Source organism: Phodopus roborovskii, unplaced genomic scaffold (genome assembly GCF_943737965.1).
Source record: "Phodopus roborovskii unplaced genomic scaffold, PHOROB, whole genome shotgun sequence".
Lineage (NCBI taxonomy): Eukaryota > Metazoa > Chordata > Mammalia > Rodentia > Cricetidae > Phodopus > Phodopus roborovskii.
The window spans coordinates 4747860-5036217 of record NW_026126648.1 but is presented as its reverse complement, the minus strand read 5'-3'; the positions used below and the strand labels follow the sequence as shown (position 1 = coordinate 5036217).

The window sequence follows — 288358 nt, the reverse complement described above, 5'->3', positions numbered from 1 at the left end:
GCGGGAGAGGTCACACCTCACCTCCTGACCGCTCTGCATCTTTCTGGGGTCTGGGAATGGGACTGTGTGGAGAGAGGGAGGAGAGGCCCTGAGATGTGCTAATTAAAATGCTGCTGGCCCATGTTAAACACAGAAACTCGTAATTTAGTGAATTTTAGGGCGTTTTCACTTGACTAGGACCTTCCAGTCCATAGTCAGCGAAGGAGGCAGTAGGACCATTGACAAATGGTGCTGAAGTCACACACATGGGACTAAGGACATGACTCAGTGGGTAGAAATGATTGCCATTCAAGCACTAGGACTTGAGTTCAAATCCCCAGGACCCGTGTACAAGCCAGACGCAGAAGTGCTCATGTCTATAATCCCAGCGCCCTTAAGGGGGTGGGGGTACAGACAGAAGCAGCTCAGGGGTGAACTAGACTAGCATAAACATAGAGAGAGAGAGAGAGAGAGAGAGAGGAGAGGGAGAGGAGAGAGAGAGGGAGAGAGAGAGAGGGAGAGGAGAGAGAGAGGAGAGAGAGAGAGGAGAGGGAGAGAGAGGGAGAGGAGAGAGGGAGGAGAGGGAGAGGAGAGGGAGAGGAGAGAGAGAAGGAGAGAGAGAGGAGAGAGAGAGGGGAGGGAGAGGGAGGAGAGAGAGAGAGAGAGAGAGGAGAGAGAGAGGAGAGGAGAGAGAGGAGAGAGAGAGGGAGAGAGGGGGGAAGGAAAGTGAGGCCTGAGGTCCGAGACTGTCCTTTAGTATCTGTGTGAGCCTTGGCATGTGTCCATGCCTGAATTCACACACAGGAATTAACACACACACACACACACACAGACACTCATACACAGGAATTAACACACACACACACACAGACACTCATACACAGGAATTAACACACACACGCATACAGGAATGAACACACACACACAAATGAACACACACACACATATACAGGAATGAACACACACACACACAGGAATGAACACACACACACACACGCATACAGGAATGAACACACACACACTCATACACAGGAATTAACACACACACACACTCACACACACACACATACAGGAATTAACACACACACACACACACACACTCACACACACACACTCACACACATTAGGGTCACACAGTCCTTCCCAGTGTTATGAAAAGCCCTAGGCCAGGGGTTCTCACCCTTCCTAATGCTGCGACCCCTTAATACAGTTCCTCACGTTGTGGTGACCCCCAACCATGAAATGTCATTTTGCTACTGTTGTGAATCATAATGAAAACACCTGATATGGAGGATGTCGGGTATGCGACCCCCAAAGGGGTCACGACCCACAGGTCGAGAACCACGGTTCTAGAGTCTGTACCGCAGATAGTGTGAACTAGCTGCTGTGAGAGATGGCATGGCCCTCATCGGACTGTGAGGCGAAGGCAAGCATTCAGGAGACATGCTGACGCCAAGGCAGGTGTCCTAGGAAGGCAAAGCCAGATGGGTACCGCAGCCAGCCTGGACTACACAGTGAGGCTCTGCCTCAAAAAGCTGGGAGAAGGGTGGTGGAGACTGAGTTTAAAAGCAGGAGGGGAGAAAAGAAATGAAGAGTGGTCACTGCAATCAAGGCAACGAGGGGTAAGTCCCCTTAGTGATGGGCCGTGAACTGGATCTGCCCAGAGCTGTTAGTGAGAGGCACGCAGTACTAAGCATTTCTGAGAAGGGGCAGGTGAGCTACGTGTGTAGAGGTGCTGGGCTCTGCTTACTAAACTGAGCTAGACGGGCCAAGTGGCTGGCCTTCTCCTCTTGGAAATCAGCATGACGATGAGTTTATGTGGAAGCAGCAAGCTGAAGAATTATCAGCCTGTTCACGTGGGGTCAGCCATTCGCCTTCAAACTTTCTTTGCTCTGGTTGTATGTACATGTATGTACATGTCAGTGTGCATGTGAAGGCATACGGGCATTTGCCGGTCTGAATGCATGCATGTCTATGTGTGTAAAGGCTAAGTGTCTATTGTTCAGTTTGTAGTTTGCAGGATGGGCCATCACATTGGCCTGGGACTCACCAGTTTGGCTAGGCTGGCTGGCCTGTGAGTCCATGGTCTCTCTCTTTCTACCTGGGATTACAAGTATGTGCCACTATGACCCAGCGTCTTCACATGAGTTCTGGGGACTGATGGACATCGGGTCCTCACACTTGCCTGAGGCAGCTGACTGACTCTCTAGCCTTTGTTTTCAGACAGGGTCTCACACTTGTAGTTCTAGATGACATAGGCCAGCTGTAGATAAAAGATGCAGCCCAGAGGTAAAATGTTAGCACCAGGGGATTGCAAGGGAAAGTGTGTGCGTGTGTGTGTGCGTGTGTGTGTGTGTGTGTGTGTGTGCGCGTGTGTGAGTATGTGTGTGAGTGTGTGTGTGCATGCGTGGGTGTGTGTGAGTGTGTGTGCGTGCGTGTGTGCGTGTGTGTAGGGGGATGAGGCTGCAGTTCCCACAGGCATGTTTCTTGGTTGAGTCCCTCCATCCCTCTGGATCACCTCCTGTCTGCTTCAGGGTTCCCAATGGGAGGGCGGCTTCCCCATTGGACTCCCTCATCCTGCGTCAGGACAACTGGTTTCTAGATTTACACCAGGGCTCTTCATCCTTCAGGTTATTCTATTTTTTTTTTTTTTCCAGAATGTTCTCTGATGGCTGAGTTCTTTAGCTTCCCAGTTTGAGATCTGGGATAGCTACCATTCAGGGCCTGCCCTAGTGCCTCAGAGACTTTGAACTCAGAAACTCTCCTACACAGACTAAGATAATCCAGGCTGGATCCTGGTTGTATCTCCAGTCTGTGTGGTTGTCTTGCTGTCTCCCCATACACATCTCAGAGGCTGACCCAGGAAATCGGTATTTAGTGGGTAACTCCCGTGTATTGCTGCAGAAACTCGGAACTGCCTAAATGTTTCCCGACTCCAGCTTGGGTTATCTGCTCTATTTCTCCCCCTCCCCCCAATCTCTTTCCTCCCAAGCATTGCCTTTACCCCCAAGAAGGGGACATGAAGTGTGACACAGTTTATGTTGTTCTGGGAAATGTTTAGGGGAGACAGGAGGAGGGGCCACGCCTCTTGGGGTACCACTTTATAGAAAGGCCGTGGGTGTCAGAATCAGACAGAACTGGGCGCAAATCTGGGTGGATTACTTACAATGTGAGTAAGGGATGAAGGTTCCGTCTGTAACACAAAGACCACCTGGCATTCAGCTCTGAGGGTCAAATACAAGAACTCACTTAAGGAAGGACTCAGTGGAACTCGGGGTCCCTCGCCATGGATGACGTCCTTAGGATTACGGGAAAATTTCTGTTTTCTGTGTCTTTCTACTTGTTCCTCAGTGGGCAACCCCCAAGTCACCTCAGAAGCAAGCCTTGTTTCCATGGAGATGAGTGTAAGGTAAACAGATCTGAAAAGGGGAAGCCAGACACCCATCTCTACACCCACTCACACCCAGCCGGCTGCCTCAGCAGAAATGTTTCCAAAGAAATGCTTCTCAAAGCTTTCGGGAAGGCCCGGAAATCTTTCAAAGTCGTCTCGTGCATCTCCACTGTCGTGCTCTTGAAGTAAGCAATAATTAAAAACAGGTAACAATGACCTTCACACGGGACTGGGGTTGTACAGCTCTCCATTGTCCAATATAATCAGGGTGACACAAGTTGATTCCAAATGGATGGCTTTTCTCTTTCTTCTTTTCTGCGTGTGCACATTTATTTGATGAGCTTTTAGTAGGCAGAGGAGTACGAGAATCCTGGCCCTACACCTTGTCAGTTTTCATCCAAACAGCGTGTTTTCTTCGAAACTCAGGTTTTCCTCTTTTGTTTCCTGGCTGGCCCCGCCCCCAATGTCATCACTTGTGCCTCCCAAAGGAGAGCTGTGTCTTTGAGGGTACACAGAAGTGAAAGCACATAAATCACACTAAATTCACGTAACAAGGAGGGGTAAACCCCCAGTCGCTTTCCACCGAACAAAGCCTTCTTTGGTAAATCCTTTAGAAGCTCCAACACGGTGCATCCAATCAGCTTGCTTTGAAAACTTCCCCCAGATAAATGAACTGTCTTAGAAAGCTATTAACCCAAGCAGCCATTGGGTAATAGACTTAATTAGACTTTAGATCTCTCTTCATATAGTGATTATCATTTCACGGGGACATTGACATTCACTTAAACGCCTAATCACAGAGTGATTTCCTCCTGCCCCTGTCAAACACAAGGGCCAATTTTTGATGAGCGAAAAATCACCCTCTGTCTTATCCATAACATCTGTCCCCAAGGTGTGACATCTGAAATGACACAGCAGAGACATAAATCAGAAACAGAAACCCAAGGGATGACAGCTGTCAGTGGTAAGACGCTCTTGCTGTTACTCACGCCGCATGAAAGAGAGAGAAAGGGCATCTACTAAAGCCTCTATTTGTTTCTCTATGAGTCACTGGTGCATGTCTTGAATTTCCCACAGGGCCCCATCGAAAAATCTAGAAGCAGACTTCACTATTGGTTTCACACAGTGGGAAGAGGATTAACAAAAGATTTTTTCTGAAAAACAAGTCATCTAGATGTCCCTGAGCAGACCTGTTAATGCCACCATCCTCAAGATGAGCATGGAGCATTAGATGTCACTGAGCTGAGCAGTTGATACCGCCATCCCCAAGTGAACATGGAGCCTTAGCTAGTTGATGATAAGGGCCTAGAATCAACAGAAGGAATGTCCAGGTTCCTGACCATGAACATCTTTAGCTACATCCATCAGGATAAGAGAAGAAAGCCAAGGTTGGCAATAGCAAACATTTCTAGCTCCATCCATTAACATCGGGCCCAGAACAGAGAACCAAGGGGGAAACCCTAAATCTTTCCCTTTGTCTACAAACAAATCTGCTAGATGCATTGCTAGAAGCCTCGAGTAGCCACAAAACCATAGAACCTCCCAAGACTTGGAGCTGGAAAATTATAGAAGAGGAAGCTGCAGTAGAAGGCTGTAAAATGACTCGCCCAAGGTCACAGAAAAAAAAAAAAAACACACTACCCGTCACCACGTGGGACTTGAATGGAAATAGTCTTTTTCTGACATAAACGAAATCAAACAGAATGCGTGTGCTGTGTGTCAGCAGATGCTGTGCCCCGTGCAGCTAGCTCATTGCCTAACACAGGAAATGTGGACTCGTAGAACTAGCTTCCTACTTTGAACACTATTTTTCCTGTAATTGGGCAAGGCTGGGGGCAAACGCTGGTCAGAGCCTGCAGAGATAAAGGGAAGCTCTGCAAACATCGATGTGTCAACTGCAGGCCAATGAAGACTTCCAGAGCATGTACCACTCCAGGATTGCATAAAGCATGTCCAGCAGGACACAGGTGGGTCAGACACACAGAGCAAGCTTAAGACACAACCTTTTCCTTCGAGAACAATCGAAAACCACTCCAAGAGATCATCAAAGATCAAGTGCCGGAACTGAGGACCTAGCTCAGGCCTCAAATCAATTGCCTTGCAAACATGAGGACCCAATTTGTTATGCAAGACTTATATAAAACACATATGTGAACACCCCAAGCGCAAAGATTGGGCGTTGGCCATGCTCCCCCAAAGAGATGTGTGAAATCACAGAGTACTGGAAAAATCAAGGGCAACTTAGCTCCGCTGAGATCCAGCAGGGACCTTGAGGCAGGATTGGCCCAATGGGACAGAAGATATGTGCTGGAGATGTCTAAAGAGGAAAAGAAATTAGTGTGGGCCCGAGGGGTCCCGAAGTGCTCTGGGAATAGGTTTAAGGATGCACTGGAAAACCACACTGGAACTGCAGAGGATGCAATGGCTGAAGGACCCAAACCAGAGTTCAGGGCTCTAGAGTCATTCATTGGCAGTCCTCTCTGGGGCATTAAGGAAAATGACAGGGGGATACCGGAACCATCCAAGCATCATGGACTTACCTTCATGTCACGGTGAACCCCAACCTCTGGACTAGATATTGGCTAATGTGAGAGCTGAGGTGATAGCTAATTCATTTATTAGTTTTTAAATGTATTTATGTATTTTCTTAGGTATGAATGTTCTGCTTGTATGTATGCCTGCATGCCAGAAGAGGAAATCAGATCCCATATAAATGTTGCGAGCCACCGCGTAGGTGCTGGGAATTGAACACAGAACCCTGGAAGAGCAAGCAGTGCTCTTAACCTCTGAGCCATCTCTCCAGCCCTGATAGTTAATTCTTTACACACCCCCCACACACACCAAATAGGAAACTGACTACGGTTTTAGAATTCCTTCCCAAGTCAACGATAAAGCTACTAAATAGCCATAAAGCTTTGAAAAGTCCTTCTCTTTTACCCTGTAAGCCAGCTACCCTCCCTCTGCCTTGTCCCTCCTCACCTGTCAACTCATCCACCTAGCTTTCTGTTGAGCTGGAGCTTGCTGATTAGGCTAGGCTGCCTGCCTAGCTACTCAGGATCCTTCTGTCTGCCTGTCTTCTGTTTGCGACCACAGCATGTACCACCATCGCTGGCTCATGGATTCTGGATCAGGAACTCATCAACTATCTCTTAGCAATTACTTATGTTCTTAAATTCATCAGCCCCTTCCATTTGGAGCGCTGCTGGAGACTTCCTGTCCCTCCCTCAAATTTCAGTTGGGGAGGGGCGAGGGTTGGTAAGTTGAGGTGTGCCAAGGGTTGATGGAGTCATCTTGGGAGGAAACTTATTTCATGGTTAAAACGTGGCCTTCCCAAATGCCTGAGCTACACAGATGCTATACAATAGTTCTGATTTTCAACTTGGCTTCATAATGAAGTTTGAAGCAGAGAGAGCAAAATTCCAGACTGAAGAAAAGTTGCAGCTGGGAAAACCATTTTAAAGTAAAACAACCATGAAACCCTTCCAACGTGTTACTACTCACTTTGGGGATTCGAAGGAGGCGAACGTTTGTGTCCAAGAAGAAACTGCTTCGGGGAACAGGAGGGATGAAAAGCCTCACCTCCACCTGTTTCTGGAGGCCTGTCTTTGCTCCAGAACACATCCAAATGGAGGGGTAGCATCCTACACCACCACCTCACTGGGGCACATGCATGCTTGCTCCCTAGGAAGAGCCAAGTCCAAATTCCAGGGGCCCTGACGGAGAGCACCAACTCCCCTCCGGCCTTTGGCCAACAACAGCCCTGCCCTCTCTCTTCCTCTATCCACTTTCTTTTTGTATTATTCCATTTTTAAAATTCATTTTACATACCAACCATAGTTCCCACTCCCTCTCTCCTCCCCCCTCCCCGTCCCCTTCCCTCCAACCTACTCCCATCCATTCTTCAGAAAGAGCAAGGTCTTCCATGGGGAGTCAACAGAGCCTCAACATTCAGTTGAGGCAGGACCAACCTCCCCTCCCACCTCAAGGCTCAGCAAGGCATCCTGCCATATGCAATGGACTTCAAAAAGGTAGCTCATGCACTCGGGATAGATGCTGGCTCTGGCCACCTTCAATCTGAAGGTGTCCAGCTCCAAGTTCCTCAGGAGTTTGGTATTGAGGTGGGTTAACAGAGGTGGTGCCAGGACCTCCTTCTCTTCCCTTGTCTTCAGCAGGAAAGAATTTGCACTCATTTAACAGTTACTCGGCATTGTTATTTACTGGTGTGTGTGTGTGTGTGTGTGTGTGTGTGTGTGTGTGTGTGTGTGTGTGTGTGTGAGCGCATATGGAAGCCAGAGATTAAATCAATGTTTTTTCCGAGATCATTCTCCACCTTATTTTTTGTGACTAGGTCTCTAATTGAGCCTGGAGCTCCCAGATTCAATCAGACTTTTGGCCAGGAAGCCCCAGGGGTCCCCCCTGTCTCTGCCTCCCCAACACTGGGTTTACAAGCGTGCACTATTGAACTCAGCTTGAACATGGTGCCAGAGATCAAACTCAGGTCTGCGTACCTGGGCAGCATGCATTTTACCCAGTGAGCCTTGCCTGGTGTCTTCTCACAGCTCTTCCTCCCCCCTGTGACGTCATCTGGGTCAAGTGGGACACTCAGTGGCGTTCAGCTCCGGCCTCTGCAAGTCTCCTCAACCTGGAGAAGGACAGGCAAGGAGAGAGGAAAGCAACGCTTGCCGAGTGCTTGCTGTGTACTGTGACGCTCAAGGGGATGTGGGGAAGGGTACCTGATGGGGACAGCGTTTGTCTCCAGTGCTGACAGTAGTCATATAAAGCATACTCCTGTCACCTGGGCGTTGTGTGGTCTTGTGCTCCTGTATGGAACACTCCCTTGGCTCCCTGCCCCATTCACGAACTTCCTACATCAAGAAATGCACCAGGACCGTGTCCTTTCACAGAACCGCCGTCCATAGGTCTGGTGATGCAGCAAGGTCTGGAGTCACAGCGTCATCCTTCTAAAGGCAAACACCTCTCCTTGGTAGAAGCTGATGGCATATGTCCATAACCCCAGTACATGGGACACTGAGGCAGGAGGATAGCCTTAAGCACAAAGCCAGTCTGGGCTACCCAGTGAGTTCCAAGACAGCTGTTTCAAATAATACTGAAGAAGGACTAAAAGAAACACACAGAATACTCAAAGTAAAATTTTGTTATGAGCAGTTTTTCCCTCCAGCCTGGTCCCACAGCTGCGGCAGCCCCAAATAACACACAGAGATGCTGTTTTAGAGATAAAGCTGTTGGCCTGTTACTAGGGATTCTTATTGGCTAGCTCTGTCTTACATATTAACCATTTCTATTAATCTAAGTATTTCCACGTGGTCTTATCTTACCAGAGAGAGGGCCCGGACCTTCTTCCCTTAAGTCTCTACATCTACACTCCTCTACTACATCTCCCAGAATCCTCCTTGTCTCCTTCCTCCTATCTTGCTTTCCTATTGGCCAACAGTGCTTTATTCATTAACCAATAAGAGAAATATATTTACAGAATGACATCTCCCATCAAAATCTAGTATTTTGACATTAATATCAACATTGATCTTTAAAGGAAGATTAGTATTTTTATTGTCAGCCTTCCTAAATAGTACATAGCATGCGCTTTCACTGAAAAAAAAAATTTACTCTTTTAGCCAGGTGTGGTGGTACACACCTGTTGCCATCCATCACTCAGGAAGCTGAGGCAGGAGGATGGTTGTGAGTCTAATGTAGGCCTGATCTTCACAGTGAATTCTGGGCCAGTCTGGGGCTACATAGTAAGAGCCCGTCTCCCAAAATGTAAGTAAGCGAATAAACAAGTACTCTTTATTCCATCTGAAAGTCATTCTATCTGACTCTCCAGAGACAAAAAACGATATGCTTGAGACAATTCCTAGAGAGGAGAGGGGTACGACAAGACAGTGCTACCCTTAGCTGAAGAACTACTGGCAGCCGCTGGCAAAGGGAGAATCGGTTTCTTTCAGGGTTGGGTCCTTGGGGGGGGGGGGCTTTCACACTCCCGTGGATGGCTGCACACCCAGGAGTGAATGGGCGCACAAATCAGTATTGCAAAGGACTCAGGGTTGGGTAGGTAAAGAATGGCTGGTGAGTGTGAGGGAAGTTGGCAGAAGTCATGAATGTAATCAGAATACTCTGTCTTAATTAATAATAAATCTCCTAAGATGTGGTGGCACAGGCCTTTAATTCCATGACTTGGAAGGCAGAGACAGGCAGATCTCTGTGATTTTGAGGTCAGCGTGATCTACACATTGAGTTCCAGGACAGACAGAACTATATAGCAAGAGCCTCTCCTCTCTCTCTCTCTCTCTCTCTCTCTCTCTCTCTCTGTGTGTGTGTGTGTGTGTGTGTGTGTGTGTGTGTGTGTAGTCCCTGCCCAGCTGGGCCTCATGGTACAGCATTCAATTCAATCCCAGCTACTCACCAGCCTGAGAAAGAATTGTCACAGGCCAGAGACCTACTTGGGGTGACGAGTGAGTTCCAGAGGCAATCTGAGTAACTTAGTGAGACACTGCCTCAAAAATAAAAATCATACCAGGCCATGGTGGCAGATGCCTTTAATCATTGCGCTTGGGAAGAAGAGGTATTTAGCTCTCCAAGTTCAAGGCCAGCCTGGTTTACAGAGCCAGTTCCAGAACAGTCAGGAAACCCTGTCTGGAAAAAACCAAAAAGTAAATAAATACATACAAAGCATGAAAAAGGCCCGGGGTAGGGCGCAGGGGTAGGCTGCTATCCCAGCGGTACAGAACCCCTGTTTCAATCCTCGGAGCCATAAAGAAAATGTGCTCTCAGTTTCCATTCATTTCCTCCCTCTCTTAATGCAAAGACCAGAAGATGACGGTCCAGACTCATCCCGCTCCAGCTACTGCCATGAGAACTATATGGAATTCTCCTTTCCGTGTTTTTACAAGTTTCCTTGGGCTCAGGCACCCCGTCCAGCTGCCCGCTGTCTGTGGTCGTCTCAATCAAGGGCAGAACCGAGTGGTTCCAAGTGCTGGCGTGTTGCTACGGCCCACAAAGCCCGAAATAGTTGTGATCTGTGCCTTTGCTGAGACAACCGTCTACTCTGGCCCCCGTGGGTCACACCCAGTCGTTTCCAGTGCTTTGCTGCGGACAGCCTTGCCCAGGAGGGACCCACTTCTGTTTACGGGGCTGAGTAGATTTTTCTAAGAATCTCTGTGGGGCCTCTAGGTTCTAGATTTCCTCATAAGGAGAAGCAGATGGGACATCCAGTGACCACATTTCCGTGGCTGCCTGCCTTGGAGCTCTGGCCGGGCTCCGTGGAGACCCCGAGATAAGCAAGAAGGAAAAGGCTGCCATTGGCTTTGTCCTGTCCTGTCGCTTCGGGACCCGCCCTCTCAGGGAAGCCAGAGGAAGAATGCAGAGGATGGGCAGCTGCTGAGTCCTCCATGGGGCATCACGCCGGCTCCTGACAGGAGAGCCTGCAGGGCTGTGGTTTGTGGTGGAGAGATGTGGCAGGACCAGAAAAGCTCAGCCCCGTGGACAGCATGAAGGATGAGGAAGGGTGTGCGCGTGTGATGGAATGGAGGTTAAAGGGTGCTGAGGTCAGGGGAATAGGGTGGGGATAAGGCCTGGAAGCTCACAGATGCCCAGGGCTGGGCATTTGCTCGCTCCCTTGGGACTCTCTGTTGGGTGAGGTACTGGCCATTAACCCCTCTAAAAACATCTTAGGAAGAACAACATAGGGGCGCAGAGGCCTGAGAATACTTGCGCCAGCCTTCTGCCTGGAGTGACCCGGGAGGCCTCTCAGACATGTGTCAGGGCCGGCAGACTTAATGGCCAAATTCGCCATGTTATCTTTGTTTTTAAATAAAGATTTATTGGAACAGAACCATGCCTGTTATCCACGGCTGCTTTGGTGCTATAATGGCTGAGCTGAGTTGTCTAAAATCGTGCCCATCCAACCCTTTTAGGACACAGTTTGGTAACTGTTGCCATTGATGGTGGCTACGGCAGAGAAGCAAGGAACAAAATTGGCCAAGGACCTCTGACAGTGCCTCTCCTACTACCAAAAAAAATCATAGGAAAACATCCAGAAAGTTCCCTTGCTCGTGCCCCTAAAACAGGCATCGGATCTGATGGCCATAGACCAGCAGTTCTCAATCTGTGGGTCACGATCCCTTCTGGGGTAGAACTACCCTTTCACAGGGATCTCATACCCGATGTCCTGTATATAACTACTTTACAGTTATGGAGTGGTAATGAAAATGATTTTATGGTCGGGGGTGACCATAACATGGGGAGCTGTTGTAGCAAAGTGTCGCAGCAGCGTTAGGGAGTATGAGAACTGATGTCATCGAGGATCCGTCAGGCCTGAAGTTGAGGGGAAGATGATGAATTTGAGATGCAGGCTCTGTAGCAGCTGCGATCTTGGCGGGGTACTAGGAACGGCTGTTGGGTGCCAGTATGAATAGATGGTGATGGCAAGAGACCATATCCCCTCCAGGCTGAGGGTATGTGTGGACCAGAACGCCCGCCCCTAACCCTCTCTCAGCGCCTCGTGCCCATGCCTGAAGGAAGCAGCATGAACTTCTAGGACACTAGCTGCAGCCCCAGGAAATGCTGGAGGAGACGGCGTTCCAAGTCGAGGCACTAAAACATCAGAGTGAACAATCTCAGCCTGTGTGTCACCGTGCAAGGTCCCTGACATGGGCAGAGTGTCCGCTGCAGCTACAGACTAGGTGTTAGGAAACTGAGAACTGAACACACTGTCCACCAACTCTTTCCCCTCCTTCCTCTTTAGTAAAACAACTTCAACCAGTTCGCATCAGCCTCCCCCATCCACTCCACCCCCCCTTAACTCCAAAGGTAGTCCATGTTTCGCCAACAGGTGGCGCTAACACAGACATTGCAAATACTCATTATTTAATGATGGATGAGCCAGGTCCTAATTAAAGCCCCTTCATTATCTCTCCCCTCTGGTGTAATTGAACTGTTATTAAGTAGGTCCTGAGTGGTTTTTACCTCCAGGCCAACTCTCTCTCTCCCTGGAGTGATATCATGGAAAGAATTCTAGAGGAATCCTGGGATGTGGATTTTGGCTCTTGTACTAATTAGATGTGTTGGCCAAGTCACTTAATGTCTCTGAGTCTTGAGAATTAGAGTTGTTGGACTTTTGTTTTGTTTTTGTTTTTAAATTCTACAACCACTAGGAGACACTACTTCTCAGCAAGCAACTTAATATTTTCCAAGAAAAACAAGAATTCAATAAATGGGATCTTTGACATGAGGGCTTTTGGCCACGCGCAGCAACAGTCCTAAACATGTGTTTACAGCTTGACCACCAGTTTCATGACTGGGAATCAAACATGAAGAAATCATTGCAGATGTAAATATTACCGGCATTCCGTGGAGGGAGTTAGCTCCTTTGGAGGCCTGTCTTTGATCAGTTGATTTTGAACGTTCTTATGACCTTTAGAAATGTATTACGGTCTTTGTATAAGAAAACAAAACAGGGGCTGGAGAGATGTCAAGAGCACTGCCTTCCCTTCCAGAGGGCCCAGGTTCAATTCCCGGCACCCACATAACAGCCAACAACTGTTGTAACTCGAGTCAGAGGATCCAAGGGCACCATGTGGTACACAGACGCACACCCAGGTGTGTAAAACATGAATAAATGAAATTATTTCTTTAAAAAAGGAAAGCATCATGGGAGTGGGCAGTGAGAGGAAGCAGCGAAGGCTAGGACACACTGAATACTTTTGTGTGCCGGGACTCCACCTAGACACTTTAAAAGCATGTGAGACATCAATCAGTAGTCACACACCTCTGATCCCAGCACTCCAGAGGCAGAGACAGGCAGACCTCCGTGAGTTTGAGTCCAGCCTAGGGTACTTAAGGAGTCTCAGTGCAGCCAGAACTACATAGTGAGACCCTGTCTCAAAAACAAACCAGCTATTAATCTGTTATATAGATAGAGAGTTCAAGGTTTTGACAAGTCAGGTTTCTCGTCTGGTCACCCAATGCTGAACGATGAATGGGAGAGAAAATGTGTCTCCCACATTACACAGACCAAGTTCCCCAGGAACTAAGACAGCCTGTAGCAGAGGCAGAGGCAAGAAATGCCCCGTGGTGTCAGGGTTGAGGTCTCTAGATCCAATGAAGAAGAGCTGTCCTTCCCATGGTTTTACCAACCTTTGTGCTACTAAAAATGGAAACCCAAATTTGTCTGCGGAGACTGAGGCTTTCTGGTAGGAAAAAGCAGTTAGCTGGGCTTTTATCTGTGCAAAGGAAATTCCATTCTGGAAGAGGATGGTCTCCACAAGGAAACCCTCAAGCTCTGGGTCTACCACAGCGGTTGGTGGGAGGGGCTTAGTCAGCAGTGGGTGGGGGGAGGTGCTCTCACCATCATGGACCTGGGCCTTCCTCTGGTGGATGCAGGGTAGAAGCTGTTAGTGGCTTGGCCTTGAGGGAAGAAAGAGGCAGCCGACGATAAGCCAGTCTGCAGGTGAGGAGAGAACAGGGACTTCTTTGAGTGAGATGCTGAGCCTGAGGGTCACAGAGGGCCCAGTGATGGGGAATGGGTCAAGAGCAAAGGTTGGGATGAGCTTGGTGGTGATGGTGAGCTTACATTTCCCCTTGAGTACAGAGGTTCACATGTCAGGTAAGACAGAAGCCTTGAAATGAAGGGAAACACGAAGTCCATTTTAGACATGAAAGATACCATTCAGATGGGAAACGTTCACAAATGACTAGGACACCTATGTTCCATACTCCTTGGAAGAGTACTGGGTGTCGAGAAATCTGATGGTTAGAAGTAGAAGTAATGTTTTTGGTATATTCTAGAAAAAAAAAAAAAAACATGACCTTGGGGAATTGTTATGGAGTTGGGGCATGGGTTCAATGTGGTTAACACATTCCAAGACTTACTCTATCTAGCCTGCAGGACAGCTAAAACCATGCAGCAGGATGCTTCCTAACAGGGGTCACCTGTTCTGGGGACCCTCCACAAGATCTTGGCGGATGTCAGCAGGCTAGGTGATTACAACATTACCTCTTGCTCCAATGGGAAAAAGGCTTCCCCTCTCTGGCTGACAAATCAGCTTGCTATTTTTATTGCATGATCAGTATCGAGAGAGTGATTTGGAGCTGTTGGCTCCCTGTGCGTATACATGACAGAAAGAACAGCCATGTTAACAGAGAACAAGCAGAGGAGTAGGAATTTAGTTCCTAGGTCAAGACAGCTCCTTCCTGGGTGGCCCAGTAGTAGAAGAGCCAGGGGTCAGGGGGACGACTCTGGTGGGAAAGGCTAATGAACACCGAACCGTCTCTAGACACCTTGTAATTTCATTTTTCTTATTTTACTGTCAACTGTAGTCCATGCTTATTATCAGTTGGCAGTAGAGTCCTAGAACAGCCATGACCAATTAACACAAGCTTCACAGCATAAAAGAACAGAAAAAATTTCCCCCCATGGTTCCAAAGACCAGAAGTCTCAATCCAAGTGTCTGTGTGGAGGCTGGAAAACAACACTTACTCTGACTTCTCCAATTCTAGTCAATCTCGGCCATCCCCAGTATCATTTCTTGTTCTGCATCTGTATCCTCCAGGCTCCGCCCCCGTCATCTTCCCACAGACCTATCTTCTCCCTACCTGTGTCTCCTTTTCCCAACTCTTTTTTTTTTTTTTTTTTTTTTTTGGATTTAGTGCCCATCTGGATAAGCTGTGATGATGATTTCATCTTGGAATTCTTTATGTATTTGGAAAATACCTTTTTCCCAAATAAAACCATGTTAGTGGGTTCTGTTTAGACTTGAGTCCGGGGCAGGGGCATAAGATATTTTTACATTTATTTATTGTGTGTGTGGAGCGAGCAAATGTAGATGTCAGAGCACACATAGTAAGGCCAGAGGACAACTTGCGGGAATCTTTTTTCCTTCCACCACGTGAGCTGCAAGGATCAAAGTCAAAGGAGCACCATTGGCAGCCAAGCCCCTTGACCCACAAAGCCATCTCATCGACCTAGGACAGTCTTCCTTTGAACAAGAGCACTTGAAGATTCTTTGTACATTCAGACTCAATTCTAAAGGGCAGGCCCCAAGCCACCTCAGTGTGACCGGAGCTGCACTGTGGCTGGAGTGTAGAAACCTTTGCTTCAGCCCAGACTCTACTGCCTTCCCACTCAGCCCACACCAGTCAGTCTCGGTGTGCTAGGGGGAGGCCTGCTGTGGTCTGACTGTCCTCCTCAAGAGTCTATGTGTCCCCATGATGTCATTTGTGACTTTATAAAGAAAATAAAAAATCAAGGGGCTGGGAAATGGCTCAGACTGTAAAGCATGTGTGGGACAAATATGAAGACCTGTGTTTAAACCCCCAACACACATGGGGAAGCCAAGCACAGCAGGGTGTGCCTGTAGCCCGAGCTTGGGGAGGCAGACACAGGTGGGTTCCTGGGGTACTGGCCAACCAACCTAGCTCATCTCTGAGCCCCACCTTCAATGAGTTCAATGAGACTTTCTCAAAAACTAAGGTAGAGACAACGCAGAAAGATACCTGATTTGACCTCTGGCCTTCAAACCCAGGGTCAGTTGGTCAGTGGTTGGTCTGTGTCTATCTATCTATCTATCTATCTATCTATCTATCTATCTATCTATCTATCATCTCTCAAACACACACACACACACACACACACACACACACACACACCCTAGCACATTGGTGGTCAAATACTGAGCAAATGTCAACACCATGACCTTGGGCTTCCTAGCTCCCCAAACTGCAAGCCAATTAAGCTTCTATTCTTTATAAATTACTTGGTCGGTCTCAGATATTTTGTTGTAGCAACAAAACAGACCAAGTGTGGTGGTCTGAAAGAAAATGACCCCCAAAGGGAGTGGTAATGTTAGGAACTGGGGCCTTGCCGGAGGAAGTATGTCACTATAGAGGCCGGGCTTTGAGGTCTCTTGTGCTCAAGCTTCCCTCAGTGTGACAGTCAACTTCCTGTTGCCTGAAAGATGTAGCAGTCTGAGTTCCGGCACCACATCTGCCTGCACGCTGCCATGCTCCCCGTCATGATGACAATGGACTGTACCTCTGGAACTGTAAGCGAGCTACCACAATGAAATGCTTTCTTTATAAGAGTTGCTGCGGTCGGATGTCTCCTCACAGCAACAAAATCCCTAACTAAGACACTGAGATGGCTCCTGTCCCTCTCCTCATCATCACACAATCCTGTCCTCCTCTTTAAATGCCAGGCCACCAAACTCCTCACTCAAGTCACAGCAGTAGCAGCATCCTACAGATCATCACTTCTGGTCTTTCCTCCAACTCGTCCCTAAACCTCCAGGCTAAGCATTCTTCCTAGGTGAGTATTAAGATTTCTCAAAATCTGCTCACTGTCCTGGGGATACTGTCCAAGCCTTTGGCTGGGTACCCTAAGTCCTCTGTGAGCATCACCTTGCCTCCCTAGGCAGCCACAGCTGCTCTTATGGCTGCAGTGTCTTTTTCCAGCTGTCCTCGTCCTCTGTGGCTTACAAACTTCACCTCCTTGCTTTGGGAACTGAAGGACTCCAGCTCTCTTATGCTTTGTTGCATTGGTGTCCGAGCCCTAACTTCCACACCTCCAGCATGGGATCTTATTTGGAGAGTAGGTCTTTACATGTACGTTAATTTAGGATATCATAATGACATCATCCTCTGTGACCTGGGTGGGCCCTCTATCCAATGACAGATGCTCTCATAAAAGAAACACACATATTTGACCCAGAAACACACAGATGGGAAGGCTGAGTGAAGGTGGGCCAGGGCTTAGGGAGATACATGTTCAGATGGAGCCTGCGGGGGGGGGGGGGGTAGAATAGACGAGGGAGCATTCTCCATAGAGGTGGAGCTGGGTTTGCCAACATCTTGACTTTGGATTTCTGCCTCCAATATTGTGAAAAGATAGACTTCTATAGTTTTAAACTACCTGCTGTATGGCCATTTGTTAAACAGCCCCTGGGGGGAAAATCCCCATGGAAGATCGTTTCTGGACCTCAGTGACTATCTCCCAAGGGCACAGCTCAGGGATTGAGCGTATTAGACTCCAGCTGGCACTGGACTACCCAACCAGATGCGGTGCACCAGGGGCCCCTGGCCAGAGGGGGCGCCATTCCCTTATTCATAGAGAGGCACCGAAAGATTCAGCCGCAGGCCTCTTTCTTGGGTGTTTTTATAATTTACTTTCTTAAAGCTTTCTTTTTCTTTTCAGCTGAGACAAATGGAAAGAGCAGGAATGGGGAGGTCACTTTCACGGTCAGTCCCTAGACAGCCCGTGCCTGGATATGTGCCACATTTTCGTGGGGCTGTAGAGCATTCGGTCCTCTCTGCACTCGAAGACTTAGGGGACAATGGCTCCAGTGCCACAATAGCCACTTCAGGAAAGCCTGTGGGCAAACGGCATGTCCAGTATGGAGAATGTGATGGAGAGATCATGTGATTTCCAGACTCCCCTGGAAAAGGGAGAGGTAGGAAAAATAGGGATGCAGAAGGGGGACGTGGTGATGATGGTGGTGGGTTTTCTTCGTGGTCCTTCCCTCCCTCACTGGCCACCACCCCAGGAACCTCGGTTCCTCCATCTGCTCTGATAGACACATTCATCACCCTCCAATAAGGCAACTGCCTTCATATTTCTGCTTCTCCTCTCTTTGGAAGCAAAGGCTATTCATGTTCTTATTCCCTACCACAAAATAGATGCTTAAAGGAGACCCAGGGAAATGATGTACTGGGCTTGCCTTCGGAAGACGGAAGACACAGTCAGGATGGCACACAGTGTCGAAGGAGCACTGAATGAAGGCAATTTCATGCCTGCCATAATCCTGCTTAAGCCAGCCATCAAACAGAACCGAAGAGTGACCCAAACAGAGTACATACATCACAGGGACAGTAACATTTTACAGATGCTCTATCTGAGCCCCTGTCTTTATCTCTCTGCTAATTGAAGCATCTGTGCTTGAGGGTGTTTCTGTTTGGGCCAAATACACGTTCCACATGTCCAGTGGGATGCACCAAACTACATTCCACACAGACATACACATGAGCTCATGCAAGTCCCAGGGTGCTCATCTGGTCCAGATTGAAGAGAAACTAGCTGGATGGAGAAAAACACGTCGTGTATCAACTTAATACCAAACAGATTTCTATGACAGACTGGAACTGTTTTTGATAATCTACTAATATATCAGGAGGGCTAATGAACTTTAAAAAAAAATAGCGGCTAATCATTGTATCTTTAAGGTCTGGACAATGTTCTGTTGGGTCGTAGGGATGCTAGAAACAAAAAGCCAGGGAGCTTAAGAAAGCTTATCCAAAATCTCCCCTGCCCCAACTGCTAGAAGCAACCCTATCTACTGTAGCCAGAAGAGTATTTTGCCAATTTATGAACACAGGCGATTTTTTTTTCTTTTGGCTAAAAGTCAGGGTGGACTTTTCCAGAAACAAAGAAAGGCTATGCCCTCTCTATCTCAACCCCTGATAGACAAGGGTGACCATGGATGCCACAGGAAAATGAGTCAACACATGGCAGTTTCCCTTGTGACTGCCTCAACTACTCAGTGTCATCCTCATCAACCTCATCAGTGAGTATCCCCCAAGAGCTGCCACTCACCCACAGCAGCATTCCAAGGTGGCACAAAATATTTCTGAATAGGACACAGGCGCGCGCGCACACACACACACACACAGAGGCGTGTGCACACGCATGCGCACACACATGCACACACACAGGCGTGCGCGCACACACACACACAGACATGCGCGCGCGCACACACACATGCACACACACACAGGCGTGCGCGCACACATGCACACACACACAAGCACGCATATACACATGCACATGCGCACACACACTCACACACATAGGCGTGCGCGCGCGCGCACACACGCACAGACACACGCGCGCGCGCACACACACACACACACACTCACACACCTCTACCCTCTCTGCTGCTTCTCCCAGCACTACCTGGTTTTATGTGATAATGTGACAACTAGGAAAAGAAGGCCATCGGAACCCCGATCCACAACTTGGTGGTTTGAGCTGTGACAGAGCTACTCAGCTTCCCTGGCCTCGGTTTCCTCATCGGAAAACAGACATCTAAGTGTTCAATGGGCTAAGACTTTGGAGTTGCCATCAAAAGCCGATTCTGGCTGGCATGAGGGAAAACAGGTACGGGTAGGGTCAGACACTGGAGAAATAAGCCCAGTGAGTGAGGGTGGGCGTGCTAATCCCTGGGAAAGGCAAGGTTTGGGCAGTCTGCTGTTTCCAGCCGTGGGATCGGCCGTTCTTTGAACAGCTTCAAGTTCTTGTGGTCAGTCCTCAGAGGGGAGAGACTGAGTGGCTTGTGTCTCCCTGGCTTCCTGGGCTAAAAGCTAACCCTGTGGGGTAGCAAGCACCAGGCTGCAGCCACTAAGATTGAGGACTACCTTAAAAAATGCCCGTCCAGAGAACAGAGGGGATGGTGGGACACATAGGAGCACGGTGTGTTTTTATTCGTTCTAGTTCTCGAATGGCAGGTGTCCCCCGAGGCAGGGAAGATTGGTGGTGGTGTACAAACCTGTTACGTAAAGCACCAAGAAAGAGGTTCAGAGTAGTCTTAATCGGGAGTCTCTGTCTCAGCAGGTTTGTTCCGTGAGATGTTCCAGGGCGATGCCCTACCCCTCTAACCCGTGTGACACAGGTTCTCAGCACATGCTGGCAGAAAGATAGCCCCTGACAGCTAACGCACACTGTGGAGAGGGTGCTACCAACCTGATTAAAACCTCCTTTCGTTTTGAGTTAGGAAACCAGAGTCACAGCTAAGAAACCAATTCATCGTTTCCAGGGTTTTCTCTTCAGGGCACTCGTTCTGTAGCGGAAGAGCTGTCGCCAAGGTGAAGGGTCCACAGGCTTTCGAACGCTTGCACTCTCTTTCTACTGTGGTAGACAAGTCGGCAATTAAATGTGACTCTTTACTTGGAACGTCTCCGGGCATGTTGAGAATTCCCCATGTCTTCTGCCCAGGATGTAGGCAGATGAGGAAGTAGGGCGACTCATAGATACTATGTCTCTATTTGGCTGGTGCTGGGGAAAAACCTGAGCTGCTGGCCAAGGAAATAATCCCCTGTGCAGAGGTGGCAGCCAGATGAGTGTATCTCCAGAGGTCATCCACTTCTGCAAACGCCCCAGGTCAGAGGTCATAGCCATAGGGGGAAGTCCCACTTTCAAAGGTTAACAATAACCTTAAATAGACTTAAATAGAAAATTCTGGGTGTCAGTGAATGAATAGAATGTTGCTTTATAAATAAGGAGAATTATTCCAGGTCAACCAATATTCTTAAGTACTAGGTACTGCCCTGTGTGAATGGTCATTACAGCGAACAATGATAACTCATGTGTACTTTCTACATTCAGGTACCAGGCACCATCTTAAATATGTGTATTTTAACCTTGCATGCCTGGATGTTTGCCACCTATTGAAATGCAGAATATAGAGTAAGATATAGGTCAAGGAAGAAATGAGGTAAATTATGCTCATGCAAGATTTCAAGTGCATGCAAAGACATCTCAAAGGAAGTAGGCCTGCATCCAAGGGACTAGAACCATGGGTGTGGTGTCTACTGGATAGAGGTGTGAGCCCTAGTTTCAAAGATGGAGCCAGTTTCTCCCTCCCCTCTGTGGATACATATGGCTCCCCACTCTGAGCTAGTGTTTATTTTTGTCTCCTCTTGAATCGCATCTGAATTAGCAGACATTTTGATGAGCAGAGGCTGTGGGAGAAACGTACTGGGACTTCAGAACTCAAACCTTAAGAAAATGATCACAGTTTTCCATTATTTCCTCTTTGGACAAAGTGTGGGGTGCAGCCACCATGTTACAAGGAGACCCAAGCTAGAATCCCAACAAGGAATAGGATTGTCTTAAGCCACTAGTTTTTAAATAGTTCAATGTGTAGTAAGAAAGACAAGGAACCTGAGACCTGGTGTGGTCTGAGTGTTTCCTTCAGGACTTCCATGTTTAGACTTAATGACCAGGGCGATGATCTTAGGTGGCAGTGGCTTTGGATGGCAATTAAGGACAGAATCCTAATAAGCAGAATCAGCCACCCTTTGGAAGGAATGGGGTCTTAAAGACACAGCATTCATCTCCTTCCACTTCATGTCATCAAGACACCATCCTGGAAGCAGAAAGTAGTCCTGTGTACTCCTTGATTTTGGCTGAGTGGTCCTGAAATTATTTTTTTAAGAAACCACAACACTGGTATTTTTTTTTTTTAATTTCTTATGTCTAAGTTACAATATTCTAAATAAATATGGTTTTGCTATCTTATGAAAAAAAGTTCAATATAACTAAGAGGAAGAAGTTTGTTTTGTTTTGTGTTTTCTCCCCCCACCCCCGGACCCCCAGACAAGTTTCTCTGTGTAGTCCTGGCTGTCCTGAAACTTGCTCTGTAAACCAGGCTGGCCTTGAACTCACGGAGATCCCCCTGCCTCTGCCTCCCAAGTGCCGGGATTAAAGGCGTGCGCCACCACCGCCCAGCAAGAGGAAGAGCTTTTAATGTATTGGTAAATATGACCAAAGGTCACTGAGAAATCATGATTGTCCCCCTGATAAAGGTCGCCTGGCCAAGGTTCTCATACATGGGACTTTTATGATGTGACAGGACTCCAGGAGTGACAAATGTCTGTCTATGTTCTCATCACCCTTCAGAACAAACACATGAGAAAAAGCTGTTGTACTATGTCACCAAACCCAAACAGAAAATATTGGTATCATTCTTAGTGAACTGTCATCAATTACAATAATTTTTGTAAGATTGAGAATATACAAATTCAAATTTCCAAGTAACAGCTACAAATCAGGAAGAAATTCTCCAAGCAATATTTCTGACAAATATATATATATATATATTTGTCAGAAATATATATATATATATATATATATATATATAATTTTATTTTTTTTAACACAAACCTTCACTGCATTGCTACACATTTAATTCATCAACTTCTCAATGTGGCTTCTGTTATTGGTTTAAAAGTCCACCATGGATGAGTTTGTTTAATAACTTGCAACAATGTAACCAGAAGCGACACAGGGAAATGGCAGGGTAGAAACAGCTTATGTCTTGGCTCCTGATCATCTAACTACATTCAGTTCCCCATGTGGTGCACCACTGTATCCATCTCCAAGGCCTGTAGACGTGTTCAGCAGCCTGAGAGAGGTTGAGGTCTCTGTCTCCCCGAGTGGTGCAGCAGCGTTTCTCTGTTTATGACTCCTAATGCCAGATATTCAGAAGCCTTCCAACTACCATCTCCCATTTCTTATGATAATCACACAGTGTAATATGAATTCATAGAGATGCCTCATTCTAAAGGTATGACATATTTTTTGAGGAGGACGTCGATTTTTAAAGCATATGTCTGTGTGTGTGTGTGTGTGTGTGTGTGTGTGTGTGTGTGTGTGTGTGTATGCGTGTACGCAGGTGCTATGGTCCGTGTGAGGTGGTCACAGGGAAAACATGATTTCTCTCCTTACCTTCTACCTTGTTTTATACAGGGTCTCTTATTGTTTATTGCTGCATACACCAGGCTAGCTAATCCATGACTTTCTGCATATAACCTACACACATACACCTACATTAAATCATCTCTAGGTTACTATAATACCTAATACAATATTAGGTAACGCTGCGTTGCCTAGGAAACAATGACCGAATAAAGCCTACACATGTTTAGTGTAGGTGTGACCATCTTGGTCAGGGAACACCATCTGAGAGAGGTTGAATCTGTGGGTGAGGAACCATAGAGAAGAACCCAGTACACAGCAGATAGAAAACGTGGCTAGCTACTGATCAGCAATCGTGTAGTCTGGGCATGATGTGATAAGACATTTGCCTTATGTGGGCACATTCCCATCAACAGGCAACCGGTGATTGGTGGAAACTCAGCTGCTCAACTGTGACTGGCCGAGACTTAGTTATTTGTTACAAAAGTATTCTCCTATGTTAGGGCACAATATTGAATCATGCTGTAGTTTTCCATACACTGATCCTAGATGTGGCGACAGCTTCTGACCAAATGTAGTGTAATTTGCCAGTGACACGATCAGTGGTGAACAGAGAGGTAAGCACGTATCACCTCACCGATCTGAAGCGAAGCTGGCTTGGGTGCGGTTAGCACTTGGATGGGAGAAGGAGCCCTCAAGGCGTTCACTAAGAAGATCTCCAGGCTGGTGCAGGACACTGGAGGCTGAGACCAGCTGAGCGAGAAAATGCCCCATTGTCAGGTAGAATGTAGAGATCACAGTTTCAACATGAGACCGTTTGATGAGAGATTTTTCAAGTGATTTCATATTGGCTGACCCTCTGGGTAACAAAATATGCTCACAGTAAGGAGAAATGACCACAGGGTAACGATCCATTACAAAAGCCTCCAGGTCAAACGTGTGTGATTGTCAGACTGTTGAGATCCCAAAAGTTTAAGTGGTACCCATTGATCTCCCTGTTAGGAAAAAAATTATATATATATACATATATATACACATATATATATACATATATATGTATATATATATCCCACACACATATATACATACATACACACACATGTATGTATGTATATGTGTATATATGTATATATATGTCTGGGGAACTTTCCAGACTTTGAGGTATACAGTAGTAGTAGCACTCTGGAAAAGTTTTAAAGATTTATTTGGTTTGTACTTTTATGAGTATGTGTCAGAGAGTATGTGTGTGTCCTGCATCTGTGCAGGTGTCCCTGGTGGCCAGAAGAGAGTATTGCATCCCCTGGAACTGGAGTGATGTGGGTGCTGGGAACTGAACCTCCGTCCTCTGCCAGAGCAGCCAGAGCTCTTAACTGGTGAGCCACGTTGTTTTTAAGGACAGTGTTATCTATCTTGGGCTGTGCTGTCTCAAATACTTAGTGTGGCGTGTCGTTCAGGGCGAACACGAGCAAAGGTCTGTTCCTCTCAGGTAAGAGCAGCGACAGGACGAAAGAAGCGACTGCACTGGCATCTAGCTTGGCAAACCTAGTAGTTTATTACTGCACTTGCAGGAATGGGAATGAGTTGTTTCTTACAGGGGTGAACTTCTGACCCCCATGCCTCCATCCCCAGAGTGACATCGAATCCAGTTTTGTGCAGTGCCGGGGATCAAACCCAGCGCTTTCTGCATGCTAGTCAACTACTCTACCTGTCCCAGCTCAAACGGCCTTGTGGAGGGTTGTCTGTCCTTAATCACAGCTGTTCCGATAAAGATGCTGGCTTCAGGGCGTGGTGCTCATTTAGAACACAGATACCTCTGTGTTCTAAAAACATTATTATTTTTTTAAAGACTTATGTCAGCTTAAACTTGAAGGGACACATAATGGAAAATGGAAAGAGATGCCCAGACCTCAAACTCCTTCCAAGCAGGGAACAGGCTGAGAGAGCTCCTCGACTAAACACATGGGACATTTGGTTTTGCCTGCCTGATTTGGTTGGGGCTTTGGTTTTGAGACAGGGTCTTACCACGTAGCTCTGGCTGGAAGTCCCTATGCAGGCCAGGCGGGTCTCTGCATCGCAGTGATCGTCCTGTCTCTGCCTTCTGAGTTCTGAGATGACAGGCACACACTGCCACACCCAGCTCACATGGTATTTCTTACAGGAAAGGAGGGGCGACTCAGAAGGGAAAGCCAGGAACCCACAGAGAAGAGCCAACAGCCATGGAAAACTACTCACATGGAGCAGAAACACGCAGCCAGTCCAGGGACATTCTCTGGCTCAGGGGTCAGAGCAAACGGTAACGTGTGCCCAGTCGAATTTCGGAATTGCTAAGAACAGTGGTGCTTGCCCGCCCTGTGTACTCTAGACTTTATTGCTTTATTCTGTATCCTTTCCCACAAGTGTTTCTTAGTTTGTGATATGACCTTGCTGTTTCGATTCAGAGAACCCGATGCCTCCTCCCAAAGCAACCACTGAAACGCAGTATCACGGAGTAGAGCAGAGGGCACAACGTTATAATGATGGTATCCTATGCTTGGTGCAGATTCCATCCTGGGATGAGAGTTTAGGCAGGCGTGAGTTCCTTTTGCACATCAGAGTGCTAGCCATTGTTTCAGGCAGAAGGTTAACTGTGGCAGATTATCAGATATGTCTGCCGTCCACAATTCACTCTCTCTGCCTGAAATGCCACACCTCATGAAGATATGGCCCTCTTCCCTGAGCAACTGTCTCGGCCGATGTGAAGCAGGAGAGGGGGCATCCCGGAGTTTTGGCTCTCTCTGTTGGATGAGGGCTGGTGGCTTTACCTTCTCCCTTTGGAGCACATCTTCAGGAAGCAGAATGAGGAGACTTCGTGAGAACACTTCAATCAACAGGCCTTCAGCCGTCAGCTGTACTTGAGCTCCCAGCCGGCAGCCAGAGCACATTTCCAGTCGTATGTTAGCAAGGCTATTTCTGAACAACCATTCCCTCAGCTCCCTAACCAATACCACAGACAGAAGAGCACCCAGTGAAGCCACAGGATCTTGGGGACGAGAATTTGTTGCAGTTTGAAACCACAAAGTTTTGGTTGGTTTGTTGTGGCAACAGGGAACTAAAACAGATAAAGATGAAAACATTGGGGGGGGGATGGGCATGGGGCTGGGAGAAAGCATGTGGCATATGAAGATAAGAGAAACTTGGGGGAGACTGGGGATTTTAGGTAGCTATGGGGATAGCAGAGATGGCAAAAGTGTTCAGAGAGAGAAAGCCCACAAAGCGGGGGAAGGTTGCTTTACAACAAGGAGACACTCACAGCATCAGAAATCTCTGAGAGCTCCAGAAAAATGAGCAAAGTTGTGGCAGTCAGCCCTCATCTTTGGTAAAGTGACATCATTGATGATGGTTGCCAGGCAACGTCATCAAAGCAATGGCGGCAGAAACTGATCACAGGGGTTAGAGAGGTTTCTAGCAGGAAAGTTGACTTGCTGCTAACAGGATGAGAGGAAATATCGGTTACAGACACTCTTGTTACCAAGTATCTCTAAAGGAAATGAGAGCAATAACACATTTGATAAATGGGGCCAAGGGGTCAAGGGGAGTTTCTATTCCAATACTTTCCACTGCGCCTTTTGGATTGGCTTTTGGTAAACGGCCACCTTCAAGGCTGATGCGTCGCTGCTGCTGTGGTTGCTTCGTGAGGTTTGGTGGGAGCTGGGGTATGTGGATGAGATGGTGGTGTTGTGTGGTGGGAAGCATGGGCCTGGGTATCCAGATGTGTCATTTGTCACTGAGTAGTTACAGCAGCGTCTTAATTCAGGGTCTTGCTTCTCCTCCACTCTAGTTGGGACACCCTAGAATGTGGAAGAGACTTCTAGGATAAATATTTTAAGTTCAAAATTTTCTGCATGTTATTGCTGTATTTTGCTATAAAAGTTGAAACAAAACTCTAGTGTATGAATATGAGCTGAAAATTCCGTTTTATCAAACAGAGCATTTGGAGCTCATAGCCATCATCCAAAATACACACAATATCTTCATTCCCAGCCCAGAACCTATGGTGGACACCTTTGGTAGAGAGTACTCAGTAAAGCACTAGGTCCTTCCTGAGACCCGAAGGGGCCAAAGCTACACAGCATCAGCCATTGCAGATCTAAAAAAAGAAAGAAAGAAAGAAAAAACTCTCATGCATGACATCCCAATTGCTATTTTCCCTCCCTCCCTCCCTCCCAGTCCCTCCCCAACCTACCTTCCCCCACAGCTCCATTCCCCCTCTGTTCCCCTTCAAAAAACAGAGGAAGGGAGGGGAGGAAGGAAGGAAGGAAGGGAGGAAGGAAGGAAGGAAGGAAGGAAGGAAGGAAGGAAGGGGAAACAGAGCAGGCCTCCCAGGGATGTCCACCAAATATGACCCAACGAGATACAATAAGGCTTGAGTCCATTCAGAACAGAGTCTGTAGACATTCCCAACATTCACCAGACCTAGCAAGCTGAAACAGCAGAGTTGGAAGTGCAGGTTAGTAACCGCAGATTAAGTCCTCAAAAGCTGAGCGGTCCTTCACTCACACGAGCTAAGGAGACAGCCATCTGTCACTTAAGGTATTGCAAAGGTAAGGTGTACATGCCAAGACCTTCTTATCCCTCTTCCCAAGGGCCAGTTTTTCAAGCTTCATTGTTTTTCCTACTCATTGCATTTTGGAGGCTATTATCTGCCTCAGCTTCTTTGATATTCCTAATTCCCACTTGCAATTTTGTTTTATGGAACACTACAACGTTTTGTTACATTCATTTACATTTGTGCGTATGTGCATGGGCACATACTTGCCACGGCACACATGTTGAGGGTAGAGGACAAACACAGGTTGTCAGGCTTGGCAGCAAGCACCTTTACCCACTGAGCCATCCTATGACCTCACTATGGAGCACTTTGTTCCCAGGTGCAATTAAGGACCAAGTATGGTCTTGTTAAGCAATGTTAGTGTTTTCACCACCAGGAAATATACTTAGTTGGGGATAAGCCGCTGAGAGGAGGCTGCTACACACTGGTGTTGAGCTGCATCTTCCCGGGGCGGAAGAGCAAAGCGCAGGGATGCTAAGAACAGCACCAGCCTGGTGTTTGCTTGATTAAAGGATAAGGGGACTGGGTCCAAGGGAAAGGGCTAGAGTGGAGGATATGCCGTCAAGAGACAGAGTATGGTGGAGGTGAATACCTTTAATCCCAGCACTCGGGAGGCAGAGGCAGGAGATCTGAGTTCAAAGCCAACCTGGTCTACAAAGCAAGTTTCAGGACATCCAAGCATCCAAGACTATACAGAGAAACCCTGTCTGAGAGAGAGAGAGAGAGAACTCAGAGGCAAAGGCAGGCAGATGTCTTCAGATTGAGACCAGCCTGATCTACAGAGCGAGTTCCAGGATAGCCAGGGCTACACAGAGAAACCCTGTCTTGAAAAACCACACACACACACACCCCCACACACACCAAACCTTTATTTTCATTTGTCACATAATTTCAGGAGTAGTCAGGTTGAATGTAATGATTTGATACATGCATATGTTGTCTAACGATCAAATTGGGGACAGTTAGGCTATTGCCACTAACATTCATCCTTATTTGGTAATGAAATATTCAAAATCCTCTTCCACCTTTAGAACATACGATTCCTCATGATTGACTATAGTCATGCTGTCTCTGGGAAAGCAGTGTCACAGACTCTTCCACTGAAATGCCTACTCAAAATGAAAATACCAACAAAAATATGACAAATGTCCTAAGTGATTTTCACATGATTAAGTGATGTTTAAAAATCCCAGGAAATGAGCCAGGCTGTGATGGCACATATCTTTAATCCCAGCACTTGGGAGGCAGAGACAGGCAGATCTCATTGAGTTCGAGGCCAGCCTGGTCTACAGAATGAGTTCCAGGACAGCAGTTCTCTATTACACAGAGAAACCCTGTCTTGAACAAAGAAAAACAAAAGCAATAACCAAGAAATGGCCATTCCTTCTCCTCAAAGACGCAAATGAAGTGTCTAATAGAAAGAAAACGTTCTTTATCCCCCACCATTTCCTGTCTTACAGCCCTTGTAAGATCAACAATAAAACATGAGCTTTTCCAAACCCATTATTCTGAAACTACACTTGAAAGTAAAGGTTTCTTTTCCCACTAAAATGGTGCTTACAAACAAGGGATCTGGAGAAGGAGCTCACACTGAGGGGTCGCAAGACTGGGCTCGGCTGCAAATCTGTGTTGACAGGGTCAGAAGAGGTGGCATTTGCTACTCACATCCTTGACTTCTCTCACAGGGATTCGTGTCTGTATCTGAAGTGGTAAGGGATGCAAAACCAACAGCAACAAAGACAGACAAAGCATCGGGGGTCATCCTAGAACTCGCGTATGCCCATGGGTCACAAGCAGCAGATTCCATTCTCCCCGTGAGGGTCCTCTGCCCAGCTCCTGGCCACCCCTTTCTCTGTTTCTAACTAGCTCCAACTTGAAGAGCTACCCTCCTTCCAGTGAGATAAGGACGTTTGCCCTAGACATCTGTCCCACCCTGGCTACAAGGTGACCTCATACCCTTTGCCGCTGGTAAGCGTTGGAGCCAGGGGACTTACCCCATCCATCGTCTCCCAGAAGCAGTCTATCCAGAAGCAGCCTCCCCTCGCTGGATCCTACCACTGTGGCCTGTTCTGGATTTGCTCACACAGTTACCAAATTAGAGTGAAACACTGAGTGAAGGAAAGCCAAGAGAATCAGGAAAGCAGGGACCCTGGAAGCCATCCACCTGGAAGGTGCTTTGGCAAACACTGCCCTCCTCCCGAGCTATTCGCCCCATCTGCCATATATTTGAGTCCTTTTATAGCTGGGCACCTGGCCATCTAGAGTTAAGAGACGTCTTTGAAGTGTGGTGGTCCATCGAACTAAGCCCTGGCTGGTGAAATATGAGCAAAAGTATCACGCGGCAACCCCTGGGAGCCTTCTCTATGAGGCAGTTCAAGGACCTCATCTGCACCCCTTCCCCTTTCCAGCGCTAGAAACGTAAAGGCAAGGGCTGGGTCTCTAGCCACTGCCTTAGCCCATGGGGCTCATTTCCTGTTGCTTGAGGAACGGGAAGAGTAGGAGCTAGAAGGAGCCTGGAAGATGAACATGTCTTCAAAGTTCACTGAGTAGCACTCTTTCAGAAATCCTGCACTCTGTCTCTAGCCTCGGATGGGTGGGACAGAAACAAGTTGCAATTAAGTAACCTATTTGTTGCTTTCATTGATCCTATAACAAAACGCCTGACAGGGACAGCTTAAGGAAGGAGAGTTCATGTTTGCTCATGCTTTCTGGGCAGACAGTGCTGTAAGGTGTACGGTTTTTCTTCCGGCCGCCTGGTATTGTCCTGCTGCCACGCCAGCCCCAAATAACACACAGAGACTCTGTATTTGATATAATTCTGTTGGCCAGGTACTTGTTTCTTATTGGCTAGCTCTGCCTTAAGTATTAACCCATTTCTATGTATGTCCACGTGTTCTTCTTACCGGAGCTGGCTGCTGCATACTGCTCTCTCCAGGCTCTCCATGCTGACTCCTCCTTCCTACTTCCTCTTTCCTCCTTGTCTCCTAGTCCCTCCTATCTTCCTTTCTTATTGGCCAACAGTGCTTTATTATTAACCAGTATGAGAAACATATATACATAATGGCATCTCCCATTACAGTGCTTCCCCATGTGGAAGGCTTACAAGAATAGCTACATAGGCTTGATGATAGACATAGACCAGGGAACGGACACAGCAGGCTAAAATCAGAAGTAACTATAACCTTCAAGGGCCTGCCCCTGCTGGCCTACTTCTGTCCTCTACGTCCCGCATTCCAAATGTTTCACAGCCTTCCAGAACAGTCCAAATGTATGAGTCTGCGGGCATATTTCAGACTTAAGCAATAAGGGAGACGATTAGTTTGGGCATGTTCCTTGCAGCCTGTCTCAATCATATGTTTTCTTATCTTTTACTCTATCACCTGACCGATACTACATCATCTCATTCTTTTGAGCCATATTTGATTGAATTTTCTATTCGCTAGCAGCCACAACCATACTCATACATGGAATGAAGCAGAATATCTTCCACTTGGGTTTGAAATCCATGTAATAGTTTGATACATCGAAGACGGCCACATTAGGATGGATGTGATATGAGCAAAGGTGCCCAACAAAAAACAGCATTCCCCAATGGCAGTTAGCATGTGTCTTGATGAAAAGCTAAGGAAAAAGGGTTGGGTATGTGCTTTAATGGTAGAACACTTGCCTAGTATGCCCAAGGTCTTAGATGCAACCCCCCAGCATTAAAATAATAACAACAAAGCAAAAACAAAACCCCAATCCCACCCCCCCAAAAAAAAGTACAAATCACATAGTAATCAACGTGGTCACTGAGGAGATTGTGTGGGAATTAATACCAGGCACCCCTGAGTATCCTAAAATATTAAAGAAATATATTCCATTGACTAGACGGGGTAAGAATTAATGGAATACGCTTTATCACCATTAAATTCAATTGTTTTCAAGAAGCAGTTGGTGAGGTTAAGGCTAAATTCCACACCAGTGAGGAAATAAATAAGCCCAGAAAGGATTACACATCATGCACAGCTTCACATAACAAGTTTCACAATTTGAACCAACACCAAATCCCAATAAAAGGGTATTTCAGTGTCATGATGTTTCTTTCACGAATGTTCCTGCCGTCCTCTAAACAAATGCATCCTTGTGTTTTGCCAAGAATTTTTTTTTTTCTAGCAGTGGATGAGAAATTAAGCCATATTTACAGTAACACCCACTTATCCAAGATAACCTACTAGGAATGTTGGTACCCGGAAGTTTCCTTCTAAATATAAATTCCTCAACTCTACAATCTAGTCCTTCACTTTCATGACAAATTTAAAACTTAGTTTTGAAGCTTAATCCACATTTCCTTCTCAAGCACAGATAAAAAGTACATGAAATTTAAGTTAATTCTGTGTTGGGATGATCTAAATGCTCCTTGTTGTTGGATTATTCAGTCTTTAAAAAAAAAATAATCTTTCCAGTTTGAACCAGTTGGCCTCATCTTCAGAGCACAAGCACATAAAGTCAACCTGGCAGGGAAATGGTACACATTTTTCCAAGGATGGGTCAGAAAATGTGTGATTCTTTTCCCCCTGCAGGCTCTTGGCTCACTCGCTGCAAAGAGAAAATCTCCAGAGACTCTGAAGCAAGCACTGAATAACATCCTGAGCTTGGGTGTTTATCAAAACTCTGGCAAAGCCAGGCCAGAAACGTACTCTGCTAGCGAGGTGGCCAGCTTTTGCTGTCTTCCTAGGGTTGGACTATCTCGGGAAGAGTGTGCTCATGACTGGGACCAGCTGGGTCTAACTGGAGAATGCTGAGAAGAGGAAAGAAGAAAGGACAGTGTGAGCTGTTTGGAGCTGCAGGAGAGACGGTGATTGTATGGGCTGCTGGGGACCAAGTTGACTCGTTCCTCCCTCGAATATGCTGGAAACAAATCCAAAGAGGTTTATCCTCCGTGCTGCTTTTGGTGGGGCTTCGGAGAAGCCCTGCAAGGTTGTCCTCATCCCATCATTGTTCCTGGTCCCCAACAAACCTTATGCAGCAGCCTAGGGCCACTGTATGCTGGGCGGCTGTCTCAGCCATTATTAAATGGCTTGTGAGTCAACAAGCTGGAGGAAAGCACGAAGCAACCTATGGTAAATAATAGTCTGACCATGAGTCATCTTCCCCTCAGCCACGGAGGATTATCCTCAGTCGTTTCAAAGGAGTGGGCAGTAAATCTATTTGGAGAAAAGAATTCGGAAGAGCCACTAAAGAAAGTTAGCCTAACTCTATGGAGAACACAGCTGATCAAAGCTAGGCCTTTCTAACCTCCTCCTTTTGTGTGTGGCTGTGTGGCATAAGGCGGAGTGAAAATATTTTCTAGGCTCCCTTGCAGCTAGAGTCCTGGCTATCATTTGGTTTTTACACAGCGGAATCACTGTTGAAAGACCTGAGGTGGATGGTGAGATGGAGGCTGTTCATCTCTTCTGTTATTAGCATGAGCCCACATTCCACTCACTAGTTTCTTTTGAGGTTTGTGGCAGGGTTCAAACCATCCATCTCACAAGTATGGATTGCTGTAGGTACAAGAGCTGGCAAATGCTGGGCTCTCTGATCGTGGCACATTCCTGACCCTATTGGTATCTTTTATGTCCTAGTTACATCACCTTCTTTCTCTCTTTATTGTAGTCATTTATTTTCATGTGTATGTTCTACCTACTTGTTTATCTATGAACTACGTGTATGCCTGGTGCTCTTAGAAACCACAAAAGGGTATTGGATCCCCTGGGACTAGAATTACAGATGGTTGTGGGCCATGTGGGTCCTGGGAATCAAACCTAGGGCGTTTGGAAATGCAGCTAGGACTCTTAACCATTGAGCCAACTTTCCGGCCCTCATCTGATCTTTCTGTTGTTTGACACAAGTTCTCCCTATGTAGACCAGGCTGGCCTTGAATTCACAGAAATTTACCTGCCTCTGCTTCCTACGTGCTTGGATTAAAGGTGTGCTAGTGGGGCATTTTTAGAAAGAAAGAAAAAAAAAAGCAGCTATGGGAGGAACTTGCAAATTTGTCAAGTAACTTCATAATTGTGCAAGATTTACTTGTAGTTCATCGTGCACTATAGCATTGATAGTTGTCTCTATTAAAATCAGCTTTGCTAATACATTATTTGTCATTTCTTAAATTCTATAAGCCACCAGACATTTGTCTCCTTTTTTTTTTTTTTTTTTTTTTGGACATTATGTAACTATGGTTGGCCTAGAGCTTGCTATGCAGATAACTCGGCTGGCCTTGAACTTCCAGCATCTGCTTTGAACTGGCCAGGGTACACGCTGGCTCTGATTTCTGCACTTAACCCTGAGCCACATGCCTCTGCACAGAAATGCCACTTCTTCCCGTTTTGGTGGACAGGCATGGGGTGGAGGGAATGGGGACTGAGGGTGCAGTAGGAACTGACCAAGGGGAAAGTTTTACCCTGCAGCCTGACCCTGAATGAACGAGCGCAGGGCCTGTGAAGGGAGACAGGTTGGGAGCCAGGAAATGGAGCCAAGGTTCGAGCAAAGGAAACGTTCGACTTGGTGTTAAACGGTGAAGCCCAGACTGAGGTGTGCAGGAGAGGAGTTGGGTAGAATGGTCCAGAGTGAAGGAAACTCAGAGTGTAGAGGGAGGAGCCAACAACTCTAGACAACAGTTCTTCAGGCTGCTGTAGTCAGCTGCTCCTCAAGAATTAGTTCAAAATGGACTCAAACAACTTAAGCACCTGTCTGTGTGTGTGAGTGTGTGAGTGTGTGTGTGTGTCCCGTAAATCCAGCATTCCTTCCAATGTCAGCCCCCGTGGAAACTTAAGGAAACTTGGGTCCCCTTGGGTCCTAGTGCAGGGCCAATCTCAGCCCCACCATCTCGAGGTTTTTCCCTCTCCCTCTTTCTTTCTCAGAGGGCCCCGTCACGGCGCCGTGTAGCTGACAGGGGACAGAAGCAGCATGGTGGCTCTTTAGCCCTTAAGGAGTTCTCTTTGGTCTCTGCTGTGGTCTGCACCGCTCCCGGGATCGACCTAACCAGAATGTCGAGGGGATGAAGAAAGGACAAGCCTATCAACACATGGACAGGGGAAAGCTTGGATCGGGTGGCCGAGGCTATTGGATGGAGAAGCCACAGCATCCTGACAATCCAGCATGTTTATTATATACATAGAGACGCGGGGGTATTGTATATAGATGAACAAGGAGGAGAAGTTATTACGTGTGTGTGTGTGTGTGTGTGTGTGTGTGTGTGTGTACACATACACACAAGTAGGGAGCATTATACACAGCTGGACAAGGACACAGGTTTGGCTAATCTTGGTAGGATCAGTCTCTACAGGGGAGAAGTCTTCTTCGAGTCATAAACATCTGAGGAGGGGAAACCCAGATCCAAGAGAGGCTTTACTGTCCCTCTGAACCTCATCCTGTGTCTGAGGCATTGGTCCTTGAAGGGCCACACTTGCGCCAAACGGTACACATTGACTTAGAACTTCCTATTCTCCCCATGGGCGTCAGTACCATTGGGTTCCCACCTCCTTCAACCATGAAATTAAGATCCTCCTTGGCCCCCACTGCCAGGCCCATCTCAGTGAAGGCTTTTGCTTTGGCTGCTGTTGTTGTTGTTCTGAGAAGTTTACGTTTTTTTCCCTCCTCTTCACCCAGCATAATCTGCCCAGATGGCACCTTCATTAAGCCAAATGGGTCCATTAAGTCAGCTGGTTCCCTAGGCGACTCTTGGCCCTTATCTCATCAATCAGGGTAGAAGACAGGTTTTTCATCCGTACAGAAGCATGAGAGATGACATCCAAATCTCAAGTGGAGGGTGGCTGTGTTTGCCAGCTTTCCATCACTGTATCAAAATACTCTAGCAGTCCTCTTACAGGGGAAAGATTTACATGATTCCGTTTCAGTTCATGGTTGCCAGACTTACTCACTTTAAGCCTTTGGAGTGGCTGGATGTCGTGGTTGGGAAAAGGCAGCTGGCCTTAGGGTGACCAGGAAGGAGAGAGAGAGGAGGACAGGACGAGCCTGGAGTCCTGATGTCCCCTTTGAGAGCGCACCTTCAGTGAGCCAACTTCACGCCACTAGGTTCCACCGTCTGAGACTTCAACGGCTTCCTGGTAGCACCTTAGGCTGGTAGCCACGCCTTGTAACATTGGCCCTTGGGAAACATTTAAGATCTAAATAAAAAGAGCGGCTCTCTCTGGATCCCTGTGGCTGAGATGGGTGGAGGGGAGCAGAGGGAGTCGGTGGAAGGAAGGCTACTCGCCCTTTATTCCTGAGAGACTGAGCGTAGGCAGACAGTTCTCTCTCTTTTCCTTTCCACTCAACTTCAGGGTGACCCTGGTGGGCTAAGAGTCTTTGCCGTTGTTTTTAACTTAAATAAAAATTAATAATAAAAAATAACCAGGGAAATCTCCAGGGATTCACAAAGATGATCCCAACTAAGAATCTAAGTAATAGGGGAGAGGCTACCTTAATTGTCCTTCCCCAATAATAAGAATGATGACTACCTTATATGCCATCCTAGAGCCTTCATCCAGTAGCTGATGGAAGCAGAAGCAGACACCCACAGCTAAACACTGAGCCGAACTCTTGGAATCCAGTTGCAGACAGGGAGGAGTGATGAGCAAAGGGGTCAAGACCAGGCTGGAGAAACTCACAGAAACAGCTGACCTGAACGAGGGGGAGCTCATGGACCCTAGTCTGACAGCTGGGGAATCAGCATAAGACTAAACCAGGCCCCCTGAACCTGGGCCTCAGTTGGGGGACTTAGGCTGTCTATGGGGCCTCGGGCAGTGGAACCAGTATTTATCCCTAGTGCACGGATGGGCTTCGGGAGCCCATTCCCTATGGTGGGATAGTCTCTCAGCCTAGATACATGGGGAGGGCCTAGGTCCTGCTCCAAATGACGTGACAGACAGACAGATGATCCCCATGGGAGATCCTCCCTGAGGAGTGGATGGGGGGATAGGGAGAAGGTGGGGGAAATGGGAGGATGGGAGGGAGAGGGAACTGGGATTGGTATGAAATAAGCTTGTTTTTAATTTAAATAAAAATTAATTTTTAATAAAAGAATCTTTGCCAGAGCTGGGCTCCCTGAATAAGGACCCTTCCTCAGCCGCTCATCAGCTGCAGGCCTGACTGTACTTGCTAAGCCACCACAGTCATGGTGACAGAAGTGGCCTTTGAAGGAACCAGCTGACCTAACCACAGCACCTAACTTGACACAATTCAGTAGGTCAGAGAAGCCAGGTGAGTGGACAGGACAGGGATTGGGGCCCAGAAGCCATGTGAAGGTCAGGGACTCGGGGCTCAGAAGCCATGCGAAGGTCAGGGACTCGGGGCTCAGAAGCGAAGGTCAGGGACTCGGGGCTCAGAAGCCATGCGATGCCGCTGTCTCAGCCCATTTCCTTTTCTGGCCTTCTCCTTTTCTACACTTCCTTCCATGCTTCCCAACTGATTTCCCAAACAAAATAATCCCGACTAGGAGGCTCTTGGTAAGTTCTCTTTCCGGTTTAGCTTCCTTCCATGATTATCAACAGCAAAACTTGGGTAGATATAACCACCCGGCCTCCCTGCTGTTCAATAAAGGGTGATTGGCACAGCTTCGGGCTTTCAACCCCAAGCTCTAGGAGAACTATCTGTGCATGCAGCTTCTAACTTAGCTTCTGCACCTCCATGATGCAGGCACAGAAATTCTTAGCATTCCCATGATGCACTGCCACGCTCTGCATCTCGTGCACCCTACGGCTCCTGTGCCAAAGGCTTGGTCCCCACTCCATAGCATTATTGGTAGGTGGAACAAACGGCAGGAGGTGGGGCTGAGCGGAAGGACCCGGTCTTTGGAAACATTCCCTTGAAGATGATATTTGAACCTTGGGCCCCTGGCTGCTTGGCCTGTGTGTCATGAGCAGCTTTGCTCTGCCATGAGCTACTTCCATGACGTGTGACCTCACTATCTGCCCACAGGCAACAGGGCCAAGTGACTATGGGCTGGAAACTCTGAAGCCACGAACCAAAATTAGACATCCCTTCTTTTAAGTCGATTTCTCAGATATCTACCATGGCCGTAGGGCCTGACGGCCATACCCCCAGGAACTTTACTGTCCACTGGCCTCCTCCTGTCTTTTATTTCTCCCAGCAGCCAAGGAAGAGCTGGTGGGGTAGAGGTGACCAAACAAGCTTTGTAGTGTCGCGGCGGCTTCTGGAAGGTGGCTTAGAGCTTTGCTTCAGACGTGTCTGATGAGCTATTCTCAGCTTTGAGTATTTCTGGGAAAAGCTGTGGGAGGGACAGAGACAATCCCCTTTTAACATCCTGCCTAAAATAAGCTAGCATTGTGAGCTAAACTGTCCCAAAGAAAGCCATACCAGGGGCCTGGAGAGATGACCGGGCAGTTAAGAGCACTTGTTGCTCTTGCAGAGAACCTAGGTTCCGTTCCCAGCACCGTGGCTCACAGCCATCAGTACCTTCACTTACAGGGGATGTGATGTCCTCTTCTGGACTCCGAGAGTGCCAGGCACACATGTTGTGTGCATACATACATGCAGACAAAACACTCATACATGTAAAAATTAAATAGATCTACAAACAAATAAAAGCTAGAAGGTACAAAACTCTAGTAATGCCTTTTTTTTTTAAAGAAAACCATAGCAAAGTTACTATGTCAATCATAGTTTCAAATTTTTCACCAAATTTTCATTCAATAAAATGAATTGATTCAAGATTTCCCATCTGTGCTGTGCACACTAAAAAAGATAGACAAATTCCCGTTGACAAGTTCCACTAGATTGACTCAGGTAGGAACACTGACAGTCTGCACTGAACAGACATGTTGGCACAGCAATGGCTGGGCAGAAACCACGCTGGTCCTCATTATATGGATGCCAAGGATGCTGAGAGAAAGCGGTCGAAGGAAACCTTACCAGAGTCCTGTCTGTGAGTCAAGCATCTCCAAGAGCCCTGGCTTGAGGTTGGGAGGGCCATGTGCTCCTCAGTCATTTAATCTCAGCCTGCCTTTGTGAGAGCCACTGGTTAATTGAGATGGTGCATTGATTTCTTTGTATTAAGGGTTTCCCACATTGCTCAATAGAATACAGCACTCTTCCAAAACAGAGACAGCAGAAAATGTTCATTGTTTGTCATCACTACTGGTCTAAGTGGCTTTAGCAGTCTTTCCTGACCACAAACTAGAGTACGCACAAATTCCCATATCCCAACTTTGACCCCAGATATCTCTCCTTACTTCTTTGAACCCCAAATTCTAGCATCCCTTCCCTAGTCCATGTGGACCAACAAGATGGCTCAGCATGTAAAACCACTTGCTTTGAAAACCCGATGACCTCAGTTTAATCCCCAGATGGAAGAAGAAAACAGGCTCCCGAAAGTTATCCTCTGACAAGTGTGCCCCGCAAAATACATGCACACATGAAAAAAAAAATCTTTCTTGAGCCTGTGATATGGCTCCACAAATAAAGTACTTGCCACACCAACCCTGATAACCCTATTGATCCCCACAACCCACATAGACATGAAAGGAAAAATGGGCCACAGGAACCACCAAGTTGTCCTCTGACCCCCCCCCCCATGTGCACTGTGGTACATGCATCCCTCCCCCCACCCCACACTGTGAACACACACAGCAATAATAACGGGACTTCCCACTCCCGGAAAAGGGTAGCATGTTCGGAGAGTTGGGAGTACAGACCGGATTCTCTACTTACAAACCGCAGACAGAGATGAACTTCACGTATCCTGACGTATCCTTCAAAGAGATTTGAGACACGGTCTCACAAAGAGGCATGCAAAAATGTGCCTAACAACTTTAGTGCTTATGGAAACAATTATTAATAACAGATACAGATGTTGGCCTCTGATATGATAAATTAGAAATGTGTACTGGCTGGTTTTGTGTCCACTTGACACAAGCTAGAGTCATCAGAGAGAAAGGAACCTCAGTTGAGGAAATGCCTTCACAAGGCCCAGCTGTAAGACATTTTCTTAATTAGTGATCATCTGGGGAGGGCCCAGGTCATTGTGGGTGGGGCCATCCCTGAGCTGGTGGTCCTAGGTTCTATGAGAGAGCAGGCTGAGCAATCCATGAGGAGCGAGCCAGTAAGCAGCACCCCTCCATGGCCTCTGCATCAGCTCCTGCCTCCAGGTTCCTGCCCTGCTTGAGTTCCTGTTCTGGTTTCCTTTGGTGATAAATAATGATGAGGAAGTATAAGCCGAATAAACCCTTTCCTCCCCAACCTGCTTTTTGGTCATGGTGTTTTTATGTTTTTTTTTTTTTTTTTTGCAACAATGGAACACTAATGAAAACAAGATGTGATTAAAGTTCAAATTAAACCACTTACAAATGCAACCTTATTTGAGCCAAAGTTATGCCTGCTGCTGAAATTCAAACACTCATCCAGTCTTATTTACTGACTGTCCTGTCTATAATATACCAGACACCATGTTAGTCCTGGAAGACAGAGTGGAAAGAAGGACTCATAGCCCCTCGGCCCTAACTGGTGAGGTGACTCACACATGTAATCCCAACACTCAGGAGAAGAAAGGATATTTGTCTTGAGGTTGGGTTTAGCCTGGACTACATAGTGAGTTCTGGGCCAACCTGAGCTACAATGTCAGACTCTCCAGGGGGAAAAATAATTCAAAGAGGGAAGAACATGGATGGTTAACCAGCAGTTGTCTATGGAATGAGAGACACGGGTCTCTCAGATGCTTATTCGTGTGGACTAAGGCACCTCTCAGTTCCTTCTACAGTGTTACTCATCTGCCAAGTGCTCAGCCTGCGCTTTGTTACTGCTCAGCCAGCTGCGGCCCGTGGGTGGCATCACCTGGTGGGAAACACAGTTGTGGCCTCCTCTGATGCAGGCAGGCTGGCCTCTTGCACAGCTCGTAGCCTGGGCCCACGTGTTGGCATGGTCTGACTTGAGTGGGCAGGTGTGAAAGATCCATAGGCGTAAAGGACAGAGTGGCCACCTGTGCCAGTCCAAACACAAGGGTCTGGTCCACTCTTGTAGCTCAGCCTCTTCTGACCTTTAACGACCTCTAGTTTCCACTGGTGCTTATGTTTGTTCATGCCTCTTGCCTGGAGGAAAAACCAAATCAAGCTCATAAGCTGATTCATCTTTCCAAATCTCCCAAGCTTTCAAGAGAAAGGAACTCTTTTTTTTTTTTTTTTTTTGACCTCCCCACCTCGGCCTTTGCCACTCAGGTGACTTCCCATCACCTACGATTGCCCTTCATTAGTTAAGCCACTTGCCACGGAGACGACCAGAACAGTCCGGCGTTCTGAGTCTGATTGGAGTTCCCAAGACCCGAGCGCTCCCTCCAGCTGTGTAGGTCAGTGAACAAGCAACAGCTTCCAGAGCCTCAGTTTCACAGTCTGTGAAATGATGCTAGCAGCTGCCTCCTCATTCTCTCATGTGGATTAGTTGGGATGCTACAAGGACCCCCCTCTGTGCCTCCCCAGAAGTGGCTGCCCTGAGTGAATATTCAGGAACCTCCGGTTGTTGCTTTCTACCTGACGGGTATGTTGCTCCATCGTCTCACGACTTTTCTCTGACATACCCCCGAATGCCAGTCTCCTCGTCTTGTGCTGTTTCCTTCCCCACCGGCAAGGGTACTCTCCCAAGGACACTTGGTGGCCCTTCCCAGCCCAGATCCGAACATTTTGGTGGCCTCTCCAATTCCAGCCTGATGAAAGTTCACACTCTGCTGTGTTCTCTGGCATCTCAGCCTCTGAGAGTTCTGAATCACTAGTTAGCAGAAGTTTCCTGAATCTCCATGGAACATTGTAGCCCCTACTCTCACTTGGTATGTGCCAGATGGGTGTTTGTCAGGGGACAGACAGTTAAAGCAGAAGCTTACTTAACAAAGTAGCAGTTTCCTTAAAGCTCAGCACTCCAATGAGGGGCTGGTGCCGGCTGCCCAAGGCATTCTTTCTTCACAGCATTCAGATAAGATGGCGGGGCTCAGCCTTGTAGGTTCTGCACTGTGGATTTTAAAGAAGTATTATGGATATTTTATGAATATTTAGGGTGCTTTAGGCTTAAAGTAGGGAACCCTGTAAGGAAGCCTGCCCCTATCCCCGTAGCTGCCAACAGGAGCAAGCTCATCTCCCTGCTAAAGGCAACTTGAATTATAGCCAAATATTAATCAGCCCTGTGTCTCACCTTACCTGTTCATCTTAGCTATCTTACGCCCAGCTGCATGCCATTTTATCTACCTTCTCCAATGTTTCCAACCTTGCCATCTTAACATTTGGGGCTGGCAAGATGGCTTACTGTGTAAAGGTACTTGCTGCCAACCCTGATGACCTGAGTTCAAGTCCTGGGGGCCAGAATAGTGAGAAGAAAGAGCCAACCCCCTACAGGCTGTTCTTTGTGCTTCACTGTATGCAGACACAACACTCTTGCATTCCCCAGGATACATCACCTTTATGATGCTACTGTCACTTCTCAGTTGAATGGTTTCAGTTTTGAGAAACACAGGTTAAGGTTATAAAAAGTACACCCAACTACTAGATACAGCTTAAGTCTTTAACATGCCAGAGAGTACTTTATTTCCTTTCTTCACAACTTACCAGTAACTTTGCCCTGTTTGGAATTGAGGGCAGTGCAATCCTGGATGCTGATGGCTGAGAAGATTTAAAAGCAGCCATAAGCAGTTCAAATCGTGGGTGTGTTCACTGAAGCTCTATTTATGATAACAAGAGCTGAGCCAGAATTGGCCAAAGTTTGCTGACCCTTAAGCAATTCAAAATGATGAATGACTAGGGATATTTCAGCTGATGGATTGCTTGCCTTGAATGTTCCAAGCCTGGGCCCTATATTCAGCATCATAAAAAAAAAAAGTATGGAGTCTCTGGTAGTGGATCAGTATTTATCCCTAGTATAGGAATGGACTTTGGGAGCCCATTTCACATAGAGGGATGCTCCCTCAGCCTAGACACATGGGGAGGGCCTGGGCCCTGCTCCAAATGATATGACAGACTTTGAAGACTCTTCCTGGGGAGAAGAAAGGGGGTGGGATGGGGGTTGGGGGGGGAGGGTGAGGGAACTGGGATTGACATGTAAAACAAGCTTGTTTCAAATTTAAATTTTAAAAATTATCAAAAAACCAAAAACAACAATAACAAGAACAACAAAACCAGGTATGGTGAACGTCCATAATCACAGCACTTAGAAGGTGAATTCAAGGCCAGCCTGAGCAACATTAAACCATATCTCAAAGCACTGATATTAATTTAATAGTATTTAAGATATTTAAGATATCAATAAACTGTAAGTAGATCTCTGTGTCACAAAGCATTTGTGCATAAATAGCTCAGGCCCGCTGTGGTATCTGTAATATGTCAGAGTGACAAACTCTGCCTCGATACTTTGCCATCCATAGGATCATGTGTGTCTTCATGTAGTAGTCAGAGCTACTACCATGGCCATAGTCCAGACACCAGAAGGGTTAAAGGACTGGGGTGGAGAGGCAAGGGAGAGGACAGTCAGGAACAGCACACAGGACTCACACTCACATCCTATTGGCCCAACCGTAGTAATATGACCGCCCTTATTACCTGCAGAAGGCTGCTGGGACATAGAATCTGTATTCTGAGCAATATGTGTCTGCTGCATGTTAATGATGGGCCCCACGCTGCACATCTGAAGTCTCGGCACTGACCCCAACACCCAACACTCCTAGGAAGAGGATGGAAACAGCACCGGAGTGCAAGGGTTGGATTTCTTCCACCCTGACTCGGGAAAGGAGTTAGGTATTGCTGCAAGCTCTGAGGGAAAGGCTGCTTAACCTTTCCGTGGTGTATGTTTGCTGCCTCTATCAGAGACAGCAGTCAAGGTGACATCTGAAACAGGAGAAAGCAGCCCCTCCCTTAGAAGTGGGTGCCCCCAGCTGGGTTGGGGGCACTGAGGACCCCAGCCATCTCCTTGCGGTAGAGTAGCAGGAGCTCCAGCTGCTCTGTCCTGGACCGTCTATATAGGGTGGGATGTGTCTATCACACATGGTCTGTATCTGCATAGACAGCCCCCTAAATATGTGCCCGGGTCCCATTTCTCTACTTCAAAGCCCATAAGAAGCAAGCACCAGCATTTCTGTGGTTTTTGTTTGTTTGCTTGTTTGTTTTTTGTTTTGTTTAGTTTTACGGGACAGGGTTTCTCTGTGTAACAGCCCTAGCTGTCCTAGAATTCACTCTGTAGACCAGGCTGGCCCGGAACTCACAGGGATCCGCCTGCCTCTGCCTTCTGAGTGCTGGGATTAAAGGCGTGCGCCACCAGGGCCCAACACCAGCACCAGAATTTCTAGATGTATTTAACCCTTTGAGGAGAAGACATCATCTAACCCACTACTTCTTCAGATATATCAGTGGCGCCTCTGGGAATGTTGAGCACAAAGCAATTTGGAATACAAAGAAGAAAATTTACAGTCCCTGCCTTAACGGGTTAGAAGGAGATGCACAGCAGCAGATGTTATTCTGTAAATATGTTTCTCTTATTGGTTAATGAATAAAGCACTGTTGGCAAATACGAAGGCAAGGTAGGCGGGACTAGGAGACAAGGAGGATTCTGGGCGATGTAGTAGGAGATTCAAGATGTAGAGACTTGAGAGAGCAGGACTCCGGACCCTCTCTCTGGTAAGATGAGACAATGTGGAAATACTTAGATTGATAGAAATGGGTTAATGCTTAAGACAGAACTAGCCAATAAGAAACACTAGTAACTGGCCAAGAGCTTTATATCTAATACAGAGTTTCTGTGTGTTATTTGGGGCTGATGTGGCTGTGGGACCAGACTGGTGGGAAAATTGCTCCTAACAAGCAGGCATCTATTGTTTTCTACCTCTAGCCCCTAAACCTTACTTCCTTCTAGATATCACTGCCCTCTGTGGAAAAAGCTCACGTGGTATGTGTTTGAAATGTGCAGTGTTCTCTTTACTAAAGAAATCAGAAACTCCTCTCCCTCTCTACTCCATTCCCTTCAGTGTTGGCATGGTTACATGACTGGGTGAGCTGGTCAGATGGTGTCTGGGTTCTCTCGATGGGCATATTAAAGATTTACCCATAGCTATAGGCTGTTAATCCTTAACAATGTTAGTGGCAGTTCGAAGCTGGTGCCCAGCTCATTTTCCAACACTGCTCTACAGTCTTGCTTTGATTTGGGGGAGGTTTTCATGCCATTCCAGTGAGTTAATTTCTTTCCCTTAAGATGGCCAGGACTGACTTCAACAATCAAACTCCTTGAATACAGAACTGCTGCTTCTGAGTATGAAGCCAACAGACCCTGTCAAGCTATCTCATAGAAAAGGTTTACGGTAAAGATACAGAGAGCTTCATGGGAAGGAGAGATGCCTACAGAGGTAGACATCAGATGACCGGAGTCTTCATCGGCTTCACAGACTGTGCTTGGACTACAGGTCTCTCTTAAAGGATGTATCTGACGATAACAGGAATGATGGCACCCTAGTGGTCCTCTAGTCTTGATGAGTGCTTGAGCTAATTGTGCAAGTCACTCCTAAGCTGAGATGGTGCTTTAGTACTTTCCAAAAGGGCTGGCCCTGCTCTGCCAATCTGTCATCATCCACTGGCTTCCTGGGAAAGGCCTGTGATGTTCCCTGGGCTAAGTTTCCCCAAAGATGAGAGCTGAGAGCCAAGTCTTAGCTGGGGAGCAGAATAAATTCATCGTTCCCATCTGCTCTGCCAGGTCCTCCTGCGGTCATTTTAACCCTTCATTTCAGTTCCTACTGCTCAGCGCAGGAGTCATGCAACCCAAACCACTGTTGATAAGAGGCTGGTTTCCTCTGGCCTTCATCACTCTATCTGAGATGGCTTAGGAAAGATTGTTGTCTTCCCACTCAAAAACGCCTAACTGGCTATTCTGCGTTAGAGGGGTTTGCTCGCTGACCACAGAAGTCAACTCTCGCCATCCCGAGGGAAAGAAATCTATTTATAAGAGTGATGACAGAGACTCTCAGAATCACAGGTAAGCAATCACGCAGAGGGTGGTTCCCTACCCCACCCCCATCCATTCAGCTGTGTCTAGAAGGCAAGATCATACGGGAAGTACCCATATCCTTCCTACTCCTGTCACTTCACAGGGTCAATGTGCAAGGGGTCACCGGGTTATGTCCTGTTGCTAGACATCTTAAAAGTGGTGTGTGTGGCTTATGCTCCGGGCAGAAACTGTGTACCCTGGGAAGAGTTATGTAAGATGGGGTCTAAACGCCTATGTTCTATAGACTACATATGGAGACTTACATTTAGTTCCGTGTGTGTGCTACGGAGAGCAACTTCGTCTACCTGAAAGTAGCTGGGGAAAATTCCTCTTGGACTTAACTTGGGCCTGGGAGCATGGGCTCAGGGAAAGGAGTAGCCCTAAAGCACTTGGCCCTTCTGCCGCCGCGTGGACTCCTTGCCTCTCACCCGGGTACCGGGGAGGCCTTTGGCAGCTGTTCAGAGGGAACCCTGCCAGCTGTTGAGTCATCGGAGGCACTCCCTGTCACCACCTTTCTTGACACGGTTCCTGAGCCAGGCCAGGCCCCGCCTGGTCCTGTTTGACTTGTGTGCTCTGCCAGGATCTCTCTCCACCAGGGGTGGCACGGCCCGGGGCCCCCAGTGCCTTCCAGGTGACAGCAACGTCCGGGTCGGTACAAAAGATTGGTCTCTTCTCATGCAGCGAGGCCCCCAGCGATGCCAGTCCAGTCTTAGGTGGCAGGTGTGCGTGTGTGTGGCAGTCTGGCTGTGGGACACAGCCCTGCTTGTCCTCGCCAAAGATGAAAGGGCTCCCGGAGGGATGTGGCGTTTCCGTTGACATCACAGAGGTGATGAGGTCTGCTGACTTGTAAACCATCACATGAATACAACAAAGAAAACATCCACCACAATTTAAAAACAAAACACAAAGCAGCTTCACCATGGGCAAATTTGCCAGCTGGCAGCTGCTGGCATTTATTGAACACCCAGGGTGTGCCAAGAAACAGCTTTATAGAAATTAAGCTATGGTATCATAACAAAGACCCTACTACGTAGCTCAGGAAGTCTCCTCCGCTTCGGCCTGTTTTAGCTCTGCAGGCGGCAATGTCTACCACTCGGTTCTCCACGTTATCGATGCAGTGCTCTTTGTTACAGGCCGTGTCAATTCAGTTTTGTATCGTAGGAAAGAGTCAGTTCAGGTGTGTGTCCCTCCTTCACGGGCAAGGACACAAGTGCAGGCTCACAGAACACAAGGGAATTGCAAACAAGTAAATGCTAGGGCCGGCTGCGCAGGTGGTGGGTGTTCTGATGCCTTCCCTGGCCATCTTCCCACTCCGCCCTGTGTGAACTGGGATACTGTGTCCTAAAGGAGACAGGCTCTTCCCAGGGAGCTTGCTCTAGTTTGCCTACCTGTCACCATGTTTTAAAAAATAAAGTTGATGCTTCTAGGTCAACGCATCATTGAGGGAAGCCAGAGCAGGAGCCAGATAGGGGCAAGAACTTGGGGGCAGGACCTGCAGCAGAGACCACAGAGTAACCCTGCTTACTGGCTTGCTGTGTCCGATTTGCTCCCCTTCACAGCACAGGCCTACCTGCCTAGGGATGGTACTGCCTCCAGTGGACTGGGCCCGCCTCAATCGTCTATTAAGACGACGCCCGCAGACCACTCTGATATTTGCATCCCTCGATTGAGGGTCCTTCTTCCTAGATGACACTATCATGTCTTCGCCTAAGTTGCTTTTGGTCTGAGTACTCCGTCGGAGCAACAGAAATGAAAGCAGAACAGGACTCTTTTGAAGGTGTTTCATTTTCTTTCTCAGCAAAAGCAGAGGGATTCGTGTAGGGGGTCGCAGGCTGTCTATGCTTTGTGTAGACCTGAGTATATTCCCCTGCGGCCCTGTGTGTGAGGAGCAGGGCTGTGTGACGTTCAGGCTTCATTTGCCCTGGGGAGGGGTGGGTGGGCTTCCTGGGTCCTTCTCCTTGTACTCCCCAGTGCGTGCTCTTGGGTTGCTCTGCTGTGCTGGAGGCAGCTCTGGACACACAGGGCTAACACTGCCCTTTGGCCTCCCTGACACCCAGCATCGCCCTTCACAGGTCCCCTGCCGGGCCCCCGCCCCCGCCACCGCCACCGCCACCGCCACCGCCACTGCCCCTGCACTTTGCTCAGTTGTGCCTGCATTGTCGCATGTCCATCCCATTGCACCCCTCCAAACACAAGCGTTGCTTAAGCCCGCCCGTTATCATGCTCTTCCTGTGTTCCAAGAACAAGGAAAACTTCAACATCAAAGCACCTGCATTCTCCACCATCATCACTCTGGTTCAGCCAAAGTAAGGCCAGGTTTCCTCCCTTCCTTCCTCCCTCCCTCCCTTCCTCCCTCCCTTCCTCCCTCCCTCCCTCCCTCCCTCCCTCCCTTCCTTCCCCCCTTCCTTCCTCCCTCCCTCCCTCCCTTCCTTCCTCCCTTCCTCCCTCCCTCCCTTCCTCCCTTCTTCCCTCCCTCCCTCCCTTCCGTCCTCCCTTCCTTCCTCCCTCCCTTCCCCCCCTTCCTTCCTCCCTCCCTCCCTCCCTTCCCCCCTTCCTTCCTCCCTTCTTCCCTCCCTCCCTCCCTCCCTTCCTTCCTTCCCCCCCTTCCTTCCTCCCTCCCTCCCTTCCTTCCTCCCTCCCTTCCTCCCTTCTTCCCTCCCTCCCTCCCTTCCCTCCTTCCTTTCTCCCTTCCTTCCTTTCTTCCTTCTTTCCTTCCTTCCTTCCATCCTTCCTTCCATCCTTTCTTTTTTCCTTCCTTCCTTCCTCCCTTCCTTCCTTCCTTCTTCCCTTCCTTCCTTCCTTTTTCCTTCCTTTTTCCTTCCTTCCTTCCTCTCTTCTTCCTCTTCCTCTTCCTCTCTTCTCTCTCTTTCTTTCTTATCTCATTGCCTGATAATTAGCATGTGTAAAATGAACTATTCATAACTCCTGAGAGTTATAACTCGCAAGCAAACTTGCAATGGAAGTGTAACCACTGGATGTGGCAGACAGGGCCGCTTCCGTTGGGAACCCTGCATCTGCATGGGATGTGGCTGTGGTTAGGTCACACGGAGCAGAACCCAGTGGTGTCTCCGGCTTTGTGTGGACCCTTCATGCTCTTGTCCCTTTATGCCACCCAAACAGAAGCTGGGCAGAAGTCATCCATTCCGCATTGGCTTCCCAAGCATTTGCTTGCCTGTGAAGATCTCCTGTTTGTTTCTTCTTCTTCTTTTATTTATTTAGAAACAATCATTCTGCACATCAATCCCCACCCCCACTCCCCTCCCTCCCATCCTCCCATGCCCCCACCACAACCCCCCAACCCACCCCTACCTACTCCCCAGGGATAGTGAGGCCTTCCATGGGGGATCATCCAGATCTGTCACATCACTTGGGGGAGGGCCTAGGCCCTGCTCCGTGTGTCTGGGCCAAGAGAGTATCTGTCTATGGGGAATGGGCTCCCAAAGTCCATCTGTGCACTGGGGATAAATACTGACTGGTCCCTTTGTTAGAGGCCCCATAGACTGCCCAGGCCTCGTAACTGGCTCCCACATTCAGGGGGCCTGTTTCTGTCCAATGCTGGTTCCCAGCTTTATGACTGGGGTCCCTGTGCTCTCACATGGTCAGGGCAGCTGTCTCTGTGGGTTTCTCCAGCATGGTCCTGACCCCTCCTTTGCTCATCCCTCCTCCCTCTCTACAACTGGACTCCAGGAATGCGGCTCAGTGCCTAGCTGTGGGTGTCTGCTTCTGCTTCCATCAGCTAGTGGATGAAGGCTCTAGGATGGCATATAAGGTAGTCATCAATCTCACTATAGGGGAAGGGTATGAAAGGCGGCCTCTCCACCGCTGCCTAGATTCTTAGTTGGGGTCATCTCTGTGGACTTCTGACCGTCGTTTCTCGCTCTCTTGAGTAATTTAGACTCAGTGTTAACATAATAAAGACAGAAAGAAGAATAGACAATGGGGACTCGGGGCACTCTTGGGTCACCAGATGATGAGCTACGGCAGAGATTTTCAAACTGGGTCACTGTGACGTCGATGTGGTGTGCTGTGAGAAGCAGCTTGTAAAATAGTGGTACAGATGGCAACGCCCAGTGTCACATGGATTCGGGGTAAGTGCTGGTTCAGAAATGTAGTGTACGACGCCAATTACACTACACCTCTGTGACCAGTACCCGCCAGGAGCTCCTTTAAGGAAGGAGAAGTTTACTTTGGCTCATGGTTTCAGAGAGCTGAGTCCGTAGCCATCTGGCCCATGCGTTGAGGCGGAGGCAGGGCTGCCAAAGTGTGGGGAGGGGGGCTTTGCTTCTGGGTGGACACAAAATGGAAAAGGGAGGTGCTGACACTCTGCTGGCTCCGTTTTCATCTTTTCTTACTCTGTCTTGCTGCCTAGGATGGTGATAATTCTCTCTGAAATCATCTTTATAGAAACATTTAGAAGTGGGCCTCACCGGTCTCCTAGGTAACTCTAAATCCAGCGGAGTCGACATGTGTGTGGACGTTGGGTGAGTATGCCAAAATACGCAATCACGACTGATCCAAATAGCAGCCTTGGGGCAAGACCAGAGACGACCAGTCTGGTGGGCTGAATAATGGCCTCTAACGACACCAGGTTTTGGTTATTAGGCCACATCAATGTTATTGTAGAAAGAAAAAAGAAGGGTCTTTGCGCATGCGATTAATAAACAATATTAGGTTAGACTGGATCACAGGGGATGTGGGTGTGCAACCTCAGGTGTTCCTTATTGTTACGTGTGTGTGTGTGTGTGTGTGTGTGTGTGTGTGTATGCACTGGTGTGGAGGCTTGAGGTTGACATCATCAGGCGTCTTCTGGAATCAGTCGCTTCCCACTGAGTACTACTGAGACATGGTCATTTGTCCAATATTTCAGCTAGTCTACCTAGCCAGAGTCCCCGTCTGCTCGTCTTGCACACTGGGACTGTATGCAGGCCACCCTGATCACCTGGCTTACATGTAGCATCCTAATCCTAGTCCTTGCCCTTCTGGGATAAGAGTGCTTCTTACTGGACCATCTCCCCAGTCCTATGGGCATTCTCATAGAGGAAAGGGGAAGGAAATCTGAGCCAGGCAGAGGTGTGGCCTGCTCATAGCCAGGTCGGGCCCAGTGAAACCGACTTCAGGCTTATCGCCTCTAGGACTGAAAGACTATACCGCTGCTTCAAACCGCCAAGTTTGCTGCGATTTGTTATAGTATCACAGGAAATGAATACATTCCTCCTTAGTCACTTCTGGTTGTGTATTTGAGTAGCTGGGGGATTTTGTTGGGAGGAAGGTGATATGGCGACAGCTAGTTAACTCGGTCATTTAACAACTCTGCCTTGGACTGTTTCTGCATTTTCTCACCTGGTCTGGATGCCCTGGTCTAGGTTGGCAGCTGTCTGTGTGTACACCACAATATATGAAAAGCGAGGTCATGGTGTGAGACAGATTCCTTCCTCCTGCGGGCGACTGCACAAGAAGCAGGTCACTGGCTCAGATAGGCCAGTGACAAACTTAAGGTCACTGTCACCATGTCAAGCCCAAGGCTGAATAATCTCATGGAGACTCTATGGTCTCCCAAGATCCACTCATACACACAGAAGAACCCTGGTTCGAGAAACTCCGGGATTAAGCGTTTCACTCCAGGGTCTGCCAAGGATCCCGGCTCTTACGCCTCAGCCATGTGGGCTCAGCTCTCGCGGCTGTCCACACCTGTCGTCGCTCCTCTGTTTCTCTTGGCACCTGTTCACCACCACGGTGCCATCCACACAAGGCTTCACAGACTTCTGCTCCAGTGTGGACCGGGGACTCAGAGCACTGAGTTATTCTAATCCCGTGGTCTTAGAAGCAATGCTGTGTTTGCTTGTTTGTTTGTTTGTTTTAACTCTGAGTTTTACTAACACTGCCGATGCCTTTCTCTGGGACCTCTCTTTACTTCTCAAATTCTACCCTGTTCCTCTACATGGAGGTCCCCTAAAACATTTCCATCTTCACTAAAATCCCTTGTCGGCATTGGGTGCTTTCTGCCCTGCTCCATCCTAGGCGGGTTGCTTGTTACTGATGGTAGTTATGCCTCTCTCACAGCAGAAACAGCTTGAGTAACAAGCCCCTGATTGCCTCCCAAATCTTCCCACGCATTTCTCAACTCAGGTCACACCTGAGCCAACTCTACCTTGAGTCTGCCTGAAGTGGTTTCTCTCAGCTGAAGTCTCTGCATGACCCAGCCATCCCCTCCGGAACAACCGCGTCCTTTGCAAGTGCACCTACCAACCGTAATAGTGACGAACATTACCCAAGTTTCTAGAGCTCTTTACATGCTGTCATATACATCCGCGTCGTATACATCCGCTCATCATACTACAGTCTTGGGGACTGTTGTGTTTGCATAATCTCATTTTTATAGGTTAAGGAGGAACCACTAAGCAGTTCAAAGGACTCGCTACACTAGGGCTAGAGTAAATAGCAGACTAGCCTTTAGACGCTATTTCCTGACTCCAGGTTCCACCCTCTTACCACTCCACAGCTCTGCCTTCTGCTTTCTCTACAGTGAAGCTAAAACAAAGGGAAGAGAAAAGAGGTTCTGTCTGTCTTTTCAACAGGGCTGGCAGCCTGAGTCGCACAGAACCACCCTTCTCCTCAAGCTGAATGAGTTTAGCGGACGTCCCCCTATGGGTTGGCAGCATAAATGGAAACCTATACACCCAGAATAGAATATGGGTCCCTGAGACTTTGAGACTTCTTGGGTCCTGGCAAGGTTAATGGCTGAATTCTTAAACCCCACTATTTGGAATCCAGTCCTATGGATCTTAGAGTCACGAGATTTGGGGGGTCACACACACATGGACAACAAACTCATTTCACAACCTGGCCCTGTCTATTCTTTCTGTGTGTCTCACTGATTCAGAGAGCCAGAAGTTGATGCATTATTTTCAGGGACTCCTTTTCAAAAGCTCTGGAGAATGTGAAGATGGTAAAAGTAGAACATTGAAAGGGGCTGATGGGTACAGAGGACCTACCTTTTCCCTTTGTGCCTCCAGCGTGCCCTGAGGGTGGAGTCAGATTCATACCCAAATCTCTCCCAATTACTGAAGAGAAATGAGCTTCGTCTCACAAGGCTGGGTATACACACATCATGGAGCTGGCAAATCCCCCCAACTTACTGAGAGCTGTTTGTAGTCACCAAACCTTCACCAAACCGATTCTTGAAGGGGGCATCTTGTCTCCATTTAGATGGACGGTGAGGCTGACTTGTGGCTTCATCGACTGCGGCTTATTCTCATAGGAAGTGGTAGACACAGTCATCCCGCCAAACAGAAGAAAATATTATACAGCCGAGGAAGCTGAAGCTCCGATGGGCTAGGCAGTTACCTACTCATCATCAAAAATGCTGCCAGCAGGAAGCTGGGACCTGGTCTCCCTCCGGTGGCTTTCTCTCACCAGAAGCTCTTCCCAGGAGCTTTCTGGGTACCTGCCCACGCTCTTCCCTCTGCCCTTGGCAAGAGCCAGGAACTGGATACAGGTGTTAGAAGGAAACCGCCATTGCTTGCTGAGTGACAGGTCCCTATGCGTGAAGCTTCAGGGTTCCCAGAAGAGGGTTGTTATAACCTGTGACATAGGGGTGGTTCTACCCAGCAGAGGCTCTGAGATGGGAAGCCCAAGCCTGTTAAGCCATGGCCATTCAGAGCTATTCTTTGCAACCCTTCTTGGGAAGAAGCTCGGACTCGGGCCCCATTTCATAAGCCAGGGAGCCAAAGGATGCTCTTTCCTCCTACAGCCTGGCTCCCCGCATCCGCCTTACCTCCACCCCACCCCCCACTTCCACCTCCATGCTTGGCACGCACTCCAGGCCTGCCTGGCAAGCCCTTCCCTGTAACTCCCTTATCCTGGCCTCCAGGCCTCTGGCCACGTGAACAAACCTGAGCACAAATCCTCTTTGAGTGAGCCAAAAACAGTGACTATGGGCACATCCCCATATGAATTGAGGAGGTAACCTTAGAGGACACAGCTGGATTTCCCAAGGCACCTCCCTGATTGCCAGCATCCCAACAGGATGTATAAAATTAGATGATTTCATTAGAAAATTGTCATGACAGACCCTTGGTCATCACGGTCACTGTTTCCATCATGAGCAACAACCTGTCCATTCCTATCTATCTATCTATCTATCTATCTATCTATCATCTATCATCTATCTATCTATCATCTATCTATCATCTATCTATCTATCATCTATCTATCTATCTATCTATCATCTATCTATCATCTATCTGTCTGTCTGTCTATCATCTATCATCTATCTATCATCTATCATCTATCTATCATCTATCTATCATCTATCTATCTATCTATCTATCATCTATCTATCTATCTATCTACCTATCTATCATCTATCTATCTATCTATCTATCTATCTATCTATCTATCATCTATCTATCATCTATCTATCTATCTATCTATCTATCATCTATCTGTCTGTCTGTCTGTCTATCTATCTATCTATCTATCATCTATCTATCATCTATCTATCTATCATCTATCTATCATCTATCTATCATCTATCTATCATCTATCTATCATCTATCTATCTATCTATCTATCTATCATCTATCATCTATCTATCTATCTATCTATCATCTATCTATCTATCTATCATCTATCTATCATCTATCTGTCTGTCTGTCTGTCTATCTATCTATCTATCATCTATCTATCATCTATCTATCTATCATCTATCTATCATCTATCTATCTATCTATCTATCTATCATCTATCTACTTTAAATACCAACCAGTTTCCCCATCCCTCTTCTCCTCCTGTTCCTCCCCCCCCTCCTCCCTTCCACCTCTCCTCCCCATCTGCTCCTCCCCCATCTCCATTCAGAAGGGTTGAACAGCCTTTCTCTTTAATTTTCTTTCAGCCCCCCATTCTCTTTTTCCTGTGGTGCAGGAACCCACCTTACCCTCCACCACCAGCCTTACCCCAGCCCAACTGTTTTGTTTTTTAGTTATGTTCTTTTGTGCCTGCACTGCTTTATACATTCTCACATATATTAATCTACACACACACACTCACACTCACTCACACACTCTCTCACACACACACTCACACAATTCACACACTCACACACTCACACACATTCACACAGCACTCACACACATTCACACACACTCACACTCTCACACACACTCACACACACAATCACACACACTCACACACTCTCTCACACACACATTCACACACTCACACACACATTCACACACTCACACACACATTCACACACACTCACACACTCTCACACACTCAACACACTCACACACATTCACACACACTCACACACATTCACACACACTCACACACTCACACACACTCTCTCACACAATCCACACACTCACACACTCACACACTCACACACATTCACACAGCACTCACACACTCTCACACACACAATCACACACATTCACACACTCTCTCACACACACATTCACACACACATTCACACACACTCACACATACACTCACACACACATTCACACACTCACACACACATTCACACACTCACACACACATTCACACATTCACACACGCACTCAGACACACACACTCACTCACAGGCTCTCTCACACACACTCACACACATCCTCACACACTCACACACACACCGAGTGTGGTGAGACTTAATAGAAGTGTAATGCCTGCAGAAACCCCCAACATTCACGTGGGGCTAACTCACTCCAGCAAATGTCTCTTCTGCTTTGCCTGTGTAACCAGTGCTGGCCCCGGGGCCTTTAGGACAAAGAAGGAAACCTCACAGCGAGCTATTCAGAGTCCCTGAAGGAGACCCAGGAGGACCCATGGTCACATGACCTGAGCCGGGACCTGCCCTGCCCCACAGGGATGGGAAATGACAGAGACCTCCCCAGAAAACCACAGCTACTCTCCTCACCCCGTCAGGGCTCTGTCTCCAGTGAGAGACAGTCAGAAACTCCAACCAAATAAGGCCCAAGCTGGGTGGGAATTTGTGTGCGGAGTGTTTATATAGATTAGAAGGTCTCTGTTGACTCACGGCTTAAACCTCCGAGGCTTTGCAGTTCATCAAAGCTTAATGTTCCGTTTCATGATGTTCCTTGCCCATTGCTGAGTGGCTTGGTCAGCCAGAAGGGAACACTTCCCCTGCCCTAAGCCTGAAAGCCCCCGTTGCTAAAGGCATTAGCTCTATGCTCTGGAGCAGTGCAGGTGTGGGAAGTTCCCACCTGAATATTGTTTTGTTGTCTGCTAGTCGGAGCAGCCAGCTCTCAGAAGCTCTCCCAGTGGGGAAAAGGATGAGCTGAAAAGCCTGGAACACTGTGCCAGCACACACAGACCCCCTGTGTGTGGGGGTCTGTTCATAGGAAGCTCACTTTGTAGCCCCGTAGCCAGAGTTTGGGCTGCTGAGCAGTAATGGACTTTTCAATTGGGAGCTGCTGGAGAAGGCCAGGGAGCGATTGTCTCAAAAACGATCCTGGAGATAATGGTTTTGCCCAGTGTGACATTGCAGCAGAAACCTGCATAGAAGAAAGGCTGATTGGGGAAGAGCTGGTGGATCATGAAGGGATCTAAATCGCAAAGGGTTTGCAACTGTCACATCGCCTGTCATACTAAAAGTGTTCTTGATTCTCAAAACGACGCTAAGAAAAAACGGAAAGACAAGCAATAACCTGAGAGAAAATACTGGTAAACAAAACTCATGCACCCAGGACACACATTTGCTTTTGGGATCATAGAGTAAGATCCTACAGGAAGCAAATAAATAAGAAAAGCTAGCGGTAAACAAAAGATCAGTAAAATGTCAGGACTTCTGTGGTATGCTGGCCGTATTAGATAGTGTAGCCTGGAAAGAGTTTCCTATAAAGTTGCTGTAGGTTGAGCAACTTGAGTTCTGCAGAACAAGCAAAAGGCCAGTCTTTCCAGGATCCAAAGGGAGCATCCTCCATGAAGAAATAACAGCAGAGGCAAAGACCTAGAGTGCAGACACACTTGTGTGTTCAAGAAAATGAGCAATAGCTCTGTCAGAGTAGCGAAGGGTATCAAAGCGAGCTCTGGTCCTTAGAGGTGTTGGGGGGGGAGGAGTAGCCTGAATTTAAGCTATTGCATCTCATAAGTGTGAGAGTCCCGGTCTCACTGCCACGTGGATGGATGGGCCACAGAGCTCTTGGTTGCAAATAATGAAGTGGATGGGCTGGTATTAGGGAAAAAAATCATCTTAAAATTATATTGTGTACCAGTGAGGTGACTCCAGGGGTAAAGGAGCTTGCCGTCAAGAGAGAACTGACTCCTCTTGCAAATTGTCCTGTGGCCTCCAAAGGCATGCTGTGACATGGGTGCATGTCCATACACAGAATAAAATAAGTAAATGTAATAGCTTTTCCCCCAAATAATACTGGACAGCTCAAAGATGTTTTGAAGGTTCTGGAGAGAGAGAGAGAGAGAGAGAGAGAGAGAGAGAGAGAGAGAGAGAGAGAGACAGACAGAGACAGAGACAGAGAGGAAGGAAGAGGGAGGAAGGAAGGAAGAGGAAGGAAGGAAGGAAGGAAGGAAGGAAGGAAGGAAGGAAGGAAGAGGGAGGGAGGAAAGAGAACAAAAAATACACCTCAGAGTAGAGGGTAGAGCCAGTTCCTTAAACCACAGGACCATCCCAGTGCCCTGAGGTAAGCTTGCCTTTGTGGAATCTAGTTCAACTCCCCTAATTGGCTCATTACTCTTCTTTAGGTTTCTCCCAAGTACGTCCAATGGTAGAGCCTGGACCACCATCTTATATCCAAGTGGCAAACTGGGAACTTAAGTTTTCTAGGTTTTTAAGTTCTGGGAGTAAAACTACCAAAGGTGAAATTTCCCCAAACTTAAGGAAGATGTTTTTACAATATAGAATAGAAAGTCAGAAAATCCACAGAATGGAGTGAGTACAAATATAAATTCCAGTGCCCGTGCACTTGGGAGGGTTCAGAGAGAGAAAAGGGAAGAGGGAAATGATATGCTACAATCCCAAAAATATTTTAAACATATATAAACTCCAATTAGGCTACTGCAGTAATTCAAGTGAGGAATAATGGGTTGATGGGGCTGGACATGCTACAAGGCCCATGGCCAGCAGTGTCCATGTCCTCTGGGAACTTTATTAAGAATGCAAACATCAGGTCCCAGCCTGAACTCACTTGACTCTGAATCTTGAAGGAGGAGCAGAGCCATTACGCCATGTGTGTACACGTGTCTGTCTGTCTGTCTGTCTGCCTGTGTGTGTCGGCCAGTGGTAAATGCTAGGAGTCTTTCGTCACTCTCTGAGACAGGGTGGAAAGGGAAAGGTCTGAGGGCAGGAGAATGAAAAGGAACCCTTAGGACTCGGGCACCTGGCTGAAGACTCTGAATACAGAAAGCAGGAGTCCAGGGCAGCCAACCAGTGCTTAAGGCCTTTCTCCCTGTCCAGCCATAAATAACAATTTTTTAAGCAATCTCACAAGGTTCACAAAACCTCTTGTGCAACCCCAAGGACCCTGGCTTTACCTTAGCAGAGTCCAGTTCTACCACAGACATCCCCAGAGCCACCTGCCTTGACTCATTTTCAACAGGAAAAGGAGGCAGGGGTCCTTAGCAGCCCTTTGAGTTGTAACTTGAGAGTAAGCAAAGTGGTATAAATGGGTAATGATTAGACAATTAATTGCTTACTTTGCCTTGAGGAGCCTGTTGTATCCTTACTCGGTACATCTTACTTTCCCCAAGTCTTCCTTTGAAAGCACATACCACCCCCGACACACAGGTAAACTGTCTTGCTTTCTTCTGAGTGGCTCTCTTCCTTTTAACCCCTGTGCTCAAGCATATGTTTACGCATCTTTTTATATATCTTTATATCTTTAATAAAGCCTCCATCTCGCCCTCATAAACTGACTAATTCTGAAATGCTTTTCAGCGATGAAGCCACAAATCCTGCTTTGCTCTAAGTTCCCTTAAAAATCCAGGAAAACTTCCTGGGCTGCTGGAGGTGTGTCATCATGGTGTGTCTCTGTCCTGGTGTGTCCTCCGTCCCCTCTCTGTTGACATTCTCTACTTTATTCTGAGAGACAGGGCATCTTATCTCATTGAACCTATAGCTCACCAGCTTGCCTAGACTGGCTGGCCAGCAAGCACCAGGGAATCTCTTCTCTCTGTGTCCTGAGCACCGGGATTCCAGGTCTGTACCTCTGGGCCTGGCATTTGACATGAGCACCTAGAATCTTGTGATTGTGTGATGGGAGACGTCTTCTGTAAATATGTTTCTCTTATTGGTTAATGAAGAAAGCCCTGTTGGCCAATAGGAAAGCAAGATAGGTGGGACTAGGAGACAAGGAGGATTCTGGGAGAGGTAAGAGAAGAGATTCAAGATGTAGATCCTTGAGAAGAAGAGGTCCAGACCCTCTCTCCAGTAAGATCACGTGGAAACACTTAGATTAGTAGAAATGGGTTAATATTTAAGACAGAGCTAGCCAATAAGAAATGCTAGTAACAGGCCAACAGCTTTATATCTAATATAGCGTCTCTGTGTGTTATTTGGGGCTGACGCAGCTGTGGGACCAGGCTGGTGGGAAAGCTGCTTGTAACAAAACACTTTCCTGACTGGGCCATCTCCCAGCCTCTGCAGTTTGGCCTTTACAGGCCACCTACATGATCCTGATGCGTGCTCACATCTACTGCAGGGAGAGGTGGGGATGCTTGGAAATTCTCTACTGACCTTGTCGGATTTGACATGGAACTGGAGAAGACCACTAAATCAAGGGGACACCTAGTTCTTTCCGTGAGTTACTGGTTAGACTCTTCTGCCTTCTACCAAGCTGGAGAGACTAAAAGGAACTCATTTGTGGGAAATGGAGATTTGAGAATTGTTTTATGGAAACACATATTTCATTAGGCACAGGGTGGAGTGTGGAAATGAAGGATGCATCTGGATGACTCTGGTGTTTGGAGGAGAGATCTATGCTGGAGACTAATGTGGGAAGGTAAAGGAAGTGTGGCTATCAGCTCATGGTCTGTGGTGTCGGGGAAGGAAGAAAAGACGTCTCCAGGATAAGGTCAAGGTCCACACTGATGCAAACAAGAAACAAGCAGAGGACTCAGAACCGCATGAAGACAGTGACGATCCTGATGGGCTGGGGATGGTAGGAGATGCTGAGGCCCACTGAGCTCCTGAATCCCTTCTCCTGGTTGAATACCTAAGGGAACCCATCTCCCACAAGAGGGGCTAGAGTTCTGAGCCTACAGGGAAGGGAGGCTGCTGCCGCTAGCTATCTAGGAGGCCATTCTAGAGTACAGCAACGCCAACCTGTGTTGGCCTCAGAAGACCCTCCCCACAGGAGCAGGCTGCTTCTCCCTCTGGGAGAAAATGAGAAGGTAGCGGAAGTGATTTTCCTGTGTATTTCTCTCCTGGGAATTCCATTTCACCCACTCTCCACAGACACGGGAAGAGGAGATGGCATGCTCTCCTCACTGGCCCAGCACAAGAGAATCTGGGGAAGGTCTACAGTGAGTGCAGTCAAGTTTCAGAAGGAAATGAACGACTTTCTCAGCGTCAAAGAGTTCACAGCACGTGAATCATGGCGGGCTGAGAAAGGACCAGCATTAGAGACCACTTCATTGTATTAAGCCTGTCCTAAAGGGGTCACCTACACATTTCACATTTGTTCTAAAGGGTTCTCTCTACACAGCAAACACACTCACCTAGCTTGCTGACAGTTCTTATAGCCTATCCCTGCACAGGCCCAAACTGGACAAGCTTAGAGAAACTATTCCATCTCCTTGCGTCTTCTAGGCTGAAGGAAAATAAAGTCAAAGCCTCCCCAAGGATTTACATGACATCACATGCCTTAAGACGTCGAAGCACTAAAGCAGGGACACACAGCAAACTCCACACAAGTCAGTGCTTGCATCGTAAATGGCAAGGACAGGGACAACGATGGCCCCATCTCAGAGACTGAAGGGTTTCAGGAGGCCACTCTCTTGGGGAATGGCTGTGATATCTCGATGACAGTGTGTAAAAGCTCTTCCCACCTTTGCCCTGGGCCCTGCCAAGTCCGGTGAAAGTACACAGCGCAAGCTCGACGCCAAGATGTGTTTCCTAACCCTTACTGACAGGCATCCCAGTGGTAGGCAGCTCGTGTTCCCTCTTCTGACCAGCCCCGAGAACAATGCCAACCATTTCCTGTAATGAGAGCAACCAAAAATACTTTTTGATGATGGAGATGCTGAAAGTTGAGCAACACAGAACAGAATACGGAAATGATACCAAGAGGCGCCCAGCCAACGAACTGAGCAACCCACCTGGCTTTCATCTCCCAGAGTTGCCCAAAGACTCGGTGCCGTGCTTTTCCCACCCCGGGAGGCCGCACCACATCTTTCTGCGGACACTCACTCCATCCAGTAGAGAAAAAGTTTAGTCAGACATGACTAATGGCGAATGATTGCATTAACTGGTTGCCAGCAATTTGAGCAGCAAAATAGCATAACTTTCCCTTCTTTGTGAGCCCCAGAGGAGCTCCAGTGACTCAAGGCGTGTTTCACATTTTGTACACTCAACAACCTCTTCCATATTTATGACCAAATTGATACTAATGTTATGATCAGAGAGATTCCAGAATGCTATCAATGAGAATTGTGACTGTCCTATTAAACCAAACTAGGCACCAGTGTATGTTAATTCCCACCCCCATTGTGTAGGACACAGGCACTGTCCCCCAACCCCTGTTCAGACCTGAGGCACAGAGCGAAGAAGGAACAATCTGAGATTATGCCACCAACCAGTGATAGATGGCCTTTCATCATCCGAGGCCCTGCTTGTCAGATGTGGTGGTGTTCAACACACTCTCCTTTCAGGGTGTGGCCCATCTCCAAAGGAGGCCTCGGCCCTGCCGTAAGGAACCCTCTCTTTTTTTTCTTTGCAAATAAAATTTTCCTCTTTGCCTGTCTGGAAAAGGTGGCTCGGCAGCCAACTCAGTGAGCAGTTCTGTGACTTAGGAACAAATATGTAGCAGGGTTGAGTCTCTTCAGATGTTGAGCTAAATAAAGGCACAAGAGGATGGCCTGGATCTGACAGCTCTCAAAGCCAAACTGGGAGCATAGGGGACAGTCAAGAGGATAAATGCCTTTATTCAAGAGTCCTTAGCCTGTGCCAGAAACCCCGCAGATGACAGGAGTCAGGGTAAAGGGCTGACCCACTGTGGGATTAAACACGATCATTTTCTGCCTTCCATTGCCCCACCCTGTAGGGATAGTGTCTACCCCTGCACTATTGAACTCAAGAGTGGCTGTTCAACTGTGCTGACGATACAGTGTAGACAGAGTTGACACATACCTTCCAGTTTGTGGTCTGCCACCACAGATCGGCAATATTTCCAAGACAGGCTGCTCCAGATAGATCCCAGAGATCTGAAGAAGTCAAGCTGAGAAAGTGTGGTATGTGAGCTGCTGTTTCCAGATTGCTGTTATAGCAGACTAACCTAGCCCTGTCTCTCAGGGAAGCCTGAAGGACATCCCAGAGCTTGGTAGAGCCAGAAAGGTTCCTCACTAACATTAACATGTGTTTCACAAGGCCACGGCTGCGCAGATGCTATGCACGTATCCTCTCCATTGTCACAGAGAGTGTGTGTCCTTTATATACAAATTTTGAATGAAGGGACGTCACAGCCTGTCTTCTGTTGCTTGAAGAAAATACCTGAAATCAGTTCATCTAGAAAGAGCTTATTGGCTTATGGCTCCAGAGACAGGAAAGCCTGTGAGCATGGTGCTGCTATGTGCCCAGTACCTGGTAAGGGCTTCTTACTGCATCTTAACCTAGTACGGTGGCCAAGCGTAACAAGCATGTTCCTCTCCCTGAAATCCACGAATGCCATGTTGGGGCCCCACCTTCTTATCCTCTCCTAACCCTGACTACCCCCCAAATGCCTCGCCTTCAAACTCCACTGACACATGATTTTGGAGATTAACTTTTGGAGGGCACAATCAAAGCATGAGAAGGACATTTCGGCTCACACGTCTGGTAAGGAAGATGCAGGCGAACCTGACCAGATGGCTCGCTATCACTAGCTTAAGCTAGTGATAACTAAGTTCATGCTGTATCCTTCTTCAACTGATGGAGTTGAGAAACCGAATGGATAACGTGGATGTGCTAACCAGGACGGACCCGTCAGATGGTACACTCATACTGAGAAAGGCACAGGAAAGATGTCATATGACCCATCATATGTCAGACAGGGAGGGAGGAACCTGACCATGGCAGGTTGTGATCCCGGAGGTGGAGGAGGAGACAGGAGGCAGGAAGTAGAGACAAGCAGATTAGCCTACTCAGCAAGTCCTAAGTAAAAACTGAGAGACCCTATCACACACACACACACACACACACACACACAGAGAGAGAGAGAGAGAGAGAGAGAGAGAGAGAGAGAGAGAGAGAGAGAGAGAGAGAGAGAAATAAAAACCAAAGTGGAGATCAGCTAAGAAAGACAGAAGACATTGACCTCTGGTTTCCACATGCATACTCAAGCACACACGCCTGCACGCACATTCGTATCTGCATAGCCGTGCACAAAAATAAATTAATGAATAAAGGAAAAGGGAAGGAAAGGAGGAAGGCTTTCAGATTTGCATGGCAAGCACTTCATCAGCTAAATCATATCTCTGGCACTCCAATCCTTTAGCACACGGACCTTTGAGGACCGTTATCCATTCTGTAGCAACAGAGGCAGGAAGCTTAACCCGCGGGAAGCAATTCCTGAACTGCAGGCATCGTACCTGCTTGACACTATTGCAACGCCTGGAAATGCAGATCCAAAACATTCTACTATGGGGGAAGGAGTCACCCAGTGGCAATTGCTGCCACAGTTCCAATGCCAAGTGTCCCTCTAACCACCCACACACACACACACACTGAAGCCCCTGTGCTCTCCAGCACAGGGCTACTGCTGGAAGGTGGAGAATGTTCACTGCACGAGAATGGATGAATATGTCCTGGGGTGGGACTGTGCGCCCTCGGCTCCTCCTGCTGCTGAGTTACTTCTCAGCCACGAGATGAGCAGTCTGTTCTGCTCAATATTCCTGCATGTTGGGCAACAGCCTCGTCCCAGATTAAAGTAGTAGGCCCTACCTTCCAGGGCAGATATATAAAACTCTGAGCCCTGATCAACTTCTCTATGGGAGTCATTTGCCTCAGGCATCTGTTAACATGATGGAACCAGGATTACGCTGATACCACCACTCCCACTGAGAACGGCAGCTGGGAGAGTCGCGTTTTGCAGGGCATGGCGGCATGTGACCTGAGATGCTGAAGCAGGCTGAAGCAGGAGGGTCATCAGTTCAAAGACCGTGTTGAAGAAAGAAGAAAGAGGAAAGAAATTCTTAAAAACATCTGGGTACAGGCACCGAAGAGAGCCGCAGAGGTTGAGAATGCTCGTCACTTACGTGGAGGACTGAAGTTCAGTTGCCAGCACTCACATGGTGGTTCACAAGCTTCTGTAACTCCCAGCTACTCATGTGGTATGACCCCATACGTATAAAATAAGATTTAATCCGACTCTTGGTCGTGACGTTAAGAACCCATCCAGCTTCTTCCACCTTTCCTGAGCTTCATGTTTCTTCAGAAGGATAGAATGAGAGTTTCTAATTAAACCTAGATCTTCATGTGGGTGGTATTTATTGTTATTTATTGGTAGTGACTTATTTGTAAGTAACAAGTAAGCTTTTCAAGAACAGTCAAAAGACTTTAACGTAGGATTATATCTTAGGGAAGCATGGATAGAAGCCAATATCAGGTGGACTATTTACTATAAAAACGTGGCAATGAATGTGTGTGTGTGATTTTGCATCTCCGCCCAGAGAGAGCCGGGATCGCAGACCCCGACTCTGGGCTTCGATGATGCAAGTCACTTTCAACAGGACAATAGCAAATGCAGAGTAAGAAAAGTGTCTCTCAGCTGCCTTTCCTTGCTTCCATCACGTAAGAAAGCTTGCCTGAAGATGAGAAACAATGTGGGTTAACAACAGACCAGCCGGCTCCCACCTGAAGAAGGACCCCAAGAGAAGCTCCCATCCCGGTTTAGCCCAGCCCACATTTTTGAGCCAGAGTCATGAGCAAGAGTAGCGGTTGTTTAAAACAAGTGTTAAAGTGGTTTGTTCTGCCCAAAAGATAAGTGATCCATAAAGCCATGTGATTTTATAAGGACTCCAGGCCTCACAGTGAATCTTCGTCCTCTTGGCACTTAAGTCACCAGTATGCCCCACGGTCCTGATTGGGATTGTTAGTGAGGGTGAATGTAAGGCTGGACCAATCCTTTTCCTCTCACATGCCAGGGATCCAAGTGGATGGCTTGTGAACCCCAATTCCAGGGCTCTCCAAGGTCAGGCTGGCTGTGCTCAACTCAAGGCCTGGCTCTCTTCCTGTCCCTCTGATCCAGCAAGCTTCCCTGGCATCCTTCAGGAAAATTCAAGTCACCCTTGTGCTAGCTGGAGTTGGTGTCTGTCACTTGAACCCACCCCCAGTTCGTGGTTAGCAAAAGTCACCTTCAAAGAGCTTTGAGCCCTGTAGAGGAGTTAAAAAGGGGCCAGTAAGTGGCTGATGGCCTTGCAGAGGGGGAAGGGAGGAGGAAGCTTTACCGTCATGGGATGTCCCGTGTAGGAGGCCTCCCAGCTCAACTCACCACTCAATTTTCCCCCTGATCCACAGACTCAGCAACTAAAGAGAGTTCCGCCAACACAGTAGACTTTGCATTATTCCTTGTTAGCTTGAATTCTAAAGCCATGTGTCATCTGCTAGGAAAAACCAGTAAGCAGGTCCCATTCACCACTGGCCTAAAGCTATCCAGATGCTTGAAAGAATGAGGAAGTAAAAGTCACTTTCCCCGGATAACCCAGAGCACAAAGGAGGGTGAATGGTTGAATGGTTTTCCTTGTGCCTATCTTGTGTGTGTGTGTGTGTGTGTGTGTGTGTAAATTTAATAAGAGTATATGCGTGTGTATGTGCGTGTGTGGGCGCGCATGTGTGTGCGTATGTGTGATATGTATTTGTGAGTGTCTTTGGATACAGATGTGCTGATGCCATGGTGCATGTGTGGAGGTCGGAGGACAGCTCTGTGGAGTTGTTTCTCTGCTTTCCATCCATACATGAGCTCCAGGAATGAAATACGGGTCTTCGGGCTTGTGAAATGGGCGCTTTCACCGAGGAGCCGTGTCACCGACCCCAGGACCTGTCTTTTCAGTGACTGTTGCTCATCTGCCAGGCTCAGAAGCCTCCAGGGATTCTCCTGTCTCCATCTCCCACTGCGTCGTAGGAATTCTGGGGTTGCAGAGGCGTACTGCCATGCCAGGCTCTCCGTGGTGCGAGCGTTCTTGGGATTCAAGCTCAGGTCTTTGCTCGGGGGTGGCAAGCACCTCACCCACTCAACCCTCTCCCAAGCTCTTCCTGGTGACATTTAAGGCTTAGTTTCTCTGTCTCCTTTTAAGTTTGCTCACTTTCAGACACACAGGTGACAGGAGGGAAAACTTTTGTAAATTGATTTTGCTTCTGCTGGGGAAGAACCAGTTCACAGCAGCCCTGAGATCCGCAAACTGCAAGGCGAACAGAGCAGAGCAGGAAGAAGACAGCGAACCAAGTGCTCTTAGCCACGTAGGCATCTTTCCAACCCCCAAACTGGTTTGAAACAACAGCCATTATGCTGGCTCGTGGCTCTGTGAGCCAAACATTTGGGCTGGGCAGGGTTGAGTGGTTCATCTGCCGGTTTATCTTGGGGTCAATTCTCCAGGTTGTAGCTATCTGGTCTACCCTTATTCTTCTAGCTACTTCCACATGCAAGATGCAAACAAAAGAAACCTATGTTTATTCTCACTTTACAAATGGGCAGACAGAGCTGGAGGGATTAAGGGTGAGGTCAAAGGTCACAGGAATCTTGACTCAAGTTTACCAGTCTTGTTGCCAAGCTCCTGTTTTTTCTACTCTCCAATTTTTCCAAGAAGAAAACAGTAGGAGCTGAGTTGGGGTGAGGATGGGTAGTGTCACACTCCTTAATAAATAACTCCACAGCTTCCCCAGCTACCAAGATGTCTATTCTAGTACCTCCCAAAGAGAAAGCATATGTTAGAGACATATCTGTGAGGAATATTTCCCAAAGTGTATATCAAAAAAAAAAAAAAAAAAATGACACACGCACACACACACACCCACACAGGGTGGTAGGGAGGATCCCATCAATGGGTAAATTTGAACTGTTTCCTTCCCCAAATGATACCTCAGAAACGTTAGTGTGTTTACAGAGTACCTTGAATGTCTCAGGGAAGGATATAGGATGCTATTAGTCAGATGATGCTCTAGGCTACTCTAACAAAGAGTCCCCAAAGGACAGAAGTAAAGTGCAGGGTGGAGTTCATTTCTCTTTCATGCATTCAAACCCAGAAAGGTGATCCAAGTCTGGCAACCTCAGCTCATATCTTCCAAGATGATAACCAGCTCTTAAATTTCTCAGGCAGAACAAGATGGGCTAGACAACGCTAAACAGTCTGGTGGCTACACTGCTTTGTGCTTTCATTCCACTATAGTCAAATTCAGTGTATCTATCCTTTTTATCCCAAGCCAAGAAGTGCATAGATTAGCTTGTTCTGTATTGCCTTTTTGTTGTTTGTTTGTTTTTTGAGACAGGGTTTCTCTGTGCCTTTGGAGGCTGTCCTGTCCTGAAACTAGCTTTTGTAGACCAGGCTGGTCTTGAACTCACAGAAATCTGCCAGCCTCTGCCTTTGCAGTGCTGGGATTAAAGGCGTGCGCCACCACAGCTCAGCACTGTTATTGCCTTCTTACACATCCACTAGTGGCTTAAAAGCAATGTGTCTTACTGATCATGGACTGAAACACTTAAAACTGTGAGTCAAGATAAACCTTTCGTCTTCATAATTAGATCACCTTAGGTATTTGTTACAGTTGTGGAAAGCAGATCAGCTCCTAGATATGACCAAATACAAGAGAGGCCGGGAAAGGCGATCTTCAGTTTAGACGTCTAAGTGTCTGGCTGAAACCCTTGAATCAAGACTCCTGTGTTCTGTTATTAAAATACATAAAAGGTGTGCAAACACCAAGCACCATCAGCAGTTTCCGAAACGTGTTTATCCACAAATATATATATATGCACACACACACACACACACACACACACACACAATATCTCTCAAGACTTGTGTCTTATTATGTATTGCATCAGCCAGGATAGGAGAGTTAATCATGCAGCAGCAACCACCACCACCCCCCCCCCCCCAGTGCTAAAACAAAAGATCAGCAGTTGGGTTCTTATACGTATCCACAGGGAGATGGCAAAGCTGTGCAGCCTGCTGCAAGCTTGCGATAGACCCAGGTGAGCCAAGCCCAGGCTAATGACTCACAGCTCGGTAAACGTTTGTTTTACGCTTACGTTTAGGGTGGGACAATACATGCAAAAGCCTGTGTAGTTATTTAAGCTTAAAGGGGATTTACTAAAAGGTTGTATCCTTGAGAGACCCAGACACCCTATGCCTTTGCCCAAATCACACCATAGGAACTGGTTTGTCAAATGTCCTACAGTGGCTGACATCGGGGACGTTGCTGCAGTTGCACCCCGATCTAGACCAAGGCTCTCGCTGCTGCCACAGGGCATAGTGGCCCCAGGAAAGTAGACGGACATGTTACTGTTGCCGCCTGTCTGCAGAAGCAGGTCATTCTCAGGTGAGTCATTCTACGACGTTTAAGACGTAAAGGCAAGGGCACTGAGTTAACAAAGCCATAGGCCCAGGCACAGGAGCCCCTCGCTGGTACTAGGCATTCACCTGTTCAAAGAGCATAAGGAATCCCAAGACATGGGCAGCACCTTGTCACCAAGCCTCATTGTGCCATTCCAGTGCTTTATAAACACCCCAGTGCGAGCCAGCTTTCTCTGCTAACTCAGTTTGGTTACAAGATGCAACTGTGAAGAAGGTCTGTCCCCTCGTGTTTCTACAATTGCACTGAGAGAAGAGGCCGGAACTTCGTGTTTAACTTAAGGTTAATTGCTGTGGAATATTAGTTTAAGATGCGTTACACTCACTTATGCTGTTTAATGATAGCAAAGATGTCTTGCATTCCTTCATGTTGCCTGTGTTTGCTTAACTCTGTAAAGCTGTGTTACTTTGCCTGCCTAAAACACCTGATTGGTCTAATAAAGAGCTGCGGTCCAATGGCAAGGCAGGAGATGGAAATAGGTGGGGCTGGAGATTAGATAGGAAGAGAAATCTAGACTCTAGAGGGACGGAGGAGTGAGAAAAGGAGGGGAGGAAGATTCCAGAGGGCAGCCACCCAGCCACTCAACCACCCAGAGCAAGAAGTTTGGTACAGAGAAATAGAGAAAGGTAAAAAGCCCAGAGGGAAAAGATAGATGGGATAATTTAAGTTAAGAAAGGCTGGCTAGAAATAAGTCACATAAAGGCCAGCAAGTCTCTATGCATCTATTTGGGAGGAGGCAAAAAAGAGAGAGAGAAAAGAAACTACAGTTAATTATGGGGACAGACTCCAGGCATCTGGCAGTAGTGTCTTGTTTATCAAAATCTGTAAGCCACCATATTCTTAACAACAACAAAAAACATTGCGCTATGAAAAACAAAATGATTCACTCCGCTTTGGTAAACTGGGTGGGCTAGGGCTTGGTCCCTTTCTCTGGCTGGAAACATTCAGCAGGAGAACACTGAGATGGTGCCAGGGAGGAAGGCTTGACGAAGGCCTAGCAACACGGTCCGTACCATTGGTGATGGCCTCTGACCCTCCATACACGCTCCATCCACTCCCTAATGGTGACATACGGTCAGGAAACTGGGTGCTTGAAGGATTGAGCATTCGTATGCCCTGAAAACAGCAATGGCCCCAAAGGCCCCAGGAAACCAGCCAACCAGATTGCCAGTTGGGTTTTGCAGGGACTCACACTTCCCATGCGAACACTGGCAAAACCCCAGGAAAACCAAGGCAAACTGGGTCACCCATACCAAGGCCAGTGAGTACACGGTCTGCGTTGTATCCCTCAGAAGGTGCTATGAAGAGCCAGGAGTTCTGGCTGCTGCTAGTTCACTCATCTCTGTTTTTCAGCTGGCCATATGTTTGAAATCCCTTAGTGTTTCAACCCCATGACGTGGCCATTGCTGGCCACGTGAAGAAGAAATCATTTACAATGGTGACGTCGTGCACCCGTGGTCTACGAAGCACAGGACTAGGTGCTTTGATAGATTCATTTACGTCATCTTGCCCACAGTCCTAGGAAAGAGGCAGCACTATTATCCCCATCTTACAGCACAAACTGAGCCACACAAGAGATTTAGTAACTTGACAATATCACATTACTCTCAAGTCACAGATCTATGCCATTGTGTACAGATAGGCTCTACATTGTGTGGTCCAACCGTCATGGCAGGATGCCTGCCCTATGGATGGAGACTGCCTTGCCATTTCAACTCCAAATCTGAAGCCAGTAGACTTCTCCCACCCATCCACCATCAGACGAACTACTGATCATGCTGGCATAAAGCCTGGTCTCAGAAAGGAACAGACATGCTATGCCTGGGTGGCATCTTCTGTTTAAGAAGCTGAGCTTGGGGTTGTGAGGCCATGGGGAAGATCATGCTACAGGTTAGTAGGACTTGCTACCCGTCATTTCACATCACTGTGCCTCAGCTATCAGAGCCACAAGACTGGAAATCTAGCCCAGTGATGAGTAGGTCTCCAGCTAGGATTTGGTGGCTCAAATATTCACTTAGCGCTTTTAAGTCAACAGAAACAACTGGTTAGAATTCCCAAGGGAGCCTCTACACACAAACGCAAAGCCGGAAGGAACTGTAGTACCTTTTAGCCTCCTTTCCCCCTGGTAATTTGTTTTTATATATTAAAACAAAACTAAAACAGGCCTCAGTTTCGGGGTCTGCTGAGGGAGATGGTCTAGTTTGTCATTGTACCCTCTGCCACCAAGGAGCGTGCTTCTGGCCCCTGCAGCGCACACTGGGGAAGGGCTGTGCTTGCATTCTGCCCTTACAGGGGATGTTCGGTTTTTCCCCCCTTAACCCTGACACTTTCACTTCCTTTGCAGGGACAAAGTGTCTCATACGGGCCACGGTGGTGGACGACACTGCCTCTTTCCAGGCCATCTCAGGACCTGTTTCCAGAGGAGCCTAGCTTGAGGATTCCTTGTCGAGATGACTGGGTTATTCTACCCACAACTGTTGAGGTGAGTGGCTATCATTGGATGCCTTTACACTTGGGTGTGCGTTACTGGGCCTGGAGCCCGGGGCTCCAGTAAGTGAGTGTTCAGCCATGGGCTCCTGCTCTTGGCGCAATAAGTAAATTCCTTTCTGACGTTCCTATCTCAGGGTGTGTGAAATAGCCATTTCCTTTGCCGTGAAATCTCTGCATAGAATGTTCAGCCTCGTCGCCTTCTCTCTGATGAGCACACAGGGGAGGATGGGGCATGGGCTGTAACAGCTGAGCTGTCTGTTCCGGAGCAAGCTTCTTCCTGGCTCCTGAAGCCAACAGCACAGCTCCTGCCTCGGATCCCTTCGTCTCCCCTCACGTCCCCCTTAGTGCCATGCTTTCCTTACTCAGCCTCACAGAGATACACCAGGAGTTTTCTGGAACCAAAGATATCTACGGTCTCCCGGGGTGTTTAAAGTTGTATGTGTTTCTTTTTAAACAAGTTCATCTCAAAATGCATGCTGGGAGCCGATGCTGAGGAAGGTGGATAGTTGCCTACAACGAGCCGCTTTCTTGAAGTATTTGACGTTGCTGGGTTAAATGAGGGACCCAGAAGAGCTGGCCTTGTATCTGCTGTCCTTCAAACATAAACTGGTTGTGATATTATAGCATTATTTGTTCATTCACTCACGTGCTATATACAGTTACTGAGCACCTACTGTCTACTGGGTGTCTAGGGAACAAAGCAAGTGTTTCCCAAGCCCTAGCCCTGGAGGAGGGGTGAGGGAGTGGAGTAAGAATACTGAGAATGAGGGATGACTCACATACAGACAGAGCAGTCAGGGGTGAGCCAGGAACATGGATTTTGACTGCACACAAAATGATCCTGGGACTTGAAAAGGGATGGGTCACAGACCCCTCTACTGACTGTCACTCTGATCGCACCAAATGCCTGTCTTTCAACGCTGAAGTGAAGATATTTAAGAAAGGCCAGGAAAAAAAAATTGAGGCTATATTTTAAACAGTGGAAAATAAAATCAAAAAAGGAAGTCTAAGACGCAGAACAATGGCCCTCGGGAACGCTGAAGGGCATCAGAGTGAAGCAGAGTTTAGTTAACGTGATTCAGAGCTAGCATCTTCGTTAGCTACGCTTTCACTAAACAGTAATGCATAGAACCCTAAAATTTTCTGATAATTAAACTTGGGGCATTTGTTTTAGACAATGTGTGTTTAAGCAAGAGGTGGGGCTCCCTGGGAACCCCAGAGGGCCAGGTGTGAGGGGTACACCCCTTTAATCCTAGCTCTCTGGGGTGCAGGCAGGCAGTCTCTGAGTTCGATGCCTATCTTGTCTATATTTCTTTTTTCCAGCCAGGGCTACATAATAAAACGCTGTGTGTGTGTGGGGGGGGGGTGTGGAACAGATCTGAGTTTGTTTTGCCGCCAGCCCCCTTAGCCTGCAGACAAATCGTCAAATGCTTCCTTTCCTTGAACCTCAATGTTTCCCACTCCAATTGGGTGGCAACACTCTCCACTGGAGGCCAGTTGCTCAGAGACATGAGATGTTGTGTATGTGTCACTATACAACAGGGGGACAGTGGTAGTGTTGGTGGTTTGTAATAACGGGGCTGGCGACTTGAACAGGACAGTCCGATGCAGAGGGCCTGCTCACGGGTCCCGACTCTTCCTTTAGTGGCTATGACACTATTTTTTAAGTCATTTAGGCTCAGAGTCCCAAATTGTCTCATGCATAACAGTTAGCATGAAGCTTGCTCCTTCCTAATTTTGTTTGGATGTTCACTTGAAATGACTCTTAAATATAAACACCGTGTATGAATCTGTCGTTACTAGGAAGCCTTGGGAAATTAGCGGTACTGGTTAAAATTCACCCTCCACTCTAGACAGCAAGCGAACACAGTAGAGCTGGGATTAGAAGCAAGGTGGGGTTCTTACCACTTTCACAAGACGTAAAAACAACCATGCATTTCACACACACACACACACCAAGAATTCTACAGTGAGGGTGCGGGAAGAAATCTCAGCTCTGAGGAGGAGAGGTGCTTTGAACAGGCAGCAAGCAGTTCCAGGGGACTGTCCCGCTGTGGGTGACACAGGAGAGTATCAGCAGCCAGATGTCCCAGGTAATTCATGAGAGAGTCAGAGTCCAGGGCCCAGGGAGCCAGAGGAAAAGTGAGAGGATTACTTGCTCTGCTCCCTCTGAGCTTGACAAAAGAGGAAACCGAGGCTGGAGAAGAGGGGCGCACAGAGGGTAAGCCTGCCACCTGCCTTCCGCCAGGTGCGCGTGCGCGCGCGCATCTCCCTGACTGCCCTGCTTGTGCGCACTGCTTGGGGTATGAGCTCTGCAGTGCGCACGTGGGAAGGAACAGAGAGCAAAGCCCCAAGCTGTCTGCTGAGCCACAAAGTCTTCAAGTGAAAGGCCGAAAGGCAGCGAGGGGCTGGAATCAACATCTCCAAGTCCTCCTACCCTTCTGCATTCGCGATCCCATGCAGGAAGCCTGCAAACAAGGGTGTAACTAAACATCTTGCCAGGTGGTGGCTTGTGATATATACAAACAGCTCCGGACTCACAAAGGGAAACAACAAGAGAGCCCATACATCCAAACAGCTGCCGCCATCCGCCACCGGCCCCCACTATCTTGCAGCTGCCGTTAGCTGTGTGGGAAAAAAAGAAAAAAGAAAAAGGGAAAGAAGGGGGATGGGTGGGGGGATCTTGGACCACTTGCAGATTCCACAAAGTCAAGGCGGAGGAAGGAAGGAAGCTGCGGACACGGGAACCAAAGCAGGGAATGGACTCTTGGGGTCCATCCTCAGCAGTGGGTGGCTGGGCTTGGCTCAGAAAATCCTGTCCCAGCGCAGATCGCTCTCCCTCTCCCATCCGCACAGCCAGATGCTCACAAGGGTCACATCCTGACCCCACAGCAGTTTAGGCAGAAGGAAGGGAAGGAATCGATCACAACGTCAAATCTATTGAACCGTTAACTCTCCTTTATGATAGTTAGAAATATCTACCTCACCGGTTCATACCAAAGACAATAAATGAAGTCCGGTGTGTCACCAGTCTTCAAAGCACCGTTTCTTTTTATAAAGATTCCCATTTTACAGATTAGTAAACTGGGGTTCAGAGAAGTCACATGTCTACCCAGGCTTCCTAAGTTAGAGGTAGAGCCAGGACTCAAATCCAGGTCTGTCTTTAAATTATGCAGCCCTTATGATCTATTGTGAAATGTCGCACCACCCTGGCGTAGGAGGCTGAGGGTAGGTGACAGTGATACTGAGGGCAACCATTAACCAAGTAGCAAGAATCCATCCCAGCACAGAGCTTTTTACTAAAAATCAGCTGCACTCAGAGGTCCTGGGGAGGTAGGGATCTGCCTGGAGAACAGGGTAAGGTCAGACCAGGAAAATTTGCGAGTGCTGCTCTATAGCTGAATTTCAGCATGAAGCTTGGAGAAAGCGGTGTTCACAGGTAGGAGAAGGGAGGAGAGGAGGAGGAGGGAAATTTGGAAGGAACCAGCAACAAACCCTGTCCCAGGGAAAATTTCATCTGAATCTCACCACACACCCTGGAGACAGAGAAAATTGTCTGGTTCTCCGCCTACCTCTTGCAACCCATGCCTCCTGATAACCCATTAGCACCCTTCCTAGGGGAGGGATGGGCTCCATGCTCGCACTCACGCACCTTTGTGGGTCCTGTTGGAGGCATAACATTTCCACTGCCATCTGAAATGGATTTCATCAGCGACGTGAGCTGCAAGCACACGCTTGCAATTCAACACAACATTTCTATTCTCCGGGTTTCTTCGAGAGGGTACTGTTTTGGGGCGGGAGTAGCAAAATCGGAGAGGTGTCAGAAAGAGATGTGAACATCACCCAGAGTATGGAGTCACAGGGACAGCTTGGAAAGTGCTGGGGGCAGAGGGGGCTGGAAAGCTGCTTGGAAATGAACTTTGGGACTCCTGCACTTGACAGGTTGGGAACTGTATTGAGGCGGAATCCTGGGGAAAGGCCCGCTTACCATTCAGTACTAAACGAACTCACTTTTCAACAGATGGTTGTTTGCCTTTTTTTTCCTGGCAAGCAGAGTATCCATGCCTGTGGTTGCTGGGCTCACCCCCACACCCCAGAAGTTTCAGTGAGAGCTGGTTGCATGGACTCTGAATTATAACCAGAGGTCCTAATTGGGTGTGAATCTGGCTTTTCGTGACTAACGCTAGGATCTTCGCCGACTTCTAAATCAGTGCCCTTGTCTGTATCAGGTCCAAGGAGAATATATTCCTTAGAGTGCTCCTAGAAAGAGAGAGTTCATGTGTGCATAGTCCATCCTGTGGCGCTGACATGAAGGCCACTCTCCATTCAGATGTAGCCATTGCTACCTGGACAGTAAGCCCGAGAGCTCCAGTCTGGCCTTAGGGAACTCCGGGCAGCAGAGTTGAGTTCTAACTGGTGGTTTTCGTGGCCACACGAATGAACACTATTCACAGTTGAGTTGCACAAACGCATCACATTATGACTTCATCTGTAACGGGGCATTGAATCCTAGACTTTAAAGCTACTGTTGCTAAAGCGAGTGATAAACTTAAGAGAATGAACTCAGAAAGAATGCCTCTGCACAGGCTAGTCCATTGGGAAACGGGTATGGCGGGTATGGCGGGAAACGTGGCAAAGACCGGAAAGTTTAGCAAGTCAGCCTCTTTCTTCCAACATTTTCTCAGCGTAATGAATGTCACAGGAGGTAAAGACACGGTCTTCTCAGGCCCGAAGTAAAGGGAAAACTCATCCGAGTCTCAGGGAACAGTGCCTTCTACAGACCCATGTTTTCTTGGCCCCAATTTCAATCCTGGTGGAAAAAATTCCCTGAGGCCGACGACAGCTGAGCTCCTTGCCTGGAATTCACAAGTGGAGAAGGGGAAAATTATACCCTGGGGCTTGGAGGGCGCCTGCCTGGGCAGTTTTCATTCACACAAAGGCTGGTTGCTGGGCTTGCCACCTGTCAACCTCCAGCCCTGGAGCCAGCAAGTGTAAGTCAAGAGAGAGGGTGTGGGTTGAGGAAGACTGCAGCGGACACTGGGAGGAAGGAGCCTTCAAGCAGAAGAGTAAGAGGGCTCTGCATCGCCAGCCTGATCCTGTTTCCCCCTGGGTGACCTTTGCCTCCACCCCACCCACCTCTCTCTCCTTTGCTTTTTTTTTTTTTTTTTTTTTTTTTTTTTTCAAAAATAACCTTCAGGAAAGTCCCCATGTCTAATAAAGCTGTTGACCTTTGGCGCTGGTCAAACAGTCATGCCTTGGAGGGGGTTCCCTGGGGTCAGCGTCCCCATGTGGGCTCCTTTAGCCCACCTCATCCCCACTGACAGGCTCACGTAGGGTAATGCCACATGTTAAGTGCACCACCAGACACCTTTAGCTAAGGTCTTCAAGGACGCCTGCTAAGCCGAGCTTCCGCTGCGAATCCCATTCTCATCTTTCCAATGGAGTGTTCCACCCCAACAGAGAGAGTCCTTCTAGCCCATCCTGGCTGAGCCTGCCACTCCCTCTGGCCTGAAAGGGGAAAGTGTCAGGGCCAGGGATGTAGAAAATACGCCAGGGCATCACCATCTCGCCTCCTTTACTTCAGCTTCAAGAATAGGCTTGTCTGATCAAATGCAGGATCCCTGTGGAACAGGAACGCCTCAGAGACAACTTCTCTAATAGCCGGAATATCGCCTGGGAAATACCCACATGAAGAATAACCATACCTTAAGTAATGCATGGCATATACTAAGGGGCGGGGAGGAGTCATTTCTAGGGCATCCCAGTTTCGCCGTATTTAAGAATAAGCCTGAAACATCGTCTTTCTGAATCGTGCTTTAACAGTGGGGATATGGAGCGCGGGGAAGGTGTCCGTGTGTCTGGGTCCACCGTGATTTTGGGCGGCAGGATAGCGATGAGATGCTGTGAGTCAGATGCTGATGGAGGACACGAGGCATCCTCTAAGGCACTGGTTCTCAACCCCCCTAATGCTTCTAGCCCGGTTCCACAGGCTGTGGTGAACCCCAGCCATAAAATTATGTTCACTGCTACTTCATAACTGTAATTTTGCTACTTGTTACGAATCACAACATAAAATATCTGTGTTTTCCGATATTATGTGACCTAGGGTCTTAGGTCACCACTGGGAAAGGGCCATTCAACTCCCAAAGGGGTTTGGACGCGCAGGGTGAGAACTGCTTCTCTAAGGAGTCTGGTGAGTTCTTGTTCGCAATGCAGATGCCCAGTGAAGGATTCTCACTGAGCCCGGGAGCTGCTGAGAAGCCCCCAGTGACTCTCAGAGTAAGAAGGCTCAGGCAACCTCCTCACCACACCGCATACAGAAGGAGCTTCACCCATGTGGAGGGCGGTGCCAGATGAGGTCAGGACACGCAGCTTCCAGTGGCTTCAAATCATGAAGGAACCAAACTCTCAAGGGCTGAAGAGGCTGGCTGGCTAAAGAAACCAGCCAGGCCTGTCTTGGCTGGCTAGCCTTCCACCGTCAGCCTGTGTCACCCTGTGGGCTCGCTTGGACCAGGCCGTCTTGCCAGACCGTAGAGATAGCTTTCTAAGCTCTCCCATCGGTGAAGGAGGAGGGAGGAAGGGGTGGCCCGTAAGAAGTGTGCAGAGGAACACGGGTGACTCCCCCCACCCCCGACCCCGAGACAAAGCGCTCCTTATTTTGTTTTCCTTCTCAGCCTGGGGGAAATCCGAGTTTGCGTTCAGTAGGCCTGCTGGATGGAGTAGAGAGCTCACCAACGTCCAGGAGCTTTCAGGCCCTGAGGGGAGATTTGCCATCGCTCTGGGCCTCAAGGAACATCTTATTCCCCCACCACCACCACCACCGGCTGGAGAGGGCAGCCGTTCCCTCAGACAGAGTGAGGGAGGGCAGGGAGCGGTGAGACCATGTGGGCTAAGAGAGTCAGGTGCCTTGTGATTATCCTTTTTCCGACTGAGTGGTAAATCCCCATTGTAGAACGGTTTGAGGATCCTGAGAAATCTAAAGTGTTGAAAACTACCCATTACCCCCCCCACCCACCCACACACACACACATAGACAGACACTCTCCTGAGATTACAGTATATTTCAGTGTTTTACTGAGAAAATACGATGAGCATAATTACTCCTATGCTTCATGTATGGCTTTGTAGTCTGCTCTTCCGACCTAACACATCAGAGCACTCCATCGGGCTCTGATGACTCCTCAGGGAGACGCGTTGAAAATGGCAGTCACTTGTCTAACTACTCTCTTACTTGGACATTGATGTTGTACCCAGGTAGAAATGCACCCATGTCTTTGTCAGACCCTTTGGCATCTGCTCCTTCCTGTCTAGAAGTGAACTGAAAATGGTACCTGTCTTCTCGTGTGTTTAGTCTGGGCTTGTCCGTGTTTTCCAGAAGCTTCTGAAAGTTACATTGCTGCGTTGCTGTCATCGCACAGGCTGCTCTTCCGTTTTAGCCGACAAATGCAGCCCCATGGTTGCTGGCCTGCTTCCCCAGCTGTTGCTGCTGCCAAATACAGCTTTAAATTAAACCTCTGTCATTATGCTTATCAATAAGACCCGGGAATCACAGGCTGGGGTGAAAAGCTGCTAGCTCAGAGAGGTTCCGCAGCAACTAGCTGGCTTCCTTTCTGTGCAGGGGTCTCCAAAAGAGTGTCCTTCTGCTCAGCCAAAACGACGACAAAAATCCCAGTAAGTCCCTCCCTACTATTTCCTGTGCATCTCCCTATGCATAGGGCGTGACTCTATGATTTCTTTCCGTCAACTGGATGCTAACTCAGTCTCCTGACCCAAGGCTGACTTTATTTAATGCGCGCAAATGTAAACTCAAGGTTCAGTTGAATATCACACAACAGCGTACAGGTGGAAAGCCTCTGCAGACACTTCCAGAACAAGCCCCTTCCCACTACACTACACGCTCCAGTCAAACAGAGGTGCTGCCATTGCAGAATCTCAAGGCTGACAGGTCCGGGCTGGTGGACTCTAGCTACCGTTTAAGGGACAAAGAACAAGTCCAGGGACCAGTTTCAGGCATCTCAGTACTCGCTGCACCAGGGAGTCTTTAGAGTGCTGCTACTTGGGTTTTTTTTTTTTTTTTTTTTTTTTTTTTTTTTTAACAGGACCACTGCTTGCCGATTTACTTAATGACAATGTTGGGCTCCAAATTCCCTCTGAAAGGCAGTCTTAAGTGTTCCCAACTTGGGCAGGGCAGGCCTTGAAAATAAACAAATAAGTTACATAAGCCTAAATTTTGGAGGCTCAGGTTCTGGAAGCCAAGACTGGGGCCAGGATTAAAGGACTCACCAGCCATCTTGTGGTGGGGCCTCACGTGCCAACACCCACCAGGGAGGAAGAAGATGCAAACTGGCCTGCTGGCTGTGGTGCTGGTCTTTCTTTTCTTTCATTCCCTCACAGCATCGGGTGTTCTGGGAGGTTCTGTGGTTATTTGAGAATGTGGTCTTTTGCCTCAGTGATGGACGGCTGCATTTGGGGGAATAAGGTGACTGCAGTGAAGTATTGAATGCTTTTAAGGCTTCTCAGGGAAGACAGACAGATGCCACATTCTTCACCGTCGCCGGTGAACGGAGCCCACCTGTACCCGCGCTCTGGCAGGTACCCCGGACAGCCAGAGCATTGTGCACTGCGAACTATCCCATGAGTCCACTCACACAAGTATTTATGCAGCATGAACCTGAAGGTCTTAGGAAGGGAAAGCCATAGACCATTTAGGTAATGTTGGGGTTGGGTTTGAGTATGAAGTGTCTGCTTAGTTACTAGCACAATTGTGATGACTAGAGTCTTTAGGAAGGGCCTAGCAGATCCCTGAAGGCATGCCCATGGGAGATGAATTGGGATCTGTGTCCCCTTCTCTGTCTGCTTCCTGGCTGCTGCCATTAAGTGAGCTGCTTTTATGGTGTTCACCGTGATGCACTAACTGCCTCACCACAGACCCAAAGCAGTAAGGCCACCAGACCATGGGCTGAAACCTCTGAAACTATGGGCCAAATAAAGATTTTCTGTGTTTAAATTCATTTTTATAGCTGGCCTATCACAGTAACAGAAAGCTGATTGACACAAATAGCTGTAACAAGATACTATACTAAGCCAGACAGACAGTGGTGGCCCAAGCCTTTAATCCCAGCACTCCGGAGGGAGAGGCAGGTAGATCTCTGAGTTCAAGGCCAGCTTTGACTACAGAGCAAGTTCCAAGACAGCCAGGTTACACAGAGAAAAAGTCTCAGGGAAGGGGGGGGGGGGGTAAAGAAACAAATAGCACATAGCTACATGTGCATCCTGGAGTACGGTAGCGATACCATGTCCTTATGTCGAGAAGTAGACCCCAAGTCAGTATTGGCAGCAGCTAGCTTCCTGGAACACAGGACGATTGTGGCCAGGGAATTGGAGAATTTTCCAAAGTAGGAAAGTGCGATGATTTTTAAAATAGTGTCTGGATTTGTATAAAGACGACAGGCTGAGGTAGAGCAAGCCCCTGCCGTGAGCCTCTTCTGGGGACAAGGATTGTCAGTTGGTATAGACAGTTTCTCGCGTGGAAAGCACTGCATACCAGTGGCTGTGTTTAATATGATTACTTGGGCTTCAAACTCCTGTGTGTTTATGCATATAAAAATGTGGAAAGCAGTTCATGAATGGTGACTATCTCAGCTGGCAGAATTGTAAGTGATATTTTCCCTCTTTGCTTTATTAGGTTTTTATGATTTTTTTTACAAGTATGCATTATTTTAATAGTCAGAAATTTGAAAAGATTTTATATTAAAACACTGTGATGTTATTAGATTAGTGTGGATAAAGTATTGTGAGTCTTTTACAAAAATAAAGTAAAAGCTGGGTGTCGTGGCTCATGCCTGTAATACCCTAATTTGGGGAAGCTGAGCCAGAAGGAGTTACCATGAATTCAAGACCATCCTTGAAGGACTACAGAGTGAAGGCCTGTCACTACCTCCCCCAGACAGACAGACAGACGGACAGACAGATGGACAGACAGACAGACAGACAGAGAATACAAGAGAGTACATGGAAACAAGAATTTGAAAAAAAGAATGAGATTGAAACAAGGAAATCGTGTTAGTGTTCATGGGCCACTTGCCATGCCAGAGGAGGACAGTCACTGTGGCTTTTCAGGGTTTACTGTATTTTTCTTCCCAACTTCAAGTAATGAGACTTACTATTCTGTAGCTTCAGGGACGAAGCTTCAGGGACGAATGAGGGCCACAGAGGCCAGTGACTTGTCCAAGGTCACACATCTCACAAGGAGAACAGCCAGATTAGAAAACAGGACATCTGCCTTCCAAGAGTGTGGGCAACTCAGTTCCAGAGACAAAGTGAGTAGGAATGGGCATAATGGTATCTGGATTGAGCCCTGAAGATCCAGGAATTCAAAGAAAGACTCTGGGGACAGGAAGGAAATACAGCCAAGAAAGCGGCAATGGCAGTCAGTAAAATATCCTGGCAAGCCAGCTGACATGGGTTATATTCCTTATTCAAAAAACAAAGGACAGTTGAATGCGTTTGTACCTCAGTTGATAGAATGCTTGCCCAGCAGGCACAAAGCCCTGGGTTCAGCCCTCAGCACCACACAAACCGGGCCTAGTGGTGCATCCTGTAGCCCACCCTTAGCTACATAACAAGTTCAAGGCCAGCCCAAGTCTCATGAAGCCCTGTCTCACATGCTGCCTACAACTGTGCCTACATGTGATCCCATAACCCTACTGAGCATCTTGTTTCTTTAAAAAACAACCACCACCTCATGCCTTTCTCTCCCCCAAGAACACCCCTGCAAGCACACCTCAGCTCAGTGTGCAGCTCAAATGGGGGAATCCACGGGGAGGTACTGTGCAGTCTGCAGGGGCCTTTGCCAGCAATCAGAGAGAGCAGCCCTTAGCCAACTAGGCCACATTGCTCTGCAAGGAGCCAGGCCTCAGATGCATGCTAAATGAAGAAATGAGCTCTATGGAAAGAAATAACATCCGGGCTGCTGTGGAGAGAGGCCTGGAGAGCTCTGTGTCACCGGGACCCAGGATCATTTTCAAATCAGATTTAAAAACAAAACAAAAAAAAAAAAAAACAAACAACAACAAAAGTACCCTGACCAAATTCTCCTTGGGTAGCTTTGAACTTACTGAAACCGAGGCTCAGATTAGTGCGTGCACCTGTAGTGCAGAGCACTCATTTCAAAACGTTGCTGCAGCCCGCCAGAACAATGTGCCCACTGGTACTTCCTCATAAACACCTACTGAGTGTCTCTAACGTGGCATGCTTTGGAGCGAGCAGGAGTGGGAGAATGAATTTCCCGGGCTTGTTTGCCTAAGCCAGTGTGATGTGGAAACAGGCATGGCGTGACTGTGAGCTCAGGCCAAGGTGGGTTTTTTGTTTGTAGGTACCCTGACGTCATGTCTTCTCCCCCATTCTCTGCAGTTCCTCAACAGCCAACCCCGGCCGGCAAGCTCCTCCGCCCCCAAACTCTAAACCGTTATCTGATGGATGGAAATCAGGGTTTCCGTGCCACTAGCCCATCCACTGTCATTTGTTTGTTTTTGATAACCTACCAGGCTTCATTAGCGTTGCTTACAACGCTGAGTTAGTGGTTGTTGTAGGACTATGGACTCCTGACCAGTCACTGGCTACACAACTGAAGAAAATGTCTTTCCCTCCCCTAATGCCCATTAACTAGTTACTGATACTCATGGAGGTATAGAGTGCATGAGACCTTGACTAGGAGCCGGTTTAAGTCTAGTCTGTGATGGAAGTCTCCTCCCACCAAGACTCACAGCACGTCAGAGGATGTAGTAGACGTTGCTTAAGAGGACACATGGCCGTAGGAATGAAGACCCCTGCCCTGGGTCCACACATGAGAACGAGAGACTGAACGTGACCCCAGCTGTAGCAAAGTAGAGATTTATAACCTAAGAGAGGAGAAAGCGGGAAGGGCCTTCAGAAATGTCAAGGAATGTGTCTCTTTGACCATCTTAACGGGAATGCAGGTGTAAGAGAGTTGGAGAAATCATCTGTGAGGGTGGTCAGACTCCAGGGGCTATGGGTTTTGATAAACCGATCTAGCGGGATTCCACACAGACGGTGAGGAGAAGAGCAAGGCCGTGGCTCAACACGCAGAGGACCAAGAAGAGGCAGAGTAAGGCTTCGGCCAATGAGAACATTTTTATCCGTGTAACAGGAGGCTGGCTGGCGTGCAGAGCCAAGGGCCAGACTGTGGGGGCTGCTACCCCTCTGAAGCGCCCTAGACAATAGTGAGTGAGTTGGAATTGCCCATAGTCACCTAAAGGTGGTGACAGCTCGCCAGGAAGAGAGACGATGGGCCCCAAGCAAGCTGCATCCACGGAGCTTGCTTCTGTGGTCCTGGGGGTGTAGTATGAGTGTTTTAAGAGGGTGTAAAGCAGAAGCCGAGGGTCCTGTTCACCCTCCGATTCTCACAGCCTCCTTTCACGGCCTCTGCCTTTCACAGTGAAGTCATTTGGGAGACAGTGGCGGGCAGAGAAACAGCTCCAGTCTTCCAGGGCCCAGGGCCCACTTTGTTTCCCTTGTTGCTGTAAAGCAAATCCCAAGGGCTTTTTTTTTTTTTTTTTTTTTTTTTTCCCAGGCCAAACATCTGAAATTAGAATTATGAGGTCTGATGCAGGAGGCCAGGAAAAATCATTTCTTGGGATGGTTTGATGTTTTCTGGTTTACAGCTTTTTAACAGGGGCCTGCAATAGCAATTACCCAGCCGCCCTCGGCTCCTCCGTCTCCAGTTCTGAATCCGCCGTTATACAATGACTCAGAGGCCATGGCAGCCTGTGTCAAGCAGCTCACTGAATTCAAGTCCCTCAACATCTCAGGCCTGGGTTCTTAGCACCCCCACAAGTAAACACAATCTGCTTCTGGGCTGGACAGGGCTGGGTATAGAAACAGGAGCGTGAGTTCCGAGGGCACGTTAGGGCAGCGGAAATCGGGTGGGCCTCCCCTCAGCGCGGAGAATAGGACCATTTCATCCTGCTCCCCGTTAAAAACACATCCATACAAAAAGGATCTCAGTTGTAGCGCTCATTACCTGTGTGATTCGGGAAGTTTCCAGATGAGGAAACCAAAGCTTTCTGGGCCTTGATTTCCTTGTCTGCTTAATGGGGGTAACGTCAGCCTCTATCCCATCGTTTATATTGCTTGTAAAGCAATTATAGTATGGATGCTGTACGGGGCAGGCAGATCTCTGTGAGTTCGATGCCAGTCTGGTCTACAAAGTGAGTTCCAGGGCAGCCAGAGTACACAGAGAGACCCTACCCTGTCTCAAAAACAAAACAAAACACCCACAACCAAAAAAAGATATTCGAAACTGTATCTCTCCTGCTCTTAATTTGCTTAGACATGACTTCAATTTTTCTGTTCAAATTAAATAAATGGCTCCAAAGATTTGAAATGAGTTAGGCCACTTGATAGTGAGAAGGAGAACAGGTTCACGGATGTTTTAGATGAAGCTGGTGGATTTATTAGCCAGGCAACATCCTAGTAATTCACTCCCCACCATGAACCACCTGGAAAAAAAAATAAAAACAAACAAATGAAAACACAAACCCACGACCCATACAAGCTTAACTTTTGAGTCAGAATGTCACTCACTGTTCTTGCATCTTTCCTCCACCCTCTTGCTTATCTTCATTCTCGTTCAACATTTTATCCCAACATATGTATTTCTGTGTTAAAGCATTTTGTTAATCACCCTATCTCACTCTGAGAGTCTGTGGTCTCCTGCTTCTTTATAATGAACGTCTATGGGGCAGCAAGCTCATCGGGAAAAGGTCAGGAGTTATGAAGTGAGTTGATCCTTGGTGCCCATGTGGTAAAAGGAGAGAGCCAACTCCCACGCATTGTCTTCTGACTCTCACACATGGGCCATGATAAAAAGCGTGCCTGCATGTGCACACAGAGAGAGGGGGAGGGGCAGCGGATGGGGGGAAATGAACAGAAACAGGTTTAAAAAATATTTTTGTAGATTTAAGTACTGCAAAATAACAACTGTACACAACTGACAAGAACCAACCAACATACCCGTATGTTAAGATCTGAAACACAGCCAACCATGCATTCTCTAATGATGAGATACACTGGCATGAAAATATCAGAGATCCTCACACACAAACACACATAGTCTAGCCCCCCCCCATACCGTTGGCTACATACCCTCACCTCTTGCCCCTAGGATGTGAACTCTCACAGTTTGTCACCGTTCTACACGCTGTGGCACACGGTTAGTGCTTGTGTATCTAAATGTTTCTAAGAATGGGCCAGGCACAGGAAGAACGCTGAGTGGCGGGGATTTTTCAGATCCTTTTGTAAGCTCAAGCGACTGCCTTTGCACATGCAGCCCGTGGCCAACAAAGTGTCAGTGAGGGGTACATGGCTTAAAACTGTGCTCAAAGTAATCATCGGCGCGCCTCACAGGCGGATGGAGATGCATCCTCACAGGCAAATGGAGATGCAGCTTCAGAGGCGAATGGAGATGCAGCTTCAGAGGCGGATGGAGATGCATCCTCACAGGCGGATGGAGATGCATCCTCACAGGCGGATGGAGATGCTGCCTCAGAGGCGGATGGAGATGCAGCCTTGGACTGGCTTATGTGTGCTCTGCAGCTGCCAAGCAGCAAACTCCATTTCTCATGAGGGGATCGCAGAGAACTGTCAGTCACAGAGTCACAGCAGAGGCTGGTGAGACAGGAATGGTCTTCCGGAATTCCCTCTGCACTACGTACCCCAAACACAAACAGTTCTCAAAGGTTAGTCAGTGGGATCAGGCCATTCTTCAAGTTTGCTGAAAGTAAATGCTGGAACCATCCAACAATTTATAATTTAGTCACCTTTCAGAGAGCCTATGGAAAAGACACGGTTGCTAAGGACACGATCCTTCCACTCAGGGACACCTTGTTAATTCTCTATCAAAACCAGTCAACAGAACACATGTTTTATTTCTCTTTGTCTTTTATCAGTAAGCTGTATTGATTTTTTTTGGAGGGGGGGAGAGTCATTTTTTTCTTTTGGTTCTTGTTACATCTAGGAGCAACAGGTCTGGCTCATTCACCTGATAAATGTTCAATCACATGAATTAATTTTTAGGCCCATCGGCCAAATTATATACAGCTTTTTGTCATTGAAAGTGTAACTTCACTTCTCAGTTTGTTTTAATATCGATTTTCAAGAGCATTATAGAGTCGCTGAGGAAGAAGTTTCATCATGCATCATAAGAAATGAGCATCAAGTTCACACTGATGGGGGTCTAATGGAACTGAGTCTGTAAATATAAAACCGGGCTCATCGCTTCCTGTTATCTAATTTGCAGGAGGATGACACATTGTGTTACAAAAGTCATGTTACTCAGAAGCCAGAAATGTGGTAGAAGGCAGAATATTCTGTCCCCAAACTATGAGTGTCCATGTAACTCTGATGCGTAACTTAGGGACTAAGTTGGGGATTTCGTTCAGGAGTCAAAACTTTCAATTGCCCCAACCCCCCAAACATTTTTTACTTAGTGACGTTATTTCATGGAAAAACAAAACATATATACATCATGCTGAAAGTAATTGGGACAGCGTGTATCAACACAAAGAACTGGGTATGTGATTTCATATTATCAGTCTTAACCAATCGCACACACTCTGGAAGAAGATAACAAAGTCTGTTTGTGTGCCAGTTGCAAGAGGGAGGCAGGGATGTGGCTCAGTGGGTAAATCGCTTGCTGTGTAGATGCAAGGGTCTGAGTCTGGATCCTCAGGAAGCCTGTAGAGCAGGACAGGGTAGCATCTGTGTCCCTAGAGTGCCCGTGGCCAGGCAGAAGAGAGGCCAAAACAGGGAAATCTGCAGGAGCTCACAAGCCAGGTAGCCAGGTGTGGGTGGCATGGAGCAGATGTCTCCAGTGAGCCAGGCTGACAATGGAGGTTTCCCTCTGACCTCCCTACAAGCTCGGTGCTATGCCCACGCCTGCTCCCACACACATGCACACAGATCACTAAAGATTTTTAACCCTTTCCCCTCGTGGGTTTTGTCCGCTGCACCCTGAGCATCTTAGTGACCCTAGGGAATAGATGGGTTATTTGTAGCAACGCTCACTGTGGTCACTTTTATTGTCAAAGCTTCAGAACAAAGGACAAATGTAACGCAAGGCTCCTTTTCTCTTGTCCCGGCTGGTCCTGCAGTCCTTGAGCCCCAAATAAACACACGGACACTATAGTAATCATTAATACTGTTGGCCGATGACTAGGGCTTCTTATTGGCTAGCTCTGTCTTAATTATCAGCCCGTTTCTACTAATCTATATATTTCCACGTGGCCTTATCTTACCCCTTTGCAGCCTCACACGGTATCTACTTGGAAGAGTGCGATTTCCTGTTTGTCCCTGCTTATATCCTGATTCTGCCCAGTTACGTCACTTCCTGTCTGTCTGTACAGACCTCCAGACCTCTATGGTTAGCCAGTGGCAACTTTCTGCCCAGCTACGTCACTTCCTATCTGGCCAATCAACCAATCAGTGTTTTTATTCATTAACCAACAAGAGAAAGATATACAGAAGAGCATTCTCCATCAGATAAGCCCCAGTGATAAGGAATTAGACTTTCCTTAAGCATACAAATTCCCTACACACACACACACACACACACACACACACACACACACACACACACACACGAGTTGGGAAGAGGTGCAATCTCTTTAATCAAATTCTTGGGGGGGGGGTGGAGTTAGTTACTCGATACCTGTCCATTAAATGCCACAGCCTGTCAGTAGTGAGCACCGTGTCCTAGCATTTTTTGTGGTTTAACAACCAACTCACTACCAGAGACTAGTTAACTACCACAGGAAAGAAATGTGTCTCCTATTGTCCATGCTGAGAAGTGCGGCCCCAGGACAGTAGCTCCTGGCGAGGGTCTTCTAGCTCCATTACCTGAGCTGGAGAGTCAGGGAGGCAGAGGAGCCCATGTGAGCAGGGTGGCCAGGGCAGGAACCTGCCCTGCAGCCAAGAGCTCTTCTATAATTGGTGCAAATCCGTTCATGAGAACGGAGCCCCAGCCCAACACTGCTGCATCGGGAATAAGCTTCCGATACATCAAGAGAAGGAGGACACATCCATAACGCAGTGCTGAGTACCAGTCATCCCCAAACTCCAAAAAAGCTGAGTAGTTTCTCTGCTGTGCCTAGAAATAGCTGCTTCTAGCAATCCCTGCTGGCTAAGGCTTGGCTCTGCTGTCTCACAGATCTCCCTCGAGAACAGCAAATCCTTGGCAGTAACACGAGTTTCAAATACATGGCAGCACCCGGCACCTCCACGCTGCAATCCGTGTCCATATAGAACATTGCCTTCACAGTCCACAATACCTGGTGAAAGCTGGCCCCTAGGGAAAGTCGAAAAGGGAAAGCACAAGCCCTAGACATATGTATAGGGCTTGACTATTTGCATGAGGATTCTCTGGATAGATAATACAAATGGCACCCGGGTTTGGTAACCAGGAGACTGTCACAGCACAGAGCAGTACCCCGAGATAAAGGGAGGCGTGGGCTTAGGCACGTCTCATGAGTCAAGAAGAGGGAACCTAGGCACCCTGCATGAGCATACACGCCTCTCCTATGGGTCTAGGAACGGCCTCGGAGAACTGTCCTTTCCCAACACCTCAGGATCAATTTTCAGGACGGGAAAACCATGACCAGTCCAGGTGTAATTCTCTTGGATAGAGGAACCTTGGTTTTTTGCTCCTTTGAGCTCTTTGAGAGACAAATACTGACAAGCTCTAGCTCAGCAAACGATGCCTGTGTGGTGAGCAATAGCCGACGGTGTTTGAGGTTTCGCACATCAGTCTTGTAAGAAATAGCAACCACCCAGGAAATGAATGCAATGGCTCGTGTCAGATACACTTGTTGGTGACTCTGTTTATATATGGCCATACTTGGCTAGAGAACAGCCCCGTCGCCACCAAGGATGTCCCTGTGCTACCTTTCAACCCGTTTTCCACCCCAACCCCAGGTGACTGTCCGTATTGGTGGGATCTCCAGACCAGTGCTCTAGAAGAGCTCACGGGGACCCAGCTCGTGACTGTCCGTTGTTGTGGTGGCAAATTATAAAACATCAGCAAGGAAAACATGGTTGGGAGAAATTCTCACAGAACCTGGATCCACAAACCAAGGTCCCTTTCCAAGTAGGACCCATGAAGTCTTCCCTTTATGTCTCCTGGGAAAATTCACAGACAGAGTTCAGGGGTTTAACTGGCGTCTGGTCATTCAGGCACCCCCTCCTGCCACCAGCCCAGATTCAAAGCAACATTCAGCATAAATCCAGTTGTCTGTATTCCATGAACCTCTCCTGCCAGCCTACCATTCACTAGGAACACTGAGAGTCAGGTTCCCAGCTGTTCACTGCTGCAGTGAGTGATCAGGTGGGTGGGCACAAAGCTGGTGCTCATGTTTAAGTTTGGCCTAAAGGTTCTTCCATACATGGTAAACTGCAAGTCAACCTCATGCCTATGTAGACTGAGACCAACATTTATAGGAAGTATCCAAGTCTCAGCCAATCACAAGTAGCCATGAGAGCACGCTGCGTCCAAAGTCTCTGAATCTCACTCCATGTTTTCTACATCACATCTTTTCCTCTGGCTGTAAATGTAGATTTCCCGTGCGGTTGGGCAGGGCAGTCTAAGGTGTTGTTGTTGTTTTTATCTAAACCGATGCTTCATCCCAGAAACACAAAGCTAATTATTATCTGTTCTTTGAATGGCATTGGGCCAACTTTGTGAGCCAAACTTTGTAAGGACACCTGCTAGCTATGTGAACTGTTTTTCTCATACCATTACCAGGGTATTCATTTAGCCAGCTCTATAAACAGCCACATAGGATGGGCTCTTTTGTACTGACCTTTTTTTTTCACTTAACAGTGTTATATCTACCCTCATGCTTTTCTTAAACATATGAATTTCTTCAGCACACTCCAGACATTGCCATTGATCATCAAATTCAACAATAGAAAAAAAGACTATATAAAACCTATCTATCAATCAGATAGTAATGCAATATTTGATGAGGCCTAGCATGGGATATTTACTGTTCAAAGTTATTGACATCTCATGTACACATGTATGTATACGTGTGTGTGCGCGCACACACACACACACATATATTATATATGCAATCATGGTCTTCACCATGACTTTACTGTCTACCGCCAGATGAGGAAACAGACACCCAGGAGCCACAGGGTTGGCACTCGGGGAAGGCAGCCGGAAAATCCAATGTCCTTGGCCACAAAGCTTGAGTTTAACCACCACACACGTTGCCTCTCCAGCTTCTATTCTGTAATGTGCACTGTGGTAGGTAGAACAAATGGCCGCCCCACTCAGATGCCCACACCCTAACCCCCAGAACCCATGAGTGTGTGACAGAAGTAATTGGCAGACTGAGGTAGCGGCTCTTCAGGCAGGGACAATGGTCCAGATTATCCCGGTCAGCACAGTAACTCACAAGAGTCTCTGCAAGTGAAAGGGGGAAGCAGGAAAAGCAGAGTCTGAGGATGTAATGACAGAAGCAGACCTCGGAGTGAGCCAGTTGCTGGCTTTGAAGATGGAGGCAGAGGCCATGAGCCAAGGAATGCAGGAGACCACTGGAAAAGGAAGAGACTAAGCAGCAGGCATTCCCCTAGAGCGCGTGGAAAGCAAGCCCTGCAGGCATGCAAATTCTATCTGTAAGACCCAAGCAGGACTTCTGACCTCCCAAACTGTAAAGCAGATTGTTGTTGCTGTTGACTAGAGACACTCGTTGACAGTAAATGACTCCAGGAGCAACAGGAAATGAATCCAAATAGCCAAGTGCTAATAGAAGGCATTGATCAGAGGAAAGAAGAGCCTTCCCAAGACATTCCATAGAAGCCAGCTGAAGCTGCCCTCCCAGCCTGGAGACCCTCTGAGGGACAGCAAGGCAGCAAAGGCTCTCAGTTCCATATCCAGAGCAGCAATGCCCTCCGTCTGAGTTTTCAAACAAGTCAGTTATCCATGGCCATCTCAGTTTCACTTTCACAAAGTCAACTTGGCTCGTTTGTTTTATGGAATTTCCCTCTGCTTTGTCTCAGCATCAATATAAATTTTTTTTAAATATTCAAGAGTTTTCAAAACTTTCCCTTTGTGAACCTGCTCCACTGGAGCCCAGTTCTGTCATCTCTGGACAACATTGGAATCGCAGCGTTGTTCATCTAATAGATTGCGCTGTGGTTACCCGCATCCCCTCTAGGCTCCTTTTCCACCCTTAACCTCGTTGCAATGGCTTCTGTTGAATTAAAAACAAAACAAAACCCACAACCCTGGCCGGCCAGCTCCTGTCTCCCAATCCCTTCCCCGGCCCCTGTTGCCCCTGACCACCTGCCCAGCCTTACCTGTTTCTCCCCTCTCTCCCAGGCTCAGGTCCTATCTAGCTGCTCATTGCTCAAAAAACATGGCAGGTTCCTTTGGTTCCTGCATGGTTTGCTTCCTTTGCCAGGGGCGTCGGTTGCTCCCTCTCCGATTGCACTGACTTTGGCCATTTCTTCTTTGGTTCACTGGTACATCTGGTCGACCTGACAGACAGCCAAAACCCTTGGTAGAAAGAAAATGTTTGCCCGGAGCGTTCTCCTTATTTCCTTTACAACCTTCCTTCCTCTGTGATCTTTCTCTAACTTTTCGAACAGATATTGACCCATCAGATGTCTATCGCTTTGACCGAGGTCTTGCCTGCTGGACAACGTGGGCCCTATCAATGTCATGAATCTAGTACTATGCACAGAATCATGTTGGAGGCCTCTGAGGGTCGTTTCCACCATTTCCAAAAGACCCCACTCACACTCACACACACACACACACACACACACACACACACACACACACACATAAGGAAATGCTGATGGAATCTGGTACAGTAACAGTATGAACGTGTGCTGAGCACCTACAATGTGGCAGTCTTTTCCCGGGTATTGTATTTATTTCTTTAATTCAAAGGCTTTCCTGTAAAGCGGGTACCGCTTTGTCTCTGCTGAGGATGAAAGGGTGTGCCTAACACCGCCCAGCCCATTAGTGGTGGCATCGCTGTGTTATATGACATGGGAGAGCTGGGTAGAAGCGTTGCATTCATTACATTTTTCTTGTTTCATGTCTTTCATTGACACACTTTAAAGCATTTCTCTGAGCTTTTGGAGTGACCTTGAGTATACTGGGTTCTACTGTAGGAACCCATGTGCCCACCTAGGTGGTCATTCCTCAGAGAAGGGAGCCTGTCTCTCATCCTTCAGCACAGAACGTGTCTTCCTGGGGCAGTGGCTACTGCTAGTACTTCAAGATGTATCGGTTGCCCTGACTGCAAACACCATCTAAACTGTACTTGGGCCTATATGGACACCATCAGGAAGCTTGGCGCAAACAGTGAGTTCCCAAGTCACCCTCTTGGCTCACATTCCTGCACCAGCTAAGAATTCTCTTTTTGGATTGATTTGAACAGTTGTCTCAGGTTTTTAACTCATCTCAAGAAACTAGGGATATGGCTCAAGAAAAGAGGGCTTGCCTAGCAGCCATAGGCTCTGTGTTCAATTCCCCAAGGAAACAAAAATATAAGAAAGGAAGTTGGACCTAGGATAGAAGCAAATTGGACTGCCCAAATTTTTTTAAAAATGAGATAAAAATAAAGTTGGATATGATGTCTGTGTGTCTCACAAGATCTAGTATAGCCTTAAGATCAAGAAAGAAAAGAGAGGGAGGTAGAAAGGAAAGGAAGAAGAGAGGGAGGGAGGAAGGGAAGGAGGGAGGGAGATTAAATTATTTTAAGAAGTGGAGACGTTTACTAAAATCCTGGGGGAAGTGAAAATCCAAAACGATTCAGGAGTGCCAGCTACAAAATACATCCTATGCTAAAGTCTGAAAACTATTCTCAGGGCTGAGGGTTGGAAGCACACTACTTTAATCCCAGCACTCAGTAGGCAGAGGCAGGTGGATCTCTGTGAGTTCAAGGCCAGCCTGGGCTACATAGTGAGTTCCAGGACAGCCTCCAAAGCTACACATAGAAATCCTGTCTCGAAAAAAAACAAAACAAAAATACAATTTCTGAATATTGGGCATTTTAGTCACTGTGACAGCCAGGACTACAAAGAGAAACCCTGCCTCAAAAAAAAAAAAAAAAAAGTATTCTCTGAGGCCTTGTGGTTGGTCCATATGTTCTTTTTGTTTGTTTGTTGTTTGGTTTGATTTGGTGTGTGTGTGTGTGTGTGTGTGTGTGTGTGTGAGAGAGAGAGAGAGAGAGAGAGAGAGAGAGAGAGAGACAGACAGACAGACAGACAGACAGACAGAAAGACAGACAGACAGACACAGAGATAGGCAGGGGTTCTGATCTGTGAAAATTTGAGCTACCTGGCATCCCCTGAATGAAAATATCTGCCCAGGAAGTTGCATGTTTTGCAACTACCCCAAAGTAGAAATAGCTAAACACTCATCCTCTGATGAAGGATGTATGAATGGAATGTAACACTACAACAGATTATTCCTCAGCAAAAAGGGGACGAAAAAGCTGGTGCACGCTGCAGTTTTATGGACCTTGGAAACAAGATGCTAAGTGGAAGCAGCAGCTTGCCCAGGGCCCCACAGTATGTGATTGTCCATGTTAAATCCCAGAAAAGGCAAATCCTCAGATAGCAAACAAGTTAGTGTTTGCCTGAGATGGAGGACATGACTGCTGATGGGTCGGGGGCGGTAGGAACATTCTTTGATTTATTGTTATAATTTCACACATCTCTTGAATATATAAAAAACACACACCTATGTATATACATAGACTATATATAATATTCAATAGATGACAGATAATAGTTGTTGATAGATAAGCAATTGATGAGTAATATATGGAGGGATAGATAGGTGGATGGATGGATGGGTGGGTGGATGGGTGGATGTATGTATGGATGGATGGATGACAGACAGATATAGCCATGTGCATATATCAGCTGGGAAATTCCAGTTGTCTAGGGTTGCAGCTACATAACATCTCCCCTTGACAAGGCATACATCTAGTTTTTCAGTCTCGTTCAGTACCATACCCCAGCTCACAAACTTCGTGCACTCACTCACAGGATCTCGAAGTTGGAAAAGATGTCAGTAGATTGCCATCCTGCCCTCCCAACCCACACCACCTGAAAAGAACCCTCCCTGATGTGTGAGAGGTTCTGCGCATGAACTCACCCACAATTGTTATTGCTGATGCCACTATCTCCATTGTTAGAACTTGTATGATGATTCCAAATTCATGGACTGTCTCAAATACTTTCTCTTGGGTGTCATTGCCCACATTTCCCAGATAAGCATGTCCAGGCTCGTCCAAGGAAGTAGAATTCAACTCCCATGCATTTTAGTTTTGTAGGAAATACTTCAAAACCACATCAAATGAAATCACAAAACAGACATCAGCACTAAGATGTGACTGGGATGTGGCAGGGTTGCTCACCCAAGCATCCTTACCATCCTCACTCAGCCTGCGCCAGACTCTGCCATCCTGGATGAGATACCACACTGCTACTCTGTCATGAGAAACCCTTCTTCCTTCATGGTAAACCCGTGAGCTGGAAGTTTCTCTTGGTACACACGAGCCTTTTGGCGGGAATAATGGCCCAAGGGAGCAATGATTTACACTTGGGTGTTACCTAACATCTGTACATATTCTGTCTCTGTCTCTGTCTGTCTGTCTGCCTCTCTCTCTGTCTCATTCGTGTGTGTGTGTGTGTGTGTGTGTGTGTGTGTGTGTGTATGTGTCTTTTCTAACACCTGGCTAACTGCTGTCTTTACAAAAGTCGGGTAAGATTTCTTTTTTGTTTCATTACACTGGCGGCAAGAAGACGGCTGTATAAATAGATGATCTTTAACCTAATTGGCCATTGGCAAGGTGTCCCAAGAGTGGTTACAGCAGGGTCTCTCCTCTGTAGCTGAGGAGTGTGGGGTGGGACGAAGCAGGTCCCTGACTCCAGCAGCCAGGAGCTGTGGTACATGTGATGGTGAGCTCGCCTGGCCTGTACCACACAGACAACCACACATGCTGGACCCTCCACCCCTGCTCCAGATGTGCTCCCCCTCCCCCACCCAGGCCAGCTAAGGAGGAGTCACCTGGGGCCAGGAAATTCTACTCATTTCACGAGATGAATGTAATCAGGAGAAAGAGGGCTGACGAGCCAGCTCAACGTGAGTCATTTGGCTTAAGAGAGCTTTGTCAGTGGCCCTAGCAACACACTGCGCTGCCAATAGCCATTTCATCTGATCTCTGAACCGATGCTCCAACCACAGATTTCCTGGGCCTGCGGCCTCCCAGGAAATGGAACCAAACAGCGGCTGATTCATGTTTCCTCTCGGGGCAACAGGAAAAGTACCTGCTGCAGAGACTGTAGCCAGCCTTTGCAGGCCAGCTGAGCTGTGGCTTCAGCTCCTCAGACGGCAGGGGCTCCATCAGCCATAGTCTTCCACAGAACGGAGATGGAAAGGGCATGGTAGGGACATGAGCATTCATTGAAAGCCTATGTTATCGCCATGACTGTACCAGCCTCCTCTCTCTCTCTCTCTCTCTCTCTCTCTCTCTCTCTCCCTCTCTCTCTCTCTCTCTCCCCTCTTCATCCCTCCCCCATCCAAACCCTCTCCTTCTGTGTCCATGCTTGTGCTGAGGCCCTAACTCCCAGTCTTGCACACAGCACCCGTGTATCCAGACTGACTGCTGGCTGCACCCACGGCCCACATTTGCTTATTTGCTGTCTGCTCCAGGAGAGCAGGGCCTTGGACAGATAGTAAGGACAGATGGTACTCCCACCGGATTCTTGCATTACCTCATTTACTTCTCACAACACAATAATCTTCATTTTCCAGGTGGCACAATCCGGCACAGGGAAGACTTGGTTTACCCATTTCCCAAAGCCCGGGGGGTCACGGAGTCCTGTGCCACCAGTCTGAACTTTCAACTCGAGCGACTGCTCTGTAGGTACTTTTTAATTAAGTAAAAGGTTGCACCCATTTCTCAGAAAATGACACTCAAATTCTTGCCCAAGTGTCCCAACTATAGGACCATGTAGAGCTCAGGGACTTGCTTAACTATATAACTAGCATAGCCAGGTCATTAGTTCTTAATGTGTCAGAGGGAAACCACAGCACAGGGTACACCATTGCACCTGCTCTGGGCACAGGTTGTGGCACACACACTGTTGTGAGTTTACTACGTGCACGCGCACACACACACACACACACACACACACACACACACACACACTGTTGTGAGTTTACTACGCGCGCACACACACACACACACTGTTGTGAGTTTCAAACTCCTGGATGGCAAGCACAACTGCTGTCAGGTTTAGCCTCTGCCCTTGAGGTGGAGAAAGGACGCCAGGGCTTAAATGAGAAATGAGAACCGGGGCAGGCAAGATGGCTCAGTAGGAACAGGAACTTGCTGGAAAGCCCAATGACATGAGTGTGATCCCTGCGACCAGCTTTCCACAGGTTGTCTTCTTACCTCCACACAAATCCACGGCACTTACATGTGTGGACATACATAAGGATAAATAAAATGCAATTTAAAAAGTTTTAAAGGGCCGGGCGCTGGTGGCCCACACCTTTAATACTAGCACTCCGGAGGCAGAGGCAGGTGGATCTCTATGAGTTCAAGGACAGCCTGGTCTTACATAGTGAGTTTCAGTTACACAGGAACCCTGCCTTGGAAAACCAAAAGCCAACCAAACAAAAAGGGGGGGGGTGGTGGTAAATAAGGTTTGGGGTGTGGTAGTAAAAACCTAGGAAATACATTTCCTAATACAGTTCTGGAACTTCTAATTTGGGAGGGGTTACAGGCCCGGTTCCTCAGCTTGCTCAGTCTCTTGGATATGAGTATGTTAGTACCGGGTGTGCAGCGGACTGTTTCATCCTCCAGACTCTGTGGGCGCCTGGAGGCTCCAAGACCTAAACCTGAACATTGGCCGCCAATGTCCTTGGTACTTTCACCTTGCAATGGTCGGTACCCACAAGTCCCTGGGCTGTCCTTGTCTCCAAGCTGGGATACTGTTTGAGCTCAGAAGCCTTCTGACCCCTACCTTTGACAGTGTTGTTTCTCTCTGATCTTCTGGGACCTGTGCTAATCCTCTGAGCACAGCACGCAGCAGGAATCTTCGCTTTTCCTGGTCTGTAGGTGGTGTGTGTGCACAGATGCGGCTTCTGCCTCTCCTCCATGATACATGAATGGTTTTCCAAAATCAAATAGTGCAAATGTATGAATGAATGAGTAGATAAGTAAATGAATGGAGAGTATCACTTGCTATCTCTATTTTCAAGAGCCTTTTCAGTGTCTGTTCTATACTGTGATTTCAAAAATAAGTTTTAGAAACTCATTTAACTTGCTACCAACCACGTCCAGAGTCTAAAGGTCCCCTTACCCAGGAGGCTGTCTTCCCAGATGTCTGGTGCTATTCTAATTCGGTGACTCAGACAGTTGACTGGTGTTTGCCTCCCGGGTCTGTTTCTGGTTCTAATTGTGGTCCTAAACTTGCAGTGCAATTAGGATGTTGGAGATGGAAAAGGGATGGTGTAACTTGTGCTTAACTCGGTGACGTAGCTCAGTAGGTATTTCCTAATTCCCGCTGTGGTACTCAAGGTTGAGGAGCATTTGCTCTTTCGAGACAGCTTCTCGCCAAAGGCACGCCAGAGGCCTTCCCTCACATGTGCCTCAACCCTGTCCCCCAGGGTGGCATCGGTGACTCCAAGGACTAGGTGGGCTCTGTATCCAGTTTCCATTCTCGCTCCGAGTTCCAATGCTTGAATTGAATGCTCTGTGATGGCAGACATCACAACAAGGAAGCATTTTTTTTTTTCATGTTCTAAGCAAAATTAAATCTCATTTCTACACTGCAAAGCGTCAAGAGCTACCAAGTTGCCCCAATGTGCTCAAATCACACAAAAGCTCAGGGCTGTTTATAGCATTCAGAAATTTTGCAGAGCTGTTATCTCCAACCGTGGCACACTTTTCTTTTATTCTTCTTATTCTTTTTTTTTTTTTTCTTTTGTGTTTCTCTCTGTAGCTTTGGAGCCTGTCCTGGAACTCGCTCAGTAGACCAGGCTGGCCTCGAACTCACAGATAGACCCACCTGTCTCTGCCTCCCGAGTGCTGGGATTAAAGGCGTGCGCCACCACTGCCCGGCCCTGGCACACTCTTAAAACTGATGCCTGTTCTTTTTCTTAAAACTGATGCCTGTTCTTTTTCTGTGGTTGCTCAAATCTGCAGCAGCGATTTGATTGGCATGGGCTGATCTCAAGTCCTTCCCAAACAGTGTTCTCTCTCCACCTCATCCCTCCTTGTTCCAGTCACTTCTTTTGGTTTATTTTGCCAGTTCCCATCCCTCATCTCTAACTTGAAGCTTAGGCTACCCTAGGCCTCCATCTTTAGATGGCCTATCTACCCTCATGGTGTCCACAGTGTAGACAGAGTGTTTTCTGTCCCGCTAGTCAGATCTGTCCTGCCAGCCCACTCCCAAATAACCACAGAGAAACTTATCATTAATTATAAATGCTCAGCCCACAGCTTAGGCTTGTTACTAACTAGCTCTTACATCTTAAATTAACCTGTATCTCTTATCTACACTCTACCACGTGGCAGTGCCCTTTTTTTCCAGCATGGCGTCCTCATCCTCGGCTTCCTCTGTGTCCGCCTAGTGACTCCCCGTGTTCCCACACTCCTCCTCCCCAGCATGCTCGAAGTTTGGCTCTCCCACCTAGCTGTCGGCCAGTCAGCTCTTTACTAACAATGGCAGAAAGACATTTCACAGTGCACAAAGGACGTATTCCGCAGCGCCACAGTACCAGATGCCAGTTCTAAGTCAACCTCTTCATCTGTCTTCTCTCTCCCCAGTATGGACCCCTGAAGCTGACCATCTTACTTGATATCTGACAGGCACTGCGATGGTTTAATGTGATTTGTCCCCCTGTGGTGGTCATTGTCAATTTGGCTAGATGTAGAATAACCTGCAAGGCTCATCTCTGGGCATGTGAGACTGTTTCCAGAGACATTTAACCAAGGAGGGAAGACCCACCCTGGATATGGGGAGCTTTAGCCCATGAGCTGGAGTTGGTGCTGAATTAAAAGGAATAATGGCCAGCAGGGTGGCTCAGTGGGTAAAGGCACCTGACTTCAATTCCAGAACCCACGTGGTAAAAGGAGAAAAGTAACTCCCACGACTTGCTTTCTGACCTCTATGGTGTCCCAGAGCCCTGAAGAAGGGTCCAGTGAATATTTGTCATGTGGAGCTCACTCCAGCAGGGAGAAACTTGACTTACTGTCTTCGGCAGCAAAGCCACCCAGGACTACATTCTGGGGAGCAGACCTAGGCGGCTTCACACAATCCCTCAAAACGCTTTCATCTCAGCAAGCCTAGGGAATGAGATCATCATCACCTGCCTCCTCTACCTCACTGTGCCCTCACTTTGAACAGGGTGCATTGTGTGTGACAGTCATGAGGGTGAGATTCTGGTCCTGAAGTGACCTCTTCCTTGTTGCATAGCCTCGGCTGTGTTGTTTAAACTCTCTGGACCTACTTTTATTTATTTTTTTTTTCCTAGAAATGGTTACATTGAGTCGGGTGACATGGGGACTCTTTCCAGCCCTAAGAGTGAATGACTAGACTTTTTTCCCTCCAAGACAGGGTTTCTCTGTGTAGCTCTGGCTGTCCTGGAACTTGCTTTTTTAAACCAGGCTGGCCTTGAGCTCAGAGATCTGCCTGCATCTGCCCCTCGAGTACTAGGATTAAAAGTGTGCACCACCACTGCCTGGCAACTAATCTGTTATTTTTGTTGTGAAAGCAGTCAAAGCCACCATTGTGCTTTGGGAATACTAACTGTAGCAGGACACGCTATCTTGTGCAGAGGACAGGTGAAGGTCCTTGATGGCAGGACATGGGGTAGGTAGGGGTCTGAGCTGCCTAGGCTGGGAGAGTTGAAAAATGACTGAAGGACGGGGCCAGCCCTGCAGGTCTTGGGGATTTGTGGGTAAGCTTAGCGTATCTACTGGTAATCAACGTGCTTATCGGCATGGGTAGCTTTGCCAGTCATCCGCTAGGTGTGGGACTGCTGGCCACTCTGGTTGGGATGATCTTGGAAAGGGGGCAGCACAAGATGGCCTGAGAGAGGTTCACCATGGCATCCACGTTGGAGTCTCTGCCCTGAGACCACCCGCAGAGTCCAACCCTCACTACCCACTGCAAGAAGTCTCTCCTTGATTTCCTCAATGTAAACACTGTGGGTTCAGTTAAATACAGCATACGAAGTTCTGTGTGCAGGTGTGGTAGACAGTCGGTACTCAGTAAATATCATCAGCGATCGTCCTTCCTTGTTATTGATGAGTGACCTAGCGCATCCTTCCCGAGTTGGGTAAAACGCCGTCCTAGACCTTCCACTCATTATGGCTCCCAGACACAGTCAGAGAGCTGTGGGAATCTGGCCGCCGTGGAGTTGGCGACCTTTGCAAAGGGATGCGCCAGGGTTTCAGCCTCTCTGCCAGGGGTGTCTCTGGCGGCATTGTGGCAGTGTTAAGACTCATGCGAAGGCCACCGGGAACCCCAGGAGGGGGTCAGCCAGCGGGCCCTCAGAAGACACCTGCAGTGACAGCCCTTATTTGGTCTTTCCCAGGCATGGGCAACAGTGTGCCCAACTGCAGCAGGGGCAGATCACTGTGCCAGCTGCTGAAGTGTAGGACAGTGCCACACCCTCCTCCCAGCGCAGGTGAGGCAGCACAGAGTTTGTAAGGCAAACGGGTGGGACACACCTTAAATGGTGGGGTCAAAAGTGGATCCCTGTTGAGTTTTTCTTGCCAGCCTTCCCCTCCCTGACTGCCACAGACCCGTGTAACAAATGAGAATAAGAAGCTTGGGGCTGCAAGGGAGACTTGGTTTTGTTTTGTGTTTTGGGGTTTGTTTTGTTTTGTTTTGTGTTTTTTGTTTGTTTGTTTTGCACCCTGTGTGGGACATGTCACAATGCAATCCGTGTGGGGAAAGGGACAAGAGCCTTGAGGTGCCCAGGTCCATTCCCACCCTCCCATTCAACACGAGCAGTTTCTTTCCAAATATACCAGTGGGTGGGTTTAGAAGATAGGTCAGGCAGTCAAGGGGTACAGGGGAGACAGAAACAGATGGCTTCCTGGGGTTCTCTAGATAGCTAGCCTACTCTACGTGGAGAGTTAGAGACTAGTGAGAGACTCTGTCTCAAAAACAAAAACCAAGTGAAAAGAAGCCAACCTTGTCCTCTGGCCTCCACATACAAATAAGCACAGACACCCCAATCCAAAAGTACCCATGGGTAAACACATATCAAAGACTCCTGGACCCTATGTTAGTCTAAAACGAAACACCCAAAGGTTTGCTACTGATGTCCCTGAAAAATTTCCACCCCTTGTGTGAGGTTTAGATCATTCTAATGTATTTGTCTTGATTTTTCATTTTTCAAGATGGAGTAAGTTTTGTTTTGTTTTCACCCTTTCGGAAAAGAGTCACAGCAAACGAGCCTTGAGGTGTCCAAGCCCTCGCCATCCCTCCCTTCCTTCTCCTCTCCTCCCCTTCCCTCCGGAAGATCCCCAGGCCGGATGCTTTCTGAAAGCTCCCTTGACCAGGGAGGCCAGGCTCTAGGCTGGAAGTATCTCTGGAAACTAATTCCCAGGCAAAAGGCCAAGAAAAAGATATGCATGGTGAGGGACTGACATAATTTTTTAACACCACAACTCGCATATTTCTGCAGCAGCAGCCAATACAGGCTGCCAAGACCAATATTGATCTAGTTCTTCGTCCAATCAACAAGCTCCATTGTTTATAAGATATAATTTTTCTTGGTTAAAGTTCAAAGTTAAACTCCAAGGATTTTCAAAACTATAAAAATAAGAGGCTTTCATACCCTCAAAAAAAAAAAAAAAAAAAAAAAAGGAAAAAAAAATTCCTGGCCAGTTTTCCTCCTTCATGGGTTTTCATAGTCATTAAAAGAAACTTAGCCAAGCAAACATTTTTTTGGTCCTTGCAATAGTGGTAGTTTTTTAAAGAAGGGTCATTCTAAATATCCACATAAATCTTTATACCTCTCGCGAATGTCATGGCTGTTGGTGCCACAGGTGACTGAGGCTGTCCTACCTGCAAAGCTGCCACTCTGTTCCTCTTCCTGGTTTAGACTGTCCCTCCCCGGCCCCTTAGTAACCTGGACTCTTTAGTAAGCCCTTTGGAGGAAGAAGGTTTCTGTGGTTCATTTACGATTCTGAAATGGAAACCCTTAGCAAACAAGTGGTCGACATATGGGGCTTTGTAAACCAACCCCTTGTGGTCCCCCTAGATCCAGATAAGCATCCACTTCTGGGAGCTGCTGCCCACGAAGAGTGGATCAGATTTAGATGAGGTTAAGGTGGAAAAATACTGAGGTCTGTGAGATCTCAACCTGGGCTGTTTCTTTGTTTTGTTTGTCTTTTAATAGTGTAAACAGGGCCCATGCCTTCTCTGCGTCTGCCTCCCCTCAAAGGACCTGGCAGAGATGTGCGTACACACGGTACTGCGTGCCACCTAATTTATGGATTGGTGTTGTACTGGTTGGAATGAGAACGTTCCCTCGTAGGTTCTGGCATTTAAACATTTGGTTGCCAGTCTGGTAGCGCTGTTTGGGAAGCTTAGGAGGTATGGCCTTGCTGAAGGAAATACGCCACTGGCGGCAACAGCAGGGCCAGGGTGTACTTTGAGGGTTCAAAAGACTCCCAGCATCCCCAGTCTGCTCTCTGCTTGCTGCAAAATGGAAGCACTCAGCCAACATGTCTGCCATGTTGCCCTTGCCATTAGGGATCACAACCCTCTGGAACCATAAGCCCCAATAAGCTTGGTCATGGTGTTTTATCACACAACAGAAAAGTAAGTAACACAGTGGGTTCTCTTTAAACATCTGCAGTTTAAACATCTGCAGTATACTGATTGGCTCATTCCTTTTAAGAGCTGACCAATAGTTTAACTTTGTAATCACTAATTATGAGATTGCTGCTTCACGCAAATACCTCACAAAACAAGGGGGAAGTATGCCTGAGAGCATCTCAGAAATTGTCGGACGTTCTATCCTAATTGCAGGCCAAACTTCATCTTAATAAATTTTCGTAAAGCTCAAATGATCAACCCAAGCAGCGGTCTTTAATAGCAAACATTCTGAAATAATGCAACACAAAGTTGTAGTCGTTTGATGTTTACGTGCTGAGGGATGATGGTAGGAAGACAATGAGCCTCTGCTTTCTGTAATCAGACTCTCATGTTTCTAGAAGAGCAATAACTTCATATCGGTACAGGCACTGCCATTCGTAGCATGCAGCAGCGGGCAATGTGAGCCACGGTGTTCCAGGTGGTATTCGTAGGCATCATGTTGCATGCTACATGCTACATACTGTCACATACTACAACAAGGGTGAGTGTTGTCACAAACATCTCAGATTTATTCCACACTTGATTTTTGATTGGTTTTAGGTGTGACGGAATATGACTCTAACTATATTAAGATGTGTTCCATCTGTTTGTGCTGTGGAGTATTACTTTAACTGTGTCAAGGCGTGTCACACTTGTTTATGCTGCATTTGTTTAACGGTGTAAAGATGTGTTGCTTTGCCTGCCTAAGGCACCCGACTGGTCTCCTAAAAAGCTGAATGGCCGATAGGTAGGCAGTAGAGGGGACAGATGGGGCTGCTGGGCAGAGAGAATAAGTAGGAGGAGTCTAGGCTGGAGGAGGGAGGAGAAGAAATGAAGAGAAAGAGAAGGAGGTGCTGGGCCCAGCCAGGTAGCCACCAGACAGACGGACACAGAGGAGAACACACAGACGGACAGACAGAAAGGTAAAAATCCCTGAAGCAAAACACAGATGAAGAGGAACAGGTTAAAATAAGTCGTAGGGGCTATGAGACAAGCATACGATAAGGCTGCGCATTCATACTCAATAATAAGTCCCCATGTCATGACTTGGGAGCTGGCTGACAGCTCAGAAGAAAGCCTGCCACACTCAGGTGTGTTCAGAAATCTTTTCCCGTCGGTCAGATTTCTTTCAGCCGCCACATTTAGTTGCATGAACCCTGTGAGGGATCTTGACCCAAAGTTTAATGAACTGGGGGTTAGATTATAAACAGGAAATGACTGACTCCCTTAGGTGAGGTAGTCTACGTATGCTCCCATGATGGGCTCTCTGAAGAATCTGGCAAACCGCGACTCTGCACGCACACACACACACACACACACACACACACACACACACACACACTCACTCACTCACTCCGGCTTCGATGGGCTTCTGAGAGGCACAGGAAAGCATCAGATGATGATACCCCGTGAGGCCAGAAGGCAGTGTGCGTCTTTCTCTCTCTGACACTGCAGTCCACACACCCAGTTTGCCACGTGCTTTACGCGGTTTGTTAAGACAGCCCCATGGGTAAGCAGTGGCCGCCATCGCAACCCTACAAACGAGGGACCAAGGCATAAGGTCATGCATGACTCCACAAGATCTTGTGTCCCACATGTCAAGACCAGTACATACGAGCAACACTAATACATGTGTGGCATCCTTCTACACGTCTTACATGAGCATCGCAGTCCTCGTAATAGCTCACTTAGAGGGCACACACTGTTTTCCCACCTTACCAGAGGCAACTGAGGAACAGCCCACTGATCACTAAAAAGTATCAGACCCCAGACTCAAACTCAGCTCATTCAAACCCAAACCGTCCCATCCAATGGTAGCTGATGTCCCAGGCCCCAGGACAGCCATCTCTCTTCTTTGTAGGCAGAAAATAAGACCAATCCATTGATCAAGTGGCAAAAATTCACGAGTAGCCACCCTGCCGGAGATGTCGCCATCTGTCACAGAAGAACAATGGGCTCTCTTATGCCAATAATACTGTTTGAGAGTGGTATTGCTATTAAGTAAGAGAGAGACAAGCTCAAAGGATTTTTTTTTTTTTTTTTTTTTTTTTATTGTCTAAGGATTCCTTTGCCACAAGCCAAACAATCCACTATGGAAAAGCCAGCTATCTGTTACTTCTACCAATTAGCCAGGACCATGATTTGCACAATTTTCCTGCTTAATTTTAGTCACCCTATAATCTGCCTTTTCTCTGAACTCTTGCCACGCTCGGTTCATAAGACAACGTTACATGGAATTACACTGGGCTTTGTGCTCTTACATAATTATTCTGCACACGCCCATCCTGTCTCCCCAGACAAATCCTGATGCACTCGGCAGCCAGGGTCTACAACATTCGTCATTCCTGGCTCCTCGGCATCAAACTAGCGTGTCAGGGATAAGACAGTAGGCGCTTAGCGTCTGCTGACTACTTAAATGACAGTCCCTGGACGAGTTCTCAGTTGGTCTTCAGAAGTATCTGTACCTGTCCCATCTGGCTGACTGAGAAATACATCGTTTGTTCTCGTTCCATTGCAGTTGGAGCTGTCAATCTTCATATGGGAAGATGCTGTCCTGGTAACTGTTTAACAATTAGTATGCTGGGGATTTCAACTTGTAAAGGTCTTGATTTTCAGAACTGGCCATCACACAGATAACGGTTCTCACCACGGCCTGTTTCAAGCCGCCAGCATGATGTCATTTGTCTCGCTGTGTGCCTGAAGGCTGAGCGACTGACTCTACCATGCAAGTGACTCCGAAGCACTATGCTTTTCTCCTAAAGGGTTTCGTGGGTGGGCGCAGCAGCTTTTGGTTTTCTGTCTCAAAGAGTCTTTCTTAGTCGATTGTTTCCAGGTTGGTCTAAAACATGAAGGACTGGGTGTGACGTGGCAATTTGAACAATCACCTGGCCATTCCAAAGTTGGGTTGCAGAAGGGGTTTTATGTTCAAATTGAGGGAGCTTTAAAAAAAAAGAACGAAGCTGAAACAGACTGTTAAGCAAACAAACGAGCACATTCTGACCCCTCCCCTTCTCTTCACGCTCTTCTTTTTACTCTTTTATCTCTTTTTTTTTACTCTTTTATCGATCTCGCTAATTCTGCTGGGGTGGTACATGATTATAAGGCTTACTGAGATAAGAAAACACTTTGGAGGCCGAGGACCTGACCAACCTAAACTCATGCAATAACCTCTTACGGGATATAAACCACTGCTGAAAGGTTTTCTTCTAGAAAACCCTTGCCCTTCCTCCATCTCTCTCTCTCAGGGTTTATAAAGATCACAGTGTAGCAGGACAATGTCACCTCTTGGCCACTGTTCTTGTCCCCTGTACTTACAAAGCCTTAGCTGCCAGTTTCTTCCCCTCTTCCACGGGCTAATCCCTCTTTCCTTTATCACAACCCTCATTGTGAGAGTTTCTGTTTGATGTGGTGCTGATGGTTGGTGGGGGAGCGTAGAAAAAGCTGTTCGTCTGGAGAAGCTGGCTCCTTTGGAACAGACTGATGGTGCCTGCTGGTTACAGAGTGCTGCAGGGGACACTTTGATGAAGCATTCCCATTGCACCCCAAAACCCGTTGTGTGTACAAAAAGTTGGAGGACGTTAAACGTTTCCTAGAGAAACGTAACAATTGTTTCTGTAGGGCTGGCAAGATGGCTCAGCATTCAAGAGTACTTGTTGCTATTGCAAAGACCCAAGTCTGTCTCCCAACATCTATGGCTCCAGCTTTGAGGGTCTCACATCCCCTTCTGGCCTCTGTAGGCACCATACTCACTTGTGGTACACATTCATACATGCAAGCAAGGAAGCAAGCACGCATGCGCGCGCACACACACACGCACACACAATAAATGAATCTTCTAGAAATAATTTTATTTAAAATATCAATGAGACTTTAAAAATTAAATGTATATGGCAAATCCGTCCTTTTTTTTTTTTTCTTTTCTTTTCTTTTTAAACATTCTCTCACTTTGTCCCCTTAGCTGGTCTGGAATTTACTATGTAGACCAGGCTATCACAGAACTAGCCATGCAGCTAGACCAGGCTGACCTCAAATTTACAATGGTTTGTCTGCCAGGATTAAAGGTGTATGCCACCATGCTTCAGCAAAGCATTCTACTGATTACATTTTTTTTTTCTGTTTTTCTTTTAAGACAAGGTCTTGCTATGTTGCTCAGGCTGGCTTTGAAGTCATGTCCCTCCTGTGTCAGCCTGCCAATGCTGGGTCTGTAGGTGACAGACCCCACGATTAGCTTCTATTACTTCTCAAACCCTGACACAAGCTCAGCCTCTCCTTGTGTCTAGTCCAGTTTCCCCGGTGAGCCCAGCTAGTGGTAGCTGCCACTCCAGAGCTCCGGGGTAGCTTTCTCTGTGGCTTGGACTTCTCCCCTTACTTTCCAACGGCATGGCGCGTTGGGTTTGCTCTTTTTTCTTTTTTTCTTTATCCTGAGCTCCTTGCAAGCAGAAGCAACGCGTTTCACTTCCCCACAGGCCCTTGTAGTTAGGATGGGATCCCGTTCTCTTCAGAGTGCTAACCTGGGCACTGCTACTGGCGTCAGCGGAAATGGCCTTGCACGAGGTGTCCGTAAACCCTCCACAACTACGCATGCGTTGCTTTTCCATGGCAGTGATGGGCCACCTGACGGATCCAATGTAAGAGAGGAAGGCTCATTTTAGCTTGGGCTTTGAGGGGCCCCACTCACCACGGAGGGGCAGGCGTGGTGAGTGAGCTGGGTAAGGGAAGGTTATGACTCATGAGGCTACTCCCTTGTGATTGGTGTTCTCCAGTTAGACCCTGCCACCCTAAGCTTCCAGAATCCCCCAGACAGAACCACCACCTGGGGACCAACTGTTCAAACACGGGAGTCTGTGAGGGGCATTCCATGCCAAAGCAGTCAACAGTACTACAGGCAGAGGGTTGTGCGTGTGTCTAGTGACATTTTAGATTAATCGCTTTTATGTGACTATAATGAAATACCTTGGTTTGGGCAACTTTAAAGGAAGTTGTTTGTTTCTACCCAGAGTTCTAAAGCTCCCAGGTTTAATGCCCATCCGACGGGAGGGAGTAGATGCCTGTGTACAGATTCTGACCCCCCCTCCTGTTTTTTAGAGAACCTCTAGTATTAATCACAAAGCCTCACCATGATGATGAGCTTGTCTAAAGCTAATCACTCCCCGAAGTCCATCTCTACACACCAGAGTTGAATTAATATCTTAATATATCAAAAGTGAATCTCAACAGTTGAGCCCTTGGGAGACACACCCAAACCACAGCAAATGTTTATTTATCAAATTCTCGAAAACATTGGCGATCTATGATTCCCACCCACAATGCTAACAACCCCAAAATGAGTGCTGGGCAGCCAACAAAACCTGTGGGGAATTAGGATTATAACCCAGAAAGAAAGAAATGCAATTGCCATTGCATTGACAGGGATATCTTGATACTTATTTTATGTGAGATGCATTTTACATACCATGGATCAGCTCCCCCCAAATGTATAATTCACCAGGTTTAAGGTATTTGCCAAGTTACGTGACTATCACCATTTGGCAATAAGTATTAGTTGAGAGTCCCAGTGCCAAACACAGAAATGAGAGCAAGAGAAAGGTTTGCCCTTCAGAAGTGATAGCTCCGTTTACACTGCCATGGGCTGGATTCCATCACCCTAAATCCACTGCCGTTCTAACCCTCCTATACTATAACATGGCCGTACTTGGATGTAATGGCCGTACTCCTGATGTAATCAGTTCAATGAGGTCAGCCTGGAACAGAATGGACTCTCATCCGCCATGATTGTGTCCTTATAAAGTGGGGGAAATTCGGGCGCAGTCAGACACACACGGAGCATTGTGTGAAGATGGGAAAAGAAGCCAGGGATTTCCACAGCTAGCAAGCAAGCACGCATGCGCACAGAATCTCAAAGCAGCACGTGGAACTAACTCATTGTTCCTCGCCGGTCTCAAGGGGACCAACTCTGCCCTTATCTTGATCTTAGACATTTAGTCAACCCACCTGCAGCCCTCCAGCAAACCAATGTATAACTGATATTTACCCTTGCTTCTGCTTCCGCTTCCAGATGATCGACAGGAAGTGAAGGCGGTCTCCTCTCCCTCTCTCTCTCCACCTTCTCTCTCTCCCTCTCTCCCTCTCTCTCTCTCTCTCTCTCTCTCTCCCTCTCCCCCTCCCCTCCCCCTCCCCCCTCTCTCCCTCTCCCTCTCTCTCTCCCTCTCTCCCTCTCCCTCTCCCTCTCTCTCTCTCTCTCTCTCTCTCTCTCAGGATAAAAGTACACAAACAGCCAAGGCAACTCCTAGGAGCGAAGGGGTGTTTGGTTTATGGCTCCAGAAGGGGTAGAGTCCACCATTGTAGGTAGGGAAGCACTGCCACAGGACCAAGGAGCCGAGGGCTCACATCTCCAAACATAAGCACAAACCAGACAGAACTGGACATAACAGGGAAGGACAAACTCGCCAAGCCCGCCTCCACAGACAGACTTCCTCCAGCAAAGCCACACCCGCTAACCCTCCCCCAGCACTAGCTGGGTGTGAGAGATTCCTGCAGGTATAGTCCCAGGGGGGAAGCAGACCACAGAGAGATAAGAGATAAACTTGGAACCCTGCCCCTCCCCACTCCCCCCGAGCGAGCGAGCGAGCGAGCGCTGAGTCAAGACTCCAGGGACTGACCCTGTGGCCTATTTTCCTTGCACATGGAAACATGATAGAACTTGTGACCTGTGATCTTTAAAAATAAGAATGAATTCCATTGACTGATAAAGAGAGTTCAGGGCTAGAGCCTAGAGAAGGATCTGTGATAAGCATAAGGGTGGATTCTATTGGTGGAGGATGCTGAGTCCCCAGGTCCCTTTCTTAGGGGTGTGTTCTATTGATTTAAGAGACAAGAGCTCAGGATCATGGCCTAAACAATTCTCAGGATATTGGGGGATTCCAGAAGCCCGGTTCACAGAATAGCAAAACATCACCAGGTTGATTGACCGCTTTTCATTCTGACATTACAGGTAGTTGACTAGGTGTTATTCATTTCCTTCCATTGAAGAAAATAGGCCCATTGACAAGCCTGCTTTCTCCAGTGCTTATCCTACGCTGTGTTTCCTATAGCTGGGGAATGAAGTGTTCAAATTCCTGAGTCTGTGGGGGACATCCACTTTTAAACCACCTCAGCGGGTGTGTGCCACCCCGCCTAGAGTATGCAATACTGAAGATCGAACCCAGGGCTTTGAGCGTGCTAGGTGACTACCTACTGAGATACATCCTGGTCCTGGTGTTTGGAATGGAACCAGCTAGACAAAGGGTATAAGCTGCAAGTAATTCCCGAAGAATACGTAGCTCACACAAATGTCCCCAGCGCAGAGGTTGGAACACTAAAAGAACAACAGATTGACATGTGAGGCTGTGATGCAAGGATTGCAGGTAGGACCAGAGCCCCCCTGGCCTGGGAAGCCATAGTCATGGTTTTAAGCATAATGAAAAGCTACTAAAGGATTTTAAACAGGGCTTTGTTGAGGCTATTTCTGGGAAAGTGTCTCTGAGGAAAGGGCCAGATCATGAGAGGGCAAGCTGTGAAACCAGAGGGAAGACCATCTAAGACACAGGAAAACAGCTTGAGCTAGACACAGGAAAACAGCTTGAGCTTTGGCAGAGGTCTGGAGGTGAGGAAGGTGGACCCCCTAGAGGTGTGCTCTGAAAATACAAGGGAGGAAATGAGGTTGCCAACTGAGTCTTCTTCGTATGCTTTACCGACAGGCAAAGGCTAGAAAAGCACAGATTTCATGGGGGAAATTAAGGGGCCGTTCCATTCACGGAAAGTTCAAAAGGGCTTGACTGAAATGTGTTTGCAAATACATTCCGTCTCATTTTGCTTTAGGAGCATTTCAAGACATTTCTACACCCCCTGAGATCCTAAGAGTCACACTCTGTAAAAGCAGGGAGCTGCTTTACTTTGGGAATCATTCCTGAAGTCCTGTGCTCATGGAATTAAGAAATGGAGTCTTGGGGAGGGGGATAAGGTTAGAAGAGGTCACGATGGTCAATGGGTCTTTTAGAAGAAGGAGAGAGACTGGTCAGCTCATTTAATCTGTCTCCATTAAGATGTCGTCGGCCACGTTAGGACTCACCAGAGGTGGCTGCTGACGGTTGCCGAGCCATGCCCTTGGACTTCCCCACTCTCAGAATCATGACCTAAGTTCGTTTTTATTAATTGTTTATTTTTTGTTGTTGTTATTTTGTTTTATTTATTTGTTTGTTTGTTTATTTATTTATTTATTTATTTTTGGTTTTTTGAGACAAGGTTCCTCTGTAGCTTTGGAGCCTGTCCTAGAACTCACTCTGTAGACCAGGCTGGTCTCGAACTCACAGAGATCTGCCTGCGTCTGCCTCCCAAGTGTGCGCCACCCCCACCCGGCTAGTTCTTAAGCACTCAGAAACACAAAACACGGTAACATAACTTGAGTCCTCTACATTCTCCATGTGAGAGGACGTGGCCCCTACAGATTGGTGGTACCTCTTTGTGCATCTCCCGTCTGGCACCCTCCACCCAGCTCACCTCATCAGCACCTTTAACTCTATCAGGAAATGGTTTGGGCAGCTTGTGGGTTGAGCTGGCATCACAAACTGCCCCAACTGAGCATCTTCAGCAGCAGGGAGAAAACGGTCTGAAGTCAGGTGTCAGCCGGGCTACCTTGCCCCTCTCTCTCTCGGGGATCTTTTCCCTGTCTGGCTTATAGTGGGGCCAGGTTCCTTTTGCTCATGGCTGAATTGCCCATCCCCAGCTGCTGTGTGCGTATGACCTCCACCACGTGTGACTTCCACCACGTGTGAGGTCCATTGAGAAGGCACTTAGGACCTACCTGGCTGATCTCGGATGACCTTATCTCATGATCTTTAAGTCAGTTATTGTTCTAGTTTCATCATTGCCGTGGTAAACACCCCGACCAAAGGCAATTGGGGGAGGGACAGGTCCGGTTCCTCTTACAGTCCAACAGTCCATCATGGAGGTAAGTCGAGGCAGGAGCTTGAAACCATGGAGAAATGCTGCTTCATTCTAGCTAGGTTTCCTAAAGACCACCTGTTTGGGGAATGGTGCTGTCCACAGTGGACTGGCCCCTTCTCCATCAAGATAATCCCTGCACACACACACACAGACACACACACCTTAAAGGCTAGTCTGCTGTGGACATTCCTTTAACCCCCCTTCTTAGATGACTCTGTATCAGGTTGACAGAGGTAAATAGGAAATTATATCTGCCAAGATTCTGCGTCCAAACCATGCCACATTCAGAGGCTTTGAATATTCATACTCCCGGAGAGTCACTCACTGTTCAACTACTCCAAGTATGCATGCGAGAAGCAACCCCGTTTTATCCTGAGATATGTGGTAACTAGGACCAGAAGGAGTGTGAAAAGAATCGAGGAAATGAGAGAAAAGTTAGAAGTCCCTGAAAGACTACAGAGCCTCTCAGAATAGGTACCAAGTTTTAAAAAAAATAAAATGGTAAGACCAAGGCAGGCTAAACCAGACTACTGTGGGCCCCCAAGCTCTGGGGAGGTGTTTGACCTTGGGAACCGTGGGAAGCTACTAGAGTGTGTTGAAGAAAGGAGGCCATAGCCAGTGTTCATTTGGGGTGGGGGGGGGGAATGAGTGCCTTGTGGAGAACAGAGGTGAGAGAGGAAAGGTGAGGTGTTCTTTGGAAGTCTCAGGAAAACTCGGCCTTGGTCTAGACCGGATGAGTAGCAGAGTTATTTTAGGCAGAATGGGTGGGTCAGAACCACCACGCTCTATTGGATCTCATCCCTCCCAGTCACATATTTGATTAGTCATATTGAGGAAAGCAATATGGAAAGTCCATGCTTTGCTGTGGCCTGAAAAACCATTTCTGAAAGGAAACAACCTTTATAAATTATTCCAAAGGGCTGCAAGAAGGTTTCGTTGAGGCGGATGGAGGAAACTTAGACTGATTGGAGTTAAGCTCACCCTGAAAATATCCCTTCCTTTTCCATTCAGCCGAGGGCTCTTGTGGCCTTGCAAAGCAGCCCTGGTGTAATTTGGGAGTTTTTACTAGCCTCTGCATGGAATATGTGGCTATGTGGTCATTTCAAGTATTTTCATTCTGTTATTTTTATGGCCTGAGCTATTTTAGCCAGCAGCCCAGCGCTAGCAGTACAGGAGCAGAGCAGACCCCAGAAACCCACTTAGGGTCCTTAGGAATCTGAGTGCCCGGCATCTTGGAAGGATACAGCTCTTCCCCCAGGGTTCAGGGCAGAGCATCAGTGTTCCACAAAGAACTGTGGGATGGGTGGGCTCCCAATCCGCGGCGGAGAGCGCACCCATCATCTCGGTAACGCCATTTGCATTCAGTGTAAAGCCTGAAGTGGATGGAAAATTTGCCTGGTTTGGAAACACACACACACACACACACAAAACAAAAATGCAACCCAAGTATTTGGTATTTTCACCCAATCCCTTCCACTATGACCTATAATGTCTGAATTTCCACCTCCCCTCTAAGAGCCGGCCTGCTTTGTGGTCGGACTGCCTTTGGGGTTAGACCTGGGTTGGCACTGACCTTGTTGTATCATGGGGTGAACTAGTCTGCCCTCACAGTTCCCTCGAGGACAAGGCCCGGGTCTTTGGGTGTGTGTGTGTGTGTGTGTGTGTGTGTGTGTGTGTGACTCCTGCAGAGCGTCAGCTGGACATGCTGGTGTGTTCTGTAAAGTCTCCTGTACAGGAGCTCTGTGCTCAAAGGCCCTGGAAAGGGCAAGCAAAACAAAACACGGCAGACCCTTTCTGCCTCACTGAAACTCTGCAGGCCCATGCTGATGGCATGGTGTCGATCCACCCACTGTGAGCTTTGTATGGGGAACTGGGCAGCCATGAGCAAATCTCACCTCCTGACCTTCACAGTCCCCAGCTCTGCATCTAGACCTCAGCTCTGTAGAAGTGACTATTTGGGTTAGGAGATGCCGCCCCCGTGGTAGTCAGGGCCCCGCCCCCACCCGGCTACGTGCAGACAAAGCTCCCTTCTGCTCATGGGGAAATAACCACAGACAGAAATTCTGGATGACGTAACCAAGAGGGAAAGAGCAGATGATTCTAGCGACGGAAGTGAAAGTTGATCCCAGCCCTGTGGCTGAGCTTTCGGAAACTCCCTGGAGCATTAAGGACCCAAAGGCATGGTCCTGCTCACCTCCCTCCTCCCTATCCCAAGAAGGGATGAGTCCTCCCAGAACACATTCCTAGGTCCAAGCAAGGTCACAGCATTGGGACCTGCTGGACCCTTTGTCGTTCCCTCTGGGCTGAACCTCTTATCACTTGCAAGCCCTGTCTGTGCTTTCCATGGCGTGGCCTTCAGCTTGGTCTTTTATACGGCGGCTGTTTACTAACTCTCGTAAACGGTGCAGAAAAATCCGCTTTGGCCCGGCTAAGTGCCTGGAGGAGCATCTACATAGGAGTAGGGCAGGGAAGCCAAAGAGATAACATCCTAAGGAGCCACGGGCCTCCGTGCAGAGGAGGAATGGCACCTCGGCTCTGTTTATCAGCCCATGAGTTCAGGGCAGGCTCTGAGGGAGCTCAGACAGCTGGAGGGTGGATGTCCCTGTCTCCACCTCTTCAGGGTTCTCCATCCCCAACCCCCAGCTTGAAAGATACCGAAGGCACTGATTGCCTACCTGGTCCCAAGAAGGACTTTGGGCATTTTTTCAGAGATGGAAATAATGGTGTTAGATAGAGTAGGTTTAGAAAATTTTATTTATTCATAAAGAAAAATTAAGGATGGAAGTTCAAGTTGGGGTCAGAGGAGAGAATTCTGGATTCCTTGTTATGTCAGTAGAAGGAGATGATCATGTTCAGACAGTCCCAGACATGGCATTGGGAAGCAAGACATGCTAGCATCAATCTATCACTGTGGAAAAATGCTGAGATGAGCAAAGTCAATGGAGGGAAGGCTGGCTGTCTCTTGGTATCACTCCATCCCGCTGTGTTTGAGTGTGTTCATGCTAAGTGTGTGTGACCAAGGAAAATAGTCACCTCACTGCATCCAGGAGGCAACATGAAAGGAAGAGACTGAGGTCTCCTCCTGGGGCATGTCTCCAACGGCGGAACTTTCTACCACTGGGGTCTACCTCCATCTCATTGCACAGCATACTAGATAGTTACGTCTCTATTTAACACAAAGTCTACCAAGTGTAGCTAGTCTTTCTCTGTCCTACTTGCCAGTTCCCAGATAACGCCATGGAGACATTTTATTAATTGTGAAAGTTTGGCTGACAGCTTAGACTTGTTCCTAACTAGTTCTTCTAACTTAAATTTACCCATGTCTTTTAGTCTATGGTCTGTCTACCTCTGTCCCTTTTTGTGTGTGTGACTCATTCCACACCTGGCTGGCTCCTCCTCATCTCTGCCTTTCTTCTTCCCAGAATCCTCTCTGCCCCCCAAATCCTGCCTATCTATTGGCCATTTAGCTTTTTATTAAACCAATCAGCGACCCATATTCACATAATGTAAAGAAATATTCGGCAGCAGCCAAGGGCATTCCATATGCAACCTAAAGTACAAGATTATTGCAGAATAATGACACTTGTGCTTCCTCGGCCCCAGAGTACTTGGGGAAAATAGGCAAGGCCAAGAATATTCGGCAGGAAGAGACAGACCGTGTCATGGTATCCATGATGCCCTGAGGTTTGAAGTGTTTCTGCCTCTGAGCACTGGATTACCAGACAAGCATCCATGTCCCAGTTTCTCATCTGACTCTAGACATTCATTACTTAAAATTTCTGAACTTCAGGCATAAGATAAAGGGCAGTTAAGAGCCTTTAAACTCTCCAAAATTAAAAAGTGAACCCCCGTGACTCCTTGTACAGCAGATGACTCTCTGTCTATGTGTCTTTAAAACTCAACCATGCCTGAAACAGGTGGACGTGTCTGGGATACATGCTCTGCACATAAGGAAAAGAAAACACTAAAATGTACCTCTTAGGCTGGTGTTGGTGCACACCTTTAATCCCAGCACTTGGGAGGCAGAGACAGGTGGATCTCTTGTGAGTTTGAGGCCAGCCAGGTCTACAGAGCGAGTTCCACAACAGGCTCCAGAGCAATACAGAGAAACCCTGTCTTAGAAAAAAAAAAATGTACCTTGTCCTGCAATTTTAATTTTTTTAAAAATTTGACCAAATATTGACTGAGCTCTTCCACTGGGAATTATTAAAGGCACTGAGATGGTTAGTGAAAGGGGACAAGAACAGCCTTAGGGGACCTTCCCTACACCTACCGCTGGGGTAGCGGTCTTAATGACAATAAAAGTGATAGACATGGCCACAATGCCTCCTGCCTGGGTCCCTCCACACACAGAACGGAGAACAGAAGGGTTCGGGTTGAACTGCCCTTCCCTGAGCCACAGGCCCAGACCACCATTGTTCTCTGAGAGCCTTCGCCCACTCAGAGGGGAGCACAGTTGGGTTACCCATCTCCATCCTTAGAGAACAGGACCCGAGGATGAAAGGGTTAAGGTGTTTGTTCCACATGGCCCACCCAGTACTAAGGGACAGAGCCAGGAGCTGAGTATTGCTGGCCAGTGGTTAGGTCACTATGAGGAAATTCTTCAGAGACCCAACGCATACTTTGGCCCTTATTCCTATAGTATCTAGCAATTGCATCATCCGCTGGGAATAGAGCATGTTTCCTTGATTCTGTGTGTGTGTGTGTGTGTGTGTGTGCATATATCCACATTTTTTCATTAATATGTAACATTCCTAATGTATCTGTTTTCACAGTCTTCCTCTTTCCTTTAGAATTTGGGGTAGGAAGATTTCTGTTTTCTGGGTCTTCCAGAAAATGACTCGCCAAAGAGAATCCAGTTAGGGGACAAGCAGAGAAAACTGAAGAGGCCAGGGAGGCTGAACTAAGATTAGCATGGACCCATGATGAGAGTGACAGTGTGATCCTTGGACTAGAAATCTGCAGTAGGCTTTGAGATTTGAAAAGTGAGACCAGGAGACATTGTATTGGGGAATGGAAGGCCAGCAGTGAAAAGAATGCCTGGAACCCGATAGGTCGCCAGTACATGCTTACTTATTGTAATGAATGAACCAGAGAGTGATTGACTCAGTAAGCAACACAGCCACCTCCAGACAGAGTAAGAAAGCCTATTCCTAAGAGGCTTTGCCGTGCGTGAAACACGTTAACTGTTCCCGTAGCAGACTCAAGTGGTACAGAGCTTGATTGATTCTACAGAGTAGAAGGCCGTCTTCGGGGATCACAAGCACAGGGATCTTACTGTATACGGGTTTCATCTTGATGAACAAATACGCTACGAACACTGTGAAAAGCAAAGCATGAAGGCAATGAGACACGCACCATGACACCAAGGATGTCACAGACAAATGGACTGGTAGTGATGTTTCCCTCGCTCGGTTAAGAACTGAGAGAGTACAGTGTTCAGACGCTCCAAGAAAAGAACTATTATTAGCTTTGTCCGAGAGTCAGGGAAAGTCTGAATCAAGGGGTATGTGTAAGAGCGACAGAAACAGAGAGCACCAGTCTGGCAGGGTGTGGACAAAGAGGAGGTTAAGAAAGAGGAGTTCAATTAGAGGAGCCAGAGCTAGGGCAGCTGAGCGGGTGCTAATGGGCTTCGGGCTCTGTCAGAGTTCCATCCCGAAGGTCTCTCCCTCGGGCCCCTGTGTCGAAGGCTTCAACCACAGCCCATGCCAATATTGAGACTGGTGGATCCTTCGGTGGGTGAACCCCACCGGGAAGAAGTTATATCTCTGAGAACATACTCTTCCAGAGGGTATGGGGACAAGGTGATAGTGATGCGAACCTAAAGCACTGAGGAGGCAGAAGCAGGCAGAGCTCTGTGACATCATGGACGTCCTGGTCTACGGAATGAGTTTCAAGACAGCCAGGGCTACAGAGAGAAAGCCCTCTTGGGAAACCAACCAACCAACGAACAAAAGAAACAGGAAACCACATGGAAATACATAGATTAACATAAATGGGCTAATAATTAAGGCAGAGCTAGCCGATAAGAAACTAGTAACTGGCCAACAGCTTTATATCAATGCAGAGTCTCTGTGTGTTAATTGGGGCTGGCGCGGTGGCGGGACAAGACCAGCGGCGGGCGGGAAAATCGTACTGCTTACACCCAACCTCCTTTCTTCCTTTTCAGCTGCCTCAAGTTCTCTCTCCACTACACTCTCTTGTTACAGCACATTCTATTGTCACTGGCTCAAAGTAATGAGCCACCCTCCTGCAAACTGTGGCTCCAAACACATTTTCCCCTTTTTAAGTGCATCGCCTCATTTTTTTTTTTTACCACAGCACTCAAGAGCTACTTCAGTCTGGAAGCGTCGAGTGCTTCTAGCCGCTTGCTGTATGCTCAGCAATCAGGGCAGTAAAGACAATTTTCAGCAAATCAAGAGTAAAACGGTCCTCCAGAGGCAGCCACAGGATGCTGAAGCTTGGCCCCACCTCCAGCTGGAATGCCAACCTTTAAGGCATTTCTGGTCCCGTTCGTTACCGCTCTGCTCTCTAGCCCCAAAGGAAGACCCAGAAAAATCACAACCAACTCCAAGAATCCACTAAAGTAAGATAAGAAACCGTGGGAAATGATACAGGCCATGATAACTGAGACATAGAGCTTACCTGAACAGTGTCACTAAACAGCTATACATTTCAAACATTAAATAAGAAATATCGGTCACGCGGGAAGGGCGTGCAACGTAGCTGGGTTGTTTTCACTTTTTACTCTTCGGGTGCCTGCTGCCAGGATCCCAAAAAATATATGGGGAATTCTTCTTACTTATGAATGCCCAGCCTTAGCTTGCTTATTTCTATCCAGCTTTTCTTAAATGATCCCATCTGTCTTTTTCCTATGGGCTTTTACCTTGTGTACCTTTCTTTCCCTTACTCTGTGGCTGGCTTTGGGGTTGGGTAGCTGGCCCATGCCATTCTCCTCTCCTTCTCCTTTCCTTGTTCCTCATTCCCCACCCCTCCTGAGCCTAGATTTCTCCTCCTATTTATCCTCTCTGCCTGGCAGCCCTGCCTGTTTCTCTCCCCTGCCTCGCTATTGACCGTTCAGATCTTTATTAGACCAATCAGGTGTTTTAGGCAGACAAAACGATGATACCACTTTACAGAGTTAAACAAACACAACATAAAAGAATCCAACACATCTTTGCGTCGTTAAACGAATATTCCACAGCGTGCGCGAATGAAAAAACATTCCACAACAGTGAAATATAAATGAAGCTCTTGATACCAAACCCTTTAAAGTTGAGAAAGTCTCTAAGAGATGAAAGGACATAGAACGTAAGAGCGTAAGGCTGTGTGGCGGAAGGTAGAGGAGACAACAGGCATTGGTGAAGCTCCTCTCCTTGGTTCTGTTTGCTGTGGTGCTGGGTACTGACCCTAGACAGTGCGTGCTAGGCAAACACTCTACCACCAACATACAGGCCCAGTCCTGGGGCTTGATCTTGATTGACAATATGTGTCCGTGTTTGTTTAAAAGGCACGAGGAAACGTCCATTGCATTTAGCTGAGTGAGTGAAGCTAATGTGCCCGGCTGTACAGCCTATGGCGCTAGTTCTACGGCAGCCTTGGAAAGGCAACACGGTAGAGGTTCGTGTTCTCTCCAGGAGTGGAGAGGGGAGAAAGATAAGGGTGTAGAGGATTTTCAGCACAGAGACACTGTTCTGTATGTTACATAAATACTGCAATGGTATCCTCATCGCTGCTGCTGCTGCTGCTGCTGTGATAAAATACTCTTAAGAAAAGCCGGGCGGTGGTGGTGCACGCCTTTAATTCCAGCACTCGAAAGGCAGAGGCCGGTGAATCTTTGTGAGTTCGAGGCCAGCCTGGTCTACAAGAGCTAGTTCCAGGACAGGCTCCAAAGCCACAGAGAAACCCTGTCTCAAAAACAAACAAACAAACAAACAAAAAACAACTCTAACAAAAACAACAACCCCTTAGAAAAAGGGGTTTATTTCAGTTTACAATTCCAGGCTAGCGTCCATCAAGGCAGCCAATCACATTATTTCCAAGAGTGTCTCAAGAGCAGAGAGAAAATGAAAGAATGCACGATCGTGTGCATGCTGTGTTCAGCTCAGCTTCTCCAGTCTTACACAGTCCAAGACTCACTGCATAAGGAATGCTGCTACCCACAGTGGACTGGGCCTTCCTGGTCAAATTGTAACGGTAATCCCACACAATCCCATAGTGCCAGCGTAGGCCAACCCAATGTAGACAACGCCTCACTGAGACTTGGTTCCCAGGCGATTGTAGGCTGTGTCTGATTGATTGGCAGTTAAGGCCGGCAGCACACATGACAGTTGGCATATACATGCATTTGTCAAAACCCGTGAAGTGTTCGGCACAAAGAGTGAACTTATTATGAGCAAAAAATTTCACCCATAGAAATATGTCAGTAATATTTCATCAACTGGAACAAGTAGACACCAATATAAAGCATCAGTCGTAAGAGAAAAATAGGGAGAGGGACATGTAGAAATGTGGAAACGAGTTGCCGCTCAATTTCTTTATAAGCCTAAACCTCCTGCCAAAAAAAAAGTTTATTAATTTAAAATAATCGAGAACAACACAAATAAATTTGAAATGAGTTGTTCTCAACAGTTATGCCACTCTCTAAGAGGAAAAAAAAAAACAAAAAAAAAAAACAAAAAAAAAAACAGCACTCAGTGAGTTCGAGGCCAGCCTGGTCTACAGAGTTCGTCTCGAGAAAAAAAAAGTCCAGGGCAAGCCAATAAAATCTGGAAGGGGTGGATACTTGGAGGAGTTACCGCCCAAGCTCCATGGCTCTGGAAGGAGGAGACTGGAGACTGAGCTTGCCAACGGCCCTATGGTGATCACACCTGATACACGGACCAGCCGTGTATCTGGGTACTTTGTAGGAGCCTATAGCCATACAGTTGCCACAATTAGCATAGAAAAAGTGCTACCCTGCTGCTCGCTGTGGTTAGCTCCTTCAGAGTGACAGTCACAGAGTGTTCTGGTTAAGAGAGGGTTGTCATGGCTGCCACACATAGGCATCCAGTTTTCTCAGAATCACCGCATGCAGTAGAAGCCGTTTAGTGAAAAAAGCTAAGCGGAATGAAATCTTTATTTAGTGATGCACCGTGAGTGGTAGAAAGGGCTCACCGGGATCCAGCACACATCAACGGAGCATCTTTTCAAATGTCATTTCTTGCTCAGAGCTGCAGAGAGACAGGGACAAGAGACGTATGTCCCCAAGTTAAACCCTGCACAGGGCTCTTTTCCCGAGTCTTAGGCTGTCGCCTGTGCTGTTCATCGAGGTGAAACAATGTGTGCTTAGCATGAGAATAAAATCCCTTTCCCTGGTTAGCATCCATGTGATTCAACTGCATCCTTTGTCATTACAGACGCTTTGGGGCTTCAAGACCTCAGTCCTTCTATGAGGTGGTTAAGGGAACCCTGTAGTAAACAGAGCTAGAGCTAGTACTGCCTGGTTCTAGCTGTTGTGACGTGGCTGGCAGCTGAACATCTATGTATCATAGATGGATCTTATTAAAGGCTACTTCATAGGAGAGTTGACAGGCACAACTATGAAAACAGAAATACAAAGCCAGACTTGCCTGTGATCCCAGCACTTGGAAAGCTGAGGCACAAGGACTGCGGTGAGTTTGAGACCGGTCTGAGCAACATAGGATGTTCCGGGCCAGCCTGTGTTTGTATAAGAGACTCTGTCTAAGAGGGAAACAAAACAAAATGAAAACAAAAATAAGAAACAAGAAACAAAAAGAAAAAAAGAAGGGAGGGAGGGAGGGAGGAAGGAAGGAAGGAAGGAAGATTGGAAATACTGAAAGGGGTCAAGACGTGAGTCCAGCAGAATCTAAGAGGGCTGCTGAGTCTCCCCTCTTCTCCATCTTCTCCATGGGGGGAGTGGAGCTTCATCCTGTCTGAACACACCCATCCATTCAGCCGCTTTGGTGAATCTGCGAGGTGCACACGTGCCCACGTCACTCAGACTCCGCAGCTTGCAGTGCAGAGATTCACACCTGGCAAGCTTTGGTCGCAGCGCACGTGCAGGCTGCACACTTGCTGGTGTCTCCCTGATGGCCCCTTACTTCTCTTGCTGCCTTAAATTCCTCAAGTGTCCCGAGGAAAACCCCTTAGCATCCTTTTTCCTGCCTGCTCCTATTTCCGGGTCTTGTGGGCGGAGCTTATCCCTGAGACGCTCTGAGCAGCATGAGCTGTACCCTGACCTTCCCTCAACAGTATCTCAAACGTCTGAAGCAAATGCGCCACAGGGTCCATTTGCTGGCGCTGGTATGCTATGCACAGGCAATCGGGCGGCGATTTCAGCTGAGCTTGGCTACTTCAGCCATTGATCCTCATTTTGCCATGTTCTCTGGTTACTGCTCTGCAGACCATCTTTCTGGTAGGGTTATTCATTTCAACACACACACACACACCTGTACACACACACACCCCTGTGCACACTCACACCCGAGGCTCAGTAGCATCAATCCAGCCTGGGATTCTAAGAACCGTGTATCTCCATTTTATTGCCGCAAGCGCTTGTCATTAAGTGTTGCCTCGTTTTGAAATCCATGATTTACACAGCTTTCAGTGTTCCTTCCAGTTCGTGTTTTGTTCGGTATTTCAGAAAGTTCCCAGTCCCAGGCTTCATTTCTGGTTAGCATCTTGCTTTCAGGTCCCTAGAATCCTTCCTTCAGGAAAGCAAGAGGAGACAAGCAACACCCAGGAACACACCCTTTATTAACCTTGTATCAACTCCAGGTAAGACTCAAGTCTTAACAATGCAATTCGCAAAATGCAGAGGAGCTGTCCATAGCGGGGGATTGCTGAGAACGGAAGCCAGGAGCAGCCATCTTTTCTCCATTTGCTGGGTCCAGCTTGACTACATGGATGTAGACAGTTCTCCGTTGACCGACAGTCAACATGTCCCAGCAGGACTTGCTACAGGAACTCTCTGATACCTTTGTTTTTTGAATACCATGGCTGAAAGGCTCCTTGTTGAGCCTGACTTCTTTCGCCACCTCCCTTAACTCAGCTTCACAGGGGGAATAGGCATTTAATAACACAGCTATTGGCTGATGGTCCAAGTCACGGGAGCTGTGCAGCTCTTCTTGACTTTGTTTTTGTAAAAAGTACCCGTGACTGTGGCCAAGTAAATCAGCAAATACCCATGAGCTCCCTCAGGAGGAATTAAAACGAGTTAGGCAGCAGGGTAGAGAGCAGGCAGGGAGCCCAAAAGAAATTTAATAAGCCTGAGCCTCTCTCCCCTTTCCTTTTGGCTAGATTTTTCCAGAATGTAGTGGAAAGTTCTACGGTATCGTTAGTGAGCCCATTGTCCCTTTGGTTCAGATGGGGACCTGAGGGACAAGCTGGAAAGGGGTACACCTCGAGAATTTTAGTATCCTTCTGAATGATAGAGCCAGACCCTGTCATGAATGATGGTTTCCATATCTGGGCTCAAGTGGAATAGCTTCTGTCTTGCATTGTAGACTCCTGCCCTCTACCAGTAAAGCCGTTGACCAGAGATTTGAAGCAATTGCACACGCCTGCACAAGTGCTCGTGTGTGTGCACGCGCACACACACACACACACACACACACACACACACACACAGTGACTCCCACATCTAGAGGTACTTAACCCCATGAATGAGGTAATGAAGAAGGACACAGGGCTCTGTATAACCGGATATGAGTTCCAATCCCAGCTCTGCCATGCACACCAGCTGTGTGTCCTCTGTGAAGACTGAGTTCCTAGCCACACAAATACTGCATGTGTTTAAAGATAGTAAGAGAGTGAAGAACAATGAAATGAGCAACGTCACCAGGGGCCAGGGGACACGTTAGAGCCCAGACAGCTGGACTGTGGGGCCCACATGTCTGACAGCCCTGCTGTACCGCACTCCCTGTTAAAGGGGCAGAACAACTGCCATGTGCATGCTCATTGCTGAAGGCTAGAAACTACTTGGTTATCTGGCTTTCCTAAAGTCTTGTATATCATATTCAGAGGGATTTTTTTTTTAATTGTGGCAAGGTGACGTTGAACTTCTGATGCTATGACTCTGCCTCCCGAATGTTGGGATTACAGATGTAGATGTAAGTTACATGCCTGGGTGGTTTTTTTGCTGTTGTTGGTTTGTTTGTTTGTTTTGTTTGGTTGGGTTTTTTAGTTTTTTGAGACAGGGTTTCTCTATGTTGCTTTGGAACCTGTCCTGGAACTCGCTCTGTAGACCAGGCTGGCCTCAAACTCACAGAGATCCACCTGCCTCTGCCTCCCAAGTGCTGGGATTACAGGCATGTGCCACCACCACCCAGCCCCATGCCTGGTTTTAACAGATGCCTGAGATACAGCTGTAGGCTCCATGTGTGCCAGCCAAGCACTCTACAAGCTGATCCACAGGCTCAGTCCACTTTTGTTCATTTGTTTGTAAGTCACGCCTCCTGGCTGGTAGTGTGCCAACTGTTACAGGCACAGATTGGAGTCCAGGGAGTACCTGCTAGGGTTTCCGGCGTCTTCTGTCCTGGAAGGGCTGGGGCCAGCAGTACACAGATGGCAGTAAAAAGACAGAGAAACTTCTAAGAGCACTTCCAGGAGAGGACATGGGCCAGAGTGATGGGAAAGGTTAGCATAGGGGGCCCACCTTTTGTTTTTCTAACTCATGTGCATCCAAATGTAATGGTAATAACAATAGGAACATGTAACACATTAAGCGGTACATGCCATGTGCTGGGTGTTTGTATGTACTAATGGCTTGAACAGTCATTAAATTGTGCATGCTAGGCATTGGTTTTGTTCCTGTGCATGGATGAGGAAATAAGCCTGGTGAATTTAGTAATACCTTTATTCCTGCATAGCAAACAAGTGACAGGCTCCAAAGAGTCCTGCTCTATCCTTCTAGCCTTTGCTGCCATGCATAACTGATCCATTACCTACAGTCCTTTGCTTCATTAAATGCTTTTGATGTTGCATACAGCCGACAGCATATTTCAACTTCCTTATAAATAAATTCCATTCATTTCTCATCTAGTTTTTCTCTCCCTCCAAATAGCCACTGGCTCTCTATGCTTTTCTTCAAATGTCAAAATAGTCCGTGAACATAATTCATGATTTTAAAAGAACGGGAAGCATGGTGTTGGATTCTGGTGCCTTGCAAGGAACTATTGGTATGTTTGGGTGACTTAAGTAAAGTTCTCCTTTTGGCTGCTGTATTTATTACATCCCTTAGAGATGGTAACAGAAGCTTGAGTGTCCCCCAGGCTCTCTGGTAACAGCCAACAAGGAAACCCATCGGTCAGCTCCATAGCCATTAGCAAGCATGATAAGAGAATTTCCCAATGGCGAGTGAGTCTCTGACGCTGCGTCTGTCATTAAGTGGCTGTGGGCAAATGATGTCTTTGCTCTTTATTTTCTCCTTTGCAGTCCATGATACCTCCAACATAGGACTGTCGTCAGGATTAGAACTCATCCGCACAGTTAAAAAATGAACCAGGTCTCATTTGTCTATTGTTACATTCCCAGGCATTATCTAAGGTTTCTATTATTACTACTGCATTAGTTAAAGAAAATAAGTTTTATAACGGGCAAACAATTTGGTCAAGGCCTTCACGGAGAGAGGACACTGCTTGGGTCCCGCTGTACCCAGTGTGGAAAGAATGAGGGCAGGGTTTTTGACTGTGTCTAAGAGTCAGCATGTTGAGGAGCCTGGCTAGCTGGCACGTGATGGGATGCCTGTCTCCCCAAATGGGAAATGAAGCATCCACAGAAACACTTTTGAAAAGGGTTGATGAGAGAATGCATGGAGCGGGATTCTGGAAGACTACCATGAATCATGCTACACGCATGTCGTTATAAGATCTGCTGGCTGCCTTTGTACCTCCATCTGACCAAACTCTTGGAGCCGCTTTTCTTACCCGCTTACGGTTGACTCCAGTTATCTTTCAGGAATTGCACTCTCTGCCTTCCCAGACCCCTCGGCTTCATTGAGATGTACCTGGACCCCATTCCCCATGTGTCATATTAACTCAGCAGCGGCCATTGTCTTCTGGCCTTGACTTCCTGTTCAATTTTCAAAATGCCAACTTCCTCAGCGTTCCAAGGACCCTCTGTGTTATCTTACCTTTTTCTCATTTTCAGTCTCTCTCTTCAAAACAAAAGTCAGAGCAAATAAAATAAGCTCAAGTCATATCTGCTAATGAAAAGCCCTGAGATCAAGCAAGGTCAAGGTTTCATTGAGAGAGAAAGCAAGAATCCTGTTCAAAGGGGAATTGGAAGGCAGAGCTTTGAGCTGTGGAGCAGCTTGTGTCTTTTTTTTTTTTTTCTCAAAAGTCAAAGAAGGACAAGTAATGAGCCATGGGCTATCCTGTCCCTATGAATTCAAGAAACCTTCACTTTAGGTGGCATAGAATATCATTAAGAATAATAAGATGTCTCTAGCACAGGCAAGAGATTGTTTCCAAAGGATGTCAGAGCTCGCAGTCCCAAAGATCATAATTGCTAAAATTAATGGCGGGCTCCAGTCTGGGATTTGGAGGTGAATAAACACAGCTTAGAGACTATAGAGGCTTCCTGTTTTGATAAGAAAAGCCAGGACGCTTGCAAATATTTTTAGATGTGATGTTTACGGAGGGCTGAGCATATTAACCCAGAATGTTGGATTATCCAGCTAAATGTCGGTTTGTAATTCAGGCTATTGGACAGAGTACCAATCTTCTGTAGCTTCCCCCTTCGTTTCTTGCCTAAAAAGGGCAATTGTGAGAAAATGACTTTAACCACGGTGTTCAACAAGCATTTATTAAAACCCATGGAACGAGAACTCTGTGCCAAAGGCATTTATTGTGGACCCAAAGGAAGCAGAAGACGAAGCACACACGCGTGACCATTTAGTACATGACAGAAGAACCAGTCTGCAGACTGGAGAGCCAGGTGCCCTTTTCCAGCAACACAAGAGAGCTGTATGCTCACTTCCTCGCGCCTCCTGGGACTCGGGAAAGCATCCTGTCTCCAGGGGTATTGTCCCTTGACAAATCCTTAGCTCAGTTCTTTTCCGCATCACCGCTCTTAGCTTAACATGCAATTTAGTTTATCGTTGATCATGGACTCGACGCCACCTTTCCCCCACCTCCAAACAAGCCTTCTTAAAATAAGGAGCCTTGCAGTTCATCCATTGCTGATTCCTTATCAAATTGTGGTTAGCACATAGTAGGTGTTCAAGAAAACTTGCTCAGTAAAGTGCTGAGGTGGTGAGCATGCCAGAATACGTATTGGCTTGAAAAATTCAAGCTAGGTAAAGATGGTCAATGCTGACTAGGAAAATCTTGGGAGAAGTGGAGTGTTTGGTTTTCAAACAAAAACCAGTTGATGTGATCAAACATAGCAATGACAACACTGGTTTTGAATTCTAGGCTGACTCTTGCTTCTATTTAGCTTTATGACTAAGCAAGGCATTTTAACTCTGGTTTATATGAATGTCTGAAGGTGCTGATGCTGGGGGTCAAACATGTGTCTCTAAATCAGTTTAAATAATTAAACACACACACAGAGAGAGAGAGAGAGAGAGAGAGGAGAATTGTAGGTGGACTTTTCTATCCTTCCAGCCAGTCCCAAATAACCACATAGAGATTTATTAATTATAAATGCTCGGCCCATTGTTACATGTACTTTTTCCCACCAGCCTGGTCGAAGAACAGCATCAGCCCCAAATAACACACAGAGACGCTGTATTAGATATAAAGCTGTTGGCCTGTTACTAGTGTTTCTTATTGGCTAGCTCTGTCTTACATATTAACCCATTTCTAACAATCTAAGTGTTTCCACTTGGTCTTATCTTATCTGAGAGAGGGTCCAGACCTCTTCCGCTCGAGTCTCTATATCTTGAATCTCCTCCACTACATCTCCCAGAATCCCCCTTGTCTCCTTGTTCCGCCTATCTTGCCTTCCTATTGGCCAACAGTGCTTTATTCATTAACCAATAAGGAAACATATTTATGGAATGAGATCTCCCATCAGTCCATAGCTTATTCTTATTACTAACTAGGTCTTATAATTTAAATTAACCCATATCTCTTGTCTACTCTCTGCCACATGGCAGTACCTTCATTCAGCACATCATATTCACCTTCTGCTTCTCTGCATCTCCTGGGACTCCCCAGACCCCACCCCTCTTCTTCCCAACATCCTCCTTGTCTGACTCTCCTACCCGGCCCCTTCCTGCCCAGCTATAGGCCAGTCAGCTCTTTATTAACCAATGAGAGTAATATGTATTTACAGTGTACAACACTTTGTGTTGTCATGACAACTCCTCTGACAGAAACAGGGAAGAGGGTTCTCTTCTGACTCAGGATTCCGGGAGCCTCAGCCCACCATCACTGCAAATCAGGGAAGAACAGACCACTTCATGGGAGCAGGGGTGAGTGCTGGCGGCTTTCCACACCACAAGAGACCAGAAACCAGAAAACAAAGGCGGTATGCAATGTTCAAGACTCGCCCCTAATGACCTATTTCCACCACTACCCTCCACCTCTAAAGTTTCCACTGTCTACCAAAGTAGAGCCAGAGGTAAGGAACAAGCATTCAAAATGTGAGACAACAGGAAGCTACTTTGATTCAAACCACAGAATTTATTGTACTCTTTGCTTGGTCCCTCCTGGCCAAACCTAAAATAGCAGAGCATGTGGAGGATGCTGAGCACAAGCATCTTTGTTGATGGGATATGTTAGGACAGCCTTCAAAAGAGAGGTCCCTCTTTTGCTATTGCGAGGCCACCCTCCTGCTGTCTCTGGGATCTCAAACACTATTAGAAAAGCTTTCTGGGGCACCCAGCCAAGCCTGCCTGCTCCCAGTGTATGTAGCCCATACTCAGAAAGTATGTCTTTGTGTCCTTTGCTCTTGAAGCAAAGAGTCTGCCTCCTCAACCCCCTGCCAGCTAGGACTGGGTCCCGATGAGCTAATTCCCTTCAGGGTGGGAATGACAGGTTGTTGGCCGGGCAGATCTTTTGTTTCCCTTACCATCTGAGTGAGGCCCCTGGTAGGGAAACTTGGGAAGATAGAGAACTTCCTAATAGTCAGTGCCTAGAATCTGCCTGAACTCTTCATATGTTAAATTATGTCATCTCCAAGCAGGTAGATGATATTACTCCCTAAGGAGCTGAAGTTTATGAGAGGTAAGGAACAGACAAGCTCAAAAACTTGCTGTATTATCATATCGCCACGGTGAATAGATCAGGCCAGAAATAGAATTCTGGAGATGGATGCAGACTTCAGGAGCAGAATTTTGGAGCATGAGGAGAGAAGACCTCTCTCTTCAAGTGAGTCTGTGAGCTTAAAGGGACCACCCCACTTTTGGTCTCCATTTCCTCATTTGTGAAAGGAGAGAGTGTAATAGCAGCTAGCTGTATCCCTGACTTCTTGCTAGGATTTCAATTAGTTGCATAGAACAGTGGTCACCCCTCCAGGCCAGGAAGTTGGGAACAACTCTGATTGGGAAATTGTCATTTGGGGGGTCTCTCATGAGATTTCAATCAGATGTCAGTTGGCATCTGTACTCCTCTGAATGTCTATTTAGAGCAGCAGGACCTCTTTTAAGGTGAGGTGCTCCCACACAGGCTGACTTCCCTCCAGTGGCCTTCCCACAGGGCCTGTGTGTGCTTCAACAAAATGGCACCAGTTTCAGCCAGCAAGCAACTCAAGATTGACCTAAACAGCAGAGGCTAATAGTCAGTCACCTCTGGGAAGTGCCATTGCTCACACAAGGCAGCCCCTAATTCTTCACTGGGAGGGACCACATAGGGAGTTTTGGAGACTTCTCTAAGAGTATTTACAATTATGGGGAGGAGTGAACGGAACAACCTGTGTTAAGTGCAGTAGTAAACACCAACTGGATGGTTATTGGCAACACGTTAGCCACCTACCTGTTCTGAGGTTGGTGCCCTGAGTTCTCTTTTATTGGCTTTTAACAAGCAGCTAGCTTGTGAAACACTCAAGCTCACATTAGAAGCCAGCAATAGGAAACCCCAAACCCACAAAGTTCAGACAGAGTAACAAACACTAACTCAGGAGTCTCTCGGAGCTAACGGCTCCTAGGGTACTGCATTGCTCGGATCTGGCAGATTGCACAGTTTACCATCCCCAGAAACTCTCAGAAACCTTGTTATATACCTGGGGACTGGAAAACAGCCACAATAACAATGACTGTCCCTTTCCCAATATTCTTATCAACATGTGTCACCCTTAAATGGTGTCCAGTTTATATTCTGCAAGTTGTTTTGAGTTTATACCATGCAAAATGCTACTGCAAAAAGAGTAATTACAAGTTTTTTTTAAGTTGTTTTGTTTAAAGTTTTATGGTCAAGTAAATGTGAAGAGATTGCCTGGTAAACATGGAAGACTCCCAGTGCCTACTGTGTGTTGTGTTAAAGTCTCTAGGAAGTCCTACAATTAGAAGTAAATATCTGCGTTTACTGGACTGGGTCCACAGCATTTTGCTGCTTCTTAGAGCCTGACACGACACACTCTTTTCTCCATCTGAGGACAAGTGTCATAGGGCTAAGTCTAACCTCCTACCTAGATCTGACTTAATCACAGGGAAATCCTTGAACTCTGTGATCCTCTGTCCCTATCACGCCAAGTACACAATGTGTATTTATTGGGCCATGGAGTGTTAAATAACAAAGTTATCTAGTCTTGTGTTTGGGTCACATAAGCTGGGCAGAGGTGGTGCACACCTTTAATCCCAGCACTTGAGAACCATAGGCAGGCAGATCTCTGAATTTGAGGCCAGCCTGGTGTACAGAATGAGTTCCAGAACGACCAAGGCTACAGAGACACCCTGTCTGGGGGAGGGGGGTGCTGGACCAGCAGTTTGACTCTTTGGGTTCCAATTCCAATCTTAGTTCTGTCATTAAGGAGCTCTTTGACTTTCTTCAAGTTCCCTAGCTCAGCTCTCTTGTCTGGGAAACAAGAAGGGTAATTGTGTATCTCATGGCTTTCACAGAGGGATAAAACACAACTAGGCATGTCCGGTGTGGAATACAGGCTCGGCACACTGCAAGAACTCTAATGATTAAAGTTGAGAGTAGCGTTCAAGCTGCTGGGGCCAGAGGTTACTGAGCTAAGTGACAAAGTCTGTGAAGAGCAGGCTGACTCCGGGTCATTCTGGGAGAAAGGGCATGTCGGCGTCTTCAGCACAGTTCCGGGGAGTCCATTGTGGCAGCAGTTGGAGACTGGTGGGGGGATGGAAGGAAGATATTTAAAGACAAGGAGGCAGGTGGCTAGGCAGATGGGAGCCACGGGGTTTATGCACTCACGGCAACCGGGACAATGACAAGGAGTGGCAGCCGCTGCAAGACGCCAGCTTTGTCCCCACAAAGCAGCAGGTGAAGCTGTAGAGCATCCACAACTCCAGATACCCAGAGAGAGACCGGCCAGAAGCAAACACTTGGCAGGGACGGGAGGCCACATTTGCAAATTTGTGTCATCGCCCCCTGCCCTAAGCAAGGAGCACACAGATAATATAGTCTCACTTCTGACTCTCCCTCCAGCAGCCAGAGGCAGCGCCACACTCAGTCACAGGGAAATGTATTTGACTCTGGGACTTCTCTTTCTATTTTGCCTTCATGGCAGACTGGCTTGGGTTTTGTGTGCCAGCCAAGTACTTCCCATATTTTCCACATCACTCAAAAGTCTGTATCTGCTGCCTGGAGCAGGTTTAAAGAACAATCAGATTTCTTTCTGAATAAGCATTTGGTTGGACTTTGTTTTTGCTTTTCTTGGTTACTGAAGAGAAACAGTGACAGAAAGCAAACGCTGGAAACACTTTGTGCAGAGTCGCACAAACATCTACGGTGGTGACTGCGCAAATAAAAGTTACATTGTCAGGCACACAAGAGTCTCATTGAGGAAATCTGTACCCAGACTAGTAACAGGTTGATACTTTATGCTCAGTTTAATCAAGGAAAATCCCTCGAAACTTGACCAAAGGTGACCTGGATTTGCCCTAGGAGCCAGTGCCAACCACAGATCCTAGGTTGTGAGAGATGGAGAGCCGGCAGAGGGGAGCGGAAACCTGGATAGAGAGGAGCTTTGTTTGTGGGAAAATCTCAGTGTAACTGTCTCAGGGATAGCGTTACTCTGTTTCAATCTCCATTTTCATCCTTAGACCCTTGAAAGCTGAAAGGGTTTTTTTTTTTTTTTTTTTTTTTTTTTTTTTTTTTAAGGAATTGAAAAAACGTAGTTTACACTCGTGCAGTATTTTTCCTGTGAAGGATGTTATCCTAAGGAAAATCCCCTCAGCAAAAATGTAAAGGACTGAATACGCAGAGTGAGTCCCCATCAGTCCTTCCTGAGAGCCTTGGCAGGTTGCAATGTGGGCAAAGACTATCTGACCTTCCTTGCTTAGAGTTGCCAGCTTCAGTAAATAAAAATACAGGACAAAAAGAAAGCAAGGAAAGTAAGCAAGTAAAAATGAAAAGAGATGCCCAGTTAAAGGGAGTTTCAGAAGAAATGCAGAAAATTCTTACCAAAGCTATCTTTCAAGAATTCTGAAGGACCCACTCAAAATTACATGTTTGTCTGAAATGCTCTGCCTTCTTTTTCATATGACAATATGTTTTTTCTCTTACTTCTCACCCGGGGCAATGCTTTTTGTCACTCACTGAGAGACCTGGCTCATCTCTGCCTCCAAATTACTTCATGCACCCATATACTGCTTCTGCCCCTGACGGACATTAGAAAATTCATTCAGGTTTAGGATTAGTAAATAAGGTGCCAACTGAAGTACTGGGGCTCGCAAGCCCCCACAAACTATTTAAGTGGGAAAGGACATGGATGAGAGGTAGTTGGGAGGGCATTCAGCGTGTGGCTTGGTGATAGATATCTTGTTCAGCATGTGTGAGGTTCTGGGTTCAGTTCCCAGCACTGTGGGGGGGGGGGAAGCCAGAGAGATCTGAAGGTGTCTGCCTTTCAGTGGTCGAGTATTTATCTACTATGAACAATGGCCTAGGATCTGAACACTATCATCAATTAACTGATTAATTATTGAAGTGATTGATCATCCAGGGCATGATGGAATGGGCCCTGCCTTGGGAAGGGAGTTTGTGGATGTAGAACACTGATGATTTACGTGTCAGAGATACCTGTTGAAGGCATGCTAGTTCAAGAGTGGGCCTTTTGTCCAGGCTCATCAGTTCTACTCTACTACTTTTCAGAGGGCATGCATTGGTTTGACACTCATTGACTACCTTAACTGCCGTAGATTGGGTCTTGGATATCTTCCAGAAATAGCTCAGGGCAGCAGAAACGACACTCAAGGGGGACACATTTGTGAGCACCTGTCCTCTAGAACTGTCCAAATATTATCTACTACCTATGGGACGTGTGTGTGTGTGTGTGTGTGTGTGTGTGTGTGTGTGTGTGTGTATCTCATTGTAGCCAGGCTAGCCTCAACCTCATGGTCTTCTTGCCTCAGTCTCCTGGATACAGTGAAATTAGGTTCTGTGCCCACCATGCCTAGCTCCTCTGACGCTTTTATTACACTCATTTCACAGAGGATTTTAAAAGTAAGCAGTGAAGCCAGCTGTCCTTACTAATCTTTTCTTATACAGAAATTTTCACTCAGAATAAAGTAGAAACTTCCAACAAATCAGTATAATTGCTGCAATGTTGTGTTAGCCTACTCTTACAAAGAATATAATGACGTATAGATACAGAAATATTATTATAAAGTGTATTAAATGCAAAAACAAGGTGCTCTCAAGTAAATTGTTGAGATTATTGGCTCCATGGATTCAAAAACATTTTCCCCACAGTCTGTATGTTGACTCCCCCACTCCCACCTGAAACAGGATTTCTCTGTGAAACGGAGCCCTGGCTATCCTGGAACTCACTTTGTAGACCAAGCTGGCCCCTGACCGACTTCCTCTGCCTCCAAGTGCTGGGTAAAGGCATGTGCCACCACTACCCTGTATATTGACTTTCTATAAAGAAATATTTGTGTGTAGCCCAGATGCTGTAGCTTGCTTTTGTCTCATAGAGAGTATGTTTTATTCTTCTTTAACATTCTCTTGACAATTTTTGAGTTTGAGTTTTCCTTTTTTTTTTTTTTTTTCCCTTGTTTTTGGCCTTTTCCTTTACCAGGTTCTAGTGGGATTTTTTTTTTTTAAAACTTGATTCAGTAACATTTCTCTATTAAATGGGGAAAGATTTTATTTCCATGATATTTTTCCAGTCCAGAATTTGGAATGTATCTCCAGTTATTCAGAATAGGCTCTATTTCCTATAACAAAATTTTAATACTTTCCTCAGACAGATCCTAAGCTTTTGTGGGTTTTTACTTTACTTTTTTTTTTTAGACAGGGTTTCTCTGTGTAGCTCTGGCTGTCTTGGCATTCTCTGTTGACCAGGCTGGCCTCGAACTTATGAAGAAGCTCCTGCCTCTCCCTCTCAAGTGCTGGGATTAAAGCTGTGTGCCACCATTGCCCAGCTAAGTGTTATTTTGCTTCTTTTTAAACTTTTCTTATTAAATTTGCTCATGATACTATTTAAAGCATTTTATAATTTCTCTGTACACATGTTACTCACATAAAGGCACTTTGTTGTTTTAAAAAACATGTCTATCTTGCTAGATGGCAACATTACTCACCTTTAATCCCAGCACTTGGGAGTCAGAGGCTGGCAGATCTCTATGAGTTCGTGGAGGCCAGCCTGGTCTACAGCTGCTGGGAAACCCTATCTCAAAAAACAAAAACAAAATTTATCCTCATTCTTACAAGCCTTTCATTGGCTCTAGTATTTTTTTTTTTCTTCCATTTTTCAAGACACAGTTTCTCTGTATTGCTTTGGAACTCGCCCTGTAGACCAGGCTGGACTCAAACTCCCAGAGATCCATCTGCCTCTGCCTCCCGAGTGCTGGGATTAAAGGTGTGCACCGCCACTGCCAGACCGGCTCTAGTATTCTTAATTGAGTCACTTGAGCTTTCCGTCATATTGAAGTAATAGTAACTTCCCTTCTCTTTTATATTTCTTTATTGGTAGGGGGACATGTCACAGTGCTTGTGTGGTGGTCAGAGGACAACCTTCCACCGTCCGGGTTCAAGGGAGCAGACTCATAAAGTCAGGCTTGGCAGCAAGCGCCTTCACCCACCAACCACCTCACTCCGCTGCGTTGTCTTTTTCCATCTTCGAAACCCTAATGTACTTTTCTTGTCTTATTACATAGTTAGTACCTCCCCATAAGACAGAATGCTAATGGTGACATTTGCTTACCCAGTATGGAAACCAGGAGTGCTTGCTCTTGAAAATCTGTAACTAATACAAAAGTAAACTTTATCGTTTGGGGATGTAACAATACTCGCTTTTAGGATGTATGATGGTGAAGAGTGCCCGTGGGCTAGAAACAGAGATTTCAAGAACTTTTCATCTCTTGCATTCTTGTGAAAGTCATGGGCTAGGGGAGCCGGGAAGAAGCTAACGTATCCATAACAGCAGATTAAGAGTTCAAAGATTAAGGACAGCTGGAGAAAGCAAGCAGGGATCAGCGAGGAGGATTTTCTTGGGCGAAAGCCAGAAACCCCAGCTGGGAGGTAACCATGGGAAGCAGTGTTAGGAGATAGCTCTGAGGAGCCATGACACGCAGCTTCTAGACAGTCCTCAAGCGCCCGAAACAGCGGCCACCCTCCGGAGGGAAGCCCAGTTTATTACCCAGGACAGTGCTTTGCAACAGCAATGAATAAATTCATTGTTAGATGAAGAACGGAGACAGGAGGGCTCTGGAGGGGCCAAAGGAAACCGGCAAAGTCTAATGTCAAAACAGATGATTTCAAATGTTCAAACATTGAACGGTAACCTGCATGCAGAAAAGTGTTCAACTCGCAGAGGCTTCTACCCACTCCACCCCCTTAAAAGCAGGATCACAAGAACACCAAAGGATAAGCTCTTAGCTACTTTTAAACTCTGTGTAAATGAAGTAGTGTAGTATATACTCGTTTGCATCATTTCTTTTGTTCAGTGTAAGGTTGACCAAATTTGTGGGCTTCCTTCTTGATGTCTTGGGAAGTGTGAGTTGGTTTTTCTTACCCTGCAGGGTGTTCAGTCCTGTGATTATATCACAGCTTATTTGTACATTTCCAGACGTTGCATTACCGGTGGGCTCTCAGGGCGTGACCTGCTCTAAACAGTGTAATACGCCTTGGGAGACACACGTAAAGTATGTCTGTACTTTTAAGACTGGCACACGCCTTTAATCCCAGCACTCCAAGGGCTGAGGCAGAAGGATCTCTGTGAAGACAGGCTATTCTACAGAGCAAGTTCCAGGACAGCCATAGATAGCTACATAGAGGAAACCCTGTCTGGAAAAAAAAAAAAAAAAAACCAGAATGGCGTTGGTGGGACACGGGTATTTCTGCATTCAGCTATCATGGCTATCACTGGTTTTCCTAGTGGTCACAAAGGATCCTGTTTACGGTCTGTGGGGACTCAGCTGCTCCTCACTAACCTTGGTCTGTCCTTCGCGATTAGCCATTCTGGCAGATATGGAGGACTATCATGTGGGAGATCTCTTTTTTTTTTTTTTTTTTTTTTTTCTTATTGTGGGAAGGAGCTCATGCCACAGTGCTTGGCAGAGGTCAGAGGACAGCCGTGCATGTCCTCTCTGTCCACCTTTACGTAGGTTGTGGCGACCGAACTCGGGTCACCGGGCTTGCCATTTTGCCAGCCCTACATTGCTGCTCCCCGTGACTGGAGTGCTGAGGTGAGTTTGGGAGGGGTAACAGGATGAAAGCGTGTCCACACTGCAACACCTAATAACACAAACGCACCGAAAATAAAGGCCACAAATGCTGAGTTCCTGAGCCTATTCCAACCCAGTATTTAAGAATAGGCAGCTAATAAAAACAGACACTTGTTCACGAGCTCACAGTTCCGGACACTAAAACCCCGAAATCAAGTTGTTAGTGGAGCCATGCTTCTAAAACCTTAGGAAGGCCTTCCTTGCTCCACCTGGCTTAGACAGAACTTCTGGCAACCCCGACCTTCCTCGGTTTACTAACGTCGGTCCCCTCCTCCTCTTCTCATGCACTATCCTGTTTGTTTCTCTCCTCACGGGGCTACGCTTTCTGACAGAAAGCCTTCCCCATCACAGCTCACAACTAACTATACTCCCACAGCTGTTATCACATTCTTACGGGTGTGGCCGTCAAGTTTAACTATCAATTTGGTACTACTGAGAGCCACCTAAAAAGAGCCTCCCTCAATGAAGGGCCGTTTGCATCGGATTGGCATGTGGGCGTGTCTGTACAGACGTCTTTTTGTTTGTTTTTGCTTCTCTGTGTAGCCCTGGCTATCCCGGAACTCACTCTGTAGACCAGGCTAGCCTCAAACTCAGAGTTCTGCCTGCCTCTGCCTCCCAAGTATTGCTTGGGACTAAAGGTGTGTGCTGCTACCGCCCAGCTGAGGAAATTTTTAATTAAATTAACTAATGTGAGAAAACTCAGCCCATTGTGGGTGACACCATCCCCTAGGGAGGAACCCTGAAACATATAGTAAGCATCAACAAGCAAGCAGGAAGCATGCATGTATTCCTTTTTCTTCACTCTCCACTGTGGGTGTGAGGGGACTGGCTGCTTTGTGGCCCTGCGGCTGTGACTTTCCTACTGAAATGGGCCATAACCTGGAACTGTGAGTGCAAATAAACTCCTTCTCCCCCAGGCTGTTTTATCATAGCAACGGAAATGAAAGTAGGGCAGGGGTTAGACTGCACCTTTCGTGTAGTGGGCGTGTGGGTTCAATCCTGGCACCCTCTTTCACTGCTTGACCAGTAAGACTGTATCCTACATGTATACACTTGCTAATGTATACATGTAATTTTCAGGCATGTAGCAATATACACACGTGTGTGTGTGTGTGTGTGTGTGTGTGTGTGTTGCAGCAGGGCAGTGGTGGGACACACCTTTAATCCCAGCACTCGGGAGGCAGAGGCAAGATCTCTGTGAGTTCGAGACCAGCCTGATCTACAAAGTTAGTTCCAGGACAGGCTCAAAGCCAGAGAGAAACCCTGTCTGGAAAAGACAATAATTGAATAAATATTGCTTGATTTTTCCTCTTTACTGTAATAAAATATACCTAGCATCAGGTTTTATGCTTTTATGTGTACAATTCAGTGACATTTATTATATCCAAAATGGGCAGCCCTCTCCAGTCGTTCCGAATTTATTTGTCATTGCAAACGGAAACTCTATACCCATTAAGCAGGAACTGCCAAGTCCCCGCCCTGGTTCCCAGTGCTCTCTATGCTGTGTCCCTCTCTACACATCTAACATTTGGTTTTGCATGCCTCATGGAAGTGTGCATGCATTATCCGCCCTCTGCCTGCCTATTTCCCTCTCCCTGGTGTTCAGGCTCATCTTTTTCTTGGCTGATTAATATTCCGTCGTGTGTATATGCCACATTTTGTTTAGCCATTCATTTGGTGATGGATATTTGGGCTGTCTCCAGGTTTCAGCTATGATGGATGGAGTTGCTATAAAAAACTATAGAAAAGGCTCTCTTGGAGCCCTGTTGCTAATCCTTACATGGGTCTTTTGCCCCTTAATAGATGTTGGCATCTTTTCAAGCCGATATTTAAGAAAAAAAGGTTAATGTACTCTTTGAGCTAATTCCTTTGTGCTCCATGGTATGATATGAGGGAGACATTCCATGACAAGAAATCTTCCCTCCCTGGAACCTCAGACTATTTATTTAGCGTTAAGTGCAACTTTTCTCAAAATGGAGCTTGTTAAACAAGGGGGTAACATAGATTTGCAGGGCAACACATTTCCCTCACAAAATGAAAACTTTTTAGCACTCTTGAGACTTTAGAGATACAGTTACCACGGTTAACTGCCTGCTGAAAGAGCAGGCACTAGTGGACCTGGTTAATTGGTGTTGGTACCAACGTTGGCTGATGTGAGGTTTTGTTCGCTTGTTTTTGGATCGGTCTCTGCCCAAGGGGGGGACGCAAAAGAATCGTGTCAGAGATAATAGCTCTGAATTGTTTCAGACCAAATGATATCACACTGGCCGTAGGAATGCAACCTTGTAAGCAGCTAGAAGAGAGAAAAGTGGTGGTGAAATGGGAAACGGCACTTGCCTCCCATGCGTGAGACTCAAGATCGAATCCCCAGCACTGTCAAACAGAAATGAGAGGAGGGAGGAGAAGGAGAGAGGGAGGAAGGAGAAATAGAAAGACATTGCACTAGGACCCCATGCCCACATAAAAGCCAGGAGTTGTAGTGCAAGTCTGCAGCCTTGACACTGGATGGAGTAGGAAGGGGGCCACTGGCTGATCCCAGGTATAGCTGGCCAGCCTTCCAGCCAAAAGGGCAAGTTCCAGGTTCAGTGGGAGACCCTGTCTTAGAACATAAGCAAAGAGGGTGACGGAGGAAGGCACCCAGCATTGATCTCCAGCATCGGCACACTCAAGAAAGCAAGCATATGCATTCGTATGCACGCATACTCACACACACACATACACAAGCATACACAAATCACAAGCAAACCAGAAACCCCATGTAATGGAGAAGTCAGGAATGTCAGCACAGGATCATGGACCACCTTTCAGAAGGACTACACTACTTGTCTACAAAATTCCTGTAGATTTTAGCAACCTTGTGTGAATGTAATTTTTTTTTTAAATAATGTTTCTGTCGCTGCCTGGTTTAAAACCGTAAGCATAAGGAATTTATGAACAGTTTTGTGTTCACTCATTTTTAAGTTAAATTCTTTGAAGACTTGCTGAATTTATTTATTTATTACTTTCATTGGAGAGTTTCGGGCATTGCCCAATCTAAGAAACACCAGGTCAAGGCAGAAAGTCCAAACCAGGGTCATCATGACGGGAGAATGTCAGCATGAGCAGCCAGAAACGCACTTGTCTAGAGCACATCTGATTTTGGACTCAAGTGTGAACTCATATATAAATACATCTTTCCACCAAAGTCAGCCATAAAAATGGGCCAGGTCATAAAAATGGGCGCATTGGAAAGACAGGACCTCAGTGCAAGGCTTGGTTGGTTTCCTGCCTTGGCTCTGCTAGCTGTGGCCTTCAGCTGCCTTTCCTCTAGGGCTTGATAACAAAGCCAAGCTTGTGTGTTTGCTATAAGGATTGCATCTGACATATTTAAAGCATCTGGGACGTCTTGGGGTTATTCAGTGACAGCCACTGATGGCATAAGGACATCTGAGCTGGAGGCTCTTGGCTTGTTCCCTGAGTTCTATGTCATGCTTAATATTTTTCCACATTTGGGGAAATATTCTGGGCTGGATAACCCAGGACAGTGCATGGAATCACAGCACGCGCTGCCAAACTAACAAATGAAACACAAGTCTGACTCTTAGATTAGGCTCTCTCTCACCGAGTGGTTGAGCTGATATTTCTGCCTAGTTAAAACTGTTGAAAACAGCTATTTCAATCTTCGACACAGAAACTGGTCTCCAAACGTTTTGCTTTACTTTTTATAGGCCATATTTTGTTGATCGGATTCCACGGCGTCAGTTAAGATTTAAAAAGAAATCCCTGCACTGTGACCCTGTGTGGAGAAGTAGACAAGTCACCTATATGAGAAACTGAGCCACTTCTATGCTGACTTCAGGGAGCAAGCTGGAAGCTGGTCTTTGAGTTTTATGAAAATTAAGAAACCTGTTGTTTTTTCGTAATTATTTTTCTACCAACAGTGTGGTAAGGGTGGAGATGCCTTATTTACAAACAGGAACCGTAATTTAAGCAGCTACCTGGCCTAAAACAATACAAAATGATTGTGAACATGTTTTAAAGGCCTTGGAAATCTGTTTTCTTTAGAAATCTCACCCACACGCCCCTTAGCAGGGCAGTGGCAGGGCACTGAGTGACAGGGTCGGGCACATGCCAGCTGTGCCTTCCTTGGATGTTGGAGACCGGCGCTTTCTCTGCACCTCTCTGCAGAAGCGCCCGTGTGCACGGCACTACAGTGTCCTAGCTGGCCTCCCTGCTTCCACCCTAGAATTTCCTAACCCATCCTCCACACAACAGTTAAGATTGGGCTTTTGTAACCATAGACCAAATCATGCCATTGCCTGGTCATAGCTCTCCAATGGCCTCTAAAGCACGCAGAGCAAAATCCGTGACGGCTGCAGCCTATACACCCAGAAGGCGCAGGCCACGCCTTCCCATCTCGCCTCTGTCCCAACCGCTATGCCATTTTCTTCAACTATGTTCCCACACGGGACTCCCACGGCCTCTACCCAGAACGCTCTGTGTTTCCCAGCTTTGCCAAAGTAGTTTTCTGTCGTGGCCCCGTTGGCTCCTCGGAGAAGCCGTCATTTCCTGCACAGACCATGCTGTGTCTCACACTGTTTGATTTGCTTCAGTACATTCAGAATTCGTACTCCATCTTTGTCGCGTGGCTTGTGCTGTAGCCATGTCCCCCCCAGAAGGCAGGCGGGCTTCCAGAAATGGCATGCCACTCGGTGCCTCCACACCTGCAGAAAGCAGGCTTGCAAACTTTGCTTCTGTGAATGGCTGAGCGTAAACTAACTGTGCTCTAGTCCTGGCTTGGTTATTAGCAGGGTAACCTCTTGCAAGTACTTAGTTTCCTTGAACCTCGGTTTCTCTATGAGTGGTTACTGTGTAAGCTAGACTCCACGGTCTTTAAGAGTCCTTCTTGTTTTACATTCCATGGCTTGTAGGGCTCCAGCCCCCCTCTCCTCATCCCATGCATAGCTCTAAACCAGCTAGAGATATTTTCTTCATAAACATGGAGATTCTAAGGATGTGTGATGGTCTCTAGACGCTGAAATGTCATCAAAACCACATGTTGTAGTGTTTATTTTCCCTCGCTTGGCCAAGCCCACTGAAACCACACCCTCCGCTGCCAAGCCACAGCCCAATCCTGCTTTTGGAAGTAAAAATGGGGTAGAAGGATCTCTGGCAGCTGAAATGTAAGAATCAATCAATCACCAATCAATCAATCAATCAATAAACAAGCTACCCGGACTCCTGACTAGCACCTCGTTTATGGAGAAATCGGGGTATGACCCACAGGACTGATGAGATGCCATCATATGCAAAAGTTCGTGAAGATAATAGGGAAAAGTAATATGAAATTTTAGAGACAGTAGTTCTGTGCTTATCTGGGGTTTTGCTTTCCAGGGTTTCAGTTACTCACAGCCAACCACAGACAAAAATATTATATGGAAAATTCCAGAAAGGAACAATTCATAAGTTTTAGATTTGTAAACGGTCGTGAGTAGCATGATGCAATCTTGTGCCGCACAGCTCCATCTTGCTTGGGGAGTGAGTGAATCATCTCCGTCAGGGTACTCATACTGGTGCTGGGTACGCTACCCTCCTGCTAGTAGCCAGTCCGGTTATCGGGTGGACATTGTGTGCTGTCGGAGCACTGACGTTTCAGGAACCTCTAGCCCACTTCACAGGGCCCCACAAGAGCGACAACACAGGGAGGACCCAACAGGGAAGGGCAAATTAACGGCTGCGGATTGGCAGCACTGTGGGCACATAAGGGGGAAAATCTTCAGGGTTATACACAGGGTTCAGGAACCTCTGGGGCTTCAGGCATCCATAGCGATCTTGACATACATCCCTGTCGACCAGGGGGAGTTCTTTCACTGACAATTTCTAAACTCTTATATCCAGCCCATATCATTAAAATAATACCCTGTGCTCGCTCAACTTTTAGCTCTGAAGTTTTTAGCACATGCCAGAAATACACATTTAGAAATAGCTTAGCAAGGCTGTGCTTAAAGTGACTCTAACCCTTCTCAGCGCCTGTGGAAAAAAAAATGGCCTCAGGAAATGGAAAGGAAATCTCCTTCATGGTCAGAAAAGTTGAAGACACTTTTCATGACAAGAACAGACCTTAACTGTCTCTTAAATGCATATTGATGGACCAACGTTTTAAAACTGAGTTGATAGCTCATAGCTGTGATTCCTACACTTAAGAGGCTGCGGCAGGAGGGATTATCATGAGTTTGAAGCCAGCCTGAGCTACACAGTGAGTTCCAGACCAGCCTGGGCTACAGAGTGAGAGCCTATCACAAAAATCACCACCTTTTAATAATGATAAAAATAAAAGTTAGTGGTGGAGCATGACTTCAGCCCCAGCACTTGGGAGGCAGAGGCAGGCAGATCTCTGAGTTTGAGGCCAGCCTGGTCTACTGAGCACAGCATAGTAGCTCCAGGGCTACACAGAGGAAACCTGCCTCAAAAACCAAGTGTGTGTGTGTGTGTGTGTGTGTATACACATGCACAGCAATTGATTAAATCAAAATTAAACCAGATAAAAACATAACGGCAGTATCTATGTGAGCAGGAGGACAAGGCCTTGGTTTAACGCTGAGAAAGTTGGAACTCAGAGGGCTCAAATGGCCAGCTCAAGGTCACATCACTCTTTCTTGTTAGCTTAGAGCTGAACCTCTGCCCTCCTGCCTGGCAATTCCATGCCGTCCTTCTTGCCCTTCCTGGAGCCCGTGGGTACCAGCAGCTTCCGGTCACATGAGCCAGCTATGGTGGGAGGTGGCTGGTTTAAAAACCATGACTGTGTTAAGATCCTATGAGGCTGACGAGCCAGTTGGAACTCCGTGACTATGGAGAGCTGAAAGGGATCAGATTCCTAGCCAAAATCCTCAGTGCCCTCACCATCATTTATTGCCCATCTCTGAGTATTAACCTTTCCACTGTGGGGTAAAATCTCTGGAATGTACTAACCTGGCAGACCAGTGGCTTCCCCCGACACAACGGCTAAGCAGGCCATCAGGCAGCAGCTGGGACTCAGCCAGCCATTTTCTCAGTTTTGCTCCAAGCTGCCAACCTAACACTCCCACCAAAGCATTTGGGAAATGCCCCTTTTCACAGCCTTTGTCCTGTGGCTATAAAAGCTCATGTACACACTTCCACATTGGAACCCGTTACTCACGGCAGCCCTAGTCCGTGTTCCCAGGCTATGGTCCCCGGTATGCGGCTCAGGGTGAATGATGTTTGAGGTGAGCTGTGTTCTGTGTTCACATGATACAGTGTCAGAACACAGCAGGCCACAGTAGAGTGAGATCAAGCCATCCTCTGAGAAGTGTTTTGCGTGTTAGCCATCAGGAAGACGTGACTGTAATTTTTTGCTTTTGTCTGGTGCTGAGGATTGAACCCATGACCTCACACATGCCAGGCTCTCTCTAACACCTATCCACATCGCTGGTAATTGTTTTACATGCCAGATATACATGTGCTAATCCCATTGTCCTGGGTAATACCTACAGTAATTCTTTTTTGTTTGTTTTGTTTTTCGAGACAGGGTTTTACTGTGTAGCCATGGCTGCCCTGGAACTCCCACTGTAGGCCAGGCTGTCCTTGAACTCAGAGATCCTTTGCCTCTGCCTCCTTGGTGCTGGGATTGAAGGCATGGGCCACCACCGCCTGGCTACCAACAGTTGTTCTCAAGGGTAGGTTATTTTGTGACAGGCACTTGCCTAAGTCTACTACATCTCCTGTTATTAATCCTCAAAACAACCCGATGAGGTATTATTGAAGTATTGCCGTTCTTCCTATTGTACAGACGAGGAAACTGAGTCTCCACTCAGGCTCAGATTCAAGTGCTCTGCCACTAACCCGAGAGCCTCGACTTTCCTGCCCCCAAGTTCTCAGAAGCAACAATGCACAGCTAGCAATAATCCCCTGCATGCCTTGCTGTCACAGCACTAGCTGCTGTAGACAGTTAAAGACAGGAAAACCGAAGAGAAGAGCCGGCCAGGGGCCAGCTGCGACCCAAGGGACCTGGAACGTCCGAGATTCCACTCTGGTAGATCTGACTTGAGGGGGTTGCCAGATACAGACTGGCATGAAATATAATCTGCAAAGCACTCTGAATTCAGTTCTTATCAAAGAAGAGCAGACACAAGCTCATGTGAGAAGCTGGTGAGAAAGTGAGGGAAGAGCCAGGCCTTAGGGCCAGCCTCCATTTCCCTTCACGGCATGTCATACGTGTCCCGTGACAGCTCTGCCCGTTCATCCCGTGTCATACATGTCCCGAGACAGCTCTGCCCGTTCATCCCGTGTCATACGTGACCTGTGACAGCTCTGCCCGTTCATCCCGTGTCATATGTGTCCTCTGCCCGTTCATCCCGTGTCATACGTGTCCTGTGACAGCTCTGCCCGTTCATCCCGTGTCATATGTGTCCTGTGACAGCTCTGCCCGTTCATCCCATGTCATATGTGTCCCGTGACAGCTCTGCCCGTTCATCCTGTGTCATATGTGTCCTGTGACAGCTCTGCCCATTCATCCCATGTCATACGTGTCCTGTGACAGCTCTGCCCATTCATCCCGTGTCATACGTGTCCTGTGACATCTCTGCCCGTTCATCCCATGTCATATGTGTCCTGTGACATCTCTGCCAGTTCATCCCATGTCATATGTGTCCTGTGACAGCTCTGCTCGTTCATCCCATGTCATACGTGTCCTGTGACAGCTCTGCCCATTCATCCTGTAAGCTCTAGCTGTCTACACAGTTGCCTCCTCTACCTACCTCCTACCTTTCAGCATCATCAGTTAGCTTCGTTATCTTTTCCCCTCTCTTCCTCCTCCTCCCTGCTCCTTCTCTCCTCCCCCCTGCCCTGCCGGTGACTGCTCCCTACCCCTGCCCCTTCCTGCAAGGCTCACAGTCTGATACTATTGCACAGATAGGATCTCCTGGTTCACCTAGTACGCTGTATGTTCTCCCATGGGGACCACCTTCCTGCCAGGTCACCTCACGCTTCCTAGAAGGATGCCTTCCTTCTACCTCTAGAGGCAGGACCACTCATGGTTCTTTAGCTGTGGCCAAAGGTCTTCTAGAACATATGTTACTATTGTGTCTAAAAATGAACCATGAGTATCCAAGCACATGGTGGAGTTTGTCTGCATAAATACTAATTTTGTGTGTTGTGTTCTAACAGCTCCAGTCTTATTTTAAAAGAAGCTTGAGGGTAAAACTTTAAATAAAATCCTATCAGCTCTTCTCTCATTACACGTGTTGCCCCTGTAGATTATTCAGGTCTAAACATCATAAACTCTTTAGTTTTGTTTTGCTTTAGTTAGCTTGGGTTTTTTTTGTTTTGTTTTGTTTTTGTTTTTTGACACAGGGTTTTTCTGTGTAACCCTGACTGTCCTGGAACTCACTCTGTAAACCAGGCTGGCCTCGAACTCACAGAGATCCGCTGGAATTAAAGGCGTGTGTCACCACTGCTGGGCTGGCTTCTTAAACTCTCGATCCTCCTCCATCCTCTTACTGAACCAGTGCTTACAGATGTTTATTAATTTTGGCTGACTCAAGAGTATGAGAAGGAACAATCCATTCTGTTGTCACTCAGAAGCTCAGAATATTGTGCCTGTTGTGCCCAGACTCTGAATCTCCCAGAACCACCATGAGACCAGATCCAATGCAAAAGCAAAGAATCGTTATAATTAACGAGTTAACTGGGGTTAACGCGAGTCCTCTATCTCATTGGGTGGGGCAGGAGGGACCCCAAGCAGCAGTGGGGCAGGGAATATATCGAGGTAGAGCAAGGGAGGGTCTCAGGGTCTGCTGGTTGCATAGCAACAGTCTCAGGATTGGTGCACCTCTGGGCTTGGGCAACCTGTCCTGAGTGAGATTGGTCAGCTGCAGCTGCAGAAAGGCTGCCTAGCTCAGGGCAGCTGCTATGCTCGCTCGGCATTCCACTATTACCACTAAAGTGCTTCCAGAGCCCGCCAGCTTACCTCTGATTGGTTTCTTGCCACATGGAGGTTATCCTAGTGATTAGGGCAAGGTAAGGAGCACAGTGCACGTTGCTGAGTCATGGCGTACATATTGCTGGGTCTTTTCTGCAGCCTATTGTGGCTGCCAAAACAGGCGGCTGGGTGAGGGGCTGGGCTCTTCAAGATAATCTGACATTTTAAAATGACCAGGCTGCAGTTGTATTTTTTTTTTAAATTACGGTGATAGTTTTCAAATCAATAGAAATAACCCCAACTCTTTTGTCCTTTCAAAAGCGCTTCTCCTTAAAATATTATTTTTTTTTCTAGCTTTGTATTCCCCCTGGGGCCCTGGAAATACTTAGTCATTCCGCAGGGTCTCCTCTCTTCTCCACAGAGCCTCCAGGGTTTCTCAGATCTACTCACCCTTACTTTGGGAAAAGTCACCAACACTCCTTGTCTGAGTCATTTACACACCTGCTCTCTGTGCTTGTTTTTAGGAAAAGTTACTATTTTACCTGTTTATGACAAACAACTTGAGGGCAGAGAAAATCCCCATGTCTTCTTCCTTGAATGAATTAAGATAGCATCTTGCACATAAATGGTAAGAGAAAAAGGGAAAGGGTTTAGACCAGAAAAGTCAATGTCTTGCCCACCCTGCCGATGCACCACTGGGAGAGTGAAGGAAACATTGGGTGAATTTGTACCCCGGAGAACAGTATAGTAGGCACAATAGCAAAGAAAGAAGCTATCCTAAAGGCAGAAGTATAAAGAAACTAACAATGAGAAAATAAACCCCAAAAGAATAAGATAAAGCCAAGCAGGAGAAATAAAGATCTGTCAGTAGGAGATGAGATTAAACAGAGAAACAAAAAAACAGTTTTAGGTTGTTCTTTCTGTCTTGTTGGGTTTGTTGTTTTGTTTTGTTTTGTTTTAAGGGAGGGGGGATGAAGGCAGAAGAAAAGGCCAGGAAAGCATTTTTATAAACCCTTAAGTAAATATGCTATGCCAACCAGAAGCACTAATTTGGGCTTTGGGAAGTAGAGAATGGGGAAACAACCCCAGGGCCATAGGTAAGAGAACTGAGAAAAATAAATTGTGCAGAAAGGGGAAGAGGAGAGGGAAGTGGCCGGATCCTTTTTTTGGTGATTGAAATGATTCCAGATGCCATCAGTTTTCAACAACTCTGCAGAGTCAAAGGGAAAAGAGAAAAACCACAAAGGGACTGGGAGTGCATATCATGTTTGTGTTGTTACAATGTTACTCGCTTGCAAGTCACTTCCGCTCTCTGCTTTACCCCATGGCAGCGCAGACCCAAGCAGCACCCGGAGGTGCTGAATACTCTGTCCCACCAAGTGTGAGACACCGGGACTGAGTGCAAATTCACATTCGAAGCTGGAAATGCAGCCCAAAGGCAGTGAGGGGGGCTTGCCTGGCATGTGGGAGGCCCCAGGTTCGAGCCCCAGCACTGTTTAAAACGGAAAAGGGAGAAAGTACAGCTTGGATTGTTTGAGCTAGAACTTGTAAATATGGCATCATGTAAGAACTTTTCAATCGTTTTTTGTTTGCTTTTTTTGTTTGTTTGTTTTGTTTTGTTTGTTTTTCGAGGCAAGTTTTCTCTGTGTGGCTTTGGAACCTGTCCTGGAACTAGCTCTGTTGACCAGGCTAGCCTCGAACTCACAGAGGCCTGCCTCTGCCTCCCCGGTGCTGGGACTTAAGGCGTGCACCACCACCACTGGGCTAAACCTGAACATTGTGTGACAAACGTATCAATGTCTTATGACCACTCTCAGCTTTTCCCACCCCAGAATTCTTCCCCTTAATCAACAAACTCCACAGAAGCATGGTTCCTCTTTTGCCTAAGTTAAAACTACACATTGAGGTGTGTGGCTTCTTTTCCTTGGCTTTTTAGACCTCCGTGCTCAATCAGTCCTCCCTGGCTCCCCCTGAGCTTTCTTTGAAAACGTCTCTTTCTAGACTCTTTGCTTGCAGTGTGGCATTGCGTGGGAGTCTATTCGGGACTCGCTTCTTTTTGAAGTGTCACTATTCATGGGAGCATACCCTCTCTCTCCCTTGCTGTAATGATTACCCAGTGGACAGATGCCCCCCCCAGGCTCTACCTGCCACAGAAACCCCCCTATGGAGCCTCGCATTTCAACATCTCCTGCACTGTCCCTGGTCCTCATAAACTGAGCTCACAGCCTTCCCTCAAACGTGCCCTCCTATGCCAGCATTACCAGCCACTGGGGGCCCAGGATCCTATAAGGCATCTTTAATTTCTCCTTCAAGCACACACCAAGTTCCCTTTCCCCAGAGTCTCCTTGTTAGGTGTGTCCCTCCCTGTCCACTTCTTTTGATCCCAGTTAAGTGCTAGCATCTGTCTTCAGAATTCACTAGAGAAACTGTTCTGACTTTCTTTCCTCAGATCATGTCAGGTCCCTCAATTTTTTTTTTTTTTAAAAAAAAACCTGGGCATCACTTTTGTGATACATATGTATGTATATATATGAATTACTCATATATCATAATATATGTTGATGGGAAGCAAAGCTGATCACAGCAAACAGGTGAAACACAGACCAAAGTTGCTCATCTAACACTCTACTGTTCAGGCTACATTTATATGTTCAGCTTCCCTCCCCAGGAACAGGGCGAGCCCAGATTCTTCCCAGATCATCGCCCCGCTGCAACATAGGCTGAGAAACGCAGAGCAATTGTCTACCTGAGCCAAGAAACAAGCAGATTATGAGGGAAGCAATCTCTCCTTCACAGCTCCAGTGATGGCTGCACTTTGCTATTTATTCGTGCCATTGTATCATTAATGTCCCATCATATGTTAAACGTTGTGGGGACAAATGCAGTTTTATTCATAGCCTTGTACCAGTAAAGTTCAACAAATCTGTGTTTAATTAGTTAGTGAGGTTTTTATGATCTGTCTGTGAGTGGGGATAGAAGGTAAAGTGGCCTTCCTGCTTTTGCCGCTTTCTCAAATGCCAGGGTTCCAGGCTTTGAGGTCACTTGTCCCGAACCCGTCGGGAGATGAACTCGTTCAGGAGAGTGAGAGCTGAAGCCACTGAGTTCATGGCCAGGTACCACTGGTGGCATCTAAGAAACCTGTGATGTAAGCAGAATCCCCAGGTCAAGTGTGTGAATGGCAAAAGTGCTTGTTATCAAGGGCATTTCCAAGGTTCTTTGCACAATCTGAATGTCTCAGTCAGCTCTTACTGCAGAAAGTCCGGTGGAGATTCTCCAGTAGCCTTAAGCCTGGTGCTGCTTCCGGAAAACGTAGATGGAAATGATCTCTGCGAAGCTTAAAGCAGAGCTGAGACAGGGAGCACCTTCTTCGCAGGCCTCAGTAGGGTTCAATGGAGCTCTGGGTCAACCCAGTGAAATATATAGGAATACTTCATCCCACCGTGTGTGTGTGTGCGTGTGTGCGTGCGTGCGTGCGTGCGTGCGTGCGTGTGTGTGTTCATCTCAACAGCCTGAATAACAAACTCCCAGTTCAGGGTCTGCCTTGGGTTGTCAGAATCATCCCTTTGTTCCTTTCAATGTCTTTAATGCATCTAAAGAATTAGCACGCTTTGCATATAACTGTGTAATATACACAATTTATGAATGCATGCATACAATGTATATAAGTGTACACAGCTGTACTCTATCACCTGTCCCCATCTGAGTGTTAGGTCTCAAATGGCTAACAGAGGCACCTATAGCATTTCAAACCCAATCCCGTTCACCATCTTCTCTCAACATTGCCTTGTTGCAGAGACATCCTGGCTGGCATACCCCGACCCCAGGGACTGGGCTAGGTTTCCCATCCCCCAGCCTTGGCTTCTTGGTCACTTGCTCCAAGGCTCCTCTCTGGCCACGCGTCACACCCCTCTGCCCTTTCTCGATTGCCACCCCCAACTCCCATGGCCCAGTTCACTCTGGACTCTTCCAGATGTCACTGCCCGTGATCCCCTTATATCTATAGCAAAAATCTCAACCCCTTAGGAGCAGTCTCTCTCTCTCTCTCTCTCTCTCTCTCTCTCTCTCTCTCTGTGTGTGTGTGTGTGTGTGTGTGTGTGTGTGTCTTTTCATTCACTGAGCAAGAAAATTTGAGTGCATCCTATTGCTGGAGGTGGAGGAATGAGCTTCCTAAGGCATGTCAAGGTGTGGAACTATTACTCAACAGAGGAGTAATAGTTGTTTATAGAAGTCAAAGTGGAAAGGTCTTCCAATCACACACACACACACACACACACACACACACAGCTTCAAAAAGGATACGCTCCTGAAAAATCACTACATCATATTCCAAGAACTTTGGGGGAATCTGGAGGTGCTAGGGCACATACAGAGAAGAACAGGGAGAGTTAAGTACCTTAGGATCTGGCTCCACCTTTTCTTCTTGGTTTTATTATGGGCCCAGTGAGAAAGTAAGTTTGTTTCTCTGCTCCTGTATTCCTCTTCCTTTCCTGTGAGGTTATGGACTGAAACGATCAGTCTTGGAAATCACTCTAATTTGCCTTTTTTCTGGGCCCTGAGTCATTCTCCCCAACGCCAGGGTACCCTAAGGGAAGAGTCGGAGGAAATGATGTCACTCTCCTTGGTCTCTTTTGCGAGCTTTGGGCTTTTTCTTTGGGCCAAAACTTTAACAGATCCGTTTTCTAATCAGCTTGCCAGGAGTACCGGGAAATAAGATGTGCACCCACCCTCCGGTTCCCCTTTCTTCTCAGCCAAAGCATGGCAGGTGACTCCCTGAGAACCCATTTGTGAACCTCAACGTCTTATCAAAAGCTGGAGGCTGGCTGGTGTTTCTTCAATGGTAGTTTTTGAAGACAGGCTCTCTTTTAGTACAGACTCATCTCAAATCACTAGGTAGCCGAGGATGACCTTGAACCCCTGGTCCTCTGGGATTACAGGCATGCTGTCACTCACCATACCTGGCTTAGAATCTTTTTCAAATTTTTCTTTCTTTGGAGCAAGAAACCAAAAAAACAGAGCGCCAAATCCAAGGTCAAGCAGGGCCAAAGAGAGGAGAGAGCAGCCAGGTGGAGGGGTGGGGCCATGCGGGGGTGGAGCACGCAAGGGGTATGGCCATGCAGGTAAATGTACCCAAGTTTTGTTTCATCCATTAAGTAAAGCTCTTCGCATGCAAATAAGTGAAACAAAAACCCCCACATTTGGGGACTGTGCCTTTGGCAGATTTCATGTAATTTACTTGATAAATATATGTTCAATCCTTGGATTTTTGTTGTTTGGTTGGTTGGTTGGTTGAGTGGTTGTTTTTTATGGAGACAGGGTTTCTCTCCGTAGCCCTGGCTGTCTGGGAACTCACTCTGTAGAGCAGGCTGGCCTCGAATTCAGAGATCTGCCTGCCTCTGCCTCTTGAATGCTGGGATTAAAGGTGTGGCCTACCACCTCCCGGCTAATCCTTGGACGTTTTAAACTCTACCATTTCAAGTCTGCTTTTGCTTCCTGCCCCCCTACTACCAAGATATTCAGCTCTTCAGAGTCTTCTAGGACTCAAGTTAGCCATGGTCTTGATGAGGGTTGGGAGTAGGGTGCTCTGGAAGACCCTGAGCATCCTGGGCCAAGCAGCTGGAGTAAAGACCCACACCTCAGTCATGTAGGAGACATGGGTTCTCCCTGCTAGAGATCTGTGGCCCAGTCTTGCCTTGTCTCCAACCAACCAGACTTCAGGGAAGCCTCATTCAAGACAAAGGCTCTGTTTTAAGCTGCGTGGCTGGTGTTTATGCTTAGGAAGGACCCAGACTCTCAGTAGGGAAGGACACATTGCCAATGGCATGCTTGGAAAGAGGAAGACTCTGACCCTAATACATACTACTACTGTTCCTTGGCCTATGTAAGCCTTGGATGCCCATTAAAATCGCCACCCGCTCCCTACTCTCCTTTGGACACCTGACTCAGAATCTTTGGAGTGGGACTGAAATTCCTTTTTAAACTAATATTGAGATACTAGACTTTTGCAAACCTGACCTCGTCCCAGGAGCCATGGGTGTGGGATGCTTTATCTGAAACCAGGTACCCTTTGTGACAGTCAGCCTTTTCAATCTGGAAAAGTCTAGGAACCTTCAACACACAAGCCGTGACGTACTGTCACGCATTCTGTGTAGTCCCACTGTGTACAATGTGGGAACACACGCACACATATGCACACATGAACACAGGCACAATGGGCGTTTGCCTGGGACTGTGCCCACACACCTTCAGTAGATTCCAGGTCCCTGAGGTGCTGGTGTCTGGGGTAAAATGTTCCCTGACTAGGGCAGCCCGGACAGGACTGAGTCTAGAAAGCCGGTAGAAGGAACAATAGGGAGTAGGGATGGCAGCTGAACAAAAACAAACAAAACAAAATGAAAAACCCATTTTTTTTAAAATCAAACTCTTTAATGTATGTGTTTCTGTGGGAGTGTGTGTGTATGATATGTGAGTGTATGTGCTTGTATATGTACAGTGGCTGGAAATCAATGTGTGTCTTCCTCCATGGAGCTCCAGTGTTCTGTTTTTCTTTCTGAGAGGATGTGATGCATGTTTGCACGCTCATACATGTGAACTCAGGTCCACATGTGCCCTAGCACACAGGTGATCGGATGACAACCTCGGCCCTCACCTCCTCATTGAAAACAGGGTTTCTTTGTTGGGCTTGTTTTGTTTTGTTTTGGTTGTTTGTTTTGTTTCCTGTGTCTATCAGGCTTCCACAGGATTCCCCTGCCTCTGCCTCTTATCTCTCCACAGCAGCACCAAGATTACGGTGCTCACACTGTACTTCCGGCTTTTGTGTGGGTCCTGGGGATTCCAACTCAGGTCCTCACACTCGCATGACAAGCATGTGGCATGTGTACCCACTAAGCCAGGTCTCCAGTCACTCGGACAGGGCCTCACTATGTTACCCTGAAACTTGTTATATGGAACAAACTGGCCTTGAACTCACACAGATCCACCTGCCTCGGCTTCCCCTTTCACTGAACCAGGGCTTGCAAAGTTGGCTAGACTGGCTTGGTCAGGCAAGTCCCAGGGATCCTCCTGGCTCTGCCTTGTGGTGCTGAGATCACAGGCATCAGCTACCATAGTGAGGTTCCTAGGCAAGATGCTCAGGATCCTAGTTCAGCTCTTCATGTTTGCACAGCAAGCCCTTCCCCACTGGATCCTCTCTCCAACCCCTCTTAGGACGAAATTGCTTCTGCTGAATTCTGTTTCTAGGTAAAATGAGTAGATGTTAGTCAGGAAGAGCAAATGAAAAAGGCTAATTTTATTTTCTAACACCCATTACTGATTGGGTAGCAGATAAAGCTGTGGTTTGCCTCCACTTTTTTATTTTCAAAATGATTCATTCTGTACGGTTTCTCAACCCACCAGCTTAGTAACAGGGCTTTCTTTCCTGTTCTTACAGCATGACAGCCATGTTTGAAACCATGAAGCAGACCCAATACCAGGAGAGAGGGGATGGGCAGATATCCTGCTCACGATCTACTCAGGGTGGTCACAGTTTAAAACCATCCAGCTTTAGGTAGATTGATGATATAAGGCAGGGTTCCCCACACAACCAACCAAGAGAACAATCCACGGTGGATTGAGCCTGCCGGGTTAGAGCTTCCTGTTCCCTTTCCTGAAGACATCACTGTGTTTGAGATTTGCTTTTCCGTGGTTTTTCAAAGCAAGCCCACCATCGAAAGGGAAGCTTTGCCCAGCAAAAATGTACATGATGTGAAAATCAGCCTGCCTTTTCCCTTCTTGCCCATGCCTCTCTCTCTCTCCCTAAGTTCCCTGTCAGTTAATTCACATTTCCTGATTTGGCAAGCCCCTGACTCCCACCCGCTTTTTCTTGGGTAAAACTTCCTGAGTTGACATTAAAGAGAACTCTTGCCTCACCAGAGTTTTAGGGGGAAAAGCGGCATTTAGGTTTCATTACATAAAGGCCACAGCAGTTACCACTTTCTAAGAGTCCAGTGAGCTTTCCCCAAAGCTCCTTGTTTACCGAGGTTGCCTCGGGGAGGGTGAGATAACTGGCTGAGCAAGGAGTCTGTCCTCGGCTGGAAGCTGGAGCAAGAGTCTTTTATTTCCCACCTTGATATTTTTTCCCCTGAGGCAGGGTTTCTCTGTAGCTTTGGAACCTGTCCTGGAACTCACTCTGTAGACCAGACGATCCTCCTGCCTCTGCTTCCCGAGTGCTGGGATTAAAGGTGTGCGCCACGGCCTGGGGAGCAGGTTTCTTCAGGCCTAGTGATGGGAAAGAAGCCGGGAGCAGAGAGGCAGAGAGATCTCTGAGGTCATTTCTTGAGTTTTGAAAAAGAGGGCCTGAGTGCCATCAGCCCAGGGTTCTAGTTTCATTTCTGTGGCTGTGATAAAATATCCTAACAAAAGCCAGCTTGGGGGGAAAAGGGTTTGTTTTCATCTCACAAGCTTCAGTTACAGTCCATCACTGCAGTGAAGCCAAGGCGTCAGGGACATCCACAGTCACTCACTTCCTAGTACTCAGGTGGGAATCTCATCTTATAATGTAAGACCCTCAGAACGAGGAGTCTCCCAGTTTCAGTCGGGACCCCCAAGAACTCAATGGCCAGTCCAGTTGTTGCAACACGCAAGAGGCTTTAATGAACAGGAATCATTTGTGTGAACGGGCCCCCTCAGCACACAGGCCAGAGAGAAGCCCCATCCCCCAGACACAGGTGTTTTTTAAAGGCAAAACCCACAAGCTTAGAGAGGGGGTGGGATCCTGTGTCCTTTGAGTACCTGACCCTTTGAGGCTGGATGGTCTGCTATTGGGGTCAACAGACCTTAGGGCCTCAGGGTGTGCTAATTAATCTTTTGCGGCTATCTCTTTGTTTCTTAAGGACCCTATTCACCACCTGCTGACTCACGGAAAGGAGGGGCAGTGTGAATTCTTGGTATCCTGCTATCTCAGTGGTTAGCAAATTCCGCCTGGCATTCCAATTATTTGGGCTTCATTTCTTTGCTAGTTTAAGTCTTTCAATAAGATGTGGGACCTCGCCAGGCAGTGGTAGCTCTTGCCTTTAATCCCAGCACCGAGGCAGGCTGATCTCTGTGAGTTTGAGACCAGCCTGGTCTACAAGAGCTAGTTCTGGGACAGCCTCTAAAGCCACAGAGAAACCCTGACTCAAAACAAACAAGAGCTGGGACCTCTGGCCTAGGGAATGGTACCACCCACAGTGGTCTGGGTCGTCCTGTATCTATTAACGAATTAAGAAAAGCTCCCTACCCCAGACATGCCCACAGGGTAAGCCGGAGTGGGCAGTCTTCAGTAGAGACTCTCTTCTTTACAGTGTTAACAATGAAAGCTAAGTTCAGGGAAGAAGTCCCCTGCTGGAGCTGGTTGTTCCCAGAATGGTCCGTCCTTTACAGAAAAACGTACACAGTCTAGGCTGGCAGCTCTTCATACAGCTGTCTCTCCACCTCCCAGGCTTCCAGGGAGCCTGGGAAGTGGGCAGGTTGTTCTCAAGAGACAGACCAGAGCTGCCTCTGTGAAAAGCAGGCAGAGCCCAGACACAAGGTTTCCGTTTGTGTGTTCCTGGGAAGCTCTCCCGTCTTTTCTTCTCTTGGCCGTGCTGTGTCATCTGTGGTTGTGGGGATGCTATAATTCTGGGCGAGGGGGACCTTGGGGTATCTCGTGGTGGCCGAGGGGCAAACATGCCAGGCAGACAGAGCTCAAGTGAGAAGTTCTATTAGAGAGGGGAAGGGGTGGGGAGGGAGAGAAGAGGGAGAAGGGGGGCAGAGAGAGAAAGAAGAGAGGAAAAGTCCTGTCTGCCCCTTCAGAGGAACCGTGGGAGCAGGAGTGGGTGGAGCTTCTTCCTTTAAAGGGTCCTTTGCGCCTGCGTGCAGACCATGTAGCGGCTGTGGAGCTCTGGAATGGCCGGGGTACTGCCCGAACGCATTCTGCCCGAACGCATTCTGCCTGCTGACAGGGGCAGGCCAGCATAATGCCTGAATCCTTGGGGGGTGGGCATTTCTAATCAGTCCACTCCACCATCCATGGATCTTTACTTAGACGTAACATTTCCTACTCTCACGCAGACCCATCCCAGCTGTATACTATTCCCTTTCTCTGATTTATTTTCCTGACTTTACCATCTCCTAACTTTCCGTCTACATGCATTTATGTGTTTCTTTGTGGCTTCTGCCCCCATCCTACCTACCCTGCATACAAAACTCTGCTTTTAAAACAGAAGCCTCAAGAGAAGGAATGCAGACTGCTACATTCTTAGCTCCCACAAAAGGTGCGCAATGGGGTTCTGCAGGTAGTTTTTGGACAGCGGAGGAAATTGGGACAAGGAAGGAGATATGGGAAGGTTTTTTATATTTAACATTTGTTTGTTGTTTACTGGTATTTTGCCTGTATATACTGTGTGAGGGTATCAGATCCTCTGGCACTGGAGTTACAGACAATTGTGAGCTGCCAGGTGGGGAATTGAACCCGGGTCCTCTAGAAGAACAGCCGGTGCTCTTAACCACTGAGCCATCTCTCCAGGCCAGATATGGGGAGTTTTTGTTGCTTGGTTTTTATCCAAAAGAGGGTTCTTCTAAAGCACTTTTTAAAAGGGGTGAGCAGAAGGTGGGGAGGATAGCACTTGGGGGTGGGGGGGGACAACCAAATTGCCATTTAGTATTTCCAGTTAACCGGTGAGTTAGATGGCATCACTGATATTTCACTGGAAGAAACTGAGACCAAAGACCAAACGAAGAAAACGTGACTGGCGACGTCAAGCATGGCTGCGTGACGCCTCCCTCCCCCCACAGCCAGTCTCTATGCCTTGTGTGGAGAATTTGGGCATCCTGAGTAGAACCCGCTGAAACACTGAAGACTAGACCTGGCATGGTAGTGTTTCCCTGTCCCTTCAGCACTCATGAGGCTGAGGCAGGAGGACTGTAATCTCCAGACAAGCTTGGGACAAAGGGAACCCCTTTCTCAGCGAAGAGAGGAAAATGAATGCAAGAACTGCATTCAAATCCCAGCCCTGCTTTCAAATCCCAAACCTCGATGGCGGGATGAGAGTAGGCATTCTGTAGGACTCTGCTTTCCCTAGAGGTGGCACCGAGCATTCTAAGGCTGTTCCTACTCCCCACAGTCTGGCAAGGTAGTAAGGGGATTAGTGTCCCTGATTCTGAGGAGATGAGGATTCATCAGAGGTTAAGCAACAAGGCATGTCAGTGTAGCCTGAAGGGAAACCAGCCAGGCTGGAGGTGTCTCTACAGATGAAAGATGTCACCTCTTCTTCTAACCACAGTTTGTGTGGTCTCCAAAGAGATGCTGAGAAGGACACCACAATGTGGAAGCTGTCCTTAATGTGAAAAGTTTGCTTTGGGCTCTGGGTGCATGCAGCTCAGTAGCAGGTATATGCTTAACTCAGCTTAACCCATAAAGGCCTGGGTTCAAGTCCCAGCAGAAATAAAGGTCCTAAAGACCTGCACTTAAAATCATGTTCCTTCAGGTGACAGAAACGAAGCTCGAAAGCAAGGGATGCCATGTGGCCTTGCCCAGGCGGGGATGTCAGGGTGTGAGTGTAGATGCCACATCATCTGGTGAGATTACCTCCCTGAAGCAGCACAATCCCCAGGAATCTATAGAGACTATCTGTGGGAAGCCTGCTGTGCCTGGGAGTTCCAGATTCGCACTCATTTAAACACGTCAAAATTGTTGATTTCCCACCCATGGGCTTGCTGATAACCTAAGTGAGAAAATAAAACGCTCGTCTTTGACTCGTCATAATGTCTTCTGTGCACTAGGCATTTGATTGACGTTTCTCCAGGCCTTGGTTTGATCGAGAATGGCTCCCACAGGCTCATAGGTGCCTCAGGGAAAGAGACACCTTTTGAAAGGATTAGGAGGTGTGGCCTTCTGGAGTAGGCGTGGCCTTTTTTTTAGAGGACTCGCGTCGCTGGGGGTTTGCTTTGGGGTATCCAAAGCCCGAGCCAGGTCCAGTAGCTCTCTCTTTTCTGTCCGCCTGAGGATCCAAATGTAGAACTAGCTCTCAGCTCCTTCTCCAGCAGCATGTCTGCTTGCACGCCAGCTCGCGGTGCTTGCCATCATTCCGATGGTGGACTAAACCTCAAACCGTGAGCAAGCCCTAATCAAACGCTTTCCATTGTAAGAGTTGCAGTGATCCTGGTGTCTCTTGCCATCAATGGAACATTGAATAAGACAACTGAGCACACTATAATATAGTGGGGGCTGGGGGAGGGCGGTGTAGAGCGCTTGCATGGTCCCTGGGTTCCACACACAGCAGCGCGTAAACTGTACGTGGTGATGCATGTCTGTGATCCGAACACTACGGAGGAGGAAACAGGAGAATGTGGGTTTCTATAGCAAGCTATATGCTTGCCATGCAAGTTTAAGACCACCCTGATCAACATAAAACCCTAGTTTAAATAAAAAGAAAATGTAATGACTACAAAACTTTAGTATGCAAACAAGGAGTTCGGCTTTGTTGCCCTGCCTGTGCCTTTAGAAAAGCCCCGTTCCCTTTGTTACAAAGGTGGTCAGATAGCTCTGTCCTCCCTCAGTCTATGAAACACGGTGCGATTTATCTTCCTAGTCAGTGCGCTATTTTTCGTTGGTATATCGTTTTCTGCAAGAAGCCATACTTGACACAATTTTGTTCTGGTCCCCCTCTGTAATGCTAACAGTTATGAAAAACAGCCACTGACGGAATTGAAAAGTTTATGACTCAGTGATTTCTGCCAGGCTGCCTAACCCAACCAGACACGAGCCTCCCTCCTCTCCTGGGACCAGTATTGGGCTTTAAGCCTGAGGGCCGTGGGCCAGGGCTCTCCAATAGCTGGCCTTTGTGGGTTCCTCCTGGGAGTTGTGAAGGTCAAGTGCCAGCCTGGCCAAGCCATGAGTTCCCAGGAAAGTCAGGCCCACGCCATGGAAAATGTGATGTGTGAGCACGTGCAGCCTTAAAGGACACGGGAGGCCTGTCCTCCTCCAGAGGAACTAATGCTATCTGGGTGGCAATAATGAAAGAAGGGCAGTCAGTGTTGATGTGCTGTTTATCCTTACCGGCTCTTGCTTCTCCCCTCAAAGACATGCCCTCTTGACCCTCACTCCCACAGCCCCGAGGAAGGTCTAAGCAGGCACCATTAGTCTTTTTAAAGTTCTAAATGTATTCCTTTCCCATTAAGGCTTCCATCAGGCTTTCAAAAGTTGGAGTCAGGACTGGTTTAACTTTCCAGGTTATTTTCATTGATGTCTTTATGTTATTCTCCCTAGCTGAGAGAGAGGGAGAGGGGGAGGGGGAGAGGGAGAAAGGAAGGGAGAGATTGAGAGAGAGAATGTTTGTCTTGGTTTCCAACTGAGTTTTCTTTTGCAGAATATCTACTTGTTCCAGTGGAAGCTTCACTCTAGCCCCTAGCATCCATATTCCTAAAGAGTCTAGAATGTTAACGGTGGAAGCTCCACCCAAGCCCCCTCCATCTCTCTCCAAACCCTGCTGCATCTCAGAAAGCCTCACCAAATGATAACCCCACTCCAGAGGTGCTCCAGATCACTCCCACAGGGCATTTAAACTGTCCCCCAGAGAACAGACTCATGGTTTTTCGTCCCTTTTCCCATCTCCTCTCTGGGTGGGGGGGGGGGGGCTGGAAGGCCATCCGGGAGCGTTGTATCCATTAAACGTGGGCTTTTCCTAATTCAGTTTGATTTGGTCTGATTTGGATTGCATTGGCGGAGAGGCTTATCCAGGTGTAGAGAGTTTTCCCTACTGAGTTCCTATTTGGTGCTAGGAACTGAATATAAATAAGACTGCTACGGCATCAACATTCTAAACAGGAATCCCTCGGTATTTTATCACATATGCTTTACATATTCAACTTTTCATCAAAAGACGGGCTACTAGATCTAATTTTCAAGGAGTAAAATCACAAGTCTCTCACAAATATGGGAATGAAAGACAAAGAACTCATTCAGCTCGATAATTCATGAGCAAACCGGCGATTCTGGGGACATCGTGGGGAACAGATGTACACATATGCATGAAATCAGCAATGCTGAGAGGAATTACCGTGATACATGACGCGTTGGCTAATAGCATGGGGAGGGAAATGGGTAAGGTTTCAAGTAGTCTGCCCCAGACAATGAGATGGAATGCACGTGTGTTTCCAGAACAAGAGTCGTAGGAATTGCTACGGACAGGACATGCCTGCACTTTTAGTAGTTTTCTTCAACTTAACTACCCCCCCCCAAAAAAAATTTATTAAAAAATAAGGCAATCTGCCCAAGACAACCAGAGGGGCGAACCTTCATAGGCTCAAACAATTCTCAGGAAGTCTGTGTCATAGGGTGCCCAAGGTTTCCTGGGGGCTTTTTCCAACTCTTGGTTGTTTTCCTGATGGACTTTACATAGAGAAAATTCCACTCTGTTCCTGACAGCCTCATGGAGCTTGTGACAAGTATTAGGCATACACTCCGTCACTGAGCTGTAATCCCCCAGCAACATTCCCCTTATAATTTATTTCTTCTCCTCCTCCCCCTCCTCCTCCTTTTCTATTTACCTTTGAGGTAGAAGCTCAGTAAATTGTTTGGGACTACATCTGAATTTACTCTTCAATCTGGTTGAGACTTGAATCTAGGACCCTCCCAGCTGAAGCCTCCAGAAGCTGGGTTTACCAGCCTGTGCCACAAGGCACAGCTGGTTTGTATTGCTGTTAAATGGTCTCTTTTAGGAGCTTCATTTACATGACAACCAATGGACATCAGGAAGTTTGGAGGGTGGAATTAACATAAATCTCCACAATAGAACTCTGCTTCTAGCGCCACCAGGGTGTGTCGGGGCACGCCTTTAGTCCCAGCACACAGGAGGCAGAGGCTGGCAGATTTCTGAATTCCGAGCCAGCCTGGTCTGCACAGGGAGTGTCCGGACAGCCAGGGCCACACAGAGAAACATTGTCTTGAAAAAACAGAAACAAATAACAACAGAGAAGGAGGGGGTAGTATAGGTCGCGTGTGCATGCCCATGCGTGTGGAAGTCAGAGGATAAATTCGGGAGAGATGGGTCTCTCCTTCCACTGTGTGTGTTCTAGAGATCAAGGTTGGGTAGTCAGACTTGGTGCCTTCACCAGATGAGTCGCCTCACCAGACCACACCAATGGGTTCTTATGCAAACTTAATACACGGTTGAATCAAACAAGAGTTCTACAAGATGCAAACAATTACCTTCATCCCAGCCTTCCTCTCTTCCTCTCCCCCCACTTCTCAATGTAACCTCTACCTAAGAGTCATCTAAAAAGGAGCTGGCAGTGGACAGGATCATGTCACTGACAGAAGAAACATGTCTGAGTCTGGTTAGTTTACTTCTAGCATAAACTTTGCTCCCTGAGTCAAATCCTCCTGCCCCTGAGATCACACTTGAGTATTAAATTCCCTCATGAAATTAAGTAGACATAGGTCTTTTTTTTTAAGCTGATAAAAAGGGGTGAGAGACAGAGAGGAGTGACTCATTTTCAATTCAAATAAGCATTTAAGAAATATAAATTATCGTGGGCGTGGTGGCCCACACCTTTGATCCCAGCACTCTTTGGGAGGCAGAGGCAGGTGGATCTCTTTGAGTTTGAGGACAGTCTAGTGAGTTTCTAGTGAGTTCCTAGACAGCCAGAGCTATGTAGAGAGGCCTTGTCTTGACACAATATCCCCTCCAAAATATTTCAAATTATGACATATAAAATATGTTTTATATTAGAAGTAAATATTTTCAAAATATAAATTCTTTTTCTTCTTGGGTTTTTTGTTTCTTTGCTTGTTTTTGAGACAGGGTTTCTCTGTGTATCCCTTGCTGTCCTGGAACTCGCTCTGTAGACCAGGCTGGCCTCAAACTCACAGGGATCCGCCTGCCTCTGCCTCCCGAGTGCTGGGATTGAAAACATGTACCAGCACTGTCCACTTTTTCTTTTTAAAGACGTACTTTTTTACCCATGGAATTTCTTTGTGTGAGAGTGTGTGTGTGTGTGTGTGTGTGTGTGCAGTGTGTGTGTGTGTGAGAGTGTGTGCAATGTGTGCGTCTGTGTGTGAGTGTGTGTGTGAGTGTGTGTATGTCTGTGAGTGTGTGTCTGTGTGTGTGTGTGTGTCTGTCCGTGTCCATGCATGTGGAGATCAAAGGACAACTTGTGGGAGGTGACGGTTCTCCACACTCTGTGCTGGTCAGAGACTCGCCAGCCTCCTGGATGACAGCCTTGTGCCTCTTGTTCTCGTTTTCTTTGCGTTGCTGTGGGGAGGAAAGGATTTCTACAGCTTTCACTTCCACAGTATGGAAGAGTTTGTGCACCTAACCTACCTCTCCGCCCATTGTGTAAGTTTAGATCAGGTCAGCCCCACCCAGAATGAGAGGTGCTAACAAACAATTCCGGAGCAGCCCTGGTCAGCCATTATTTCCCTACTTAGGGAATCAATGGCATTAACATCTCCATTTAGAAAGAGGAAATGGGATCAGGTGCCTTTTGTTAAGACCTTCAGCAAATTGTTTCTTAAGGCAGGGTCTCTGTAGCCCAAGCTGACCCGGAACTTACTACCTAGTCCTCATTAGCCTGGAACTTGTGGTATCTGCTCAACTCAGCTTCCCAAATGCTGCCCTGTAGGTAAGAACCACCACACCTTTTTAATTTGAATCTTTACTTTCAACTTCTAAAACCGAGAGGTTCTTGATGGGGGCAGGGGAGTCGAATAGCAGATATCCTGCACATCAGATGTTTACATTACGATTCAGAACGGTTGCAGAATGACAGGTATTGGTGAAAATAAATGTGTGCTTGGGGGTCAGCGCAACATGAGGAGCTAGCTGTGTTGAAGGGTGGCATCATTAGGAGGGCAGGGAACCGCTTCTCTAAACTACTTGGGGCAGTTTATAAGCTGTCATGTGAACAGTGAGTGGGAAGACTGGGCACGAATTCGGTTCCTACTATTTTCTGATGAACGTGGCGAAGTAAACAGTGGTGGGTGACAGATTGCACTTTTCTTTTGAGCAAGCAAGAGCAGCACACGATGATCGGCCCTTGCCTGGGTCAAGCGTTAACAGGAATGTCGTGGCAGGGGATATGTGTGGTGACTATGGCTTTTGACTGCATCTTCAGTCATACTCCCTATAGAGACATTCTTATACCAGCCTGGGACATTAATTACCACAGGCAGTATGCTTTGCCTATAATTTGGTGGATAGATTTGAGCAAGAGATTGAGAAATACAGCCTGGGTCCCTTGTCTTCCAATTGCTTTCTAAATTGAGAAATGAGTTTGAGAGAGTACATCTGAAGAGTAGTTAATCAGTCTGCCAAACCATCTCAGGTAACAAAGAGAGAGCCCTTGAATGAGCTGTGAGGTCGTATTTATTTAACTTGGCACCCTTACGGGAACCTCTATTCCAAATGCTCTGTATCCCTCCCCCCCTTTAATTGAGGGCTTTGGATATTTGCTCTCGAAGAGCAGGAAAAACTAGTGTGATGTTATAGGAAAATGTAAAATTGTAAGCTGAACCGCAAGAATCCTAATGTAATTAGAATTCTAATTTGTACGTATATATTATAATATATGCTATGATTTTGCAACTTGAAGATTTGTACATATATTATATGATATTGTACATATATATATATATATATATATAAAATATGCTATGATTTTGCACCTTGAAGAATGAGGCACCAATTACCCTTTACTTCATCTTACTCTGGCCTGCTATGAGAAGCATTGCTATGCTAAAGCCTTAGCCAACTTTTTCCCCTAAAAAGGAGTTTCAAATATATCCAAGCTTCTGCGCTAGTGACTACATGAAACCAAAGCTTTGTGTCCCATGTCATAGGATTCTGGAATAGATAACATTAGCTTGAAAACGAAAGAAAGGCGGGTACAGCAAACAGCTGTCCTGTTCCACCAGAAAAGAACCCAAATGCAGCTCTGGAAATAATATGCCCTCTCTGTAATCCCCACATTGATGGTTTCTTTCCACTTCACCAAACGGTGTACCCTAGATCACCCCGAAAAGTAGGGGATTTTGTGTGTCTTCATTTAGATAGTATAGTGACTGCAAATGTTCCTATTTACCTTGGAATCTCCTTTGTTCAGAATAGAATTCTAAATGAAAAACATAAATACCGGTAACTCTCATTTCTGTTTGAGGTCAGTTGGTCCAAGGATATAGGCAGATAGTAAAGAAAATAGTCCTTTAAAAAAAAAAAAAAAAAAAAAAACGACATCCAGTTTATTTGTCTTGAGCAAATAAGTACTTGCTTTAAAGGCTTTGCTTTCTGCTCATTACTTTTTTGTTGGTAATATACGGTTGAGAAGTGTTGCAGAGAAGCAAATGAATGCATATGGAAAAGGCAGAAAATGAACGTGGATCTGTCTGGAAAAATCCAGAGTCCAGGAGCCATGGGTGGGGGTGGGGGTGTGGGGAGCTGATGTGGGGAGGCACTGGATTCTAATTCTTGTCTGGGCTGTGGGTTAATTAACGTACCGCCAACAGACTTGTTCAATATGAGCTTTAAAAAAAAAAAAGATTTGATTTTTTTCACAATTGCACTCATGTGTACAATGTACCATGGTCAAACATTTAAACATTAACCTCTCTTACTTCCTTCTCCCCCCCCCCCCAGCTGAACCCCTCTGCTCCCCAGCTAACCTCTTTCCAAACTGGTTGTCTTCCTGTTTTGTGCCCCCGCTGTATTTAATCAAGGTAGCTTAATGAGTTGAGCATGACATTATTTACTTGCGCAAGAGCAATTTACCGGTGCTGGTCCTAAGAAACTCTGGTCTCTTAGCAACCATTAAACCATTCACTGCCTGTAGCTTCCCCAGGAGGGGTGGGGCTTCATGAGCCCTTCTTTCCATCTATGATAGAATGTTGATCGGCCCATCTTGTGCAGTAACAACTGTTGCCCTGAGTTCATGTTTGCAAAATCCATGTGTTGCCCAGAAGACTGAGTTTCACAGCCCTCTCCCTCAGGCTCTTAAGTTCTTCCTGTGTGTGATATTCCCTGAACCTTGCTTGGATGAGCTGATACGATGTTCCATTTAGGGCTGAGCCCGCAACAGCCATTTGTTCTCAACACTTGACATCGGTTATGAGTCTTTGCGTTAAAACTGTTACCCGTTGCACACTGGAGCTTCTCTGACTAAGGCTGGGTCACCCCCTCCACATACACTCACACACAGAATTACGGACATTGCTTTGCACTGCCTGTAGACAAACTGCACAAGTTACAAAAGATGTTGAAGTACATTGTGGCAAAGTTGTCATTTAGAAGTAAGATATACTTTAAGTTCCTGTACTAGCTCCAGGCTTGCAAGTTGTGGCATTCTTGGGTTTGATATGTTTTTTAAAATGTACAAACTTCAACTGCAGTGGGGAATAATATATCCTGAGGAATTCAATGAATTGAAGAGCTGTTGGGAAGACAAGCTGCCTAAGGTCCTGCAGAGGAAATCGATGGTAGAACATGTAGGTACTCCTACACGTTCAGTTGGAAGTTTTATGGTGTTTGTTTGTTTGTTTGAGACAGGGTTTCTCTGTAGTCTGGGTTGCCCTGAAACTCTGTCACCTTTCAGTCACTGTTTTTGTGGCACTGATGACAATTCCTGTGCTCTTAGCAAATTCCCTCGTGCACAACACAGAACCCTCAACTATGGTTGCCATGCTAACCCTTACACCACAGAACTTGCTCATTTTCTTTTCGGTTTTTGGTTTGTTTGTCTGTTTTGTTTTTGTCATTGTTTTGGTTTTTGCTTTATCTTTGAGATCCGCCTGCCTCTGCCTCCTAAGAGCTGGGATTACAGGCACGAGCCCCTCCTGTCCTGAGCGTTGCAGAGAAATAATACTCCACTGTGTGTGCCATAGCTCTCTCTACGAGAAGACTTACATAGTAAGATAGACACAGAAATGACACACAATTGTTTGGTTTGGAGTGTGTGTGAGGACTGCTGTAGGTTGAGCCCAGGACTTCGTGTGTGTTAGGTAAGCTGTCTCTCACTAGCTACATCCCCAGTCCATCCGCACAACTCCTTTGCTAATCTTCAACAATGCTGTTTGTAGGTCTTGACTACACAACAGTGACAGGCATGTGCCTCCTTGTGATACTGGTTTTTTTTTTTTTTTTTATTTCCTTGGAATACACAGCCAGGAATGGGCAAGCTGGGTCCTAGGGCACACAGAACATTTGAATATTCTTCTGGCTATTTGGTGGGGTCAGAGCATAAACTACCAGGAGGAGAGTGAACCAGAGACCTGAGCCTGCAGAGGGGCCTGAAACCACAGCCTGCAGGGCCTCACAGGCCTGGTAGGTCTTCTGCAGGGCCCCTCAGGCACCAGCTGCTTCTGAACAGTCCCCTGTTTTCCTGGCCACAGATGCCAGGGCTGCTCAGTGTCCTCATAGCCAGCTGTCATGATCCACCCTATCTCTGGCATCTGGAAACATGCCCTGGGCTCCAGCCTCTTTGTTTCCTATGAGAATGCACATGGCCTTTTTGTTAACAGATTTTCAATGCTAACTTTATGACAGCACAATGCTTGGGAGATGGCAAAATAATAGGCATGTGTATGGGAAGTTTTAACATGAATCTGATATGTCTCTCTCTCTCTCTCTCTCTCTCTCTCATGTGTATTAGACTTTACTGTGAAATCTGAGAAATCAGGCATCTTAAACCCTTCATTTCTGGGGTAGAAACAGAGGACAAGGGAGGTTCTTGTATACTGAAGTAGAGAAAGGAATCAATGACCACAGCTGAGGACATCTCTCTCTCTCTCCAAGGTTTCTTTGTGTAGTCCTGGCTGTCCTGAAACTGGCTCTGTAGACCAGGCTGGTCTCGAACTCACAGAGATCCTCTTGCCTCTGCCTCCCGAGTGCTGGGACTAAAGGCGTGCACCACCACCCCGCCATCTCTCCTTCGTTCAAGCTTCTTCCAAGCAGTGTAAGCCCTTGGCAGGTCAGGCCAACCATAAACTCTAATTCCCTCTCAATGCAGTCAAAGTCATTGTCAAACCGGGAAATACATTTGAGACAGGTTTTCTTAAGGGCAATGCTGTCCCCACAGCAACAGCAGAGGAGTAGACATCAGTGCTGAATTCTCAGGACACAACCGCTTCTCAGGGGGACCTTCCTCCCCCAAAAGAGTTATTTTTATTTCATGGTGCATATGAGTTTTACCTGTATGTGTGGGCCTCACACACATGCCTGGTGCTCACGGAAGCCAGAAGGGGGTATCAAGATTTCCTGCAACTGTAGCTACAGATGTTTGTGAGTGACCATTGGGTGCTAGGAACCAAACCCAGGTCCTCTGAAAGAGCAGCCCATACTCTTAATTTCTAAGCTTACCCCTCCAGCCCCTTACTACCTCTGTCTAAATGTGGGGTCAGATCCACAACTGGCCCTTTTGGAAAACATGGATAATTGGCCATACCAATGAGTTTACTGTTGAGCTCAGTTTAGCACCTAGCTCCCAGCCTAGTCAGTGCCAGCAGCTAAGCTACCAGGATGACATTCCAGTCATTTTTATGGGGCCCCCTGCCGTCTTCTAAGGGGCAGTGATATCTTAGACCGTGGTTATGAATGCCTCCATGATGCCAAAATTGTCATGGATGACTGGCTGAAAAAGCTAAGAGATTGGTGCAAAACACATTAGTGGTAACCCATGAGGGATTGAGAACGACTTGCTCTTGTCTCAGAATTGGACATCAGCAAAGGGGCAAAAATGTTGGATGGACCCTTGGCTCCACACTTTCAAATGAGAGCTGCCTTCGCCGTGGTAATGAAAACAGCAGAGGTCCCCCAATGCATTCAGCGCGGTCTCCCTCCCAATTAACGAAGGCTTAAAAGACACCTATGAATTTCCCATGGCTGTGCCGTTATACGCAACCATGGGTGGCACCACAGTAGAATATTACATCATGAAATTGAGACCAATTAAGGGCCACCGACGGCCACGGTGCCCCCTGCGCTGCAGTTAACAGCAGTGCTCGTGGCGGCCAGCCCCACTTCTGAACAAATCTATGTACTTGAGCATGAGCACGGCATAAGGCTGTCTGTCCAACAGGGAGTGGTGATGGGACATGCGCAGTTTACTCTTTTAAAGGATCATTCCAGGAACTGGGAAATTAAAGCAGGAGGACTGTGAGTTTCAGACTAGTCTGGGCTGTAAGTGAGCCCCTGCTTCCAAAAGACCAAAACAAACAAGCAAAAACAGGCACACTGTGGAAGAAGAGAGCGGGAGGGTCAGAGCCCCCTAGTAGGTCTACGCTCAAGTTGTGATGCTGCCCCACGGTGGTGTGAGTTGCCTTGGTGTGTGCGGAACCAGAGGAACCGTGTAAGGCTCATTTCACCGCTGCAAAGCTTACCAGACCAGGGCAATTGAGAAAGTGGGTCCTTCCCACTTGGACCCTTTATCGGAGCATCCGAGTGAATGAGTCCACTAAGTCCAGAAAGACGAATGGGGGATGCTGCCTCTTCTTCCTTCACTGAGGTCTTTCCCTTTGGATGTGTTCAAAGCTGAGTTTCCAGAGACTGCTTGGAGCCCTCGAATTGACAGTTTCTGTAACTCTCTCTACCTTTAGAACAGAAATGTGAGTACTATTCAGCACAGTGATCTCCCTCTGCAATTACAGGAATGCAAGGCAGTCACATCCTACCCACCTCGAGTCTGTCACCGCCCCCCCCCCCCTTCACAGCATTAAGTAGCTGAGAGGAAACCTTAGCATAAACTCCACAGTTGAAGCCCGGAGTTGTGGATGGTGCTCTTATTTTGGGATTTGTTAAGCTCAAAACTAACCAGCAGTTTAGCAAAGAAGAGTAGTATTTCTCTTCTAATGTTAAAAAAAAAAAAAAAAAAATGCTTCAAGGAGGCTCATCACAGATGAAGAGTTAAATATCTCCATCTGATACCAAAAAACTTTTTTAAAGGCTTTCTTTGTACCTAAGACAAACTTGGCATTTACAGTTGGTTCCCTACCACACCCTCTCTGATGATGAAGGTCAACAATAAAATAAACCCTTAATTCGGAGGCTGTAAGTCATTCTGTTAACAAGAAACAGCCATTGAAAAGAGGCCTTCCAGATTGGGTTGTTATTCAGGCAGAGACTCAACGCGATCGCTTTCTTGGCGGACTCCACAGCCCAAACGTTAAGATGTGTTCTGTGGGCAACAGTCTGCTTATTTTCTTTCCTAGACAAGTGGTTAGCCCATGTTGGATATCCTGTGTTTATGGAATTCCAGAAAGGCTATGTCATAGAAATCGCTGGTGTGCGCGTGCGAACGTGCGCACGATTTATGGAGAGTAAAGGGAAACAGCTTGTGGAGAAATCCACCCCTTAGTGGTGGCCAAGGTGTTCTCCGAAGATGCTGGCCCCATTTCCAAGCGCTTCTTCGGCCGTCTACTTCATCAGTAGCAGAAAGTAAACAGTAGATCCAAGTGTCAAAGGCCGAGGGGCCGGGACTGAAGAATCATGAAAGCCAGATACACCAGTTTATTGCCTACCATTCGTAATGTTAAAAAGAAAATCTTGAAGCTGTAAAAACGCAAGAAATCTTAATTTATATTTAAAAGTTCACTGTTTCCCAGAAAATCTCAGAGGGTTCCCAAATTAACATCAGCTTAGAAAATAAACAAGGACCACAAGGGAAAAACCTAGAATTTAATAGAAAGAAAGAGTCCTATAAAAGCTTTTGTATTTTCATTTTTTTTTTTTTAACTTTCCAAAAAGTTCTGTTCTACTGATCATTCCAGTGAACTTGACTTTGTGTGAGGAGGGAGATACTCTCTTAGAGTTCCAGGGTTTGATTTTGACATCACAATTCACACGCACTAAAGTAACGGTTTGTTCTGCTCTCCATAAACCCACTTAATGCTTTAATCCACCGGAACCAACAACTGACTGCTACAGGCCGTTTTGAAACAACTTTCCCTAATTATTAAAGGTAGCATGTGCTTCTCATATTCTTTTAAACATTGATCCTTGAAACAAAAACATACCTTCCCCTGTTTTCTATCCACCGTTCACTGTTGTAATGTAAGTAGGGCCTCTTTGGGGGGGAAAAATACAAAATGAAGTTTAACCCACAATTGAGTCTTATATCCTGTGGTCTTGGAATTTTAAAATTTCATTCAAAACACACATTATAAACAAACTCTCCCAAATGACCATCTAGACAAGAATGTGGCAGAAATCCAGAAACAATTGTAATATTTGGACCGAGCATGAGCACAAATAGTGTGTGTTTCAGTGTGTTTTCATGAGGGGGGTTATGGTTTGCTGTTTCACAAACCCTTCAGGGGATTTGTAGATGGGCAGAGCTAAATTCCACTGGGGGTGAATGTCTCCAGAAGAAAACAATCCCTTAACAGGGAAGAGCTTAGAAAAGGGCCTTGTTTGCTGGTTGGAAGCCTCGCCAGGGGGTGAAACTCAGGGTCTTCCATATGCCAGGTGAACATCCCAACATGGAACCACGTTCCCAGCCCCCAAATAATCTTTTTAAAGAACTCCTATACAAACACGGGAGGAAACCCCAGAGCCTACAAATGCCCATAACCTCAAGCTCAAGGCTGTATGTCCTGACACCTGACACCTATCTTTAGCACAACAGTGGAGGCGCCTCAGGGAGAAGGAAGGTGCTGGAGAAAGGGCCGCAGACATTCTTACGCCACTGAGCCAGGGACACCAGCGACAGTGTCACTGAGATCCCAGCAAGCAGCGTTCAGCAGGGTGGGTGCGGAAGATGCTTTCAGGGCCGATGAAGTCCTGCTGTGTAGAAGACGTGGGAGGAAGAAGAGAACTAATTAAGTGTGTACGCTGTCCCCTGGGACCAGTTCATCTCTCTGAAAAAGAAAGGAAAGTGGCATTAAAACGAGCAAACACACACACACACACACACACACATGCGCACGCACACGCACGCACACATGCGCACGCGCACACACACGCGCACGCACACACACACACGACAGCAGGAGAGGGAAGAGCAACTACGAAGCCTAAATCATCTCAAAATGGCCCCATCTCTTTACCTCCCAGTAGAGTTTATCGTGAGTGATGATACCTTGTGATTTCTCATTTTAGCTCTCAGTACATTGTAATGGTGTGTGAATTAATTCATCGTTCCTCCAAGACCTGTTTAGAAGAATAACATTATCTGGAGAGTCACCCCTGAATCTCGTGCTCACTTTTAATAGCATCAACACTCAGAATAGCTAGCTCTACAGGAACTGACTGAACCGTCTACTTCGTAATGAACTGCCTGTGAGTCGACCTTCCCACCTCCACGATGTTTCAGTTTCCATTTTAATACTCGGTTCTGAGAAGCCTGGGAGGACTAATATAGCATCATAGACCGTTTGGGTTTCCATCATCGTGAAAATGCATCATATTGCCAGGAGGGACAAAGGAAAATAAGAGGTTCTTCTTAGGAGCCCCATGAAGCTCGCCATGCACAAGCAGGAAACGGGGAGCAGCTTCTCAGAAGACACAGCTTTAGAATGATCTGACACTCATCGTGAGAATGATAATGATCTCTGGATATTAGCACCGATGATGTCTAACCTAGGAGGGAGGCATGGTGGAGTGGGGCTTCCATGCAATTGAGTCTGAACCAGGGCAAAGCAGTTCTGACAAAACCCCTTTACACGCCCAACTCCCCGAGCTGTATCACATCTTTATGTAGGTTGTTTAATAATGCAAAGGCAGGGTTTGGGAAGCCCAAAATGGCCCAAAGGGGTTTGGGGCTCAGGGAGAAGATGGGTTCAAATTGTCTCTCTGTTCTCTGTCCTTTCCTCTCTCCACTCTTGAGGTCCTGGGGCTAGAACCCAGGACCTTATCTCCCATCAAGGAGCTGGCTCTGCACAGATCCATTCTCATCCCCAGCCACGATTCTGTTGCATCTGAACTGGGCACCCTGGGGCAAAATCGGCTGAGGTTTGGGTTCTCATTTCACCTTTCAGCCGGGGATAAAAGACATCCATCCCACTTGTAGAGCAGGGTGTGTGTGCACATTCAAGGAGTCTGTATTATAAATGCTAACGTTGGTCATTTCTTCCCTTTCTCCACATAGCTTCGCCAGAGAGCAGTAGACATATCTGAATCTGTACATCTGAAAGAGTCTGGTATCTAGCGAGTGTTGGAGTTTGCTGGGTGACCTGGAAATTGAGGACTATTGTTTTCTGTCTGTGTATTTGTTACCGTTCCTATTGGAATTCAGACTTAAAAAGTACTTTGGTCTTATTAACTGACTTGAATTCACTATTATGCAAAAGAAATCTTTATGACCAAGCCAATGGCCTGTGTGAAGTGAGTGCGTTTCCCTCTCTCCCTAGCGGCTACCATTGTTTAATTGTTTGCCAGGCTCTTATCGCCACTGAAAATCCCTTACGCATTCTGTTCTTCATTTTCTGTCTTCATATTTGAATTCTTAATGCAAGTTTCCCAGTGACAGCCCCACCTCCAGTTCAGCATGCCTCCCCAGTTCCTGGCTCATAGTAGATACATGTTCAGCAAATATTATTTTCAAGTTAACAAATGGCAGGGGGAAATTCAGGAAGAGGAAAGGGAGGTAAGCTAAATGAAGCTTGAATGTTCAATGAAGGTTCTTGAATGAGGTGGGAATTTGGAAAAAGCTGATGGGGTGACTTTTTCTGGCCTGTGGTCTTTGGCAGATGTCTTCACCACTAACTAACCTTTTAAGGTCACCCTAAAACATCCAGACAGAAAGGGATCCCTGATCCACTGATGGCTTTGTACCAGACACGTGAGCTGACTCTGGCTGTCATCGTTAATATAATATAATATAATATAATATAATATAATATAATATAAGCAAAGTTCCCAATCTGGCCTTTGTCCCTGCATCACAATCTTCCCCTGGTTTAAAACTCATGCCTAAAAACAACATCACTATGTTTTTCAGGCATGTCTTCTTTTTCTCCGTCACATTCTTTGATCCTATAAGTGGAACTTGTTTATTCTGTCCTGGGACTGAAACCAAATTGCCTATAGAATGATCCTGGAAGGAGGCCATGTTGACTCATGCCTTTAATCCCAGCATTCAGGTGGGAGAGGCAGGTGAATATTTTGAGTTTGAGGCCAGCCTGGTCTATATAGAGTGAGCAAAGAGGAGAAAGTTGGAGAATATACCTCCTGGGAAAACTGTAGTCAAGGGAGTTCCCTGCCTTCTCTTTGAGCCTGGAGCTTCTAGAAGACAAAGGTCTCAGGAGTCCAGAATATTTAACTTCCAGGCCCAATCTTAAAAGCGTGGTTGCCTCCATCTTCCCTTTCTTACCTCCCACATTTAAAAATAAAAGAGTTCCGTTTCCCATACCATTTCTGATGTCATTCCTTTTTTTTTTTTTTTTTTCCTCCCTGATTCCCAGGAACAACCACGTCCAGGAGTAGCCTAGGCATGGTCTTCAAAGGAACATTAGTACAGACAGTGTAATTCCCCCTCCCCCAGCCTTGGGCTATAATAAAAGGTAGGAAATAGAAAAGGCAGTTTTAGGCCACCCATCAAGCTATAGAGAAAGGCTAGAGCATAGGCTATCTGGAACCATTTGTGAGAGTTTAGGAAACCTTACTTAATTTCTGTGGGTCACAGCTTCCTTCCTTAATTTCTCTGAGCCATAACTTCCTTAAAAGGGGCTGCAGAAGTCTTAGGGATGAAGAAGGAGCCACAAAGATCAGGTCGATTAAATCTACTAAAATTAAGTTGGTGCTTTATACTTCCACCCATTAATTTCTCCTCTTAAAATAAGCTGTGGAGACGGCTGGCTCGCCAGGAGAGCTTGAGGACTTGAATCCTACAGCAAGCACACCTTCATGAAAAAGCCTGGTGCCATGGTGTGGCCCACACCTGTAATTCCAGGGCTGGGGAGGCAGGAAGGAAGCATCTCTGGGGCTCGATAACCAGCAGGTCTATCCAAATCAGTGACAGACTGTCTCAAAATTACATGGAGACGACGCGCGTGAGCACCCAAACTCGACCATGCTACTTGCGAAAAGTTAAAGAATCTATCTGGAAAGCAGCCTCAGTTTTAGTGTGAGATCAACAAAGCGATGACTGATTCTGGGTTTTCTTTTTGTGGAGTTCATTTCATTGTTTATTGTCCCTACTTGGACCTTTGTATTAGCGCAAGCCTCACCAAGGCAAGGCTCAAGGTGACGTTGGAAATCATTTAATTGAATGCAGTGTGACTAACCCCCTCCCTTTCCCTTCCTCTTTTCCTCCTAACTTTATAAAGACATACAAGCTATGTAATTGAACCATTTAAACTGTATATTCCAGGGCTCGGTTCGCAGAGTGTTCCCTTAGCACACTAAAAGCCCAAGTTCAAACCCAGCCCCGCATGAACTGGGCGTGGTGGCACGTGCTTGTAATCCTAGGGCTCTGAAGATGGAGGTCCGAGGATCAGGAGTTCAAGGCAGGTTCAGGCACATGGAGAGTTCCAGGCCAGCCTGGGATTCGTGAAACACTGTTTGACAGGACGAGACAGACAAAACAGAAGAGCACACTCAATGAATCTTGGTTAGAATCATACTGGACAGCGTCCTATTACGATTTACTTCTTACAATTTAGTATGGTTTTAAAGTTTGTAAGAGTCTGTTTCTGGACACACCGCACTTAGTTTATGCACTCATCGGCTGATGTGCATTTCCAGTTTCACACTTTTAGATATTACCATGCCATGAACACTTACGCTTCTGTGTGGACACACGTTTTCAGTTCTCCTCGGTTGCATACCTAACCGTGAACTCCGTGAGTCATTTGGAAAGTCTGTCTTAGCCTTTTGAGGAACCTGCCAGTGTTTTTGAAAATGGCTGCATCGCTTTCCATCCCTATCAGCTGGGTATGGGGATTTCAATCCTTGCCAGCCTTTGGTGTCTGCCTGTATCTCCGTTTTCTTTGTCGCTTTATTAGTAGGCATGGAGTGGGCGTGGTTTAGGTTCCTAGTGATGTTGCCGAGGAATTTAAAAATATGTTTAGTGGTTATTTGAATGTTTTTTTTTTCTTTTGCAAGAATTTCTAGCCACGTCCTTTTGTTTTGAGGTGCTAGGAATTCAACCAGAGGCTGAGCACTGAAAACTGAACTCAGGTCCTTGTATTTGGTGGCGGGTGCCTTTCCTCGCCAGGCTATCCAACCAGTTTGGGTTATTTGTCTTTTTATTATTGGGTTTTTAGAGCTCTTTACTTAGTCTCCATACTAGGCTCATATCAAATGGATGGTCTGCAAATATCTGTGAGTTGTGTTTTCACTTTCTACTTATTTGTGACTTTGTGTGTAGTGTATACATATGTGTGCGTGTGCTAGCATGTGAAGCCCGGAGAATGTCACACGTCTTCTTCAATATCCCTCCCCCTCCTCCTTTTGTTAATGTGTAACTAAAAATGTTGACACATTTATTTTGTGCTGGATTAGTTCTCAGAGTAAAAAAAAGAATAACAGTGGCATTATTTTGGCAAACTATAAATCATTTTTTATTATACTGTTTTTTTTTGAAATTGTAGTAAAATCACATCATCCCCCTCCCTTTCTTTCCCTCCAAGACACCTCCCATTTACTCTTCTCTTTCGCAAGTTCTGGCCTCTTTCTCTGTTATCTCTCTCTCTCTCTCTCTCTCTCTCTCTCTCTCACACACACACACACACACACACACTTACTAAGTATGTGAATACAACTGCTCAGTCCATATACTTGTATTCGCGTGACTTCAGAGCTGACCTCTTCTTGGCATTAAGTAACCATTGTGAGGGCTCTTCCCTAGGGAAGACTGTTTACCCCTCTCTCAGTGGCCCTTAGCGGCCTGTAGCTCTCTGTCTAGGGTTGAGACCCCATGAGATTTCTTCCATGTTTGTATGTTGGCTGGTGTCATCCTTGTCCCTGTCTTGCTTAAGCAGCCAGGCTGGTAAAGCTTCCAGAGTGTAGTTCTCACTAAAATTGGAGCTTGCTCTTTGCAGCCTGGCTGGCCAGGGAGCAGTGAGAATCAACCTCCCTCCTGTGCTGGGGTCAGGCAGATCTGGCTTTTCACCTGGGTGCCAAGGGTAGGCTCAGGTCCTCAGGCTTGCCATGGGAAGCAGGTCACCCATGGTCTTGAGAGTGTCTGCTGAAGCGCAAATGATTCTGATTTGGATGAAATCCAATTTTATTTTGCTTTTCATTGTCATTGCTTGTGTTGTTGTTATGGTTTTTTGTTTTTGAGATAGGGTCGCACATAGCACAGGCTGGCTATGTAGCCCAGGTTGGACTTAAACTCCTGATCTCTCTTCCCCTGCCTCCTAAGTTCTGGGATGGCATGGTGCCCACCCAGCTTTACTGTTTGTATGTTTTTTCACATCATAGCTATAAGACCATTGCTAATCCAGAGTCCTGAGGGTTTTCTAAATGCTTTCTTCTATGAGTGTGGGAGTTTGGAGCTTTGTGTTCACATGGCCCAGTTTTTAAGACTTATTTATGTCTACGTGTGTACGCAGAGTGTGAGTGTGTGAGTGTGTGTATGAGTGTGTGAATGTATGAGTGTGTGTGAGTGTGTGTGAATGAATGAGTGTGTGTGAATGTATGAGTGTGTGTATGAGTGTGTGAATGAATGTGTGTGAATGTATGAGTGTGAGTGTGTGTGTGTATATGAGTGTGTATGAGTGTGTGAATGTATGAGTGTGTGTGAGTGTGTATGTGAATGAATGAGTGTGTGTGTGAATGTATGAGTGTGTGAGTGTGTGTGAGTGTGTGTGTGTGTGTGTATGTGTGTCTGAATGACTGAAGATGCCAGAAGGAGGCCTTTGGATCCCCTACAGCTAGAGTTACAGGTGGTTATGAGTCAGCCAGCATGAAAGCTAGGAACTGAACTTGACCCTCCTCAAGTTTGTTGCATTTAGTTTATAATAAATAGTTTACACATCTATAGTCCCTAAATAAAAAACTGTCTTGAGCCATAGTCCTGCTTCTAGGAGTACAATGAGCATGAATTGTACTGAGAATAATCTGTGAAGATGGAGAAAGTCCCTTACTTTCAGCATTGTCCAAGGATTGACCAAATGACGGATGTCCTTGAGCAGGCCTTACACAATGACCATGCCATGATACTTATTGATTTCACAAGCTATATATTTATTGCAGTGTTGGGGATGGAGCCCAGGGCCTCATACATAACTGGGCATGTGCTCTGCCACCGCCCAGCCACGCGCCTAGCCCATCTTTTAGAACAGAAAGCAGTTGCAGGTTTGGTATACATCCTTTTGGAAACCCTTTTCTGCTTAAAACGAAATACTTCTGCAGGCAGCCTGTTCTTTAGAAGTTGCCTTTCAGTTTTTACGTCCTGCTCTTTTTTTTGCCTAGATTCTATGATTATTGCTTATTTTGGGAACTTGGAAAGTACCATGCAAATGTAGATATAGCTATGCTAGTTAAAAATAAAAGACTTAGATTTGCTGGTGAAGGAAAATATGATGCTCTCTGTAGGTATAACTGGTTGATGAACACCAGATTTGCATTTCATAAGAACATTTCTGGAGAAATTGAGAGTACATTGAAAACTAGGAGCCAAATGCCTTTCCCAGACGGTAATTTATAACTCTCGGTGAAGTCGAAAGTAATTCTGAGGGTAGAGTTTAGGCCACGTGTTTGGAAAACTGGAAGAAAAAAAAAAAAAGCATGAATAAATTTCCAAATCTTTCCAGAGTACTTAGAAGGGAGGCAATTTGTAGTTATGAGCTTGAGAAATGTTTTTTTCCACTGGTGGAGTATTCTTTCCATTTCGGTATAATTTATTTTACCTTTTACGGGATGCTAATCATGATAAAATTTAAATAATCACTTAAGCAGCAAAAATTAGATAGGACCATACCAGTTATAAATCCTAACATGGTCCTTAATGATTCTTTTAAATCGATTTCCCTAAGGCGTTTTTCGATGACCGTATCATTAAATGTAGCTGAAGCTTTTCAAACATATTTACTATGTATCAGGATGTCTGTGCTCATAATTTATCCATAGACTGGAAAATACCGGAGGTTTTTCCTTTTCTTTTTTTGATTTTTGTTTTTACAAAAGTTTCAAGAGCCCATTTTTAAAAAGTCCCTATTTGTAGGCCGTGTGGTGGTGCATGCCTTTAGTTCCAGCAACTCGGGAGGCAGAGACAGGTGGATCTCTGAGTGTGAGGCCAGCCTGGTCTACAGAGTGAATTTCCAGGATGGCTAGGGCTACACAGAGAAACCCTGTCTTAAAAAACAAACATAAATAAGTAAAAATAGATACCCCTACATGTTGGAGCTGGAGAGATGCTTCAGGTGTTAAGAATACTCATTCTCCTGTGGGCACTGGGCATGTTCGTAGTGTATACACACACAAGCAAGCAAAACACCCACACACATAAAATAAAAATAAACCAAAAACTAATGGGGTTGTTGTGGCACACTCCTTTAATCCCAGCACTTGGGAGGCAAAGGTAGGTAGGTAGATCTCTTGAGTTTGAGGTCAGCCTGGTCTACAGAGCAAGTTCCAGGATGCTGGGTCTATGCAGAGAAACCCTGGCTCAAAAAACAAAACAATAATCTAAAAATAAATTTTCAAAATCCCTACATGTTGATGTCATGACAATTTAAAGTAGTTACTGTGTAAAACTGGCATAATGTCAACAGCAACTATTGAAGGAGACAACACACAACTCTGGTGGTAATGTTGGGGGTGGGGTGGAGGTGATGGGTTACTGAGCTGACTTTGCCAGTGTGAATTTCACAGGAATTGTTTGAAAACTCACTATTTGTTATTGCTCGAATAGATTGCTTCCAAGATTAAGCTCACTAGTTAGCCTGTGTTTGGACAAGGATGTTAGTTAGCCACAAAGGTCTCTGCAGGTTGATGCTTATCATTATGAGACAATAAAAAAGCATAAAATCTTTCTGGCAGGCTTGCCTTGAAACTGTGAGAGAGACCACCCTTATGTTCAAGTTAGAAGCCTAGCAGTAACTGTAGCACAAATAATATAAACCCAGAGACAGAGAATGGGATTTAAGCTGAAGTTCAGAAAAGCAAAGAGCCAGCCACTAGCTCTTACCTGTACCTCAGACTGAAAGGGCAGATCCCGGCTGGAGACTGAGCTCCTTATATTCTCTCTAGTGCTGGGATGAAAGGCATGAGCGCTGTTTCTCTTTTCGACTGATTCACTCTCATGTATCTCTGGGTGGCCTTGAACTCACAGAGGTCCATTTGCCTCTGTCTTCTGAGTCCTGGGATTAAAAGTGCGTGCCACCACCACCCAGCTTCTAGGCTGTGGCTGGCTTTGCATTCTGATCCCCAGGCAAGCTTTATTAAATCATAAACATTGTATCACCAGAAGTAACCCAGTCCAGAAAAGAAAACGTAAGGGTTGCTTTCTATTTTAATGATTTACTTTATAACCACAGCTAACTTTTGAAAAACTCCTTTTCTGTGATTGTGTCTATATCTTGGGGACTTACGTGTACGTTTGTGTTTGCACGTGCATGTGGACGCCTAATGTGTGTGCCGGGAATCACCCTTATTGCTCTTCCACCATCTTCCTTGGGCGAGTGCTCAGCGATAACGGCCAGTCTCCTAGCCAGCTTGTTCTGGAGAGGCCCTTGCTCTGCCTTCAGAAGCTGCTACACATGGTCCACTAGGTCCACCTGCATTTGCATGGGTTTGTGGGGGATCCAAGCTCTGGTTCTCATGCTGTGGGGACAAGCACATACCTGCCAAGCCAACGCCTTAGCTCCACAGTAGCCAATTGGAAATTAAATGCCACAACCTTACTTAAGGTCAATTGTTTCTATTTAATTGCTTACAATGATCTAACTTCATGCGTGCCACAAAACACTAATGCAGGTGATAGACCGTCTTAGGGTTCTGAACACAGAATGTGGGGGTGGGGAGAACTTCCCAGGGTGAGAAGCTTCCTGTATTATCCGGTAAGTTGAGATAATATTTCAAACCCTGTGTTCCCCATTTGCAGATTAGGAAAAAAATGACCCTGTCCACAGTGGACCAGCTGGTTAGTGGTGAAGGTCTTGGTCCCAGCTGCTTCTTCAGACTGAATATTTAACCCTGACATAGTGCAAACCCCTTACCTAGAGCAATGTATGATACGTGACAAAGAGGGGGATTTTAATATATGCTTCTGTGAATGGATGACTGGAATTTGATGACCCCCATGGTATTATTATTATTTTTTTTGTTTAGTGTTAACTGCCTTTATAGTATTTATAAAAATAGAATGAAATACATCAGTCACACATGGAAACACTCTCTTCCTATCAATTTGCGGTGAAAACCTGGGTCAGATTATTAGATTTGAGCACACGCTTTGCACGGAGCGCGCATTTGCTTCCTTTCATGCCGCACTTAGCTGGAGCAAATGGCCTGCTCTCCCACCTCTCCCAGCATTCATTGCTGCACCTTAGCAAGCTAAGCAAAAAAACGCAAACCAGGCCCACAGAAAAGTCAGGCTGTTAGGGCCAAAGAATCTTGTAAAAACTCAAAGGTAACTTGAAAGAAACCGTGGATATTTGTTTTCCTTTCTCAAGTTCACCTGCAGCCTGTTTCTCAAGTTCATTTTGTGACTCGATTCTTATTTATTTATTTATTAAAAGACAGGATTTCTCTGTGTAGCCCCAGCTACCCTGGAACTCACTCAGTAAACCAGGCTGACTTTGAACTCAGAGATCTGCCTGCCTCTGCCTTCTGAGTGCTGGGGTTAAGGTGTGCGCCACTACCACCCGGCTTCCTTATTCTTTTTTTAATCTTGGAGTCAGAGCTCATGTTCCTTGAAGAATTGCATCGCCTAATAAACATCTTCCATGCCCTTTCAACCTTGTGAAAAACTGGTTACCATACACTAGGGTATAACAGAGATGATGGTGCTGTAAATACAAGGGAGGTGTGAGGATGAATGAAAAATAGGATATATGTGTTCGTGTGTGTGTGTGTGTGTGTGTGTGTGTGTGTGCGTGTGTGTGCGTGCGTGTGCACATTTAGAAATCAGCACTCGACATTAGGTGTCCTCAGTTGCTTTCCATCCAATATTATCAGGGTCTCTTTCTGAATGGGGAACTTGTGATTCCCTTAGAGCCACTGGCCAGGACTTATCCTGCCTCTTCCTTCCCAGCTAGGATTACGTGTGTGTAGGAGCAAGCCCAGCTTTTACATGGGTACTGGGAATTGAACTCAGGTCCTCATGATTGTCTGGCAAATGTTCTACTAACTGAGCTATCTCCTAGTTTCCTAGGCCCCAGGAAGTCTTTTTTTTTTTTTTTTTATGTTGTCACCATCCCATATGATTGATGGCAGGATGCCCTATTTTATATACTCAGAGGTTCACTCTTGCTACAAGTGGTTTTTCTCAATTACTTGAGGCATGTGCACACTTTTGAAATGAATACCTAATGGGCAATGCTAAAGAAAGAAACTAACACTTACCTGGATATTTGGCTATCTTAAAATGGGTTTTTGAGATGCTCAAGACACTTTGATGTGCTTTAGAAGGATTTTGGCAATAATACAAGCCTTGGACTTTCTCGTTAAGTGACTTGATCTCCGATACAGTGACACGTTTGAATGCCCAGAACAACTCTACGAATTGGGCACTATTGCCTACATTTTACATGCAAGAGACAGGTCTTGACCCTAACCCTAATGGCTTATAGCTAAGAGGTCAGTGTTGGGTGTGTGGTTCGTTAGTGTGTTTATCTTGAGTATCCTTGATTTTAGGTTAAAAACAACATTAGCCTTGTTGGGAGGCAAAAGCAGGCTCGTGAGTTGTTCAAGGGCAGCTTGGTTTACACAGTGAGTTCTAGCCAGCCAGGACTCCATTGTGACACCGTATTGAGATATAGAATAAAAGCAGTACTGAATGCTACATGCGTTAACGAGCTACGATTGTCTACTGCACAAATGTTCAGGGATTTCCAAACTCATTCCTTTCCTTTCTAAACATTTCATTTGTTGAGTTAAAGAAAAGCGATATGCTATCACTCCTGGAATGAAAATCTCTTGGGGGCCAGGAACAGGCCACTGAGTCAGCATACTTGGCTGGTGTATACACCCATTGTGTGGCACAGGCTACTTAGAGTTGCAGTGATGTACAGTAAACTTTTTTTTTAATTGTTTGTAAGTAGTTTGCCTACATGTATGACGGGGGATGTCCTTCTGTATATATGTTTCTCTTATTGGTTGATAAATAAAACACTGCTTGGCCAATAGATGAAGAAGATAGGTGGGACTAGGGGATGAGAATTCTGGGAAGGGTAGGCAGAGACCATAAAAGACGCTATGTAGAGACCAGGAAGACAGTATGTGCAGGCATTCTCTGGTAAGATAAGGGCATGTAGAAATACAGAGATTAGTAGTTATGGTTTAATTAAGAGAAAGGTAGCCATTAAGAAGCCCAAGCCATCGGCCAACAGTTTATAAACTAATATAGCATCGCTGTGCTTATTTGGGGCTGGAGCAGCAGCGGTCCCGGGGACCCGGAGGGCCAAGAAAACTCCAGCAACATGTATGTGCACCATTTGTGAGCCCTGTGCCTGTGGAGGCCAGAAGAGGGCGCTGTACCTCCTAGAAATGCAATTATGGAAAGTTGTGAGCTGCCATGTGAGTGTTGGGAATCGAACCCAGGTCCTCTGGAAGAGTGCTCTTTTTTAAACCCTGAGGCCTCTCTCCAGCCCCCTTCCCACACCTTTACAACTGGAACGTTTTAACTTTGGCACAGAGAACATTGGGTTTCATTGTGCTGTTTTCAAACAAAGTTTACTTTTGCTAATTTTTCTTCTCCCTTCTCTGCCCTCCCCTTCTCCACGACCTCCCTCCCCTCTTTAATGCCATGGTTATCTTATTGCCTGCCCCTCCCACGCTTCCTCAACTTTTCCTCTTGCCATCTCTTGGTCTCCTTTCCAGTTTCATATCGTATTGTCCACACTTACACCCACTTGCATGCATATGTTTAAATACAAGGTAGGAACCACACGAGAAATTTGTCCTTCTGAGTTTGGGTTGCCTCACCTAATCTATTTTCCAGACCCATTCGTTTTCCTACTTATTTAATGGTTTCATTTTTCTTCATCACTGAATACATTCCATTGTGGGCAGGCTCTATTTCGAATAATGCAATATTAACGTGGGTGTACAAGATGTCTGATGCAACTCATGTTTAAGGACTGAGGTTGTCCTACATCCCTGCGTAGGACCCTGCGTGCGTGCTGGGCATTTCTTCTATATCTATATCTATCTATAGCTATGTATGTATTGGTCCTCCAACTGGAGTTCTCTTGCATGTAAGTCTCTTCACTCACACCCCAGAGCTTGCTGTTTGCTGTCCTCGATACTTCTGGCCCCTCTTACTGTCTTACAAAAGGTGAGAGGAAACTGAAGAGTATCTCCACAGAGGTTTCCTGCATTAGTCAGGCCAGGGTTAACTCTTCTACCCTGTTCCTGTCCTGTTAGCCCAGGCTCGGTCTCCAGCATTGGTATGTCAGTACAGTCTGCTAGCCAGGAGGATCCTGTACTGTACTGACATGTTTGTAAAAACATCAAAGGTGACGCTTGAGCTCAATGGTAGTGTGCCAAGTGCATCATGAGTTAGCTCTTCCATTTTAAGGTTTTTTTTTTTTCTTTTCTTATTGAGCACTTATTACATTTTCTTTAAATATGTGCCCATGGCCCAATTTCAAAGGATCTAAGAGAGCCTACTTTGAGGAAAGCCTGAACCATTTTAGGTATAAACAAGCCACTAAGTGTACATTTATGTATCACTGTTTGCTTTTGTTACAACTATGAGATTCTTCCACATAAGTACATAATAACTAGTTTCTGCTTAGTAGCAGAGCATACACTATTGCATTGTTTCCAGAAACGGATATATATTACTGTTATTGAAACTAAGAGATCCTTCAATCTAAGTACCCAAAGAGTCATTTTTACTTATAAACAAATACATACTATTACAGTCTGTTATTTTTTTTTTATTTAAAACAAAGCATTGGACTGAGAAGGCTCAATGAGTAAAAACAGTTGCTCTGTGAGGACCCGAGTTCCAATCCCCCAAACCCATGTTAAAGCAGGCTCCCACTCCAACCATCTGTAGCCCCCGTACTCTTAGGGGGAGAATGGGAGGCGGGGACAAGAAACCCTGGATGCTCACAGGTCAGCTTGCGTGGAGTTTGCAGGGGAAGGACAACAAAGACACCCTGCTAAACTACATGGCAGGTAGCCACTGACAGTTAATTGTCCTTTGGTCTCTATGCACATGCCTGCATTCAGACATACCAATACAGAGAAAACCATTCTCACTGAGACGCAGGAGGCTCCCAGTACTTTCTTTCATTACCAGAAGTGCTATAATACATAGGTAGTGTAACAAATGGGTTAGTATACTTGTAGCATAAACTACAGAGCTGTATGGTTAACATGCAGGGACAATACGCCCAGTTTCCAGAGACTGTTTCCCACAAGCCACCCATGAAAATATCTGTTTCTTTATTGTCCATTAAAAGCATTTTCCTTTCTTGAGAGGCTTATGTAGACGGTAGTAGGAAAACTTAGTTTCGTTTACTGGTCTAACTCAAAATGGTTTTCTTCCCTTCCCCGTTTCAATGCATCTTCCTTCCATCGCTTAAAATTGTCTCTACTCTGTCCTAATATGACGGGCTCTCTACCTCTCCCTTACCCCCCACCCCCTGCAAATACTGAGTGTCAGGCAGTGTTCCAGGAACCGATGCTTGAAGAATGAATAAAAGACATGGAACTCCTTATTCCCAACAGCAGTCATCATAATGAGGAGAGTCAGAGTGTAAACAGCACACCGAGCGAGTGGCATCGATGTGGCATCGGATTGTGATAACTTGAGAAAAAACAGGATGTAAGGAGAGGAAGTATCACTTAGGAGGCCGCCCAAAACCAGGTGGGACACTGAGTTAGACGAGGCTCGTAGCTAAGGAGGTAGAGAGGGTGAGGATCTAGGTCTGCTTTGAAAGTACAGTTCTGTGGTTTGAACACACTTCACCTGTGGTCCAGGCTCGTGTGCGTGCAGTCTGGGGCTTCGAAGAGGTAACTTGAGAAGTTGGGCCCTGTGGCAGGTAATTAGGGCATTCAGTCTGGTAACCAAAGAATGACCCCTGGAACCCACCAGGAGGAGAGAACAGGTTCAGCAAGTTGTCCTCTGACCTTGGCATGTAGGCCTGTGCTCACCCACACTGGTAAAAAAGTGATGCTAGAGACAAGCCTGGTTCCTGTTGTCTTTGGTTTCTGCTCTTCCCGCTGATGTACCCTCCTCTGCATGCACATACTAAAGTTACTGTGGCATCGTCTGCTAAGGGCGAGTCACCACAGCCAAGCAGATGTGAGTTGGCATCATGCTCCTGCACCCTCCAAAGCTGGAGCAATATTAACTCCCCTTCCTTACATTTGAAAGTAGACTAATACATATAACTAGCATGACTTTTATTATTAGTATTTTCTTGCTGATTCAATTCTGGGCGAGTGAGGAAAAAGTAATTTCAAGGCCATCCTCTTAAGTGAGATGGAAGGATTTGCCTCTATTGAGGAAGGACAACATTGTAGGTGGAGCTGATGAGTTGACATTAGATTTATGACTAACAGCGTTTTCCAGCGTCTTCGATGGCATAGGTCCAACATTAGTGTCACAGACTACACCATGTCTGCAAATCCTTGGGATGACAGTTCTGAGGAAATGTTTAAAACATTTCCCTTCTGCAGCACTTTTCTGGTCTGGATGAGACTTGTTTACACATTGCCTATTAAAAGGCCATACATTTTTCCTCTTCTTCTTTTTACCCCAAAGAAAGTGGAACGGGGACATGCATTCTTTTTTACATGAAGTAAATTGAATAACCAAAGTGACAGGCAAACCCGTACCATCCACCCCTACAAACCTTCAAAACGCAAAAGATCGACTTTTCTGTCCGTAGTAGAACCAGATGACATTAGCTACTAGGGACTGGGGAGGTCGGTGTCCTTTAAACATCAAACCCCAGCTCAAGCCTGACATTTGTGGGTCTATGATGCCAGTAAGACACTGGTCAGTCCTACGGTGCCAGGCCAGAGCCAATCAGAACAGTGGCTGACTGAACAATATTCTAACACCTCTTGGGCAGCCGCTAACGTATCATATCCGATGAAACAGTAATACCTAAAATGAGACTCTTACTGCAGACCCATGGAAAGGGGAAGGAAACTGATGCCGGCATCTCTAAGTCACCGGGGAGAGGGGAGGCAGACAGAAGCCTGTGTGTAGGGATTCACTTAAATTTAGGAACAGGCAGCGGAGGGATGCTTTCGAACCGTGACCTCCTGAGACAGAGCGAACGTGCCATGCAGATCGCCAGGCTCAGCTTTCCCGGAGCCTGGCCGGGCTCCCGGGGCCAGCACACACCACAAAGGAAAACCGCGCATTGCCGGGGCAGGGGAGGGGGGATCCGAAGTTGCAAAGCGAAGAGGAGCGGAGGCCAGGCTAGGTGACTCAGATGCATGAGTCAAAGCCGACCCGGGGCCGCCTGTCACCTCCCGGGGGTGGGGGGTCACCGCACCGCGTCTGGCGCAGCTCAGGAAAGCCCCGGGTCCCCGGCTGGCTCGCCCGCCCCTGCCCTGCCCTGCCCTGCCCTGCCCTGCCCGCCACGCGCCCACTGCCTTCCCCGCCCGCGCACGCGCGCCCCAGCCGCACCGGGCGGGCACCTGTCCGGGTGGGGTGGGGTGTGGAGCGCGTTCTCGCGAGGCTTCCTAAATTTCCCACGGCTCGTGTTGTGTCTGAGCCGGGCGGGCGCTGGAAGGCGGCGGCGAGGAGGTGCAGCGGGAGACCCGGGTGCCCGCGCCGCACATGCGCCCTGGCCCCGCGCCCGCTCGCTCCTGCTCGCCCCGGCCCGAATCCTGCGGCGCCTCGGAGCGGGCGGGCAGGCAGGCGGGTTTCGGGCGGCGCAGTCCAGCTGTCCGTGTTTTGTGGCTCCCTGCAGGAGGCGGCGGAGCTGGGGGAATCTCTGGGAAAGGCAAAGGGCCGGGAGGGGCGGGGAGGAGCGCAGGTAGCGGAGGGGCGGGGAGGGGGCGGGGAGGGGGCGTGGCGGGGGCGTGGCTCGCCGTGCACCTGGTGGGTGGGGGCGGTGGGAGCGGGAGCGGGGCCGGGGCCGGGCCGCTCGCACGGGGTGCACTGAATCCCGGGCCGGGAAGCTCGCTCCCCAGTGCACAGTGTGGCGGCTGTGGGGTGGGGAGGGGACCATGCACTCGGGGCTGGTGGGGAGGGGACCATGCACTCGGGGCTGGAGGAGGGGACCATGCACTCGGGGCTGGTGGGGAGGGGACCATGCACTCGGGGCTGGTGGAGGGGACCATGCACTCTGGGCTGGAGGAGGGGGCCATGCACTCGGGGCTGGAGGGAGGGAACCATGCACTCGGGGCTGGTGGAGGGGACCATGCACTCGGGGCTGGTGGAGGGGACCATGCACTCGGGGCTGGTGGAGGGGACCATGCACTCGGGGCTGGAGGAGGGGACCATGCACTCGGGGCTGGTGGAGGGGACCATGCACTCGGGGCTGGTGGGGAGGGGACCATGCACTCGGGGCTGGTGGGGAGGGGACCATGCACTCGGGGCTGGTGGAGGGGACCATGCACTCGGGGCTGGTGGAGGGGACCATGCACTCGGGGCTGGTGGAGGGGACCATGCACTCGGGGCTGGTGGAGGGGACCATGCACTCGGGGCTGGGGGAGGGGACCATGCACTCGGGGCTGGTGGAGGGGACCATGCACTCGGGGCTGGTGGAGGGGACCATGCACTCGGGGCTGGTGGGGAGGGGACCATGCACTCGGGGCTGGTGGAGGGGACCATGCACTCGGGGCTGGTGGAGGGGACCATGCACTCGGGGCTGGAGGAGGGGACCATGCACTCGGGGCTGGAGGAGGGGACCATGCACTCGGGGCTGGAGGAGGGGACCATGCACTCGGGGCTGGAGGAGGGGACCATGCACTCGGGGCTGGTGGGGAGGGGACCATGCACTCGGGGCTGGAGGAGGGGACCATGCACTCGGGGCTGGAGGAGGGGACCATGCACTCGGGGCTGGTGGGGAGGGGACCATGCACTCGGGGCTGGAGGAGGGGACCATGCACTCGGGGCTGGAGGAGGGGACCATGCACTCGGGGCTGGAGGAGGGGACCATGCACTGGGGCTCTGGTGCGAGCGAGCGGGACACCCGGGGCGCCCTGGCCGGGGGCTGACCTCGCGCCGCCCCGGGGGTCTGCACCTGACGACCCCCGGGTCGCCGTAGCTGCCGGGCTGGCGAATGAATGGACGGCGCCCCGGGGGCCGGCGGCGGGCGTGGAGCCGCGCGGAGAACTCCGCCCCTGTCGGCGCACGGGGCGCTCGCGTTTTTCCCAGGCCCCCTCCTCCTCCTCCCGCTGCCGCTGCTGCAGCGCCCGGGCCCCGCCCCGTGACCCCGCGGCCGCGCTCCCCGTAGTAATCCCCCCTCGGGCGGCTTCCCTCAGTCTCCGCGCCCGACGGCGCATCCCAAAACCCGGACGAGCGGAGCGCCCCGCTCGCCATGGACCGCGCGCACGGCTCGCCCGCCGAGCGGCGGCGTGCGCATGCTCCGTCGCCCGGGTAGGTTTCCCGGGGCGGCGGGCGGGCGGGCGGGCGGGCGGGCGCGAGGCGGCAGGCGCGCTCCCGGCGGGGACGGCGGCGCGGGGGCCCGGGCGGCGGCGGCGGCGGCTGCGATCGGCGAGGCCGCGGGGCGGGGGCGGGGCGGGGCGAGCGGGGCAGCCGCTGGGCAGCGGGAGACGCGGCGGCGGCGGCGGCGGCGGCGGCGGCGGGGGGAGTCTCGCGAGGGTTGGAGTTTTGGCGAGAGTTTGTGGAAGATGGCGCCTGTTGTGACAGGGTAAGTCCGCGGGGCCGGCGGGCGCCGGGGCCCGGGGAAAGTTGCGGGCGTCCGGCGGCCCGCGGCGGGCGGCGGCCCGGGGTCCGGGGTCGGCGGGGCGCGCCGGGGCTGGGGAGGGGGACGCGGGCGGCGGCGGCGGCGCGGGGTGGAGCGGCGCGGGGTTCGCCGTGCGTGCGCCGCGGTGGAGCGGGCTCGGGCGCGCGAGGCCGGGCGGGCGGGCGGGCGCGGCGGACCCCGGGCCCGCAGCGCAGAGCAGCGCAGCGCAGCTTTGTTCCCGCCCCGCCGCTGCCCCCGGAGCCCCGGGGCTTTGTCTGGCGCTGCCGCTGCCCCCCGCGACTCCGCTGCCCCCCGGCCCTTTGTTCCGCCGCCCGGGGGTGCGGGTGTGGGAGCCGCCGCGCGCCCCGCGTCCCCTCCGCCGCCCGCCCGCCCGCCCGCGCCCCCTTTGTTGTCCGCCTCTGCTCGGGCGCCCGGCTGACCTGCCGCGGCCCGGGCACCGCAGATCCCCGCCTCCTCCGCGTCCCTTCCATTGTCCGCGCTCCTGAGTGTGTGCCTGAGCCCCTCTACGTTCCCCTTCGCCCCCCCCCCCGCAGGCTTTGTGTCCCCATCACCATCACACACCCAGGGGCTCAGTGAGCTCGGCATCCCCTTGCTCTCGCGTCCTGCGTGCTTGATTTGTCTGCGCACTGCCCGCTGTGTGTGCTGAACTGTCTGAGCCCCGGGGACTCCTCCATCTGGTGCTTCCAGGCGTGCACACACTCTCTCGTCAGTCTGTGCTTTGCTTTTGTTGTTGGAGCCTGCTCGATGGATGCATGGATGGATGCATGGATGGATGCATGCATGCTGGGGGGGCACTTAAGTTTGCACCCCCGCGCCCTTGCTTCCCTTCGCACCCCTTTCTCTCGGTCACCCTGATACCAACACTAGCACCCCACCACCACACCCGCCCTCCTGGATGAAGACGGCTTTGCCATCTTTCTGGGCCGGTGATTGTTTTGCTTGGTAACAGTAGCGCTGGGGAAGGAGCTAGATTCTTGTCAATGGTTATCGCCCTCCGTCATTGGCTTCTGAACGGCCCAAGGCCAAGTGCATCCGCAGTGGCGGATTGATGGAGGGCGCATTGGAAGAGTGTTAGAAGTAGACGCAAAGGTATTGTTTTTTTCTTCTTCTCCCCTGTTGGTGTTAGAGAATAGTTTCAAATATTCACAGTGGATATTCATTTGTGTGACTAGGAGGTGAATGAATTTTTGATGTTGAAAACTTATGAATGTTGGGGTGGAGAATTGTATTTTGTGTGTTCTCCCCCCTCCCCCGAATCTAGATCTACAGTTTGTTTTCTTATTCCTGCTTTATAAGGAAGTGAAATCACGTTCTTGACAAATGGTTTTTGATAAATGGTTTGCCTTTTAATTTAAATTGGAGTTTACCGTTTATGATTGTTTGAATGTGCAGTTCGTGGTTTTTATTTCTGTGGATGTGTGGCAGGCAGCTCCAGTTCCCAAAGTGGGATCAGGTACCAAAGAGCAGAGGCAGTTTTGGTTTGATGAGTACTGCTTTTAGCATCTTTGTGGAATACATTAATTACAGGCAGTCAAAAGACAGTGATAGCTTTTAGTTGGGCTATCTTAAAGATACTTCCTTATGTTACAGGAGCATTAAGCTGTTTTCAGCTCTTATTGTTATGGTAATGTTAAAAGCTTGGCGTGATGGCTAGGGGGTGTGGTGTAGGTTATTGTACACTAATGGCCTGAATTATTGTGCTAAGAATAATGTGTCAGGCTTGTTAATTGGAATGTATAGCTCAGGAAATTTTCTTCTATTAGTTGATCACTACATTTGGAAGATACCATAGAGTCATGAGCAGCTTCATATGTTTAAAGTTGTACACAAAGGGCTGTTGATGAGTGCATGGAAAACTTTAAAACCATGGTGATTAGAATTGATAGGCTGATTTTCCCTCCCACAGAGTGGAAATCGTGTTTTTTTATGAATGATGCATGGTGTGTGTGTGTGTGTGTGTGTGTGTGTGTGTGTGTGTGTATGAGAGAGAATTTGCATTTATCTCATACTTAGTACATGACTCTTGAGGTTAAAATCAGGCACATCCTGGTTCTGACCGAAAGTGCAATGTGAATGCTGTGTAATAATGGAGTGTAGTTTGCTCTGATTTGTGCATTTAACAGCTGGGCGTTGGGGAGGCAGAGGCAGGTGGATCTCTGTGCGTTCAAGGGCAACCTGGTCTACAGAGTGAGCGCCAGGACAGGCTACACAGCACAGAGAAACCCTGTCTCGAAAAACAAGCAAAACAAAAAAGAATGATCACAAAGACACCACAAAGTGAGTTTTACACTTGAGTTGTGTTGCTTCCAAGACTTTTATACTTTTGATTGATCGTGTAAGAATCTTCATGAAATAAAAACGGTGCCTTAACTGACAGCAGCTATTTGGAATAGACTGTGGCTGGAAAACTTTGAGTATTGACTATTTTAGCTTTAAATTTATTATCTCTGAGTGTAGGGAAGCTATGAGGCTGGCTTGTATTTCTTAGATTTGTTTTATTACATAGCCCTTCTAGGGTATTTATTTTAAACAGTTAAATTTATGTTAGAATCACGTTTTACCGTAATACTCAGATTTTTGCTACTATCTCTTACGGGTTAGATAAAAAGCAAGAGGGGCAATCTGCCGTTGCCAGATGGCATTTGCCGTGACCTTTGGTGTGATGGCGGAGTGAAGCGTTAGGAGAAAATGATTGCTTTAAAGTTCTTACCTGTTTTAGTTCTGAGGTCCACTCATTTTTAGAAATTAAAACTTGGCTTGAAAGCATTATTTTGCATTTTACTTCCTCCTAATACTAAATTCATGTTATTTCAGCTAGGGGCAGTATTTTCTCATGGATTGGCTAAAAGTTGTTATTTTTGGCATCTGTCTTTGTGATTATTTCCAAGTTATTCTGTTTCCTCTGCCAGTTTCCCAACTCTGTGGAATGGGAATGGAATAACTTGCCACATGTGCTGAGATGCACCCTGGGGTTTCCAGGGCCCCTTTTGACGAACAGGACGCTCAAGAGCTAGGAACTGTTACTGAAATGAGCTGATGTGAAGTAGGTCATATTTTATAGGAAGTCAAGTAGGAGGTTATGAACTAAGTTCTTGGCAAGTTGCAATGGTGACAGGGAATGAAAAGAATACCCAGCCGCGTATTATAGTTTGTGTAAAAGATGAATCTTTACTATAAATTTAGAGGGAGAGGGTCAAGGAGACAGGTTTGTGTGAGACTGCAGTGTAATGACACATTGTAAAATCATGGGATGCCTTTATTGATCTCTGCATGTAATAATAGTTTTTAAAACATACTAAAGAATGTTTTCCCCGAACTCTTAGACAGGTCTGTAAAACAGTAATGAAAATGTTTATATCTGCTTATATTTTTTTGCTGTTTTGTCGTATGCTTTCAAGAATATTTCCTGACCAGTAGGACATAATTTTAGACTTTTGGTTTTAGGGGAGGCCCCCCCCCCCCATTTGTTTTTATGTTGTTTGCACTTGAGACATTCTGTAGATAACTTGCTGAAACCCATTGCTTCTTCTGGCAGCTGATAGTCAGGTGTCACCTGCCCCCCCCCCCAAGCACAGTTTGGGCTTTCCTTCTGAACCTCTGAGAGGTGGTCACACCATGTAGCCTAGGCTGGCCTGCTGTGCTGCGCCCATGCTCCTGACCTCAGGCCTCCCCAGTGCTGGGATTACATGCGTGCACGTAGCTGGGCCACTACTTCTTTCTAATTACTAAGAGCTGTCGGTTTTACCGCCTAAACGACACTTGTAGCTGTCTTCACCCTCAGCCCAGTGTATGCTGATGCCACTGACCACCTGTTTTCCCACAGGCCTCTTTCCCCTCCTGGACTTAGGTCTAGACTCTCTGGCTTCCACACAGTCAGGGCAGTGCTTCTGAACAGTAGTAAATCAATCCCTACTCTAAAAAGCCTTCAATGGCTCCCCCTACAGCCTTCACTGGGAGAGGCAGCAACCCACAGGGCTTCGAGGCCACATTTAAGATGTGCCGTGTGTGGGTTCCAATTCTGTGTTTCCTTCCACTTAGCTCTGTAATATTGTCAGGCTGGTTTACCCTTCCTCTTTCATCTCTCCCAAGGTAATTATTCCTAATTCAGAGGGTTTCCAGGAGGTTAAGTGAGGTAATAGTTGAAGGCATTTAATAGAATTCAAGGCGTATACTTGGTGCTTTAAAAAAGTCTTTGCTAGTGTTTCAAAGAAGGTTCTCCACCGATACTTATTTCATAGGTGCCTTTTTTTCTTTTCTTTTTTTCTTTTTTCTTTTTGAGACAGGGTTTCTCTGTGTAGCCTTGGCTGTCCTGGCATTCACTCTGTAGACCAGGCTGGCCTCGAACTCACAGAGATCCTCCTTCCTCTCTCTGCCTTTCAAGTGCTGGGATTAAAGGTGTGCACCTCCACTGCCCAGCTTCAAATCTCATATTTAAGGGCTTGGAGTTCCTACACAGGCCCAGCAGTTTAATGCCTCCCTAAACTTTTTGAGATTGAGGTCAGAGAATAGTCTGACCGGATATATCAGGCTAAGTCCCATGCCCCTGCTGTGTGTTATTAAAAGGTTGGTGTAATTCTCTTGGAAGTATGTTACTTAATCATAGTGCAATCATTATATTCAAATACTGCCAGTTAATTGGTGACAGATGTCATTTTCTCTTAATCATTTATATATTATACTCACAAGTGTACCCAGTACTTAATAGGGAGTCAGCACACATTCTTTAACAGAATACTTATGTTACCTTGAAACATGAATGTACTATGGCTAGATAGTCTGAATTTAATACATATAAATTGCTCACATCATAAGATACTTTGCATGTCTTGATTACAATTCTGTTAAGAAACCGTTGCCAATGGACCCAAAGGAATTGGTGTTCTTAGCCTCAGGCTGTCACATAATATTAGAAAACGCAGTGATGCTAGAAAACACTGCTGTAAATTGTTCAAGAATGACAAATGTAAACTTCACATTTTGTTTTTATGTGGTTGGCAATCAAGTGTTTTTCAATAGGTTATTTATTTATTTAAAGACAAGATTTTTGGCCTGGGATCTAGCTTAGATTTTAGTGCTTAGGAAATGAATTTGAGTCCCAAATGCTGACATCCCACTCCGGGGAGGTTGCGACATTGGGCCCCTGGGTCCCCTAGAAGGCTCCCCACTAGCTCACCCTAGCCTCCTTGGTAAGTTTCAGGCCAGAGAGAGGCCCTATCTGGAGAAAAGAAAGAAGCCGTGGACAGTGACAGAGGAATGAATCAGGAGCCGTTCTCTGGCCTCCACACATCTTCCTCCAGAGCTCAGCTGGCCTCAGAATTAGGATATTCCTGAGTGCTGCAATTGTGGATATGCGGTAACCATCATGTCCAGCTGGTTCCATTGTTTTTAGTGTTTCCTCTCCTTCTCAGATGTGTGTATACGAAACATTAGGGCAGTGTGTACTGCTGTGTATTTGATCCATGGGAACAGAATCAAATTAATGATCCACAGGAAAATCCTCTTTAGGAAAGCGTATTTACTGATAATTTCTTCATCGGATTCTGTCATTATAAAGTAGGGAGTTACGCTTTCATTGTGTTTATCTGTTGTGACTATAAGTGAAATTATAAAGGTCCAGTGAGACATGGTGTGAGTGATTTGTAAAGTGTGGAGCTGCTTTCCTGTCAGTTTCCATGGGAGCTCATGGGCAGGCTGAAGATGCACTTTTCTGTTGCATCCTGTGGTCTGTGGGTCGTGTTGAGGAAAGCTGCAGTGTGTTTAGTACATAGAACCACAGCTGCGTGCTTTGACATTCTGAGCAGGCATGTTTGGTGAATTCCTGCTTCACCAGGATGTTGTCATTGACGCGCCCCAACTTTGGGGTTTACTTCTTGCTGTTCATGTGTCTGCTTGGCCAACCACAACAGTAAAGGAGTGTTGACTGCCCAGCTGTTGCTATATTTCAGACACTCTGTCTCATTTCTGGATGCCTCTTAGAGCCTGGCATTACATCATGATGATGCGTGTGCCTCGTTAGGCCTGCTGCTGCTTTGGTGACTAAAGTCTTAGTGTATTTTTCAAACATACATAACATTTATGGGGATGGAGGAAGTGGTGGCAGTTGTCCTGTATGTATAGATATTTGGGTTTGTTTGTTTTTTTTTTCTTTTGAATATTTGGTTTGGTTTTTCAAGATGGTTTCTCTGTGTAAAAGAGAGACCTGGGTGCCCTGGACCTTAGTCTGTAGACCAGGCTGCCCTCAAACTCACAAAGATCCCCCTGTCTCTGCCTTCCAGAAAACATGTGCCGCCACCACCTGGCCTGTATAATGTATAAATATTTGTGTAAATTTGTTGGGTTGAGAAAATGCACAGAGGTACACATACAGCATCTGTTCAGTCAGACTGGTGAAGTCTCTGGCAGTACTGGGGTTAGTTAAACTATTTTAAGCTTATACATAAGAAGAAAAGACAGGGACCTTTTTTTTTTTCTTTTTTTGAGGCATTGTAAGTTGCAGTGACTTGAACTGAAAGTGCTGCCTACATCTGATGAATGTGAGATAGAATACACTAGAAAACCCCTCTGCTATGTGGTTCCTGTATTCCCTTAGTGTGTTTGGTTGGCACTAGAGCTAATTGCATTGTTAATTAGATAATACTCTGAATTGTTAGAATAGTTTCTCATAAAATTGTCTTATGAAAGTGTTACTCTGTGAACATGTAATAGCAGTATAGAAGCAGTGTTATAGGGGCTTATAAATTATAAACAGCTTGGCACATCTTCATTTATCCAGGGTTCCTGGACATACTAGCTTTAGACTGTTTTGCATTGAAACAAAGTATTTTCCTCCTTTTCTGTAAACCCATGAAGGCCTTCTGCAGGCGTATTTGTTCAAATTGTATATTTGGTTCTGAATGTGAGAATAGTTTCTCTGCCCTAAACCAGTTAATTCTGTTCCTAATCTTTACACCAGTTGGAGTATGCAGAGACATGGAAGTCCCAAGATACGACGAGAGTAACTTCAGGGAAAAGAGGCTGTCTTCCCTTAGTATATTTCATTAGTTGTGTAGTAAAGAGACAGCTGTTGAGCACTCCTAAGTAAAGAACTCCACTGTGACAGTCTCTTAAAAATGTCCAACATGCTGTGTTGGCTCTGATCTAGTGGAAAGTGTAGATAGTTAAGAGAAACTGTGGTAAGTGCTGAGACACATGTATGGTGTTGGTAGGGACATGGTATCATTTGATTATGTTCAACTAAAGGGTGTCTGTAGTAAAGATGTGTTGATAGGTGGGAGTTTTCATTAAGCTGGAAATGTGGTTTGAGGCTCTGGAGAAACTTGTCAAGCTAAGGCAGGGATGCATAGAGACTATAGGCAGATTTTAGCTGATCCAAGACTGGCTGTAAGTGGTAACGTAGATTGGAATTGGTGTTGATCGTAAAAAAACATAATAGAGGTCCATTTGGGGGTGGGCCTAGGAATCTAAAGGCATAACAGTGTTCTGTGAGCCAGCGTGCTGTTGGAAACTGGAATCAGTGTGCTGCCTGTCACTAAAGTAGATCTTTGGTAATGGAAGTCTTCACGGTGTGGATGTGAGGGTGGAACACAGTAAGGGAAGTAGTTTTGTAATTAGTAGGTGCTTACCGTAGTCTAGTGCCCCCTTTTGTCCCGAGGAGTTTTCAGATAATGAGAGGGGGTGTGGAAAAGATGGGAGCACAAATCTAAACGTTTGGAACCTGAGTGTCGACGTAATGGCAGAGTCTGAGTGAAGAAATGTAAGAGTACCTACATATAAAAAGTTCCAGTTATTTAATAAATGCCTACTATTTACATGTGCGTAGATAGCTGCTGTGGCACTTAACCTTGTTCTGCAATGGCAGATTTGTCTGTGTTGTGTTTGTCTAATCTTTCTGTGAGCTCCCAAAGCAACAGAGCCATTTTATTTGTCTGTATATTACATAGACCATCTCCCAGATTGCTACTTGCTGCACGAGTGGCTGTGCCTGAAAAGGATTTAATGGTATTAACGCTTGCCACTAGGTGGTGCTTGCTTTAAGTGATAAATCTGACATCCTGCCTAGAGTGGGGTTTCTGCTTATATGGCCCACATAGAAAGTGACTCTTGATTAGAGTCAACATTCTGCATTTCTGGACTATTGTTTGAAGTGGAATATGAAAAATAATTAGAAAACCCAGAGTGTTAAAAAGGAGAACACTGAACAGTCTTATTATAGGAGAGTTTTCTTGTTGGTAAGCCATTAGTAAGGTTCCTTTAGAGGAGAGTGTGGCGGTGTGTTTCTTAGAGCATTTGTTGACAGATGGTGAAATGTGGTCTGTGCTGACAATGAGATATGACCCCTCCCCCCCCCCCCACAGGCGCCCACTTCCTTACTCCCAGTTCTGAGTTCTCATTATTGCTAACTGTGTCCTGGGCTGTAAATACACAATGTGTATAGAGTCCTTAGATTCAGGGAACTTACTAAGACATGGAAAAGAACTTAGTAATTTCATGTTCTAAAATCCCCACTCATTTTAATAGGCACAGGCAGGTTAAGTAGTTCACAGGTTGCTGGACTGAGCTTCAGCTGCTGGACCCTTTTTGTTTGGAGGGGGGAGCATGTGTTTGTGCTCTTTTCAATTTATTTATGTCACTTGGCCATCTGTCACTGTGCCCAGCCTTTCTTTGTGTGGACCAAGAAGAACGCTGCAAGCATATTCTTTTAGCCGCTCAGGCCCCGTGCATCGCCTCTGCCAGCATCGCTGTGCTCATACCCAACTGAGATCCTACATTACTGATATTACTTACCGCGCATTGTCTGTTTCTGACCGACTCCTGGGAGCATGGCGCCTTACTGCACACCCCCTTACCCATTGAGAACATAGTTATTTCTCCCTCACTCCGCTCCTCTCTACCGGTAGTCTTACTTAGTTTGTACCTGGCTGTCCCTGGAAGGTGGACGGGCAGAGGGTGACAAGAACATGGAAAAAAATGCTATAGCTTTTATGCTGAAAAGCTGCCTGACTTACAAACTTGGTGATGAGCTTGCAGCTTTGTTCTGGTCCATATGCTGAGACTATACTCTTAACTACGGAGTTCTGGTCTATCTGCTAAGACAGTACTCTTAACTACGGAGTTCTGGTCTATCTGCTAAGACTATACTCTTAACTACGGAGTTCTGGTCTATCTGCTAAGACTATACTCTTTACTACGGAATTCTGGTCTATCTGCTAAGACTATACTCTTAACTATGGAGTTCTGGTCTATCTGCTAAGATAAGACAATACTCTTAACTATGGAGTTACTAAATTTTTTGTGTTTGTCATCTCTGCTTCAAATGTCAAGGAAGTGAATTAAATTCATTTTGACATTCAAAGATAGCATTTGGTTGCTCACTTACAGCTTAATAATGAATGCTATTATTTGACTAAATGAATTGTGGTTCACTGGTGTAACTTTTTTTTAACAGTCAAATCTAAGTAGCTGTTCCTCGTTTCCTGAATATTGGCAATCCATTGTTTAACCTAGCCTTCTCAGTTATATTCAGGGTACAGAGCTTCGTGGCTTGTCTTCTATTTAAACCTATAGTTCCTCAGTTTTATCTCCTGGAAATTGTCAGTCGGTAAATAGGTACTTGTTAAATTATATAAGAATTCACTGTGGATCAGGCTGGTCTGGGACTCAGATCCACCTGCCTCTGCCTCCTGAGTGCTGGGCCTAAAGACATACCATCAGTGCCTACCACCCCAGTCCCACGCGGCTGACTTTAAATTCACATTCACCCAGTAGTTGTGCCTGGGCCCTTTCCATAGTTACTTTGTGTATCAGAGCCTTTTCCTTCCTTTCAAACCCCTGGCTTTGTACCTGTAAAACAAGCATTCTATAGGCTACATTCCCTAGCCATGGAAGTTTTTCTTAAGGGTTAATGTCACCTTAGTATGTACTTTTTCTGATTGGAAAAATGTTACAAACATAAAAACTTATTAATGTATCTTATAAAGAAAGCCACTGTAGCAAGAATTAACTATTGTTAATATTTGTAAGTATATGCTTTATAAATGCAAATGTTAACATTTTGTTGTATATTAAAAATGTCAGCAGATAGCCAGTAATATTAAAAAAGATGGGGTTGGGATGCTGGACGGGTGCCTCAGTGGTCAAGAGTACCGGACCTGGGTTGGGTTTTATTCCCAGCATCCATGGGTGGCCCACAAACGTCTATGTACCCAGTTCTAGGGGTCCGTGCCCTCTTCTGAACTCATTTGCACCAGGTACACAGTCAGCCAAACCTCAGGGAAACACCCACGCTGCAGTGCAGTGACTATGAAAAGACGGGCAGTTGTTAGAGCCCCGGACAAAGGCAGTGTTCATGCACAGGCGGCATCTCTGTGTCAGGGAGATTTGAAGATCAGGGTTGTTTAACTCCAAACTCCCGCGTTGACTCTGCCTGTGGGTCGCCCTTCCCCACCCTGTACCGCCTTTCTGTGTTTGTCTTTCCACTTGAATGCTTCCTTGCTGGCTTAAGTCAGTGTGATAGGGTACTTTAAGGAAGGGCCACAGTATTCTTTTCTGTTTGATCACCGTAAAGTAAACATTTCTAGAAATGCATCTAAAGTTATATTTGACTAGTTTATACCAAAGTTTTGAAGTAACAAAGTTCAATTTCCATTTAAAAAAATTAAAAAAATAGACTTGCTTTATGACTCTATCTCTTCCACCTGGGAAATGGAGAAAAAGCAGACACACCGCAAAGGGCCTGCAACAAGAGGCTGGCCCTGAGGGGCCGGTTATGTCCATCTCTTCATTTCTTTTCCAGCTCAGGCAGCTGCTGCTCTCTTTCCTTAAGGAACCTTGTGGCATGGTGGTCTCCTTTTTATACTCCCTACTTGTTAGGTAGGGTGTGTGTGTGTGTGTGTGTGTGTGTGTGTGTGTGTGTGTGTGTGTGTGTGTGGTGTAGATCACGCTAGCCACAGATTTATTTGCCACTATGCCTGTCTATCATCGATTGATTCTCTCTGTTACACTAAAGTGCTTTTAGTTGTAGTTGCATCTAAAACGGTTTTATACATGTCATTTTAAAGTCTGGTTGCTTCATAGGACAGCAGCTGTGGATGCTGCTTAGAAACTGATGAGCCCCTGTAGCGCTAGCCTTTGTGGGACAGTGAAAGGCTCCTTACAAACCAGCCACAGCTGCAGTGAATGCTGTGCTTGTGGGTTTGAGGTGGGGACACTAAGCAAGCGAGCGTTTCTGCCTTGGTCATCTTAATGCTGCTCTTCTTTCTTTCCTTTCAGGGACTTTGGAACATTTTTGCTTCATTATCTTATGATTTTTTTTTCTCTAGGCTACTGACTCTTTAAGACATTTTATGCACATTCTTTCACTGGTAGTAGCACTCAGTTGCCTTTATCTGTGACAAACACTACCTGTGTCCACTGTGCAAAGTCGTGAACATGGAGTTATTTGGAACTGAGAATTTCTCTATTTGAAAAGAAAAATCACTACAATGGCAAAAATAGCTTGTTATAATCAGAGATTGAAAGATTGGAGATTCATTATTTTTCAATCAAAGTAGTTACTGTTTTATTTATCTTATATTTATGTCAAAATAGAAGACAATTTTCCTAAATTAAAAGAATCCTAGAATTTATTTTATTATCTATCTAGTCATCTATCTGTTTTTGAGAGACGGCTTTATTGTATCATCCTGGCTGGGCTGGAACTCACTATGTAGACTAGGCTGGCCTTGAATTTACAGACATTTGATTCTGTCTGTAAATTCAGATTCCAGCCTTCAGAGTGCTGGAATCAAAAGTTTGTGCTACCATATCTATCCACCCTTCTTCTAGAACACACACACACACACACACACACACACACACACACCCCTACCACATGGAACTATGGTTACAGGTTGTGAAAGTTTTAGATCATACATAAAGCTTAACATGATTTTATACTATAAAAACATTGAGTATTGGAGATAATCTGAAAACATATTATAAAGGAAAATAGTTATCTAAGTATCTAATTTAATCTTTGTGTGCTTGGCCTTGAACACAGGGTCTTGCACATGCAAGGCAAGTAATCTTAACAGTCCTCACTTTCCTTTCCTTTTAGATAAGTGAAATTTGTTTTACTTTCCTGGTAGTTAAAGTTTTTGGGCAATGACTAGCATTTGATGTTTCATTGTGTGGGATGAGTTTACAGAAGGATTTTTAATTCCTTGTATGAACAGTTTGTGAATTGTATTTGTTAACCATACTTTTGGATACAAAAGCATTCCCAGTGAGTTACTTCTGATTCATTATCAAGTTTTAACAGTGGCTATAGACTAGCAGTGAGAATAATTAGCCAGAAAATAATAATAAATGAATAAAGGCAGAGATCCCTTTGTGTAACATTTAACTTTAATTTCCTGGCCAGTTTACGTGAATAATTACAACGTTGAAGCAGTTAGGATTGTGCTATTGTGGTTGATCCCTTGAGCTCACGGGAAGCTGAAATGCAGTTTCAAACATCAAACAGATGACTTTGCTATTGCTGTCTCTGAGAAGTATCTCCTGAAGGTCACGTTTGTGTTGGGTGATTTCCCAGTCATACCAACTCAGTGTACTTTGGAGTGATCATGCCTGGTAACTGAATATGATGTAGATATGTGCTTCCCATAGTTGGGATTGTGAATGCTTAATCATGCTCTAGGGGAAGAAAGGACACTTCCTGTACCTAATGGATGAGTATTCTTCTCCAATCCCAGGTAATTTATTCTTTCTTTCTCTCCAGTTATCCTTTCATGAATTCCTTAGCTGTTTGTTCACCCTGCCCCCTCCTCCCCTCAATCATTCCTGATAGCCTCAGTGGGCTTTGACTTTGGGATGGTCCTGCCTCAGTCCCCTGAGTGCTGGGATGATAGGCCTATTGCTGTTTTCATTTCAGTGTGCTATTTTCATCCCTTAGTCAAACGACAACTTCTATTTAGTGCTCTCAGGGTGGTTTAACATAGAATTACAGATTTCATTGTGCTGGAGAAGGCTTTCAGCATACATCCATGCTATGGTTTACAATGACAAAACCACCTTCTTTTCAGTTAGCTCCATAGGAAGCTTTGGTGGAGATTTTACTTGCTCATAATAGGGTAACTTTCCCTAATTTTCCATGTGCTTGACTTTCTTCTCTCATGGGAAAAATTTAAAAAATAGAAATTTGGGATATCCATATACACTTGTGCTGTTGAAAAATCACAAAGATTCTAAAGACTTTGTAGACTCAATAGTTGAAATAGCAAGAAATGTTCAGTCTAAATAAAGTCCTTTCTTTACGATATCTAAAAGCAATCCAGTGACATTTTGAAATAGTGTGAGGATGAATTGTGTCTTGGGGAGAGAGGGTAAGGTTTTATTTCTCCGATATAACTAGTTGGACCAGTTCTGAGAGTGAGTAGAGTTAAAGAAGAACTCTTGAAACTTTGTCAAGGAGGGGGAAGTTTTGATGTTTTACATGTGTTCTAAGGGAACATTGGTTGACATTTATTAGGATGAGGTGATACTGAAGTACATGGACAGTAGAGGGGTCTAATTATGTTGGAAGAAGTTTTGGGTTAGGTGACCAAGACTTGAGTTGATTTGAAGGCTGATTCAAGGGAGCTAGATGAAGGTATTCAGTGGTCAGTCATGTATGGGATTCCAACTCAAGAGGTCAAGATTGAAAAACATAGTTGCTTCAATGAACAGTGCTGTGGAAGTGTAAGCCAAATAAATTCTTTCCTCCCTAAGTTTCTTTGGTGTTTCATGGTGTTTTGTTTTTTTGTTTTTGTTTTGTTTTGTTTTACAGTAGTAGCCGTAAGACACACCCATACATGAAATTTAAAAACAGGAAAAAAAGAACCTGTATGGATTGACATGTATGCTAATTGTGAGTTTCTTAGGGAAATTAGTTATATATTTCTTTGTACTGCCCTTCTGTTGCTTGAAAAGTAAACCTGATGGCATTTATGTAGATCAGTAAAACACAATATTTACATAGGGAAAGAGGGTTAGAGGGCTCTAAAGTAAAAGACCAGTATTAAGGTAATGGGAAAAATATACACAACCTTAGGTCTCTGGAAATTGCTTGAGTCAGTTTGTTTGAGAATGCTTTATATTGAAAGCAGTTAATATTGGTCAACAGTCTCTTTCAAAGTCTGCCTTCTGTGACTTTCTCCACTGCTTCTGGTGTGTTTTAAGGTGAACGTGATGTATACAGGCATGTTCATGTGTGTAAGCAGTTACATTTGCCCATACTCGATGTATCAGGTATGTTCATGTGTGTAAGCAGTTACGTTTGCCCACACTCATGTTAGGGCAAGAGGTGAACACTGGGCGTCCTCTGTCACTCTGTACCTGATTTCTTGAGACAGTTTTTCACAGAGCTCACCTTTTTCACTAGACTGGCCTGTGAGATCTAGAACTTTCTCTAGGAGCACTGGAGTTACAGACCTGTGCTTCTGTGCCCATTTCTCATGGGTGTTAGGGTACACACTGGGGCTCACACGCTTTGATAATATTCTTAGGTATTTAAAAGACATGTAGGCTTACAGGCCCATTGACTATTTGATAGATTATAGTCACTCTAGTGACCTTGTTCTTTCCTTGTTCTGTTAGGAGACAGCGTGTGCTAAGAACTGCTTTATGTATGTGAGTAGAGTGTGGGAGCTCTTCCTGTCTTTTTTGTTAGGGTCACAGTAAATTAATGTTTTATGTCTGAGTTATTTTGATTCAGAGTAGCTCTCTATTCCTGAATTTGTGTCTTAATGGTAGACATGTTTATTAATTTTATGAGTTGGAGTTTGCTTCACTGTGCTAGTCTACTGGGTTACCATAACAAAACTCCATAACTACTGTATAATCAACAGGCACTTGTCATATATTGAGTCTGGAAATTCTGGGTCAAGATGATTCCATGTCCGGTGAGGGCTCGATATCTGGTTCAGACCATGCCTACAGTGCAAAGGCTCTAGAACCTCTCTTGTGAGGGTACTAATTTCATTCATGAGAACTCTGTCCTCAGCAATTAATATCCTGCTACCCTGCATTTCATCACATCTCTTAGTCCCCACCCCACCCTGCCTTGTGGGTGAGGGTTTCACTAATATATTCAGAGGAAATACTCAGACCAAAGCACTCACACCATGCAAAGAAAAGATAAGCAAAGCTGAATAAAATCAAGCAAAAAAACCTTTCCCTGGCATTCTAGTTACATCATAGGAAGCTAGCGATTGTTTTATCTAATGGGAATAGGAAGAAATCAGACCCTGAGTTCTATAAAAGTTCACTAAAAGTCAAGACTTATGAGGGCAAAAAAGACTGGAGTAAGCTCAAAAGTCCGTGTAACTCTAATTTCACTCACTAGCTAAGAAATCAGTGAGAATTGTAGTGAAAGATTGGCATTTGTACCTATTACAGCCAGTCTTAAGAGTCTTCCTCTCTGGGTAGCTAAGTCATGGGAAGGGCATTAACCCTAAAAGGCTATTGTTATGATTATGTTTTTCCTGCTGGTCTGGGCCCACAGCCACACCAGCCCCAAATAACACGCTGAGACTCTGTATTTGATATAATGCTGTTGGCTAGATACTAGTTTTTTATCGGCTAGCTCTGTCTTAATTATTTACCCATTGCTATTAATCTAAGTATTTCCACGTGGTCTCATCTGAGAGAGGGGCTGGCATTCTACCCTGTAGGTCCTCCATCTTGGATCTCCTCCCTACTCCTTCCTGAGTCTTCCTTGTCTCCTAGTCCCGCCTATCTTGCTTTCCTATTGGCCAACAGTGCTTTATTCATTAACCAATAAGAGAAACATTTACAGAATGACATCTCCCATCATCTCTTTTCTGTCTAAAATAAAAGGGGTTTTAACCGTAGCAAAGCAAAATATAAATAAGAATCACAGTTAACAATATTTACTCCATTAACATTCAGCAAGATTTAAAGAAAATATCATTTATCATATCTTTGTGAGTCTAAAGTCCTGTATGTAACTAATCTTAACAAAGGAAAACTATAACCCTAACTATTTGTCTTCAACTCCATCAAAGGCCACAGAAGGATAATATATCAACTCTAGAAATGACACAGACATCTCACTGCCTGGTCAGTCACCTGAAGTTCTTCTGAAATGTTCCATCTTTAGCCTATAGGTCATAGTGTGTCTGTCAGACTCCTCAGCAAAGCAAGAAACTTTAAACTGTCTTATTATATTGGCAGTTTGTCAGTCACTTTTCTCTGTGCCCTGCAGATTGTCTGGCAGACTCTTCCATGAAGCAGGAACTCTGTAGCAATGTCCATTTTGAATTAGTAGTCACTTTTCTGTGGGTCCTGCATGTCCATTTTATAAAGCATAAAGTCAGTCTGGACAAGAGCAGTATCTTGCTCAAATGGTTAGTCTTGCCATATTGGAAGTAAACTCCATGACACATTTATTCAAGGTCCATCTTCCTCTCTGTCAAAGGTGGTGTTGCCAGGAGCAGTTATGTCTCACTGTCAAAAAACCATTTTAAATGTCATATTCTGTAGGTCTTTGAAAGATTTGAAGAATGCCTATTCGTCTCAAAACCTAACTCACCTAACTAAAGTTTTGAGTAGTATAGGCAACTATCTATAGTCTATACTAAATTATATATTACATTTTTAAATGAGCTATATAAACACAATACCTAAACAAGAGGAGAAATATACATATCACAAAATTGACCTTAAATTATATCAATAAATGAAAACCCATTCTAAAACAAAGTATTCTTATCTATACCATAATTCCCTTTTTACCTTTAAAGATACTGGTTGTGATCGTTAACCATTTATAACCAACCTCATTTAAATGAAAACAAACATTTATAGACAATATTTGGGAATTTGGGCGTCATTCTTTCCAAACTACTTCCTGCTGGTAGGGGGCGCTATCATGGGGATCCTAAGAAGATGCAGAAATCCTGGCTGTAGTCTGCAAGGCTGCTTTGTCCAAGCTGTTTTGAATGTTGGCTCACCTGGGTCTCTATTTCAGAGCGTCTGGCTTGCTCAAACCACAGTAGTCTGGAAGGAATCTACAAGCTTTTTATTTTCTGTGGAAACAAAAATAGAAATCCTTTTCCCCAGTAACCTGTCCTTAGACTTAAATTTTGGAGTCAAAGCATTTTTAAAATATATAAATTGAATTAATCCAGTAGCATTTGTTTTAACAGTTGCTGTTATTTCCTCAGCATATGATACAAAGACAATATAATACCGTACAGTATCCAGATTCTCTCTGTGCTTTTATTACTCTATTTCTTCTATTTTTTGAGACAAAGTTTCTCTGTGTAACTCTTATCTGTCCTGGAATTAACTCTGCATACCAGGTTTATTTTGAAATCACAGAGATCTGCTTGCCTCTGTCTCCCGAGTGCTGGGATTAAAGGAATGTGACACCACACCCAGCTCCTCTCTGTCTTTTTATTCTTTTTTTTTTTTTCCAGGATTTTTTTTTAAGATTTATTTATTATGTGTTTTGCCTGCATGTATGCCCACATGCCAGAAGAGGGCACCAGATTGCATCACAGATGGTTGTGAGCCACCATGTGGTTGCTGGGAATTGAACTCAGGACCTCTGGAAGAGCAGTCAGTGCTTTAAGCTCTGAGCCATCTCTCCATTTTTAAACCATTTATCCTGTTTCTTTCTCTCTCCCAAGCCTACGTATATTTTAAAACACACTGTAAACCTTTAGAGGTTTTCTTAATGTGAATCTGTCTTTGATGTAAATCTTTATCTTTTTCTGGCCACAAGTCTTTTATCTGGTAAACACCAACATTGCTAAAATGAAAGTCATAGCTGTGTTAGCCGCAGTCTCTCCAAGATGGCGGCGGCTATTTTACCGCCAGAACTGAGAGCTGTGCTCACTGCCTTGGTCTACACTGCCATCCAGCAAGCATGCTGCCAGCTTGGAATGTGGTCACTGCCATTGCCATCTCTCATACACACCAATGAATTGTTAGCAGCACTTCTTAGAAGCCTTGCTTTTTTTTTTTCTTTTTTTTTTGGCCGATTATGCTGAGTCAGGAAACTTCCCTTAAAGGAGCCATGCAAATCTCAGTTTGAATCTAACAAAACAGGTCCAAACGAGAATAATGCTGCTACCAAGAAGTCTTGCTTGTCTTTCTTTCGTTTCTAAAACCCTTTCTTATGCTTTTATTAAGTTTTAAATGGAAGTTCTTATTGGCCATGTTGAAGGCACCATTATGTTAGAGTATTTTTTTTTCCTCCGGTCTGGACCCATAGCCACTCCAGCCAGGCGGTGGTGGCACACCCCTTTAATCCCAGCACTCTGGAGGCAGAGGCAGGTGGATCTCTTTGAGTTCGAGGCTAACCTGGTCTACAAAGCTACACAGAGAAACCCATCACGGGGAAAAAACAAAACAAAATGAAACTATCTTCACTAAAATTACAATCTGATTTGGGGGTGTATGCAGGTCAGATAGAGCACTTAATGTGAAGCCTTGGGTTTAATCCCTAGCACCAACAAGCAATTCTGAAGTATTCCATATTGATAATACTGGAGAACAAAGTCTCTACACTCTTGCCACTCAGTGGTGTCTTCTCCGTACTGTGGAATCTTCAGTGCTTCCACATCTGTAGTCTGTACAGCCGTTCTTTCCCGTGTGGAGGTGATTGCAGATATGTGATGTAGCTTTAGTCCATTTCATCTCTTGTGCAGACTTGGGTTATTCATATTCAGTTGTTTTACTCATTTGATTACTTTTAGTAATTAGAGTGAATTGAGTTGTTATTGAAGAGCCATGGATGCATTCTCTTGGGTAAAACTAAACTATATGGTCTTAAGATTATTTGTTGGAAAATACATGTGTTTATCATGGGAGTGACATGGAAGATCGTAAAGCACAATCAAATATACGTTGGTCATTAGTGGGAAAGGGGTCTAAAATGGGCACACTGTGACTGCCATAGTGGTCAGAGGTCAGAGGTACAGTGTGAAGTTAGCTGGGTTTGGGAGACCCCGAATCTTTTACTCACTCACTTCTTGTGAGGATCAACTAGTATTCCTGGTGAGGTCTCTTAGTGATGAGAGTGTTGTCAGAGGGAGATGGGCTTGTCACTGAGTGTTACCTATACCAATTGCCAAACTCTCAAGTCCTAATAATGTGGTGGTTATGTTCCTAAGTGACACTGGGATGGGACCTAAGAGGAGGCATCCAGGGGGTGTTCCTAAGTTTGTCACTACCGAGAGGTCCCACCCACTTTCAGAGTTATGTCCACTTAGTGGCAGTTAGGCAGAGTTTGAATTACACCTATAGCTGAGACTTGTTTCTGTCGGTGTCCCCATCCCATCCCGTCTCAGAAAGTGACACTCTTTCCTGTCAGTACCCACAGTGTGCTGCCGCATACCATCAGTTTTGAGAATTGGCGACGAGAAGTTGAAAAGCATGAGAGAACATAAAATTAGCGTGGAAAAAGATAATCAGAAATTGAAACAACTCACGAAAATAAGCCCCTGGAGGCTTTTAAAACAGCTTTCTATCACAGCTCTTCAGCTTTTTTTTTTTATGTGTTCTTTCTCTCAGACTCAATGTAGAACTTAAGCTCATGGCTGGGGCTGGAGAGAGCCAGCACAGGCTGCTCTTCCAGATGTCCTGAGTTTAATTCCCAGCAACCACATGGTGGCTCACAACCATCTATAATGAGATCTGGTGTCTGTTTACATAATAAATAATCTTAAAAATCAAGCTAATGGAAGACACCACATCATTAAAAGGGAAGTTTAGCCTGTGGAAGCATTCCATAAATGTTACTCATAAAATTATTATTTCTAGGGCAGTGGTGGTACATACCTTTAATCCTAGCACTAGGGAAGCAGAGACAGGTGAATTTCTTGAGTTTGAGGCTAGCCTGGTCTACAAAGTGAGTTCCAGAATGTCCAGGGCTACACAGTTAAACCCTATCTCAGACCTCCCTCAAACAAATAAATAGTGTGATTTCTGATCTATACGTTTGAGACAGTAGGGTATTTTGGTTAATGACTTCAGGTGAAATTGCCTTTGTTGTTTTGCTTGAATATGAACTAACATTAAGTTAGCCGGTAGATAGTAAAAAATTAAATCAGCTCAAATATGTGGAATTAATTTCCCTTCATCAAGTTAACAACCCACTCTTGTTGCGGACACCAGCTGGGCATTCTCCAGTTAATCAAGTTCTAAAAACTATCAACTAGGCTTGGGAGTATGAACCTGAAATCCCAGCTATTTGGGAGACAGATGTAAGAAGATTGCAGTTCAAGGCTTGCCTGGATTGCAGAGTGAGTTTAAGGCCAGCCTCAACACTTCACTGAGACCGAGTTTTTTTCTTTTGATTGGACATATAGAACCTGCTTAGTGTGTCCAGGGTTCAGTCCCTAGCACTGTGAGGGGGAGGGGTGTTTCAGACCCCCATTTTGATGTGTATGTGTATTTGGTTTTGATTTTTGAGATGGCATCTCAGTAGCCCAGGCTGACCTAGAACATAATTAGCCAAGGCTAGCCTTGAGCTTATGAGATCACCTTGTTCACCTTTTTTCTGAGTACCAAAATTATAGGCATTCTTATTTTTATTTATCATACAGTTTTCTGTATTACTTTTTTGGGATGTAGTATTCACACTCTTGCTCTGTAACCTAGGCAGGCTTCAGACTTGAACCTTTTGCATCAGCTTATGTACTGCTGAGATTACAGTAATGTGCCACCATGCCCAGCTCTTAGCACCTTTTAATGGTCTTTAAAGAAAGAATGCTTTACATTGAAGCTCATGGTGATTGAAGAATGAAGATAAAATTTGAACGAATAAAAAATTTATTTCATAAGATGCAAGTTCTTGTATAGTATTTTCTGATCTTAGTTGCTTTTAGTGGTTAAATTTCCTTGCCCTTTATAAAGAAAAATATGATCAAAAGATAAACTTATTTTTACTTTACTGGTTTAAACAGTCTACATTTAAATAATTTCATGGCCTATACTAATGTATATCAACCAGAGTACTATGGATTGGGTTGTGATGCACACAATTGTGGATGGATATAGTAAGCACAGACTAAATATTTTCTCATATTTAAAATCTTTTTTTTTTCAAATTATGTGTATGTGTGTGCAAGCATGTGCATATGAGTGTAGATAGAGTCACTCAGAGGCCAGAGGTGCTGGATCCCCTGGAGTTGGAGTCCCGTATGTGCTGGGTTAAACGTGGGCCTTGACTCCCTGAGCCATCTCTCCAGTCCTATTCCAAAATATCTTTTATCTTGATAGGTCAGTTCTCATTCTCAGATACGAAGAGGGCCAGTTGCAACCAAAAATTCAGTTGTCAAAATTGTTGTCTTATTTATTGACCCAATTATCTCTTAAAAACTATTATCCTGACATTTCACCTTATCATGTCTTTGTGTGTACAAATATATATTAAGTTGTTCATTGTAAATAAGTATCAGTACAGTTTTAAACATAATCTCCAAGATATAATCTCCTAAGTGAGTTAATTTTTACAAAATGGAAAATTGGATATGCCAGCCTACTGTTTTCCCCCATCCCTCCTAAAAAGAGTCACTGCTGAAGTTTTCCCTCATGTTTAGCAGATACTTGGATGTCCACTGTGTTTTAGGTAGAGTTTATCACATGTGCCCAGCATCACGAAGCTGTCACTCGTGTGTTCAGAATGAATGCTACCTTTCCACTTGGTGCTCACTCTGCTCTAGATTCCTTCAACATCAGGCTTACGGGAATAAAACCAAAGGAAGGATGAAAAACCTGGCAGGAAACTGTTTCTTCTGCTGAAGGAACAGGACGATGTGAAATGTCATGAGGACATGCATAGGCTCTTTCCTACTTTTTACAAGGAAGGGTTTAGTTAAGGCTGGGCATTTCATAGGAACACCCTTTTACTGTGCTGTTTTGCCTAAGGTGTGCTGTGTTTAGTCAAGTATCTTGTTTTGTTTTTGAGACAGGGTCTAACCATGTATCCCTGGTTGGCCTGGAAACTAAAGAGCTCTGCCTGCTTTTGCTCTGCCTCCTCCTCACTGCTGAGATTAAAGGTGTGTATCACTGGACTGGCCTGAGGGAAGATACTTTAAATGACCTTTTAATTTTCTTGTAACACATTTTGAATCAAACCCTTGATTGTGATAATTCTGCAAGATTGTTTCAGCTGTTATGAAAAAATGATGGTTTCTTGTTTGTGTTGTTCAGTTTGTTACCAACATTGGCATAGTTCAGTTTCTTGAGTGGTCATTGATGAGTGGATGTTTCTTTTCACATCTTGAAGTTGCTTAGCAGTTTCCTGGAGTTAATTTGGGAGGTTTTTTGCCAATGCCTGTGCTGTTCTTTTAGGGTAATCACTACCTAAAGGTCTGTTTGCTCCCCATTTTATCATCTCTATAACCCAAGGATAACTTCGCGACTCATAGTGGTTTCCCCTGAAAAGATAGGACTTGACTATTAGATAAGCTGAGGAAAATGTGTCTGTACATCCATCTGTGGGGACTGCCGTTCATGGCCACTTTAGATTTGACAGCTAAAATTTACACAGGCAAAAGCTACACGGTTTAAACATTTTCAGATTTATTATTTTATATGTATGATTGTCTGCATGTGTGTGTGTGTGTGTGTGTGTGTGTGTGTGTGTGTACCATGTGCGTGTAAGAGCTTGGAGCCTGCCGAGGTCAGAAGAGGGCTTCGGTTCCCCTGGACTGGGTTCTGGTTGTGACCCAGAAGCACTGAGAAAAGCAAACATAACTAACACACATTTTCAGCTATCCACAAGTTGCTTTCCAACGAGAGTGACGATATCTTTGTTTAAGGTAGATTCTAGCCTGTAGGCTGCTTTCAGTAAATGATAACCACAACACACACACACACACACACACACACACACACACACACACACACACACACACACACGGGGGGGGGCATGGAAGAGTACATAATTTAAGGTGAAAGATGCATTAGCTTAGGTTATCAAGGGCATAGTAAGCCCCGCCCACCCCCTTTTTGCTTTTGCCCCTGTGGCAGGGTTTCTCTGTGTAACAGCCCTGGCTGTCCTTTGTAGAGCAGGCTGATGTCAAATTCACAGAGCTCTCCCTGGCTCTGCTCCTGGGTGCTGGTATTAAAGGTGTGTGCCACCACGCCTGGCTCTAGTAAGGTTCTTTTAAAGGCAGTTTAAACTTAAACCAGCTGAGTAAGTACACAGTAGGGAGCAAGTTAAGTATAGTATTAACTTCCCTTTGAACTGTGACCTCAGGAGCTCTGTTTTGGGGATCAAGAGGTATTTTCATAAAACTGTATCACTACAAGCAACTGACCTTCACACATACCTCCGAGTCCCGGACTCTCACCTGTCAGGAGGGTTAGGATGGAGTGGAATGCCATGAAGTGTTTAGTATTGTCTTGGGACAATGTGCCAGCACTAGATCTTCTGTCCGTTAGCAGGAGTGTGCACCAGTTTTGTAGGGACGTTCTGAGATTCTAGGTAGAGGACCCACTTAGTGTCCAATTCTTTGGTATACTGCGTGGGTTTTCTTTAGGCCAGTCCTTGAGTACAGATGCTGTGTCCTGTAGAACAGGGCTCTTCTGTACTTTTGTTCGTTGATGTACTCGTGTGTTTGCTTGCTTTCCAGTAGCGGCCCCCCTCCCCCTTTTCTCTCCTGTGTGGAAAAGGAACTGTTGAGAAGCATTCATCTGGTACCCTGTGTGTAGGATGCGTTTATTTGCTGGGGCATAGTGTAGGAAACAGCATAGCATCCTTCCAGGAGGGAACAGGCTTGTGGGTGTGCACATAAACACACACTGCTAACTTGTTTTGAGCAGAAGAGGGAGGGCCTGGGGCCATTAGCAGGGGTTTCATTGGGCCAGGTCCTTTGGTTCTCTTTTCATTAGTTTCCTTTATGCTGGTCAAGCTTTCTTAGATGTAGCTCTGTCATCATTGTCAGCTTTCTGTAGAGTGATCTTAGAAATGTGTCGTCATCTGACACTGGACTTGGAGTGAATTCAAACAGGAAGGGTTTCACTTTGTCCTTAGCACAGACTGCAGCCCTGTTCCGTCCTTCACCAGGCCTACTTCATATGCACAGAGTCTTAACCGGCTGTCTTACTCTTCTGTAGAAACTTGCTTTATGTTAAAATAATTTAAATTGCTTTTTGACAGGAAATGTATATATTCATTGATGATATTCTATTTTGTGCAATACAAACATTCTGTATTAAACTTGCATCAGAGATTGTGGTTCTTGGATATAAAACTGCAGTATATGAACTTGTCACTATATCTAAATTATGAAACATTTGTGGTGTTTCCTATTTTTGAAAAGTGGGTCAGGGTGAAGAGAGAAGGCCATATGTCTTCCAGGGCGCTCGCAGAGCAGCAGTGAACCCATTCTGGAGTAGGTTTTCTTCTTACAGAAGACCTGGCATCGTGTTCCACCTCCACACAAGCAAGCAAGCAAGCAAGCAGATGGTCTCTGTCCACCTGGCTGTTGTGGTTCACTCTGTTCTGACCCTAGACCACAGCATTAGACCACAGGTTGAGGATACAGTCTCCAAGACTGCTGTGTCCCCTCAGTCTCTGGGCACAAGCTCTGGGTCACTTTACCTGTACTTCAGATAACTTAGACGTGGAGTAGATTTCCCACAGGATGTGGGCAGCGATCGATACTGCTGTCAGGTGGATTGTAAGGGATGTTGCAAAGAATACTGATGAGTCAGATGGAGAGATGACTAGGACAATGGGTAGAAGAAACGATTAAGGTACACATTTGTGGGAACTGTTAGAGAAACGTCTGTGTAAATAAAGCAAGTGCCCACAATTGTACAGCGGCGCGGTGGCAGTGGCTTCTCGTTTTTCTGAGTCGAAGCACGGTGCCTTACTAGACCAACACTTAAGTCCTTGTTTATTCTTTGTTTTTGTTTTTAAGTTATTGAAATTATGAGACTATCAATTCAAATGGAAGCATTTAGTTCTTCGGAACCGTTATGATCTCAAAAGCAAAGGAGAAGGTACAGATCCACGGTCTGAGGTGTTGTGAGGTTCTTCAAAGGGTTCCAGCGTGGCTAACCTTAACATGCTCTTGAAGTGCTATGGCGTGGATTAAAAGGTATGCTCTCAGAGATCTCTCAGTGGTCCAGAGGTTATCGGTGGGTTCAACACTTAATAATGCTGTCTGTTTTCATACCTTAGCGTACTTTAGTGCTTAGATCATGGTTGTGAGTGTATCATGGGCTTTTTGGTATTAAAATCACGAGCTTTATGCTAGAGGGTTTCCCCCCTTCCCTCTTTTGATACAAGTTTGTGGGAGACACCAGAATAGATGCTCTCCTACACTAATTGTAAGGTATAATTTCTTTCATCAGACCGTGTGGAAATGCACTACTCCTGTTAGTTAAGTATTACTCTGTGATTATCTGACCGCTGCTCTCACAGACTAGCCCTCCGTAGTGCTGTCATCTCATGGTGGCCTGAACAAAAACAGTTGTATAAGTTCTTCACTTAGGGTATTAATGTGACTAGTAACATGACTCTTTGTACTGTTTGTAAACAGTATTTATTGTGTTGTAAACAAGAAGTGGGGGGAAATCATTTGGAGGAAAATGAGTGATTTTAAAATACATATATTGTGAGTTCATGGGTGTAAGAATGCAATTGATCATACATGTATTCATAGTATATAGTCTTGTAACTTGTGGTCACCAGGAGTGGTAAGTTTAGGCTCTGTAACACCTACATCCATGCTCATAAAATTTTCCTTGCACGATGTAAAATTATGTCATCACGTGAAATCCTGGAATCTAGTTTTTATGCTGTGGTTGCTCCTGGGTTTGTTTTGTATATAGAAGTGACTGGATTTGGGCTGTACTTACCTCATTAACGTCCTATCGGATTTAGAATTGTTTGTCTTTTACAGCCTGAAGGAAAATGTGTTCATTGGAAAGATGAAGGTGTAAGCTACAGATCAACAGGTTGAATTGGGCTGCGCGCATATATATATATATATATATATATATACACACACACACACACACACACACACACACACACACACATACATATACATACACACATACATACATATTCATATCCTCTGGCATGTCAGTAACTATGTTATTACTGGAGTTTAGTTGTTGAAGCCAGGACAACACTGTTTCATATTAAAATGTAGTCCGTGATGACAGTGATGAAATCATGTTCCCAAGTGGCGTCATCTGGTGTTTATGAGTCAAGGCAGTCATTCATTTCAACCCCGAAGTTGATATCTGATGGCAAACAATACTGTCTACCTTCCACAAAGATGCTTTCTCCCACGATGGTGCTCAGTACATTGTTTACAAAATAAGGTTCTCTATGAGACTTGCTACTTCAAGCTTTAAGCTTTACTTCTGGGTTGCATTCTGGCCTCCGTTTGCTTTGTCTGAAATCCAGATAGGATTCTAGTACTCTGGCAAAGCTGGCAATTTTTGCTCTTGGTGGAAGATCCAGATAGGATTCTAGTACTCTGGCAAAGCTTGGTGGAAGAGTTACGGCTTTGTTTTAAGAAATTTGGAGTCTGTTTTCCTAAGTTACATACTGACTTTTCTTTGTTATCTTGACAGGTTGTAAGAATGACCTGGAAAGCACAAATTTATGTATTAAAAAGGTGTATAGTATAATTTACGTTTGATATTTAAATGATTGCATGCATGTGAAGGGTTTGGCAATAAGAATCAATGGTAGTTAGTGATAGTGATAATTATTAAATGTGAAATCTGGACTCCAGGGTGCAGTTATCTGTCCCATCCTGAAACTTGCATTTTTCCCAGTGATTTCCTACAGCTAAAACCCATCATTGAATTGGTGTTTCCTGTTTGAGTTTTTGTTCTGGCACTGAAAGTTATTTCAGTTTTTAAAATGTAAAAATGAAAATGTGTACGCATCTGGATCTGTGGTCAGTCTTAGCTCTAGTTGTTCTACAGCCACAAAGTCCTTGTGGGTGGCACTGGGTTTGCACGGTCTTGCTTTGAATGTTTGCTTGTGGCTTTTAATGGTACGGATGCTGTATCCTGTATAAAGTTCCCTTTACATGTATGTGTTATATGTTATAGGGGTCTGGGGTGTAGAAGAGAATAGGATACCAGGGTAACCGTGGCTCTTCGTGTGTTCTCTCTTTCTACACCCCTCCCCTTCCCCACCACACACACAAGCACGCGCACGCACGCGCACACACATGCACACACGCATGCACTTGTGTGTGGAGACAGGTGACAACTTTGTCTACTCAGTTGTCCCCTTGTGCTACGTGGGTCCAGGATATGCACCTCAAATCATCAGGGTTGGCAGCAAGCACCCTTACCCCAGCCATCTCATTGGCTCTTGTCAAACTTGTTTCAAGGGCGTAAATAGGCTCTGGATTATAGAAGGCTGAGCTATAGTAATGTTAGGCAGGAAGCTGATGAGAGCCTTGCTGTTTGTTGCCAAGCTGCTATCAGGCCCCGCAGCTTGCCAGCATCTCAGGCAGGTATTAGTGAACCCATGTGTCATCTGATAACTAGAAGACCATGATTTGTTCCCTTGTGTGGGTTATGTCTGTCCCAGTAAATATTCGGAGGTTCATCATGTAAGACATTCACAATATTCACTAGTTAGAGTTTGCTCTTGCTTTTCATTTGTGTAAAGGGAACACAAGTTACAAATTTCAAAGAAACCCTCGTAGCTTATTTTTTGTGATATGTAATGAATTGTTTATTTAACAGGTGGTTCTTTAATTTAGTGTTTAAAAAGATGTCAGTGTTAAGAGTGTTTGATGTGAGAATTTCTGTTTCCGTTAGGGTTGATATGACATTTACACATTTTCCTTGGACTAGTATGTACCTGTGCCTTACCACAGTATCCTCATAAGAAGCAGATATTTGCTTTATACATCGATTGAGAATATTGGTAACATTTTTTAAGTAAATAATGCTTCAAAATAAATAAATGTCAGCATAAGTACATTTTACCTTGTTTTTAAAATAAAATTATGCTTCCTAGAAAACAGTGAACAGTGAGGATGAGTCATTTCACAGTAATGAAATTTATGCAGTAGTTTTTTATACTGGGCAGGTGAACAAAAAAGGAATGCTCTTTGTCAGAAGAAGAGGGCAAGGACAATCGGCATAATTCATCTTTCTCTTCAAATTCTTAGAAACTGAGCTAAAAGATACAGTTCCTTCTCTGAATTGTGTATGATGTACTCTTAGGAATGCTGTTTTGAAATTGTGGAGGAGTGCGTGGTTTCCCAGGCAGTGGATTAGTTGCCCTGATAATGGTGGTGGTTGTGAAATGCTGGCCCCTAAGCTCTAGCAGCCATCACCTTCTTCAGAACAGCTGGACTGCTTTCAAGTGACCCTCAAGATTGGGGAGGGGCTTCTTGATGTCCCTCACAGAAGGGGCCCGGGAAGGCCCTTCCTCCCTCCGCGTCCCCCTGCTTGTGTCTTCAAGCCTGGGAGCTAGAGCAATCGGGGTGGGAGGCACTGTGCCGCTGTGGACGTTATCCCGTTATCCGTGCTGCGGCTAGACTTCCCTGTTATACAGCTGTTTTGTAAGTCACACTGACCATGCTTTGTAAGTGCGCCCAAGAAGCCCATGGACTCACCAAGTTGGACTTTGGATTTAAAATTTTTTTGCTTATAGTTCTTGTTCTTACATCCCAACCACAGTTTCCCCTCTCTCCCCTCCCCCCAATTCTCCCTCCCCTCCCCTCCCCCCTCAGAAAAAAAGAATTTTTAAGATAACCAAACCTAAAGAGTTGTGCGTAAGTGATGGTACTGTCATTACGCACAGTTTCGTTACTTTGAGAAATAGTACTATTTTGGATGTGTGCGGATGTGGGATAGCTCAAAAAAAGAGTGCTTCATAAAACCTAGCTGAGAAAGTAGACTGTGTGTGTCAGCTCATTTTCTGAGGAAAACGAGGGGGCAAGAAAAAATGGCGAGGCCACTTTTCTCCCTGTGTGCCATGCGCTGCTAGGACACGAGGAAAGGACAGGTGGACAGACAGGTGGACAGGGAGACACGTTGCAATGCTCGCAGTGCCAGCCCCTCACCAGCCAGCCGGTGGGAGTGAGTGCCGCAGGCTTCCTGTAGCCCATTATGGGGAAGCTGCAAGGAAATAGGATGCGGCCTCAGGTGACGGTGATGTTGCTGTGACAGCTGTTGTGTTAATAAGATTTTTAAAAAGCTGTGACTGTAAACATGCCACATCGGAAAACAGTCTCTCTCTCCCTCTCTCTCTCTCCCTCTCTCTCTCTCTCTCTCTCTCTCTCTCTCTCCCTCTCTCTCCCCCCTCTCTCCATTTCTCTCCCCCTCCCTCTCTCTCTCTCCCTTCCTCTCTCTCTCCCTCTCTCTCCCTCTCCCTCTCCCTCTCTAAGCTGGGGTGGGAAGGTGAGGTAAACTGAGGGCTTCCTCTGTGGTCTGTCACAACCGTGGCGATGGAGGCGATGGTAGCAGTAGAGCATCGGCATTCACTACACTTTTCCCGTGGAAAAGCCGGTGGGTGTGGGTGAGAATTGGAGCTCCCGTCAGTGAGGCAGTAGAGGAGGCAGCGTCCATAGGAAGGCCAGTGGGGCAAGCAGACCCATGGAAAGCGTTCACGTTTGAACATTCACTAGCTCCCCCTTCAGCAAAGGAGTTTAATCCTAGCCCTGCTTCCAGACTTATTCCGTACCCCATCAACAGTCCCTTCCATTCCTGGTGAGTAAGCGCTTACAGAATAAAACGTTTTTTAACGATGGGTAAGTTTTTAAGATAAACACCTTGTCATGGGGTAAGAGTCCATGCTCTTACTTGCTTAATGTTTGATGTACAGATTGAATGACAAAATATTCAGAGGCTTTCTTGTTTTTGAACCAGTCTTTGTCTGTGCAAATGCATCATTCTGAGTTAGGTACTGATACGTGTAAAGCAGTTCTCAACCTGGGGTGCGGGCTGCCCTTTCACAGGGGTCACCTAAGGCCATTGACCTTAAACACCTACCTGTGTTTAGGGGTCACAACATCAGGAATTTGAGAAGCGCTGGTCTGAAGGCTAGAAAAGTCTCCGGGGCACTGAAAGCGTGCGCCTTCCTTAGTCCACGTGCCACTCTGACCCAGCATCCCGATTCACAGACGGAAGTTAGGGAGTAACCGAAGGCACTGGGAAAACCAGCTGTGCTAGCTTCACAACTGGAGCTTTTCCCTCACAGTGGAAAGAGCGAAGTTTAAGATTATTTATAGGGAAACCGACCTCTTTTTTCACATCTCACAGAAGAAAAACTGTACCCACTCAAATATCTCCATATTTGGGGATGACAGATGTGGTTTGTGAGGAGGTGGACAGTTGCCCTTTATGGTTCTCCACTACTCTTCTGCACTCCCCAACGCAGCTTTTCCCGTCTTCTGTTGCTGCTCTCCTGGCTCTATCTAGTGCCTCGGTTTTCTTTCCTGTCTTCTCTTTGTACGCCGCAGCCTCACCCAACACCACTACTGCAATTTAAACAAACAAAAGTCTTTGCTCTGAATTTTTCCTGTAGATTAATACTGTGAACACTGACTGGGGTCAACTTTTGTGTCACAGAACCAGTCAGTTCAAATGAGAAGTTACTAAACCAACAAGAAAGAGTCAGTCTTGAGGATGCTAGGAAGTACCATAAACCTTTAATCCTAACGGATTGCCCCAGGCAGGACAGAACCTCTCCTTTAGAAAAGGAGCTTGTCGGCTTCTTGATACTTGTGTCTTGGTGTGTCCTTTGCAACCCTGCAGAAAGAGGGAGCTGAGAGTCCATCTCCTCCGAGTGGGGCTTTGTGCCTGCTCAGTGTGTATGGGGAGAAGGCAGATGGGCTGGGCTTCTTGGCTAATAGAGTTGATTCTCCAGCTATACCGGAACCAAACGAGGTCCCAGTGGAATGTCTTGGTTTATTTTTGACATTTTGACATATGTGTTTCAGTAAATGTTTAATGTGGTTAACACAACCTAATAATACTGTCAGTTTGTCTTGGTGTACATGCCTGCCATAAAATTGGGCCAGCATAAAAGGAAAGCCTAAGGTTCCTTTATGTAAGCTGGCTTATTGTGGGATAGTATTATCTTTGTTTCTAGGCTTCTTGAAATCGTTTAGAATCTGTATTTGACCAACCCTTAGAACCATTACCACAGTAATTCCCCCCCCCCAGGTTTAATTAACCATATGCCAGTCTTCATATTTTCTGGTTGGTTTACTATAATATTTGATCCTTAGAATTTGGTTTTCATTTACAGATAAATACTTGAATTTGTTAAGAAGAGCTCCCTCCCTCTTCCCCTTGAAAGATTAAACATGACACGCCTGGTGGTTGGTAAAATGGGAAAAGTAAATGAACATTATTACAAAGAGGAAAGGGCATTTTGGGGCAGGAAAACCAGAAGAAACAAACATAACTTCCTTACAGATTTTATGTAGGTTTTTCTCATTGTCGTGGCATGATTTTTAGTATATAAGTAGAAGTTGGGGTAGCTGCGCTGGAGACATGGTTCCGTGGTTAGAAGCACTTGCTCATGAAGAAGGCAGAGCTTTGGTTCCCAGTCCCACATTGAGTGGCTCACAACTGCCTATAAATTCCCGCTCTTAGGGAATTAGATTCTCTCTTCTGACCCCTTTGGGTACATATACATACACACATACAAAACGCTCATACACATAAATTAAAAAGACGAACTTTAAATGTTAAAAGGACTACCAACTTTGAGGAATGTTGCTGAAGCTTCAGTGGAAACACATGTAAGATAGATTCTCTGTTGCTTTTCTGTTTACTCTGTTACAAGAGGCCAAGTTAGAAAACCCTGGGAGATAACAAGGCACATTTCATCTAACTTAATGGCATGGAAGAGTGGAAATAAAGAATCCATGGCCTTTGTCAATGAATTTCTGTGGTAGAAGCTAAGAGTTACAGAAGAGGCCTCCGATACTGTAGAGCAGAGAGACTTCTCATGTACTTAGCAAACATATGAGAAGGAATATTAAGAATTAAGTGACTTAATTAAGGAACTTAGCCCTAAAGAAAAACTATTGTGTATATTTTTTTAGTAATAAATCTGGCTAGTAGGTTAACTAACAACAGAGTTGCAGTTTGCATAATTTAAACTTGTTGAACAATGATGTACCCAACCAAGTAAATGGTGTAACAGGAATGAGCTAAACTGTAAAAGCTTGGTGAGCAACCACGGAGGCCTTATCCATATCTGACTTAGTGCCACTTAAGCCTAGTTTTTGCCTGCTGAACAGTGTGCCGGTTACTGGAGGACCGGCTTTGAGGAACTTATTCCTCAAGCAGCCAAGCCTGGTGCTGGCACTGGTGTTTCTGATGGCAAAGTAAAACAGTAAAACAGTCAGATCATCTCCCGAGCCACAGCTGTGCTCTGTGGTGCATTCTGCCTTCAGGACCTTGTGGCCTCTGAGGGTTATATGGGCAAGTATGAGGCCCTGGGCTCCATTCACTGTCTTAAACCGTGCATGAAGGCAGACTGACAGCTTAATGCCTCAGATACACTTTGGCAGAAAGCCATTCTTTAAACTTTGGACTGTGGTTAAGGCTACTTTCTCTCTCTCTCTGTCTCCCTCTCTCTCTCCCCCTCTCTCTCTCTCCCTCCTTCCCTCCCTCCCTCCTCTTCTGAGTGTTTGTGTGTGTGTGTGTGTGTGTGTGTCTTTACTACAAATGTAGATTAATGATGTGGTATGTGATAACAGCATAATTGCCTATATTTCAGAGGAAATGTATTGATTGGGTGTTAGCACTAGAGACTTCTTTTTCGTGAAGTCATAGGAAAAGCTTCGTTAAGCTCTGATTTGAAGATAAGGATTTTGATTCTCATCATTTTCTTTTACTCCCATGTTAGGGTTAGGTACTTACCGTGCCCTTTTTATGCCCTAAAAATGGGACCCTCTCTCCAGCCCCTCGCCCCCAAGTAGAGTCAGGCTTTTTTGAAAACACTAGGACTTGATTTGTAAGTGTATAAAAATCATTTGGTTTGGGGAGTTAGGCTACTACTTCTTAGCTTTGTGCAGTTAGGCCAGGGTTCCAATTGCCCTGCTTTCTCTTTGGTTTTTGGAAGTGTCTTAGTCAGTGGGAGTTTGCAGACAGGCTCATCAGGGCTGGGTGATTATCACCCTGAGGGGAGCATGGCAGCACACTTGGTGCTTGAGCAGTGGCTGAGTTACACCCCGGTCCCTGGGCGGAGACACAGACACTGGGCATGGCATGGGCGTTTGCAACCTCAGAGTGATACGTCACACCTCCTAAGCATTCAAACTTATGAGCCTGTGGGGGCATTCTTACTCAGAGCATCACAGAGAGCTAAGGTGCTCAGTAAATGGCGATCTCTGTACTGTATTTTGCAGTGATGGATTAATCAGTGAACCCACGAGAGCCAGAATAAAGAGATATCAGAGATTTGTTAGGGAAAACTCTCACGATTAACTAGGTAGAGAGCCCACTGTCTTCCTTTCTGCCTTGGGGTCAGTGGAAGCAGAGATCCAAGAAAGGGGCTTCTTTTAAAGGAGTTACATCAGCAGTCAAGAAGCCATGCCTAAGGCTGGTACCCAAACCTGTTGGCAGAATGAATTCCCACAACACCCGAGAGACCTTACAGTGTGATGATAGATAGGGTGGAAAGAATTTAGTGTTTTACTAATCACAAGTGTATTTTATAGAAGCTGTTGTATTCAAGAATATGAATTTGTGACCAAATATCTTCTGACCCCAGGCGCATATAACCCTTACAATCACAATTTTGCTTTCTGTCCTTGAATTTGATTACTCTAGGAATTTTAATACTATTTGTTCAGTTTTAGTCTGATTCATTTCACTTTGCGTTTCTTCAAGGCTCATGTATGCCAGGGTTATCTTCCTTTAGGTTGAGTAGTTCTTCTTTGTATACATGGCATTCTGTTTGTCCATCTTATTGTCAGTGGTGTGTGGGTTCTTTCCACTTCTCAAGCTGTTGTGAACGGCCATTGCTGTAACCCTGAGTATTTGCTTTCCCTTGTTTTGAGTCTGTGCTCGGGAGGGAAATTGTGTCATGGATCATGTAGTGATTCTGTTTCATGCTTTGATAAATCACATTGTCTTGTATAGCTGCTACAGTATTTTACATTCTTGTGTTTTTTATTTTTTATAATTTATTTATTCTCTTTATTTGTGTTGGTGTTTTACCTGCATGTATGTCTGTGTGAGGGTGTCTGAGCTTGGAGTTATAGACAGTTCTGAGCTGCCATGTAGGTACTGGGAATTGAACCCACATCCTCTAGACAGTCAGTACTCTTAACTGCTAAGCCATTTCTCCAGCCTCTTGTATGTTTCTTATTAGCCATCCTAACAGGTACATTGTGGTTATCTTATTGTGGCTTTGAATATTTTCTTTCTTAGTGATTTAAGACATATTTTCATAGTATATTGCTCATTTGTTTACCTTACAGAGATGTATGCATGTCCTTTTCATTAGGCTTTCTGCTGAGTTGTAGGAATTCTTTGTGATTCTGGATGTTAATGTGTTATGGCTGCATGGTTATCAATATGATTACATCTGCCTGTCTCTGCCTCCCTAGTGCTGGGATTAACAAGCTCTGTATCTACAGCAGTTAGTACATAATTGAGCTAATAACATAAAGGCTGTGGCTAAAACTAGTTACAAGGCCTGCTGTGTACCATCTCTATGAATGGTTTCTGACATTTTCATCACCAGTTCTGTGTGCAGTGGAGTCAGGCCAACGTCTTATGGAAAGGCAATTGCCTCTGGGCCTGGCCTTATGTTCTGCTGTTACCAGCTTCTCTGAGTAGTCTCAAAGTTACTACAGTAGTCAGTGGATACCACAGAGAGAACATTGACCATACATTGACCATATTTACGTTATTCCTCTGTGTGTGTGTGTGTGTGTGTGTGTCTGTGTTTGTGTGTCTGTCTCTGTGTGCGTCTGTCTGTCTACACATATGATGGGCACACACAGATGATCCTTTACCTTTGGATCATTTGAAAATTAGATGTCAGCATCATATTTTTTTCTTAAACTACAGTATTTCTAGAAGTGAGAATGTTCTTCTACACAGCTACTGAATAATAATCAAAATGAAATTAAAGTAGATCTGATCTGTTTTATGGAGATACTGTTAATCTCCTAATGTCCTCTGCAGTTGAAGTACATTCTAAGTCACGTTGCATGGCCTTGTTTTTGTGTCTTTAACTAAGTCAGTTTCTTATTTTGTCTGTTTCACATATTGAACTTGATTCTTACGTTTGGAATCAGTCTCTACATTTGCATCATAGCATTATAAAAATGATACTGTTTCTCAGTGCTTTGTGTAAGTGGCATTTGCATGATTTAACTGAGTACCATTCGATCTCTCTCTTCCCTTATTTTAAGGGGAGTTGGGCTTCTGGGGATGAACCCCGGTTTTCCTGTGTGCTAAGTACATATTCTACCACTCACCCATGCTCTGCCTGACGCAGTGACACACACACTTGGAGTAGTTTTTCAGCGTGATTATACTTCTTTTTGAGGCTACAAATTTAAAGATTTTCATTGTGGGGCCATAATTTTTTTTAAGCACCTACTCACCCACCCCTGTCACAAGAACTTCCACTAACCTCGTACAGAGTTACTTGAAAAGCCAAGTGCAGAGTGCAGTTGGAGATGGTAGTCTTAGTCATATATGTCTTTTCTACTCCAGTGCATTGACACAGATTGCTGGCAGGTGTTAAAAGGTACTTTAGTTGTTGGTTTAGATTCAAAGAGCAAAAATAGAAGACTTTTAAAATGAAGAAAAAGAAGTCCTTTGTAACTGTTTCTACACAGTGTGCATTCTGGGGTCTACTACTTGTCTTTGACATTGGCTCAGGGAAGGTTGCTCTGTTGGCACTGTGCTTATTAAATGTGCTGGTCCAGGAGGACCTTGATCCTATTTGTCACATTACCCGGAAGCACTGGTTATACTGAGCCAAAACCGAACACCAGCGCTGTTGCTTTTAAATGGCTTTAGGGTAAGACCTGTTCCAAAGTTTGAAAAAGGCTGGCATAGTCTTTTTAGTTGACGCCTAGGATCAGATACCCAGGGTGTTGAGCTCTCCCACTGAGCTATGGTCTAGCTCCTGATGAGTGTCCTTTTCAAAGGATACATGACTTCATGGGCTGTTTCCTGCATTTGTACATTTTAAAAACGAGCTAACTGTTTATAGATAAATCATGTGTTTACTTCAAAATGTATTTTCAAGGCTGAGGATATCAACGAGTTGATAGAGTACTCAGTACACACAAAGACATTTTTGCTGTTGTAAATTGTGAATGTGAATACACTAAGTATCTCCCTGTCCATTGCATAGGTTCCTGTAAGGGCACACAGTTATACCGTGTGCTCACTGATGTTTGGACATGCCCGTACTTGGTCTCTAGTAGCCACTCAGTCAGTCAGTAACTGGTGAGGGACAAACCTGGTGCAGACATTTCGTGGGCTGACGTTGGTGAGCCTGCTGTGGTTTCCCACTAGTTGCCAAGCACTTTCCCAGTCAGTACCGGCTGCATTTGTGTTTCATGCCACTGTTGTCTCACAGTGTACACTGATGCACATCATGAGGTCAGTCTCTCTCTTGAAGGCATGGGTTAGGCTTCTCTGTCTAAGTCATTGTTCAGAAACCCCGGTGCTTTATTATAGTTAAATACTGCTTATAGAAGTTTGGGTTGTTAATGTTTTCGTTTCTACTTTCTCCTGCAAATAGCTCATTGATGCTGCTTGACTTGAATTTTTTTCAATCCCCTTTAACATGAAGCAGACAATTAGTAAATTAAGAAAAATAGAATTACTGTAAGCTTTCGGATTCCAGTGACAGATTTCCCCATGTTTCGATCCTTTTTTTCCAATTCATTAGTGTGCTTCTAAAACTCCAGCATTAGAGCAGGAGTGAAGGTTGGCTTGTCGTTGGCCTACTGGTGTGATTACTAATTTGTCCTCTACTCACAGCATTTTTTCCTGTTTTTTTTTTTTTTTTTGGGAAGCGGGGGGAGGGGTTGGTTGTCTTTTTTTTTTTTTTTTTTTTTTTTTTTTTCCCCTCTCCCCTTTCTTGTTTTGATATTTAAATTGGTTGGGTTTTGTTGTTTTTTGTTCTTTAATGGGAATTATCTTTTGGGCCGAACGATGTTAAGATACTGAAATTTGATGACATTTTGTATGCTTGTGGATATACATTTCCTGAATACATTGGTGAATGTAGAAAGACGGGGATCTGGTGTGGAGGAAATCTCCTACCACTCTTCCCCAGCAGCAAGTACTTTTAACTGCTCAGCACCTCTGGCCCCAACGCTGTTCCTTTTAAAAACTTTGTATTGTGCATTTGTTATTCCTGGGCACAGATGATTGTTGGGGGATTTCTGTTCATCAAGAATGACAAGCTATAAGGTTACTTTCTAGTGCCTCATAGCTTATTGTGGTATTTATCAGATAACTTTCTTACTTTATTTAAATTTTTCTTTCTTTCTTTCTTTCTTTTTTTAGGAAGTTTGGTGAGCGGCCTCCACCTAAACGACTCACTAGGTAAGCATTATACTAGCCAATCAAACAGTGACTATGAGCTGTCACTGTAGACACTAATGTGAACAGCTCTTAGAAACAGTTCACATATAGTAATTCATCTTGAGCTTCTTCCCACCCCTCCATCCCTTCTCTCCTAAGGGGAAATAGGACTAAAAGGATGTACTTTAACAGTGAAAGAGTGGAGTAGTCTCAGAATCTTACCTTAAGTAATATATTGTAAAAATAACCACAACTGTGTTTAGCCAATCACTCTTTGATGGTTAAGGGTAAGATGAGATTTAATAGATGCTTTTTGAAATGAATATTGAAATACTACTTCCCCCATTCTAAAGAAAACCTAATTTTACTCACTTTTGTGATAATGTTTTAACTATAACTTCTCAATTCTGTATCTCAAAGAATTGATTTAAAAACTCATACATTTTGTCGGGTTGTAAAATACAGAAACTCAGTGGTCTTACACCCAGTGGTCTTGATAGTTTCAGCCCTCGGTGTTGGCCTTAGTCTTTTAAGAAGGAGGTGTGGGAGTTGGGTGGGGTGTGTTCTGCATCCTTTAAGTCCACAGTGGATTATATTACTTTAAACTTGAGAATTCTCTGTAACAGTTCCATGGTGGTGTTATACCCACACCCTTTTTTGTTCACATTGATGACTGTTAAGGATATTACCAAATAATTACTATTAAAATATTTATTAAAAACAATTGGGGACTGGGCATGGTGGTGCACACTTTTGTTCCATACTGTGCCTAGGAGGTAGAGGCAGCTAGATCTCTGTGAGTTCAAGGCCAAACTGATCTATGTAGTGAGTTCATGCCAGCCAAGGCTACATAGTTAGATCCTGCCTCAAGAAAGGAGGGAGAGAAATTGTACTTAAGAATGTTAAACACAGGGCCAGTCGATGGTTGCACATGCCTTTTTATCCCAGCACTTGGAGGCAGAGGAAGTTATGATTAATTATAGGAAGAAATAATACCTGAAAATATTTTGTTGGAAACTTTTGAACCATAGATCCAAGAAACTCAGTTAAGTGTAAAAGTATGTTCTAAAGCTGGGGACCAGCATTGGACCAAACCAAACCTTCTCAGTGCTGGTGTCATTTAGGAGGACTGGGCAGTCTATGGGACCTCTGATAGTGGAACCAGAATTTATCCCTAGTGCACAAATGGACATTGGGAGCCCACTCCCCATAGAGGGATGCGCTCCCAGCCTAGACACAGGCCCCCACGGAAGGCCTCACCCTCCTTAGAGAGTGGGGTGGGGGCTGTGAGGGGTGTGAGGGAGAGAGAACTGGGTTATATAAAATGAGATCGTTTCTAAATTAAAATTTTAAAAGGTGTGTTGAAGCACATTGTTGTCAAATTGATGACTGGTGGTAAAGAGAAAAAAATTAAAAACAAGGGACAAAGATAAAGATCACAGCAGATTTTCAGTCTGAAATTTTACACAGTTAAGACAGCTTTCAAGTTAATTCAAAAGGGTGCAAATGGAGACTTTAAACATTAAAAATGTCATAAACAGACCTGAAGAAAGAAATTCTTCCAAGCGTAAAGGCAATATTGACTAGAAAACTGATTCTAATTTACTGGTCCAAGAACAAGAAAGAGAGCATTACTGCAGACCCTGCAGATGCCAAAGGCTAATAAGCAAATGCAACTCTTAGTCCATTTAGTAACTTCTGAAGAAATGCTTAAGTATCTTAAACTGACAGTCTAAGCTTGTTCAGGAAGAGGTTGACAACCTTATCTAAAGAAACTGAATTTGTTATTAAAGCTTTCCAACAAAGAAACTGCAGGCATAGGCTGGCTTCACTGCTGAATTCTACAGTGTGCTTAAGGAAGAAAATGCCACTAGATAACCTTTCTAAAAGTGGAGAGAGGCTGTAGTTCCTAGTTAGTCATTCTGTAAGGACAGACTACTCAGTTAGCTAAGGTAGACAATGCTTGTAAACATTACTTTCTGACAACATTATAAGACAGTAAAACTGTAGGCTAACATCTCATGAGCAAAGATTTCTATTTTGAGGACATTCTATTCCATTAGTCATAATGTTACTAAAAACATTATGAGAAAGTAAAACTATAGACTAATGTACCATATGAGCAAAGATTTCTATTCAGAACTTCAAAAAAGGATTGCAGCCTTCAATCACAAATCCTAGAAAATGCAAGCCGCTCTTTCTGACAGAATAAAGGGTTTCAGAGACTCAGAAGGACAGCCTTGGGCAACTGAGAATCTCTTATGGTGGTGGTGTAGTGTGCTCATGCTGAAACCACCACGAGGTATGCCAGTTAGATCTCAATAAAAACTTAACATTTTAGTTAGTAACCCTTTTACATCTGAGAAAACCTGAGAGACTGCTGGGGGAGAAGTCCACTAAGCGTTATTTCTCTCAAAAAGAAAGGTAGATGCTTTCATTGCCAATGCAAACTTAGCAAAGCCAATCTAATGGCAAATGCAAATTGAAACACATTTTGCCGTAATTAGTTTTATTGAGTACAAACTTAGAATTGGGATATTTTTCTCATTAATTTTTATACTAAACTTAGTACTACCTAATACTTGGAAGTTACATTTTTCTGTTTCTCCTTTGAAGCAATTTCTTACTTGGCCAAAAATACTTTAAAGGAGTTTGTTTCCACTGGGTTATAGAGAGTGTGATTTGGGGGCTCGGTCTTCTCTTTTAGGTAACTGTCAAGGCCTGCCCTGAGCTGTTCTTTTCTAACTCCTGTTTCCATAGTAAACAGTGTGGGTGGAGAGTCTCTCATTGGGGGTGGGGGCTTCTTTCTACACTATTTACATTTTAATTAAAAGCACTTAAGCATGCCTGAATTTGTTATTCTTAAGAGTTACATTGTGTGTGTGTGTGTGTGTGTGTGTGTGTGTACACATTTGTGTGTTGTTACACTGTGCTTGTAGAAGTGGGAAGTCAGCTTGAGAAAGGAGAATATTCTCAGTTCCCACAGGTGGGTCCTAGGGATAGAAGTCTGCACATTCTTTCAGAGATAGCTTTGTTAATTTACTCCTCATAACTGCAGACTCTAGCAGCTAACTCAAGCTCTTACTAGAATTGGTTTAGTAGCAGAGGAGTTCCTTTGTAAGGTATACCACCACTTTAAAGTTTGTATGACTGTTAGAATGATGTTTTGTTCTCTCACCCAGAATATCTTGTGGTATCAGGAGTAAAGCTTTTCAGAGAGCCTGTCTGTGTCTTCTCTTGCACTTATGGAGACACCACTCTGTTCTTAAAAGTCCCATTCGTGAGACACATAAACCATGTAATTTTACGCTAGGACGATAGCTGTTTTGACCAGTCTTTAGTAGTCACTATTCTCTCTGTTTAATTTGTTATTGTGTGGGGGACATCATGTGTCAGTCACACTTTCTCTGTTTAATTTGTTACTGTGTGGGGGACATCATGTGTCAGCCACACTTGTTTGGAGATGAGACAACAACTTTCAGGAGTAGGTCAGTCTCAAGATGGTCAGGCTTGCAAGGCAATCTCTATTTGCTGAGCCATTTTCCTACCCACCCCCCTGTATTTTACATAATAAGATGCCGTTCTTTCTTCTGTATATATTTTTGTGTAATAGGATGTTTTAATACATTAATTCTTATTATGTAAGACAATCTTGTATAAATGTAATTATAAACTTGATAAGTATTGCTGTGTATGGTTGATGAAGCAGCTCTCATGTCAAAGGAATAATAATAAAAAAAAAAGGGGGGGCAAGGTTAATCAGTAGCAATATATTAAGTGACCATGGCCCAGAACATTTATTTAAGTCTCTCCATGAAGTTTTTATGGTAACAGAACAAAGAAAGTTATAAATCAAGGGATTTTTAAAAATACATTGATGGAGCCAGGCGGTGATGGCACACACCTTTAATACTAGCATTTGGGAGTCAGAGGAAGGCAAATCTCTCAAGTTCAAGGCTAGGCTGGTCTACAGAGCTAGTTCCAGGATGGCAAAGGCTGCACAGAGAAACCCTGTCTCAATAAAAACCAACCAAACAACATCAAAACTCAAAAAAATACATGGATGGAAACCTCAGAGAAGCAGGTTGCAGCAAGATGGGGAGGTGGGCCCGGTATGCTATCTTAGTCTTTGGTGGAAAATCTAAAAGATTTTTATGGTTGTCGGAGTGTCCGGTCTGGCTTGACACAGAGGTTGTAGAAATATCTGTTTGCTGGTGGGCTTAGATAAACCCACAGGTTGAGAACCGCTGCGTCACACTGAATTAGCACAAGCTGACCACAGGTGAAGGGAGCCTGAAGGTAAGACAGCAGCAGAGCAGGAAGGCACCTGGCATCCCTAGAGTTCACGGTGACAGGGCTGGACATCAAGGCAGTGTCCTGACTGTCCAGTGCTCACTCTAGAGACCTCTCTAACCTTTCTCTCTGCACACACAGTGAGTGGTTATCTACAAAGTAAATTTGCAGAGTTGTAAGACACAGGAGTGTTCGTGGCTCATATCTTACAGACTGGCTTTAAAAGGAGGGGGGAAATCACAAGAGTGATTAGAAAGAATTTGTTTCTTAGCTATGTGGTAAGATTTCAAGCAGTTTACTCTTCTGTCCACTAATAACTCATGTAGGATGGAGGGACATTTTGACTTTTTTAGAGCAGAAATGAAATGATACGTCTTTCTAGGATCAGACTCTCCAATTTCTTCAGCTTTGGTGACCAAGGGTGCTGGGAATTTGTTTACTATTGGTACTATTCCTATACTGTCCACGTCAAAATTAGCCCTTGAGGAAAGTTGTTCACAGAAAACAAAACAAACAAACAAGCCTTCCTTAAGGAAAAAGATTTTGGTTTAATCTGCAAGAGGCCATCTGGCAAGTCCCTGTTGCAGAGAACTATTACTAATGACTACGACCAGACTCTACTTGCTGTTCCATTTGTACTAAATGAAGGGAACAAGGAAGCTGAAGCTGTCTGCCATACGCAGCCATATAACACTGGAGCTGCTTCTAGTACTAAACACTATACAGTGCCAGGCACCTAGAGAGCAGCAGCCGTCACTGAGTCCCACACGGACGGGAAGGTGGATGTGTGCTATCAGAAGCCATGCTGCCCAAGTTGAATAAAATGGCCAGTAGCACCCTAAGTCCTTCTTCCAGCTTGCCTGCAAAGTTTTGTGGGAGTCCCCATCCCCGTTCTCCCCTGCAGCCTGTGTAGTTCAGAGCTTGGAGAGGCTCTTTAAAGAGAGCAGTGCTGATATCTGTAACCTCCTGGCAGGAGCTACTCCTCAGTAGGGTTTAACTTACTTTGCGGTATGCCCCTCCCCCAGAGTTAAGATTCAGACCCACAGAGCTGTGGCCTTTGTACTTGCAGTAAGTAGTACAGCTTTGTCTTTGAGATTGCTTCACTACTGAGCCTCACATCCTGACTTGTGTGTCTTTCAGGAAAGTTCACCTTCCCCGTTCCTAACATGGTCACGCGCGGTCATATGCCATCGTCAGGGCTGTTGGATGTATTAGTGCTTGCTTAGAAAAATAACTAGCACAGCTCACCGCTCAGTGTCAGTCTTTCAATACTGACATTATCTCTAGAAAGAATCTGTCCTGTCTCAGGTTCTTTTACTTGAAGCCTCTATAGTCTGACTGGGATATAGGCAAACCTGATAAACCCTTAAGTGGTAGCTAAACCAGGGTCCACAAATGTTAGTAGAGTGTAGTTTGGAAATATGCTTACAGCCAAAACTTTCCAAGTACATAGCTGTTTCTCAAGATCCTACCTGGGACTTTTGTACAAATTTTGACAAAGTGTTGGCTTTCTCTTGACTTTTTGTTTTTATCTTGTTTTGTTTGTTTATGCTTTTGTCCTTTTTTCATGTATACTAGGGAATCTCCATCAATCTCTCTATTCTTTTGAGCCAGTCTTTTAAATAAATCCAGGACTTGCTAGTATAGCTGGTCTTGCTCCGGGAATCTCCTGGCGCTTGCAAGGCTGTAATTACACACGGGTCGCCACGTTTACCTGGCATGTAACTGAGTTCTTGCGAAGGTTTTATCCACTGAGCCATGTTCCCAGCCCACCTTGTGTTGAGTTTTAGCGCCCCTCACCCCCAGTCTCGCCCCCTATTCCCTGACCTAGACAGACGCTGTCTCCCGGCTTTCTGTGCACACCTTTGCTAGTAGTGCCCTGCTGCGTCTGTTCTGTCCCAGTCTCTCCACGCACACTGGCACACTTTCAGGTGTCTTGCCGCTAAAAGATTTTTTTCTCAGTAAGAACAAATGTCATTTAGGTTATCTAATTTGACCCATTTGGCCACCCTGAGCTAACTGGGTTGTGTTAGCGCCCAATTTTCAGATCTGAAAATAAAAGCTAGGCGAGAGGCTCAGTGGTTTGTCCAGGCCCTTTAGTGACAAGTGACAAGAAATCTATAATTCCCTATATTTAATAGCTTTTGACAGTTGACAGCCTATTACTGTTGCTTGGGTATATGTCTGTGTGGTGTGTTTGTCTTTATAGAGGAATTAAAATTTAGTAAGATCTTGATTATCCTAACTTAATTTTTTTTTTTGTTTTCGTTTTTTCGAGACAGGGTTTCTCTGCGCAGCCCTGGCTGTCCTAGAACTTACAGACCAGTGTCTTGGTGTTTGTTTCCATTGCTGTGAAGAGACACCATGACCACAGCAACTCTTATAAAGTCAGCATTTAATTGGCTTACATTTTCAGGTCTTTAGTCCATTGTCGGCATGTAATAAGCAGACATGGTGCTGGACACTGAGCAGAAATTCTTGCATCTTGACTTGAGGATGGGAGATCTCAAAGCTCCCTCCCACAATGACACATTTCCTCCAGCGAGGCCACACCTCTAATAGCAACAGTCCCTTTGGGGGCATTTTCCCCCAAACCACCACAACCAGGCTGGCCTCAAACTCAGATTATCTGTCAGCCTTTGCCCTCCAGAGTACTGAGTGCAAAGACAAGTGTCACCGCCACCCACCGACGCTTAAATTTTGTGTAAGAGTCCCGTGTCTTCCCCCTCCCCCACCCCATGTGTGGCACTTAGCCCTGGCAGGATGATTGAGTGAATAAATATGCGCTGAAGTTTGTATAAAACATTTGCTCAGTAAGCATGTTGCAGTTTTAATTTGATGTAATATTGAGTTTTTTTTAAAAGTTGAGTACAATTTTCAGCAATTTCAATTAGCCTCTGAATTTAATATATTGCACGACATCCTTTGGCCAATTATATGTATGTGTATAAGTGACAGATCCTTCTCAAACTTTACACCGGCCTGTTAGTTTGGGACCAGGCAATAGCAATTTTGGGGATTTGATGTTTTGTTGAGACTTAAGAAGTGAAAGGGTCCATGAACAAGGTAAGCTATAGCAGTGCAAAGCTGTCATCTGTGTGTGTGTGTGTGTGTGTGTGTGTGTGTGTGTGTGTGTGTGTGTGTGTGTGTGTCGTCTGTCTGTCTGTCTGTCTATTAATTTTTCGAGACAGTTTTTTCCTGTGTAACAATAGCCTAGGCTGTCCCAGAACTTATTTTGTAGATCAGGCTGGCCTTGAACTCACAAAGATCTGCCTGCCTTTGCCTCCTAAGTGCTGGGACTAAAGGTGTGTGCCACCATACCCAGCTGTACGTTAATTTGTAGCAACAACAATGCAGAGTGGACATGGGTATGTATTGTCTTTGTACACAATTCTTTAGGGTGGCTCATGTACTTGTTTATTTTCATTTTCATCAAAGTATCATCCCTACAATAATAATGTTTATATTTGATTTCAGGGAAGCTATGCGAAATTATTTAAAAGAACGAGGGGATCAAACAGTACTCATTCTTCATGCAAAAGTTGCACAGAAGTCATATGGAAATGAAAAACGGTAAGATTATTGGGGATTTTTGAGCAAATAGATACTTATTGTACAATTTACATATGATTTATATTTTTGTCTGGGGCTATATTTATTACTGGGCTTATTTGCATAGTAGAAAATGAAGAGGAGACTTATCTCTTAAAAGGGACAAACCCTGAACGGTGGTATGTTCAAGTCAGAAAAATTTAGTAATTTTACAAAATTATGTCTGTTTTTCTTTGGGGCTGTGTTCCAAGAGCCTCAGTGACACATTAGCTCATTTGCAAAGCAGTTTCCCTTTGGGGACAAAGTGTAATTTGATAAACAACTGCAACCTCCCCTCCCCCGGTGCCCTTTTAAGAGGGAAGATACAGTTGTGACACAATTCTGTAATCCTCCACACTGGAGATGCTGTGGCCAGGAGGATGGCAAGTTCAAACCTGCTCTGGGTTACAGAATGAGTGTCAATCCAGAGAAGTCTAGGGATGGGCTGGAGACATGAACCGGTGGTTAAGAGCACTTGCTGCTCTTCCAGGGACCCTCTATAAAGCTCCCGTCTCCACTCCTGGGGCCGTGACTCCAGCTCCTGGGGAACCGGCCCCCTCTTCTGGCCCCCATGGCACGCATGCACGAAATCTTCTTTTATTTTTTTTGGAGCAGGGGGCTTTGGAGCCTGCCCTGGAACTTGTTCTGTAGACCAGGCTGACCTCAGACTCACAGATCCACCTGCCTCTGCCTCCCTAGTGCTGAGATCAAAGACGTGCACCATCAACACATCTTTTTTAAAAGATCTGGGGATACAGCTCAGTGATAGAGGGTGTGCCAGTGTGCACAGGGCTCTGGGTTCAGTTCCCAGTGCCACGACAGGCAGGCAGGCAGGCAGGCAGATTTTGTACAGATAATACATAATACATAGTAAAGGCTAAAAGACTGTAACTGTACCTGTGTTTGAGGGCCATTTAAGTTAAGCTGTGGAGCCATTCTACAGAGCTCCCAATTCCTTAACCCTGTACATGGTAGTTGAGAAAGCTCATCTGTCGCATGCGTATGGCAGCCGTGCGCATCGATAGGCCCACCCACCTGCTTTGGAGGCCAGGTCAGGAGGATGACTGAGCCCAAGAATTTCTGGGCCACATTGCAAGGTCCATCTAAGAAAAAGAAAGACAGATCTCCTTCATACTCAAACCTAAATGGCCACTACAGAAATTACCTGTAAAGGTATTTATTATCAATGTCATTTCTGTGTAGTCGCTTTCATGAAAACTCCTACATCTCATTGTGTTTGGGGTAATTATGGATTTGTTGTTCTTTGGGTTGTTTTTTATTAATTGGTGTTGGAGATCAAGCCCAGGGCTTCATGCATGCGGCGTACATGGTCTACCACTTGGTCACACCCTCAGTTCAGCACCCCAGTTCAGTGCAGCCACTCAGCTGCAGCTGTCACAGAGTGGACTGATGGCAGTGCCCGGAGCTGGCCTGCTGGACCGGGTCATTGCTGCCTCAGAGCCTCATCTCTGCTGTTCCCACGCCATCGTCTCTCTGACAGCATGCTTTGTTAAGCATTTATGGGTGAAGATAGCATGCTTGGGGCTGTGGTATCAGAAGTTTTGGGATTGGCCAGGGAGGGTACCTAACTAGCAGAAGGGATGGATATGTGGGTTTGGAGACTGGGTTGAAAAGAATGAGAAAGTGTAGAATGTGTGGTAAAGGAAATACAAATGTTTAATAAATACGGATTGCAGTGGCTTATGAAGCCATTGTAAGCATTTTAACAATTGCCTTTTATTGCAGTACCCTGTTTTCACCTATTATTAGTCAGTCCATAACCACAGTTAAATACTTGAAGAATCTAAGCTTTTGACCTATCCCCCCCTCCCCAACAACAGAAGCAAAACCAACTTGATGTTACAGTAACTACTCTCCATTATCTTGAATTATGTGTACTGTTAATGTTTCCAAGGTAAAGATGCTACTTTACAGGGAGAGCCCGTTGGCTTACTCTGTGTATGTAAGGCATGAAGGCCCTCCTTAGTGCTTCACAGGATAGGACATGATCAGGAAGTCTGCTCCATGATCTCTGAGATGAAAAGAAAGTACAGCTTTTGAATTGATAGTTATTCTCCAAGAGGGTGAGCAGTGGGAACGGTGTCTAGGGTCTGTGCACCCGCTGTGGCAGTTCTCATTCACCTTTTCTAGCTTTGCTGCACAGGTGGTGGTGGGACTCACAGGCCTTCCTCATATGAAGTGAGCTCCTAAGGTGTGCGTCATACCCAGTAAATGACATGTGAAACTCGGCCACTCATTCGTAGCTAACTGCCATTTTGTTCATGAAGTTGGCACTAGACATTCAGGTTTGGGTCTGTGTCTGTTTGTTATTTATTCATTTGTTTGTTTGAGACAGGGTTTCTGTGTGTAGCCTTGGCTGCCCTGGAACTTGAAATTTAGTGTGTTTGTGTAGTGTTTAGCACAAAACAGTTCTTACCTTAATTCTGGAGCCAAGCATGGATGGTCATGGCCCAGGCACACAGGGTTAGGTTGCTTCACGTGTTGTCTTGTAGTGTGAATGTGGTTTGTCAGGGTTTATAGCTACAGAACAAAAGGTCACAAATGCAAACTTCATGGTTAGGTGGGTTAGAGCAAAGGCGGTGCTGCTGTCTGATGAGACTCTTAGCCATTGTTGGTGAAAGGTGTGTCTGATGGCAATGCTCTAACAGATTTTACATGACATGACAGTCAGTAGCAAAGCTCATAGTCAGACCCTGGTAGGCAGTGAATGGTTGTCCAAGAGTCGGAAGGTAGCTCAAGAGCCCTGGGTCTATAACATCCCAACTGCCCACAGCCATTGCATTCTAATAAGCCAGTCACTCACTGCCAGCCTCGGTGACAGGGACTGTAGTTCACGCTGGCCAGTTGTCTAAGGAGAACAGGAGTGCTTCTCGCTGCTAAAGAAAGCTGTGCAAGGCCAATACTGAGCCAGAGAAGTCTTCTGCCCAAGCTAGGGTGGAGCATTTAAGGGAAATGAAGATAGGGGACTCTGAACAAGCCTGTGTTCCCATTGCTTAGCTAGCCTTGGTGCCAGAATTGGAGGAATTCTGTAGTTATTTTTTTTCCCATTAAGTGAAATTCCAAAGGAATACACTATCACCTGGATTCAGTGTTGATGCTGACTTACTTCTTAGTAGGTTGAGTACTCCTTGTGAATGTCACTGAGTCTCATCCCATCATCGCCATTGATTAGAGGAGACCAGTGTAGACCTCACTGAAGCATGGGGCAAACATGTTAATCAGGGGCTACAAACATGGGGAGTACTGTTTCTGCTTTTCAGTGGCTGGAGCTTAGAGAAAGCGCTAAAGCAGTCAGGCCTGTTGCTGCATGTAACCCTTTTTAGAAATTGTTAGGTGCCAGTGTAAGAGGGCCTGTAAAAGATAGCTGTAGTATTTAATCTCACGGTGGATGGCTGAGGCCTAGTGAAGTAATAAAAGGATTTGTTAGTCACAGTAGGAAGTGTGGGGCCACAGGACTGCAGTGACTTAGCAAGTCATTGTAAATGTTTTAGATTGCCTTTCATTACAGTAGCCTGTTTTACCAGCTTTTATTTGACTACAGCTTAGTCGGTCCATAACCCCAGTCAAACACTTGGAAAAATCTTAGGTTTTTTTTTTTTTTTTTTTTACCACCCCCCCCCCATTAAGTTAATTAAAAGAATGGAAAAACCACCTTGATGTTAGAGCAACTCCTTTCCAATACCTTTTGAGTCATGTGTATTGTTAATATTTTCAAGGTGAACACACTGCTTTACAATACAGTTAGAACCCTGTTGGTTTGGAAAGGAAGAAAGAGAGACAGAGACATCTGCCCTCCTATGACTGGCTCTTTGGCTGAGGTTTCCTTGTAGATTAAAAGAAGTGATGGGTCTGGTCTGCACTCTGGAAAGAGGAAGGTTCACCCTCCTTGTTGGTCCAGGCACAGGCATAAGGCGTGAGGTAGCCTGGGGACATGACCGCAGACACTTTGGCCATGCCGCTGTCATAAAAAACAGTTCCGGTGACTAATGCTAAAAATGTCTGGCCAGGAAATTCCATTTAAAAATCTTAAATTATTCTTTGTATTAGCATCTGTGTCTCATATTTGGTACACACATTGATAGTATTCATCTATTTTACTTTGTCATTAAAGAGCAGTAGATGGTTTTTAAAAGACCAAACTTCTTAGAAAGATTGTTTTCCTCTAGAGGCTGTGTTGATTTGCCTCTTGTTATTAATATTCATTCAGTGTCGTCTCCTGGAGAGCAGGCAGTTATTCTAGAGGTGCTCTGGGTGTAATCACTAACTACACTTAGACTCTGATTGTAAGGTCTCACTAAGGACCGTGTTAACTTGTGCCAGGGACTCCCACATAGATGTTACTTCAGATGATGCCAGTGGCAAGTTTAATAGCTAAATAAAAGCTCCTTTTAATTGTATACGTACTGCCACCAAGTGGGAGAGAGCAGCATTGCGTGTCAGTTGAGAGATGCTGGAAATGAGGAGAAAGGAAAAGAAAGGCTGCATGGTTTCAGAGTTTATAGCAGCCCTTAAAAGTCAGTGTCAAACACAGAAATGCACCTTAATTTTTCTTTGGTTAACTATTTGGGTGTTTATTCCACACTCCCTTCAATTTCCTTTTTCTTTATTTTTGTGTATATATTTATACTTTATCTGATTATCACTTCAGTTAATTTATTTTTAGGAGTGACAGTTTGGGGAGATTAAAGCTGTGATTTCATCTACATCTTGCAAAAGAATTGTTTCAATTCTGATGGATTTATTATTTTCTTGTCTTAGTTATTTTAAGTAATTCTAGTGGCTATAGAAAAATAAACAAGACATTGTCTCGAAAAGAAAAGAAAGAAAGAAAGAAAGAAAGAAAGAAAGAAAGAAAGAAAGAAAGAAAGGAAGGAAGAAAGAAAGGAAGGAAGAAAGAAACAGGGCTAGCACATAGGCTATTGAAGAGCCTTTATTTTTCTTATATTTATTGTAAGCTTGAAAAACTTTCGCTGGGCTGTGGTGGCGCACGCCTTTAATCCCAGCACACGGGAGGCAGAGGCAGGCGGGTCTCTGTGAGTTTGAGTCCAGCCTGGGCTACGGCGGGAGTGCCAGGACAGACTTGAAAGCAGTACAGAGGAACCAAAAAAAGGAAAGCTTTCCAGGTAGCATCTTGGTCAGTGGTTTGGGCTTTTTTGGTGTTGTTGTCTTGGGGGTTGTTTGTTTTGAGGCAGAGTCTGGTCGCCCTATAGCATTGGCTGTTCTGTTCTGGAACTCACTACATAGACCAGGCTGGCCTTGAACTCAGCAGATCTGCTTGCCCCCGCCTATGAATGCTTGGATTAAAGGTGCAAACCATTGTTCTAGCCAGCGTTCCTTTGCCGTGAAGAGACACCATGACAGACAGCTCTTACAGAGATTTAATTGGCTGGCTTACAGTTCAGAGGTTTAATCTATTATCACAGTGCCTTACAGGGGGACGTAGTCCTGGAGGAGCTGAGGGGTCTTCTTTTTGCTTCTGTTTTGTCTTTTTGAGACAGTTTCTCTGTGTATAACCCTGGCATCTGCTTTGTAGACCAGGCTGGCCTTAAGCTCACAGGAGCGCTTCGTCCTGAGCCTCAGGCAGCAGCAGGGGACTGTGCCATGCTGGGCATAGTTTGAGCACATGAACCCTCAAAGCCGCCCCCACAGTGTGGCACACGCCTCCTAATAGCGCCACTCCCCATGGGCCAAGCCTTCCAACACGTGAGTGTGTGTGTGGTGGGCATTCCTATTCAAGCAGCACAGCCACAATGCCCGCATTTGGTTAGTGCTTATATAAAGAACGTTAGTCTGTTTGAGTAGTTTTGGTTTTTTGTCCCTGTTGGATCCCCCACCCCCCTCGAGACAGGATTTCTCTGCTTAGCCCTGCCCGTCCTGGAACTCCCCTTCTGATCAGACTGGCCTCAAACGCACAGAGATCCAGCTGCCTTCCAAGTCCTGGGTGCCCAGCCTGTTTGGCTAATTTTATGCCATTTGTTTCCTGTATTTTATTGCAGCACTGTCATGCACACCTAAACATTCATTCCTTTGTCTTTTCACTGTTCCTATCGTCTTCAGATGTGAAATTAAAGTACATTTTGTGATGATTCATAGATCTTGACTACTAACTACATTTGGTATATTCTCTAAAAGCATGGTCATTTTAATTTGATAATATCAACTCACCAAGGAGTTTTTAATAATAATCAGTGTCCATTAAAATACTAACAAGGGATGAAGTTCCTAAAAGTACATTAGCCTAGGTATTTGAGATTTGTCAGCCCGTGCATTTGGTGGCCAGTGCCATTCAGGGCCCGAAAGAACCCTGGAATAGACATAAACGGGAACAGTTGTAAAGCATGCCCCGCCAGTGTAGACACCCGTCCAGACGGGAAGTCCGGCAGTGCCTTGTCTGTGTGACCGTGGTAGGTGTGGTCTCAAGTGTGAGCAGGCAGGCGTGAGGGCCCTCTTGTACTGCTCATTGGGTTTCACGGGGACTCACGACAGTGGTCCCTCTGGCTGACCCCTCCTTCTAACCAGCCCGCCTCTGAGTTTCCTCTTCCTTCGCTCTAGGTGCTGCAGTCACCTCCTTAGGGACGTCCCCTGGCCGCCCCAGCAGCCCACAGTTTAGCACCTACCCTGGCTTCAGTCTGCTAAGGACTTACTGCTAGCCAACTAACAGTCTTTACTTTAAACCCGTCTTTCCCCCTTGTCTTTCCTATTAGAGTGTAAGTTTGTTTTCTTTTATTTTTATGACTGTATTCCTGGTACCTGGAGGAGATAATACGTAATTTAGAGAACTAATAGATACTGAATAATCTCTGCTCAATTCTTGTAAGTTACATGTGTCAGTTACTTGGAAAATCGTCTGGTTGGGGTTGACAAAAGGTGCCAGTACATTTGGAGGTTGTTCAGTACATGCTAATGTTGATTTGCTCAAGAGGAAGCCAACTGCTCACACCCCCACACCCCCCACGCACCTGAAACTGTATGCATAAGCACATACTTTGTTTCATTTTGGATTTTGGTTTTGATTTTAGTTTTGTGTTTGGTTTTTGTGTGAGACAGGGTCTCACTATATAGTTCAGGCTGTCCTGGAACTCACTGTGTAGCTAGACCAAGCTGGCCTTGAACTTACAGAGATGTGCTGGTCTCTGCTCCTGGGTGCTGGGAATTAAGGCGTGTGCCACCATGCCTGCCCAGTGACGTAATTTATTTTCTTTAGTCTGGGTTTTAGGTAAAACCTGACTTGCAGTATCAATTGACTGGAAGATGTCACAGGCCAGTAGGAGAAGCTTGAAAGGTGCATATATCCACATGCTTCTTATAACTGGGCTTGGCACAGGCGGGTGATATTTGTTACAGTTAGGCTGTTCTACTTATAGTGAGATAAACAAAATCAAGACATTTTTTCTATATTCATAACTATATAAAAAGTGGGAATTACCACATGGGCCTTTTTTAAAGAAAGGGGAGAAGGAAGTTAGTTATTTAGGTGAAAGATATTTCCTGCCTCTTAATTATATACCTGCTTCATTCATTTATGCTGTTTTCCTGGCTACTATAGTCATTTGAGTTTTCAGGCCCCTTAAAGAGACAGAACACAAATATTTTAAGATATGTACATGTCAATGGGTATCATTAGGCAAAAGTATATTATATATCATTGGGCAAGTACAATATGCTCTACATAACGAATGAATTCATAGTTTGAACTCTGCCTTTTGATGGTTAGGTTAAGACAGTATATTATGTGGAGAGAACGTGGGAAGTCAGGTTTTTTCTTTTTGGGGGGGGCACAGCAAGGCAGATCTGGTAGTAGTCTTGGGCTGAAAGAATACAGTGTATTTTTCCGTTTGGCCCAAGATGTTTCTCAGCCATGCATTCCAGGTGTTCAGGGGTTAAGATGCATAAAAAGCACAGACTTGTTGTAGAGCTCATATCAAGTAGCCTGTTTTCTCTTTTCCTGAGTTGCCTCACTTGAGGTGTTGCTTTAATGCTGTTTTCCAGGTGAGTTGACAAAGTTAAATATAATACACGAGAATAGCATTGAAATTATTGATGCTCTTATCTTGACTTGAACTTAATTAGTAATCACAGATTCTGTGGTGCTCTATTGTTTTGCATTTGCCCAACTCCAATACAATTGCTCAGAGCCTTGAGCTGTGAGAATTCAAAGGGAAGCTTCTCGAAGCAGGACTAATAACTGATGGTGTAATGCTCAGATTTTACTAGAACAGAAAGTTTGTATTTCAGTCCTTTTGACATGATTATTCACTTTATAGATGACTTCACCAAAATGCTTTGTTAGGAACAAACTTAGTACATTGAAACACGATTTTTGAATTAATATATAAAAAGTGAAGTGCTCTTGAATTTAATTGTTTTCCTGGCCCTCCCCGCCCTCTTTTCCTTTCAGATTTTTCTGCCCTCCTCCTTGTGTGTATCTTATGGGCAGTGGTTGGAAGAAAAAAAAAGAACAAATGGAACGAGATGGTTGTTCAGAGCAAGAGTCTCAACCCTGTGCATTCATTGGAATAGGAAATAGTGATCAGGAAATGCAGCAGCTGAACTTGGAAGGGAAGGTAAATTCAAAGTGTACATTTCTGCATTCAGTTTTGCAATATTTATTTTAGTTTTTTTTTTCTCATCAGTGTTTATGGTGTTTTTTAAAATGCTTTTGGTAACAACTGTTAAAATGTGTGTATCGGGATCAAAAGCCTACCTGCAGGACAGCTATGTGTGGTGACTCATGGAGTGTGTGTTAGCGTCTACAGGCAGCACTGGGACACTATTCTACCTTCTTGACTGCCTTAGCTGAAGTCACACTGGAGTCTAATAGCTTAGGAAACAAGCCCCTCGTTTTCTGACTGGCAGGATTGAGATGCCCAGGTATTAGTGAAAATACATTCCTCAGCTGTGGTTTGTTCTGTCCTTTTAATCTTCACCCCTCACTGAGAAACGGCTGCCGACACGGGGCAGGTAGATCTGGGTATAGTATAGTGACCCGTGTCTGACCAACACAGCAGCAGTGCAGAACACAGATTGCTCAGAGCACACTGTACCGCTCGGCTGACAGTAACAGTCGGTACACAGCTTTAGTTCAGGAAGGTGGTGCGTCCATTTATTACACTTCCTCGTGTCCACTACTTTCCCTTAATACGTAGAAAATGGTTCTGAGCTCAGTAACCACCTAACATTTTAAGTAGCATGTAAAGCAGTTTTCTTATGTAATAACTCTTTGTTGGCTAGCTTGGCGTTTATAAATTTTGTGACTCTATGACAGGATGGTCTACAGTGTTGATGTGAGATATTAATTAGCATTCCTGATTACAGTTAGTCATGTTCAGAGAGTACTAAGAAGCCATACAGCTAACCTTCAAATTGACTATTTGTATGCCATTATGTTTCTGTAGTTTTTAATCAATAACGTAGGTTTGGTATAATGAGATTTTTTTTTTTTAATAGTGAATGCTTATTGTAAAAGAAAATAGAGCGGTAAAGCCATTTTAAATTGTGACTGTTGAGCCTAAAAAATACTTTACAGAGGGTTTGATCTATTGTTCTGTTGTTATGATTTCTGTAGTTACATAGAGCATACTCTACCCCTAGACATGCAATTCATTAATGAGTAGAAAAGTCGGTAGTAAAAAGCCAAGGGTCTAGCTATCAGTATGTGTAACTGTGTTGATTGAACCTCATTCTTAATTTAACTAGTTCTAGCTTTCAGTCATCTTACCTCCCAGCAAGATAATACTAAAGCAGCCAACCAACCAAGCAAGCAACCAACCAATAGCGTCATTGATTGTCTCTCCCTGGATACTGGTACTAAGCTCCTTGGAGGCTGCGTCAGGTCAGCTTGAAGTAGATCCTTCTGTCAGCCCATGTTAGACCGTGTCACTCAGTCCTACACGTTGGGATGCAAGCGAGGGTAAAGGACCCCTCAGAGGAGACACGGTGCCCTCCTGCCCTGTAGGACCAGGGGTGACGTGAAGGCTCGGCAGCAAGTGCCTTTACTCAGGTGTCAGAAGCTTGTGTCCACCGTTTATTCACGCTGGACAGTGTCCTCGTTCTTGACGTAGACCACACCCGGTCATGTTAGCACGCCAAACTAAGCGAGCTTTTTTTAGGCTTTCCCACGGGGGTGATGTAGTTCCCGTGTTTAGGTACACTTTTCATCTTTCTTTCGGTGACTTATCTGCTTTGGACATTGACTATGTACATCCTATGTTCTAAAGCAAAACAGTTCTAAATTTGACCTTTAGCTAGTATTTTTTTTTTTAAAAAAAAAAATATGGCTTATGTGTGAGTTCAGAGACGGCATGTCTCAGTACAGAAGAGACACTGCAAAGGGCTATTGTGTTTCGCTTTTATTACTGTTGTCTTACTTTTGCCTTTTACACGGCAAGGCCTTTCACAATTTCGAATATTCAGGATCCCAGTTATATTTCCTTGTGTGCCTGTGTTACACTGTTTTCATCGTTACTAGGCATGCACATTAGTAAACTGTAAGGACAAGAGCTAGAATTCACTAAGTACTTTGGGAGAGGAGCACTCATTTTGACAAGTGCACATTTTAAAAGGAGCACACAGTAGTAGCTGGAATAAGTTTGGACAGTTTGCCCTGTTTGGTAAAGGAAGTCAGTGTTTTAGCTCAGGCCCTCCCAGTTCACCGTGATCACGAGTTCCAGGACCATTACATACAGGCGAAACAGCAGCATTTCAAGGTATTGCTGCTTTTGGGCAAGTGAGGGTTTTCTCTTGTATCTTTAAGCTTGGTTCTTATGGTAATGTTGTGATAAACGAAGTTTATCTGTTTTTAAAATAGTTCTTTAGTATACCCTTGAAGATAAGGTAGATGTTTAATCGTCCCGTTCTCTCTAGCGCTGTTACCACAGCATTCAGTCATATAAAGAGAAACATAGCATGAGCTACTGCGAAAACTGCAACCAACAGTTTTCACACAATTCTACTAAGCTACGATAGTCTTACTACTTCTATGTAGCTATAACATTGAATGTTGATTCTGTGGACATGTAAAGCTACATAAAACAAAGGCTTTAAAAAGTAGATGTGGATCATAGGCGATTTTCCCTGGAGTAAATGTAGTCATTTTTGTATGGGACTAAAGAGGTATTCAAATTAATGCTTTTGCAGGTTAGTGTTATGTAGATACCTGGAAGAGTCTCGGCCTATGTTGCATGTTCTGCTGCCCTTGGCCCCGATGGACTTGTAGGAGCCAGCCACATCCATCCCGTGGATCCTCACCCACAGTCACACTTGGGAAGACCAAGTCCTCAAGCTCCGCTTTCTTTGTCCACAGCTGTCAGAGAGAGCTGGGTTCCTAGATGTGTGGCTATTTTCATATTGCTTCTTTTGAGTTGACTTAGGCAGTGCTTTTCCTGCTTCCTGTAGTAAGTGGGCTTGGGTAAGCTGAGGAAGGGAATGGAGGGCAGCTTTGTTGACGGCTGTAATGCTCAGCTCCCACCCCTGAACACTGAGATGTTCTGACTAAGCTCACTCTTTCTTTCCTTGCCCATTGTTTGTTCTGAAAACTTGGAGAGGTTTCTCTTTAGTGCGCAATGTGAACAGTTCATTGGCTGACCCATAGTGGGCTCATCCGTGCCGGGTCAGATGTGGCCGCACCCCCTGAGCGGACGGTGCGTAACCTCAAGGTTTGCTGCTGTTAACACCACTGCTTTTCTTTCCCAGAACTACTGCACAGCCAAAACATTGTACATATCTGATTCAGACAAGAGAAAACACTTCATGTTGTCTGTAAAGATGTTCTACGGCAACAGTGATGACATTGGCGTGTTCCTCAGCAAGCGGATAAAAGTCATCTCCAAACCTTCCAAAAAGAAGCAGTCATTGAAAAATGCCGATTGTATGTATGCTAATTTTCTTATTCGTTCCCAGTTATCATGTTACATTAATGAGACAAATGTTTTAAAACTTAAATTCATTGTTTACTACTTTATTTATTTATTTTTGGCCTGACTGTGATTTAAATTTAAATGAAAATAAGGAGTGTCTGGCTTAATTCATTCTCAGTTGGTGTTCTGAGAATCTGTTACTTCATTAGGGTTACCTTAGAGTGGTTTCTTTCTGTCCCAGGGAAATGGAGGGACTCTTCCCCTTTTGGCTCATTGACTGGGAGGGAAGATAAATGCTGACTATAAGCACCTGACACTGTGGGCCAGTGATAATAAATGTCCTACTGTGCCCAAGGTAGTTCCCATTCCAAAAGAGTCTGTCCTTCCGGAACGGCACAGGTGCCCGTTTCCAAGCATCTCACTAAGCCCTGGAAAGCCAGGTCAGGCACTAAACCAAATGTCTAACGGACAGGAGCGGCTGTCCCCTTGGCAGATTGTCTGGGTTCTGCTAGTCAGTCTACATTTCAGCACGTCTGGTTGGCTGGCTTTCAGGTTTTTTGTCGTGTAAACTTTTAAATGTATGTAAAAGGAGGAAGTATCCCGAGGCAGCAATCTCCCCGACCTCAGTAACTTCACTCACTCTGTTTGTGCTTGGTCGCCAACAGCACCTCTTCCCCTTTAACTTCTGGAATATTTTGATGTAAATCTCCAACATCCTAAACTTTCAACTAACATTTCTGTAGTACTGCCTCTCCATGCACGGCTTTTCTCAAAGCACCATGCCTCACAGAGTTGACGTCATTTAATGTCATTTAATATTCCATGAGTAGATTAGTCCTATGTCTCAACAATCTTTTTCCATGTACACTTTGTTGTTGTTATGTTGTGTTCCATTTATAGTTGGCTTGTTCAAACATAGAATTAAGTAAGGCCTGTAAATTTTAGTCTGTGGTAGACTTTTGTATCTCCCTGCTCTGATATAAGTTACTCGCTGAAGACACTGGGTCATTTAGAATCCCATGGAGTTTCTCATACTCTGAATTTGGCTCATCACTTGTTCCTTTGCCTTAGCTTTTCTATGGCCTGGTGATTAAACCTTTTAAAATTAGCTGGGCGTTCTTACTGGCTTAGACATCATAGAATATCTCCTTTTTGTCACATTGAGACTGTAGTAATGAGCTGGGGTGGTTGCTCAGAGGGTAGGAGCACTGACTGCTTTTCCACAGGTCCTGAGTTCAATTCCCAGCAACCACATGGTGGCTCACATCCATCTGTAATGAGGTCTGATGCCCTCTTCTGGTCTGCTGACATGCATGCAGACAGAACGCTGCATACGTAATAAATAAATAAAAACAAAAGATGGTAGTAAGTTCAGCAGTTTAATTGTCTCCTAAGGCTCCTGAGAAACCTGCACACCAGTGCTTCAGGGACCTTTACTTCATCGAGGTGTACAAAGTACTGATTTTCTAATCCTTTTATATAACTTCCACATACTTAGATGTATTTTACTCCATGCAGACTTTATTCCTATCAGTTATTTAATGTGGGAAATTCCACACACACTGAAACAAACAGGATTACATAATAAGTGGAAATCCTACCTTCAATAGTGACCTTAATTTCAGGCCAGTCTTATTTCATCATAATCCATTATTCTGATTCAGTCTACCTACAGATATTTGCTGTATATATAAATACTATTGTGTAGCTACAACAGATAGAATTTCTTATTTTTTAGTAGCATAATGCCATGATCATAAGAAAATGACACATAAGCAGAAATGCTCCCACTGCCCTGTCAGGGTTCAAATTTTGAATGGTCTAAAATAATTGCATTTTTAATCAAGTGAGTCAGAATTGAAATTCACTGCAATATATAGACAACTTTGACATCTACATAGGCATTAGGAATTTCTGCACGCAGATTTGTTAAGTTCACTCTTTTGGTGTAGTTCCGTGTATGCTCTATAAATTGGTAATGTTTAGAAGAAACTGCTGACACAGTGAACAGTGGAAAGACAGACTTCCTTTAGTGCTGTTTCAGGAGGAGAAACTTTAGTATGGAGTCATGTTCACTTTCAGTATAACAAAAGCAAGTCCCGGTTTTCAGTCAGGAGGAAAGTGATGGGCCCAATGGATGGAATAATTACTAAGAGTAATTCAATACTAAAGCAACTCAATAGGAGCCCTGATAATGACAGCCAGAGTGATTCCTGTATCAAGGGAAGGGCGTGACTGACTCCCTACAGCAGCCGACTTGGAAGGTGTTGATGGGCAGCAAGTGAGAACACATAGGAAGGAATTGGGAGGGGCCTCTGGAGTTTGTTCAGGAGGACTTGCTTGTCATGGCCAGATCTAAGCGTTCTTTCTGTTTCAGTAAGTCCTTAGTGATGGCCACGTGCTCTTGTGCCCCAGGTCTCGTCTTGTATTCGGGCAGTGTCCAGGACAGATTGCAGAAGGCTGGGGTTTTAGTTTGGGGCGGGTATTTTTATTTTAACTTCTTTAATTATGTGTTTGTATTGATAGTTTTGTAATGAAAGGAGTGTATTTCACTTTTAGAGTATTTTCTTAAGTTGATGTGCTTTTCACAGCTAAAGTGATCTTTATTTTTAAATTTTACAAGTTATAAAGCAGGTATTGTTTTTCATGCAGTACGCTATGGTTATTTGGGAGATTGCAGAATTCCCTAACGTCATAACGCAGTGGCACTGGCTGTCTGGTCTGATAAACACTCTTCCAGAGACCTTTCTACACATACTTTACAGAGTTAACGAAAGCCTGCAGAGCTGTCCTGTGCTCACACAGAAATGTATAGAGTGTCTTAAAATTGGCCTTTTCATTAAGTAATATTCCAGAAATTTATGTAGACGTAATTGAAATAGGTGAATATTACTATAATCAATTTAATCAAGTGTCTACCATTAGGTATTTATTTTTAAAATAATTTCACAACTGATATTTGTCACTATATTAAGTGTATTGTGTAATGTTTTCTGAGTGAGATGTTGACAGCTGAGTGAAGGGTACAAACAAGATGGTTCTTTGCATTATTAATTTTCTTTACTTCTGCGTTTTGTAAAGCCCATACTAAATTAAAAAATGAAATTAATGAAAAGAAATGAAAGTAGCTGGTAGTGATGGCTAAACACAGTACTCAGGAGGCAGAGGCAGGTAGATCTTTGAGTTTGGGGTTAGCCTGGTCTATAGAGCAAGTTCTGGGACAGACAGCGCTACAGGAGAAACCCTGTCTAGAAAAATCAAACAAAACAAAGAACTGAAACTAGTTTTAAAAAACAAAAACGACAACCAAAACACCCCAATCATTTAAACTCTTTTTTATGTCATCGTCTTGATGATATTGTGAAAAAGTAGGCCTTGTTTCCTTTTGCTATTCCCTGTCTTCGAAGGCGAAATAAAGTATTTGCCATCAGAATCTGTTCATTATTTGTGTTACTGTAAAAATATAATTGCCAAGCAGAAGTCGTGTTGTGTGAGCCCCTGCCTCAGTGACAGACAGGGACCCTCTTGTCATTGCAGTGTGCATCGCCTCAGGGACAAAGGTGGCGTTGTTTAACCGACTCCGATCCCAGACAGTTAGCACCAGATACCTGCACGTAGAAGGAGGAAATTTCCACGCTAGTTCACAACAGTGGGGAGCTTTTTACATTCATCTCTGTGAGTACAAAAGTGTACGGTTGATGTTTTCAGTGTGAAAATGGTATACTCTCTTTACGGGGATAAAGTGTATGAATACAGTCATTGCTGTTTTCATAGGCATGTACTAAACTTTAAAAGAGCAATTGTGTCTGTCTTGTACCTTCTATAGTGGATGACGATGAGTCGGAAGGAGAGGAATTCACAGTTCGAGATGGTTACATCCACTATGGGCAGACCGTTAAACTTGTGTGCTCAGTTACCGGCATGGCACTTCCAAGATTGGTAAGCCTCGGCTGTATGAGAAAGAAGCAACCAGGAGAGGAGAGGGAGAAAAACGTAGTTCAGTTTTCAAGACTTTTTAAAGTTAAAATGTAATGCCCCAGTTATCGCCTACTAGCCACTGTCTCGCTCAGTTCGTAAGGGCCCTTAAAGAGTTCGTCTGCTATGAGTGCATTGCTGAGGGCAGTCTCTTGTGCAGGTTTTCTACATGAACTTGGTGTTGGTTCCCTTTTTGATTGTGTGTCAGTTATTTTTTCTTTACTGTTGCAGATGTACTGTAACCCTTTGTGTGTGTTACTTGCTGTGTCTGAATGTAGGACCAAGTTTTCAAAAGCCTAGATATATACGCATAATTTTTGTTGGGCTACTTGAGTAAAACGTTTGTTTAAATTCAGTAGAGTTTGTATTTCTTGCTTTAGGAACATTGCACAGGATTTGGGCATTTTTGTTCATTAGGTCGTGAAACTATAAAGACACTATATTCCCTTTAAGTTGAAAAGAAAATCCAAAATTCTGCTCTCCAGAGCTGTAAGTTTAAGATGTAGACTAAATATCCTAAGTGGGAATGTTGACTAGGTGTGGCATATGTAAGGCACTGTGAAAGGCCTGTTAGAGCAGGTGTGGCTCTGGGAAGATTGCCCGAATCAGGTGATTCTGAGGCTGTGAAGTACTGTCGAGAAGGAATGCATGAGGGTCACCTGTCTGGAGGCTCTTGGTGGCCTTGATAAGCAGCTAACAAAGGGAACGTTGACAGAAGGGTATGGGGCAGTAGTTCTCAATCTGTGTCTTGTGACCTCTCTGGGGATCAGATATCTGCATTGCAATCTCTAACAGTGTCAGAATTACAGCTATGAAGTAGCAACAAATTATTTTATGGTTGGAGGGCACCGCAGTGTGAGGAACTATTATTAAAGGGTCTCAGCATTAGGGAGTTTGAGGCCCCCTGTTGTGGAGGCTTCTGGAGACTGGGCTGTGAGGAGCACCGAGAAGCAGGCTTGGGGGAGAGGGAGGGAAGGACGAGGCTCACTGCATGTGTAAGTGCTTATATTGTGTTTGTACGCTCCATGGGACTGAGTGACTAGCTGTTCGTGGTGTCCTTTAAAGTTTGCCAGCACAGTCTATCGTGTACCCACACGGGTTCTGTAGATTGTCTAGACTGGTGGTTCTCAACCTGTGTGTTTCACCCCCAGGGCTTGTTGAGTGATTTTTGTCACAGGGGGTCACCTAAGACTGTCAGAAAGCACAGCATTTACGTTATGATTCATAGCAGTAGCAAAATGCAGTTATGAAATAGCAATGAGAATAATTTTATGGTTGGGGGTCGCATCACCACAATGCGAGAAACTGTATTAAAGGGTCGCAGCATTGCGAAGGTTGGGAAGCACTATCCAGTAGCTTATTGTAGGTGTTCCTTGTACTATTAAATTTACATATTGAAAAGATCACCAGAACCCGACAGTGAAAATCGTGTGTCCATTGGCAGCATTCACTGCACCGGTGTGTTGCAAGTGCAGAGTCCTGGGCCCTAAATGAGTCAATGGTGGGTTAGGCATTTTCAGTCAAGGACTCCAGATAACTTATGTGTATGTTAATGTTTAAAAAGCACTAGACTGAGCAGCAAATGACTGCTTTCCTTATTTCTTAATGTATTCTTTGAAGGGGTGATTTCCAGTTAAAAAGCATGTATTTACAGTGGCTTTTTATTCCTAACCTTGTTGCTTACAAGTTTTAATGTGGCATATTCTATGGACTGTGACAGTGTATAAGGAAACTGCATGTTGATGACTCACTTTTCGAATTGTTGAAACACAGATAATTAGGAAAGTTGATAAGCAGACAGCATTACTGGACGCAGATGACCCGGTTTCACAACTCCACAAATGTGCATTTTACCTTAAGGATACAGAAAGAATGTACTTGTGCCTTTCTCAAGAAAGAATAATCCAATTTCAGGTATGTCACAGAGTGACTGCTGAAGTCCAAGCTGTACAAATGGGGGGTGGGGCTGCTCAGTGACAAACCCTGCCCAGCACTGTGTCCAGTGCCCAGTGGTGTAAGTCAGTAGTGACTGAATGAAATGTGCTGAAAGACTATGGATTAACCGTTTACCAGTTCAGAGACATACTTCTCACTTCTCACTGGCTGTTAGTTATGTCCACGTACAAGAAGCTGGGTTCGTGTGTATCTGACAGAGTCTCTTAATAGTGGAGCATTGGTGTTCAGTGGCGCTTCCAGAATGATGTGTAAACACACACACTGCATTCAGCAAGAGGGTTCAGCTCTTCATCTGCTTAGAGTGAGGCCTCCCATAGTGACGCTGGCGAGATCTGAGTGCTAATGTTCCATTACGTTTGCTCAGAAGCGTTCAGGAGGCTCTTAGCACATGGATTGGTGCTGTAGGGTGGCTGTGATTTTGTGCTGAGCTCCCCTTTACACCACTGTTGCAGAGGCCAGCTCTGTACAGCACTCATGGGGACACTGGTCCCGGGCTAGGGTTCGGGACTGCTGGTTCTCCGACTTGGTTGCTTCCCGCTCAAGTGTTATAGCTCCTAATAGTGCTCCCTCTCTTTGGGAGTCTACTTATATTTTGCATCACAGGTATGATCTCCTAATGAAATTATATAATAATGAGCCGCGTGGTGGTGGTGGTGCAGATGTTTAATCCCAGCACTCGAGGCAGAAGCAGGTGGATCTCTGAGTTTGAGGCCAGCCTCATCTACAGAGAAAGTTCTAGGATAGCCATGACTACACAGTGAAACCCTGTCTTGAAAAACAAAACAACAAAAAAGAAATTATATAGTAATAGGACACTCTTGTGTGATTGTGACTCATTACTTAATGTATCACTCAAGTGTTGGCGTCTAACAAAAACTACTGCCTGTGGGCCTTCATGTTAACATTCTGTTCACATTCATGTAGGGATGTAGGGATTAAGTGTATTATTAGAATGTTCCAAGATTTTATTTCTCTTAATTTTCTCCTGTGAACTCGTCTGTGAATGTTACTTGGTAAATTCTCTTATACTGCTATGTATATAAAACTCAGTGTATGAACATTTGTTTTTCTTAAGGCCACTCCATGTCCGAAAGAACCAAATAAAGAAATGATAAATGACGGCGCTTCCTGGACAATCATTAGCACAGATAAGGCAGAGTACACATTCTATGAGGGCATGGGCCCTGTCCTTGCCCCCGTCACTCCTGTGCCTGTCGTAGAGAGTCTTCAGGTGAGACCTGAAGTCACAGGGTGGCTTCAGCCTTTCTTGACTGCTGTTCTTAGCTATAATCTGCCATGAATTTACTTCACTGACATACTGAGTTTTCTGTAAATGTTAAATAAGATTTGGGTCTTACTACATATGCTATCGATAGGAAATAAAAATTGAAGCAACACGTTTATGTGGGAGAAAGTTTAAATGGCGGTGAAAGTTATCTTGAAGTAGCTTCAGCTAGCTTTGAAGTTGTGTCGTTTAACAGAAATGCGTTATGAATCTGAACTTAATTAACCTTCATGAAAATGAAAGCAAGTATAACCCAAGCTGTGTTCTTTGGAGGAGAGTGAAAAACTGTCTCAATATTGTGCTTTCTCTGAATTGCAGTTGAATGGTGGCGGTGATGTGGCAATGCTTGAACTTACAGGACAGAATTTTACTCCAAATTTACGAGTGTGGTTTGGGGATGTAGAAGCCGAAACAATGTACAGGTAGGGGCAGGAACGGCTCTGTCAGTCTGGGTGGGGAGGACCCCGGGGTGGGGAGGCTGTAGTCACTGCAGGGCTGTGCTGTGCTTTGAAAATGCTTCTAACTGGTGTGTGTTTCCCCTCAGATGTGGAGAGAGCATGCTCTGTGTGGTCCCAGACATTTCCGCATTCCGAGAAGGTTGGCGATGGGTCAGGCAGCCAGTCCAGGTCCCAGTAACTTTGGTCCGCAATGATGGAGTCATTTACTCCACCAGCCTTACCTTTACCTACACACCGGAACCAGGGCCGCGGCCACACTGCAGCGCAGCCGGGGCCATCCTCAGGGCCAGCTCCAGCCAAGTGCCCACCAGCGACTCACACAGCAACAGCGAGGGCACTTACACGAGCGCCAGCGCAAATTCCACCAGTGTCACGTCATCCACGGCAACCGTGCTGTCCTAACGGCCGTCTTTTTGCTAGGACTTAAACTGACTTGAATGCGGCAAAAAGTTGACAGAAAAAGCAAGGATAAAATGAACACTCTTTTGTGGTTTCTTAGGAAAACTTTTCATACCAGGTGATCTGTTCAGAGCCCCATTACCTGCAAGTGCTGGTGTGAATACAGAAGCCACAGTAAAATGAAAAGCATCCACATGTACAAACCGTTGGAAATCAAGGTTTGCGGCTGTCTCTCTCACACACACCCCTTTTTGGTTGGTTTTTGTTTGGTGTTGATTAAATGGTCAAGAAGTAGATACGTGGCTGGAGTACAGGCTAAGCTAGAAGACACAAATCTGACATAGTTTGTGTGGACCAAGGGGCTTGCATAAGCTTTAGTAAAAGGTACATTTTCACCATGCCTTTTTTTGTATCACAGTATGTAGTACACCTTGTTACCGCTAGGTTGCACTCTCCACCCCTTCGAGCCTTGGCTCTAAAGTACTTTCAGGTTCAAGCCTGACCTTGCTTGTTCGTTCAATCTGAGAACCGAACACTTCCAGGCTCTTTCGGTCTAAGGCTGGAACTTTTTTTTTAAGCTGAAGTCTTATGACTTTTTCATAAGTTGGAATTATTTTGATTTCAGCAAGTCAAATTTTGTAAAGGCCTGCATATTTTTTTTAAGATTATATGAAGTCTGTGCAAAAGCTTTAAAAATGCCTCTGCCTTGCCTGCAATACATGCAATGTATGTTAACTTAGTCTATTCTCAGATACTGTTAGTAGTTATTTCTGTTTTCCTTTTTTTAATGTATTTATAGTGGTAATCCAAGAGGTCCTAACAGTTCTGTGGAGTTCCGTGTGGCCATTTAGTCGTTCCTGAGTTACCATTTGAAGGTTTGCTCCTCTTTGCCTGTCTATCAGTTTGTCTGTGTTCCAGGGTTTGTTCAGGTGTCCCTCCTCCTCCCCCAAATCTTGTACATAACTTGTATTATGTGTAAGTTAAACATTTTATCTTTAACTTGGAATGTTCCCAGTGATTACATTTAACAGGGTGTTTCCCACCTTGTTGGCAAATGACAAAAAGAAAAAAAAAAAAAGAAAAAAAGAAAGAAAGAAAAGAAAAAAAAAATGTATCATGAAAATTATTTGCTGCCAAGATGATGCCCTTAGGGTAAAATGAGGAAAGTCTCTGCAAGAAAGATGACCTATTGTACTTCATTTCCCCTTTTTTAGCCTAGGCCAGAACATCATTATAATTCTAAATATAAGATCACAAGATGGCTCTTTTTAGATGATAACTAAGTAAATAGCCAGAAGACAGTACCTTAGAAACAGATAGTTTTAAGTTTATAAAAATACAAATGTAACTTATATTTCCCTTCCCCCTTTGCCCTTTGTTTTTCTCCAGTAGAAATATTCTGTCCAGTTTTTTTTTTTTTTTTTTTCCCCTTTTCTCTTAAGCTTTGGTTGCATTCGGGTTTGTGTGCTAATGTTGCTAGTTTTTCCTGTTTCCATTCCTGCACTTTGGTAATGCCTTGTTCAGTTTGTTAGGATTGCAGCAGACTCATCTGGCTAGTTTAGTACAGGGAGCATGTGGGCGATGTTGAGGGACACAGTCTAGTGATGCTATCCTCCTATGTAGAGTGAAAACTACCTCTAGATTGTGGTTAGCTTTTACTGTCCCTTAAAACAGGAGCCGTGAGTACCTTCTGATGCACACTCTCATTTCTGCGGCGTTTTTGATGTCTTCCTGACTCCCTGGACTTGTGACAGTTTTCCTGTAGACTCGTTAAGAACCCTTTGTCAGGAGTATTGTTTTCCACCCGCTGCTTTGTCTTGTCGGCCACCGTTTCCGGAGACGGTGACACTGTAAATGCCACTTTGAACATCGATCTGTAAACTGCCTCCTCCTCGGTTTTTCAGGGGGCGGGGGGAGGTCATCTGTAAAACGTGTGCTGGTTAAATCTGTTGCTGCAGCTTCCCTTACCACCAGCCTCCCCCCCCCCCCCCCGCAGGCCACGCTGCATTAGCTGTTACAGCCGTTTCTCTTCAGATCTGCTGCAGGCAGTGCCCCCCCCCCCCCAGTCCCTTCATTCGGTGGCCAGGGGCAGCGCTCACTGTGGCCTTACCTACCTTTGCAGTAACTGTCCTCGCCTTTCCTTCAGAGCTGCTTCGTCTCAAGCACCACTCCTCAGTTGCCATGGAAGCAGGGTACTGCAGTCTGTTCAGAGCCTGAGCGGTCACAGCTGCTGCGTGCTTGCCCAGGACACGAGTCTCCTCCTCCTAGATTTGGGATTTAGTTAAGACATCAAGTCAACCGAGAACAGGCGAGAATCTTTCAAAGAACAAACTATTCCTTACCCAGCTTTGTAGCTTAAAGTAACTGTTCAAGTTCATGGCTTTATTAAAATGAACTTTGACTTTTTTAATGTTTATATCTTATTTCGGTTCTTTTGTTTATTTGAATAAGAATTGAAATAACTAGACTATAAGTCGTTTTCCTGTTTTCTTTCTTTTTTTTAACAAAGTCCAAGAATGTAACAATAAAGGCATCTTTCCTATGGTTCTGTGCCGGAGTCCTACCACAGTATAGGATGAACTGATTTGTCTGTTTACCATTTATTGATAGTTCTTTTGTCAGCTGCTTTTATTAAAAGTCCTTTCTGTGGGTTTGTAAATCATTTTCAGTACATGATGTATGGGAGTCTGTCCACCATTTACTCGGAATGTTTCCTCCAGATGCTGCTGCTGCAGATGCTGGGCGTTGACTGTCTCGAAGTCTTCTTAGAAGTGATTCCTTCAGCTGCACTGCGTGGCTCTGTGTTTCCATCCCCTTTAGAGTGAATGTGCACAGCTTCTCAAAACATGCCTAGATGTAGACCCTGAGACCCAGCATGGTTTTTAACCCCTTCCATGTGTGCAGAGGTTGGAAGGCAGGCCAGAAGCTGAGAATGCGGGGCGCCCTTTGCGTGATTGCTGCTGACCACCCTTAAACTGTGGCAACCTCCTCGTGTACGCCGGGGTCGAATCCAGGGCCACAAGCATATTTGCTAAGGCTTTTTGTTTGTTCTTTCATGAGAGAGGGTCTCACCCATGTAGCCCCTCAGGCCATTCTTGAGCTTTGCTGCCTTAGCCTCCAGGTGCGGGGATGCTGGGCGTGCTGGGCATGCTGGGGATGCTGGGCATGCTGGGCATGCTGGGGGTGGCCGGATGCCTCCACTGCTTTTGTCTTTAGAGAAACTGGTCTATCTGTCCAACCACAGGGAAATTCCAGTGTGATTTTTATTAACCCAACTAGTTATTTAATCAGAAAATCTGTTGGTGGGGGCATTCCTATTTTGAAGAAAATGCTATTCGATTGTTAACCAAGCTAATGGACATTGTTTTCCAAAGCAGCTGTGTTTCTGGTGAGTACTGAGCAAAAGTGTGATTTTCTGTGTCACTTGATTATTTTTCAAGCACTGTAACTTGGGATGGATGGTTAGAAACAATAATATATTAGGGTTTCTACTTAACCCTTTCAGGACTGAGCTGTATCACCTGTTAATTTCTCCCTGTGTTGTGATAAATGTTTGCCAGCATTCAGTACTGCGTCGGTCCCAATGTGGGTTTATGTAAAAGCTCAGTTAGCTTATTTCTTGTACCTTACAGCATGCTCTACACATTCAGTCCTCAAGGGGTTACATTACAAACTGTGCGCCTGTAAGGGTTATTAGCAATAAAATAGAAAATTGAGCAAGTTTATACCATAATTTTGTAGAAAAAAAAAAAAAAGAATCTGCTCAATTCCATATTTCATCCATGAAAAATCTGCAATACGGGCAGTTTCTAGGAATAAATAAAAAGCAAATGTAAACCATTGTAAATGTCTTCTGTGGGATATGCCTGATGCATGTGTCATCGTCCTTGATTTCAGAGTACTTCATACAGATAAAATTCAATTCCATATTTCAGCTTGTGGACTTAAAATCTTACCTTGTCCTTTAGATGACATTGAAGTAATAATTATAAGTTAGTTTCCTTTTCAGTGTGTTTGTGGGTTACTACTCAAAGGGCACATCTCCCAAGCCAATCCCCAACACAACTTGATTTTTAGCAATGGGTTACTTTTCTAGTATAGAGTTGTCATTTTGTATAGAATACCAAAGAAACATAATGGCAGGTTATTTATGCCTTTAGGCCGCTCCCCATAATAGGGCTGAGCATACTTTATGTAATATGGAGACAAATATAAAGGGAAAAAAATTACACCATTTCTGACCTCAGGCTAGTGCTTCCCTGACCTGACCTTTAGAAAAGGAGCTGGCAGAACTTTGATAGGAAGAGATGATATCCCGTCTTAAGAAGCAATTTGGTTGAAATTTGTTTTGTGGAGTCTCTAAAGATTGAGACTGTCAGTGGCTCGTTTGGTTTATAATTTAGAATGACAAGCTCGTAGTCCATACGGTATGTGATCTTTTCATGGGCAGTCTTGAAATCAATTGATTTTAATACATTGTGTCTTTGGCTATTGATCCCTAAATGGTCACTGATTACAACCATGCAGAAGGCGAGCTATGTTACATTGCACATGCAATAACATAAGTAGTCATAGAGGGAAACCCCCCAAAAAAATAAAATAGGCAAATAACATACAAATTATACACCACAAAAGAACCCCTTTAAAAAGTTGTTTTTTGTTTTTTCCTTTATAGTAAACAGCTCTAAAGACAAATGAAGCTCTTACATAAAATGCCCATGAGGTGGCTGACAGTCCAGCCTGAGGTTAACACCAGGGGCACAGGGGCACAAGAGCCGAGGGGAAGGACCCGAGAACCTGTTGGATTGGGTTAGGAGTAGGGTCACTGACATCCCTGAAGAAAGAATACTGAGTGTTGCTCTGTCTGGATGTAGGAAACATGGTGAATCTTCATTTCTTAACCAAGAGCTGCAGCTAAGCCATAGTACAAGAGGAGGGTGTGTGAGGGGCATGCGTGCTAAGTGCTGCTGTTGGAATTGTTGATTTTGGGGAGTTGACCATTGAAACTCCATGCCTGCTCTGGACAATTACTGTAAAAGTGAGTGAGAGGTAGGTGAGCATTGAGTGAGGTCTTTCTGGCTCAGAGAAAGTGGCTCGTGTTTATCATCCCGTGTGCACGCACTTCTCGTGGCTCTCTACCCAGAAATGCCATGCTTTTTACCAGTGCCGGGCAGATTTATTGAACTGTCTGGCTGTCTAACACGCGCACACGTGTGCACACACGCACGCACGCATGTGCACACACATGCACACACACACACCTCTCTACACACACACACACACACACACACACACACACAGGGAGGCCGTGTCCAGGTTGTTGTTACAGTGGCCTCTTGAACTGGTTTCCTCCGTCACAAATTCTCAATGTAGTATGTAGATATTTCAGTGTTGTAATGAAGTTTGGGGACAGTTGGGCCATTACAACTGAGAGACAGATGCTCTGCTCGTGGTAGTTATTGTCCTGAGAGCAATGAGTGTGCTGGTGGCTGATAGATCCCAAAGGCACACATGGTGTGATGCTTGGGAAGGGTTTCAGAGGAGGGGTAGGGGAAACTGTGGGCCCATTTGTCACAAGTTTGGGTTTTTGATGTTTTTGTTTAGGGGTCTCATAGCCCAGACAAGTCTCCTGTACCTTGTAGGTGGGGGTGGGCTTAATCTTGGCTCTTGCGCCACGTGTAAGATTACTGGAGTGTGCTACCATGCCTGGCCTCCCAGCATTAAGACTTAGCTTCTAGTAACCAGGCGTTTAGCCTGGGTTAGGACAAGCCCGGGACCTTTACATGTTCTGCAACGTTCCAGGCCCAGACCTCAGAGTGCAGCCCTCTGGAGAGGACTCCAAAACCCTGCTGATGTGATGTGACAGAGTCCCATAGACTGGCGTCAGTGGTTGAAGATGGTTCGCAGAGCTTTGGAAGTTGGAAACCCAGTCAGCACAGTCGGGACTCTGGCTTTCAGATAGCTAGTTTCAGCGTGCTCTTATACCACAGGGAAAAAGTTGTAGCTTCCACCCCATAGGCTCTCATTTAACTGTAGTTTCTTCCAGGACTCTTGCCTCAGACACACACGCTTAGCGGTTTAAATGACAAATTATCTGTCTGCTGCTGCTATTTGTTGCCTGTATTTTAAATCGTGGTTGAGGCTTCTCCTAGTACATAAAATGGTGTATGAAGTTGGGCCAAAAGGACAGGCAGAGAGCTGGCTTTAGGGAGAAAAATGGAGACAATTCAGTAGCAGACGGTGGTCCTCATGCCCGGCACGCGCTAGTAACAGGAAAACCGTGGTGAGGCAGGTCAGGGGCAGTAGCGCTGTGAACTGGGAAGTTGCTTTCCCAGCCAGCTTGAGCCAGAATGCTTGCTTGCTTTAGGGAGGGGACTGACGGGGAATTTTCTCAGGGCCAGATTGAAGGTAGCTGCAGCATCTAGAGACACCCTCCTAAACATCACAATAGGTTTCCTACTGTAGCTGCCACAGCTGGGAACCCAGAGGGCCACCCCGGTGCTGTGGTGACAAGTGGTGTCTTTATGGAGCTAACTGTTGTGTCTCACGTGTCACCAGCGATGAAAGCGGCCTGGAGAAGTTGATCTGTGCCCCTTTGTGGAAGGTTCAAAACTGCTCGCTTCTGGTGTGTGGCCTCTGCCACTGCCCTTAGTCCCCTGTCCCAGATCCGACTTGAGTCCCAGGCTCTGCCTTGCTCCTTGGGAGGCCTTTTACTGTGTAAGATTGCATGGTAAGATTCCTGGCCTCTGCCACCTACACAGCGTCAATGGCTTTGTAGACCTGGTTTATTTCTAAGCAATACCACAGGCAGGCAGGCAGGCATTGCGTGTCCAGCCAGCAGGACAGCAGGCCCCTGCCTAACCAGGGGCGTGTCTCCCAGAGAAACAGGAGGCACATAACAACCTCTGCAGTCACCTAGTGGGGTGTAGAGGAGAAGAGGAAAAGGTTGCAGTTTGGACCCTGCATTGCCTGGCAAGAGAAGACTACTCCAGGGGGGGGGGGGGACAGCTGTCTGCAGATTCTCAGCAATGAAAAACCTGGTGATCCTGGCCAGACACAGGACTGAGTGACAGAACCCTTCACTGCCGAAAGGTTTTAAGTAACATTTTCCAAGTCACTGGAATTAAGCTTCTCTTTACACCGGAGAAGGCCTTCGTGTCTAATCACAGCTTAGCTAGTCCACCTCCAGGGCTATGAATGTTGCCTGTCTAAAACTGCCACTCGCCATGCATGACCAGAGTTAGGTGACGGAGTGTCAAGCCACCCACAGCTGTTTAGCATCCAAATTGAAAGTACCCAGAAGTTAGAGAAGCTCTTACAATCTTTGGCTTGAAACCAAAACACCATCTCCATTGTAATTGGGTTCCTTTTTCATGAGAGCAGTTTTTACTAATTTAGAACATAATTAGAAAAAAACAAAACTAATGAGCAATATATGTGGTAGGATTACATTGGCTGAGCCTGTGCGCTAGGCAGGGATACTATTGCTATGGAAAGATACCGTGACCCAAGAAATCAGCTTGAGGAAAAGGTTTATTTTCCTTCCCCGAGGTCTTCATAATTGAGGTTTCTTTTCTCTCTGATGACTTTAGCTTGTATCGTGTCTTAAAAGCAGCCAGAACAGCGTGGCCGTCTGTCTGCTGCAGGGTAGGGGTTGGGGCGGGAACTGCACAGAGTTCCACCTGCAGCGTGGTGCTTGGAAGACCACGGGTGTTCCTCTCCCCACAGAAGTAACTGGACATCTAGATGACAAGAGACGGCAGACCGTACATAGATGCTTGGTGAGCCGAGGAGCAGAATCCCAGAGGTGGGTTTAGGTAAGGGGCAGAGGGAGGAGAACTGAATTGGAGAAGACAGAAGCACGCACACACCCACCCCAGTGCATGTCCCAGAGGCCTGCTCTGGTATGAACAGAACCAAGGTGTCTTGGGGAACGCAGTGTTGACCCTCTTCCTTTACGTGGTTTGAACCCTGACTTCTGTGGACCACCACTGAGAAAGATGGCCTGGCAGGTGCTGATGTTGGAGCCCAGCGCACCTGAACTGCCGCTTTTGTAACTTCTCCTTCTTAACATTTTGTAATAAAGATATTTTAGAAACAGGCATATTAAGGTGTGTGTGTACTTTATGCTTTTGAAGGAGCTGGGGTGTGTGTTGGGGGGGTGGGGTTTCAAGCCCCTGATGTGATAGCCAATGAGTAACTTGTTACAGAGTCAGTTTGATGTACTGACTTGCCTGATAGCTCACCGTGAGTCTTCCCAGCACCCCAGGTCCTGGGAACATTCCATTTCCTGGCTACATTCTCAGGCTTCCCACTTCTAACAGTCCGCACAGTCCATTCTCCCTCTGCAACGCTGCCCCTAGAACTACCCCTGTCTGAGCTGCCCAGGTACCACCGTTACTGGAGCGTTCCCCCAGTGAGACGGCAGCGGGTGGTAAAAGGGGGAAGATGAGCTGCTCTGGAGACTGCCGGGGAGCAGCGTTTGCTCTACTGGGCATGAACGGCCACCCCCCGTAGTGGAAGCCTAACGGCTGGGCCCGGTTAGCAGTTTACCCTGCCTTGGACAGTGAGCACTCGAGCCACCGGGGTCTTGGTGGAAGATGCAGTAAGAAGAGACTTGGGGAGGGCAGGCTCATCATCAGGCCTGCTGAGTGAGGGGCTACTCACGCCACTCCAGAATCAGGCACAATGCCTGGCACCAACATCCTAAAGACAAGGAGTTACTTGGTTCCTGATGTCCTTTGCCGTGTCGATTTGATGCCCGTGTTGAAGAAGCATTGTGGCAGTTAAGAGTGTGAAGGAAGAGGCTTGTTCACTGTGGCAAGCTGGGCAGAAGCAGAGAGAAGGGGATGGCTCGGCTTAGGCTCCTTAGCTCCCTTTTAGTCAGGACTCCCAGCCTGTGGGATGGTGCTACCCACAATCGTGAAGTCCCCACACACCCACACCCGCCAGAAGCAGCCAGAGCTTCCCCAACTTCCTAGTTCTCGCCTTCCACCCTCTTCCCAAGTTGACCAGTCTCTAGGCACATGGACTCTGGTGTCCTCCATTGAACCCTGCAAACAAGCTCTCGTTTGGGTCTGCTGTGTCCTAGTCTTGATCACTTCCTGTGGTATTCTCAAGTCTGTGCCACACCCTCTCTGGGCACCTGCAAGACAGCATTTCCATACCCTTCTGCCCCTGTCTATACCCTCCACCTGATTTCTTAAGGCATTTGCTTCACCTGATCTTATCTGTCTTTACTTGGGTTCTTTATTTCTCTCCTGCAGTCAATCAGCATGAAGCCTCTCGGGACCGGAGACAGCATTTTGTCCCTCACGTCCCTAGACTCCAGTGTAGTAAATAGCACATGGCAGATGCACCATAAATAGCACACCGACATGAGGAGCACATGTGTCCAGGAGGTGAGGGCTCGTCAGATGTGATGATCCATTTCACTTTATTTCTTAATTAAAAAAAAAAACAAAAAAAAAACCTTACTCCGTAGTGATTCGGGGCCAGAACCATGTATTTGTGTCACCAGCCGCCTAAGCTCAAGAAGACAGAGTGGACAGACAAGGCTGTAGATACTGGGAGTCAAGAGCGTTGGGACCCTCGGGGTTGTGGCTGTGGGGTTGTCTGGGTTAAGTGAGAGGCGGGCAGGAGTTCCTGTGCCCGGAGGGAGAGTTGACTTAAGCACTGGTGGCCGCCTCCTCTCCTGGGTAATTTCCAGTTCCTACGCAGAAGGAAGTGGGGTTTGTGGGTGTTTTCAGAGAAGACAGTCTGTTTTGGGCAGGGCTTGCTAGAGCAACAGGACTGTTGAATACACGAAATAAGAGAATGTATTAGGTTGGCTAACCCGGGGGCTGGGTAGTCCAGCAATGGACTGTCTCCACACTGGGGAGTCAGAGAACCCAGTGTCTGCCTGTGCCGATACCTCAGCTGAAGGCCGGAGCCTTTCTAGAAATAGAAAGCTTGGGTGCCCTGTGACAATGGAGGATGGCAGGTGCGGTGAAATTAGGCAGACAATACCCCCATGTCGGGCAGGGTCACGCCCACGTGTAACCCCAACTCAAGGGACCCGTGTGTCACCCCGCCTCGTAGAGCACCTGCACACACGCCAACAATACATTTTTTCCTTTAAAAGAAATTTTACTCTCTTAAGTGTGAATGTTTTGCCTACTTGTACACACGATACACATATGTACGTGCATCGTGTGTGCCTGGTGTTTGTGAAGTCCAGAAGAGGGTGTCAGACCTCCTGGAACTAGAGTTGTGGATGGCCTTGATGTTAAAACTTTACTATTTAGTAAGCACTGATATGATCGTCAGTGTTATTTTGTTTTGTTTGAATACTTTCAGGGAAAACCTCCTAGTAATGGGGGACACAGCCTGAATTGGCCATCCTCTGTAGCCAGGAAAGGCCTTAAGTGGGGGGATTGGAACACCAACCCAGCCACAAAAGCCTTCCAGCAACAGTGAGTTCTGCCTGCCCGTTTGGGCTTGGAGACTCGCAGAATCCTCATGAGAGAGATCAGACAGAGCAGACAGAGTCCCAAGCCAAACGGTAGGTGCAGTTCCGGGAATCCTGAGGAGACGCGGCAGGAAGGGGCACAGGAACCAGAGGTATCAGGGCCTACAAATCTATTGACGGGCTCACAGAGAGAGAGAGCCGGTAGGGGCCTGGCCTGGCCCTCTGTAGTTACATTGTGGCTGAGTAGCTTGGTGTCCTTAGCGACTCCCAACAGTGGGAGCCAGGGCTGTCTGACTCTTTTGCCTGATTGTGGAACCCTTTTCCTCCTGGGTTGCCTCGCCCAGCCTTGGTGTGATGGTGCGTGCCTGGTCGTATTGTGGCCTGGTGTGCTATGTTTGCTGTGTCCTTGGGAGGGCTGCTCTTTTCTGAGGGGGGGGGGTGAGGAGGGGGTGCTGGGAGGTGGGGGGAGGGGAATCTGGATGTAATGTATGAGAGAAGAGTAAAAGAAAAAAGTGCAAGCTGTGAGGCGCCACGTTCAGTCTTACACTTCCGGCATCAAACCTATTTTATGCACTTACCCACCCGCAGAAGAAAAGAAACCATGGTAGACTTAGAACTATACAATCTGCTTCATATCCTCTTGCATAACTCTTGTCCATCACCTGCAATCCTCACTCACCCTTTACATTTAGACTTTCGTGGTCTCTTTTCTACTCCAGCCATATGAACATTTGTTCACACGTATGCACACGGTATCGGCCAGATTCTGTGTGTGCAAAAGGACACGGAGGCTCATTTCTGAGATTGTGTGACCTTACGCATTCTAAGACTGTGCATTTCCTTACAAACTTTACACTTCGTTTTCCTTAGAGTGGTATTCATATATATATATATATATATATATACATAGTACTCATATAATAAATTCATACATATTATACGCTTGTATCACTTAATATGATTACATATTAAATTACGTTATTTGTTAGTCATTCACCCATCTGTTGATGGCCAGCGAAGTTGATTCCAATAACGCAGCAATAAACGTGAGGTACAAATATCCCCGTTTTGGGGTGTGGAGTTCCCTGGACACATGCCGAGGAGTGATACAGCTATGCCATAACTTAGTTCTATTTCTAATTTTTTGAGAAAATTTAAATCGATGTCCTTAACAGCCGTATCCATTTGTACCCCACACCTGCAGTAAGTAGGATTCCTTTCTGCCCATGCCCTGTCTACCATTAGCACTGTCAGATTTGTTGACGGCAGCCATTCTGACTGGGGTGAAGTGGTAATCTCAAAGTAGGTTTCGTTTGCATCCCCCTGATGGCCCAGGATGTTCAACACTTCTTCAGAGCGCCATTGGACATTTGTCTTTCCACGTTGTAACCCTGCCCATTCAGTTCATTTCCCCGTTTGTTGGCCATTTTATTCCCTTGGGGCTTCATGTCTTCAATTCTTTGTAAATTCTGGGCATGAGTCTGCTCTCGGGTGTAGCTGGTTAAGCCTCTCTCCCTTTGTGGGCTCTCTGCCGATTGTTTCCTTTCCTGTGCAGGAGCCTTGTTTATTTACTTGCTTGTTTGTATGTTTTGAGAGACAGGGTTTCCCTGTGCAGTCCTGGATGTCCTGGAACTCGCTCTGTAGATCAAGATGGCTCCAGACTCACAGAGATCCGCCTGCCTCTGCCTCCCGAGTGCTAGGACTAAATACTGCACCACCACCACCCCACCTAGATTCCCCCTTTAAAGAACGTTTTGCTTTTCCTGAAGTTCTAGGTGCGCTCTTTCCCTATCAACTTTCTTCTCATCTAGCTCTTTATGTCAGAGTGCTTCGTCAGACCCAGAGCTCCAAGTCGCCGTGTGTGTCTGACACAGTTCTTAGTGTGGGAGATCAGTAATGAACAACTTAACACTTGGTTAAAGAAAATCTATCAAAGTCACTTTCCAAATACTTAGGTGAATGCCCAGGAATCATTGCCTATGTTTTCTTCCTTCCCCTTATGCAGAGTTTACCTCCCAGAGCCCCGGGTTGCTGTTCTCCACTTTGCGGCTTTTGCTTTCTTCTTACAGTTTTCTCCCTTGTTTCCATTTGCATCTTCTTTGCAAGATTTTAGGATATTTTCAAAAGTTCTTGTGGGATACACACACACACACACACACACACACACACACACACACACACACACACACTGTTTCTATGAATCCCACTCTAGCACAGGTCCCAACGGTCGCCGGGAGCTGTGACCTTCAATGGTGGGATGGTGGGACAGCTTGTTGCTTCCCTGAAGGATTCTTCTTTTCTCTCTCTGGACCGCCTGCCCCCAGCCCCTCCAAGGGTTCCATTTTTCATCTTCCTCACGCCTTCCATTCCCCCCCCCCCCCCGTTTCATTCCATGTCTGAAGAATTTTATTTCCCTTTAATAGGTTTTAGATGCCACCCCTTCCGTTTTTCACTGGTCTTTCCTTCCTACATTTCCATAGTATGGAAGGGCCGGGTGAGGCTTGGTTTACTGAAACCCGTCTGGGTTTGCTGCCGGCTGCCAGAAGGGCAGGGAGATGGGGACTCTGTTTCAGCTGTCCACTGGAACAAGCTGCACGTTCTTTCACAGCCTTGACTCGGCCTCACCGGGCACGCTGTGTGAGGAAGGTCATTGCAGCCTTGAGTGGCTAGAAACACAGTGGCTAGTGTTTGCTCAGCTCCAGGCAGGCCAATGGGAGGCCTGGGGGAGAAGACAGTTGCCGGAGTGGCTAAGGGTTGGCTCAAATAGAGCCTTCGTCACCCTCGTTTAACCCTGGACCGTTGCTGGCAGCTGTGCGTGTACCTCATTCCCCACCTCTCAACGCCTCCGTGACCCTTTAGTGTCACAAGCAACCGGGGGAACGTACATTTTAAATAAAGCCCAAAGTCAGAGATTTGGGGTGACGTTTTTGTAAGAAAAAAAAATGACAGAAATTTTAATTAGTGGGCACAGCCTCAGAGGAAAGGACTTGGCCCAGTATAAAAAGATCTAGAAATTAACAACTACATGTTTGTGTTAATTAAAACCTTACATTTGGTTAAAAAGAGTTTCTCCCACCTTAACTATTTTTTTTTTTTTTTTTTTCTTCCTCACTGATCCTGGTTGAGGTTTGATTGACAAGAAACGCGGGACTCACCTGGAGGGGTAGTGTGCTGCCCGGTCCTAAGGATTAGGCGCTGGTGGGAGTTACAGATGCTGCCCTCCTCAACCCCCTAAGCAGCAGGAGCTGGCACCTCTCCTCTGCCCGGGAGAAGCGGTGCCTTCTTGCAGACGCTGCAGCGTAGATACAGTAGGACTGATACCCACCACAGGTGTGGTATAGACCAGGCTGGTACACTTCAAAATCTGTTGCTTCCCTTACACTGGTGTGCTCATCTGTACAGGTGTGTACACGCGTGTGGAGGTCAGAGGTCAGCACCCCGCGCCTTCCTCATTAACACTCCGCCGTATCGTATTTTTGGATGCAGAGTCTCTCACTGAACCTGGACCTTGCTGTTTGGGCCACACTGGCTGGCTGGCTAGTCCCAGGGATCCCTGTTGTCCCTGCCTCCCCAGAGCTGAGCTTGCCGTCACGTACCCATGGCTATTAAGTAGTTCTCCTTCTTGGGTGAGTGGTGGGGATCGCCAGGTCAAGTTGCCCCGCAGGTTTGTTCAGTCCATAATTTTGCTATGTTGGGATGGACACCTGCACCCCAACAGGAGTCATCAAATCCCTGTACAGGGCTCCGGTCTTGGGCACGAAGGACTTCAGAAACGGCCACAGTCTGTTCTGGATAGGGTGATTGAGTCCGGGCGGGCTATCCTTGCTTTCACACGACTATCTGCTGCCTCCCTGTGGACTGTAGTGGGAATGGCTGTGCTGAGCGGGGATTCGGGAATGTCACAACCCGTCAATGACTCCACATTGAGTGTGGGTGGAATGGAGAGCTTGCCCTCACTTGCCTTAGGCTGTTATCAGACCGAACGAATGTGTAGAGCCACGTGAGGTTAGCCTGCGCGTCTCCGGGATTCACTCCCGTGGTGCCTGATTCGGGAAGACTGTTGGGTCCAAGAAGTGACATCTGTACAAGTTCCAGGAAGTGACCCAAGAAGCAAGCAGCAGGGTGCTGGCCCATGCCAACCTTCTCTACGGTTTCCTCTGTTGTGACTTGGTACACTCTGTGACTCCACTCTCCGAGCAAATACAGAGCAGCCGGCAGTATGTGTAGGGGCAAGACATTGAAACAGCTTTCCCTTTGAAAGGCCAGCCTTGCCGGCTCGGGAAGTATAGACTCACATGTTCACACATGTGTGTTGTTATCCTTTGTTCTCAGCCCCCACCCGTCTGCACCTGTAACCCCCAACCTCGTTCCTTTCCCTCCTGCAGTTAGCCTTCCCTTCTGCCTTCCTGTCCTACACACGCCATTGCCCCTCTGTTTCCCATCATCTCTTCCCACCTGCTCACGGTCCCACTTGTAGCCTATGACCTATGCGCACACTGTGAGTACACACGTGACTATTGACAAACTGTCCTGGTTAGCTCTTTGTCAGTTTGACATGGGCTGGCATTTCCTTTTTTCAACATTAATTAATTAATTAATTAACTAACTTTGTTTTTTGAGACAGGGCTTCTCGGTGTAGCTCTGACTGTTCTGGAACTCCCTCTGTAGACCAGACTGGCCTTGAACTCAGAGCTCCACCTGCCTCTGCCTGCTGAGTGCTAGGGTTAAAGGTGTGTGCCACCACTTCAGGTGTGAGGCATTTTTTTATTATTATTATTAATGGTTGACATGGAAGAGTCCACTGGCGGTGGTCACACCCCTGGCCAGGTGGTCCTGGCTGGGTAAGAAAGCAACTGAGCAAGTCATTGAGAGCAAGCCAGTAAGCAGCTCTCCTCCACGGCTTCTGTTTGAGTTCCTGCCTTCTCTCAGTGATGGACTGTGATGTGGACACGTTAGCCAAATAGACCACCATAGGCATAGAAACCAAACTAAAACACACACGTGCGCAAACTCACACACACACACTCACACACAGACACACACTCACACACAGACACACACTCACACACACACACCGACACATGCACACACACCAACACATGCACACACACACAGACACACATACTCTCACACACACAGACACACTCATACAGACACACACACTCACACACAGACACACCGACACACCCACACTCATACACAGACACACTCTCATACTCACACACACCGACACATGCGCACACACACACAGACACACACACTCACACACAGACACACACTCACACACACCGACACACACACACCATACACAGATACACTCTCATACTCACACACACTGACACACACCGACACATGCACACACAGATACACACACAGACACTCATACACAGACACACACACACTCATACACAGACACACTCTCATACTCACACACACCGACACATGCGCACGCAGACACACACACTCACACTCACACACAGACTCACACACACACACACCATACACAGATACACTCTCATACTCACACACTGACACACACCGACACATGCACACACACACCAACACATGCACACACACAGACACACATACTCTCACACACACACACACACACTCATACAGACACACACACTCACACACAGACACACCAACACACACACACTCATACACAGACACACTCTCATACTCACACACACCGACACATGCGCACACACACACAGACACACACACTCACACTCACACACAGACACACACACTCACACACACAGACACACACACAGACACTCATACACAGACACACACACACTCACACACACACCGACACACACACACACCATACACAGATACACTCTCATACTCACACACACTGACACACACTGACACATGCACACACAGACACACACACAGACACTCATACACAGACACACACACACTCATACACAGACACACTTACATACACACACACCGACACATGCACACACACACACACACACAGGTATGTAATTCTAAATGCAAGTTCCACATATGATCGAAAACGTGACTTTTGTCCCTGCAGGCCTATCTTGTTTCTCGTAACAGGAGTTTCTGGTTCTATCTATGTCCCTGTAAATGCTCAAGTTCATTTTCCTTACACTACAGAGACTCCATTGTGTGTATGTGCCACATTGACTTTGTCTATTGGTGGACAGCTTGGCTGGGACCACTTCCGGGCCATTGTGAATATGCAGTTAGAGACAGGGATGTGTAAGTTTCTATACTGACCCACAAGCCTTCATCTGTAAACCTGAGGAGTACTATGAATGGGTCATATAGCAGTTTTATTTTTTATGATTTAAAACAATGAGCCTCTACGAAAATATGAACAAAGGAGTCAGGACCATGATGGAGAAACCCACAGAATCAGCTGACCCGAGCTAGTGAGAGATCCCTGACTCGGGTCTCACAAATGGGGAACCTGCAGGAGACAAAACTCGACTCCCTTAATACAGGTGACGATGGTGTGACGGGCAGTGAGTTCAAGACCTAACACTAATGCACAAACTGACTTAGCGGAGCCCATTCTGCATGGACAGACACCTTGCCCAGCCTAGACAGGGTTTTGGGGAGGAGAGATGCCTTGGTCCTGCCTCAATGAGATGATGGGACAGACTTACTAGACTTCCTAGGGGAGGACTCACCCTCTCCGTGGATCAGGGGAGGGGAGGGAGTGGGTGGAGAGGAGGGAGGGGGAACTGGGATTGGAATGCAAAAGCTAAATTAATAAAAATAAAATACAATAAATGAGCCTCTATAGTGGCTGCACCACAGAGATCACCTGCAGAGGCAGAGGTAGGCGATCTCCGGTTCTTCCAAGACTGTCAGAGCTGCATAGAGAGACCCTGTCTGGAAAAGTCAACGGAGAAGAGTCTGTTTCCTACACCTCTACAGCATTCGCTGTCATTTGTCTACTGGGTGACAGCTCTTCCATCTTGGGGGTGGGGTGGGATTTCAAGGCTGTTTTAATTTGAATCTCCCAATGGCTAAGGATATTAAACATTTTTTCCCCCAAACATTTCCTGGCTATTGCATTTCCTTTGAGGGTTGTCTGTTTAACTCCTTGCTTTTTTTTTTTTTTTTCTTTTCTTTGATGATTAACGTTTGCCGTTCTTTATATATGTTGGTATTTGTTCCCTGTCGACCGTGCAAGTGACAGATGGCTTCCCTGGCTGCAGGCTAGCTCTTCACTCTGTTGACTGTCTCTTTTGATGTGCAGAAGCTGGGATGACCTTGACTGTGGATTGGAGAACGTGAGCATTGATGTGGGAGCCTTGTGTTTCAGACCCAACATTTACTGTGGCTTTTTCTGACCAGAGGCCGGGCCGGGCACGGAGACTGTAAACGCTGAGCACAGGGGAAGGAGGAAAGGCACGGCCTTCCTGTTGTAGACTGTAGACATCTGCTCCCAGGAAGATGTGCTGGGAGTTTGCATTTCTGTAGAACCATACAAATGTCACCCCACAGATACCCTTCAGTGGGGGTTTTTCCATGGAGGGATTGAGTTCTGGGGGTGGAGGGGGCATGATGTGATGCAGCATTTCCAGAGGAGTTCAGTCTAGTCACAGGCTGAGTTACCGCTCTTGATAAAGCCCAATGGTCAGAGACACAGAATGCCCAGTGCCTTGGAGGCCATAACAAGAGGAGGAGATGGCAACCACCTAGGGCCCTTGCCCTCCGTGGGAGCCTTCCACCCACAGTGAAGGAGACCACCTTCCCAGGGGAGCAGGTGAGGTGACAAGCAGCCACTTAAACAATGGTGTTGTTGGTTTCATCATCTGGAACTCAGAGGTGTGCTAGCCCGAGCCAGATAAGATACAGGTGCACAAGATCTCACCGAGGCAGAGCAGTTAGCGTTCAGGCCCTGCATGCGGCGGTTCTCACACGGGGCAAGGACTCGACAGGCAAATAACGGCAAAGATAAGTTTCAAAGAGTTCAAAACGCAAATGTTGACATTAATCGGATTCCTTTGAACCAACAGGAAGAAGTGCACATCCAAACGCAGGGGTTCTGCTGGGCATCCGAAGAGCCTGGATATATTGATTATTCATTTACTTTTTTTTCCCCTCTCTCTATCCCTTAAATAATCGGGCCACAGGTTGATTATAGATTTCATCTCAATGAGCAGAGCCTTAAATGTGGGGATGAGGAGTTGAAGTTCCGTAGATGGGTACCTGAGGATGCAAGGACAGAGGAAACATCCTAATGCCATCCCCAGGTGCCTGGTATTCTAGCATCCAGGAGAAAATCCTAACGTCATCTTTGGTCCCTGGACCAGGATTCTAGCATCTGGGAAAGTGGTGTGTTATATTCCTAGGGACACCCTCGCGTCAGCACGTCACGCCTTAATGGCCAGCGTCCTCCCTATGAGGGGCTTTCTTGAGCTGCCATAAACGGCCCAGCCCTGTCCCTTCTAGGTACCAGTGCAGGCCCATGACAGTCATACAACTGGGAGTTAAAGGTAAGAGCATTTCTGAACCTGCCTGGCTATCCCGTTGAGCTGCGTTCTGAACATTTCTTGTCTCTTTCTCTGGCTACCTTTTTCTGAGGCCACTGGCATCCTAGCCTCCAGCATGTCCTCCATCAATTCCCCAAGATTCTCTTGGCCAGGTTTCCCACAGGCGCTCTGGTTTTCCATACAAACCAATGATCCCATTGGTTAAAAGTGGCGCCATATCGCTCTCTCTCCCAAAAGTTGTCCTCTGAGCTTGGCGGTGGTGGTGGCGGCGGCGGCGGCGGCGGCGGCGGCGGCGGTGGCGGCGCACGCCTTTAATCCCAGCGCTCGGGAGGCGGAGGCAGGTGGATCTCTGTGAGTTGGAGGCCAGCCTGGTCTGCGGAGCAAGCTCCGAGACAGCCAACCAGTTAACACAGAAAATACGGGTCTCAAAAACCTAAACACCAAACCAAACAAACAAAAGTACCATTATCTTCTGACATCTGTGTAAACAACGTCACACACACACACACACACACACACACACACACACACACACACACACTCCTCACTATCCCTCCCGCTCCCTGCAGTTAAATAAAAAAGGTAACGCGTTCTCCAGGGCTGAGTAATTGTCAGAGCTCTAGTGTAAACGGCCACCACTTTCATACAGCTAGGGATGCGCTGCAGACCATCCCCACCGCCTTTTCCATCTCCTGGCTCCTTTCCTCTCCCTGTCTGCACCCCTACGTGCCCCTGCCCATTCCTTGTTTGTCTCTTTTGTGTCCTCAGCCTTGTCCTTTGAAATGCCTTCTCATCGCTGTCATCTTTAATCCAGCATCATCTACCGAGGTTGGCCCAAATGTCACATCCTCTGCAAACCCCTGGCCGCCTCTCTGACGCCCGGTGTCTCTCCAACTCTTTCCTCACACGCCTCTCCTAAGGTGGATGTGAGCCATTGGTTTGATTTCTGCTTGCGGTGAGTCTCCACAGCATAGAATGGGCAGGCCTCGTGGAAGGTCTTCGAGCTTCTGTTTCAAACCTGCCGTGTCTACAACAGGGACTAAGCAGTTTTTGGTAATTACTCAAGTAAGTGCCAGTGGGGAGGTGAGCACTGTGCGGTGGGTGAGCTCGTTCGCATCTGGGAGTACAGCTCCAGGGTTCAGTGGGAAAGAACCACCCAACAGAGCAGCTCGCTCCAAGCCTGCCCAGCACCCAGCCGAAGGCTAGGGGCACCCGGGACCAGGGAGCCACAGAACTTTCACATCCCTGGAGTTACAGGCATCTTTGGCCCCCGCTCACTCTTCTGGGCAGGGGGTGCTTAGGCTTCCGGCAAGGGATCCTGGCAGAACCCCAAATGTGCCACAAGATACACTCACTGCAGGCAGTTTTGTGAGACCAGGGAAGGCAGGAAACACGACGGAGATGACTCAGAAACAGAGCTTTAAGAACTGCTGTCCAAAGTAGAAAGGCTAAGAAAAAAGTAAGAGTCTGCTTTCAGGTGTGGAGGGGTCTGTTTTATCTGTTGCTTGTTGGCTTTATTTTCATTTTTGTGCTTGAGACAGGGTCTAGCTTTGCGAGCGAGCTGGCCTTGAGCTCATGATCTCCCTGCAGCCCCAGGCGCCCTACTGCAAGGAGCAGAGCGTGCGCTAGCTATCACTCCTGGCTCGGGGGTGGATATTTCTTCCAATGAGCCCTGCTAATTTTCTTTCCTCTAAAAGTCAAACTGCAACGACCACTGTGAGCCTCCATCCTCGGAGGATAAAGGAGCAATGCATGATGTTTTCCCACAAGCAGGCCACCTAGAAAGCATCGCATCAATGTCACAAAACGCCCGAGATCCACCTGACAGGAGGAAGAGAGCTTAGTCCGGTTTATACTTGTGAAGGCTTCATTGGTCCATGGCTGGCTAGACCCACAGGGCCTATGGTAAGATAGAGAGCATCATGGAGCGAGCATGAGGCTCAGGAAGCCCGATCACTCACGGCCAATGGGGAAAAAGAAAGGAGTCAGTGCCCCCGGTAACCCCTCCAAAGGCACAATCGCGCTGTGGAACAATCTTTGCACTCTGTAACTATGTTTTTGCTCCATTGTTAATAAAAAGCTGATTGGGTGGAGGGGGCAGGGGGAGGGGAAGGAGGGGGAACTGGGATTGGTATGCAAAATGAGAAAAGATTAAAAAAAAAAAAGCCCATTGGCCGATGGCTAGGCAGTATTTGTGGGTTAGAGAGAATGCTGGGAAGAAAGAGGGCGGGGTCAGAGGAGTTGGCAGCCAGCCAGAGAGAGGAAACTCAGAAGGTGGAAGACGAGAGGTAGAGCCACGTGGCAGGGCGTAGGTTAATAGGAATGGGTTAATTTGAATTGTAAGAGCTAGTTAGTACTATTTGGGAACAGCTGCCGAGACACAGAAAAACCTACAAATGGCGCCCACCAGGCAGAGCCTGGGGAGTCCAGAGCCAGACGTGGAAGGAGCAGCCTGGGAAATTCATAGATGAGGAAGATGAGCCTAGGGACAGCGCATTAATCGATTAATGGAAATGGGTTAGGTTAAGTTGTAAGAGCTGGCTGGAGACGAGCCTAAACTATTAGACAAGCTTTTATAATTAACAGTTGAGTCTCAGTGTGGTTATTTGGGAGCAGCTGCTGGGACACAGAGAAACAGAGACGTACAGCTTCCCTTTTGTTTGTTTTTTGTTTCTTTATGAGATAGGGTTTGTCTGTGTAACAGCCCTTACTGTCCTGGAACTCACTCTGTAGATCAGGCTGGTCTTGAACTCACAGAGATCCACCTGCCTCTACCTTCTTAGTGCTGGGATCAAAGACGTGCGCCACCACCACCTCCTGATTTATAACTTCCTTATACAGAGCCCCATCCTTGAAAAATTTCATCATCATCTCCCATGGCATCTCAGTCTGGTGACTAATCCTCTAGCACCATCTATGGAAGACTGGGGAGGCTGGGGGAGGCTGAGAAGGCTCTCCTACAGCCCGTGGCAGATTCTCTCTGGCCCTCATGCTCTGGTGTCTTGGCAGGGCCTCTCCCCATCTCTGTGAGCGCTTACTGCCTCTTCCTTCCACTGGAAGGCAAGCCCCAATAAACAGTGAGCAGCACCCCCCCACACCCACCCGCATAGGATAGTCCCAGAGCCCAGAACAATGTCTGCCCAGACTTCATGCAGGCTCATTGGTGGCTCTAGTTGTCAAATAAAGACCATTAAGTGACTGTCCCCTTCACTGTCTCTCAAATGCTCATTCCCAGAGACTCTGCATCTAGTTTTAAGGAAGGAGCACATCCCTGCATGACAGTACAGCCTTCCTGCCTGTCCCTGGCCAGAGAGGATTTTCTGTGGGTCTGGGAAACAACAGCTAGAATTGCCTGACGAGTATGGGGCTCATTTGTATGTAAAACCAGCAGCCCTTCCAGAATTATTTCTAAATGGCCATTCCTAAGCTGCACCAAGTCTGCAGAGAGTCTCTGACATGAAAAAAGTTCTCTCTCTCTCTCTCTCTCTCTCTCTCTCTCCCTCTGTCCCTGTCTGTTTCTCTTTTTTGCTTCTGGGACAGTTAAACTTACTAGACTAGACCTTGCTCTGACCTCTTAAGGGGAGACAGTATGAAGGGAACTGTTTCTCTGTGAAACTTATCCATGACAGTTGCATGTGCACACACACACACACACACACACACACACACACTCACAGGCACAGTCTTTTTTGTGGGGATTGGGTCCTCTTGACAAATCTGCTCTTCTGAATCCTAGGGCTTAGATTTGAGCATCATCAGGAGGCTGCCTCTGTGTTCATTCGTATTTTGTTTGCTTGTTTGTTTTTCGAGACAGGGGTTGTCTGTGTAGCCCTGGCTGTCCTGGAACTCACTCTGTAAACCATGGTGGCCTTGAACTCAAGAGATCCACCTGCCTCTGCCTCCCAAGAGCTAGGAGGAAAGGCGTGCGCCGCCGCCACAACCACCACCGGCCTCTGTGTTTTTAACTTTCTTTTTGAGACAAAGTCTGCAGTCCATGCGGGCCTCAAACTGTCTGTAGCGCAGGGTGACTTTGAACTTCCGAGTTCCACATCTCCAGTGTGAGGATTGCAAGTGTGCACCAGCCAGAATGCCTAGCTTTATGCTGCACCGGGGCTGAAAACCAAAGCTCCATGGAGGCTAGATGAGAGTCCCACCAACTGCCACTGAGCCTGTGTCTTCCTAGACTTACAGATCCAAAGGTGCGCCATGCAGCCCAGGGGCAGGTCCAGGGATAAGTGTTGACTGGAGAGTCTCTGAGCCTTAGTTTATAATACAGGCTGAGAAAACATCGTTAAGCAAACATAGCAGTTTGTGCCCATCCTTTTAAAAATAGAATGCCAAGGTATGTCTGTGGGGGACCCGTGGTGCTGTAATGTTCAGCAAGAGCTTTTACGCTTCACAAAGGTTTAAAGGGGAGCCAAGAAGAACTCATGCTATGTTGGCCAGCAGATGGCAGCAAACTCGAACTTGACCTGGCAAGTAGATTATTATTTTTTTTTTTTTTTCTTTCTTGTATTTAGAGCATTCAAGTCAGGCCCAGTCCAGTAAGAATGGAAACATGAGCCAGGCCTGGGCGTACAGGCCTGTATTCACTATTTGGGATGCTGAGCTAGGGGGCTGATAAGTCCTACGTGGGCTACAGGGTGAGTTCAAGACCAGCCGGCAAACTTAGTGAGATCCTGTCTCAAAATACAAAAGTGAAAAGACACCTGAAGAAGTCGCGTGGAAAGGGGCTTCCCCAGGCACGAGAGAGGCGTGGGACCAATCCCCGGCACCAAAGCAGAAAGTTCTGGATAGAACAGGAATGTCAGTGGCTTCCTTTCTTGGTCAGGGATCCAGTTGCTGTGAAGAGACACCATGGCCATGGCAACTCTTATAAAGGAAAACATTTCATCGGGGCTGGCTTACAGGTCAGAGGGCTAGTCCATTGTCATCATGGCGGCAGGCTGGGGAAGGGGCTGAGGGCCATATCGTGATCCGCAGGCAGCAGAAAAAGAAAAAAAAATAAACGTTGTGAGCCACTGAGCCTGGGCTTGAACATGTGATACCACAAAGCCCACCCCCACAGTGACACACTTCCACCAACAAGGCCACACCTACTCCAACAAGGCCACGCCTCCTAATAGTGGTGCTCCCTCTGGGCCAAGCATTCAAACACGTGAGTTGCTGGGGCCACACCTACTCACAATGCCACCCCTCCCACCTCCAGCTTCATAGGTTTCTCTCTAAAGCCCGAAACCTCTGACTCTGTGATCGATAACACCCCCTTCCCTGCGTTTAGTGGGTTATCTCAGGAAGTCTGTCAGAGTGACAGGAAGCTGGCTAGCCCTGAGCTAGCAGAGGCTCAGCCCTGCCCAGCTTTCCCCTTGTGTTTTGTTTGAGATGACCTCACTACAGTAGCCCAGGCTAGCCTTTAACTCACAACCCTGCTGCTTCAGCCACCTGAGCGCTGGAAATACAGATGTATGCCACCATGCCCAACGTGTGATGAAGATGGCAGGGAGGTAGGAAAGGTGTTCATTCAACCCACAGATCAAGGACTTTCCCTTTCAAATTCTGCTTCAGTGTGTCTGTGGGTAGGTCTGGGTTCAAGTCTAGCCCCCACCTCCTCTAAGATTCAGTAGAGCTGGACACTGGACAGCATTTTGAGGAGTGAGACATACTGCCCTCCTCAACTTTCAGTTCTACAATAGGACCTTGTGATTGCAGTGACCCAGGCTTTGCCCGAGGTGAAGAAAATAAAATCGAGATTTCCACAGGATTTGCCCTTCGTCAGCTTCACCCTTGACTCAACACAAGTTGTCCCACTGAAATCTCTCCGTGGCCGACCTTGCTAGATGGCTTTGCATCCCCATTGTACATAAAGGATCAGAGAAGCTAAGAGACGTCCCTGGGCTTGAATAATTAACAAGAGAAGGATTTAGGATTCAAGCCAAGATCAGGCTGGCACAATGCTCAATAATTAGTTATTTAACTTATCATCCCAAAGAGCACTGAAAACTGACCCCCGAAGTCGGGAGTTTTAAAATAAAAGTCCCAATGCCTCCTTATGAGCTGTTGACCAGAGAGCCCCCAGAGGCTTCCCAAACAATGCAGGCTATTGCTATTGTTCTTGGATGTTCACCAGAACACACTTTAAATACAGAACACAGAGAAACCACGCTGACACTGAGCTGGTAGCTTCCTCCTTGCGGGCCAGTTTTCATAATTCCAGAAGGTGTTAGAGAAGCTGCTGCGGGAGAAAAGTCTTCAACAGTTAGCGCCGGCTGTGAACGAGCACTGAGTCATGGACCTGCCAAGCGAGACACGAACACTTATGGGGGGTGGTGGTGGTGATTGCTGACTGTGTGGGGGTTAACCAACAACTTTCTGGCTGGATTTGAGGCCTGCTACTGTAAACCTGGTCACGAGCCTGTGGTTAGGGAGCTCACAGCCTCCCCTGTTAATGTGGTGGGGTAGGGGGTGGGCCGGTGAATTCTACTGCTGATGCTTTGATAAGTAGATATGATATAAAATCCTCTTCTAAACGTTTATGTTTGTATCAGTAGACTAGTTATGAGCTGTGTGGGATAGACTGAGTTACCTAGCCTCTCTGTGTATCAGTGTCCCCTGTAAAAGGGGACGTAAGAGTTCCTGTGGTGGCACGTATTGTGTCCGTCAGACGGCTGCATAAAACATCTCCTTGCTGCTTCTTGACTCTCTCCTAATTGGGTGTGCTCTTTTGTTGAGAGGAACCACGTCACCCTGTCAACGGGCTGCCCGCTGGCACAGCCATGCGCTTTCTGAGCCAGAAGACACAGGGCATTGTCAAATATCCATGTATGATAGCATCTTGCTACTACTTACAAAGGGTTGAGTAGAGGTATTCGAGAGCTCCAGGAGTGATGGACAGACACACTGGGAGTCTCTCTAGCTCTGGTGGGGGCCTTGCCTGGTACCCAGTGGCGACCCTGGCACAGGAACCGTGGCCTCTGCCTTTGCTGCTAATAGTAATTGATGGTCAGGAATGGATGGCTCTGTTGGACAGTGCTGACCTCTTTTCCAGGATTCTGGATCTTCCTGAAAATGAAAGAACCAACCGGCAAACAAAACAACTGTCAGTCTTTAAGCCCATGGGTCAAAGCTAGAAGAGCACCTACTTATTCAAGGTTAAGGCGGGCAGTCTGCTTTGGATCCGCAGGTCTGTGTCATACCCTTGACATTATATTTAAACATGGTTTTCTTGATTTAATAAACAGAAAGGCCCTGAGAGGTTCTCCGGAGTCTTCTGTGAACATTAATCAACTCCCTGAATGCATTCTGCCATTTGGACTGGGAAGCTGGCCAGAGCTGGGGTGGGGACGGGAGGGGGGGAGTTCCTATCCTCCAGCTGAGGGTGCCACCATGCTCCCCTCCCGCCTTCTCCCAGCAAACAAGAGTCTGAGAAAGATGTGTGGCATTTTCTGAGTGTCCCTTGCAAGATTTTAAAACTTCCTGAAAAAAAGAAAATCAGCTATACATTGGAGTTTGCCTTACCCTGCGAATGTGGCGTCAAGAGACCCAAGAAAAATGCCTGTACATGTCCATTCTCATCTGCCTGAAGATGCCTAAAAGTCTAATAGTCAAGTCTTTCTGCGCAGACGAGTGGCTTGAAGAATATACACACCTGGGGGGCAGGGGGAGAAAGTCTACAGTAGAAATGACAGCTGGTGCTACGGGACGAAGTTTGGAGGTGTAGGTTAAGCTTGGCTTTCTCCCTCACGTGTCTGTCAATCAACTCGAGTTCAGCAGACCCGTGTTAAAGCTCTGTGGGCTTAGCTTCAAGCAGCAGGTGAGGCCCAGAGCTGTCCCTCGCTTGTACCCTAGGAGCAGCTATTGACGAGGGGTGATGCAGACACTCAAAGCCTCCACACTTGTCAGCGCCAAACTTGCTGTGTTACCTTCACCTCATTCTTTGGGTCCGAGCAATCTACACAGTCGCCATATTTATGGAGACCACAGACCGTCTTTAGCAACCTCCGCATGGGCCTCAGGTTCTGCTTTTGCACCTTCGTGGGTCCCTCCGAGTTCTGGGCCTTTAGGTCATATCATCACTCATCCCCAAGTCACTGCTCATGTAACACAATTTTATTCCCCGACCCCCACTGGTGGTGCTGGAGAGCCCAGGACTGTGTGAATATGCCTGAGCCACAAACATTGCAATAGCCAAAAGAAGGTGCAAAGTAATGCTCTCTACCCCAATTATGCAGTTGACTTTCCTGAATTTGGGGAGGTTTCAGGGGTTGGCACACTCTGAGGGCAATGGATGAGCTTCACCAGGAGAAAACCGTGTTCCTGATGAGCGTCTCTCTCCTGACAGCTGTCGTCAATGCTTCTCCACTTTCTGCTACCCCAAACTCCAGCGTGCTAACCCCACCGTGCTAAGACCCATCAGATCCACTTTTCTCGCCATAAAATACCCATTTGTACATACAAGGGGTCAGCGTTTCAGAATCACCTTAAATAAGATTACACTTCCCACGGGATACTGAATAATAGTGGTTACTTGGCTTTTGCAAGCGAAAAATGAGACGTTAACAGGCCAAAACGGACAGAAAGGAAGCCTAACCCATTTATTGCAAGTCCTTTGTGCACATGCGCAGAACCTCTTGCCTTCGGAGCCCATCTTGCCATTTGCCCCGCAGCAGGGTTCATGTGGGTGAACCTGCAGCCTGCACGAAGAGATAAAATCCTGGAGTGTGCGCCAGTAACGGGCAGTGACACAGACTGGGAGAAGCTTTTCTCTTCCGTGTGTGAAGCTCGTTCGCAATCACAGCCGGTGCAAACAGGCAACCTCCAGCCTGACTGGCAACAGGAACCACACGGCGTGGATTCTCCCAGTCCCACAGGCAGGCGGTTCTTGATGGCTTGTCAATCCTGAGTCCAGCTTCCGCGAGAGGGTTTCCTGTCCCATGAGGCCTTCGGAACAGAAGGGTTGATTTTCTTCCCTGCCCTTGGCCTCCTTTTCTTAGACCTGTGATCCAGCCATCTCTGCAGTGACCCACAAATAGGGGCGTTGGGGAGGTCTGTCACCTCGCCATTCTTTTCTTGGGAAAGGGAAGTCAAAAGGGTTAGCATATTCCAGGACAGAGACTCTGGAAGTCCAGCTGTTGGCTCAGCTGCACAAACGTCACCCCGGGGTGTCTGGTGACAATCTGTCTCTCTGAGTCTCACATGAGACCCTCAGGCCAAAGCCGGGGAGTCTGAAATCTCTCCCTGCGTTCTACTGTATGGTAACGTTTGAGAATGTGCCTGCCCTGCCCTCCACACCCCTCCCCTCTTTCGGAGAGAATCCCTGAAAAGCTGCTTGGGTGTGGAGTGCTAGTCACACAGACAGACCCAGACTTACGCAAAAGCCAGTGGTGTGGCATCTGGAAGTTCAGAACGCTAAATGTCAAACCACACATCTGTGTGTGCGGCCTGAGGGCTGCCTCCCCTCCCTTGGTTTCCCCGTCAGCTGTCCCCTGACAGAACAACTTGACCCTCAGCGACCTCTCAAGAAGAGTGAGGGCCCAGTCACCTTGCGGAGAACTCAGCTTCTTACTAGGGGACATCATTTGGCAATCATAGACCCGGGCCTTGCCCATTTGTCCTTCCTGTGAGGAGGCTAGTGCACTTGGGTCCCAAGCATGCACCTTCCTGCTCTGCCCTCACTACGAAAGAGGCTTTGGATCTGCAGCTCATTCCTTAAGGCCTCTGCCATAAACTGAGGTCTGTACTCACCCACCCCGAGCCGTGGACATCTTCCGATGCACGTCTGATCTAGATGTCTGCCCTTGATGGGATCCGCCCCATTCACTCACTGAGTGACACTACAAGTCCCCTTGTGTATGGTGGTTTGTGCCTATTTCACAGAAAGATGGGCAGTTCAGAAACTCTTACGCTCCAAAGAGATGATTATGGGCCCAGTTTATCTTTTCCAAACCCAGTCTGAAGTCCTTAAGGCTTCAGCACCTCAGACTGTGACCCTGTTTAGAGATGTCATTTTGCAGTTGTCATTGGCTCACTAGGGTGGCCCTAATCTAAGGTCACCCTTGTCTTTATACAGAGACGTGCACGCCAGGCATCTGGACGCAGTAGTAGGATGGGTCTTCTACAAGTCTAAGAACGCTAAAGATGGCCAACAAACCTCCAGACCTCGAGCAGGTTCTTCCTCCTAGCCCTCAGAAGAGATCAGACAGCAGATGCTTTATCTTGGACCTTCCAGCTGTAGAGGTGCAAGACAGATTTCTTGAAAGCACCTTGCGCTATCTGCCAAAGCTAAGTAGAACCTTGAGAGTAGGTTGGAGTTAGTCTTGGTCCACCAGAAATGTCCCCCAGGGTCCACAGTCCTGACTCTTTAATGGATGTGTTATCAATTTATTTTAGCTGCAAATCCATAGTTCTTTTTTTTAAATACCCCCCCCCCCTTAGCCTCTTAAAACCTCAGTGTCTAAAACTTAGACCCTGCTTCGCCTGCAAGTCCTAGGGACCGGAAACTCTAGTGAAATCCAGCCTCCCCCCTTCAGTGGCCTAGACAAAGGAACAGGCATCACAGGGGGGAAATGCCATGGTAGGCAGACCACTGGGCCACCGCAGATGCCGTTGCTCCATAACCACAAGGTCATGTGATTATGGGCATTCTCCAGGCGCTGGAGTAACAAGAATTCTTATAAGCGGAGGTCAGAAGAGCCACTCAGAGAAGGGGATGGGTGATAGAGAGGAAACTTGAGTGAGTGGGACAGAAACGTGCAGACAGGATGAAGTAGCGACAGGAACAGAGGAAACGAAGCGGCGAGAGAACGAGGGGAGAGGTTTGAAGATGCTGCCACGTGGGTTTTGGAGACGGAGGAAGAGGCCAAGAGTGGGAGTATGCAGGGGTCCTGAAGAAACCAGAAAGCATGAGAACAAACTGTCCCCTAGAATTTCCTACCGGCTCCTTGTTAACAGTCTGACTCTCAGGAGCACAAGAAAGGGAATCGGCGCTGTCGTGAGCCACTCTTGTAATGAATCTTTGTGGAAGCCATAGGAAATAGAAGAGGCTGGGACCCTTTAACTGGAATAACTGAGGGCAGTAAGCATGGATGGCAGCTGAGACCCGTGACCCCAGGGCAAGCCCTTCCTTCCTTCACAAGTGGCGCAGTGTGTGGTGGGTGGTGGTGTCTGCTGTCCCCTCTGTGCATGCAGCCACCAGGACAGTGCCGGGCCACATTTGCTTTATCTCAGCTCCCTTCTCCATGATAACCCACGGAGACTCCCTTGATGGGCCTGTGGACTGGGCAAATAAAGCCACATTGCATGGGGTATGCTTTAATAGAGTGATCACTGCTGCTTATCTCAAAGTCACATTAGAGACATTCTGTGTTTCATCGGGCAGCTCTAGCCCTGTGCCAGGGAAGCACGAGCTGCTTTAAGGTTCTGAGAGCAGATCTGGCGGCTCCATCCCTGGAGATGCTTTTGGCTCAACCTAGCCCCATTTGGAAGGAGAAAGGAAGGGATGGAGGGATGTTAGGGACCAGTGGTTCCTAGCCTTTGTTTACTTGTATTTCCGTGGTGTTACTAGACAGGATACACCCATCAGAAGCATTTGTGGGTTCTATCCACCGTCTCTACCCACGTAATTCACGAGGGTAAGGAAAAGAGGACGGAGAACACAGTAAATGGTCACACACGACAGCCTGGGGTGCACGCATGCAGACAGGAAAAGGTCTTGTCATAGCTCTGCTCTTCTCCCCCAAGAGCGAGCTCCCCGTTGTTGAGGAGCACAGCTGTGCATGGAAACAGAGACGGCTGGAAGCGTGAGAGGCACCACAGAAGTCAGTCATAACATTTATTAAACATTCACGGCACGTGGGTCACTAGGCAAAACACGGGAAGACGGTACAGTGGAAACCCAGCAGCTGTCTTCACTTAACTCACGATGTGAAGATGACACTTTCCTTAAGCAAGAGACCGCCTGTTAAGCATACAGGGACATGCGCAACGGAACCCTAGACATCCAGTCACTGCCCATTCACCATGAAGCGCATTAGGAGATCTTACCGCGGAGTCTGGGGGCGCAGGAAGCGAAGACACAACTCTCAATTCCAGTGCTCCAGTGTATTCTGTTGCTGATGAAGGGATGGGGCTACAAGACACTAAAATACTAGTGAATCCATGTATTTGTTTCCTTAACTTGAATTTGTGTTCAAATCAGTAATCTTGTTTAACCCAAGGCCAAGGAAGCTGACTTAACAAAGTGTCAGAACAGCATTATGTGAGAGAACAAAAATCATCAGTAAAAGCAGAACTTTCCAAAGCTCATCACAGATTCTGGAAGTTAATAGCCCTCTACACCCATATGTCGGCTTCCAACAGGTGAGAGACTTTCCGATAAATTAAATCAGCGAAGGCATTTTATTACTGTGTGTGTGGGAAATCTTGTTTATGTTTTTGCCTACCTTAAAATATTTCAAAAGTAGGGTTGGCAAATAAAATATAGGATGTCTTTCAGTGTACGAGATGCACTCAAAAATTTCATATTTTTAAGGGTGTTTCTCAACATGTGGCTCACAACCCCTTAGGGTTAACTGACCCTTTCAAACCTTTCTCCTAAGACCATTAGAAAACAGATATTTACATTATGATTCCTAGCAGCAAAATTATAGCTATGAAGTAGCAATTCCAATGAGTTTATGGTTGGGATCACCACAATATGAGGAACTGTATTAAAGGGTCGGGGCATTAGGAAGGCTGAGAACCACTGGTCTGTGGCTTATCCAAAAGTATTTGTTAGCTGCATTTATGTATTTTTATTAACTAAATTCTACAATCTTGTTTTTAGGTTAATATAGCTTCAGGAAGTCCAGAGGTTCCTAATTTAGACAGGAAACGTATGTAGAATATAAGACCCAGTAGGTATCAAAGACATTTTTATCTCTCACGTCTTACATGATTGCAATTTTAACCCTGCATTTTGATGTTGAAACTGTTGACCGAGAGGGTAGCAATAGATACCCATAGAAGTTGGAAGTCTGGGGGGGGGAATTAGTCTGGCTTGACAAGCTGGGTGTGATGGGCAGTTATGTGCTCAGCTGTTTCTCCTTAGTAAGCGCTACTGTCTTGTAAGATACGCATCTTGTCTAATTCTAGCCCCTCAGGAGCCTTAGCCCCTCTTGTTCTCTCCTCTTCCACGGGAGGTCTGGGGACTACGACAGTGGGGGGGCTGCATGGGTGTGGCCGTAGCCTTATGCAAAAGCCAAGAAGGATGCTCATTCCTTGGAGGGTCGGCAGCTCACAACTTGCCTTGCGTTTTTCTTTGCATATTTTTTACTTTCTGCGTGTGCCTACGAACTGGTTTCTGTTGAAAAGGTCCACACTTAACTCTCTGTTAAGTAGATAACACAAGTGTTCAAGCAACAGATGAGGGAAAATGAGAGGGAAGGAGAGGCCGGGAAGGAAGGAAGTGTGGGAGGGAGAGCGCGCGCGTGTGTGTGTGTGTGTGTGTGTGAGTGAGTGTGTGTGTGTGAGTGTGTGTGTGTGAGTGTGTGAGTGAGTGTGTGTGAGTGTATGTGAGTGCGTGTGTGAATGTGTGTGTGAGTGTGTGTGTGTGAGTGTGTGTGAGTGCGTGTGTGAGTGTGTGTGTGTTGGTAGACTGGATTGGTACATGCTATCTAGAAATGTTCTTCCTGGTGTCTCAGTGTATAATTTATTTCTATTTTTAAACAGAGTTCTCAGAGTTAAGTGCTTGCAGCACTAAGTTTGCAAAGAAACAAAGATCACAGGAAACTCCAACTTTTATGGAAGAATGGTAACACTTGCTAGATTTCAATATCCATGGACAAGTTTTAAATACAGAGAGGATGTAACCATATGTTCAGTTCACACACACACACACACACACACACACACACACACACACACACACACACACTGAGCCAGTGATCAAGAGTTACATAGATGGCATTTAGAAGCATACACATGTTTGGCGTTCAAAGCTGTCTGATAATGGAGTCCCAGCATGCCGGTTTTCTTTGGGGCCTGACGATAGTTGTTTGCACCCTTGCCCAGGTGTATATACATCTCCCCTTCCTACTTGGAGGTCTTTCTGGAGAAGAGGAAGTATGGGTGAACAGAGAAATCAAGTTGAGGAGTTGCGGGGGTTAGGGTATGAAGGAGAAATTAGTTACACAGCACAGATCACCTTCCAGGCTGCGGCTCGACGTTGCTGACAGAAAACAATTCCTTCAGGCTATTGGCCATGCACACTTTTGGTAGAAGCAAACGAGTCCTTTACATACACTCTTTTTTTGCTTTTCTGATGATGACCTAAACCGATACCTCTGAGCATTCTTAGCTGACATGATGATTTAAAAAGTGTTCATATTCAGAAGTGGCCAGAGGAGGCGTGTGTGCATCACACGCCCTTGGCAGCCATGAGAAGGTGTGTGTGGTTGTAGGATGTATGGGAAGTAGCTGTGGGTTCCCTAGGAAGGAACATGGTGACTGGGATTCTGCCTGAGCGGAAGAAACAGCATAGCAGTGTGTCACTATGGAGAGGCCTCACCTGGGGTGTTCCAGAAAATTCTAAAGCTCATTTTGAACACGGGCTTGGCAGTGGCATTTGTAGCATGAGCACTTTGGGGCTCCTGCCCTGGCCTGCTGAGGTTTCTTGCATGGTGAACACGGTGGAACACTTGGCATTTCCATGGCCCCACCATAAGTTCCTTCTGGAACTCAGTGAAGGATGAAAAGCAGACGTTGATGAGTCCCCATGAGAAGCAGGTCTTCCTTCCGCTGTACTGCAGCTTCCTCCTTCCCCACTTTCTCCTTGGCCCCTGGTCCTTTCCTTTTTGCTGCAGCCGTG

General features: G+C 46.2%; 1 protein-coding gene across 4 annotated transcripts; it reads left to right on the top strand.

Annotated features, from left to right (window-relative positions):
• Nucleotides 1-70590: 70590 nt before the first annotated feature.
• Nucleotides 70591-258418, top strand: Rbpj (recombination signal binding protein for immunoglobulin kappa J region). 4 transcript variants are annotated; one of them, XM_051174037.1, is made up of 12 exons: nt 189042-189160; nt 214141-214320; nt 226727-226765; nt 234515-234610; nt 243048-243213; nt 246341-246515; nt 250042-250179; nt 250331-250443; nt 252253-252393; nt 253511-253666; nt 254039-254142; nt 254265-258418. In XM_051174037.1, exons 2-12 carry the CDS (start codon nt 214304-214306, stop codon nt 254578-254580), a joined length of 1461 nt encoding a protein of 486 aa, XP_051029994.1. In that variant the 5' UTR covers nt 189042-189160; nt 214141-214303; the 3' UTR covers nt 254581-258418. The 4 variants fall into 4 exon arrangements, with proteins under 4 accessions (XP_051029992.1, XP_051029991.1, XP_051029994.1 ...); XM_051174035.1 differs by lacking the exons at nt 189042-189160; nt 214141-214320 and adding an exon at nt 70591-70637; XM_051174034.1 differs by lacking the exons at nt 189042-189160; nt 214141-214320 and adding an exon at nt 188792-188886.
• The last annotated feature ends 29940 nt before the right edge of the window (nt 258419-288358 follow it).

What these genes read in the sequence shown, in the direction of transcription:
- Rbpj (XM_051174034.1), top strand. Translation starts at nt 188,828, where the DNA reads ATGGACCGCGCGCACGGCTCGCCCGCCGAGCGGCGGCGTGCGCATGCT. An exon ending in CCACCTAAACGACTCACTAG is followed by an intron (nt 226,766 to 234,514) that starts GTAAGCATTATA and finishes ATTTGATTTCAG; the next exon opens with GGAAGCTATGCGAAATTATT. An exon ending in GAAGCCGAAACAATGTACAG is followed by an intron (nt 254,143 to 254,264) that starts GTAGGGGCAGGA and finishes GTTTCCCCTCAG; the next exon opens with ATGTGGAGAGAGCATGCTCT.